At 45.6% G+C, this 256,246-nt stretch overlaps 7 protein-coding genes, 2 non-coding genes and 1 pseudogene across 30 annotated transcripts; 6 read left to right on the top strand and 4 right to left on the bottom strand.

Annotated features, from left to right (window-relative positions):
• Window positions 1–12,158: 12,158 nt before the first annotated feature.
• LOC127232013 (uncharacterized) lies at window positions 12,159–12,292 on the bottom strand (annotated as a pseudogene).
• A 15,749-nt stretch (window positions 12,293–28,041) lies between these two features.
• Window positions 28,042–112,453, top strand: Kmt2a (lysine methyltransferase 2A). 3 transcript variants are annotated; one of them, XM_051197258.1, is made up of 36 exons: window positions 28,042–28,513; window positions 60,520–60,589; window positions 63,444–66,094; window positions 66,623–66,800; window positions 68,026–68,260; window positions 71,113–71,177; window positions 71,626–72,003; window positions 72,388–72,461; window positions 73,092–73,223; window positions 73,660–73,773; window positions 77,677–77,823; window positions 78,181–78,273; window positions 78,497–78,617; window positions 80,337–80,459; window positions 81,394–81,578; window positions 82,897–83,070; window positions 83,786–83,896; window positions 84,357–84,430; window positions 85,227–85,417; window positions 85,634–85,740; window positions 87,341–87,478; window positions 89,111–89,269; window positions 90,209–90,326; window positions 90,446–90,524; window positions 91,490–91,650; window positions 91,997–92,179; window positions 92,355–96,600; window positions 97,040–97,120; window positions 98,750–98,811; window positions 100,677–100,847; window positions 102,417–102,491; window positions 104,464–104,638; window positions 104,801–104,908; window positions 105,928–106,011; window positions 106,599–106,728; window positions 107,587–112,453. In XM_051197258.1, exons 1-36 carry the CDS (start codon window positions 28,088–28,090, stop codon window positions 107,860–107,862), a joined length of 11,895 nt encoding a protein of 3,964 aa, XP_051053215.1. In that variant the 5' UTR covers window positions 28,042–28,087; the 3' UTR covers window positions 107,863–112,453. The 3 variants fall into 3 exon arrangements, with proteins under 3 accessions (XP_051053215.1, XP_051053214.1, XP_051053216.1); XM_051197257.1 differs by having other exon boundaries at window positions 78,178–78,273; XM_051197259.1 differs by having other exon boundaries at window positions 28,043–28,513; window positions 78,178–78,273; window positions 80,337–80,450.
• Window positions 112,454–112,920: 467 nt separating this feature from the next.
• Window positions 112,921–116,527, top strand: Ttc36 (tetratricopeptide repeat domain 36). The gene is made up of 3 exons (XM_051197286.1): window positions 112,921–113,101; window positions 113,880–114,068; window positions 116,196–116,527. The coding sequence occupies exons 1-3, from the start codon at window positions 112,993–112,995 to the stop codon at window positions 116,456–116,458; spliced, it is 561 nt and encodes a 186-aa protein (XP_051053243.1). The 5' UTR covers window positions 112,921–112,992; the 3' UTR covers window positions 116,459–116,527.
• A 654-nt stretch (window positions 116,528–117,181) lies between these two features.
• Tmem25 (transmembrane protein 25) lies at window positions 117,182–121,221 on the top strand. 2 transcript variants are annotated; one of them, XM_051197278.1, is made up of 8 exons: window positions 117,182–117,286; window positions 117,576–117,887; window positions 118,771–119,061; window positions 119,250–119,381; window positions 119,661–119,691; window positions 119,862–119,962; window positions 120,095–120,181; window positions 120,317–121,221. In XM_051197278.1, exons 1-8 carry the CDS (start codon window positions 117,217–117,219, stop codon window positions 120,388–120,390), a joined length of 1,098 nt encoding a protein of 365 aa, XP_051053235.1. In that variant the 5' UTR covers window positions 117,182–117,216; the 3' UTR covers window positions 120,391–121,221. The 2 variants fall into 2 exon arrangements, with proteins under 2 accessions (XP_051053235.1, XP_051053236.1); XM_051197279.1 differs by lacking the exon at window positions 119,250–119,381.
• A 689-nt stretch (window positions 121,222–121,910) lies between these two features.
• LOC127232044 (U6 spliceosomal RNA) lies at window positions 121,911–122,018 on the bottom strand. Its single transcript, XR_007835342.1, has one exon. It is a non-coding gene; the product is annotated as a U6 spliceosomal RNA (small nuclear RNA).
• Window positions 122,019–124,151: 2,133 nt separating this feature from the next.
• On the bottom strand, window positions 124,152–143,186 carry Ift46 (intraflagellar transport 46). 5 transcript variants are annotated; one of them, XM_051197282.1, is made up of 13 exons: window positions 143,066–143,186; window positions 142,839–142,970; window positions 142,139–142,235; window positions 140,213–140,292; window positions 135,853–135,986; window positions 131,736–131,810; window positions 131,485–131,578; window positions 130,947–131,075; window positions 128,952–129,073; window positions 128,502–128,568; window positions 125,618–125,678; window positions 125,288–125,373; window positions 124,152–124,581 (listed from the first exon to the last, which is right to left on the bottom strand). In XM_051197282.1, the coding sequence occupies exons 4-13, from the start codon at window positions 140,255–140,257 to the stop codon at window positions 124,486–124,488; spliced, it is 909 nt and encodes a 302-aa protein (XP_051053239.1). In that variant the 5' UTR covers window positions 140,258–140,292; window positions 142,139–142,235; window positions 142,839–142,970; window positions 143,066–143,186; the 3' UTR covers window positions 124,152–124,485. The 5 variants fall into 5 exon arrangements, with proteins under 5 accessions (XP_051053239.1, XP_051053240.1, XP_051053242.1 ...); XM_051197283.1 differs by lacking the exon at window positions 143,066–143,186 and adding an exon at window positions 141,393–141,477 and having other exon boundaries at window positions 142,839–143,059; XM_051197285.1 differs by lacking the exons at window positions 142,839–142,970; window positions 143,066–143,186 and adding exons at window positions 141,393–141,477; window positions 142,433–142,536.
• Window positions 143,187–146,905: 3,719 nt separating this feature from the next.
• Arcn1 (archain 1) lies at window positions 146,906–170,120 on the top strand. 2 transcript variants are annotated; one of them, XM_051197275.1, is made up of 10 exons: window positions 146,906–147,066; window positions 155,629–155,892; window positions 157,301–157,480; window positions 157,588–157,793; window positions 159,006–159,170; window positions 163,750–163,915; window positions 164,623–164,770; window positions 165,298–165,406; window positions 167,722–167,926; window positions 168,249–170,120. In XM_051197275.1, exons 1-10 carry the CDS (start codon window positions 147,064–147,066, stop codon window positions 168,336–168,338), a joined length of 1,536 nt encoding a protein of 511 aa, XP_051053232.1. In that variant the 5' UTR covers window positions 146,906–147,063; the 3' UTR covers window positions 168,339–170,120. The 2 variants fall into 2 exon arrangements, with proteins under 2 accessions (XP_051053232.1, XP_051053233.1); XM_051197276.1 differs by lacking the exon at window positions 146,906–147,066 and adding an exon at window positions 149,831–149,848.
• Window positions 170,121–170,869: 749 nt separating this feature from the next.
• Window positions 170,870–171,010, top strand: LOC127232059 (small nucleolar RNA SNORA8). The gene has a single exon (XR_007835351.1). It is a non-coding gene; the product is annotated as a small nucleolar RNA SNORA8 (small nucleolar RNA).
• A 6,437-nt stretch (window positions 171,011–177,447) lies between these two features.
• Phldb1 (pleckstrin homology like domain family B member 1) lies at window positions 177,448–224,320 on the top strand. Of its 14 annotated transcripts, none has more exons than XM_051197265.1 (27): window positions 177,506–177,589; window positions 183,237–183,317; window positions 184,184–184,307; window positions 185,067–185,237; window positions 193,253–193,378; window positions 194,958–195,158; window positions 195,261–196,306; window positions 199,098–199,379; window positions 199,740–199,880; window positions 199,967–200,104; window positions 202,475–202,603; window positions 202,958–203,113; window positions 206,613–206,723; window positions 206,867–206,956; window positions 207,473–207,616; window positions 209,731–209,871; window positions 211,141–211,281; window positions 211,420–211,522; window positions 211,970–212,014; window positions 212,638–212,932; window positions 213,019–213,109; window positions 214,460–214,606; window positions 217,103–217,219; window positions 217,465–217,567; window positions 221,832–221,917; window positions 222,080–222,112; window positions 222,942–224,320. In XM_051197265.1, exons 2-27 carry the CDS (start codon window positions 183,258–183,260, stop codon window positions 223,080–223,082), a joined length of 4,362 nt encoding a protein of 1,453 aa, XP_051053222.1. In that variant the 5' UTR covers window positions 177,506–177,589; window positions 183,237–183,257; the 3' UTR covers window positions 223,083–224,320. The 14 variants fall into 14 exon arrangements, with proteins under 14 accessions (XP_051053217.1, XP_051053231.1, XP_051053222.1 ...); XM_051197262.1 differs by having other exon boundaries at window positions 194,958–196,306; window positions 211,420–211,461; window positions 211,501–211,522; XM_051197260.1 differs by having other exon boundaries at window positions 177,448–177,589; window positions 194,958–196,306.
• Window positions 224,321–224,576: 256 nt separating this feature from the next.
• Treh (trehalase) lies at window positions 224,577–236,489 on the bottom strand. The gene is made up of 15 exons (XM_051197287.1): window positions 236,350–236,489; window positions 229,239–229,339; window positions 228,967–229,111; window positions 228,799–228,886; window positions 227,799–227,899; window positions 227,578–227,670; window positions 227,381–227,497; window positions 227,148–227,270; window positions 226,860–226,909; window positions 226,540–226,734; window positions 225,857–226,074; window positions 225,514–225,625; window positions 225,227–225,339; window positions 224,927–224,980; window positions 224,577–224,718 (listed from the first exon to the last, which is right to left on the bottom strand). The coding sequence occupies exons 1-15, from the start codon at window positions 236,436–236,438 to the stop codon at window positions 224,578–224,580; spliced, it is 1,740 nt and encodes a 579-aa protein (XP_051053244.1). The 5' UTR covers window positions 236,439–236,489; the 3' UTR covers window position 224,577.
• Window positions 236,490–256,246: the final 19,757 nt, after the last annotated feature.

Genomic DNA, 256,246 nt, shown 5'->3' with positions numbered 1-256,246 from the left:
AGACAGGAAAAAATGAGTGTGTGTGTGTGTGTGTGTGTAACTATGCAAGCTGTGAATCCACTACCTCATGATATCTCACTTGTTCATCTCTTACATACCTCAATCTTTCTTCCCTGTATTCCTCACTCCATACATTTTATTTCTTGGTTTTTCTTTTTTGAGACAAGGTTTCCCTGTTTAGCTTTGCAGACCAGGCTGACCTTGAACTCACAGAGAACCGCCTGCCTCTGCCTCCTGAGTGCTGGAATTAAAGGTGTGCACTACCACTGCCTGGCTGTTACTTGTTTTTTGCTGTTTTGTTACTGTTTGGATTTTTGTTTTGTTGCTGTAATTTTTGGTTTTTAGATATAGCCTCCCCCTGTAGCCCTGGGTGGCATTGAGCTCACTATGGTAGATAGGCTGATGTGGACCCACCTGCCTCTGCCTCCCAAGTGCCACCACTGACCACATAGTTGTTTATATTTTTAAAATACTTGTGCAGGCTGTCTCATTAGCCCTCCACTTTCTCTAAGACACAATACATTTAGAATTTACCCACCTAACAGATCAAAGGTCAAGCACTGAGCTGGAGGAACAATGAGGACTGGCCAGGACCTGTGAGTAGTGAGGAAACACAAACGGGGGCCATGCAACGTGCACTGTTGTAGTCTGTGTCCCAGATTTACTCATGATCCCCTTGACCTCCCAGATGTGTATTTCCATAGATTATCCTGCTATCTTACAGTCTCAACCCTGGTTTACTCTACTCTGAACTATGACGAGATTTATTGCCTCTTAGATATAGTCTTCTTAACCCTAAATAATATATAGCTTTGCGGGACGTCTATTATTTCTTCTTCTTCTTCTTCTTTTTTTTTTTTTTTTGAGACAGGTTTCTCTGTATAACAGCCTTGGCTGTCCTGGAACTCACTTTGTAGATCAGACTGGTCTTAAACTCACAAAGATCTGCCTGCCTCTGCCTCCTGAGTGCTGGAATTAAAGGTGTGTGCCGCACTGCCCAGCTTGTGGGACTACTTGTCCCTTAATTAGTTTTATTTTTATTTCTGCCAGGACATGAATTGTCCTGACGGCCCTCTTGTGATGAGCATCAATGCAATGCACCAGGGACAAGCCATAGCAGTGCACTTACCCGCACCTGCTCCCCACACTAATTAGAACACTGGCATGCGTGGTCCTTGACAATCTATCTTTGACCTTGCTTTATCCCATTTTTAGCTACCAAGTATTGTTTTAGTCATACCATTTCTAATCAGCTCTCATAAACCCAGCTTTTAAATATTAGGCCATATCATTATCTGCTACTACTGCTCCTGGTTGCCTACAGATCACCAGGTCTCTCCATTTTATCTCTTGGCTAGTTTGTCTCATTCTCACTCTATAACACAGTGGTTCTCAACCTTCCTAACACTGTAACCCTTAAATACAGTTGCTGATGTTGTGGTGATCCCCAACCATAAAATTACTTCATTGCTATTTTATAACTGTAATTTTGCTACTGTTATGAATCATAATGTAAATGTCTGATGTGTGACACACCTCCTATGAGAGGTCATGGCCCACAGGTTAAGAACCACTACTAGTGGGGCATTGGTGGCACACGCCTTTAATCCCAGCACTCTGGAGGCAGAGGCAGGCGGATCTCTCTACAGAGTGAGTTCCAGGTCAGCCAGGGTTGTTACAAAAAGAAACCCTGATCCAAAAAAAAAAAAAAACAAAAACAATAAAAGAACCACTACTATAACATTAATTTCAACATACATTTGGGTCATTGATTTCCAAAAAATTGCCTCTGGACCACAGTAGCATCATTGTTAGCAAAGATCTTTTTTTAAAAAACAAAAATTATTTTGTATGTTTGTGGGATTGTGATCAGAGGATAGCATGTGAGGGTTGATTCTCTCCTAAGATGTGTTTTCCAGGGATCAAATTCAGATCTTCAGACTTGGAGGCAAGCACCCTTACCTGCTGAGCTATCTTGCCAGCCCTCGTCAAAGATCTTAGAAATGAAAGTTCCCAGGTCCTATCCTGGAAACCCTGGAAGTAGAAACTTACAGTCCACATTTTGTTGGCTTTCCATGTAATTCTGAAGCATGCTTAACTTTGAGAAATATCCACATAAATGATCCAACAGCCTGAACTCTCAATCCATCTCCAAACTCCCAACAATTAGCCTTTCACCTTCCTTTAACACTGTTTTCCATGTCCTTACAAAACACAACATCTTTCTACCCTCCTACCAACCCATTCCCTCAAATACTCAACTACATTTATCTGAATACACTTCTTTTTCCAGAGACAGAGTGTTTCTGTGTAGCAGCTCTAGATGTCCTGGACCTTGCTCTGTAGACCAGGCTGGCCTTGAACTCTGCCTGCCAAGTGCTGGGATTAAAAGTGTATGCCACCACTGCCACCATGCTGTTTATCAGCCCAGGACCAATACACTTTAGCCAGGAGCAAGTTGATCCTCATAACCTTGACTTTTTGTTCACTTTTCAAATTTATTTATATCTGGTCTGTGGTTATCATTCTTTAGAACACTCCTTCAATTTCCTTGTCTCTCACCATGGAACTCATTTGCCAAAACCACATCCTTGGCTTAATCCAACTGCCTAACTACTCTGTGTTTCAGCTATGAAGCTAAATGAAGCTGGAGGAAACAACTGAGATGACTAGTCTCATTTCATACAATCAGAACCCCAAGACCTGCCAATCACACTGTATTTCTTTTCCTTGGGCCAAGACTATTTCCATCAACAGATGATCTTGCTTCCCACTTGACTAAGAAAATATAAGCAGCTGGAGAGCTTCCACTTCCAGACATCATCTACACACCTACCACTGTTTGCACCCATATAAATATAGATGCAGGAATGACTCAGCTGGCACCAGCTCCAGAGCAGTGTCAGCCTGCAGGCCTTCAGGAAGCGAGTCCCCCAGGCCTGCATCTCCCCCTGTGACAGACTGTCACCAAACTCTGCTGTTTATCAGTCCAGAAGCAAACACAGCAAGTAGTACACTTTGCCTGAACTAAGTGCTGCAGATTGCAAGCTCCAAGCACACAGAACTCACTCATACAAATTGTGATGGGTAGAATTAACATGTCCATTCAGGTCCACGCTTTATATATGTTTCCCCTCTGCCTCTGGTCCTGGCCCCGTCTACCTGGCACATTACAGTTTCCCCTTCTTCAGTTCATCACCTCTTTTGAGAAGTCACTTCAGATTTTTCCAACCTGCCTCCCTTGCCCTCCCATGGATGCCTTGTACAGCCCACATCGTTGTACTCTCGTGCTATATTTACCTGTATTTCCCTTGCTAAGGTGTAAGCTTCTTAAGGAAGACACAGTACCCCCAAGTCTCCTATGCCATCCTAGCCTATCACATTGTCTGATTTGTATATAGTAGGGTTTCAAATGGGAGAAAGCAGACGCCACTTGCTGTGTTCTGGACTGATAAACAGCAGGGTTTGGTGGCAGTCCGTCACAGGGAAAGATGCAGGCCCCAGGGACTCACTTCCTGAAGGCCTGCAGGCTGAGACTGCTCCAGAGCTAGTGCCAGCTGAGTCACTCCTGCATCTCAGTCTCCTGTGTTCAAACAGATTTGGATCCTGATTCACTGTGTTGCTTGCCTGGCTGTCCATGCAGGGATGCTTCTGCCTGAGGGCTAGGAAGGAAGAGCCAGAAGGTGGGCAGCTGAAGAGCTTTTATGGAGAACTTACACAATAGACTCCTGAAAATCCCTAGAATGCCTCAGAAACTTGCCATCTGAACTCTTCCCTTGCCAAGCCTGCATTTCAGGGTACATCCTCAGTGCAGTTGAAAGAACTTCATAAATAGCATGCTTTTCCTTACAGGATTTTCAACATGCAACCTATGGATGGGCATTGATGAGAGTTATACCTTGGGCTTCTTATGTGAAGCAAGAAAGGTTATCTTCAGAAACTCCAATGCCAATGTTGTCAAATCCAAAAGCAATTAAAACATTGTTGTGTGGTTTGGAATTATAGCTTACATGTTAAAATAGCTACCATTTCCCCTAAGGACAGCTGGCATTTCACCCTGATGCCATCTCACTCTGGGTCTCAAGAGGGTAGGTAACTCAATAAAGCGAGTTATTTAAGCCAAGTATGGTGGCACGCACCTATAATGCCAGCACTCTTAAAGCAGAGTCAAGAGGATTGCTCTAAATTCAATTCCAGATGGTCAACATAGTGAGTTCTAGGCTAACAGGACTGCAAAGTAAGATCTTGTCTCAAACAAAAATGAATAGATAATTGTTCTAATACACCATCAATTAGAACACCGTGGCAGAATGGCTCCCAAGTCTAATGACAGGGTCACAGAGAGAAAGCCATGTAATTGAGGACTAGTGGGGGAAATTAAAGCATCAAAATCAAGCAAACATTAGGAGTCAGGTTCACTCATCACCTTGAACCTCAGTGCAGTGTATACCTTGTATACACTGGTTTGTTATATATCCAAGTCTCTCCCACAGCCTACAATAGCAACATTTTCTTTCTTTTTATTTTTGTTTGGTTGGTTTGGTTTTGTTTGTGTCTGTTTGTTTTGGTTTTTTGTTTGTTTGTTTGTTTGAGATGGGGTCTCTCTGTGTAGCTCTGGCTGTTGTGGAATTCACTGTGTAGAGGAGCCTGGCCTCAAACTCACAGAGATTCTCCTGCCTCTGCCTTCCAAGTGCTGAATTTAAAAGGAGCGCTACCATTGCCTGGCTTAAGTTTTTACTTTGTAAAATTTTTTTGTGAGCATCTTCTTTTGCTGTAACTTTCTACATCTATTCATTTACTTACTTGTCATGTATGTGTGAATGTGTTTGAGCATGGTGTATGTGTATGTATGTGCACACATGTGTGGGTGTATGCACCTGTGGCCATCTGAAGAACTCAGAAGAGGACTAGAGGTCAGCTTTGTCACTCTTCACTTTATTCCCTCAGACAGCCCTCTCCTTGCCCCGGGAGCTAGCCTGGCAGCCAGCAATCTCCTATATCCTCTTCTCCTAGAGTTGAGGATACAGGTGTATGAGAACATGGCCATATTTTTACATGGGTTCTGGGTGTTTTAACTCAGGTCCTCTGCTTGCATAGTTACCCACCATCTCCACAGCCTTTGAATTTAGATTTACTTTCTAAAAGAAAAAAAAGTAGCCAGTTAATGGTGGTGCACAGCTTCAATCCCAGCGCTTGGGAGGCAGAGGCAGGCAAATCTCTGTGAGTTAGAGGCTAGCCTGGTCTAGAAAGCGAGTTCCAGGACAGCCAGTACTGTTACATAAAGAAACCTTGTCTTGGAAAAAAAAAAGTATTTATTTCAGTTTTTTAAGGCAAGGTTTCACTCCATTTCCTGCTGTAGCTTTCTATGTAGATCAAGATGGCTTCCAACTTACAGTGATTCTCCTGCCTCAGCTTCACACCTGCTAAGTTTGCAAGCACATTCCCCTACACACACTCAACTTTTTTTTTTTTTAAACATAATGTTTTATTGATTCTCTGGGAATTTCATATCATGCACCCCAATCCTGCTCATTTCCCAGTCCCTCCATATACATTCTCATGCCTATAAGCATCTCCCCAAAGGAAATTCTAGAAATATTATTTGAAAATGTTCATTGCAATGAGTTGTTGCTTGGTGCAAGGCCTCTGGCTTCTGACACACCATTATCACCAAACCCTCACCAAAATGCCTCCCAAATTTCCTGCTGTTATGTGAGTCTGAGTGGTAGCTGATTTTGTCAGTCTGGGACACTGGGGCCACCCCTCCTTGCCCATCCCAAGTGGGGGTCCAGCTTTTCTGCTGCAGTCACCAGTGAAGGGGAGGGCCAGCTCTCTCAGGGCCAGAGAAGGGTGGTGCCAACCCTTCCGATTTCAACACCCATAGTTCCTATGACCCCCTTGTGGTAACATGGGTTATGGAGTTCAACACAAACCCTATTGCTGCAGAACCAAGGACCCAGGAATTGCCCTTGGCAGCAGCTTGGGCCTGGATGTCACCACAGCCCCAGATGGCACCTCAAACCACTCAGATCTTCAAGGCCCCAGTGGTGGCAAGACCCTTGGACACCAACATGGACACAGATGCATCCCAGACCTCAGATAACCATGTGGCCTTTGGTGGCAACACGAGCCACAAACCCTGGCAGCAGTAGATCCACAGACCCAGATATGGTCCTTAGCAATAGCCTGAGCCTAGATGTCACCATGGCCTCAGGTGGCAGCACAGGCTACTCAGGTTATCATGGCTCCAGAGGCAGCATGGTCCTGGGACATTAACATGGCATCAGGTGTGGCCCAGGCCTCAGGCATCTACATGGCCTTTGGTAGTAACAGGAGCCACAGCCATGAACATAACCATGTCCTGGGTGGCAGCACAGCCATCAAGATCAGTATGGCCCTGGCAGCAGCATGGCCCTCAGACACCAATATGGCCTCAGGTGGCAGTCCAGACCCTGGCCATCCTTCAATAGTAACAAACCCAGGCTGCATGAAAATGAGCCATGGACTCAGACACGGCCCTCCGCTGCAGCTTGGGCATGGATGCCACCCAGAGCAGGCCATTCAGACTCATATGGCCCCTGTGAAGGCATAGCCTTTGAACACCAACATGGCCACAGGTGACAGCCCAAACCCCAGGTATCCATGTGGTCTTAGGTGGCAACATGGGCCACAATGTCAACACAGACCCTGAAAGAAGTAGGACCACACACCCAGACATGACTCTTAGCAGCCCGGGCCAGATGTCACCATGGCCCGGATGGCAAGCAGGCCATCTACATCAGCTTGTTCCTCACATGAGCCTGACCCTCACATCAGCCTTCCTGACCCTCACATCAACCTGTCCTGTCCCTCATATCAGCCTGTTCTGTCCCTCACATCAGCCTGGCCCTCACATCAGCCTGATCCTCACATCAGCCTGTCCCATCCCTCACATCAGCCTGTCCCCTCCCTCACATCAGCCTGATCCTCACATCAGCCTGTCACTCACATCAGCCAAACCAAAAAAAAAAAAAAAAAAAAAAAAAAGAAAGAAAGAAAAGTTTATTTGGCTTACACTTCCAGATCTCATTAGAGGAAGTCAGGACAGGAACTCAAGCACAGCAGGAACCTGGAGGCAAAGGTGGATGCAGAGGCAATGGAGGGTGCTGATTACTGGCTTGCTCATAACATGGCTTGCCCAGACTGTTTTCTTATAGAACCCAGAACCACCAGCCCATGGACGGCCCCACCCACAATGGGCTGAACCCTTCCTCTTCAATAAGAAAATGCCCTACAGGTGGACACTATGGTGGCATTTTTTCGACTGAGGTTTCCTCCTATGTTAAGCTGACATTAGACATACATAAGTCAGCACATCATTGTTTGGTTTGGTTTATAGAGATGCTGTCTTAATGTGTATCCCAGGCTGGCCTTACAGCAATCCTCCTGCCTCAGACTCCTCTGAGATTACAGAAGCAAGCTACCATACCTGGTTTAGGCTTATATTTTTGTGTTGTGCAAAGTCCTAGAGATAGGGAGATAACTCCATCAGTGAAGTGATGAATTCAATCCTAGCACCAGTAATCAAAAGCCAAGTATGCCAGGAGAGACAAAGGCAAGCAGATCTCTGTGAATTCCAGACCAGCCTGGTCTACATAGACTTGGTCTCAGAAAACAAACAAACAAAAAACACAACATGATGGCATGTATTTATAATCCTAACACTGGGCAGGGCTGTGGTGGTGTACACCTTTAATCCTAGCAGTCAGGAGGCAGAACCAGGCAGATCTGTGTGAGTTCAGGGCCACCCTGGTCTACAGAGCTAGTTCCAGGACAGCCAGGGCTACACAAAGAAATCTATCTTGAGAAAACAAAAATAATAACAACAACAATAATAATACCAGTACTGGGATGACAGTCAGACAGACTCCTGTGGGCCAACCTACCCTACTTGGTTAGGTCAACACCAGTGAAAAGGGGGCTAGAGAGATAGCTCAGAGGTTAAGAGAATTGGCAGTTCTTCCGGAGGTGCTGAGTTCAATTCCCAGCAACCACATGGTGGCTCACAACATTTATAATGAGAGCTGGTGCCTTCTTTCGCTCTTTCCTTTTGTGTGTGTGTGTGTGTGTGTGTGTCTGTGTCTGTCTGTGTCTGTCTGTGTGTCTGTGTGTGTCTGTGTCTGTGTTTTCAAGACAGGTTTCTCTGTATTGCTTTGGAGCCTGTCCTGGAACTAGCTCTGTAGACCAGGCCTGGCCTCAAACTCACAGAGATCTGCCTGCCTCTGCCTTCTGAGATTAAAGGCATGTGCCACCACTGCCCAGTTTGGCGCCCTCTTCTGTGTGCAGGCATACATACAGACAGAACACTATATATATAATAAATAAATGTATCTTTAAAAAAAAAAGATCAATGAGAGATTCTGTCTCAAATAAAAAGTGAACCACCCCTAAGAAAAAAAACCCCAAGGTTGACCTCTGACTTCCATATTTATCTACATATACATGTGTACACACAGAGCATGCAGTCTGTGTAATGTCAGCTATTTCTCGTGGTTTTGTTTTCTATTGTAACCTCACAAAAGGTAAGCAGTGAGTATGATTTATTTTTTCATAATTTTTTATTTGCACTGGTGTTTTACTGCTGAGCCATTTTCAAGCCCCCAGAGTATGATTTTTTTGTTTTGCTTTGTTTTGTTGTAGTTGTTTGGTTTTTCAAGACAGGGTTTCTTCTCTGTGTAGCCCTGGCTGATCTAAACCTTCATCTGTAGGCCAGGCTGGCCTCAAATTCACAGAGATTAGCCTGTCTCTGCCTCCTGAGTACTGGGATTAAAGTCATGTCATATTATGTCATACTGTAAGTATGTTTTATGCAATTATCTACTGCTGTTTTTGTAAATTATTTTGAACTGATACATAAAAACATAAAAAATTTGCCAGATGGTAATGGTGTACACCTTTAATCCCTTTGTAGCATGTGAGAATAACAGTGTTTCCCTGACATATCAAGGCCCTCAATGATAATTCTCAGCACTTTAAACAGCAAAAACATGCCAAATTATCTTTACCCAACTGGTCTTGAGAGTGATGACTTTTTGGCAAATCTTTCAGACCAGTTATGACTGCCAGAAAGAAAATAACCAAATCCTTGCTCAAACATCTTTTTAAATAACAATTTCTAGTCACTCAATACTGACACTGTCCCTTATGGAATACATCTCAGAACTCAAGAACTGGTATCTTCTAATGCCTCTAAGAATGTCCCTCAATCAACACGTTGTCCACCTAGCTAAGGGACAGCTTCCTGGAATTAAGACGGCAAAAACCTAGGTTATAATTAACTCAGACTTCCTCCTCCTCTTGTACCTTGGCCATGACCTTAATCCTCACCTAGATTTTCCATCCCATCTATGGATAAAAATTTGTTCTGAATTAGATCTACTGAACTGTGGTCCTGTTAGCTTTAGAAAGTTGGCTGGATAACTGCAGGGAATCTTAAACCATACATTTATGTAAGCATGACTTACATAAATAGACAAACCTCTAGTTTAGGGAAAATATTATCAGTTTTATCTACCCCCCTTTTTCTTTACTTGTATTAAAAACAAAGCAAACATTACTTGGTAAGGATAGATCCAGCAAACTTTTTCAAGGTAATTATGAGCAAACAGAGTGTTTCCAGTTCCTGGAACCACAGCAATGGCAATATAAAGAAAAAATGAGCAGGGATAATTAAAAATGGGAGGGGCTTTGGAAATGAGCAATGTGCAGGTATATGATTTAAAGTCAGGCTTAATGATGGTTAATGAGCCCACTCAAAACCCTATCCTATATGACCTTTATTTATTGAATTTTTTGAGACAGGGCTTCTCTGTGTAGCTCTGGCTGTCCTGGAACTCACTCTGTAAACCAGGCTGGCCTTGAACTCACTGAGTTAGTTCCACCTGCCTCTGCCTCCCTGAGTGCTGGGATTGAAGGTATGAGCCACCACTGCTTGGCCTTCAACTTTTCTTAATATTTATTTAACTGTATGTCTGTATATCTGTATGTCTGTGTGTCTGTGCGAACATGACAGTGGGTGGCCACAGAGGCCAGAAGCATGTGATCCCCCTGGAGAGAGAGGTAGTGGTGAATCAAAGGCAGTTGTGAGCTGCCCTACATGAGTGCTGCGAACTGAGAGGTCCTCTGCAAGAGCAAGATATACTCTTAACTGCAGAGTCATCTCTCCAGCCCTGGGCTTCACAGTGCAGGAGATGAAGCCATCAGATTAAAGAATGAAATAAAAATAAATAATTTTATTTAGTTACTTATTTAATTATCCTTATTTTATGCATATGGACATTTTGCCTGTGTGTTTGTGTACCACATGTGTGTCTGGAGCCTATAAAGGCCAGAAGAGGGCTTGGATTCCCTGGAACCAGTGTTATACATAGTTGTGAGCTGTCTCAACCACTGAGCCATTTCTTCAGCCCCTATTTATTTAGTTATTGAGACAGGGTTCCATTGTAGATTAACCTAGAACTTAGTTAAGGCTGGCCTCAAGCTCTCCACCCTACTCCCACCTCTAAGTGTTAGGATTACAGGCGTGCATTACCCTGCATGGCCTGAAAGAAGAAAAAGAAGTATCTCGCCTGTTGCTGGACAGAAAAACAGACATTTTTGGCACAGAGTTCCAGTTTCCTCCAGTCACCTGGAACTGATCCACTCCCATCACGCCCTCCCTTCTGCCCCTTCCATCCTTTCTTCTTCACTTAGGAAATATTTTTCAAAACTATTCTTCTACACTTCCGCCTGAGTCTTGCATTCTCTCTCTATATTCATCCACCATTTCACTGTTTACTTAGTGATCAACAGTTATTATATTCCTGTTATGTATTTATATATTAGGATAATTGCTTGAGATTCTGAAGATTGTGTGTTGTGTGTATACATGTGGCATGTGTGTGTAGTATGTACAGAGGCCAGAGGAGAACATCTGCTGTCCTGCTTTATCATGCTCCAGCTTACTCCCTTGAGGCAGGATCTCTTGTGTAATCTCTTGCTGGCAGCTGGCAGTCCTAGTGGTCCACCTGTCTCAGCCTCCTACCAGTGCTGGGTTTTTAGGTGTACATGCAGCCCCACCTGGTTTCTAATACAGATGCTAGAAATTCTAACTCAGAACCTCACACTGGCTCAGCAAGTGCTCTTATCCACTGAGCCATCTCAACAGCCCCTTCCGGAGTTTTTTCCTTTTCTTCCTTTCTTTTTTCCCTTTCTTTCTTTCTTTCTTTCTCTTATCCTTTTTAAAATTTTATTTATTGTTGTTGTGGGGAGTAGGGTGCACATATACCACAATGTAGGGTACAGCAGAGGACAGCTTTCAAAAGTTGTTTCTTCTGCTGGGCGGTGGTGGCCCATGCCTTTAATCCCAGCACTCAAAGGCAGAGGAAGGCTGAGTTAGAGACCAGCCTGGTCTACAGAATGAGCTCCAGGATAGTCAGGGCTGTTACACAGAGAAACCCTGTCTCAAAAAAAAAAAAAAAGCAAAACAAACAAAGCAAAAAAAGCAAAAAAAAAAAACCCAAAAAACTAAAAAAGTTGACTTTCTACTTCCATAGTGTGTTCTGTGGATGTGACTCTAGTTTATTTAGGGTTGCATGGCAGGTGCCTTTACCAGTGAGACACCTTACCAGCCTTTGTTTTGAAGTTTTATAAGACATATTTCCTAGCATGGCATGAGGTACATGCCTGTAATCTTAGTACTTGGGAGGCTGAGGCAGGAAGATTTCTATGAATGCAAAGTCAGTCTGAGCTACAGTGTAAATTCTTAGTCATCCAGCAAAACCTACAGTGTTAGATTCTGTGTCAAAGACTCAAGACAATTTAAAAAAAAAGCATGTTTTGGCTGGAGAGATGACTTGGTGGTTAAGAGCACTGACTGCCCTTCCAGAGGTCCTGAGTTCAATTCCCAGAAACCACATGGTGGCTCACAACCATCAATAAGTTGATTTGATCTGATGCCCTCTTCTGACCTACAGGAAGAACACTATATACATCATAAATAAACAATTCTTTTAAAAAAAAAATCAAGCATGTTTCCTGGATGGTTTTCCCTCTGCCAGGGACTGAACCTGGGACTTCATGCTTGCCTGCCAAGTGCTCTCTTACTGAGCTCCATCCCCAAGTAATAGCTGAAAGCTGTCTAAAACTACTCCATGCATCCCGGTGGGTGGAGGTACAACAATACCTTAATGGTGCATGTATTATTAAACCAAGGACCCAGGGGCTTCTTCCATCTTTATCAAAGAACTGGAACTTCTCTCCTTTCATATGACACAGCTCCATCTTTCCTGTAAATAACCACAAGCCATAAAAGTGCAAGATATGGTGAGGTCAGTAGCAGGTGTCTATACTGCATGTGAGGGACCCCAGGAGAGGCTGAGGAAGGTGGGGTGTAGAGGATGATGCTGAGCTAGAAGTCAGCCAAGGGAGGAGAAAGGGAAGAAGGACACAGTAGGCAGCAGGGACAGGGATGGGTGTCAAAGCAGGGTCAGACAGCTCTGAGCAGCTACATAGGAAGAGTTCAGCAAGGCGGGGCCGCAAGAATAGGTGTGTTGTGGAGGCAAAGGGTAAAGGAGACTTGGAGTCAATGGGGAATCTTGAAGATGCTAAGGATAGTAAAGTATCTTAAAGGAACTTCCATCTTGGGAAGTTCAGCGTCAGAGCACAATACTGAGAAATGCTGTGGAGAACAGTAGGACATAGCAGGGTGCTTAGAAGAGGAAACACAAGAGGCAAACCAGAGCAAAGAGGATCTCAGTGTGGGGTATATTAGAGAAGGTGCTCAACAATGAATTGGGTAGGTGTGTCTGAAATTCAGAATAGCGTTTAGCATGGATATGCAGTTTAGGGAGTAGGCTTTGTAGACCAGCCTGGCCTCAAACTCACAGAGATCCGCCTGCCTCTGGCTCCCAAGTGCTGCGGTTAAAGGTGTGGGCCACCACTGCTGGGTTTCTCACTCCTACATTTAATACTTGAACAAGACTTGTTTTATCTTCAAGGATCCTCTGCATCTAGGGCCGGTGAGATGGCTCAGCAGGTAAAGGTACTTGTTGCCTGCCATTCCTGATGAACTGAATTCAAACCCTGGGACCATGTGGTGGGAGGGAAGAACTGAGTCCTCAAAGTTATCCTCTGACCTCCTCATCCACATGATGGCATGAATGTACATATATAAATAAGTAAATAGGTTTAAAATAAAAAATAGGGATGGAGAGATGTTTTTGGTTTTGCTGTGTGGTTTTATGCGGTCTTTAGTATTCTTAAAGATGTTGGGAGTCAAACCTAGGGCCTGACACAAGTTAGGCAAATGCTTTACCACTGAGCTACATCCCCCACCCTCTCTTTGTTGATTCATTTTCTTCTTTTTAGATTTCATGTGTGTACATGTGTGCTTATTTGTGTGTGAATACATATATGCACGTGTCTGCACACACATGTGGAGTCCAGAGGACAATCAGGTGCCCTTTCTTAGTACCATCTATTTCTCCCACCATAGAGTTTTCACTCACCTAGAAGCTAACAATTAAGGGTAGGCAGGCGAGCGCCTGAACCCGAGGAACCTGCTTCTTTTCACTCCCTAGCACTAAGATTGCAGGCAGACAGCCTAGCATTTCCACCTGAGCTGGAGGATTCAACTCGGCTCCTTCTGCTTGTGTGACAAAAGCACTTTACCAACTACTTCCCCTGCACCCCCTTTCTCCAGTGTTTTTTTTTTTTTTTTTTTTCAGACAGGGTCTTATTACACAACCCTGGGTCACAAGGAAGTCAATATGTAGACAAGTGTTACATAACAGTTTCCTCTGGGGTTGAAACATTCCAGGGAAGTTCTTTAAACAGAAAGGTAAACAGCTCAAAATGGCTTCAGGAAGTCCCTGAAACTGACCAGATTCACTGGCCCCTTTCCTGCCAGAGTAAGCAATAAAAGCTGAGAGTCTGCCTCAGACTACAATGAAGACTGTCAGGTAAACTGAGCTGCGAAGAAGACTCAGACCAGATCAGCTGCCTGGAAGAAGCAGAGATCGGGTGAGCTACTTGGAGTAAGTTTAGACCAACTGAGGCACTTGGGAAAGCACCCTCCAACCCGTTGAGCTGCCTGCAGGCAGTGCAATGTGCTCCAGGCTCCAGGCTTTTGTGACCTGTGCTGCAGTGGGCTTTGGTGATGCAGCTGTCTCCATTTCTGCTCCTGTAAGTAACCCCTCACCCATATCCCTGGTAGTAACTCAAAAACCAAAAACCAAAAAACCATCATTGGTTCATCAGGTTGTACTCTGGTGGTATTTGTACTTGGATCTGTTGTGGGATTCCTATCTGGGGTAAGAGTAGACATGTGTGTTGGGTCTCCTCGGGAAACATTTTGTCACACAACAACCAGGCTGGCCTCTACCTTAGGGCTACCCTCATACCTCTACTTACTAAGTTCTGAGATCACAGACATGGGCCACCGTGCCCAGTTTATCTCAGTGCTTGGGATTGAGCCCAGGGTTTCAAGCATGCTAGGGAAGCACCCTGGCAACTGAGTGCTTCTTTAGCTCTTTTGTCTATTCCTGACAGCTGCCAGAATGATCCTTCAAATGCTGAGACGTCTCCTCACAACCCTCCAACAGCTTCTCACAATTTTATGCCCCTGTAAAATCTGAAACCACCCTCTTTCACCCCACCCCACTTCTTATCACTAATCCTGTCCTTCATCTTACTACATCCAGTCACAGAGTCTCTCTGTTGTCGCCCAACTACTCCACCAAACATGCTGGACCACGGGGCTTGTATGTGTGCCGGTTTGTGCTTGGAATCCTCATCTCTGAAACATCAGTCGACTTAACTACTCTCCCTTTGCCCAAAGCCTGGTCATCCTTACCAACAACTGTTGTGCCTTACTTCTCCCAGCTCTCTAGTGTCTTCCTGTCACTAACATAGCCCTCCTGGATAGCTGATCTGTCTAGTCACTTACTGTTTGGTTTTTTCCCCTCCAATAGACTGAATAGGGAAGAAGCCGACCTACCAAGAACACCTCGCCTGGGGGAGCAGAGATAAAGATAACCAAGAAGCTATTCCTGCCCTAGAGGAACCCACACTCCGGTGAGTCATGCAACCTAACAAGTAATTAGAATGGAAATGCTTAAAGCATTTAGATGCCAGAGGCTGAGGCTCCAGGGGAAGGGGCTGTTTGGGGTGGCAGTTACTGATCTCTGCAGCCTGGGTAGTAGTTAAAAGCATGAGATCACCAGAAGAGAATGTGAGAAATGATAGACACTCAGAGACATAGTGGCTAGGAGTGAAAGACAGAGAAATGGGTCTGGAAAGAACCTCCAAGAAGATGGACAAGAGCCAGCTGGGCAGGGCCACCCATAACCATGCTACTAGATTGCCTTTGGGGAATTGCTATTTTCTTTGTTTTGAGACTGGGTCTGAGAACCTACCCAGGCTGACCTAAAACTTTGTGTTTCCTTTGCTGTCCTCGAACTTTTCATCCACCTACCTCACGTCATGCTTAACTGAATAGTCTTTATAAAACCTCCCGATAGCACTAGGGGAACTCCCGATTGCCTAGTGTGCACAAGGCCCTGGCACTTCAAAACAAACCAACAAAACCCAAAACTCTACCAAAAAAAAAATATACATCAAGGAGTCCTAACATTCCCTATGACAGTTATTACTGGAAACACGTTCTATAGATCCATATATTAATTCTCATAAGAACCTAGGATTAAGCCGGGCATTGGTGGCACACGCCTTTAATCCCAGCACTCAGGAGGCAGAGGCAGGCAGATCTCTGTGAGTTCAAGGCCAGCCTGGTCTACAGAGCTAGTTCCAGGACAAGCTCCAAAACAATACAGAGAAACCCTGTCTCCAAAAAAAAAAAAAAAAAAAGAACCTAGGATTAGATACCAGGATGACCTGGTTGACCTGGTTTAGTGAAGGAGACTGATTCACCTTCCAAAGTGTACACATCTTCTAAGAAATAAAGATGTTTGAGCCAACCATGGTGGCATTTGTAATCCCAGCACTTGTAGGCTGAGGCAGAAGGATCTTAAGTTTTAAAGCAGCCTGGGAGACATGGTGGGACCCTGTCTCAAAGGGAGAAAAATAAATGCAAATAGGTTCAAAGTGAAGCAACCTGAGCCTCTACCTTTTGTCTCTTAAGATTTATTTCTTTTTTATTTTGCTTTTCAATGTGTATGTGTGCTTGTCTATGTGGGGGTATGTGCTAGTGTGTGCAGGTGCATGTGGGGGGGGTAGGGAGGTAGGGGAAGAGGGTAGGGGATGAGAGGTGTGGGCAGGGGTGAGGGGGGCAGAGGCAAGGCAGTTGAATGAGTCTCCCAAGGTGGGAGTGCTGGGAACTGAACAGTGAGTGGCTCTTCTGCAAGATGCTCTTAACCTCTGAGCCATCGCTGCAGCCCCCGCCAGCATTACTCTTAACTACGATGTTGTGATGCTATCTCTCTGTTCTTTTCCATATTTTACTAAACACCTATTCGGGGTCATATCCTGTTGCAGCATCTGGGTATAGCAACAGGAAGCAAAGACACTCCATTCACGGAACGTCTATCCTTGTGAAGGACACTGACACTAAATAAGAAAATCTTGGGGCTGGAGAGATGACTCATTGGGTTAACAGCACTGGCTGCTCTTCCAGAGGTCCTGAGTTCAATTCCCAGAACCCACATGGTGGCTGTCAACCAACTTTAACTTGGTCCCGTGAGAGCCAATGCCCTCTTCTGGTGTGAAAATATACATACAGACAAAACACCCATATACACCCATATACATAAAGTACATAAATAAATAAATAAATTATAAAAAATAAAATAAGAAAATCTAGACAGGTGAGAAGGCTCAGCAAGTAAACACACTTGTTGCCAGGCCTGATGACCCAAGTTTGATCCCTGGGACCCACATGATGGAAGAAGAAAACTGATCCCTGCAAGTTGTCCTCTGATCTCTACACAAGTATCCCCAATAGATACATACATTTTAAAATGTAATTTAAAAAGGTTTGAAGTAAGCAAGCCCAGTAAGTGCAGCAGGAGGCTCTGGGGACATAGCTATTTGTTGGTAGAGTGTTTACATAACAAGCCTGAGACCTTGAGTTAGATCCCCCAGCACTGAATAAAACCGGGGCTCATGCCACTAGCATGTAAGGGAGAGATAGATGGAAGACACGCTCAGGAGAAAGAGATATCCTAAACTTAGTGGTGGGCAGGGAGAGACCTTGAAGAGGATGAAGCAGGAGAAGGCCTGTGACAAGGGAAATGTGAATTCTGGGAGGCCTGTCGTTACTAGTGAGGGGAGTCGGGTAGAGGCAGAAGAATCAGGAAGTTCAAGGTTCTCCTCCAAAACAGTGAGTCAGAGGCTAGCCTGGACTGCATAAACCTCAGTCAGAAAGAGGAGGGTGGAATGACTGGAGAGACAGATAGCAGTTAAGAACCCTGGCTGCTTGCTCTTACAGAGGACCTGGGTTTGATTACCAGCACCTGCATGCTGGCTCACAACCACTTGTAACTCCAGCTCCAGGGGTTACATTACCCTCTTCTGGCCTCAGTGGGCACCAGGCAAACACTTGTGCATAGACATCCATGCAGGCAAAACACCTACATGCATAGGAGAGGGAGGAGGGGGCGCAGCAAGGCAAGGGATATAGTTCAAAGGTAGAGCTTGCCTAGCACAAGAGGCCGGATCAATCTCTAGCTCTGTAAAAGGGAGGGAGTGATGATGGTGCCTTCTGAGAGGGGGCAGGAGCAGAGATATGAAGGAAGTACGAGAGTCAGCCAAGAGGATGTGTGGCAGAAGGACACTCCAGGCAGAGAGGACAGCAAGTGCAAAAGCCTTAAGGTATAAGTGTGCCTGACTGTTCCAGGAACAAGAAAGTCAAAGCAGTAGCAACAGAAGATAGAGTGAGTTCAGGAGAGGGAGAAGATAAGGTCAAGGAGATAAGGGCTTCTGGAACTTGCATGAGATTAGGGACCAAATGAAGAAATGTGTGTACTATATTCACATCAGTTTGAAAGATATATATGCCCAACACTCTGGAGGCAAAGGCAGGTAGGTTTCTATGAATTAGAGGCCTGTATGAGTTGAAAGACAGTATCTCAACAACACTTCTTTAAAAAGTATATATTCAGGGGATGGAGAGATGGCTCAGAGGTTAAGAGCACTGACTGATCTTCTAGAGGACCAGGACCCACATGACTGCTAACAACTGTCTGTAACTCTAAGATCTGACATCCTCATATAGACATACACGCAGGCAAAAATAAGAATAAATAAATTAAAAAAGAAGTGTATATTCAGCCTGGTGGAGGTGGTACCAGCCTTTGATCTCAGCACTTGGGAGGCAGAGGCAGGTGGATCTCTGTGAGTTCGAGGCCAGCCTGGTCTGTAGAGTGAGTTCCAAGACAGGCTCCAAAGCTACACAGAGAAACCCTGTCTCCAAAAAAAAAAAAAAAAAAAAAACCAAAAAACAAAACAAAAGTATATATTTGGGGCTGGAGAGATGATCCAGCTGCTAAGAGCACTGGCTGTTCTTCCAGAAGACCCAGGTTCAATTCCCAGCACCCACAAGGCAGCTCACAACTGTCTGTTATGCCAGTTCTAGGGAATCTGACACCTTTACACCAATGCACACAAAGTAAATTTAAGTAAATTATACAAAGTACATATATGTATTTTGTATATGTTTACATATATACAGACACATTTGCATATTTGCATATGCAAATATAATATTAGAAGAACAGCAGGAGTATGTAGACCCTCTAATTTTATGCTCTTTAACAATGTTTAAAAATTTTACCTGGTAGCCAGGTGGTGGTGCACGCCTTTAATCCCAGCACTTGCAAGGCAGAGGCAGTCATATCTCTCAGTTTGAGGCCAGTCAGGCCTACAAAGCGATTCCAGGACAGCCAGGGCTACACAGAGAAACCATGTCTTAAAAATAAACAAACAAAAAATTTACCTTGCCTATCTCACTGTTACAGTAACCAAAAATTAGTTTAAATATAAACTCTTTTGTTGGAGAGATGGCTTAGTGGTTAAGAACACTTCTTGCAGAGGACCCAGGTTTAATTCCCAGCACCCACGTGCAGCTCACAATCATCCTTAACTCTAGTCCCTGCATATCTGAAGCCCCCTTTTGGATTTCTCAGGCGCCAGGCACTCAATGATGCATATACATATATACAGGCAAAATAGCCATACACATAAAATAAATAAATATAAAAATAAAGATTTAAATAAACTGTTGAGGGCCAGCAAAATGACTGAGCAGACACCACTTGCTAAACAAGACTGACAGCCTGAATCTGGTCCCCAGAATTCCCCATGGTGATAAGAAGCAAGAACTGATTCCCAAAAGTCATCAGCTGGCACTCACATATGTGATATGGCAGTATGTGCCTGCAATCTCTCACACACTCTATACACACACATGTAATACTAAAAAATAAAATAAGTGGTAGGTGGTAGTGGTACACACCTTTGATCCCAGCACTTGAGAGGCAGAAGCAAAAGCAGAGGCAGGCAGATCTCTGTGAGTGAACTCACAGGGCTTCACAGAGAAACCCTGTCTTGAAAAACCAAATAAATAAATAAAATGAACGATAGGGCTGGAGATGGAGCTCAGTTGGTAGGGTGCTTGCCTATCCCACAGGAGGTCCTGGGTTCTTGCTTCCAAACTGCATACACCAGGCATACACCAGTGTATGCTTATAATTGCAGCACTGGGGAGATGGATGTAGGATGATCAGGGGTTTAGTGTTCAAGGGCAGGTTGGGTTAAATGAGACCCTGTCTCAAGAAACAAAGGCAGAAACCTCTTAGCCGTGTATTAGGGGGCTCCAGCTAACCCCTCCCTTTTTTTTTCTTTTACAGGTGTGCCTCCTGAAGAAGATACCTCCCCTTGCTTCTCCTTGCCTTCCTAACCAAAAGTCTGTCTTTGGCTTTGAGGTTTTCCCTACAGCTCCTCCTGCAGACATCACCTGTGTCTGCTCCAGAAAACAGTGATTCCTTGTGAATGGTGCAATGGCTATGGGTCGGATTCCACAATGAGCCCTTGTCAGCCCCTGTGCTTCTTCATATTGTACATCAAAATATTTATCTTTAAGTGTATGAGTGTTTGTCCTGAATGTGTATATGTGTATCATGTGCATGCCTGGTGCCTGAGGGGGTCAGAAGTTATCTGCTTGATTGACAAACATTTGTGAACTACCATGTGGACTAGAAATCCTAAGGAGGGTCCTCTGCAAGAGCAACAAGGGCTCTTAACCTCTGAGCCATCTTTTTAGCCTATTGTGCATTTAAAATTATGTGTATGCACAGGTGTGGAGTTACTGGGTAATCTGGAGGAATCAGTTCTCATCTTCAATTATGAGGGCCCTGGGGATTGAACTCAGGGAATCAAGCTTGGCACCAAGCACTTTTACCTGATGAGCCATCTCACTTGTCCCACCACTACCTCCTATCTGTTACCTTCTGCCACCTTCATAGTTACTCTCAGGTCCTCCTGTGACTTTCCCTGCAGTTTCCTCTAGCTTTCTTATATACTTCATTGGGCCATTTCTTCCTCTGTCTCCTGTGACTGGATAGTTTGGGTAGCTTATGCAACAGACCTAACCTGTCCCAGTCAAAAGACATCTGGAAAGAGAGAAAGAAATTCCCAAGTGCAGAACTCCCATGGAGCTTTTATAAGCTAAAACAATCATAAGCAAATGATAGCTACTGATCACTTTTCTGTGCTTGGAATTTTAGTTTGGGCAGCAGTGGTGCAGGCCTTTAATCCCAGCACTCAAAGAGGCAGAGGCAGAGACAGAGGCAGGCCGATCTCTGAGTTTGAGGCCAGCCTGGTCTATAGATAGAGTTCCAGGACAGCCAAGGCTACACAGAGAAACCCTGTCTTGAAACACACATGCGTGTGCACGCACACACACACACACGCACACACACACACACACACACACACACACACACACACACACTTGGATATATAATTTCAAACAGGAATAGTTTTACCGATTTCAAATTAAATGTAAAATTACAACAGTAGCAACAAAAATAAAGCCAGACTGGCACATGCAATTGCTACCATCTCCTTGGGCTGACAAGATAGTTTGGTGAGGAGAGAGGCACTTGCTTCCAAGCCTGGCTACTTGAGTTTGTTCCCTAGAACCCATGCAGTGGATGGAGGAAATCACCTCTTGCAAGTTATCCTCTGACTTCCACACACATGGTATGGCATGCATTGACCCATACACATATATACATACAAATGCATATTAGTAAGTAAATAAAAATTTTAATCTAAATAAATAAACAAAATTTTAATGCCCTTTAGAGTGAGTCTCCAAATCTAGCAGTGTAGCTGGGAAGAACCACTTGTTTAAAAACATTAATTGGGTTTATATAGACTGCCTGCCTGACCCAGCAGACTGACCCATGGCTCCTGTCTTCAACTTTGCCCCCAAATTTGGTAGACCTTGACTTTGAGCAGACTTACACCAAGTCTTTGGCAGAAAGCCAGCTGCTCTCTCTGTTACATTCAGTGAAACTCTCAGTCATAGATGTAACTATGCTAAATTATTCTCAAGTTCAAAAATGAAAACTCAATGGACACAGGGACTGCAACTATGGCTTTTTTAAAAAAATGATTTATTTATTTTTATTTCATGTGCATCAGTGTTTTGCCTACATGTGTGTTTGCATGAGGGTGTCAAGAGCCCCTGAAAGTATAGTTATAGACAGTTGTGAGCTTCTGGGAATTGGACCATCGTCCTCTAAAAGAGAAGCCAATTCTCTTAACTGCTGAGTCATCTCTGCTGGCACCAATTATTACTTTTTTAAAATAATTTTTTATTTTTATTTCATTTGTATTGGTGTTTTGACTGTATGTATATCTGTGTGAGGGTGTCATATCTTGGAGTTATTATAGACAGTTGTTAGCTGCCATGTGAGTACTGGGAATTGAACTTGGGTCCTCTAAAAGAGCAGTCAGTGTCCTTAATCATTGAGCCATCTCTCCAGCACAGAGCCATTTCTCCAGCTTTCAACTATTGCTTTTTATTTTCCATTTTTTTTAAGCTTAGGAGGCTAGCCTTGAACTCAATGTGCAGACCAGACTGGTTTTGAACTCTCCATTCACTACCTCTACCTCCCTAGTGCTGGGATTACAGGTGTGCATCACATGCCCAAGTTGAATCTTTACCTCCATAAGAGTGTCTTTATTGAAGAATTATAGGTTTGGCCTTTTCTTTTCAGAAGAAAGTAATACCCAGAGATTCTGAAAAATTCCCATGTTCTGCGATGATCCTGGGGAAATTTAAATGACTCATCAGCTCCTTGTCTTAGTTCAAAGACCTTTGGGACACAGTACTAATGCACTGTGTCCATCTGGAGAAAGAAAATTGAGAAAGTTGTCTTCATCAATGGCAAAAAAAAAAAAAAAGTCTGAGTAAAGCACTTGGAAGTTTGAAGCAGAAGGATCAGGAGTTCAAGATCATGCTGAGCTAAGTAGCAAGTTTGTAGTCAGCCTGGGCTATGTGAAAACTTGTCTCAAAACAAAAAGAAAAAAAAAGAAATATGGATAGGTTCTATCCTTAGCATTAACAAACAACACCCCCCCCAAACAATTGTGTGTGTTGTTTCTATTTGAGAAGATGCTTATAATATATCATTTGATCTTAATAGTAATCTTGTGAAGTGATTATCAATACTCTTAATTTTTGCAAATGAGGAAACAGGCATATGGCTAGGTACTTGGGTTAAGGTGTATAACTTAAAGTATTGGACCTGCAAATCAACTCTAGATTTGTGACTCTGGTGGGCCCATGTTAGTCCTACCATGATACTGATTTTTTTCAGTGAGGCATCCTCAGAGTAGAGAAAAAGAGAGCCAACACACCTAAGAGTCCCTTTGAAAAATATTTAGGTTTATTCGTTTCATTTTATGTGTGAGTGTTTGCTTGCATGTATGTATGCATGCCACATGATGAATGTCTTGTGTCCATGGAGATCACAAGAGGACACTGGATCCCCTGGAACTGGGGTTTGGATGGTGGTGATCCATCATGTAGATGCTGAGAATTAGGCCCAGGTCCTCTGCAAAAGCAACAATGTGGTGATATTTTGTTTATGATCTAACAAATAAAGTTTGCCTGAAGATCAGAGTGCAGAGCTAGCCACACTAGTTAACCATAGAGGCCAGCCAGGCAGAAGTGGCACACACTTTTAATTCCAGCACTCCAGAGACAGAGGCAGATGGATCTCTGTTAGTTCAAGGCCATCCAGGTATACTTGAAATTGATCCAGTCTAAAAGAGAAACAGAACTCACACAAAGGTGATCCCAGCACTTGGAGACATGCCTTTAAATTCCAGCACTAAGGAGATGGAAACAGGAAGGAATATGGTTGGGCAGGGAAAGGAATATAAGGGAGGAGGAGCAGGAGCTCATTGCAGTCTGAGGACAGGATTGCCCCTTTGGTCTGAGGTAGAGGTAAGAACTCTAGTGGCTGGCTGCTCTGCTTCTCTGATCATTCAGCTTTCACCCCGATAGCTGACTCTGAGTTTTTATTATTAAGACCAATTAGAATTCTCACTACATAGCCGGGTGGTGATGGCATATGCCTTTAATCTCAGCACTCAGGAGGCAGAGGCAGGCAGATCTCTGTGAGTTCGAGGCCAGCCTAGTCTACAGAGCTACACAGAGAAACCCTGTCTGGAAAAGCCAAAAGGAAAAAAAAAATTACATTACACAATAAGTGCTCTTAACTGCTGAGCCAACCTCTCCAGCCTCTAGAGGTTTCTTTAAAGCCAGAGTAATTTTTTTTCCACCCAAAAGCCAGAGTAATTTATGAGTTTGAAGAAATGGGCAAAATTTGGAGTTTCCTTCCTGAAAGGTTCCTTCTCTCATTTGGAAAAAATGTAAAATATGTGTATTTTTATTAGGTTGGCAAAGATCAAGAAGGTTAAGAATAAACTTTCAGAAAGGTTATGAAGAGGCCCTCTTCATTATTGTTGATGGGAATATGAATTAGAACAGCCTTTACCGGCTGGGGACAATTTGGTAATAGCTATCAAAATCATACTTTGGGTTCGGCAACTCCACTTTAGGACTTTATACTAAATGTATATTATACAACTGCAAAGTGGTGTGTGTTGCACACTGTGTTATTGTGTGAAATGGAATAGAGTGGCTAGGCACAGTAGCATTCAACCAAGGCAAGAGAATTGCCTTAAGATTGAAGTCAGTCTGATCAGTTCCTGGAGAACCTGGGCCACACAGTGAAACATTTGTTTTTTGTTTTGTTTTGTATTTTAAATGAGATGGCTTGCTTAGTGGTTAAAAGCATTGGCTGTTCCTACAGAGGAACCGAGTTCAATTCCCAGCACCTACATGGTGGCTTGCAAACACCTGCAACTCCAGTCTAAGGGGATTCCCAGCCCCTTTTGGCCTCCACAGGTGGCATTGCATGTATGTGGTGCATAGACATACACGCAGGCTAAACACCCATACACATAAAGTAAAAAGAGAGAGAAGGAAGATGGGGAGGGGGAGGGCATTCAGTGGATTGAAAATAACTAAGTATCCACCAATAGACATCTGGTTAAATTCAACTGTGTATTTTTCAAACATCCCCAAGAGTGATAAAAACAATTCCCCAGGTTTATTAAGAGAAACCATTGAGATGCCAGGAATGGACTTGATAATCTTACACTTACAGAAAATGTTCTCTATGGATTTGCTTGTTTAGGTGTAGGTTATCTTTGCTGCCACTAATGGTAAGATAGGGCTGAGGGCAGTAATGTGGTAGCTCAGAGCAAGTGCAGTGGGCTTTTAAATTTCATTAACATTTTAACCAAATGAAGCTGGACATAGTGGTTTGTGTGTTGATTTTAGTACTCAGAGATAGAAGTAGGAGGATCTTTGTAAGGTTGTGGTTAGATTGGTTTATATAACTGGGAACTAAGCTAGTTAGACTATCTCAAAAAAATATTAAGGGGTGGGTATAAACAATAACAAACAAACTAGGTTTTCTTCTTTTTTTTTTTTTTTTTTTTTTAAGAAAATAGGGGACGGGGAGGGATGTAAATAGAGTGTCTGTTGCCTAGCATCCACAAAACCTGGATTTGATGCTGAGCACCACACTAAAACAGGTCTGGTGGTACACACCTGTATTCCAAGAACTCTGGAGGTAGAAAGCTCAGTGTCATCCTTGGCTACATAGTAAGTTCATGATCAGTCTCAAATAGATAAGGCCATATCTCAAAAATAAATATTAAAAAACATTAACCATATTAGGTATTCAAGAGAAATGAGTCAAATTTTAATACCAAAAATAAAGACACAAAGTTTCAGGTAACATGAGACAACCATAAAATAGTCTTTTTCTGTCTCTCTCTTCTGTGTGTGTACATGCTGGTGCTCAGGATCAAACCCAGGGCTTTCCAAATCCTAGGTAGGTGCTCTACCATTGAATGTCTATGGTCTGCAGTACAGTTTTTGGATATTGGTGTTAGACCCCACTGAGTTGCAGACCTATTACTGTGTATGTGGCTTAGGACATTACTAAGACTCAGTTTCCCTGCCTGTTAAATAAGGATTATTTATTCAGTAAAAACTGAATACATATAAAGCATTTGGGCTCATAGAAAGTACTCAATAAAAGCTAGTTATAATCTCTACTTCTCTAAAAACATCCAGTCATAAACCAAATTCTGACCTATCCTAGCCCTCTGCACTAGCCTGAGAGACCCACTAGATAATTTCTCAAGGAGTTCTCCCCCCACCCCACTTCTCAGGCTCCTGTCTTCACAACCTTCAAAGACATTCTCCATTCCTGTTGCTGCCACCCACCCTGTAGACCTCCCACCTGTGCTAAATGAAGTATGCTTGTAAGGAGGGGGCTACTCAGAATCCAGCGGGTTTGTTTTCTCAAAGGTGGAGGGCGGGAAGAAATTCTGTTGACACAATTATATAAAGCCTGTCACTTGGTCCCCTGCCTACTACCCCTGTAGGCCGTTATGCATATTAAAGAAGGGGGGGCGGCAAATACAAAAGAAAAATAAGCCTGAGAGTGTGAGAGAGGGAACAAATCAGGATGCTTGAGAGAATCCACGTGGTCGCCAATCTGCAACTGATCAGAGCAGCTATACAGAAGCAAAAACCCCAGAGCCTAACGCTAAATATATCGCAATAGAGAAATCATCCACAATGGGGTGTGTTATGTCCTAAGCAGAGTCTTAGGGCTGCCTCTTGGTGGTCCGTCCCATTCTCTCTGCACCTAGTAAGCCATGAGAAGCAACAACGGAATCTGGTTGTGCAGGCGTTGTGTGGATGTGCGTTTTGCAAACCATCTGGGCCCCATCCTGCGCGGTTGGAACGTTGATCGATCCCGGACGAGTTTGGGGAGTTGGGGCTTGACTATGTCCCCTCCCTTTCTCTGTTCCTTAGGCACAGACGTCTCTCCCTAGGAAGGACGTAGGTTTTTCAGCACCAGGAGGCCGTGGACCTCTGGAGGCGTGCAGTACAACCTCCAGTGGGCTAAAGCTGGTTTCTACCTGCTTTGCTACGACCCTCACTGTCCTTCCCAAATCTGCTGCCCGAGGCGGTCCTAGTCCGAGCAGCGCCGGTTACGGGTGCGGGAGACCTGGAAGGCTGTGTGACCTTCCAGCGAACTCCATCTCGGCTGCAGGGTGGGGGGAGATGGAGTGTGCTCCGGGTTTACAGGCAGTGTATCGATCCCCCAGCCTCAGCCAACGCATATTCTTCAGGCGGCAATCTCTCCTTCCCTCCCTCCTTGGCTTTTCCATCCCCGCAGGCTTTTAACGCCTTGCTAGAGGCGCCCTCTCCTATTTCCCGCAATAAAGTAAACCCCGTGGATATTCACACACACACCCCCTCCCGCCGCTGCCCAGTCCCTGTTCCCTCTCCCTCCCTCCAGGCTTGTAGCTGGAGCTCACCGGCGGCGGGCCCCTTCCACCCAGTATATCATAATGCCCAACGCCCCCCCCCACACACACATGAGAAATATGCTGGCGAGCCCCCTCCCTCCGCGTGCATACATTAGGGTCTGCTTTGCATGCAGCGGCAGGCTGGTAGCGGAGGAAGAAGGGGCGGGGCGCCTTTGCCCGCCTCTTCCCTCCAGGCCCTGTCCGTTAGCCACCCAGTTTCAGCTCCGTTGTAACGCCAGGTCTTTCGCTCAGTGCACGCCGTTGCTCCAACGCCCGGGCTGGGAAAACACACCCCAACTCGGCAGAAGGGCACGAAAGCTTCTCGCCTCCCTCCAGCGCACAGTGGGGCCAGGAGGTGGCGGAAGCCCGCCACTCGGTCGTGTGCATTTTGGAGAGAGCTCTAAGCATGAAGAAGGGAGGGGTTCCCCTTTTATTGGATTTTATTTTTTAAAGCGCGTTCACCCTACAGAGGGCCTTGCCATTTTGCATAGAATCAATTGGGCGACGCTTCAGTTTTGCATGGAGTACAATGGGGCTTTCTGGATTCTAGAAGCGTTCCATGAAGGCTAAGCCCGCTGCTCTCCAAGGCGGAGGAGACGGCTCGCTCCTCCCGGGACCCAACAGCCGCGCCGCACTGGAAGCGGCTCTCCTGGGCCGCTCGAGTCCCTGCGCGTCCCGGGAACGTGTGTAATCGGCCCCTCGGCTCTCCCGGCTACGGGCCACCCGCTCCCTCCGCCTCCATCCTCCCGCCGCCCTCGCCCCCTCCCCCTCTCCCCGGAACCCGCCTCCGCTCCGGGCTCCAGGGCTTCCTTCCCCCCCTCATCTTCCCTGGCGCTGCCGCTCCCGGAGGGCGGGGCATGCACTTATCCAGGTTGCGGGGCGGGAGGAGCCGGGCCCGGGGCTCGGCATAGAGCAGCGGCCGCTGGGCGGCGGAGGCGGGGGCCAGAGGCCCATATGCAGATTGCAGGGCAGGCGAGCGCCACCCGGCGCTCTGCAGAGGGCCGCGGGGTGCGGGCGGCCGGGCGGCGCCAGGCGGGTTAGGCAGGTTCCGGGGCCCGCCGCTCCCCCCTCCGCCTCCCCGCCCCCCTGTGTTGTCGCCTCTCCCTCTCGCTGCTTCACTTACGGGGCGAACATGGCGCACAGCTGTCGGTGGCGCTTCCCCGCCCGACCCGGGACCACCGGGGGCGGTGGCGGCGGGGGGCGCCGGGGCCTAGGGGGCGCCCCGCGGCAACGCGTCCCGGCCTTGCTGCTTCCCCCCGGGCCCCCGGCCGGCGGTGGCGGCCCCGGGGCGCCCCCCTCCCCCCCGGCGGTGGCGGCGGCGGCGGCGGGAAGCAGCGGGGCTGGGGTTCCAGGGGGAGCGGCCGCCGCCTCAGCAGCCTCTTCGTCGTCTGCCTCGTCTTCGTCTTCGTCATCGTCCTCAGCCTCCTCAGGGCCGGCCCTGCTCCGGGTGGGCCCGGGCTTCGACGCGGCGCTGCAGGTCTCGGCCGCCATCGGCACCAACCTGCGCCGGTTCCGGGCAGTGTTTGGAGAGAGCGGCGGGGGAGGCGGCAGCGGAGAGGTAAGGGGGCGAGGAACCCCCAGGTCCGGAGTCTCGACCCTCTGCGTAGCCCTTCCCCTCCCCCATCCAGGTTTGAGGAGCATCCCAATTCTGGAAACATCCTGGGGTCCCTAATCCAGGGCAAATGGCCCTCCCATCTTGGGACCCCCTCATGGGCTGCAGACCCCCAGGCACCCTTACCCGGGGGTTCAGACCCTTCAGGCTAAGGGCGTTTACCCTCCACTCCTCCTTCCCTTGGACCCTTCCCCAAATCCCTTGGCACAGACCCCCTTGCGGGGGTTTCCCATCCCGGGACTGAACCCCTCCTCCCTTTCACAGATTACCTCATCCGAGCCAGATTCCTCCCTCCCTCTGCCAGAGACCTGATCCCGCCACATCTCCGCCTCCCTTCCTGGGCAGATGTGTTACTCCTAGGGCAGTCTTCCCCTTGGACATCTCTCGGTTACTGGCTTCATCCAGGGCCACGTTCTGGCCCTTGGGAAATCCACGTCCCTTTCTGCACCTTGCTTTCGAAAAACCTAACCAACCCTCCATCTCCAGCCAGGTCTTCACCTTGCCAGCCACTCCCCCTTCTCTCACCCCTACTCCCAGCCCACTCCCACCTCTGCACACCGGGCCTCCTCGTCCCGCCCTACCCCAGGGAAACCTACCCTCTCTACCTTGCCTGTTCTCATCTCTCTTGCGAAGATAACTGCTCTCCCCTGCATTCGTCCCTTTACCCATCTTTCAGGGCTGTAGTTCCTAGGCTGCTGGTGTCAGGGATTTACCTCCAACTCCACCCCTTTCCCTCCTTTAGATGAAGGACCAGAGATGTGTTAGAGGGAAACGGCCCAGTGTCCCCCTAGGTTTGGAGCAGAGCTACTTATCAGCATTCTCCTTGAGAGGAGCAGGCTTTCCCTCCAGCTCTAGAGAAAGGGGCCCCCGGTGAGGGGTGATGTTTGTGGGGGGACTTGGGCAGCATCCTCCCAAGGGAAGCAGCTGCTCTCTTACCCCACCCACTGCGCCCGAGAGCTTGTAGCCTCTGGCCCCGGTTCCCTCCCGCCCTTCTCTCTCTCTTTTTTCCTCGTCATTTTATTATTGATCCACTTTTTCCTAGGCCAATCCTGGGGCTTGGGAGGGGTGGAGGAAAGCCGGGTTGGGGTGAGAGTAGATAAGGGACAGTTTTACGTTAGTGTGGTGGCGGTGGTGGTTGGTTTGGGTTGGGAAAAAGCGGAGGATTATGAAGCAAAGTTAGTCTTTAGGAGGAGGTAAGGTTATCTACGATTCCTATTAGGAGATTAAAGGTGGGTGAAGGGTCAGTGCTTTGCCCCTTCCCAGTTAGTAAACGGTTGAGAACCGGGATGCTTTGATATATATTATTCAGCTTTTTTCAGCAAAAAGGAAAGTTGCCCTGGGAAGGGAAGTTGAGTTCAGGTTCAGTCAGTGGTGTTGCGCATTTGTTTTCCATTGGATGCCGAGAGGGCAGTTTGAATTGCAGGGGAGGGGGGAGAATGGGATGGGGGATGCTAGGGGGAGGAAGAGCAGCTGCCAGGGGCTGAAGTGAAGGGGGGTAGTGCTGCTCTGGAGTGCTGTTGATTGAAACAGAAAGGGAAAGATAGTAACCAGCCGTTTCCTGCGTACGCTGCCGTTGGGGCACACAAAATATCCTGGGCAAACCCCTTGTGGCCCGTTATGACCTGCACCCCTTTAGATTTAGCAAAGGCCTTGGGAAGATGGGGAGGGAGGAGATCCTAGGGACCCCTGCCCCTCCTTTCATGGAGCTGCCCTCCCCCTCCCATTTTAAGTTGTTAGTCTCCCAGCCTCCTTTTAAAAATTGTTTCTAAGGCAGCCAGCTTAGGAGACTGCAACCCGCCTTCTGACAGCCAGGAGGATATGATGGGGGCGTGTTCCTTGCTGTGTAGCTAGCTAGCTGCACCGTCCTCTTTGCCTGCTCTCCTAGCGTCTCCAACTCCTTTCCCCAGCCTTCAGAACGCTGCTGCAGTGAGCAGGGTTGTTTGAGAGTGATTTATTGGTTGCTGTGGATTATTTTATTTTTTTTGAAAGGCCAATTTTGTATTTTTTAAGCTAACAACACAGATCCCATGTAGTTGGAGAACCAAAGGCCTCATACATGACAAAAAGGCCGAACCGTTCAGGTGACTTGCATGGAGTTGGTGCTTAAATGTGAGTTGATTTTGCTTTTTTAAAAGATATGGAAGAAAAAAGAAAGTCTTACATTGACATCATTTACCTCTGTGTTTTCAAAACTGAGACTTGACTGGTTATATGTAGAATTATAGTCTCGTGTATATTTGAGCAGAATAGGAAAGTCTCTAATAGGAGTTGGTGTGCTTTATGGGCATACTTGAAGCAGCAGCATTTTGTTGTTAGGCGTGCTTATGCATTTTGTACCGAAGGACCGTGTATCCAAGCTCCAAATGTTCTTATCACATATTCAAAATCGAAGTTTCATAGCAACAGCTTCCAATCATAACCTTTCAAGAGACTGGTTAGGAAGAGAGACACCTGGTTTCAGGGACCTAATGTCTGGACATCAGAATATTGTGTCTGTTGGTCTTTGACAAACTACCTGTGAAGTTTTAATCAGGTGCTGACAGTTTCTTAACTATCCGTATTATGGTTGTGAGATAGCTCTTTATTTGGCCTTAATGGGTCATTTGTCATGTAAAACTTGTCGGGGAATTTCAGTCAGTACAAATAAGATCAAGTACAATAGAGAGGAAGTTTTCTCTTTAGAACCTGTGCCTGACCGGTAATCACTCTTTTATTGTGAGAAGGGTGGTTCACTCCTTCCATTAAATTCCAGCGTTATTTTTCTCCTAAACTGGGCTTGGATGAGATGTTGGTATGCTTTCTATCTGGTTGGTAGTTTGAGGCCATGTAACACTGGCTGGTGGTATGTGCTGTTCATGGTAAACCAGAGTGACAGCCTCTTTCAGTATAGAAACCAAGTATTTGGTGACACAGTCTTGCACATCAGTAATGAGAGCCCCACAGGTCTTCCTCTGGGCTGACATACTTACATTACCCTAAAAGTTGCTTCTTAGAATTTATCCATGTTTCTTAGTAGGTCTTGTCTGAACTATTGGAATGAATAACCCCCAGAACAATTCTAACCTCTTTATGTTGTGGTTTACTTTAAGTGAACAATGACTTGAAGTTGCACATAATCAAAGCCAAGTTCTAAAGCTAGGTGACAGAACTTCCAGATCCCCTTGTAGGAGCCGTGTTACTCACAGAAGACCTGTTCTCCATTGCCATTGGTTCTTTGCTCTCCTTGGATCGAAATCTCTCTGGTAACAACTATGTGAGTTCCTTGGGATTGCATTCTATTATAATGAGGTGATTTTTCAAAATACATGGGTGGGCGTTGTGGTGAGTTAGAAAGTGGAACCCAGGCTTTACTGAACCATCTTCTGTAGGACATCACAGAGGTCCGTATCTTGTGCTGCTTTTCCATATTCTTCATAGTGTTAGCAGCTGTCTCAGGTGATACTCCAGTTGCTATGTTTGTCCTCTAAATAAGCACCTTTGCAGCATCTTCTGTTGACTGGAATTTGCAGCAATTTAACAGAAAATTTCAGAAATATTTTAGCAGCCAGCCATCTTCATTGATTTCCTATGCCTCTCCTATCACTCTCAACATGTTAAAAGTGGTTTTCTCTTGATCTCAATACTGCACATTTTAATTATGTGATATTAAAACTGAATTACAGCATCGGCACATATTTGTTTTCATCTAAAGTCTCAGTGAAGTCCCTGTAGCCTGAGGCAGGCTTTTAGGTTGAGCTTAGAAAAGGGGTACTTTTCTAGCTGGAAGGCAGCTGGAGAGTGTCTAGGACTTTGTTTTCCTTTTAATTAAAAAAAGTTTAATGTTAACCAGGTGTATGTACCCAAAGAATTGTTCTTTCATTGCCTTTGCATTCATCCAGAGCTTGGCAGAAGGTGAATGAAGCTGAGAGAACACAGTGGGGTGGACATCAGTGGGTGTGAGCTCTGTTTTATTCATCTCTCTGTCACTGTCCGTTAGGACATGCTGAGAAATTCATATTTTTTATTTGTTCTTTTTTTGAAACAGGGTTTTATTAGGTAGACCAGGCTGGCCTTAAATTCGTGGAGATCTGCCATCCTATACTTCCTGAGTGCTGGGATCAAAGGCACATGCCTCCATGCTTAACTGAGTAATTCACTTGTAACCTTAAATTTCTGATATGTTTTACTAAATAGCTCATAAACCTTTCTGTTTGATGATTCTTATTCCTTTCTTCTTTATCTACATCATTGAGACATGGTCTTTCCATGTAGCTCATCATCATCATCAACACACAGTCTTGCCGAGTAGCCCTGGTTGTCCTGGGACCCCCCCTCCCCCCCATGAAGACCAGGCTAGCCTTGGATTTGACAATCCTCCTAGCTTGCTGTCTTACAAGTGTTGGGATTTCAGGCATGCATCACCACACCTAGAATTTCTTATTCTGAGTTTGTTTTTTTTATTTTTATTTTTTTTTTTTTAGTGAGACTCTTTGGTGCCTTTTAATATCGGATTATTTGCCCATTTAACTATCATTATTATTAGGAGAAATTTCAACTTGGTGGGAAAGTGTTCATTGTATGAAAAATCAACCATAAGGATTTTGCTGAAGTCAACAAGAAAGATGGAGATACTTTTGCATTAGGATGTAGCTGTGTTACTCGTGCTCATCTTGAATTCTAGGCTCAAGCAGTTCTGCCTCAGCCTCCTAAGAGCTGGGACTACAGACACATATCACTGTACCTGACTTGAAGATCAAGTTTGAAATAAAATTCTGAGCACCTGTACGAACTTCAGCATTATTCCTTTGTTTGACTAAATTTGTTTTCATTGTTGGATGATGTATTTCTTTAGATGTATGAGTTTTTAAATGAAAAGATAAATCCAGAGCAATAAATACCTCCTTTGAGTGAAGCAGCTATTAGTAAGTTCTGTAACAAAGTGCTTAATATTAGGAATGCAGTCTTAAGGCCTTTTTCTGTTTCATGTCCCCATGTTTCCCTCTCAATTACGCATCTCAAGGCAAATGCTCCTGGAGGAAATTATTCACAAAATAGTGAGTTCCCTTCTGATTTGAAGTTAAGAGAAAATGCTCCCGTTTGGGCTTCATTTCTCATCCCTGCTCACCTTGGAGCTGTCCTTCCAGAGAACAGCTGTGCAGCCTGTGCCCGCCAGTTGCCTCCCTTACTCAGTGGCTGGAGGGGGTGGCAGCAGTACTTTTGCCTGCTCGGAGGCGTAACAGACTGCAACGCCTCTCTCTCCTTTGGACACTCACTGTGTTTTAATTGTAGGTCTCCTAATTAAGATCTCTTTGTGCCTGCCCACATTCCTCTAGTGTTGGCACAGAACTTCAGCTCCCTCCTAGTACTTAACTGAAGGCCCTCAATCGGGCCTTTTGTGAATGTCTTGTCTCCATTCTTCTGCCAAGGTGGAGAGCCTGGTGGCCTGGGTTTTGAGGGAGGGGGAGATTTGTGACTGTCACTGTACTAGTAGGAACCTTTTTGGGGATTGCTGCGATGGACCCTTTCTTTGTTGGCATATCATTTTCCTGGATTAAGAAAGGTGAAGTTACTAATGAATCTGGCATGATGCACTTACATTTCAACCAGATTCTTAACCCTCTAGGCACGAGTAGGAAACAGATGTCAGAGAGTTCACAGTTACAAACTACTTGCCCTGCGCTCATGAAGATTGGCTCATGAGATTTGAGGAATTAAGTTTTATCTTGGATTAAATCACAAGCTGTGATTTTTGTGGGCTGCTAGGTTGTGAGGATAAATTATTATGAAGTTATTGATTGACCCCAAATTGTACCAGATTTTAGGAACACAGAATAAAATAGCTTTAAGATTGGGATTGGTATTAGCTTTTTTAAAATTACATTTATTGTGCCTGCACATGTGTGAGTGTTTGTGTATGTAAGAGCCTGTATGGATCTCAGAAGACAACTTGTAGGAGTTGGTTCTCTCCTTCCACCACGTGGGATCTAGGGATCAAATTGAGGTCGGCAGGTTTGCCAGCAAAAGCCTTTACCTACTGAGACTTCCCATGGGCCCCTGAATTAACTTTTAAAATTAAAATTGCCTTGCTAATAGTAGGTGCCATTATTTCTGAGGTCAGGAACTGGCTGAACTAAGCTTCTAGAATAGTTTCAGAATAAGCTAGAATAATTTTTATAAAGAGTAGCTCAGCATTGGTTTCCACTATACTTGTGCTCAAAATATAACCTACCCTTTCATAGGTCTGCAGTGTAGCATGCTAGAGGAAATGGGGAGTCTTTATGAAGAAGGATCTTAAATCCTTCACCTGGGCCCAGATGGTTTCATTGATCACATCACTACCAGGGCAGCAGACAAAGGGCTATTTTGTTGTTGTTATTCTCATTTCTTGGTGTTGAAGGCCTGAAAGGAGGAAGTACAGGATCTTTTATGGCATGCATTAAATAAGCTGCAGGCCTGTGCTCTTATACCTGAGTGGGTGGTTTTATGGCTTAATTCTCTAATTGCTGGCATTTATGACAGTGTGGATGCTACTGGCCCTGTGGCTGAGGTAGATTATGCTGGGAATAGGGAGAGATGAGGGGCCCTTTTGTTAGCCTTTCATTTTCTCCTTCAATAAGGTCTCTGAGAAAGCCCTGAGGAAATGCTCAGACACTAGAACTGAGAGAATGGCTTCCCATAAAATGGTCCTTTATGTTTTTAAAAGGGATGGGTTGCTTTTCTTGACCTATCCAAAGAAATCCATACCACCACTGTTAAATATTTCAATGAGTTTTTACCTTGTCAGGTTACACACTTCATGTGAAGCCAACCATGAGGCTGAAGCCATCACCTAAGGTTGCTTTTAAAGGCCTGACTTGTAGTTGTAGGCTTGTAGAGAGTACAAGTTCCCTTGTAGGGTTAGTACAAAGCTTCCTGGAAGCCAGGCTTGGTTTAATTTTTTAGATTCAGAGTAGACCACCCTGATAAGTCTTAGTTTAATAAAGGTATAAATGTAAGAGTTAGTTGGCAGTTTTCTGTACAGTGCGTGAAAATTCCCCCTTCTTTGAAATGAGTAGTTGTTTTTCTATTTGACAAATAGACTGGAGGGATTTCCCCAGATGTATTACCTCTCATTCTTGCTGCAGCAAGACAGTATGAGGTACTGATGGGGTGGAGTCTGTTTCACTGGTGTTTATTTCAGCATTGGAGTTCCTGCTCTATGTTTTCCTGCATTGCTGGTTTTGTATTTTGTTGCAGTGTTTGTAGATGTGTTGATGATTGTGAGTAGCAGGAACCTTTCTGACATCTGTACTTCCTGAGCGCCCTGACCCTCATTGCCCATGCGCTGCTGAAATAGCATTGTCTCATTCTCGTTTTACTGCATCAAAGTACTTGTGGCTCTCTGTCTTGAGATAGGACAGTCTGAGTTGTGAAGAGTGGTGTTGGAGGAAATGTTTTCATTGGACTCACTTTTGAACTTGTTTCAAAAAAACTAGGGAGAAGTTGATCACACAATCATAACAAATATGTCACCTCTCAAGCAATGAATATTGATAGGTGCCTGAAATGTAGCTTTTGCCCATTCATGAAAACAGACTAATTTTTAGATCAAACAAGTACTGTCCCTAGATTATTGCCTTTAATTATAAGCAGTAGAATCTTGTGGATAACATCTCTTTAAGCTTGGTTTATGAGGAAATCCTCTTGTAATCTCTCTGACTGGGAGTTTTTAATTGTGCATATATAAATACCTTTACAAAGGGGATGGCAAATCACACAGTCTAATCTGGAATAGTGTGAGATGATATAGTACAATGATTCAGGGCGGCTAAGACTAGGCTGCCTGGGTTCAAATCTTAATTTAGCCATGTATTAGCTGAATGCTCTTGCAGAGTATAACTTTCTTCACGATTTAGTTTCTTCATTTGCAAATTGGGGGTAATCATGCTTCATGGAGTATTTTGAGGCTTAATTGAGACCATGCATGCAAAGCACTTAGTACTTTGCTTAGCACATAGGGAACCATAGTTGTTATCAGAAAGAAATTAAAAGGGCATGAGAGCTGTAACCTTTTCAACATAACTGGATTGTTTTATTATATTGAGATATGCCCACACGTGTGTGTGTGTGTGTGTGTGTGTGTGTGTGTGTGTGTGTATGTGTGTGTGTACAAACCTATTTGAGTGTGGTGGTTGACCCCAAACCCTGACACTACAAATGCTCAATGTGTCCTGACTTCAGAATGTTACTGATTTTGCTCTGGGTTTCAAGTTACCTGTAAGCTAGGTGGAACCAAACTGAAGGACAACTACCCATCTTGGTAACAGAAGGTATCATTTGGTAGCCAAGGAAAACATCATCAGAGATAAGATCCAGAGAAGGGAGAAAGCAGGGAAGGTTTTTGGCTCTTGAGTTGTGGGATGATCAGGCCCAGGCAGCTGCATACGGGTTGTTACCTTGGTTTATATGACTAAGAGTTTTAATATTTTTAATAATGGAATCACTTGGTGATCCTTTAACCAAAAACCCAGGGTTGGGTTTTGTTTTGGTTTTGATTTTTTTGCCTCCCAGGTTCAGATCCATTGCTTTGTAATTGGTTACTGTTTGATGTTCCTCAAGTTTCAATTTGGACAGAATCAATGTTGATCTATAGTAGCATTTCTCTACATGTGGGGGTTGTAGCCCCATGGGGGGTGTCAAACTACTCTTTCACAGAGTTAGCCTAAGACCACCAGAAAACAGATATTTGCATTATGATTCATTACAGTAGCAAAATTACAGTTCAGAAGTAGCAATGAGAATAATTTTGTGGTTGGGGGGGACAACATGAACTGTATTAAAGAGTCACAGCATTAGGAAGGTTGAGAACCAGTAGTCTAGAGAAAACAGTGCAGTACAGTTAACAGTTTAATTATAGATGAGATGTTGAGTTGTAAGTTGCTAGTTCTGAGGATTGGAACTTGTTATTGTTATCGAGAAATAACAACTTCAAGTAGTGAAAAAAATGAATTAAAGTTTGAGAGAGAATAGTAAGTTTAAGAAGGAAAAATAAAGGGCTGGAGATAGGATTCCATAGGTAGGAGTGCTGTGTGCTTGTATTGAAGACCTATGTTTGATTCCCAGATGGCAACACAGCCAGTTCCAGGGGACCCAGTGCCCTCTTGTGGCTTTTGTAGGCACCATGAACTGACACAGTGCACAAACATAAATGCAGGAAAAACATCCATACACATAAAAAATATGGAAAAATTTAAGTGTTTCTGACTCATTAAAAAAAGGAAGCATACAATTCTGTAGTACCTCTCTTTTTTAAAATAGTTTTATTTGGGGGTCTGGAGAGACAGACAGCTCAGCAATTACTGCTCTTGCAGAAGAATGGACTAGATGTCAAGCACCCACATGGTGCTTCACAACCATTCATAACTAATTCTAGGGAATCTGAAGCCTTCTTCTGGCTTCCTCATGCACCAGATATGCACATGATGTGTATACATACATATAAATGTTTTGCCTAAATGTATGTATGTATGTTTGTGAACTGTGCATGCAGTAGTATCTGCCATAGGAGGGTGTCAGATACCCTGGAACTGTAGTTAGAGGTGGTTGTGAGCCATCATGTGAGTGCTGGGAAGAGAACTCAAATCCTCTGCAAAGAGCAGCAAGTGCTCTTAACCACTGAAACATCTTTAATCTTTCTAGCCCTGCAGTGCCTCTCTTAAATGAGGACATATTTGGGGCTAGTAAGTTGGCTCAGTGAATAAAAGGTGCTTGACACAGAACTTGATGACCTGAGTTCGATCCCTGTATCTTCGGCAAGTTGATTCCTGACCTCCACAGGTGCACTGTGGCATACACACACTTGCACTCCTGCACACAGATCATACACACATACAAAATAAACATAGCCAAACTTTTTAGAAAAGGAAATGCTTACTAAAACACTACATGACATCTTTAGTAGGTCCGGGCAATAAATTTCCTTGAGTCATGTATCTAGGAAGCGGCAGAGCTAAGATTCAAACCCTAATGTGCATCCTCTGAGTTCACTCTTGGTCTGTGCATTGTGTTATGGTCCTTCTCTTCCCATCCCATCCACTGGTGTCTGAGTCTATCCATTATGCCATTGTAGCATCTCTTTAGTCTGGCTCTGCTGTTCAGTCTGGACGGTCTCACTTAAGTCCATTACTGAGGATCATTATGGTGGGCTCCTCCCTTTTTACTGCACACAGTATCCCCAGTGCTTTCCTTAAACAGAGAGAATTCTGTTCCTGTTTTCCTAAAGCTCTTTGACTTCTCACAAATAGATGATTTTACATTCTCAGCCCTTCATAGCTCACTTAGCCTGCATGTCTACATTTGGACGTTATCTGCTGAGTGTACTTTCTTACTTCTTTGCTACTTCTGCATCGGACAGGGGGACCATTGGTGTGTCCTCTTTGGTCCTGATGCTCTGCCTCAGTGCATCTGCAGACCTCTCTGCTTGAGCCTTCACTTCTTCACCTGCCCCTGGGTTTTTATTCAACTATGCTTAACTCAGATCTCCCTATCGTAACTCTCCCATGAAATATTCACAGATACTGCTGTGAGTTGAAATCAGTTTCTCCTTTATTAAAATTTGTACCCAATCCTCGAAGAGCTTTCTTAGTCCAGGCTTCCTTTCATTGTGGATACCTATAAATTCATCTGTATTTGCCCCAATAGTTTATGACTCCCTTTAAGACTCAATGATTTCTAAGTCGATATTTGCTTTACAGTGTAAAGTGTATTTGTTTTGTGTAAAATGGATCAGTGGCTACTGAATGTTTAGGAACACTTTGCAAGGGTTTATTATAATAAACTAGGAGAACTTGTGCACCACTAGGTAATTATTGGCTTGGTTTTTAAGAAAACAATACGTAGACTGGGGAGATGGCTCAGTTGGTAAGAGTATTTGCTGCACAGGCATGAGGACATGAATTTGGATGATTAGCATCCATGTAAGAGCCAGGCATGATGCATGTATCTGGAACTCTAGTACTAAGATAAGTGGAGACAGGTAGAGCCTTGGAGCTCATTGGTCATCCAGCTTTGTCAAAAAAAATGTTCAGCTCTGGGTACATTGAGAGAACTTCAAGGGGCTAATAAGGCAGAGAGTGGTATCGTCCCCTGGCCTGTGTACCAGCATGCATACCCCACACACATGTACATAATGCAAATATGGCAGAGGAAAGTGTAATAAAGAGTCCATCACAGGCCTTGTCATTATTAATTTTTGAGAGAAGGTCTTGCTATGTAATCCCGACTGGCCTGGGACTCCCTATGTAGACCAGGTTGCTCTCAAACTCAGGTATCCACCTGCCTCTGCCTCCCGCGTAGGACTGAGTTTAAAGGTACTCCCAGGTGTTTGGAAGTGATGTTGGGGTATTCTGATTAGATGGCATTATCTTTTATGTAGATAACATTTAGCACTGATCAGCCCCTTACTTGAATGTTGTTTTCATTTCTAGGTTCCTCAGTTTAAAAAGGATGAGGAGACCTTGGAGATGGTTGTGTGGAGACTCAAAAGATGGCAGTATGATTGGAAGTCAGGAAAGGTTGAGGGAATGGAAGGTGAAGAGATAACTACAATTTTTCAAAGGTCATGAATGGATTCACTATTAGGGATGGTAATCTTTTGTTCTCTAGCCCCACTGATACTAGAATAACAGAAAATAGGGTTAAACTGAATGGGGACAGTTGAAAAAAAGAACTTGTTGCTAGTGATGGTTGTCATAGTGATGGGAAAATGTTACCAAAATAATGCCCCGTGGAGGTAAATTTTAAAAATACAGTTCTGTCTACATATGTATAAAGTGACCTCTCTGTCTTCACTTCCTGTGAATCAATAAATACAGCTCCTTGAGGACATGGGTCGTGTTTTATATCTTTTACTATTATCCCCAAGGGATCCTAGGGCCTCACTGGGTCTTCAGGAAGTATTTGATTTGAATTGTCGATTTATAACAATAATTAATTTTTGCAGAAAGCTTCCAGAGAGATGTCATCCAGAGAAATGAAATAATGGTTTTTTGCAGTGGTTTTATAGGAAGATAAAATTTTTTTAGAGTGATGCTAAAAGACAAATCTTAGACATCAAAAGGAACTAGGAATAACAAGATGTGATCCTCATACAGGAAATAAATTGCCTAGCAATTTCATGCCCATTTCCAGTTGTGTGTTGAAGAGGAAGGCTCCAGAACACCCTTTCTCAAGGTTCCACTGCTTGGGGGGGGGGGTGGGATTGTAACAGGTGCTTGCGAGTTGCTTCCAGTCTAACATCAACTTGCTTCATGTGAACGAGTCTTAAGTAAACCTCTGACCCTTGGCTTTTGAGTCTGTGTGGAGGGTTTGCATCACTCAGAATGAAACCCTTTTAGATATGTTGGGTTGCAGAAAGCATTTCCTGTACAGTCAGACTGAGAGCTGTGAATTGGGATTATTCATCTAGATTACTAAAGCTCTGGGCTGAGTTAATATGAATACCAGCCCTCTTTCCCACCGCCAGGACCTCAGTTGGGGTTGCTGAACTGTTAGAAGTTTTGAATTTAGTACTGGAATTGTGTATGAATGCCTTCTTACAAGTGATAAAAGAATCAACTACTGAGTTTATTCTCTTAAATTTCATCAAGTCACGTCCACTTTTTAACCCATTTCTCTCCTAGAATGACTGCAGTTCATAGAAACTGGTTGGCAGCAGGAATGCTGCAAGTGTTGCCTAATTGAAGGGCTGGTTGCAGTGTTCAGAAACTGGAGCTCTAGGGAAGAGCAGACTAAGACTTGGCTTGTAGATTTTAGTTGCGAACCATACTGGTCTACATTCACTGAGGGCGAAGAGAAGCACACAATCCTCCTACGTTTTCTCTGTTCTTGTTTTTGTTTTTATTTGTTTTGAGACAGGGTCTCATTATGTAGACCAGGCTGGCCTTGAACTCACAGAGATCAGTATGCCTTTGCCTCCTGAGTGCTGGGATCAGAGGTGTGTGTTACCACACTGCTCTCTGTTTTCTTTCTTCTTGAGAGCCTCTACATCAGAGCAATTAAAAAAAAAAAATACCAGGGACTTCCAAAAAAATGTAGTTAATGCCACCTATTGTAGCCTTCTCAGAAATTGATAGCAAACTTCCAAATATGATGTAGTTGTCAGGAGAGTATGAGTTTCCTGACTTTAATATTTGAACACTAAGTTCTAAAGAACAATGAGTCTGATGGGAACCTGGTAGCTTTGTTGCTTTTCTAAGTGGGATGCTTCATGTTACTCCTTTGTAGAGAGATGGCCCTGTTTACTTTAGAGGGGAGGAAGCTGTGGCGTTCTTAGTGATACCCAAGTTGCTGTTGGTCATTCACTAGCCCATGGTTCTGAAAGGAAAGATGAAACTGGACTTTGCATTTTGATGAGGACAACAAATCAAGAAACTGAAATTGTGTAGTGAAAACATGTAGTTGAGAGCCAGGCATGGTAGCTCGTGTCTGCAGTCCCAGCACTCAGGAGAGAGAGAGTCAAGAAAATTGTTACTCAGTGAGTGATAGACCAGCCAGGACTACATCCCAACACCTTTATCTCAGAAGGAAAAGGGAATGAAAGGAGGGAGGGGAGAAAAAAAATCACTAAACTTCAATTAGGATATAGCTCAAAATGAAGTTAACTGCTTCAAGGTGATATGTAAGGGACCAAGTCCCCTTCCAATGAAAAGAACCCTCTCCTAAAATGAAGTTAGTGTCTGTTCAGCAGTCCAGCCTGTAGCACTGGTTGGTTGTGATACCTCCCTGGTAGAAAAGACTTAAGTCCCTACCGTTGTAATCCTTAACTTAATTTTCTACAATGTGCCAGTTAGCTGGGTTCATTTCTTTTTCTTTGGCAAATAGATAAGCCAGTTCAGACTTGGAAACTGGGGAGGCTAGAATTGTATTTGATTTCCCTCTTGTTTTGTTGAGATGGGATGTCATGTAGCCTTGAACTTGCTTTGTAACTGAGGGTGGCCCTGAACTCTTGACTGTCTTGCCTCTGCCTCCCAAGTGCTGAAATGATAGGCCAGTGCTACCATGCCTTGATTATTTGTTTTTAATGGTTCTGTAAAGTAATTTGGGTCATTGCCAAGAATCTGAATAGCCTACTGTCTGAACTGGTGCCTGCATTCCACTGTTTTGTTTTTAAAGACAGATGAGCTATTTTATGACTTCCTCTCTTTCTGAAGCAGGATGGGTAGAATTCACCTGGCTCATTTGCTTAGCTCTCTTGAGCGCCTTTGCTTGTTGTTACTGACATGGAGTGGGTTTGAGGGGCACAGTCTCCTCTTGTAAAGTGTATAGCATTTGTAGTTCTTAGGTGACAGTTGCTAGGTAGAAGCAACTTAAAACCTTGAAAACTGGAGTTCATTTTTGTACGTTGATTATGTGACCTCCTATTGTTACTGGAGAACAGTGTGTTACAGTCTTTGCACCCTTTAATCCTGGGTGACCTTTCCTCCTTAACACTTTTTTTTCACTAGCAGTTAGAGATCATATGTAAAAGAGCTTAAGTCTCTTCCTCCCTGTGGTGTGTGATCAGACAGATAACTGTCCTTTCCATGCACCAGCAATTGGAGAGAATTAGCCATCGTCCTCGCTGACCAGTTCACAAGACACTGGCATCAGTCCAATAACTATCCCTCCTTCCTTCTCTTCCTCCCTTTCTTCTTCCCTTCCTTTCCTTCTCTTTAAAGCCAGACTCACTATGAAGACTAGTAACTGATTTATTCCCAAAGACAATTCTGTTAACATTAGGTTTAAGAGCTTCAACCTTCAAATTATCAATTCCCAAAGTGTCTTGCAAAGTGCTATAATTATTTTAGTACTTATATTCATGTTATATTTTAAGCTGCACTTTAAAAAAAGAAATTAGATAATAAGAAGGGGGGGTGGGGATGCTTGCCAAATGCTAAAACCCAGCTCTTGGGTCACTTACTGATTTCTTAGGAATTTAGGGATCCTAAGGGTTTGTATATGTTGGGTAACACTCTACCACTGGTCCACTGGACCATTATTTTATTTTTAAGATTTTTTTTTTTTTTTTTTTAAAGACAGGGTCTCATGTAGCTCAGACTGGCTTGGGACTCTGTAGACCAGGCTGGCCTTGAAATCAGAGCTCTGCCTACCCTGCCTCCTGAGTGCTGGAATTGAAGGTGTGCACCACCACATGGGAGACTGAACTCTCCTTGGTTCTCCTGCTTCCACCTCCCAAGCACTGGTTCGCACCATGTACTCTACACTCTGCTCTGAGACAGAATCTTGATTAATTGCCCAGGCTTCCCTGTCCTCTTGCTGCCGCCTCCCAAGTTACTACAAGTACAACAATTTATGTGTTTATTTGACAGTTGGTTGTGTTACACCAGCATAAAAATTGAGAAATTTAAAAACTATTCTCAAAGTACTTGATAGTGTTTCCTTTTCAGTTTAAGGGACTTCGGTAATCAGAAAAGCGGCCCCTCCTCTGTAAGGCATCCTCTCCCCCTGAGCACTGGATTCCAGCTTTTCTCTGCTACTCATTGTTGTACCTGCCAACAACCCCCCCCCCCCTTGCATAGGCAGTTTCTCAGGCCATCACAGTGTAAAACTGTCTGTCTGGATACAATCCTCCTTCTTAAAAACCGGTGGTCCATGTCCTCCTCCAGTTACTACCTGAGTTTTACTCCCTTTTATAGTAGGAAGTCTTTATAAAGTGCTGTAATTGCTATCTCCACTTTCTCACCTCCCAGGCCCTCAGCTACTCAGTTGGGCTTTGTCTCCCAAGACTCCGCTCAGATAGCTCATATCAAGGTGTGTGTGTGTGTGTCTGTCTGTCTGTCTGTCTGTCTGTCTGTCTTAACCAGATTGAATAAATAAGTCTTAGCCCTTACCCTGTTAGACCCTTTGCAGCATTTGAACAGCTAAACACTCTTTCATTTTTCCTTGGATCTATCACTCTACTCACCGGTTATTAATTTTCAGTGTTCAGCCTGGCCTTTCTCTTCACGGGGCTTACCTGGGTGTGGAGACTGCCAGGAGTCCACCTTCTGCTACCTTCTCTCCCTAGGTGGTCTTTTTCAGGCTTCAGGCTATATGCTGAGAACCATTGCCTGAAATTTAGGCAACTGTATATTTGACATTTCTGTTTGGATAATAGTAATAATAACTTGACTAAAATTTATTGAATGTTTATTATGGGCCAGACTGTATTGTGACCCTTCACATAAATTTTCCCACCTAATCTTTATGGCCCTCTCTTTATGAGGTGCCTTGTTCCTAGCTTACAGGCAAGGAAATAGGCATTTGGAATCCAGTAATTTTTTTCTCTCCTCAAACCTTTGCCATTCCCAGTCTGTTTTGGGTTGGGTTGGGTCTACTAAGTACTCAGTTATTCAGGCTTAAAGCTCCATCTAAGAGGTGTGCTTGATTTCTCTTCATTCTTACCCCAGTTCTAAGCTGAATAAAATTCTTTATACTTCATCCAGAACATACCCCAGCTCCCAGCTTCCTCTCACCAACTCTACTCCTCATAGTCTCTTGCCTTGGCCTACTTTCTCATCTCCTCCTTGTACTCATACTCACTAGAGTTTGTTCCTCACACAGCAACTATGAAGTCCAGTATCAGATACATTATTTATTTACATTAAATCTGGCAATGTCTCCTACCACTGCTAGAACAGACTGATACTCTTCTAGACATTTACCCTTGTTGGCCCTTTATGTTTGGCTTTTCCTCTTTTAGGTCCTTTCAGCACATTTGTCTCTGCAAATGCCAGATGCTCTCTGTTGTAGTGTAGGAACTGCAGATGATGTGTCAACGGATGAGATGCTGGTACCAAAAAAGTTCATTGGTGCTTCACACCTGTAATCCCAGCACTCAGGAGGCTGAGGCAGGACGATTACCTAACTGTGAATTTGACCAGGCTAGGCTACATAGTTCCAGGTCTGTCTGGGGCTACAAAGTGAGACCTGTCTCACCAAAACAAAACAGCTAACTGAGGCAGGAGGATTGCCTGGGCTTTGAGGCCTTTACTCAAAAAACAAACAAATCTCAAAATAGTTAATATAACTTTTTTGTGTATTTGTGATGTATGTGTGTGTTCTCTTGTGTGTACATGTACACTTGCATGTACATGTGTGGAGGCCAGACATTAACTTTGGGTGTTTTCACCCTTGCTCCATGCCACACTTTTTAGGATGCTTTCACTAAACTCAGAATTCGCTTTCTCTCTAGACTGAATGGACAGCAAACTCCTGAAATCTGCCTGTCTCTGCTTCCCCTAGCATTGAGGTCACTGCCTCACCTTGCTTTTATGTGGGTGTCGGAGATATGAACTCAAGTCTTCATGTTTGTGTTTTAGACATTTTTAGCCACCAAGTCATCTCCCTAACCTCATTTTGTGCATATATTTTTCTTTTTTGAGACAAGGACTCCCTAATATAATTTTTTAAATTATTTATCTGTCATGTGCATGCACACATGTGGAAGTCAAAGGTTGGGTAACTTGGTAGGAGTTGGTTCTCTCCAGAATGTGAGTCCCAGAGAGCAAATTCAGGTGGTCATGCTTGGCAACAAGTATCCCTCTGAGGCTTTTAGGTAGCCCCTGTGAAGTTTTTATGTGTATGAAATACTCTTTTAGGCTTTCAAGCCATTTAAAAGTGGCATAAGACCAGTTGGTGGTGGTTCATGCCTTTAATCCCAGTACTGAAAGACAGAGGCAGGCAGAGCTCTGTGAGTTGGAGGACAGCCCTGTCTACAGAGTGAGTTTCAGGACAGATAAGAGCTACACAGAGAAACCCTGTCTCAAAAAGAACAGAAAAGAAAATAAAAGAAAGACAACACCTCCCCCAAAGTGGCATAAAACATTTTAAAAATTAGGTTTTATTGGTTTTATGTGTATGAGTGTTTTCTTTACATTGTGTGCCACATGCATGCCTGATGCCCTCAGAGGTCTGAAGAAGGCATTGGATCTTCTGGAACTGGAGTTGTGAATGGTGGTGAGCCACTGTGTTTGTGTTGGGAAGCAGTCCTAGTCTTCTGCAAGAGCAACAGGTGATCTTAATGGCTAAGCCATGGAACAAACAAAAGCAGGCCACATTTGCTCTGTGGCTCTTAGTTTGCCTAGCCCTTGGGGAATTGTCACCTCAGACACGCCTTTCCTGATTTCTTAGTGGTTCATCCCACAACTGGCACATTGAGTTTTCCTATCTATTTCTTGTTCAGTGTGTATTTTCCCTGTACACTAGATTGTATGCTCACAGGGGAGGGGTTTTGTTACTTCCTGTACCAGTTCTTGACACAAGCTAGATTCATCTGGAAAGAGAGAACTTGAACTAAGAAAATGCCTCCATTGGATTGGCCTGTAGGCAAGTCTGTGGGACTTTTTCTTGATTGATGATTGGTGTAGGTACCAGCCCACTGTGGGTAGTGCCATCCTTGGGCAGGTGGTCCTGGGAGGTACAAGAAAGGTAGCTGAGTATGAACCTGGAGAGCAGCCCAGTAAGTTGTTAGTTCCTCATTCTGCTCCTGCTTGAGTTCCTGCTCCAGATTCCTCATTGATGACTGTAATAGGATAATTTATGCCAAATAAACCCTTTCCTTCCCAAGTTGCTTTTGATTTAGGTGTTTGTTAACAGCAATAGGTTTTGTCAGCTTGATGCAAACTAGTCATCTGGAAAAAGGAAATTCCAGTTTAGGAAGTACCTCCTGACCTGTAGGCATGGTCTGTGGGCCATTTTCTTAATTGCTAAATGACATAAGAGGGTCTAGACCACTGTGGGCACTGCTACCCTAAGCAAGTGGGCTTGGACTATTCAAGTAGTTGAGTAAGCCAGTGAGTATCACACCTCCATAGCCTCTGCTTCAGTTCCTACCTCAGCTTCTCTTGATGGTGGCCTGTAACCTGTAAGCCAGATAAACTCTTTCTTCCCAGAGTTGTTTTGGTTAAGTGTTTTATCAGAGCAAAGAGAAAGCAAACTGGAACAGCATTTATGAATCTTCAGGGTCAAACAGTACCTGGCAGTACTCAGTAACCACTTACTAATGAATGCTGATTGTAGTTGAGTTATGGCTGCTGGCTGCTCTCCCTTTTTTCCAGTCTCTTTCCTATTATAGTTCATTATGTAGTAGTATTGCCAGACATTAGTGAGGTAATGGTAGTGCCCTGCTCTTCACTGTGTCAGATTTTTGCCTTTGTTTTTAATTTTGTCTTGTGTGTATGGGTATTTGTCTTTCATCTCTGTCCTGCTGGGGCTACTCTTGCCAGCCTAACAAGTTTCTACTAATTCTTGCATCTGGTTTTCTCTTTTCTTCCCATTATTCTGAATAAGCTGTGGTCTGTTACCATTTTCATAAGTCCTACTTTTGTTTTCTTCAGAGCTGTGTGCTCTTTTAGCCCAAGATGTTCTAGAATTTGATACATAGTCCAGGTATGTGCCATTGTGCCCTGCCAGAGCCAAGTTTAGAAACATAGTGGTTGTGAACTTCCTTGAGAATCTGAAAAAAACATGTTGTTTCTCATGGTATAGTTATTCACACACATATGATTTACCTGTGTTTCAGAGGAATTTCTAACCCTGCTCTTGCCTGTCGGTACTTGGCTATCCTTTCCCTTTCAAAGAGAATCCCCTTCATTGTGCTTGTGATCATTGCCTCCCACTGCTGTCCCATGCCACCCATCCCTTTTCCACTTAATACCTCTTTGCCTTTCAGGATTTTTAGTTTCTTCTTCCCTATTATTATGTTCCCCATTAGTAAGCAAACACAATCAACCTCAAAAATTGTGCTTCAAGATGTCCCTTCCCTGTTCCTTATCTCTCTTTCTTCACATAACTGAGCTATTCAAAAGTAATCTTCATTTCTTTTTTCCCACCATGTAGTTGTGTATGTCTGTTGCTGTGGATCAAATGTGGCCTCCAGTCCCTTTCCTACTTCCACAATATAGCTTGCCTCCTCCTGCCTAGTGGCATCAGCTCCTGTACAGGCATCAGCTTTGGTAACAGCAGAGATGACCTCCCAGTTTAACATTCCACTGTACAAGTTGGGTATTGTCTGAAGTGACCACTCCTTGATAAGTGTCTTTCCCTAAGTGTCTAATCTTGCTTTCTCTATGCAAAGCTCGGTGCACACATTCCTTGGGGCTCTGTTTACCAACTTTCCCCCTTTCTTTGTATTCTCTCTCTAGCAGGGTGATCTAACACAGTTTAAACACTTCCATATTCATCAAGCCAGATGTATTTTCTCCGAGTCATTGTTTCCAGTAGACAGCACAGAGAGACATTTCTAACTCCAGTACCTGAAGTGCTCTTCCTTCCTATTCCTGAAAGTGTGTCTTTGTTCTGTACTCCCAGTCTTGGTGAATATCCCTACAAACCAGCCAGCGTAAGCTGTGGTCCTTTCTCCTCCCTTAGCAACCTCTGTATCAAAGCCGCATATTGCTACTGCATGTCAGGGCTGTAGAGACTCAGTGATTCAGAGCACATACTCCTTAAGAGTTCTGTCCTCAGCACCCATTTGTGATGGCTCACAACCACCTGTAACTCCAGCTCCAGGGGATCTGATGCCCTCTTCTGGCCTCTGGGCATCCCTTAGACACATACATAAAAGTTTTAAAATAAAATAAAAGTAAATACTAAAATATGTTTGTAGAATCTGTCCTTTTTGATCAATGCCCTTTGCCACTGTAGTCCCTTTCTTTGTCTCAGTTAACAACCTCAGAGACCATTTATGGTTGTGTACACCCATAGCCCTAGCATTGTGGAGGTGGAAGATCCTGGGTTCCAGGCCAGCCTAGAACTCATCAGCTACATGAGATTTAAAAAAAATTAAGATTAAAAAATAGCATAAGCTAGGATGGCTAGATGAAGGGATTTTCACTTGGTCTCTGTTTAGTTGCCACTTTGTCTCTGTCTTAGTCATTGTTGCATTGCTGTGAAGAGACACCATGACCAAGGCAACCCTCAATAAAAGAAAAACATTTATGTGGGGCTCGCTTACAGTTCAGAGGGGTAGGTTTGTCCATTGTCATCATGACAGAGGGCATGGTGGGAGCATGTCAGCACTCACAGTGCAGGATCAATAGCCTGATCTGAAGGCCAAGAGAAACTGGGCCTGGCATGGCCTTTGACATACTTTCTTCAACAAGGCCACACCTCCTAATCCTTCTCAGATAGTGTCGCTTCCTGGTGACTAAACAGTCAAGCCTATGGGACTGATCTTATTCAAATTTCCACAGTCTCTAAAAGTGTCCAGAAAGGGTTTCTATGCAGCTTACGCAGTCAGAGAATGTGTGTGTTTTACATGCACGTGCAGTCCAAATGTCACTCATAGGCTTAGGCAGAACAAAGTAGTTTAAAGGGTAGAAAGAGCCCTTTTCTGTCTAGTTTGTTTAAAAACTGAAATGTTGACAAGGATTGTTGAATCTGTGTTTTAATATAAAATTGCAGACAGATACAGGAATGAAAAAACAATCTCTACTTTTCCATTCAGTCACAGTGATTGGGTTTGTTGAGACAGGGTCTCCCTTGGTAGCTCAGGCTGGCCTCAGACTTAGTTCTTGCCAAAACGTTGAGATTACAGAGTGCTGGGATTTCAGGTGTGTGCCACCCAGTTTAGAGAATCACTGACCCCATAGAACCTTTAGGATGAGGTCCATATGTGCTAGAAAATAGTTTTTAAGCACTTGAAGGCTTTTGAGACCTTCCATGATCTGCCTCCTACCTCCCCACCTTCAGTATTTTTTGCCTTGTGTCTGAATGGCTGTGTGTGCCTCTGAGCTTTTTGTATGCTATTCATTCTGCCTGCGTCCCTCTTGGTACCTTCTCAAGCTTTATCATCATTCAGAGGTGAGCTGGTTTCATCCTGTGTGGCCCTTTGTCTTGCCTGACTTTATGCAGTGTTCCCACCTTCGGTTCAGGGTTCCTTGTGTACATTCTGTTACTGTACTTAGCTGTTCTTCTCCCTCCTCCCTCTTGATACAGGGTAGCATTGCATAGCTGTAGAGGCTAACTTCAAACTAGGTATCTATTTTAGCCTCCCATCTGAGATTTGTAACCTGTACTACCGCATCATACCCTGCTTAAAAATATCTTTTATCTCTGATCATCCCTTTACTTACATACAGTTGTTTTTTTTAAGATTTATTTATTAATTATGTATACAGTGTTCTGTCTGCATGTATCCCTGTAGGCCAGAAGAGGGCACCAGATCTCATTACAGTTGGTTGTGAACCATCTTGTGGTTGCTAGAATTGAACTTAGGACCTCTGGAAGACCAGTTAGTGTTCTTAACCACTGAACCACCTCTCCAGCCTGCACCTACATATAGCTTTTAAGGATTTTTTGTGTGTGTATGTGCCTGAGTGAGTTTGTGTGTCATGTGTGTGCAGGAGCCTACAGAGGCCAGAAGAACACATCAGATCCCCTACAGCTCGAGTTATAATTAGTTGTGAATCATGTGGGGGCTGGGAATTGACCCCCAGTCCTCTGTAGGAGCCACAAGTACTCTTAAATTTCTGAGCCATTTCTTCAGCCCCCCCACTCTCCCTCCCTCCTTCCCTTTCTCCCTCTCTTCTTCCCTCCCTCCTTCCTTCCTTTATCCTTCCCTCCCTCTCTCCTTTCCTTCCTCCTTCCCTTGTTTTTTTTTTTTGTTTGTTTTTTTTTTTGTTTTTTTTTTTGTTTTGTTTTGTTTTGTTTTGTTTTGTTTTTGAGACAGGGTTTCTCTGTGTACCTTTGGAGCCTGTCCTGAACTCACTCTATAGACTAGGCTGGCCTTGAACTCAAAAAGATCCACCTGCCTCTGCCTCCTGAGTGCTGGGATTAAAGGTGTGTGCTACCACCACCAGGATCCACTCAATGTTTCTTAATGAATGAATTGGTTTTGTTTGTCTCCCAGCCTGCGTTTATTTATTTGAAGTTTGTAAGATGTAATCTCACTGTGTGGACCAGACTGGTCTTGAATTTATAGTGATTCTTTTGCCTCTGCCTTCTGAGTACTACAATCACAAACAAACTCCTTACATTATACTTTTTTGGCAGTTCTGGAAATGACCCAGGCAAGTACTCTACTCTAGGCTGCCTCGGTCCCCCAAAAGCATGTGTGTTTGTAGGCTAGTGGTCTCTCATGGCCAGCAAGCCTCGAGGATCCCTGTCTTTACTTAGCACTAGGATTACAAATGTGTTTGTGTGTAAAAGAGTTCATGGAGCTAAAGACTATATTCAACCTCCTCAACTTTTGTAGTGGCAGTGTTAAAGACTACTTGTGTTTTTAGATCAGTTTTATTTATTAATTTTTTTTTGTCTTTTTTCTGTATGGGTGTATTTTGCCTACATGTATGTATGTATGTATGTGCACCACATGTATCTGTGGAAGCCCGAACAGGGTATCAGATTCCCTGGAACTGGAGTTACAGATGGTTGTTAGCTGCCATGTGGGTGCTGAGAATTGAACTTGAATCCTCTTCAAGAGCAGCCAGTGCTCTTAACTGCTGCACCTTCTCCCCAGTCCCATTTGGCCTCCTTTTGGCAGTTTTAAATACATCATCCATTATCACCTTTCAGCACTGTAGATTACCAAGACACATTCCTCCATCAGAGCTGCAACCTTGTGTGCCTCTCAGTCAACCTGTTCCTTTGTTCCTGTGATTACTTTTCTGCTCTCCCTCTAGATGCCACATGTAAGTGAGTCTTCAGAGTACTTAAGTTTCTGTGTGGCTTACTCTGTGATGTCATTGAGAATGGCCAAATTTCCTACTTTTTAGGCAGAATAGTGTCCAATTTTACATATGCACCCCATTTTTCTTAATCATTCATTAATGTGACTAGAACTGACATGGACCTGAAAGGCACATACTTCTTCAGCGTACAAACTCAGTTCCTTTGCTACATTCTCATATCTAGGATAGTAGGATTATATGGTTAGACTTTTAGTTTTTTGAAGAACACTATACTATTTTTTTAAAAAATAGCTGTTCTAGTTTACATTCTCACTGACTGTGCACAAAGGCCACTTTTCTTTCATTCTCAGTAACACTGGCTATCATTTGTCCTCAATACTAGCTCCTCTAACAGCTGTAAACTGATGACTCAATATGGCCTAATTTAGTCCCTATGCATTTCATGTATGTATTATTTTTTTTTTTTTTTTTTTTTATTATGTTGAGGATTAAACCCAGAGCCTTGTGCATGCTAAGCTATACAGTCTTTAGCTCCTGGTCCCTAAGGATTCCTTTTTTTTAAAAAAAAAAAAAACAAAAACAAAAAAAACAAAAAAACATTTATTGTGTATATGTATATGATATGTGTGTGGGGGGATAGATAGATTGACTATCGATCAGAGGAGAGTTTTCAGGAGTTGATTCTCTCATTTCACTATGTGAGTCCTGAGGATCAAACTAAGGACACCAAGCTTGGCAGTAAACATCTTTACTTACTAAGCCATTATACCAGATTTAAAAAAAAAAAAAATCCCTCTGCTAACCAGGAATGGTAGCACATGCCTGTATTCCTAGCAAATCAGAACTTTAAGCTGAAACAGAAGGATCATGAGTTTGAGGTCAATCTGGTTTACATAGCAAAGGCCCCATTTTGGGGGGTGCCATCTAATTAGATACTAGTAATTATGGGTGTGACTCTTTAAAATACAAAATAGAAGTTTGGTATTTTAGAGCAAGTAGCAGGAGACTCAAAGGGAATTGTGCCAACAGAAGTGATCGCTAACTGGAATAAATTCCCACAGGGGAGGTGTTACTCTTTATAAAATAGCTGCCAAGATTTACGTACAGCTCGCCTCCTGGGTGTTTTAGTCTCTTAGTTCTCTTGTGGCCCCTCATTAGATTGAACCATGTATAACGATGCCAACTTAGAAGCCTGAAAAAGTATTTCACAAAAATGAGTGTATCTTTTTAAAATATTTTGTTTATTTTTTTAATTGCTGATTTTTCTTAAATTTATCTTTATTTTATGTGCATTGATGTTTTGTCATGGATGTCCAGTCCTCTGGAACTGGAGTTATAGACAGTTGTGAACTGTCATGTGGGTACTGGGAATTGAACCCAGATCACCTGGAAGAGCGATCAATACTCTTAACCACTGAGCCATCTCTCCAGTCCCTAAAAACTTTATATTTAGGATGTGGTGGGTTGTGCGTGTTTGTGCATTCTTGCATGTCCTCAGGGGGTAGAAGGGGACTTTGGGTCCCTGGAGCTAGAGTGAGTTAGTGAGTTACAGTTAGTTGTTAGCTTCCTGATATGAGTGCTAGGAACTGAACTCTGGTCCTCTGGAAAAGCAACAAGTGTTCTTAACCTCTGGTTATCTCTCCAGACCCCCAGGAGCAATTCTTATTTAAGGTTTTATTTTTTACTTATGTGTAGGTTATGTGGGACAGGGTGTGTGTGAGAGTGCAGGTGCCCACAGGCTAATGACATTGATCACCCCGAGGCTGGAGTCACAGGCATTTGCGAACTGCCTTGATGTGGGTCCTGAGAATTGAACTCAGATTCTTGGTAAGAGGTAACATGCTCTCAACCTCCAAGCCTTTTTTTCCAGCTCCAAGGAATGATTTTTGATGCCATGTTCACTGATGTTTTTCTCATTGACTCAGTGAAGTTAATTTTGTAATTGGAGGAATTTTAGAGACAGAATACTGAAACTATGGTTGCTGAAGGACATTTGTGGCTTGCATAGCACTTAGTTAAAGTGAGGTGCCCAGGGAAGAACAAGATAGACCTTGTCCATCTTAGGCCAGGGCTGATGCAACTTGTTTAATGGAGATGTGTGGTGGTGGTGGTGGTGGTTGTACCTAGGTTGATTCCATAATTTAGGTATTATATGAGTAGTGCTATAGATGTTTTGTTTGTTTGGTAGGCTCATTGATTGGTTGCTTTGAGACTAAGAGTCTTATGTAAAGTGGATGAAGATAACATAACCTTGAACTTGGACCCTCCTGCCCCACTTCCTCAGTGCTGGGACAGGATACGGTTATATGCTCACACCTGGTTTTGTGTGGTACTGGGGTCATGCTTGGTGGTTATTCTAACAGCTGAAACCCAACCTACCCCAGTAGAGGTGTTTTCAGTGCCTTTGGTGTCCATCCACCTTAGCTTGGGAGGTTAAGAATTCTAAGTAGGTGATTTCCCCCCCCCCCCCCCCTTTGAACTGTGGTTCATTGGGAAGCATTAAGAAAGACACAGCAGTTAAGAGCACTGACTGCACTTCCAGAGGACTTCGGTTCAACTCCCTGCACCCACATGGCCACTCATAACTGTCTGTAACTCCCGTTCCAAGGGACCTGACACCCGTGTAAAGTGTAAAATAAAGATAAATAAATTTTTAAAAAGGCACAGATCGTTATTTTAGTTGGCTATATGGTGGGGAAAGTATTGTGTATCAATAATGACATTTGTAAGGCTGTTCCCACACGAGGAATGGGGTGTCCTGCTTGAAGGCTGAAGAGGGTCTAGTCTCTGATCTCTAGCCCTGTCGAGGTGCCTTCTTATAATGTGTGAAGGGGTGAAAATGCTTTGGAGAATTTTGAAATCCGCTGAGTGTTTCTTACCCACCAAATACTAATATAATGGAGAGAATGAGCTAGTCCCAGATGTAAGCAAGTTTTTTATTTTGGATTCTGAGTTAAGTTATATTTTGCCCTCAGTAACATTTTAACTAAACTTTGGTTTTTGGAGGGAAAGCTAAAGTTGTGCACCTGCCTGTCTTTGCCTTAGGTACTTCTTGGAAGCAGGAATTGTGTATTTTTCAACTTATCGTCTGCAACACAGCTCAGGCTGGGACATGTGTGTGAATGGTTTAAAAGACCCAGGAAATGAAATACTGCTTTTGTTTGAAATGTATTCTTAATCTTTTCTAGAAACACAGATTTTCATGTATTTTTCTAAATTACTAATTTACATATAACATTATTATATGTAATATTATTGGGCTCAGGTTCTCTTGTGGGAAGACTACTCTTTTCCTAAGACAGGTTTTCTTCTGTGTAGCCTTGGCTGTCCTGGAACTTGCTCAGTAGCCCAGGGTGGCCTTGAACTCACAGAGATCCACCTGCTTCTGCCTCCTGAGTGCTGGGACTTAAGGTGTGTGCCACCACAGCATGGCTGGGAAGATTATTCTTATTCTTTAATTTTTTGAAATGAGGTCTCACTATGACTATGTAGGTCCTTCCTTCCTTCTTCCCCCCTCCCTTTCTCTACCCCTCCCTCTTTTTTTAAGTTGAGGCCTCACTGTGTAACCTTGGCTGGCCTGGAATTCCCTATGTAGATCAGACTGGCCTCAAACTTATCTCTCAATCTTGAGTGTTGGAATTAAAGACATTTGCCACCGTGCCCAGTAAATAAAATTTTGGAATGCTACAATATTTATAAATCAGGAAGTTTAGTAGTAAAAGTGTCTTGGAAGTTCCCAGCTATCTGCCCTAGAGTTATGGCAAGAAGCAGTAAATTCTGTGTTAATTATTTTTATAATTATGGTTCACTTAAGGGGTGATATTGGATAGCTTAATTTACCACAAATCACTGGACACTAAATATGATTTAACAGTATTTATAGAGTTCAACTTGGCTGGGGTGTTTCTCTGTCTTGGAGTTAAGAAAATGCTCAAATCTTAGCCACACAGTCTCCAAGATCATCATTGACCACAATAGCTCATGTCTATACTATGTCTAGGAAAAGTTTGTGTGTTGGGTCAGGCATGGTGCCATACACTTTTAGTCCCAGATCTTTCTGAAGCCTGGTCTATATAGTGAGACAATGTCTCAAAACAAACCAGAAAGAAAAGAAGTAGAAAAAGAAAAGTATATGTACAATGTGAACCTAGGACTCCTTGGCTATGTGTCTCCTACACACTCTTTAGCTGGGCTTACGGGGTGTGTGTGTGTGTGTGTGTGTGTCTGTGTCTGTGTGTGTGTGTGTGTGCGTGCGTGCGCGCGCAGTACCTTGATGGTCTTTCAGCAAGCCTGGGCCTATTGGAAGCTAGGGCTGTTACTTCTTTACTTTGTCCTGAGGTGGTACCTGAGTAACATGAGCAATGGAGCCCGACGAAAAGTCAATTGTGATGGCAGTGCAGTGCCTCCTTTGGAGTTTTTTTCAGGGCGGGGGGGGGGGGAGTTTTGTTTTGTTTTGTTTTTGTTTAATCTTAGTATAGAATTGTAAGTTCAGGGTTGGAAGACAGAGCTCTTTACCATGGCAATGACAGCTTTGTTTTAGCCAGGTTGTTTGGATCTTTGAAGAGTGAGCTTTTATTTTGAAGCATAGTCAAAAATTAGCCTATATTTAAAAAAAAAAAAAAAAAGTTTTTGGGAGGCTGGAGAGATGGCTCATTGGTTAAGAGCACTGGCTGCTCTTCCAGAGGTCCTGAGTACAATTCCCAGCAACCACATGGTAGCTCACAATCATCTATAATGAGATCTGGTGCCCTCTTACGGCATGCAGGCAGAACACTGGTATATATAATAAATCTTTTTTTTTTTAAACAGTTCTTGGATTGAAATATAGCCTTTAGGGGGAAGGGCCTCACTATGTAGCACTGGCTAGCCCGGAACTCAATCCAGAGGGCCTCAACCCCTGCCTGGGACTCCTAAGTGCTGGGATTAAATGGTGTACCACCATGCCTGGTAGTATAATCCTTTTTGACTACACGTTCTCTTCCTGTGCTGACATTATTCTGATACCAGAGGAGAGCAAATGTTTCCTATCATTTTAGAAAGTCCTCAGAAAATTCTAAATATTGACAGTTGAATGACTGCTTGACTGACAGCTCAGTGGCACTTGGTGTTTTACAGGACTTTACAGTTGAGGTTGTACAGTTAGGTTTTGTGAACATTTGCAATACAGATGGTGACATGAATTGCTAACCATGAATAAAATGGTATTTATCTCATTTCTTTTAAAACCTGTAAATATGTCACCTAGTACTTTACATGTAGTTGCTTGCGCTGTTTGTTCTCACTGTACTTGGAGCATAAGACTCAGTAGCGTCCTGGGGTGTATTTGATGGTATTCAGGTACTGAGAACCACATGTGTCAGCAGGTTGTTTGATGGGGGTGATGTAGAGAAGAGCAAACTGCCCAGAAGCTTGAAGAATCGCTTAGAAAATGGCCATTCTGTGCTCTAGTTGTAGACTACAAAGTTTTGTGCTGTAGATATGACTCCTTCCTTCAATTATTTTTAGGTTCATTTGTAACTGTTATAGTGTGGAAGTGACTATAGCCAGTAATAACTGAACCCACTTTAAACACATCGGTTCCCTCTTATTACGTGCTGTGTATGTGTGATCTTGGGTAGGTCATTAGGCCTCCCAGAATTTGTTACTTCAACTACAGCACTAATAAAAGTACCAGAAATGTGCATGCTGCATTTTCATATTCTAAGTGCTTTTGTGTAAGTGTTTTCCTTCCCTCCTCGCAGTGCTCCAGTAAAGAGAGAAATGGAGAAAGAACATGACTTGTCTAAGGTCACATATAAGAGTCCCAGAGCCATCCCTTCTTGTGTCCCAGTCCAAGAGATGTAGTCTGGACGCCTCTTCTAAGATTTAAGTTTTTTTTTTTTTTTTTTAGTTCTCCCTTGTTTGAAATAATTTATCACTGCCTTTCTTATTTGCTTGGTTTTGTTGTTGTTGTTGTTGTTTTTTCCTCCTAAACTACTATTTGTCTTACTTCTAAGTGGGAAATGTAGCTAAGGGATAGAGTTATTGTTTATGGCCCTGGATTCAGATCCCAACACCAAAATTTAAAACAACTAAATTTGCCCAAGGCATATATTAAAAGTGGGACAATATGGACTTCTCATTTTAAAATTTGGAGTAAGCAAGGCAGTGATGGAGTACACCATTAATTCCAGAACTTGGAAGGCAGAGGCAGGTGATTCTCTGACTTTGAGGCCAGTCTGGTCTACAGAGCTAGTTCCAGGACAGCCAAGGCTATGCAGAGAAACCCTGTCTCAACAACCAGAAAAAAGATTAAGCTGTGTTTGCTGCTACATGTTTGTAACTCGCACTGTTAGGTGAGCATGGGGAGGTGGAGGAAAAGCACCAGCGTGGGCGGTGATACTGAGACGATGATGGCCCTTCCTCCAAAGAACACATTTTGGGTTGATTGGGCCTTTGTGATTTTTGATAGCTTTTTAAATACTGAGCCATTAAGCCTGAAGATCATCACAGAAATTTATTTGGCTTTTTAAAATTTTTACTTAATTATTTTGGGTGTGGATGTGTAGCCTTCATGTATGGCTGTGGACCATATGCACGTAGTGCCCTGGAGGCCAGAAGAGAGGGCTTGGGTCCCCTGGAACTGGAGTTATGGATGGCTGTGAGTCACCATGTGGATGCTGGGAGTGGAACCAAACCCCAGTCCTCTGCAGGAGCAGCCAGTGCTCTTAACCACTGAGCCATCTTTCCGGCCCTGTTTGGTTTGTTTTATTTTAAGATAAAATCATAGATTTTTCATACAAATAACATTTACAGTAAAAGTTTATTTTAAACTAAGAGAATTTTGAAAAATTGCTTTTAACCTAGTGACAAAAGAAACATAAAAAACGGACTGTAGTATGTGTTCCTCAGACTGAATACATTGGAATTAAATACTTAAAAAAAAATTCTGAAGAGAATTTCACCTTTTTCTTAAAATACTTATTTCTTGACGTGTATGAATTTTTGCTTGCACTTACGTTTGTGTGCTATACCTGCTTGGTGCTTTCAGAGGCCAGAAGAGAGTATCAGATAGATCTCTTGGAACTAGAGTTACAGATGGCTGTGAGTCACCATGTGGGGGCTAGGAATCAAACCCAAGTCTTCTGGAAGAGCAGCCAGTGCTATTAAACAGCTGGGAGCAGTGCATAAATAAAAAATAAATAAGTGAATTCTGCCTAAAAGCCTTCAAGTTCAAGAGCTGAAGTGCTAATTTGTCTAAAAGGTATCATTTACTTGTTAATATTTTCCTGGTGTGGTAACTGGTTAAGGACCTTTTTAACACCTGGCTCTAGTGTTAAACTGAGGAAAGAGCTCTTCAGTGGGAGTGTACTGTGTCATCCATTGATGCTGTTCACAGGAGGAAAGTCTGGGGACACAGTTCAGGATTTACCAAAGTCTAGCAAGTCTACACTTTGTTCCATGATGGTGGTGTGTGGATTTTGTTTCTGGAATCAGAAATTCTACCCCCCATCTTTCTTCTCTTCCCTCCCTCCCTCCCTCCCTCCCTCCCTCCCTCCCTCCCTCCCTCCCTCCCATCATCCACCCCTCCTTCCCAGAAAGAACTTTTTCTGAATCAGTAAATTTGTACCAGTCAATATGTTTCAGCAGACTTCTTGAGAATTTGTCCAAAAGGGCAGGTTAAAGTTAGAAGGAAGGAGAGCTTTTGCTTTTTTTGTCTTTTCCAAGCGGAATTGGAAATCAGATGTGTTCGTTAGTGATGAAGGGAGGCACTGTGTGTGGTCAGTTATGATCCCTGCTGCCAGCACTGCTTCCCAGCAGTGAGTCTCTTATCACAGGGCATTTTAAGGTGATGCCGTTAAATAGCAGTTCCTGACTAAGGAACTGACAGTTGTTGTATTTACAGTCTCTATACTATTCAGTAGGCAAGAGATCATTACATGCTTTATGTTATTCCTTATATGTTTGTAGACTTAAGCACTTGTTTTATCTGTGGCTGTATATTTTTAACATTATCCTGGTTTGCTTATTTGTGTTAAAGTTATCCTTTAATGGTTTGGGGTTTTATCTGTAGTTTGAAATTTAGACAGTCCCTTATTCATTGTTCACCAAAGGTGAATTTTCAGTGCATTGTTCAGTTACTATACAGCTATTATGTTTAATGAAACTATGACTGGGCCCATGATTTGAGACTTAGTTGTTTTATAGAATCCATTTGGATAATGACGACTCATATGTAGAGGCTAATTTTCCAATGCATTTGTTTCATCTGGGCATTTCTTTGGGATTTATTCACATTTATGTTTTTGCTTCTGATTTTAAAATAATTTTCCTTTGTTGTAGGATGAGCAGTTCTTAGGTTTTGGCTCAGATGAAGAAGTCAGAGTGCGAAGCCCCACAAGGTCTCCTTCAGGTATGGCCAATGAAGCATGTGCTGTAGATCTATATTCTGTTTGCTGGGAGAGTGTGGCTTCTTCCTCCCTTTTTGCAAGTAAAGGATGGCCTGCTCTCCCAGGACTAGGGAGTGACTTAGGAACTAGACTGTATGGGATGGTTGCTGCTGGCTATGCTTGTTAATCCTTCACTATGTTTTTCTGGGTAATACTTGGGCACGGGAGGTAGGTTTCCACAGAACAATTTTGGGAAACCTGGTCAAATTTGTCATTTTCTATTCTATAGTAGTATTTACGCTTGTGTGTGTGGGGAAATTGGCCCTTATTTTTTTGTAGATGAACTTTAGTGTACTTGTCAAAGATCCAGAAACAACATGTTTGCTCTACATGACACCATTTTACCTAACCCTTAAAGGATGTACTAAAATAAAGAAGCTGAAAATTATGTGGGTGTTTCCATTTATTAGTACTCAATAATGTTCTCAACAAAATTCTAGATGGTCAGTGGACTTCACTTTTAATGGCTTGGATAGTTCTTTTGTCTGGAGGAAAGGCTGAGAGTTTTAATGGGAAATACATTCTTCATCTTGTCAATTTTGACTTCTACTATGGTTTTGACTATGTGGATAAGTAGACCAGTTAAATATTCTGTTGTTGTATATTTTTACTCTGTTTAATTTGTGATGGTTGCTGTCATTTGGGTATCACTTAAGAGTCATTGTATATTATATAGTAATCTAATTAGACACCCAAGATGACGACTTTTGTTTCCCCAAAGATGATTTTGCTATCTAGTGACTGGGACCAGTGGCTTAGGACCTGCTATGTAGACAGCAGCAGTGGTTTCTTTAAGTGGTGTTGAAATCTTGGATTTCATTAACAGTTGATAAAAATGGAGAGGGGCATGACATAAGCAATTAGATGAAGCCAGTGTGTGGCCTTGAGTGTAAGAAGTTAGCGGGTGAGTTAGGACCCTTCTCTGGTTTCTACTTGTCTATGAAATCTTCTTTTGAAAAGGGATATGGAAGAGGTTTTCAGAGCCATCAAATGGCCCACAGTGCTGGGGAGTCAAGTCTACACTCTTAGTTAATTCACAGCTCTCTCTCAGTGGTTTCCTAGGGATTTTTTTTTTCTTGGCTATCAATTTACATTGAACATTGTTTTTGCAATTTCTTTTTCAATTATTTGTTTCTATTTTATGTGCATTGGTGTTCTGCCTGTATGTATGTCTGTGTAAGAGTGTCAGATCTCGGAGTTACTCTAGAAGAGCAGTGGATGCTCTTAACCTCTGAGCCATCTCTTCAGCCCCCATTGTTGTTGTTTTAAACATCTGGATATGTGTTACTGAAATGAATTGTTATCTGTTGTCTTACAGTCCATTACTTTTGTTATAATTAGTATATATTGACAATTGATTTGTAAACTCTTAGCTGTAAAGGGAAGTCTTCTAAGTTACTTGGTGAGGAATGCATTTGTGTTTATGTTATGAAGTTCAACCATAAGACTTCATTGATTTCTGTTGTGTTGGAAGCAGCTCAATAGTACAACTTTTCATAGAGGCAATCTCTTTTGATGCTTGGTGAGGGAGGTTTTGGTCTCAGAAGAATGTTATACTATATTAGCCCTGAGAAGTTAAGAATAAGGGAAGACCATAGGCTTTTTTTGAGGCAGAGCCTTAACTTTGTAGCCTAGGTTGTTATGGAGCTCACTGTGTAGCCCCAGCTAACCTTGAAAGTGAGGAGATCTTCTTTCCTTAGCTTCCCAAGTACTGGGGTTACATATGTGAGCCATCATGCCTGGCTGTCATAGCCAATTCTTACTGTATTGACTGTCTTAATAGTAGCAAGTTGAGCATCTTTATAATTTGGGAAATTCCTGTTTGCATCAAGATAATGTGTGGTCCTGGCTGGACCCCATAGGCAGATCAGGATGACCTTGAATTTACAGGTAGTCTCCTACTTCTGCCTCTTCCTAGTGCCAGAGTTGCAGGCGTGCTCCATCATACCTACCTATTTCTTTTTTAGAATAGCAAAGATCTGTCTAAACTGTTGATTTGCCCTTGTTAACAATCAAGGTTAAATCTTTTTGTGACTTGGCAGTAACTAGTTAAAGAAGTCCTAGAAAGGAGTAGATTAACAAGCTCTTGACACCAGCCACTGATAAGTTCTCATGTTTGTCATGAATGAGCATTTCCCCCCAAGTAAAACTTCTTAGCTTACTTTGCTAGAACAGATTAAAAATGTAGGATGGAGCCTTTGCCTGTGAAAGTTGATGTCATTGTTCAAATTTATTCAAGGCCATAATTACACATTGAAAAATTAGAATGTTTGTTGTCATTGTCTTGGTTGGGTCGAGGTCTTTTTTCTTTAAAGACAAGGTCTCTTTGTGTAGTCTAAGGCTGATCTGGAACTCCTATATAGCCTAGGCTGACTGTTAGCTTCCTGAGTGCTATCACTCTTAACCTTTGAAAGAAATATGCTCTTTAATGTCACTCTTGGTGAGCTGGATAATGTAATGCAGAATCTTAAAAACTTTTTTTTTTTTTTTCAATTTTAGAAAAGGGGGGAAACCCTCTGCTCATCTGAGGAATGGGAATTTCTGTTTTCTAGGTCATTGTTCAGTTAAGAACCTTACTTTGTTTTTTGTATCAAAAAAGTAGTTAAATGCTTTTTTTCAGGTGGAATGTTACTGACTTGGTTTCTTTGAGGTAAATATTCAGTGAAAAGAAAGTAAGCACAATTAAGATGTAGTCTTGGCTCAGTAGTCCCAATGAATTCAGTACAAAATGGCCTATGCTAAATTATATTCAGCCTAGCTAAGACCTGAACCACACAGCTAAATATATGCTCTTCATTGTTTAATTTCTATACACAGTTAAAACTAGTCCTCGAAAACCTCGCGGGAGACCTAGAAGTGGCTCTGACCGAAATGCAGCTACCCTCCCAGATCCACCTGTGTTCTCCCCTCTAAGTAAATCAGAGACCAAGTCTACAGATAAAATCAAGAAGAAAGAGTCTAAAAGCATAGAAAAGAAGAGAGGAAGACCACCCACATTCCCGGGGGTAAAAATCAAAATCACACATGGAAAGGACATTTCAGAGTTAACAAAAGGAAGCAAAGAAGATAGTCTGAAAAAAATTAAACGGACCCCTTCTGCTATGTTCCAGCAAGCAACAAAGATTAAAAAATTAAGAGCAGGTAAACTCTCTCCTCTCAAGTCTAAGTTTAAGACAGGGAAGCTCCAAATAGGAAGGAAGGGGGTACAGATTGTAAGACGGCGAGGAAGGCCTCCATCCACAGAACGGATAAAGACCCCTTCAGGTCTCCTCATTAACTCTGAACTGGAAAAGCCCCAGAAGGTCCGGAAAGACAAGGAAGGAACACCCCCACTCACAAAAGAAGACAAGACAGCAGTCAGACAGAGCCCTCGAAGGATTAAACCAGTCAGGATTATTCCTTCTTCTAAAAGGACTGATGCAGCGATTGCTAAGCAGCTCCTGCAGAGGGCAAAGAAGGGGGCACAGAAGAAAATCGAGAAAGAAGCAGCGCAGCTACAAGGGAGGAAGGTGAAGACGCAGGTCAAAAATATCCGGCAGTTCATCATGCCCGTGGTCAGCGCCATCTCCTCGAGGATCATCAAAACCCCCCGACGGTTCATAGAGGATGAGGATTATGACCCTCCAATTAAAATTGCGCGACTAGAATCCACACCAAACAGTCGATTCAGCGCCACATCCTGTGGATCTTCTGAAAAGTCCAGTGCAGCTTCCCAGCACTCCTCGCAGATGTCTTCGGACTCCTCCCGATCTAGCAGTCCCAGTATCGATACCACCTCAGATTCTCAGGCCTCTGAGGAGATCCAGGCACTTCCTGAAGAGCGGAGTAACACCCCCGAAGTTCATACCCCACTGCCTATTACCCAGTCCCCAGAAAATGAGAGTAACGATAGGAGAAGCAGACGGTATTCGATGTCAGAGAGAAGCTTTGGATCGAGAACAACTAAAAAATTACCAACGCTACAAAGTGCCCCACAGCAACAGACCTCCTCTTCTCCACCTCCTCCTCTCCTCACCCCTCCCCCTCCACTGCAGCCAGCCTCCAGCGTCTCTGACCACACACCTTGGCTTATGCCTCCCACCATCCCCTTAGCATCGCCGTTTCTGCCTCCTTCTGCTACTCCCATGCAAGGGAAGCGGAAATCTATTTTACGAGAGCCAACATTTAGGTGGACGTCTTTAAAGCATTCGAGGTCAGAGCCACAGTACTTTTCCTCAGCAAAGTATGCCAAAGAAGGTCTGATTCGCAAACCAATATTTGATAATTTCCGACCCCCTCCACTAACTCCTGAGGATGTTGGCTTCGCTTCTGGCTTTTCTGCGTCTGGTACTGCTGCTTCAGCCCGGTTGTTTTCTCCACTCCATTCTGGAACAAGGTTTGATATCCACAAAAGGAGCCCCATTCTAAGAGCTCCAAGATTTACTCCAAGTGAGGCACACTCTAGAATATTCGAGTCTGTGACCTTGCCTAGTAATCGAACTTCTGCTGGAGCATCCTCTTCGGGAGTATCTAATAGAAAAAGGAAAAGGAAAGTGTTTAGTCCGATTCGGTCTGAACCAAGATCACCCTCTCACTCCATGAGGACAAGAAGTGGAAGGCTTAGTACTTCTGAGCTGCCACCTCTCACTCCCCCATCTTCTGTCTCCTCCTCATTAAGCATTCCTGTTAGTCCTCTTGCCGCTAGTGCCTTAAACCCAACTTTTACTTTTCCTTCTCATTCCCTAACTCAGTCTGGGGAATCTACAGAGAAAAGTCAGAGACCAAGGAAGCAGACCAGTGCTCCAGCAGAGCCGTTTTCGTCAGACAGTCCGACTCTCTTCCCATGGTTCACCCCAGGCTCTCAGACTGAGAAGGGGAGAAACAGAGACAAGGCCCCGGAGGAGCTGTCCAAAGACCGGGATGGTGACAAGAGTGTGGAGAAGGACAAGAGTAGAGAGCGAGACCGGGAAAGAGAGAAGGAGAATAAGCGGGAATCACGAAAAGAGAAAAGGAAAAAGGGCTCAGAAATTCAGAGTAGCTCTGCTTTGTATCCTGTGGGTCGGGTTTCCAAAGAGAAGGTTGCTGGAGAAGATGTTGGCACTTCATCTTCTGCCAAAAAAGCAGCGGGGCGGAAGAAGTCTTCATCACTTGATTCTGGGACCGATATTGCTTCTGTGACTCTTGGGGATACAACAGCTGTCAAAACCAAAATACTTATAAAGAAAGGGAGAGGAAATCTGGAAAAAAACAACTTGGACCTCGGCCCAACTGCCCCATCCCTGGAGAAGGAGAAAACCCTCTGCCTTTCCACTCCTTCATCTAGCACTGTTAAACATTCCACTTCCTCCATAGGCTCCATGTTGGCTCAGGCAGACAAGCTTCCAATGACTGACAAGAGGGTTGCCAGCCTCCTAAAAAAGGCCAAAGCCCAGCTCTGCAAGATTGAGAAGAGTAAAAGTCTCAAGCAAACTGACCAGCCCAAAGCACAGGTATTCTTTCCCACCTTGCTGTTAAAACCAAGTTTATTGAGCCCTTCTTGGGACAAGTGTTAGGCTAAATGTTTGCGCTAGGAGACATATGGTGGTATGTGCAATGGTCTTTCAAGGACCAGTAGCTTTTTTGTGAGGGAGGAGGGTTCAAGACAGGGTTTTTCTGTGGCTTTGGAAGCTGTCCTGAAACTAGCTTTTGTAGACCAGGCTGGCCTCTAACTCACGGAGATCCGCCTGCCTCTGCCTCCCTAGTGCACCACCAATGCCTGGCGACCAGAAGCATTTTTGAGAAGTAGAAAATTGCATTCTAATATAATGTGGAGGGGACAATATAGGTAGAGATTGCTGCTAATTTTAGGATGCAGAAGTAGTTGATTTCCATATGTTGGCTTACTGGCTAGGAATAGCTAGCTAGAGTTGTATGCTTTGGTGATAGAACATAATAAATTAGTCAGATATACTTGGATTCATTTACTTGCATTCACAACATGCACAGTTGTCTTTATTTGTTGCTTATCTCATATTCAGGGTCAAGAAAGTGATTCATCAGAGACCTCTGTGCGAGGACCCCGGATTAAACATGTCTGCAGAAGAGCTGCTGTTGCCCTTGGCCGAAAACGAGCTGTGTTTCCTGATGACATGCCCACCTTGAGTGCCTTACCGTGGGAAGAACGAGAAAAAATTTTGTCTTCCATGGGAAATGATGGTAAGTCAAGGAAATCGAACTTGAAACTGTGAGCAGACATATTTATTTGCTTTCATTCTACAGATGCCACTAGACTCTTCATAGTTCATTAGACTAGATTTAAAAAAACAGAAAACAGATAGTTGGAGGGGATTAACTATTTGAAGATTTTGTTAGAGGGAATGCCTCAGAAAGAAAAGATGAGGTACCCTGGGAAGACTGGTGATGCAGTTTAACTCCTGAAAGGGAAGCGGGGAGAACAGGTAGAACCTGCCTAGACTGCCATACAGTAGAAGAAAATGTTGGCAAGGCTGTCAAAGGGGTCTCCTGTCTCAAAAGCAAGGTTAGTGTCTCGGTTACACTAAGAACCTGCCTGGGCACAGCTGTGATGAATGTGACCTCTTTGAACCAGCGGTTTTCAGAACACAGCAGCTGGATCCCTTGGTCATTTATACTTTCTGGAATTAGAGGTCTGTTAGGCATTGTATTAATTAGGGTTTCAGCTGCTGTTGTGATAAAATACCAGGGTCAAAAGCAACTGGGGAGGAACGGGTTTATTTTATCTTACAACTCTCAGGTTATACTCCATGCTGAGGGAAGCCAGGGCAGGAACTCAAGGCAGGAGCTGAAGCAGAGACAGTGGGGAGCGCTGCTTACTGGCTTGTCCTCATAGCTTATTAGACTTGTTTTCTTAGGCAACTCAGGACTGTGCCCAGGGGGTGGCTTCACCCATAGTGAACAGGGCCCCCACTCATCAGCTATTTATTAAGAAAATGCTTCCATAGTCTTGTCTACAGGCAGTCTGATGGAGGCATGTTCTCAATTGGCATTCTTCTTCCCTGATAACTCTAGCTTGTGTCAAGTTGACAGGAACAGAATAACCACCAGGACAGGCAAGTTCTTATGACTGCTATACACCTCCAAAATGCTGGGTACCTGCTCTTAACAGTCATCTAGAGAGAATTCTTAGACATGTGGAGCTTATTCTTGATTTTCAGTTAGATTGTTTTACTTTCTGTATTTGGAGTTTTGCTTTCACCAAGCTAGAAGGAGTAGGCATTTAAAAAGATTTAGATAATTATTTTAAACTCCTCTGAGTTCTGCGTATGGATATATTATAAATTTTTCTATTTTGACTAGCAGTTCAAATGAGATTTAATGTATCTAAAGACACAAAGGGACTCAGAGGATCTCTCAAGAAGGAATTAGACATTCCCTTGGAACTAAAGATACATTTCTTTAACAGATAAGTCATCAATTGCTGGCTCAGAAGATGCTGAACCTCTTGCTCCACCCATCAAACCAATTAAGCCTGTCACCAGAAACAAGGCTCCTCAGGAGCCTCCAGTCAAGAAAGGACGTCGATCGAGGCGCTGTGGGCAGTGCCCCGGCTGCCAGGTACCTGAGGACTGTGGTGTTTGCACTAATTGCTTGGACAAGCCCAAGTTTGGTGGCCGCAATATAAAGAAGCAATGCTGCAAGTGAGTGAGTCTTAACTCTGAGGTGGTGACCTCATGGTCACACAGATTTCTGTTTGTCCCTGGTTTGTGACAAGGATGCTTCAGAAAACCTGGTGTGGTTGCACAAATCTGCTAGGGTTTCCAGATCAGTTTCAGAGTCGAGTTTTGTGATGTGTTGAGGTTTAAGCTCAGTAAGTATTTTGTTGTCAGTTCAGTATGGCAGTCAATAGCTACTGGGGCCATTGAGTAATTGGCATGTGTGACTGAAGAGCTACATTTGAAACACTTGTTTTTAAAAGCCAGGTGGTGGTGTCGGCAGCACACACCTTTAACCCCAGCACTCTGTGAGTTTGAGGACAGTCAGGACTGTTACACAGAGAAGCTGTGTCTAGAAAAACAAGCAAAAACAAAATTTTAATTTTAATTATTTTAACTTTAAATCTCTGCATGCTACTAGTGACTACTGTATATCAGCCAGGGTAGCTTTGGACAGTTTTTAAAACTTGACAAATCTGGGGCTGGAGAGATGGCTCAGTGGTTAAGAGCACTGGCTGCTCTTCCAGAGTACATAGGTTCACTTCCCAGCACCCACATGACAGCTTACAACCTTCTGTAACTCTAGTTCCAGGGAATCTGATGCCCTCTTTTGGTCTCTATAGCAACCAGACATATGATGGTGCACGTACATATATATTCAGGCAAAACACCAATGCACATAAAATAGTAAAATAAAATTTAAGTGTTAAACTGAGAATAAATAATATTTTAAAAACTTGACAAATTTAGACACAGGATATTTTTGTCTGACTGAAATCACTATTATTATTATCATCATCATCATTGGTGTGTATGTATGTGTGTGTGCTGTTTGTGTACATCCTCCTATGCACATACAGAGGCCAAAGAAAGGTGTGTTCTGTGTTTGGGTTCTACTCTATCACTCTTCTACCTTATTTTCTTGATCTCTTTCTGAGCCTGGAACTTAGCCTGTGGCCAGGAAGCTCCAGAATCATCTCAGACAACACTGGGTGGGACTACAAACATGTGGGGTTACATTCAGATTCTTTTTCCCCCAAGACAGGGTTTCTCTGTGTAGTCCTAACTGTCAGACCAGGATGGCCTCAAACTCATAGCAATCCTTCTGCCTCTGTCTCCCAAGTGCTGGGTGTGTACCACCACGCCCGGCTTCACATTCAAATTTTTAATATGGATGTTGAGGATTTAAGCTCAGGTCCTCATGTTTGCATAACCATCATTTTTTGTTATTTTATTTGTTTGTTTGTTTGTTTTTAACCCATGGAGACATTTCTCAGTTCTTGGGGTCACCTTTAGCTTTATAGCATTCAGGAAAGAGGAGGCATTTTTGCCTAACTCTCCATCCATAAGCCTCTAACTTGTTATTTTCCTGCCTCCACTTCCTAGTACCAGGATTCTAGGTCCATGGCACTACACTTGACTTTCTGAATCTTTCAAAATACTTTAACTTATACAGGTGTGTCATTGGGTGGGGCAGTCTGTGGTAGGGTTTTAACACTGGCCTACAGATGTGCTAGTCCTAATGCTCTACCACTGAGCTATACCCTCAGCCTAGCATATGGAGATACTTGTACAGACTTGTAAAATAGTCTATTTTCTAGTCAGTTTGTGCGCACACTTTCTGCCGTCTGGGATGATTTTTTTTAAAGTATATTAGAATTGTATAAACAGAAATTCTGGCAACTGGGACTCCTACACAGTACTTGGCACAAGAGCTATTTACCGAATAAATGACATTAAAGTGATTAATATAAAATATAGCTAAAAAAATTCTTCCTTGTTTACTCAGGCAATACAATGTCTAGAAAGTAAGAAGTAATTCTAAGCTGGGTGGAAGGGTCCTGCCTGTAATCCCAGCACTTGGGAGGTGGAGGCAGGAAGATTGCCATGACAAAATTAGTTTGAATTATACAGTGAGACTTATCTCAAAAAAAAAAAAAAAGTTCTGTTTTGGTTTCTGAAATTAAGCAAGAATCTTGTCTTTAGGTATTTTAGTGACAAGAAGTTACTTAATTTACATAGTGTAAAAAGGTTCGTGAATTCCATTTTCAAGTGATAATGGATTTGATGTGAGCAAGGCATGTAGCTCATGTGAGATCTGATATTCACTCCCCAGTTCCAAAAACAGAACCATTGTTTGGGGCCAGGAGTATATTGAGTTGTGGAAACCTAAGGATGGATTCAGTGCAGTTAGAGTCTTAAAATTAGGGTTAAGTTTCATTAGATTTAAAGGAAAAGGTAGACTACATCAAATCCATGGGGTGCAGCTATCATTTTATAGGAGCTTAGGACTGGGTGATTTTTTTAGGTGCTGCTTGTGAACATGCATAATAAATCCCATGAGAGAGCAGTATCTATTTGACTGTAAGAACTACTGATCATCTTGTTGGTGTACACTCTGATGCCAGCACTTGAGAGGCAGAAGCAAAGAGGATCAAGACTTCAGGGTCGTCCTCTGCTACATAGTGTACCCTGGGCTATGTAGGATCCTGTCTCAGAACAAAACAGAAAGGACAGGAGGCAGGCAAGAGAGGAAGGAGGGAGGGAGTCAGTGATAACCTGTGTAGGGCACAAGTCAATATTGAATTACAAGAAATGTGAATCCTATTTCAAAGATAAAATGACATTTGCTCCTTTTAGATCCTAAAGGTAGGTAAAATTGCTGACCCAAGGATTTTAAAGGTTCAGATTAACCTGATGAATAAAAAAAAAAAATCCCTATTTTGGCAAGCGACTCTGAATGGCACATCACTGTTTTTCGCGGACAAGTGAGCATTTATTTTATTTCTTCTCTTGTAAATGTGATGTATTTTATGCTTTATCCTTTGTTATCTTAGGATGAGAAAATGTCAGAACCTACAGTGGATGCCTTCCAAAGCCTACCTACAGAAGCAAGCTAAAGGTAGTGGTGTGAAAGGGGCTCCCACAATGTCCTTGCTTTAATGTCATATAGCTGTGCACATTCAGTGTAAAGAGAATACTAGGTTTTTGTTTTTGTTTTTGTTTTTCTTTTAAAGTACTGCTCTCTCCCGGGGAGTTGGTGGTTGTTGAAGCTGGATGATAGGTACATGGGGGTTCATTTGACTCTTCCTTTTTATTTGGGGGTTCATTTGAAATTTTACATAATTAAAAAACTTGTTTAAAATTCATGTAAAAAATAAAGCTCTGCTCATTTTCTAGAGCATTAAAATCTCTCTACATCACCTGATCAACATGGCCTCAACTTTGTGGAAACTGAGTGCCAGTTCTGGCACAAGAGGCTGAGAACCAGACTGTGTTATAGATCTCTCTGTGTTTCTTCTTTTCATTGGAACTTTTCATGGAGAGATGATCTTGTTTTGTTCTTCTAGCTGTGAAAAAGAAAGAGAAGAAGTCTAAGCCCACTGAAAAGAAAGAAAACAAAGAAAGCACTGTTGTGAAGAGCTCGGTGGACTCTGGTCAGAAGGCTACACCACCAGCACGGGAAGAGCCTGCCCCAAAGAAGACCAGCAGTGAGCCCCCACCCCGTAAGCCTGTGGAAGAAAAGGAGGAAGGGAATGCCCCTGTGCCTGCACCTGAACCCAAACAGGTCACCACTCCAGCTTCCCGGAAGTCCAGCAAGCAGGTCTCCCAGCCAGCACCAGTCATCCCTCCTCAACCTCCTACTACAGCAGCACCGCAGAGAAAAGACGTTCCCAAGACTACTCCAAGTGAGCCCAAGAAGAAGCAGCCTCCACCGCCAGAACCAGGTGAGTGCTGAAGGCAGGAAGATGCTGGAGTAGCCAGAGCCAGCCAAGAAGCCTGGTATTTCACATTGGCTTTTAGGAGCCTAAATGCTTGCATGCATCTTTCTTGTCATTTTTTTCTCTTTTTCTCTCTCTCTCTCTTTTTTTTTTTTTTTTTTTTTTTTTTTATACATCTTTTGGTTAAAGAAAGTGGTATTATTGCAGTAATACCAGATGAAAACCAGAAAGTTAGATTAGCTATGTTGTCATGTTTATTTTTTGTTTTTATGTTGCCATATTTTCTCTTTGAAGTCTAGAGATTGTTTGCATGCCCCTCTCTCCACAGGCCATTTGGTCTGAAAGCAGTCATTGCTGGCATCTGACCAGCGTCTCTCTTGAATCCTTTAGGTCCAGAGCAAAGCAAGCAGAAAAAAGTGGCCCCCCGCCCAAGTATCCCTGTAAAACAAAAACCAAAAGACAAGGTAAGAGGAAAGCTGACTCTTGGGGATGTATTTGTTCTATTCTGTAGGAGAAGCCTTGACCTTGACATTTTCTGGGCTAAGCAAAACAGTCTTCCTGCTTCTGTATAGATGGCACTGATCTCCCATAGAATTAAGATATAGGCTTTAGCTCTTTTTGTTTGGTTTCTCTGGACTCTTTCTGTAGCCTTTCTCTTCTTCGTGGCCTTGCATGCTGTAGTATGGGCATCAGCTATTTTCTGATATCCATTTGTCATGTTTTTTGCCTTCTGTATACATTAAGGATATTTGTCTATAAAAGCAACCCCCTACCTGTGCCCACTGTTTCTATTATTATGGATGGAGACATTGAATTTCAGAATTTTTGGAAGATTACTCTTCCCCTCTTTTGAGACAGAGGCTCACTCTGTAACTCAAGCTGGCCTTGAACTCCAAGCAATCCTCCTGCTTCAACATCCAAAGTGAGCCACCACACTTAGCTCCCTTTATTCTTATATAAGGTGCTTATTTGAGACATGTCTTCCATATCTAAGAATTGGCATTTGTATTCTCAGCTGTTGTAAATGTGAGGGCAAGTGATTTTTTTTTTTTTTTTTTTTTTTTTTTTTTTTCTACATCTATGTTATGTCTCAGGAGAAGCCACCTCCAGTAAATAAGCAAGAAAATGCAGGCACTTTGAACATCCTCAACCCTCTTTCGAATGGCATAAGTTCTAAGCAGAAAATCCCAGCAGATGGAGTCCACAGGATCAGAGTGGACTTTAAGGTAAAAGTGTTTAGTGATCATGCCTTTACTGAGCAGTATGACCTTTAAAGAAAAGTGTATGTTGAAAGAGAAACAGCACCCACTAGAGGGGCGTGTAAGAACTACAGTTAACAGATGGATTCAGGTTTGAGAGCCTAGTTGGTTTTCCCAGAAAGGGTTTCACTGTTTAGCCCTGACTGTCCTGGAACTCCCTCTGTAGACCAAGCTGGCATCAAACTCACAAAGATCCACCTGCCTCTGCCTCCTGATTGCTGAGATTAAAGATGTGCACCACCACTGCCTGGCCAAGTTTATAACTTTTTAAAGCAATAGTTACTTTTGGACTAGCAGAAGTGCCATTTTCTTGGCATTCTGGTGTCACTCTGTTTTTATGCTTTTTGTCCGTTTTGCTATTGTAAAGCTTTCATAAGTGATCTTTCTGTCTCTTTCTCCACAGGAAGATTGTGAAGCAGAAAATGTCTGGGAGATGGGAGGCTTAGGAATTTTGACTTCTGTCCCCATAACACCAAGAGTAGTTTGCTTTCTCTGTGCCAGTAGTGGGCACGTAGAGGTAAGGCATCCTGCTTTTTTGTCTCCTATATAATGGTGGGCCACTGTGCTATGTGAAGAGGAAATAACTGTATTCATTTTGTTAGTTGTTAGCATGTACTGTCTCCTTGCTTAAACTAGCTCATGAATCTTTTTAATTTTTAGAAATTTTAAGAAAGAATTTAGTAGTAAATACTCTCATCTCTTTAGTCTTTATTAGAGTTCTTACTTTTCTCTTAGAATAAAAAGGTTATTAGTTTTTATATTGAATATTGAATACCTTTGAGTATAAAAAGCTCTTAGCAGTTATTATGTATGGAAAAAAACACTGCAGAAAATGGGGAAAAGATAAAAATGACAGATTGTATATGTGCTGGGGCGGTCATTTACCGCTCCAGTGACCAAGAGCTGAAAACTAAAGAATTCTGCAGGGCCAAGTGTGATGGTACACACCTTTAGTCCCAGCACTCAGATATAGAGGGAGGCAAATCTTTTTGAATTCATAGTCAGCCTATGAGTTCTAGGATAGCTAGAGCTGCACAGAGAGACTGTCTCAGTAAACAAAAATGGAAAAAAAAAAATCACATAGAAAAGAAGTAGTTGGTAGTCTTTTCTTTTAGGAGAACTGTTTGGAAATGGTGTTTATTTTTAGAATGATACATTTTCTCTTAGCCAGCAACTGCATGCTAGGTATTTATTGTAAAAGTAATTAGATAAATTGCCAGATATGTATAATATAATAAAATTGGAATATTATTTTTGTGTGCATGGGTATTTTGCTTGCCTGTACGTCTCAGCATCATATGTGAATGCCTGGTGCCTGCAGGGGCCAGAATTTCTTGGGACTAGATTTATAGACAGTTGGAGTCTACATTTGGGAGCTGGGAATCAAACCATTGAGCCATTGCTCCAGCCCCATAGTAAAAGTATTTAAAACTCAAGAGTCTAGCCAGGTGGTGGTGGCACATGCCTTTAATCCCAGCACTTGGGAGGCAGGGGCAGATCTCCGTGAGTTCTAGACCAGCCTGGTCTACAGAATGTATTCTAGGACAGACTCAAATACACAGACAAACTATTTTCAAAAACAAAACACAACAAAACAAAACTGAAGTCTATTAGTTAAAGTTCTAGGACATGCATATAATGCAAATATAATGGTGTAGTTTGATGTTAACAGATATCCATAACATCACTCATTAGAAATATCAGATTGCAAAAACCCATAAAGCATGATCTCATTTGATTGGACAAGTGTTTTTAAAGTATGTAGGCTGGGTATAGTGGCTTATGTCCTCAGGAGCCTGAGGCAGGAGTTGTGATTTGAGGCCAGCTTGGACTACACACTGAATTCAAGCCTAGCTTTAAGATACATAGTGAGAGTCTGCATAGCTCAGTGGTAAAGCATTTGCCTCGCATGCAATGTCTTGGCTTCATTCTCTAGCACAGACAAATAATGTACTAACAAATGTATGAGTTACTTCCTGTATACCTCTTTAGTAAGATAGTTTCTTAGAGGCTGTATGGACAGTGTTGTCTTAAGTGCTACAGTTGCTTCAGACATTACAAAGGTGGAGACTGTTCAGCCTGCAGATAAATGCCAGTGGCTACCCCACACCTCCTCCTTCATAGTCAAGTGCTTTGCATCCAAACAGCTCACCCACAGGAAAAGCTGCCTTCTGTACCATCAATCAGTATCCAATTTATGGGATTAAGCAGATTTTCTTTTTTATGGGCATAATTATTTGATTTAAATTATGCTTAGCTGTGCATAATAGTCTTAGAATTTCCATGTTTTAATAAGAACTGGGTGCCCTGTGATGGCTCGCCTTTAACCTCAATGCTTGGGAGGCAGAGGTAGGTGGATCTCTTGAGTTTGAAGCCACCCTACAAAGCCACTCTACAAAGCAACTTCCAGAACATCCAAGGCTATTACACATAGAAACACTGTCTTGAAAGACAAAAAAAAAAAAAAGATAAAATGAAATAAAGATGAGTTAAGGAGCCAGCATGTAGCATATACTCTCTTTATCTCCACATTTAGGAGGTAGAGGGGCAGATGGATCCCTGTGAATTTCAGTCTAGCCAGAGTCTTGGAGTAAAACCCTGACCAACAAAAAACAAAAACAAAGAATTAGGGGTTGAAAAGGTGGCTCAGTGATTGAGAGACCTGCTGCTCTTCAGAGGACACAGGTTCAGTTCCAACCCCCCACATCAGGTGGCTCATTGCAACTCCAGCTTCAGGGGATCCATTGTCTAATTCTGGCCTCTGCTGACACCATACAAACATAGGTGGCATCCATTCATATTCACACAATACGCAAAAATAAAAGTAGAAGTAAGTCTTTTTTAAAAATTAGAGTGACCACACAATCTGCACTATATTGCAAATTATGACCATTGCTTAAGGAATTTTCCATTTAAAATTTTCATGGTAACAGATTTCAGGTCAGGCTTATGGGAAAACTGCTGAAGTGGGCGGGGCCTAGAGTCCCCAAATGTGACTAGAGTTCTGTTTTCTGTTTCTGCTTATGTGTATATATTGTTCCAAAATACAAAATGATTCTCAGTCTTCCAAGCTCAGGTCAAGTGTAAAATAAGAAATGAACTGTATAAACATATTACATGCATTCTGTTTTCTAAAACCTGAGAGCAAGTTGCAAAAAAAAGCCTCTTATGATTGTATTTCCAAAAGTCAAGGACTCTTGTGTAATCACTGTAATTATCAAGATTAGGAAATTAATACTGGTGCATCACTGGCACCTAATTTAGGGCTTCTTTAGGCTTGACCACATGTCCCTGTAATAAACCTTTTTTGTCAGAAGAAAATTTGGGTTGTTCTATGTTTTTAAGATTGCTTTCATTATTTTTAATTATGTGTATGTGTGTCTGTGTGGGGGTATGTACACTTGTGTTCAGTGCTTTAGGAGACCAGAGGCCCCAGGAAATGGAGTTACAGGCAATTGTGAACTGGGGGTGCTAGGAATTGAATTCAGGTTCTCAGGAAGGTACTCTTAACTGCTGAGCCATCTCTCCAGCTCTGGTTGTTACAGTTATTTAAATCTTCTGCCAGTGTGAAACTTCTTTTCAAATTACAGGTGGAAAGTGTAAATAGTTTAGTATATTTGTAGAATTAAAACTTTAAAGCCATCCTGTCTTTTCCCACCCAACCCTTCTCTTTGCAGTTTTATTTAGACCTCTCTGGGGGTTCTCTCTCACTGCACTTAGTCTATTAAATCTGAGACAGTGTCTTGCTGTATAGCCCAGGCTAGTCCGAAACTCTCCATCCTCATTCCTAGCCTCCCAAGTGTTGGAATTAGAGGTGTGTGCACCCAGTCCTGTTAAATATCTTAGATTCTTTTTATGATTTTGCTATTGCTACTTTGGTTGCCTGAATCTCTTGTGCTGCTCCATGACTGCTTAATTCCATATGTTGAGTTAAATGTGTTGGATCAATGTCTCTTGTGAATACTTGAGACCAGAATTGGGGGGGGGTGTTTTCTTTCAAGTTTTAGAGTGTTTGCATATACCTATACCTAATGAGATTTGGGGGGGGTGGGACCCAAGCATAAAAAGTGAGATTTATTTTTATTTCACATATAATTTTTGATATAGGGTCTCACTGTGTAACCCTGACTGTCCTGGAACTCACTTTGTAGACTAGGATAGCCTCAAACTCCAGTGATGGTATTAAAGGCAAGTGCCACCACACCCAGGTTATACTTATTTATATAACTGTGAGACAAAATTTGTAGACATTAAACAAGGGAGGTTGTGTGTACAATTTTCTTCAGGTACTCCCTGTAAGACTCGCGTTTTGGTGCATTGGAACATGGGATTATCACCTTTGGATGTCTAGGACCCATGATACATGGTTATTTCTTTCTGCTCCCTGGTTACACACTTCGTTCTCATCTTCTTGCTGCAGTTTGTATATTGCCAAGTGTGTTGTGAACCCTTCCACAAGTTTTGCTTGGAGGAAAATGAGCGCCCTCTGGAGGACCAGCTGGAAAATTGGTGTTGTCGCCTTTGCAAATTCTGCCATGTTTGTGGAAGGCAGCATCAGGCTACAAAGGTAGAAGGATCTAGCAATGGCAGTTTCCATCCCTGCCTTCTGCACTGGGATTTTGTGTCGATATTACTGTCTCCACTGACAGTTTCTGTGTGTTTGAAGATAATTTCTTGACTTTTCTTTTAATTTGGGGAAGATAGCAGAAAATCACTTTAGGAAATAAATTCCAATAATAAGTAAAATCTGTCTGATAAATTTGTTTATTACTGAGTGACTCTGAGAGGATAAACACCTGTGTTTTCAGGGAAGTAAGCAATGCATGACAAAATCTACAGTGTCTTAATTGGTGGCTGAGAACAGGGCCTTCTAATGAAGGTAGTGTGATTTGTATTCTCTTACTGTTGTCTTTCCCTGCAGCAGCTACTGGAGTGTAACAAGTGCCGAAACAGCTATCACCCTGAGTGCCTGGGACCAAACTACCCCACCAAACCCACGAAGAAAAAGAAAGTGTGGGTGAGTACAATAAACTGTGCTAACTCTACAAGTGTTGTGGTGGCTGGGTGAGGCTGGTGGCTTGTAACAGGGTACCCCTGCCTTAGTGTGCACCAAGGTAATGATTGTTTAGCAGTAATCTAAGCAAAGAAGTCTAATCTAGAAATAATTGCATGAGTCATTTTAGCAACAGATGATGCTAGCTCAAAAAAGTCCTGCTGAATGAACACCTCTTCCTTTCCAGATCTGCACCAAGTGTGTTCGCTGCAAGAGCTGTGGATCCACAACTCCAGGCAAAGGGTGGGATGCACAGTGGTCTCATGATTTTTCACTGTGCCATGATTGTGCCAAACTCTTTGCTAAAGGTACCTAGTGATGAGTAATTGGTCTAATTTGATGCTTGTGGAGGACTAAAGTGGAAGGAGTGGGAAGCCCTGCTCACTGTGTCACGGATGTGATGTAGACACATGTCTGCTCTTGCTCTTTATATTTCTAGTTTGTTTTGTTGGACACAGGGTCTCTATGTAACTTTGGCATCCTGGAATTCATTGTGTAGACCAGAGTGACCTTTAACCTGCCTCAGCCCCCCAAGTGCTGGATTAAGGGTGTGCACCACCATCCCTTCTTCTTACTTCTTTATTTACATAGACAGCTATCTTGGAACATCTTTGTAACTTGTATAGGAAGAATTATGGGGAAAGTTTGTTATTGCTAGTTAGAAACAACTGCTCAAACAGTACAGACAAATTGTGGTAAATTTCACAAAGGAGTTCAGGTGATATATGAACATTTCATTTCACTAATTACACGAGAAGTCAGACCTGATAACACAGGCCCATAATCCCAGTACTCAGAATGCAGAGGCAAGAGTTCAAGGCCAGCCCTGGGAACTCTGTGAGAACCTGTCTCAAAATAAAAAGTGCAGGGGGAAAAAAGAGCTGGGGATGTCTCTCAGAGTTCTTGCCTGGAGTACAATCCGTAGCACAGCAGCACGTGACTGCTAAGACCCCAGCTAACACACCCAACCCACAGTCCTGATTACCTGCAGCAAAGGTGCTGAGAAGTGACTGTCACTTCTCTCCCCTTCCTCCCGCCTTTCTGTGCTTATCTTGAGTTACCGTCTGGCTGTCCCCTCCGCAGTTCTAGGGTTTGAAGTGGAGCCTCTGCCCAGCACAGGACACTTTAGATAAAATAAGCAAATAGACTTAAAGGATGTTTATTAAATAGTAAAGGATATAGGGATCCATGGGTCAGTCAAGAGTTATAAAGGTTTTACTTAGAAGGGAATCTTAGAAAGTGCTGGTCTGAACTCTAAATATAAAAGCTCTAAGAATAAGGAGTCACTGAAAAATGAAGACATGACCACTCCAAGGTATGGCTGAGGAGGATTTTATTGTAGATATAAGGGAGAGTCCAGGTGAACTGAGCCATGGGTTGGGAGGTCAGCAAGGGAGGAAAGAAAAAGAGGGCAAAGAGGCCAAGAGCACACATGGCTGAAATGGCAGGGTTATATAGGCATAAGAAGCCGGGGAAGAGAAGCAAAACCCAGCCAGCCCCTCTGCTGGAGGGTTAAGGTACAGGGCAGGGTGAAAAGTGCTGAGAGGAGCCACAGTACTGAGTGAGCCTTGTACCGGCTACTTTGGGACCTGAGAAGGAAAAGATTTAAATTAACCGTTTCTTACTTCTGTATTACTGCCTCGTTAAAAAATCCAAAGATCGTGTTTATAAGACACGTTGTCTTTTCTGATGCCCCACCCACTCTAGTGAAAAGGCTGTCCTTAAACTCTTAATCCTCCTGCCCCTGCCTCTCAAGATCTGACACCAAGCCTCTGTCTTTTCTGTTATAGTATCATCAAAATCTATCCCATGGCCCTTACAGATGTGTGTTTAAAGCTTCCCTGTGAGAGCTCTAGGAGCTCAGACTGTCTTGATAGTGCATGTCTGACCACCCCAGTGTAGCACTCTGCTGGTGTTCATTAGTGATTCCAGAAGACATTGGGTTTTAGATTAGGGTGACACGTGTAAGCCAGAGGCTTTGAGAGCATTGGTGTGGGTCAGAGCATTGCTGTAACCTTGGCTTTTAGGAAACTTCTGCCCTCTCTGTGACAAGTGCTACGATGACGACGACTATGAAAGCAAGATGATGCAGTGTGGGAAGTGCGATCGATGGGTCCACTCCAAGTGTGAAAACCTCTCAGGTACAGAAGGTTGGAGTCTTTTGTTGTTTTTAGTTTCTTCCTAGTACTTTGGACTAAGACTATGGGAGTGTCACTTGGGTTCTTTGTAGTTTAGTTTTGATCTCCAGAATAAGCAGCTCTCCTGGCTTCTCTTCTTATTGCGGTGATTGGTTACTGGGAGGCAGGCTTTATTTTGGCTCACAGTTGAGAGGTCCACAGTCCATCATGGTGGGAAGGCACTGTGCCTTGGCCTGTAGTGCCAACCAGGAAGCAGAGGAAGGGCAACACCAGCGCGCAACTGCCTTTCTCCTTTTCCTTTTTTATTCAGTTCAGGACCCTAGCCCACAGGACTACCTGCCACATTGAGGGTCTCCCTCCTCAGTTAAACTTCTCTAGAAACCCTCTCACAGACACACCTTGGTGTATCTAGGGGCCCAAACCCCACCAGGTTGATAATGAAGATGAACTGTCACAGCAACATTGTTCTATTTGTGGTTACCTCTCTTAAGCACATCAATTTCTGGGCACCAAGTGCTATTGGGTCTTCAAACCTATTGTTACTACCTAGTCATGGGTACCTGTTAATTAATAAACGTCTCTTTTGGGGTCAGAGTGTGGGTAGCCTATAAGACAGTGCTTTTCAACCCCTTTGGGGTTGGCAAATGACCCTTTCACAGGGGTTGCCTGAGACCATCAGAAAGCACAGATATTTATATTATGATTCATAACAGTAGCTAAAGCCCAGTTTTGAAGCAGCGACAAAATAACTTTATGTTTGAGGGAAACCACACCATGAGAACTGTATCGAAGGGTCACAGCACTAGGAAGCTTGAGAACTACTGCTGTAAGATTAACAGCTTAGCTCGGATCCTAAGGTGCAGCTCTGTGGGTCTGCAGGAGAGTTAGCTCTTCTCCCTCTCCCACCCTTCAAAGGCCTTCATTGTTCTGGGTTTTGTTTTCCTAGATGAGATGTATGAAATTCTGTCCAATCTGCCGGAGAGTGTGGCCTACACGTGTGTGAACTGCACGGAGCGGCACCCTGCTGAGTGGCGACTGGCCCTGGAGAAGGAGCTGCAGGCGTCCCTGAAGCAGGTGCTCACCGCCTTGTTGAATTCTCGGACTACTAGTCACTTGCTTCGCTACCGCCAGGTGGGCCAGAGGTTCTTTCTGTTTTGAGAATTTGCTCTTGGATGGTTTAACTAGTAATGAAGGAAGGCTGTTTCTGTTACTTGCTTAGTTTTGCTTCATTTTTTGTTTACTTTTTATAGCGTTTCTTCTCTTGGTCGTAACATTAGGGAATTTTTAGAGCTATGACTAGAACCTTGGTTGTAGGGATGGCTCAGCAGTTAAGAACAGTCTGTTCCCAGCACCCACATTGTGGCTCACAACCGTTCCAGGGACTTCTGGGCACACACATACTGCAGATAATACATGTAGGCAAAACACTCATAAAATAAAAATGAGTAAAACTAAAAAACAAATAAAAAACAGAGTTGGGCATTCAGTAGAGAGGAAATAGGAAGTGGCTGTGTCTTCAAAGGTCTCACCTACAAGCCATTTGGTCCAGTGTGGTGGTTATGCCTCTAACTCTAGCATTTGGAGTCAGAGGCAGGACTATGGCTGTGAGTTTGAGGTTTATACAGCAATTCCCCATCTTGAAAGACAAAAACAAAGGAAATTTGGGTTTCTTCTGCCATCTTTGATGGGAATTCAGTGAAGGACTTGAAGAGAGCGACCTGATGAGAGCTGCTGCTCTTCTGACTGAAGAGTAAGGGCTATGGAATTTCTCTTTACAAAGTGTTCATTGACAGTCCTGGTATGGGAAATCAAGCGCACCACCTAAGCTCAGAGTTAGGTGCTGCTTCATCCTTCAGTGTAAAGCTCTGGCTTTTAAACATTTCTATCAGGTTTTTGTGTGTGTGTGTGTGTGTGTGTGTGTGTGTGCGCGTGCATGAATATGCTGTGGTGTGGGAGATCCACTTCTCTCTTTCCACTTTGTGGATCTTGGAGATTAAACTCATGTTGTCAGCCTGATAGCACACCATTACTCACTAAACCATCTCTCTAACTCCTAAAGTCCTGTTTTTGAAGTAGGAAAATTAATGGCTGTTTGTTATACACAGTTTTGGCTTTTTAATTCTACCTTTACAGATTATCAAGCACAATGCTTAATGTTTTCCTAGAAAGTCATTAGAAAATAGGTAGCAGGTGGATCTCTGTGAGTTCAAGGCCAGCCTAGTCTACAGAGTGAGTTCCAGGATGGGCTCCAAAGCTACACAGAGAAACCCTGTCTTGAAAAACAAAACAAAAAAAGAAAATAGGTCCATTTTAAATTTTTCTAGTTAAGAAATCACTGGTTATTTTCATGTTCTGTGTTGTTTCTAATGCCATCTTACTAATTTTGATAGAAAGTGCATAGATGCCTCATTCTTGATGTTTGATAACAGAAACCTCTTTACTGCCACAGGCTGCCAAGCCTCCAGACTTAAACCCTGAGACAGAGGAGAGCATACCCTCCCGAAGCTCCCCAGAGGGACCGGATCCTCCCGTTCTCACTGAGGTCAGCAAGCAGGACGAACAGCAACCTCTAGACCTGGAGGGAGTCAAGAAGAAAATGGACCAGGGCAGCTACGTGTCTGTGGTATGTCTTGAGCACATAACCAAGTTTCAAGTGTTTATTTCAGCCTTCTGGACTCTTTTGGAGTATGACTGGGAATAAGTAAATTTCAGAATAATTTGTATTGTATTTAAAGGTGTCTGTAGCTTCAGGTTGCCTGAATATGAGTTATTTCATCTGTGTATTTTAGAAGGGTGAGGATGTGGTGGTACCTAATTATTTTAGTTGGCTTTCTTCTCAGTTATTTAAATTATTTTTATGTTTCAAGAAAGCACCAAACTACTTAAGGAAAATGCTAATGTGAAGTTAGTATGTCTCCCCTTTTAAGCTTAGATCTGAATGTTGTGCCTTCCCATTACTCGTTTGTACATAAATACCATAAGCTTAATGATTTTAAGAATTTGTAGGGAAAACTCATTCACTATGTCATCCTTATTTTCTATTGAGTTGCTTATTCATTTGAGTGCAGATATTAAAAAAACCGTGAGCCCGCTTTGGTCACTTAACATGACAGAGTCTGTTTGTTTGCATTCTTGTCTTACTAGCCTGGCATCTCTTGGTTACCTTGTTAATTGTGAACAGAAACCTAAAGGCCTCAGAGAGTAATTACACTGTAGTTAAATATGTTGTGGGTTTTCTGTTGGGTTCCTGTGCTGGGTGATGATAGAGGGAGGAGGAAGTGGTTTTTGAGAGCATAGTACTGTTTTATGAATAATTGATGTTTTATTTTTGTATACAGTTGGAGTTCAGTGATGACATTGTGAAAATCATTCAAGCAGCCATTAATTCAGATGGAGGGCAGCCAGAAATTAAAAAAGCCAACAGCATGGTCAAGTCTTTCTTTATTCGGGTGAATGAGATTAATAGTTCATGGGGTTGTTTGTTTGTTTGTTTGTTTGTTTGTTTGTTTGAGACAGGGTTTCTCTGTGTAGCCTTGTCTGTCCTGCAACTCACTATGTAGACCAGGGTGGCCTCAAACTCAGAGATCTGTCTGCCTCTGGCTTCTGATTACTGGAATTAAAGGCATTCGCCACCACTGCCTGACCAGTAGTTCATGTTTTAATGCTCACTATTTATAATGGCCCTTCTTTTCTGTTACTTGCTTTATAATTTGCAGAAAAGCTTCTTTGGTTTAATATTTCCCCTAATTCTTTGGGAGGAGGTTGGGAAGCTGATAAGGTTACCTATATGGATGGATCTTTGCCTTGGTCTGAAATCATCCATATATAGACTGAGATACTGGTCTGGGATTGATTTGATTTGGTTTCTACCTGGATCTTCTCATTTGAATTCTGTTTGTTTTCTTTTAGCAAATGGAGCGGGTTTTTCCATGGTTCAGTGTCAAAAAGTCCAGATTTTGGGAACCAAATAAAGTATCAAACAAGTGAGTAAAAGTAGCTGATGAAAAGTCAGACATCTCATGTTTGTTGATTGAGGGTTTCTGGGACATTTTAATATTGAAAATCAGCCACCTAAAATGTCTTCTGTTCTGGTTTGGAAATGACAAGTAACATTTGTGTTGGTTGTGAGCTGGTGCTTTTTCCCCTCCACATCTATATTTATTATCTTGTAAAAACAGTTTGACATATGGACAATATATGCTAGACCTTAGTGACCATGTCATTGACCTTAATGTAATCAGGCTCTGTGTTACTTAGTTCAAACTGTGCCTTTCCTTGCTCTTGATTTGTAATATGTAACCTTTAACTTTTATTTATTTAGTTTTGGGGGAAGAGTTTCATTGTTTCTGAATATTTTACCAAAAGTTACATGTGTGGTCTTCCCGCTACTGCAGTACTGTGGAACAAACCCAGGACCTTGTGTATACTAGTCAACTATTCTACCACTGAGATCCTGAGATCCATCCCCAGCCATTTGAGTCACATGTTAAGATGCAGGTGTGGTCATAGTCACCTGTAACCCCTGCAGTTGGAAGATTAAAGCAGGAGGGTCAGGAATTCGGGGCCAGCCTGTCGTGAGGCCCTGTCCAAAACAAAATTCAAAGTTTTTAAAATGTTGAGTGTAGTCAGGCAGTTTTCAGATTCTGTGATTTGTTCTTCAATTCTGTGACTGGTTTGTACATGGGTCCCAGCCCTGCTGATACTGAGAGCTGATTGTTTTGTGTGGTGCTGAGTGTACTGTAGGCACTCAGTAAATGCTTGTCAATCGATTGTCTCCAGCAGTGGGATGTTGCCCAACGCAGTGCTTCCGCCTTCACTTGACCATAACTATGCTCAGTGGCAGGAGCGAGAGGACAGCCACACTGAGCAGCCTCCTCTAATGAAGAAAATCATTCCAGCCCCCAAGCCCAAAGGCCCTGGAGAGCCAGACTCACCCACGCCTCTGCACCCTCCTACACCACCAATCTTGAGTAAGTCGTCAGAATGAATAATCATTACCTACTTCATTCTACATGCAAATGATTGGCTTAGTGGATCTAAATTTAATGCACTTAAGATATCAGAAAGGAATTTCCGATAACATAACTAAAAACCTTTTAAAAATGTTTATAGACTACTTAAGCTGAATTCTCCCCTAGAAAAACATAGTATTACCAATTTTAACTGAGTATCTTTGGGGTCCTAAGGTACTGATAGGAGTCGAGAAGACAGTCCAGAGCTGAATCCACCCCCGGGCATAGATGACAACAGGCAGTGTGCACTGTGTCTGATGTATGGTGATGACAGTGCTAATGTAAGTACTTTGGATGTGGGATCCTGGTAAATAAAAACCTCATATGAACAGTCTGTCCAAGTAAGTGTGTGTGTGTGTGTGTGTGTGTGTGTGTGTGTGTGTGTGTGTGTAAGGGTAAGAGAGAGACAGAGACAAAGTTTCTCTGTGTAGCTGTCCTGGCATTCACTTTGTAGACAAGGCTGACCTCAAATCCACAGATTCACCTGCCTCTGCCTCCCAAGTTCTGGGATTATTAAAGGTATGCACCATCACCACCTGGCCAAACCGTTTGTCCTTTGTGTCAGTATTTGATGACTTAAGGAGTATTTACTTGTGAGTTTGTGGCAACTAAAGTTGTTTCTGTTTTCATTTTGGCTCAGGGTCTTACATTGTTGTTTAGGCCTGCCAAGAACTCATGATCCTCTTGCCTCAGTCTCCTTAGTAGCTGGGATTATAGACAAGTGCTACTGTGCTTAGGTTTAGAGAGTCTTTTTCTTTAAATTTTAGATAGTGTATATGAATGTGTTACCTACATGTGTGTATGCCTGTCACATGTGAAGTGTAGAAGAGAGTGTGGGATCCTTTGGGACTAGAATTAATGGATGTTTGTGAATCATTGTGTGGGTGCTGGGAACTGAACCCAGCTTCTTTGCATGGCAAAAAGTGTTCTTAACTACTCAGCCAACTCCAGTCCTGGCCTTAGACAGTTTTAAATAACTGAATTTCTTAAAAAACTAATTTACCCTGAATAAACCTACTGATAACTAATCCTCAAAAATATTTAGTGAAGTCTTAATCAAACACGTGGTTGGTATATCATATAGCCTGTGTTTAGTGTAAAGTAGCTGAATGGTTAAGGGCCCCAGTTCTGACAGACTGACTGGATTCATTCTGTGCCCTCCTGACTGATAACTGGCAAGAGCTTCAAACCCCCATGACCCTCAGTTACATCCTTAAAATGAAGACAATACCTTTTTTTTTTTTTTTTTGTAATGTGTGTGGGCATATATGTATGCCTTTACTTCATGTATGTTTGTGCCTCAAGTGCATGCAGTGCTTGAAAGAGGGCATCAGATCCTCTGGAGCTGGAGTCACAGATGTTTGTGAGCTGCTGTGTGCGTGCTAGGATCAAAACTGGATCCTCTGGAAGAGTAAAAAAAGCCCTTAACTACTGGGCCATCTCTCCCACCCCACAAGGAAACAATTCTTAAGCTAGAATTAAATGAAATAATATGTATAAAGTCTTTATTTAATGGCTTTACATTGAGAATTTAAAATGCAATATTTGTGGGAATGTGGGTCAGACTTAGAGTGTCTGCATCCGTGAAGCCCCACTTCAGTCCACAAGCACTTAAGGGTAAAGTTATTATGTAGTCTGAGAGAACTGAATTTAAACTACAGTTTTAAAGTAGTTTGCACAATTATGTAAACCTTCCATATATTGATCTTTTGTTTTCAATAGAATTATAAAAGATTTCCATTTTATGTAAAAAATATTAGAATTAGAAGAAACATTGAAAACTGGATTATGATTTAATCTCTAAGGAATTAGAGTTTCTTTCTTGTGGTATCTTGTCTGAGGTAAAGCTAATGTGAATTCCTTTGGTATTGTGTCCTTCAGGATGCTGGCCGCTTGCTGTACATTGGCCAAAATGAGTGGACACATGTGAATTGTGCTTTGTGGTCAGCAGAAGTGTTTGAAGATGATGATGGATCACTAAAGAATGTGCATATGGCTGTGATCAGGGGCAAGCAGCTGGTAAGAACTTAATATGTCCACTTAGGAAGTGGTTTTAGTCTTTGTTCTGGGCGTGACTATAGCCTCCCTCATTCTTGACAGTATTTTCAGTAGCTTGCCAGTAAGTACTGGTGTATGTTGTAGGTCTGACCCTTTGAAAAAGGAAACAAAAGAAATAGAAAAAAAAGGGCCCTGGAAAGCTGACTCAGCAGTCAAAAGCACTGACTGCTCTTCCAGGGGATCTGGGTTGAATTCCCAGCCACTATGTGGCAGCTCACAACTGCCTGTGACTTCAGTTCCTGGGAAATCTGACAATCACACAGATATACATGCAGGTAAAATACCAATGCACATAAAACAAAAATAAATAAACCATCAAAACCAAAAAACTTTTAAAAAGAAATAGAAAAGCAAAGCATCCTCTAACTTGAGCATCATTCAAATATCTGAAGAGCATCAATTTAATATGTAAACAGCTCAGAGGCCAAGTAAATCGACATTCTGAACTTCCAGAAAATAAACCCATGTATGTGCAGCATGACGAAGGAAGAGGGACAATCAGCTGCTTGATTGTCAAAGCAGCTGAAAGCAGTCACAGTGTTACTGAGGAGTAAACGTATAGAAGCTAGAGTTTGAGCATGAAAGGTTTCAGAAGGAATGCAGCCAATAGACAAAACACATGAAAGAAGAATGGGTGAGTTGTGGGAAGCACAGACAAGAGCACACAGACTGTCTAATAGAGTAAGAATGACCCAGGGCCTCAGAGTGGAATCTTCAAATCACATTAGCCGTGAAGTCTAATACTATAAAACTAGTGTGCTGGCTAGCTTTATGTCAGCTTGACACAGTTAGAATTATCTAAAAGGAGAGAATCTATTAAGAAAAATGCCTCCATAAGATCAGCTATAAGTCATTTTCTTAATTAGTGGTTGATGAGGAGGTTCCAGCCCATGGTGGGTAGGTAGGTGGTCCAACTCTGGGCTGGTGGTCCTGGGTTCTATAAGAAAAAAGGCTGACTGGGCGGTGGTGGCTCACACACCTTTGATACTTGGGAGGTAGAGGCAGATAGATATCTTGAGTTCCAGGCCAGCCTGGTTTACAGAGCAATTCAAGGACAGCAAGGGCTATAACAGAGAAACCCTGTCTCAACCAAAAAAAAGAAAAGAATGAATGAGCAAGCCAGCAAGCAGTACCTCTCCATTGCCTTGGTATCTTTTCCTGGCCTCTGTGAGTTCCTGCCCTCGCTGCTTTTGATGATAAACCGTTACATGGAACTGTGAGTGAAATAAAACCATTGCTCTCCAAGTTGTTTTTGGCCAGGGTGTTTTATCACAGCAATAGTAACCCTAAGACAACTAGTTTCTTACTAGTAAAATTTTGCTATCACTGAGTTGCTTTGAGATGTAGTAAGTTTCTTACAAGTACATTGATCTTCATAGTTTCAAGTCTAATAAATCCATCATGCATTCTAGGAAAAACTTCAGTTCAAAGTGTAGATCCAATTTAGTGTTTAAATTTTCTAGTTACCGCATTGTAGTTCATATCATTTCCCTATTGCTCAAGGATGTTCAGAAGTGACAAATCCTAGAAGAGGTGACAAATTTCTTAAAATGCCTGCCTGTCTAAATAGGGCTGTTCTTTCTGGACTTGTAGAGATGTGAATTCTGCCAAAAGCCAGGAGCCACCGTGGGTTGCTGTCTCACATCCTGCACCAGCAACTACCATTTCATGTGTTCCAGAGCCAAGAACTGTGTCTTTCTGGATGATAAAAAAGTGTATTGTCAGCGTCATCGGGATTTGATCAAAGGCGAGGTGAGAAGCTCAACTGTTTGGTTGCTTCTGTTATAGCTGTTAACAAGGCATTATTATCTCAGGGTAGACTTAACATTCACAGTAAAATTAGCCAAGGGTAGAGATTTCTGGCCCTACTTACATAGCCTCTCCCAGGAGAGTGATGTATTTGTTACAGTAGATGGATCTACATCAATGCACATTTCACACAGTTATCTTTTACACTTAAAAAAAAAAGATCATTAATTTATTTTGTATACAGTGTTCTGCCTGTGTGTTTCCCTACAGGCTATGTTTCCCTACAGGCCAGAAGAGGGCACCAGATCTCATTACAGATGGTTGTGAGCCACCATATGGTTGCTGGGAATTGAACTCAGGACCTCTAGAAGAGTATTCAATGCTTTCAGTGCTCTCAACCTCTAAGCCATCTCTTCACCCCCGCAGTTACCCTTAACATTACAGTTCATTCTTGATGCTGTACATCATGTGGGTTTGGACAAAAGTCTAATAATGTACATTCATCATTTTAGTTTCTATAAATATTTTCAACGTCCTAAGAACCCTGTGTTCTGCCTGTTATTCTGTTATTCTTTCCCCCTAAAACCACTGATTTCTTTTTTGCTAACATCTACAAGTAGTTTTAACTTAACATCCACAGCACTTCTAGAGTTTCTTATGTTTGGGACCTTGCAGTTCATAGCCTTTGTGCTCTGACTTTTGCTTAGCAATAAGCATTGAAGATTCTTCCTCATCTTTTAAATTCCCTATGAATTTAAGAGGGAAGTACTGAAAAAGAGTGAGGTGGTAAACTCAGTTTTGCCTTTCTCCAATGTCCCAGAGAGATCATCTCCTCTCCTCTTATAAGAAATAAAGAGGGTGGTAGTAAACGGAAGGGTGATTTTGAGATAGGGTCTCTGCTCTGCCTCAGTCCTTTAACAGCAACCTTGGGTTTCATTTAAGGTGGTTCCTGAGAATGGATTTGAAGTTTTTAGAAGAGTGTTTGTGGACTTTGAAGGAATCAGCTTGCGAAGGAAGTTCCTCAATGGCTTGGAACCAGAAAACATCCACATGATGATTGGTATGACCCAGGCCTTCGTTAGTGGGAGACTGTTATATCATTTGTGTGTTTTCTGGTCCTCGCTTACAAAATGATTCTCCTTGTGGTTTCTTCTAATCTGCTCTTCTTTCCTTGGTTAGGCTCAATGACAATCGACTGTTTGGGGATTCTGAATGACCTCTCTGACTGTGAAGATAAGCTCTTTCCTATAGGATACCAGTAAGTCCAGCGAAGACGGCACAGCAGCCCACAGCGTGGCTTCCCGAAAATGCGGGGTCATTAAATGTGGAAATGTACTTGGTAGCTGCCTTTCGCTATTCTAAACCCACCACCCACCAGTTCTCGTAGGCCCAGGCTGTCCTAAAACTCCGGATCCTTCTGCCTTAGCCTCATGCATTACAGTGCCCAGCTAAAAGATTATAAATTTAGCCTGGGCTACATAGTGACACCCTGTCTCAAAGCAAACAATTTATAATCTTTTGTGTTGATTAAATTATTTGACAAGCACTGACAATGAATGCTCAAAATGCCCCTCCTAGGGCCACTTGTGTATACACGGGTACTTGGAAGACAAGCCGAGGCAGTGGATCTCAGTGAGTTCCAGGTCAGCGAGGGCCATGGGGCGACCCTGTCTCAAAGAATAGAAAGTCTCTATCTCCCTCTTCAGAACCTCATTGGGCAGCACATTTTCTAATTCTACTTTCCAGCTCTCTTAACACAGCCTATACTTGTGTTTGTCTGGTAGATCTTTGTACAAACAAGACTCCTAGCAGTCACCAGATTCAAAGCAGTTGTATTTCTCTTGTTTTGTAGAATCTTACTGACAAAGGTTTGAGGGTTTTTTAAGGTCTTGAGTTATGTGCAGGGTAAAGTACTCATCCCTCATGGAAGGCAATGGCATTATATAGTTACTGTTTTTCTTTTTCAGTGGTTTAGAATATTTAACTATTTCTGTTACTTTTTTTGTTTTAAAGGCCATACAACTTTTTGAGAGCCTGAGAAACATTAAGAACTTCACAAAGATTAAAACCACCATACTAGAATAATCTCTATTAAGGGCCTAAGAAATAAAGCTATATTTTCTGTGTTGAGACCAGAGAACTCATGATGGGGAGAAATTTGAGGAATGATAGTTTGTGCATCTGTCCTCCATTTGTGTTTTTTTACCCCCTTGTGTTTGCCAGGTGTTCCCGGGTGTACTGGAGCACCACAGATGCTCGAAAGCGCTGTGTGTACACATGCAAGATCATGGAATGCCGTCCACCTGTTGTAGAGCCGGATATCAATAGCACGGTTGAGCATGATGACAATAGGACCATTGCCCATAGCCCATCCTCATTCATAGGTTAGTTTAAATCCACGTGGGGCTTGAATTCAAGTCTTTTGACTATGTACTGGGATTTAATTTGGGCCACCCCCTTTTTTTCTAGTTTGGCGTTTATCTAATAGCACTCTGTGTGTACAAGTCTACATGTGCATGTCTGTGCATGTGATGCGCCATGGGATGTTCAAGAAGGCAAAAAATCACTTGTGGAGTTGGTTCTCTTCTTCCATTGTGGGTTCCAGGGACTGAACTCAGATCGAGCTTGAGCACTTACCCATTGCTGCTTACCAGCCCCAATAGCTAGCTGGCTTGATACTGGCTCATCTGTTAGATATTTTAACTGCCCTCTTCTTATTTTGTATCACAGAAACTTCATGTAAAGACAGTCAAAGTACAGCTGCGATTCTAAGTCCTCCGTCACCAGACAGATCCCATTCACAGACCTCAAGCTCCTGCTATTATCATGTCATCTCTAAGGTCCCTAGGATTCGAACACCCAGCTACTCCCCTACACAGAGGTCCCCTGGCTGCCGGCCATTGCCTTCTGCAGGTAAAAGATGTCCCCAACCCACTTGACCATTCTGTTAAGTAACCTTTACTTTGTGACTTTTACTAACAAAAAGGTGGCCTATAAACAGGTTTATCCAAATGGTTGAAACTAGTGACTTGACACATTTATTCTGTCCTTGATTGACTTTCTTACTTTTTTTTTCTCCCTTGTTCAGGAAGTCCTACCCCAACCACTCATGAAATCGTTACAGTAGGCGATCCTTTGCTCTCCTCTGGTCTTCGGAGCATTGGCTCCAGGCGGCATAGTACTTCTTCCCTACCACCCCTGCGCTCCAAGCTCCGGATAATGTCTCCAATGAGAACTGGGAGTGTATACTCCAGGAATAGTGTTTCCTCAGTCTCTACCCTTGGGACGGCTACAGATTCCGAGTCAAGTGCCAAAGCAACCGATCGTGTCATAGGGCCGTTGAATTCAAGTGCTAATCTAGCGCACAGCACTCCCGCCTCTTCAGGTTCACAAAGGACAGTGGTCACTGGAGGCTCCAAAGCCAGTCATTTGGATGGAGCCTCATCCTCAGAAATAAAGCGTTCTAGTGCTTCAGACTTGGCACCCAAGGGTTCCTCCTTAAAGGGAGAGAAGAGCAGAGCTCTGAGTTCCAAGAGCTCAGATGGATCTGCACATACCCCAGCTTACTCTGGAGTTCCTAAACTGGTACCACAGGTTCATAACACCACTTCTGGAGAATTCAACATTAGTAAAATCGGCACTTTTGCTCAGCCCTCTCCAGTGCCGTTTTCTCCTAAAGAGACTCTGTCCTACCCACAACTCCACTTGAGGGGGCAAAGGAATGATCGAGACCAGCACACAGATTCCACCCAGTCAGCAAAGCCCCTTCCAAACGATGAAGTTGAAATCAAAACCTTGAAGTTTCCTGGTGTGGGCCACAGGCCATCCATTCTTCATGAACATGTAAGGTCTAGTTCCAGAGAGAGGAGACAGAAAGGGAAAAAGTCTTTGAAAGAGACTTGCAAAGAGAAGCATCCCAGTAAATCCTCTTTGGAACCTGGCCAAGTGACGATGAGTGAGGAAGGAAACCTAAAGCCAGGGTTTGTTGATGAGGTTTTGACTCCTGGGTTTCTGGGGCAACGACCATGTAATAATGTTTCATCTGATAAGACTGGGGATAAAGTCCTTCCTATTTCAGTTCCTAAAGGTCAATCCCCACAAGCAGAAGGATCTTCCAAGGAGTTACAGGCACCCCGGAAGTGCTCAGTCAAAGTGACACCTCTGAAAATGGAAAGTGAGAATCAATCCAAAAATGCCCCAAAAGAAAGTAGCCCTGGCTCCCCTGTACAACTAGAGCCAGCGTGTCCAGCAGAGCCTGTTTCAGCTTCCAGAAGTCCAGGAGCTAGCCCAGGGGTTCAGCCAAGCCCAAATAATACCTCATCCCAAGACCCTCAAAGTAACAACTATCAGAACCTTCCAGAACAGGACAGAAACTTGATGATTCCAGACGGCCCCAAACCTCAGGAGGATGGCTCTTTTAAGAGGAGATATCCCCGGCGCAGTGCCCGTGCACGGTCTAACATGTTCTTTGGGCTCACCCCACTCTATGGAGTCAGGTCTTACGGTGAAGAAGACATCCCATTCTACAGCAGTTCCACTGGGAAAAAGCGAGGAAAGAGATCTGCAGAAGGGCAGGTGGATGGGGCCGATGACTTGAGCACATCAGATGAAGAAGACATATACTATTACAACTTTACTAGAACTGTAATTTCTTCAGGTGGAGAGGAGCGGCTGGCATCCCGTAACTTATTTCGGGAGGAGGAACAGTGTGATCTTCCAAAAATCTCACAATTAGATGGTGTTGATGATGGGACAGAGAGTGATACTAGTGTCACTGCCACAACCAGGAAAAGCAGCCAGATTCCAAAAAGAAATGGTAAAGAAAATGGAACAGAAAACTTAAAGATTGATCGACCCGAAGATGCTAGTGAAAAAGAGCATGTCATTAAGAGTGCTGTTGGCCATAAAAACGAGCCAAAGGTGGATAACTGCCACTCTGTAAGCAGAGTGAAAGCCCAGGGCCAGGACTCCTTGGAAGCTCAGCTCAGCTCCTTGGAATCAAGCCGCAGAGTTCACACAAGTACCCCTTCAGACAAAAACTTACTGGACACCTACAACACCGAGCTTCTGAAATCTGACTCTGACAATAACAACAGCGATGACTGTGGGAACATCCTGCCTTCAGACATCATGGACTTTGTACTAAAGAACACTCCATCCATGCAGGCTCTGGGTGAGAGCCCGGAGTCCTCGTCTTCTGAGCTCCTGACTCTTGGTGAAGGGCTGGGTCTTGACAGTAATCGGGAAAAGGATATGGGTCTCTTTGAAGTGTTTTCTCAGCAGCTGCCTGCAACAGAGCCTGTGGACAGTAGTGTCTCTTCTTCCATCTCAGCCGAGGAGCAGTTCGAGCTGCCTCTTGAACTGCCATCTGACCTCTCTGTGCTGACCACCCGCAGTCCCACCGTCCCCAGCCAGAATCCCAGTAGACTGGCCGTAATCTCAGATTCAGGGGAGAAGCGAGTGACCATGACAGAGAAGTCTGTAGCCTCTTCCGAGGGTGACCCAGCACTGCTGAGTCCAGGAGTAGACCCTGCTCCTGAAGGCCACATGACTCCTGATCATTTCATCCAAGGACACATGGATGCAGATCATATCTCCAGCCCTCCCTGTGGTTCAGTGGAACAAGGTCATGGCAACAATCAAGATTTAACTAGAAACAGTAGCACCCCTGGCCTTCAGGTACCTGTTTCCCCTACTGTTCCCATCCAGAATCAGAAGTATGTGCCCAATTCTACTGATAGCCCTGGCCCATCTCAGATCTCTAATGCAGCTGTCCAGACCACTCCACCCCACCTGAAACCAGCCACTGAGAAACTCATTGTTGTTAACCAGAACATGCAACCACTTTATGTTCTCCAAACTCTTCCAAATGGAGTGACCCAAAAAATCCAGTTGACCTCTCCTGTTAGTTCTACACCCAATGTGATGGAGACAAATACTTCGGTATTGGGGCCCATGGGAAGTGGGCTCACCCTAACTGCAGGACTAAATCCAAGCTTGCCACCTTCTCAGTCTCTGTTCCCTCCTGCTAGCAAAGGATTGCTCTCCATGCCTCATCACCAGCACTTACATTCCTTCCCTGCAGCTGCTCAAAGTAGTTTCCCACCCAACATCAGCAGTCCTCCTTCAGGCCTACTTATTGGGGTTCAGCCTCCTCCAGATCCCCAACTTTTGGGTTCAGAAGCCAACCAGAGGACAGACCTCACTACCACAGTAGCCACTCCATCCTCTGGACTCAAGAAAAGACCCATATCTCGTCTGCACACTCGAAAGAATAAAAAACTTGCTCCCTCTAGTACCCCTTCAAACATTGCCCCTTCTGATGTGGTTTCTAACATGACACTGATTAACTTCACACCCTCCCAGCTTTCAAACCATCCCAATCTGTTAGATTTGGGGTCACTTAACACTTCATCTCACCGAACTGTCCCCAACATCATAAAAAGATCTAAATCTGGCATCATGTATTTTGAACAGGCTCCCCTGTTACCACCACAGAGTGTGGGCGGAACCACTGCCACGGTGGCGGGCACATCAACGATAAGCCAGGATACTAGCCACCTCACATCTGGGCCTGTGTCTGCCTTGGCATCTGCTTCCTCCGTCTTGAATGTGGTATCCATGCAAGCTACAACAACCCCTACAAGTAGTGCATCCGTTCCAGGACATGTCACTTTAACCAACCAGAGGTTGCTTGGGACCCCAGACATTGGCTCAATAAGCAATCTTCTAATCAAAGCCAGCCAGCAGAGCCTGGGCATTCAGGACCAGCCTCTGGCTTTACCACCAAGTTCAGGAATGTTCCCACAACTGGGGACATCACAGACTCCTTCCGCTGCTGCCATGACAGCAGCATCTAGCGTCTGTGTACTTTCCTCGCCACAGACTACAGGCATGACAGCTGTGTCCCCTTCTGGGGAGGCTGAAGAACACTATAAGCTGCAGCAAGTGAACCAGCTCCTAGCTGGCAAAACCAGCATCCTCTCTTCACAGCGGGAGCGGGATTCCGACACTGCTTCAGGGACCCAGCCATCCAACTTCACCCGGACAGCAGATGCTCCTAATGGTGTGAGGCTAGACCAGAACAAGTCTTTACCCTCAGTTAAGCAAGCCAGCTCCACCTCTCCAGGGAGCTCTCCATCCTCTGGTCAGCAGTCAGCAGGTTCCTCAGTGCCAGGTCCCACTAAACCAAAACCCAAAGTCAAAAGAATTCAGCTGCCCCTAGACAAAGGGAATGGCAAGAAGCACAAAGTTTCCCATTTGCGGTCCAGTTCTTCTGAAGCACACATTCCAGACCAAGGAGCCAACCCAGCACCCCAAACCTCAGCCACACGGTAAGTGACAGGCAAGTTAATTCTGTGGCACCTCTGGGTATGGCTCTGGTCACTTTGATCATTTGGGCTTTTGGTAGTGATAAGTGGAGCAGAAAACCTAGCTCATCAATAGACCGAGAACTACGGTTTTGATTGTCCTTTGCTTTTTTACCTTGGACAGTGCTGATACCTGTTTCTGTTTTGCTGAGGTTTGCAGATGTGAGAGAATAATAGTCCTGTCTGATGGCCAGGGGTTCCTGCTATGGAGTTTCATGAAGCCCTTTTTCTTAAAACCTCATTGGAAGTATACCATATAAAGTATAGATGAGACTTCCCTTCCCCTAAACAGTTCCTGTGTCCTCTTACTAGCTTTTGTGAACTGTTCAAGCTTGTGAACTTTATCTGTCCAGTGCATACTTGCTGATGGTTGCTTGAAAAGATGCACCCGATTCTGTTACAGGACTCCTAGAGCCGACAGAGAGCAGCAGGGTGCAGCTGGCATGGAGCAGCCTTCACAAAAGGAGTGTGGGCAGCCTGTGGGGTGAGCTGTAGATGTGGTCTCGGGCCCATCACATGTGAAACAGGCTTCCTCCTGATTTGCATTGAGTTTTGCTTTGTTGGCAGAAGTGTTCTTGACAGGCATCATATGATATGGATGCCTTTGATGTCAGCACTGGTGAGGCTGAGGCAGGCAGAGCTCTTATGAATTTGAGGCTAGTCAAGGCCACATAGTAAGACCTTGCCTCCTTCCTTTCCACACCCCTCCCCCAAGGTCCTATTTTGTTTTAATGAAACTAAATACAGGCTTGTAAAACAAAAATTGAAGTAGATTTTCTTAAATCTTTTAAAATATGTAGTTATTGTCTGTATGTGTACATGCACTTTTGTAGCACTTGTGTAGAGGTCAGAGGACAACTTGTGCCATCATTTCGCTCCTCCTGCCTTTACATAGGTGCCAACGACCACATTCAGTAGTCTGACTTGCACCCCAAGTCGTTTTATTCTCTGAACCATCTTGTTGGCCCACTTACCCCACACTCACTTTTTTCCCTTTTTCAAAGCTAGAATTATTTAAATGGTTCCCTGTATCCTGCTTACCCCTTCTCAGTCTGTTCCCTAGAAGTTCTTTTGATAATGGTTTGGTGTTTGGGGTGTTTTTTATTTTTTTTTTTTTATACTTTCTGTTTTATGTACATTGGTGCTTTGCCTGCATGTGTGTTTGTATGATGGTGTCAGACCCCCTGGAACAGGAGTTACAGATAGTTGTGAGCTGCCATGTGGGTGCTGGGAATTAAACCTGGGTCCACTGGAAGAGCAGCCAGTGCTTTTAACCATTGAGCCATTTCTCTAACCCCATGGTTTGGTTTTATTCTGCAGATATGTCTATGTGTGTGTAAATATGTGTACATACTTTTATATTAAATGGGTGCTGCTGTACTTACTGTTCTTGTTTTTTTCCCTTAGTTGTTTTTCTATCCCTCTTCCTGGAATGACATGTGTCCATGCTGCTTCCAGTGCTGTTGGATGCTCTAATTTACTTAGCTAGTTAACATCATGCATATTAGCACACACTTAGGCAAATTTGAAAAACTGAAAGTAGATGGCTTACTAGCTCATGAAGCTTACCCATGTTTTTAGTTAAGCCAGCCGACTTTATTAAATTATACAGCACAGTCCTAACAATTGTCTTTGCATTTCTCCTGCTACAAAATTGTGAGACAGTTTCAGAGATATAATCCACTATCTCAAAATCAGATGCCTACTGGCAACATTCGGGGAAGAAATTAAGTGTGATTTTAGGGCTAGAAAGATGGCGAAACAGTTAAGAGTGCTTCCTGTTGTAACAGCATCCTTGTTTGGGTCCACTGCCTCTCCAGCTTCTGTGGGCTCCCATGCAGTCAAGGCACATACACCATACACAAATAAAAATTGTACAAGCTTGATGACCTAAGTTCAATCCCTGGATCCCACTCAGTGGAAGGAGCTTTCAACACCCAGGCTTACATGCTCTCCCACATCCACACACTAATAAATAAACATTTTAAAGTACTTGGTTTTCTTAGTGGTGGTTTTAAATAACTGTCAGAATAGGTGGCAGGTTGTGAACATTTGTTTTGTCTGTGAAAACAAGTTGGCCTTGCCTCTCATGTCTGGTTTTATTTTCATTCAGACCAGCGGCTGCTCTTCCAGAGATTCAGGCAACAAATCCATCAAGTGAGCAAGAAAATGCAGGTATGTGGTTGGTTAATAGGTTATAATAGAGAAGTCTAAAGCTAGAAGCTAGAAGTCTGTTTAAAAATCATGTATGTTAGCTGTGCATGGTGGCACATGCTTGTAATCCCGGCTCTTGGAAAGCTGAGACAGAATTTTGTGTTCGAGGCCAGGCTGAGCTGCATAGTAGGCTTGAGGGCAGCCTGTGCTACATCACAAGTCCCATCCTTAAAGACAAAAGAATCACCTCCATTTTCTCCTGATATTCTAGATGGGGGAGAAACCAACTGAAGTCCCAAGTAATTAAGTGATGATGTAAAGTCCTAGAGAATAACTCAGTCCTTTCTCCCAGCTTTCTTCAGTCATGGTCTGTTATCGCTTTGCTAAACTGGTTTTAAGGACAGTGACATTCTTGGTAGCCAGTGATAACCTATAGTTGTCTCTTGAATTGTTTCTTACATCTGGATGGCAACTTAGGGTAAATTCCCTTCCAGAAACTGGAGCCATCTCTCTTAGGTAGTCAGGATTTGATTCTGAGACTACGTGTGTCTCCCAGCACTTTTTACCTGGCCTTGTGCAGTTGGTCACTGTACAGTTAGCGTAGTACACACATGGGACCTGCACTTGGCGCTAGACAACCTGGGCTGCATGCCTCTTGTCTTAGAAAAACAGATTAAGTAAATAAATGATAATAAAAAGTGACTTCCCAAAAGAGAAAGGCTTAGGCTTGATTTGAGCTGTTACCATGTCCTGATGATTGGCCAGTTCTTCAAGCCTGAGTCTTGATGATAGGCAGGCATGGTGACTGAGTTCAGTCTCCTGAACCAGGCAAGTTCAAACTCCATGTTTACTTTAGCTGTATGAACTTGGCTTTTATGTGGCCTGACTCAGTTTCCTTATGTTTATTCATGTATTCTTTCGTTCATTGCATTGAATGAAGTCTCATTGTGTTGTCCTGACTGGTGTAGAACTTTCTAGGTAGCTCAGGCTAGTATTGATCATCCTTTCTCATCCTTACAAAGTAGGGTCACAGGCATGTACCACCACATCCAACTCAGTTTTTTCACCTTTAAAAAGGAGTCAAGCTGGGCTTGGTATAACACTCCTCTAATTGTAGCTCTTGAGAAGCAAAGGCAAGCTGATCTCTCTGAGTTAGAGGCCATCATGGTCTCCATAGCAAGTTCCAGGCCAGGCAGAGTTACATAGTAAAACCTTATGGGGGTGGGGGTGTCAATAATAACACCTATCAGAGGTTGTTGTGTGGATCAAATGAGGTAATCTAAGTGAAATTACTAGAAGAGTATCTGAGACATAACCAGTAAGTGATTCATGTTCAGTAAAGGGAATTTTGGTTTGACTTAGTCAGAGCAGTTGTGTATAAAAAGGAAAATGATCACATTGTCATACTAGCTCTGCTACAAAAAACACCTACTAAATACACATGTACACACATACACTCACCCCCCCCCCCATTTTAGTACTTGGTAGCTGTGTCCCAGGGCGAGTTCCTTGAGCCTCGGTGCTCTTACTAGTGAGTAGGGATAGCACAAGGTATAGCATGTCCTCAGAAATGGAGGTGATTCCTGTAGAGCAGTGATTCTCAGCCTTCCTTATGCTGAGACTCTTTAATACAGTTCCTCATGTTGTGGTGACTCCCAACCATAAAATTATTTTCATTGCTACTTCGTAACTGTAATTTTGTTGCTGTTATGAGTCATAATGTAAATATCTGTGTTTTCTGATGGTCTTAGGAGTGGGTTGTTTAATGACCCCTAAAGGGGCCATGGCCCACAGATTGAGAACCACCAGTATAGCTCATTCTACACACAGCAGTCAGTGTCCATTGGCTTAAGCAAATACTTTGGCCCTTGTTGTCCCTTCCTTAGAACCCAAAGCAGTGGAAGAAGAAGAAAGCAGCTTCAGCTCTCCCCTGATGCTTTGGCTCCAGCAGGAACAAAAGAGGAAGGAAAGCATTACTGAGAAAAAGCCCAAGAAAGGCCTTGTTTTTGAAATTTCAAGCGATGATGGCTTTCAGATCTGTGCGGAAAGTATTGAAGGTGAGTGGCTTCAGTTAAGTCCTCCTTCCGTCAGGGCTGCTGTTGTAGTTGCTTCTCTGTGCAAGAGACACTTACCTTGTTGAAGAAGTAGGTATCATCCTTGAGAAGCATTAAGTGCTGCAGGTTAGGTGTCATGCACACACCCAGCAGAGCCGCTGTCTCCAGCTTACCCCTGGGTGCCCTCCTCCCCCTGGTGTGCTCCCACACCTGTTCCCACATGTTCCTGCTCTCTCCCCTGGTTACTGCCAGCTCTGCTTTTTCTGCGTGGGTCCAGTCTCACTCATTCAGCTGTGAGCTCTTCAGTAAAGGCTGGAGTTTTACTTTCTTGTTCATTCTTAGCTTGTTAGAACTAGTGATAGCCCATTAGGCTGTAAGTACTCTAAGTGTGTTGAAGGGAGTGAAAGATCCCTGGGGTGAGTTAGGGCTACCTAAAACCCAGGAGAATGATTAGAGCAACAGATCTCTGAAGAGGAATGCCGGGAGCTTTCCACAAAGAGAATGTAACCAAGTTAGAAAAAAACTTTGGTTTTGAGAAGTTTTAGATGAGAAAATGACTTTGAACAGTGGAAGGAGAATTGGAAGGTGAATTGGGCAGAGGCTTGAGAGAGCCCATAGTGAAGAACCATGAGATTTGAAATTTTCAAGTGGAATAAAAGCAGAAATTCAAGAAGCTCAGTGTAGCAGCTCGTTACACGACAGGCTGAAACCTGGTCTGGTGCAACTTAGCGGGGCATTTTTCAAAATAAAATAAATAAGAAATGGCTGGGGTAAAGATCAGTGTATTAAATGTTTATCTAGCATGTGCAGAGCCTTAGGTTTGATCCCTAACATGTGGGAGGGGGCATTGAGTTAGAAACACTGGGAAGCACAGGTTTTTGTTTTGTTTTGTTTTGTTTTTGAGACAGGGTTTCTCTCTGTAGCTTTGGAGCCTGTCCTGGAACTCGCTATGTAGACCAGGCTGGCCTCAAACTCAAAGAGATCCTCCTGCCTCTGCCTCTCCAGTGTTGGGATTAAAGGTGTGAGCCAGCCCGGTGAGGCACAAATTATTAATAAGCATATTGCCCGCACTCTGGAAGCAGAACCAAGAAGATTACTAGACTTCAAGGCTAGTGTGGGTGACCCGGTGAATTCCAGACTAGCCTACAGTATGAAACTGTCTCTTACAAAGAAAAGAAAATGGGATCATAATAAATCCGTTCTAATATATGTTAACTTTTGTTGTTGAGACAGTGGCTTGGATCTCACTTTGTAGACTAGACTGACCTCAGACTCCTAGAGATCCACCTACTCAAGAAAGGTCAAGTTAAAGGCACCACCACACCCAGATGTCACCACAGACAGCCCTGTTTACTTTTTTTAAATTAATTTTAAGGTCAGGTATAGTGATGCATCAGTGATGTGGGTACTCTGGGAATTTAGAAGGTTTGAGTATCCTCTGGCTTGCGATAAAGGGAAGAAACAATGTAAGCAGTGTGATTCTCCACACCATTGGCCAAACACACTGTTTGGCAGTAAGACATGTCGCTACAAATTATTTCCTGCCTATAGTTTTCTTATATTTCCTTTCAGATGCCTGGAAGTCACTGACAGATAAAGTCCAGGAAGCTCGATCAAATGCTCGTCTGAAGCAGCTCTCATTTGCAGGTAAGAACTGTTATTTTTCTACAGACTCCAAATATTCTGTCAACTAATTAGTGTAAGCCACAGAGTTGAATCTAAAATTATTTTTAAATTTTAAGTGAAAAAATCCCCAGTCCTAAGCCTGGCACCTAGGGATTTGCTTTCTTTCTGTGGGTTTTGCATACTGGATATTTTATAGAAGTGAAATCCTAATCTATTACTGTCTTTCTCTGAGTGCATTTCAAGGTTGCTTTCTGCACTGGGGTATGTTGCTCAGTGACTACACCCAGCTCCCATGAGGCTTCAGTTCTGCCCCTAGCAGGGTTTCATTACTCAGTGCTCCACAAAAACTAACTTTGTGTTTGTTGGAATTGCATATGATCTAGTACAAGCACACTACTGTAATGGGGCTCTTACTCACAATTAACACGTGTATTCTATGTCTAATAATAATACCAGAGTTTGTTATAGTACTGGGAATTGAACCTAGAACATCATACATTCCAGGCAAGTACTCTACACAGCCATATTCCCAGACCCTAAAAAGTAATATTTTAGTTGAAATATCACATAATAAAAATGTGTAGAACATAAGCTGTTTGCTACTGCCAGAAAGAAACATGACATTGATTACAGTAACTTGTTTATTTTCTTTAAAAATACTTAGCCAAGTGGTGATGGCACATGCCCTTAATCCCAGCACTTGCAAGGCAGAGGCAGGAAAATATCTATGAGTTCAAGGACAGCCAGAGCTGTTACACAAAGAAACCCTGTCTTCAAAACAAAACAAAAAATATTTTCAGCCATCCATGCCAGCAGATTTATAGAAATGTTTTCATAAAATAAAGAGAAAATTTGAAAACTTCTACCATCATTAGACTGAGGAAAACCAAACAGCTATGAAGAGTATATCTCTCACATTCACTGTAGGGGGAGTGGGGGAGCTTGCTATGTGTCTAAAATATTAACATTCCTTTTGAATTTGGTGCATGTGAGCTCACAGAAACCAAAAACAAATAGGAGATGGGATTTGGAGTTACAGGGTACAAAGCTCAAATCCCAGCACACCAACTATGTGGCCTGGGGACTGTTAAATTCTCTGACACTAAGTTAGTTTGCTCTCTTTAAAATAAAGCTTTTAATGGACTGGGGTGTCACTCAGTGGCATGAGTACTCACCTAGTATTTACAAACCTCTTGTTCAAACTTACTGACGAGACTCTAGCTGGCCCAAGCATGGCAAACATGGCTCTGGGAGGCTTTGCCCTGCTCCCCCATTCCCTCTGCCTTACTAAAAACCATTAAATTATCTCCTAAAGCTAGCTCCAAAGTCTAGTCCCTTATTTGGCCACTTCCTCCTCCTAAGGCCAGCCTCCAAGGTCCAGCTATCACAGTATTGAAGTTCAGCAATCAAAAGCCCCATTTTTGGGCTTTTGAATGCCCAATTAAAATTAAACACCTCATCCTAACACAGGTTTCCCCTTTTACGCGTACAAACTGCCATTTGCCTGAGGGCCATACCTGTCTCTGCAGATGCAATCCATTGTTGCTTGCCACCACCACCCCCCCCAACATATACCCTGTCCCTTGTTCCTTTACTCCTTCTACCTCATCCTCTGTCTCTTGTCTTATTCTCTGCCCTTTGTCCCTCTGCGGCAATAAATCTTTGTGCTGAGAACTTGGTCTTGGGGGGTCTTAAGCAGATACTGGTCCCTTCATTTACCCCAAAAAAAAAAAAAAAATGCTGGTGATTCCTACATTGGGTGGTCATTATGAGCATGAAGTGAACTGGCATATGGCACATAGAAAAGCAATCTGTGGTAAACATTCTAGATTTATCAGGTATTATTTCAGTAACGTTCTAATGCTAATTTCTAAGTAATCATTAATATCACCTGTCCTTGGGTAGCCTCTGGCTATTATGCAACCATTTGTTAATATTATGCAGCTTTCTGTTGGCTACACCACTCACCACCCAGGTGCCTTTCATTCTATAGGTGTAAACGGTTTGAGGATGCTCGGGATTCTCCATGATGCAGTTGTGTTCCTGATTGAGCAGCTGTCTGGTGCCAAGCACTGTCGGAATTACAAATTCCGTTTCCACAAACCAGAAGAGGCCAATGAACCCCCCTTGAACCCTCACGGTTCAGCCAGGGCTGAGGTCCACCTGAGGCAAGTGCCATTTTGTTTTATGAGCATTTGAAGTCTTGGCTTTGCTATCTAATGACAGTTCTTGTCCTGCTCACCTTTTAAGATCTTCAGTACTAGTGGCACCATTTTTACTCCTTTGTTAGAACTTTTCTCTAAAAGCAAACCAAAATCTTTTGGCTCCAGGAAGTCGGCATTTGACATGTTTAACTTCCTGGCTTCTAAACATCGACAACCTCCTGAATACAACCCTAACGACGAGGAAGAGGAAGAGGTACAGCTGAAGTCTGCTCGGTAAGGCATGTGGCCAGTTACCTGACACCTAGACTCCTGCAGCTCTTGGTTGAACAGGATTTTAACGTAATATACATTAGACTACTGCTTCTTCTTGTGGTCTGTAGAGTGAAACAGTTGTTAATATTTAGAAATCTGTTAACAATCATTAGAACTCTTCGTCAGCCGGGCATGGTGCTGCACATCTGTAATACCACCACTCAGGGTTTAGAAGCAAAAGCATTTCATGTTTAAGATCATCCCCCGCTATATTTTGAGCTTAAGTTGAAAGCCAGCTGAGCTACATAAGACCCTACCTATCTCAAAAAACAAAACAAATACAAAATATAAAAGAAAAAAATTTTTGTATTCACCCCAGTGCTCAGGGCACTGTCTGATAGGATGGTAGTTTCATGTGTGGCATGTGGAAGACTGAGACAGTTTACACTGAATTAGCCTTACCTGGCTGGTAACAAAAAGAATATGAAGGGCCTGGAGAGATGGCTCAGTGTTTGGGAGGACTGGTTGCTATTGCAGAGGACCCAGGTTCAATTCCCAGTACCCACATGGCAACTCACAACTGTCTGTAATTCAAGTTCCAGTAGTTCTGACTTCCTCACACAGACACACAGGCCAAACACCAATGCCAATGCATATAAAATTTTAAAAAAGAACAATATGAATATTAGATTTGAGTAATTGTAGGATGCATACTTTTTAACAATAATAATCCCAATAACTATTCATGTGATACTAGTCACTATTATGGCAAAGAGCTGTGTATATTAAAATGAAGCCAGTAACCATGGGCACATGCCTGTGGTTCCAGCACTCAGGAGGCTAAAGCAGGAGCGTTGCCTCAAGTTTGAGGTTAGCCCCAAAGGCCTTGTCTCAGGAAAACCTGAAATTACCTCATATGTGGTGGCTTTGGGGAGGCAGAGACAAAGAGCCTGAAGCACTGTTAGCTGATGCCAAGCAAGTGAGTTCACTCTGTAGGAGCCTCAGAATACTGAATTCCTAACAGCATTCTTGTCTCTTAGGAGGGCCACAAGCATGGATCTTCCAATGCCTATGCGTTTCCGGCACTTAAAAAAGACTTCTAAGGAGGCGGTTGGTGTCTACAGGTAGGGCTGTGATTTTAGAATTTCAGAAAACTAATAGTTTGCCAAATACCAGCTCCTCTCCCCCAGCCATTGAGTTTTTTAATAGATTTATTGAATGTGACATGTCATGGCACTGCAGCTCTTGATGTTGAACAGGAACTTAACTTTAGACTTCTGCTTCTTCTAGTGGACTATATCATGGAGAAATCATCAATGTTTGATAAGCACAAATGAGGTGGAACCAGACCTCCCTACCCAGGTGTCTGTCTTTACTGGGAAATAGCAGACTTTTTTCACCTTTTCACACAATTAATTAATTTGAAAATTTGCATCTTGGTGTCTGGAGAGATGGCTCAGCTATTAAGAGCAGTAGCTACTTTTGTAGAGGACCTAGGTTTGGTTCCCAGCACCCACACAGTGGTTCACAATCATCGGTAACTATAGTTACAGGAAATCTATTGTTTTCTATTGACCTCCACAGGCAGCCGGCATGTATGTGATACACGTACATATACATGTAATCAAAATATCCATACACATAAAATAAATAAATTAAAATTTTTGAAAGAGGAAATTTGTGTCTGGCCTTTTCTGTGTCCATGACCTAGGTCTCCCATCCACGGCCGGGGTCTTTTCTGTAAGAGAAACATCGATGCAGGTGAGATGGTGATTGAGTATGCCGGCAATGTCATCCGCTCCATCCAAACTGACAAGCGTGAGAAATACTACGACAGCAAGGTTAGTACCCAACTCACTCCCTAGGTTCTCTGTTGCTGTAGAAAGAGGCCACCCACTCTTAGCATGATCCATGGATCCCAAAAGAAATAATAACATGATTTCACTTTAGAGGCAGGTTGTTGATTTGGTTATTGTTTTGGGGGGAGGGGTGTTGAGTCCACAAAATCTTTAAAAAATATTAAACTCTCCATACCTAGTGATGAACCCCATATGTGTTCTGACTCCCCTAAGGGTTAGTAAATAAAGGTGGTCTTTGGTGATTGGTCTGCGGATCCCAGGATTTAAAGCACATGGCTGCAGAGTTTTAGGTTTTTACCATGACATGAACAGTCTTTTCCTGATCTAGTGCCTATAACCTAGAAATTCCTCTTCAAAGCATGTTTTAAAAAAAGGAACTAGAGGAGAAATGTGGAAATTTTAGCAGAAACTGTCTCCTCTGGTGACATGAGGGGCAGCATAGGAAGTGTTCTTAAACCTGAGTGGTAACAGGTTCAGCCAGGATGATGATGCCATCCCTGCACTTGAGCTAGAGGGGCTAGAGTGGGAATCCTCAGGCCTTGGGTTCAAGGCCAGCCTACCTACACAGAGAAGAGAAATCCTATCTCAAAATCAAGATGGCTCAGGCTTGATGCCCTGAATTCTATTCTCAGAACCCATGTGGTAGAGGGGGAGACCTGACTCCTGAAAGTTGTCCTCTGACCTCCACCCACGCCCCATAGCACTTGAAAGAAAGAGTAAGTTCAGGGCTGGGAATGTGGCTTAGTAGTAGTGTGCTTTCCTACTTAGCATGTGTAAGACTTCGGGTTTGATTCAATAAATCAGTAAGTAAATAAATGGTCCATTTTCCTACATGTGTAGGGCATCGGTTGCTACATGTTCCGAATTGATGACTCGGAGGTAGTGGATGCCACCATGCATGGAAATGCTGCACGATTCATCAATCACTCGTGTGAGCCTAACTGCTACTCCCGGGTCATCAATATTGATGGGCAGAAGCACATTGTCATCTTCGCCATGCGGAAGATCTACCGAGGGGAGGAGCTCACCTATGACTATAAGTTCCCCATTGAGGATGCCAGCAACAAGCTACCTTGCAACTGTGGCGCCAAGAAATGCCGGAAGTTCCTGAACTAAGGCTGCTCATCTTCCTGTGATGGAGGACTGGGACCCAGGGTTACCCAAAGCCATGCTGAAGGGTTTCCCAGCAGCCAGGAGCTCCAGGATTGAGTGGGCAGTTGAGGGTCCTCTGGCTGAGTACCCTAGTGTCCCACATCCATATCATGGGATCATAGTCTTGGAGAAAAGGGTCTCAGAAAAAAAACACAGTTGGCTTTCTCCTGGGGCCTCTTTGATTGTTGTAAAATGTGGGAAACGGGCTCCTGGGAGATTTACCTGGAAGGAGCATGTAGAGGATTACTTGCAGAGGGAGATGGGATCTGAGCATATCCTCATCTCAGCCCTCTCCCAAGCCCTATAAGCAATGGGTCAGACAAGACCCCAGATTCAGGGCTGGCAGGATATCTGTGGTTGCCAGTCAGGCCTGGCCTGTGACCATCTGTTCAACAACAGAAGGTCTGGTGGTTTTCCCTACTTAAGAGTTCACTTTGGTTGGGAGACAGGTTTCCTAGCACCTCTAGTGTCAAAAGGCTGTCTTGGGGTTGTGCCAATTAATTACCAAACATTGAGCCTGTGGCTGTGAGTGGGAGTGTTACCCTGTGAGCCTTACCGCAGCCAGTGACCTTTCTTGACGATAGGAGCGGCTCCCTCTCCATCCCTCTCTCTGTTCCCTTTCCCCCTCCTCTATTCTTCATCTGCTGCTTTCCCATTCTTCTTTCTGGGTGGCAGGGCTAGTCTCCCTGCTCAGGAACACTCCCTATTGGGTATAGGAAGTGCCTACAGAAAGCCTCCTGAGCCTGAAAGCACTCCAGGTAGGGAAGTGGACAGGAGCCACTGGCCAAAACCAGACAGAATTCAGAGAGCTCATAAAGTTCCACTGGGAGTTTTAAAGAGATCAATGTAGCAAGATTTTTTTTTTTTTAAACAAGCTAAAGATTATTTCAGTAGTATGTGAGTCATACAACAGCCAGAGTACTATAACCAGGATAAGCTGCAGCCCCTTCCTGGGATATGCTTACTTTCTTTTCCCTTTCTTAAAAGACATAGGAAGATGAATTCTAAAATGGTCAGTGTCCAGCTGAAAGAACACTAATCAGATTTCAAGGCCCCAGACTTAGGGACTAGACCACATGAGCTGAGGGACCTCTTGCCAGCTGTGTGTAGTCTGTGGCTGAGCAGATATAATGACACTACTGCCCTGGTTACTTCGTAGGATGTGGACAAACAGCAGCAAATGTTTCTTTCTACCCCCCAACATGATGTCTTGAACCTGTTAAATTAAGTCATTGGATTTTACTCTGTTCTGTTTACAGTTTACTATTTAAGGTTTTATAAATGTAAATATATTTTGTATATTTTTCTACGCGAAGCACTTCATAGGGAGAAGCACTTATGACAAGGCTATTTTTTAAACCGTGGTATTATCCTAATTTAAAAGAAGATCAGTTTTTAATGATTTTTTATTTTCATAGGATGAAGTTAGAGAAACTATTCAGCTGTCCACACAAAGTCTGGTTTTTTCCTGCCCAACTTCCCCTTGGAAGGTGTACCTTTTGTTGTTCCGTGTTTAGCTCATTCATGCCCGTTGACATAAATGTTCTCTGGGCCTGCTCTTTGCGGTAATGGAGAAGGAAGGTCACCCGCTCTATTAGGCACTGCCCTCCATTGCCAAGGAAGCTCCTAGAGGCTACAGTACCTTGGCACACCAGTCTCCTGCACTGTCCCCTCTCCCTCTGGATGGAGCAGCGCACTCCATTTCCCTCGCCTTTTCTCTTTCAGAGTTAGCAGCCATCAAGTTGGCAACCTGACAATTGCCCTCACTGTCTGCCTCATAAATCATCTCCTTTCCTTCCTCTCTGCCCACCAAGTCCTTGTTCCTCCTACAAAGAACCCACTGACCACCTCGTGCCCTCTTTGGGGGCAGCCTGTTGAAACTGAAGCACAGTCTGACCACTCGCGATCAAGCAGATCTCTGCACCTGCCACAAGGTTTCAGGGTAGTGTAGTCCAAGTAGAGGGTGGGGCATCCTTTTCTCCTATGGAAGTCAGCAAAGCAATATGATGCAGCCCAGCACTCTCTGCCCAGGACTCATGGCTCTGCTGTGCCTTCCATCCTGGGCTCCCTTTTCTTCCATGATCTTAAGAACTTTGTCTGGTGGCTTTGCTGGAACATTGTCACTGTTTCCACTGTCATGTGGGAAGCCCAGCACTGTGGCCAGGATGGCAGAGACTTCCTTGTCATCATGGAGAAGTGCCAGCAGGGGCCTGGGGAAAGCAGTCTACCCAGACCTCACCTCCCACCCTCCTTTTGCTCATGAACAAGATGCAGTGGCCCGAGGGGTTCCACTAGTGTCTGGGTTCCTTTCTTATTGCACTGTGTGAGGTTTTTTTGTAAATCCTTGTATTCCTATTTTTTTTAATGAGAAAAATTGAAGCTGCATTTGTTACTGAAACGATTAATGCACTGACGGGTCATGCATTCACCTTAAGAGAGACCCAAAGGCCAGTCAGAGGGTGGGGGAAACTCAGCTGACAGACCTAGTTACTGCCCTGCTAGGCCATGCTGTACTGTGAGCCCCCTCCTCATCCTCTCTACAACCCCAACCCCTGAGGTCAGGGGAGGAACCCACCTTTCCTCCTCCTGCCAGCTGCAGATGGTTTACCTTGCTTCCCACCCACAGTCAACCACAGAAGCAAGCAATCCCTCTTTCAGCTCAGCCTTGAGTCCATTGCCAAAATTCAGCATACCTGCCAGCAACTTGGGGGATAAGCCAGAGTCTCCCCACAAGAGGGATAGAGGACAACAAAGCAAAAGGCACAGCTGTCTCCAAAACATGTCTGACTTCATTTTGAAAGTGACCAAGAGAACCTCCGCACACAAGTGCAGGTTGAGGACTTGCATGGTGGGTCATTCCCGAGAGTCCCTCAAGGGGCAATCCACATCCCCAGGAGTGGCAGCTGCAAACCTCATAGGTTCTCAGAGCCAGCTCACTTACGGCTTTGCTGCTAGAACCTGTTGTGGCTGCATTTCCTGGTGGCCAGTGACAACTGTGTAACCAGAATAGCTGCATGGCGCTGACCCTTTGGCCGGAACTTGGTCCCTGGGCTCCTTCATTGTTATCCATGTCCAACACAACCCCTTTCCCGTTTTTAGACCAATCACAATTAAGGGGGAAGCCCTGGTACCTCTTAGGTTTTCAACCCAAACTCCTTTGCCAGGACCCGGCTCACCTCTATCAAGTCTCGGCCAATCCAATGAGCACCATGCAGCAACCTTGATTTAAAAAAAAAAAAAAAAAAAAAGGTTAAAAAAAATGTAAAAACTTAAAAAAATACAACACACATATAAAAAACAAAAAAAATATTTTAATGAATGTATCTTTCTAAAGGACTGATGCTCAATCAAATACCTGAAAATACTAAAGGTCAGAGCCTCATCAAATGTTAACTTTTTTTGGATTTGGGATTCTTTTTCATAGAAACCAAGTTGGATTTTTTTGTTTGTTTCGTTTTGTTTTGTTTTCAAGGAAAAGCGGGTCATTGCAAAGGGCTGGGTGTAATTTTACGTTTTCTTTCCTTCATTTTAAAGCAATACAAAGTTATTGAGCAGATAGTTTTGTGCCGAATCATGAAAAATCATGAATACCAGTCAAGTCTCACACTCTGAAAACTTGCAACCTTTTTGTTTGTTTGTTTGTTTTGGTTTTTGAATAAATATAAATAAATATATATATATATATATAGGAACTAATATAGGAATGCACCATTGTAACAAAGCCTAGTTCAGTCCATGGCTTTTACTCCTCTTTAACACTATAGATAAGGATTGTGTTGCAGTTACTAGTTGAGGCAGGAAAATGTCAGGCTCCTGGGGCCTCTGGTTCCTACTCAGGAACCCCAACCACAAAAGGATGACAGACGCCCGTCCCCAAGATCAGAGTGCAATGCAGAGATGGTGTCACCTGGGCTCTTCCTGCCTGTGAATGTTGCCAGTTGGTACCTGTACTCCTCATTTCTCTACTTTTGGTTACGAATGTTGGGATTACCACCTGCATTTAGGGGAAAATTGTGTTCTGTGCTTTCTGGTATCTTGTTCTGAGGTACACTAGTTCTGTCTTTCAACCAAGAAAATAGATTTGTGGTGTTTCTTTTCTTGAACTTTACCAGTCTCCTTAGCAAATACAGGTAGTTGAATAATTGTTTCAAGAGCTGAACAATGACAAGCTTCATTTCTAGATAAGACATTTCCCAGCAACTGTATCATGTACAATGGATCTTTTGGGGATTGTTTTGCTTTGTTTTGTTTTGTTTTGTTTTTTTTTTTTTTTTTTCTCCCTTGTGTTCTTCCAAGCTTCTGGTTAGAGAAAAAGCGGGGGTGGGGGAGGAAAATGTGTCTAAAGTCCATCAGTGTTAACTCCCTGAGACAGGGACGAAGGAAAGTACTTTAATAGTTCAAAAATAATAATGCTGAAAGCTCTACGAAAGACTGAATGTAAAAGTAAAAAGTGTACATAGTTGTAAAAACAAAAAAGGAGTTTTTAAACATGTTTATTTTCTATGCACTTTTTTTTATTTAAGTGATAGTTTAATTAATAAACATGTCAAGTTTATTGCTGCACTCTGCTTAGCTTCCTTTGGCCTTGGTGGGGAAGGGAGGGAGGGAAGGAGGGGCTTGTGAAAGAGTTACTGAGTCCCTTCCAACTTCCCTTCTTTAAGATAGTTCCTTTGCCCAGAGTGCCCTCCCCTGAGCAGTGATGTGTATCCAGGACCTTAGAGGTTCTGGATGGAGGGACTTCGTTTCTATCTACCAACCTCTGATAGGAAGTTAGTGGTTTCTAAACCAACTATAATAAAATGAAAGCATTTGGTACCTTTGGTGCACCACTCCACCTTAAGGCTGAAACAGGGTTTGTTTATTCTGTTAGAGGTATGGGTTCAGTTGGGAAATGCTGTAAAACCACCAGGCCAGGTCACTAACCCTGGCCTTAGAGGCTGAGCCAAGGACTGGAAGACACCCTTTCTGACTTGGGGGCGGTCCCCAAACAGAATCACCTCCATTCACAACAAGAGCCAGCTAAAAAGCCCCACCCCATTCCCTACCATCTTCCCTTGTTACCCGAGTTACCTTGGGACTTTGGAGCTGGGCACCATGGGGACTCCAAATGATCAGGCAGTGCTGCAGGCCATCTTCAACCCCGATACCCCATTTGGAGATGTCATTGGCTTGGACCTGGAAGAAACAAAGAAGGAAGATGAAGGTAAGTCTTTGGCTTTAGTGTCTACCTCTCCATAGGCTGTCTGGTAGGCCCTTGAGCTCCTACAGGATGTTGTGACACGGGACCCTTCCTTCCACCCTTGCTGATGATGTCAGATTAGAACCAGAGAAGTCCTCTGAAGTTCAGTGTCTAAGGTTGCCAAGAGAAGGCCAGAGTTTGCCTCTCATTCAGTCTACCACTAAAGTTTTCCTGTGTTCCAAACCTAACTGCTGGCTGAAGTCAAACTCTCAAAGCTTTGACTATGCCTCAGTTAACACACCCTGACATAACATCAGAGCTTCATTTGTTAAGCACTATTACAAGCCAGGCACTGAGCTAGCTAGCTCTTCCCCGGAGGGAGCAGCATGGTCCATTGCCTGATGATGTTTGGGGCTTTGCTTTTGCAGGAGTGGAGCTTGGGCTTTACTGAAAATCTGACAGATTTCAAAACCTGGGGCTGTTATGGTTACCTTTGTGTCAGGCAGTGTGTAAAGCAAAATGAGGGTAAGCCAAAGAAAAGCGTTCAAATCTAAGCTCCACAACTTGAGACTGTGGTCTAGAACAAGTCACCAGTGCACAAGTCCTCATACCCTATCCCTTTCTCAGGTCTCTTAGCTATTGCTAGTCCCCTGTCTTAGTGACCTCATCTACTCCTCTCCTTAACTCAGCAAGTTGCTTCTGTTGTGATATCTGGTTCAGGTGTCATAATGCCTAAGCCCAAGGTGGCTTCTCATTTTTCGCCTACTGTACACATCCCCACTTTGTTTCCTCCCTGGTACAGATGGAGTTTTCCCCAAAGCACAATTGGAACAGTCCAAGGCCCTGGAATTGCAGGGAGTGAGGGCAGCAGAAGCTGGGGACCTCCACACAGCCCTGGAGAAGTTTGGTCAAGCCATCTGCCTGCTACCAGAAAGAGCCTCTGCCTACAACAACAGGGCTCAAGCCCGGAGGCTCCAGGGGGATGTAGCAGGTGAGGAGAAGACACCAGAGATCCTCTACAGAAAGAATCCCTTCCAGGAAGGGCAGAGATGAGTTGCTGTGGGGAAAGAACATAGGAACAGATGCTAAATGCCCTGACACCCATGTTCTTACTTAGAAAATCCAAGACAGTATAGATTCTGCTAGCTTCGTGAGATTATTATAAAAATCAAGAGGCTGCCTACAGTCATGGATTTAAGGAACATTTAATAAGAGCCTTCGAGGCAGCAGTAGACTAGAAGAAGAGGGCATGCAGATAGAACATTTATGTAGCAGTTCCTGTGGACCAGGCACTATGCACTCAACCAGGCTGTACTAACAATCCTCATGACCACCCTAACAGGTATGTGTTGTCATTTCATTGTAAAGGTGAAGAAAAGCATACAGATGTTAAATAGCTTCCCCACACTCCTCCAGATAAGGAGTGGCTGAGCCCAGATATGAACGAGGTGGTGAGGCTCTAAATCCCATGATACTGCTCCCCAAGGAGCTCATAATAACTAGGTTAACAGCAGACAAACTAGAGAGAAAGCAGTATGGGGCCTCTTCCTGAAGGGCAAATTCTGAAGGATTAGTTGATAAAGTCTCTAGGAGCCTAGAAAGCATTCCTAGGTCCTAGGTTCTCCAGGGAGGCTGAATCAGGCCCCGTAATATGGAAAGCTGAGCCTTGCAGAGGTATACAGAGACCCAAGGGTGACAAACTTTTAAGTGTCAGACTAAGAAGGTGGTTGTCACTGATGGATTTAGCTTGGGCAGGGAAGACAACTGGATCAAACCTGATGTATTCAGGTCACTGTGACTAGGCTGGGATCTTGCAACAAAGAGGAAGGACTGGAGGCCAGGTGGGTGTGAAAGTGTAAGCTAGAGACCTAGTAGAGAACCAGGCCATAGGTAAGACTAGTTGGTGAAGGTGTGCCTAGAATCTAAGCTAGAAAATCCGGATTCCATCCTAATGACAGTAGAAGATACTCAAAGAGCTCCTTTTGCAGGCGTGTCTGCCATAGGCTGTTGATGACAGCCTGCAGAGGGAAAGCAGGGAGGTTCAGAGCTGACCCTACCTGTAGAGACTTGGATTCTAGCACACTAGCTGTGAAGAGGGAAACTGAGCAATGCTGGGTCCCAGAGCCGCTCAGTCTGCAGTCTAGCTCCATTGTGTTTCCTGAACGGGATCCACTGACCATGGAAGCTCAGCCTTTCTCCAGGGTGGTGCTGGCAGCCACTTTAGGAGACTAGAGAACAGGGAGGGATTGAAGCAGGGTTCAAAGAAAGCAGCTGGTGGACTTCATGAAAACCCCAAGCTGGCTGGCTGGCTGGCTGACTGCCTGAGGCTCTGAGTTCCGAGATTCAAGCTAAGTACATTCCTCTGAGAATCACAAAAATAAAACAGTGCAGCCAGCCAGCTCTGGCTTCACAACCTTCTTCCAATGAAATTAGATACAGGGTAATGAAGACCATGGAGATAATGAGGAGGAACTGAGAAGAGTGCCACTTTCATAGCCTGCATCGGAAAAGGGGGAAAGGCACAAAGAGGAGATGGAGTTTATAGCAGGAAACAGTTGTGTAGCTGATATGTTTTTAAACTTTATTTTATGTGCATTAGTGTGAGGCTGTCAGATCCCCTGGAACTGGAGTGACAGACAGTTGGGAGCTATCATGTGGATGCCGGGTCCTTTGGAAGAGCAGTCAGTGCTCTTAACCACTGAACCACCTCTTTAACCCCTAATGATGTTTTTTGAACTCTAGGATTCAGAGTGGGTCACTAAGCACTCAATAGATGCTTGGCTACTTACTGGCGGTGTGAGCTACAGCTATTTGGCAGTTAGCAGATTCCCTAATACAACGACCAAATCCTCTCAGCAACATTCACGTTTGGGTTCATCACTTGGCAATACGGCCAGGGCACGCCTTGGACTTTAATCTCAGCATTGCCCTTGGGTGGCCCCCAAGCCAATTTTACCAACCTTTCATGCCTTTGTTAGGAATAACAATCCCTCTTGGCTCAAAAATTTACTACACGAATGTGGGTTGTGAATTCCGGGAATGGGTTGCTTGGAGGGTGGGCTGGGGCTCGGATGCCCACACTCCGCGCTGACCTGCGCCATCTCCCGTCGGCCCGCAGGAGCCCTGGAGGACTTGGAGCGCGCAGTGACGCTGAGCAGCGGCCGGGGTCGCGCCGCCCGCCAGAGCTTCGTGCAGCGTGGTCTGCTGGCGCGATTGCAAGGCCGAGACGACGACGCCCGCAGAGACTTCGAGCAGGCGGCGCGACTGGGCAGCCCGTTCGCGCGGCGCCAGCTGGTGCTGCTCAACCCGTATGCCGCGCTGTGCAACCGCATGCTGGCCGACATGATGGGGCAGCTGCGCGCGCCCAGCAATGGGCACTGAGCATGGCCGCTGGATAAAGGAGAGGGGACCCATGATCCAACCAGTACCCAATAAAACTTCTGGGACTGCCGACTGCGTCTGTTTTGCGTCTGCTGGTTTACCAACAGCCTCAGGGTGGGAGCCGCGGCGCGGGCGGGACAGGACGGGGCTGGAGCGGCCACCTGCGCGAGCTCGGGCAACGATTGGTCTTGCCTGGCATGGGCCCCGCCCTTGCAGAGGACTGCGACGCTCCCCAGACTTAACGCGATTGCAGGGGCAATGCTCTGGGAGGGAGCCAGGTGAGCCCGGATGCTCTGAAGCTAGGGATGCTCCAGCGACCGCCACCAGTTAGCTCACCGCCCCCACCTCGGCTCCGAGATGCTCTCGTCCCAAGTTCATCCTGAGGAGCCGAGATTGGGAAAGGGGTGCATGGCGACAGATGGGAAGGAAAGCCAGTCCAGGAGGGGACCCGGTCAGGAGAAGGACAATCACTTGGGGGGAAGGGCACGTGTGGACTGAACGTGTGTGTGTGTGTGTGTGTGTGTGTGTGTGTGTGTGTGTGTGTGTCTGTCTGTCTGTCTGTCTGTCTGTGGTCACCTACTGTCAGTGCTGGCTTCTGTGCCCACAGTGTCTTTTCCTTTAGGTCTTATTGATTGTGCCTGTTTGTATCAGTCTACACCAGTACATGGTATATTCTTGGGGAATTGCTAGGCCTACCTAGCTGGTACCAAGGCTATATACCCTTTTCTCAGCAGCCTAGAGGCGGATCCCTGACCACCATGGAATTGCCTCTGAGCCAAGCAACCCTCCGGCACACGCTGCTGCTCCTGCCAGCCCTCTTAAGTTCAGGTATACCCCTGTTCATACTTTGGCCAAACATTTAAGGGCCAGAGCCCCCTCTGCCCTGCTTGCTTGCATCTCAAAATATCCACTCCAGCCTCCTGAGCTGGGTTCCCCTGGGATCCCCACTTCCCTATCCTAAGTCCAGCCAGGTCCTGATGAGAGAAACCAGCTTGCCTGTCTCTTGGCCTGCTGTAACGGGACCTCTGTAACGGGGACCTCTGTAACGGGGCCTCTGTAATGGGACCTCACCATGGCCTGTCTAAGCCCTTTCCAGAGGCTGCCTGCTGTGTTCCAGGTCAAGGGGAGCTGGCACCACAAATTGATGGTCAGACCTGGGCTGAGAGAGCACTTCGGGAGAATGAGCGCCATGCCTTCACCTGTCGGGTGGCAGGGGGATCTGCCACTCCCCGATTGGCCTGGTACCTGGATGGGCAGCTACAGGAGGCCACCACCTCAAGACTCCTGAGTGTGGGCGGGGAGGCCTTCTCTGGAGGCACGAGCACTTTCACTGTCACTGCCCAGCGTGCCCAGCATGAGCTCAATTGCTCCCTGCAGGACCCAGGGAGTGGCCGGCCAGCCAATGCCTCTGTCATTCTCAATGTGCAATGTAAGTATTCCTGAGGCAGGCAGGGAAAGACATTCCTGGACCCCCAGTAGAACAGTTTTGAGTAGCATACCAGTAATCTCAGCACTAGGGAGAAATTTTCAGGTATGCATGACACATTCAGCTTTAACAGGGCATTCATAAACAAACACTTTGCAAATGTAGCTTGCTTTATCCTCATTAATCTTATAAGGGAATTTCTTTCTTTGTCCCTATTTTGCAAATGAGAAATTGAGGTACAAATATGTTAAACAGTCTGCCCAAGGTCATACAGATGTTAAGAAGCAGGGCAAGGATGCAAATCTAGATCCTTTGCCTGACCTTTCTGTTTTTTAATTTTATACTTTGAGACTTTCTTCAAACCTACTATGTAGCCACGGATGACTCTGAACTTCTGATCTTCTTCTACCTCCCTAGTGCTGAGACCCTAGGCAGGTGCCATCATACCTGGTATGAGGGCTGGACTCGGGACTGTGCATGGTAGGCAAACACTCCACCAACAAAGCCCAGGCTTTTTAAATTTTGAAAGAGTCTTGCTAAGTATCTAAAAGTAGCCTCAAAGTGGAAATCTACCACCCCACCCCTAGTCTCAGCTTCCATAATGCTGAGATTACAGGCATGACCATCACACCTGGTTTTATGCTTTGCTAGGTATCAAACTCAGGGCTTTCTGCATGGCAGGCAGAAACACTCTACTGACTAAGCCACATCCCCAGTCCCTGACTTTCCATCTTAATCACAGTGAACTAATGCTGTGCCAGCAGGCCCAGCTACCTATTCCTTAATGATCTGAGATTCCTAGGCCCTTGCTCCCCTCCACATTTGGGAAGAAAGGGCCAGAGTGGGGGGCTGTAATGAGAGTGTATTGTTCTCTGTTCTGCTCTAGTTAAGCCAGAGATTGCCCAGGTTGGGGCCAAGTATCAGGAAGCTCAGGGCCCAGGCCTTCTGGTTGTCCTGTTTGCTCTGGTGCGGGCCAACCCACCTGCCAATGTCACCTGGGTTGACCAGGATGGGCCAGTGACTGTCAATGCCTCTGACTTCCTGGTGCTGGATGCTCAGAACTATCCCTGGCTCACGAACCACACAGTACAGCTGCAGCTCCACAGCCTGGCACACAACCTCTCAGTGGTGGCCACCAATGATGTGGGTGTCACCAGTGCCTCACTTCCAGCTCCAGGTAAGCAACTGGCTTGGCAAACCCTAAGGTGGGTACAGGGGTCCCAGAATGGAAAGCGGGGACTCGTTGCCCTGTGGTTGGTCTTATAGATGAGTTGTCCCCAGCCACCTTGGGCAGGGACAGAGTAGATGGAGCTACAGCATGTCAGGTTAGGGGTACTTGCAAACTAACCAGTGGACAATCCACAGGGCTCCTGGCCACCCGAGTAGAAGTGCCATTGCTGGGCATCGTCGTGGCTGGAGGGCTTGCCTTGGGCACTCTAGTGGGGTTCAGTACCTTGGTGGCCTGTCTGGTCTGCAGGAAAGAGAAGAAAACTAAAGGTAGGGAGGGCCAGAGGCAGTGGAGGCCAAGGGTGGTGAAGTTGGGGTGAGCAGTAGCAAGGGAGGTGGGCAGACTGGGGCAGAGCCAGCCTTCTCTGACATGTGGCGGAGTACTTGAGGGCAGGGGTGAATGGCATGCACTGTAGGCAGCAGGGATAAGTACTGGAGCTGTCTCTGGTCCCAGGGCCAGGCCTGGGCATTCCGGAGACTCTTGGGCAGGGGGCAGAGCTCAGCATGAGAGGGCACACTGACTCTGTGGCATGCTTTCTTTGTCCTCAGGCCCCTCCCGGCGCCCGTCTCTGATATCTAGGTAATGTTTCCTGGGGCTGGGCAGATGGGCTAAACTAAAATGCAAGGCACTACATTTTAAACTAAGGGACAGGTGGTAACCTGAGGCTTCTGGGAGGTCTGGATTGAGCCTCAAAGCTGATGCATACCTGCTGGTACCAGGATCTGTCTTAGCCTTTGTCTGTCCTGTAGTGATTCCAATAACCTGAAACTGAATAATGTACGCCTGCCACGGGAGAACATGTCCCTCCCATCCAACCTTCAGCTCAATGACCTCACCCCGGATCTCAGAGGTATGTCTGGAACCAGTTCTTTCCGTGCTTAATCTTTACAGCTTCTAAGAGAGAGACCCTGGTTCTTAGACAGAGACATGTCCCCTTAGGCAAAGCCCTGTCTCCGGCCCCACCTCATTTGTCACCCAACAGGGAAAGCAACAGATCGGCCAGTGGCTCAACATAGCAGCCATCCAGAGCTTCTAGAAGCAGAGCCTGGTGGCCTCCTCACCAGCCGAGGTACTGAGCCCTGCTGTCCTCCCTACCTCCTCTTCACACCCCTGTGCTTATACCCAGTGCCCCTTGGTGCTGGGAGCAGAAAGGGCTTCCCCAAGTTCCAGAGAACCAGAGTCACCAAGCATCTCTGACCCACAGGCTTCATCCGTCTCCCAATGTTGGGCTACATCTACCGAGTGTCCAGTGTCAGCAGTGACGAGATCTGGCTCTGAGGGTGAGGGCGAGGCATGAGGCCCAGGTGGCTTGTGGACTCCCAGGGCATCCCACTCCAGTGTTTCCTTCAAGCCTTCCTCTGCCTGGCCATGTTGTGATCATGAAGAAGCCATGCCACTGCCACATGGCCCTCTTGGTAGGGGTATCCTGTGGGTCATGCATGATGTATTTCATTGCACTCTAACCTTTAAGGCATGGTCTAGCCTTGGCAAGACCATTGATCAGAACTAGACCCCTTGTACTCAACTAAGTTGGTCCCAGGTAGATGGAACTCTGGCCTGTGTGTCCATGTGTCACCCACATGGAAGAGATGGGCCTACCATATGCTCCACAGTAGTATCCCCTGCACCTCATACAGTAGGCAGAGGGGTGTGTATGTGGGGAATAGGAGGGTCCTTGCACAGCTCAAATGTCCTTCCTATGCTATGCAGCTTTGTCCCCTCAGGGAAAACAGCCCCCTGCTAGCTGTTTAGAACCAAACTGCCCTTTGCTCAGGAACCAGCCCCTTGCCCAGGGTCATGGTCAAGCACAAATTAGTCCCTATTGCTGCGTATCTCTCTGCCCTTTTGTCCCCACCTCCTCTTGGGCATCAAAAGTCACACACTAGACATGACCTCCATTGGCTGGAGCCCCCAGGTGCTAGCCTCTGGTGTTAGCACAAGATGAGCATGAAGAGGTGATTCTGGCCCCCGCGGTGGCATGTAGCTATGTACTGTTTTGTACAAGTGTTCCTACTTTAAGCACATTCCCCAGGGAAAGGAGGGCCAGGGCCGCCTTAGGTTCCCCTTGTTTGGCCTTCAGCAACTCACTGAGTGTTCTGAGCACTCATGATTGATAGGTTCCCTCTCTGCATATCTCTACCCCACCCAGCAACATCCAGTCCCTAGCTGCCCTATCCTATTTAGGGGATAGTCACAATGGGCATGTAAGTCAACAGTGCCAGATTTAGGGGGACACAGAGAAAGCGGGAACGCACATAACCCCAAAGAACTAAGAGTGCTTTTAAAAAGCAACATGTGACTGGAGAGTACAGAGTATATTTTCCCTTCTTGGTATCTTGTTTTGTAATTTTTCTCCTGTTACTGGTTAGTGCTGCACACACAGTAAACTACCTTGACTGAATAAGGATGTCTTTGTTCATTTCTTCAGCAATTTTTAAAATCTGTGTTTGTTTTTGAGATAGGGACTCAGGTAGTCTAGGCTAGCCTTGAATTCACTAGTGGACAGTGGAGGATAACATTGAACATCTGATCTGCCTGCCTCCTCCTCTCAAGGGCTGGGATTACAGCCATGTACCACCATCCTGGTTTTCCAAGTATGTTTTAGAACGAGCCCTACCACCTTTCTTTTTGCTGTGCTGGTGACGGAACCTGGGGCTTCGTGCTTGTCACATAGGTGCTCAATTACTAATCTACACTGCCAGTGCATAGACAGCCCTCTCCCTCTCTTAACATCTCCAACAGTTTTATAACATAACACAGAGGATAATGCCCTGTTCAAAATACAGATTCAAACAGAAAAAAATATGGAGCACTTCATGAATTTCTGTGTCCCCCTTGTGCAGGGGCCATGCCATTCTTCCCTGTATTAAATGAGTTTTCAACCACACGGCAAGTACCTTAACCTTGAGTAATAGTGGCAATCAAGGTAGTTCTGTTCCCCGAAAACCTGAAGGAGGAGCTGAGCTCCAATCACAGCACAGCCCCTTCCTGGTGATGGGAAGAGACCAGAGTGCCTGGCTTAGCTGGTTTGAGTTTGTAGAAACATGAACTGTCTGTGTTTGTTGGTCTGTCAGACTGACAGTGGAACCTTCCCTTCGTGGTCCTACTTTCTTCCTGTCAGTACTTGGCTCCATTACCCATCCAGTTGCCAATGTCCAAGCTGCCTTTCTCTTCATCCCCATGTCTAGTCTATCACCAGGCATTGCTGGTTCTACCTCTATTGGCATGTCTCTCCAGAGAAAGGAAGACTGAAGGAGCAAACAGAGGGGCCTTGCTAGGTTTCCCTCCCTAGCATCTTAGCAATAGATCACACTCTTTGGGGCTAATCTTATTTCCACATGTTTGTCCTGGAGTCAGTCAAGCCTGTGCAATAATGAGGTCCCCATAAAAACTCCAAAAGACAGGGCTCAGAGCTTCCAAACGAACAAAGGATAATTCCTCATTCTTATGGTGCTGGATCCGGATTCCTGGAGTGCATTGGTGTCTGTCATGGGAGGAAAGGAGGTGGGAGAGGAAGCAACAGCTTTATTCAAAGTCCCTAAAGAGGTGGATGGGGCTCTGCGATCTTCCTTAGCCCTTTAGCATCTAGCCATAGCCAACTCCTGTCTTAGATAGCAATCTTTAACTTCTATATACTTCTTTCCATCTCCATTCTCCCTTCTGTTTTACTGGTTTCCCACACCAAACTTCTGAAAAAATTACGTGTATGTGTGTGTGTGTGTGTGTGTGTGTGTTATGTGTGCATTCATGCATTTATACATGTAGCTGCCATAAGTTTTGGTAGTTCTCTCCTGCCATGTGCATTCCAAGGACTGAACTCTGGTTGTCAGGCTATGTAGCAAACACCTTTACCTGCTGTGCCATCTTGCCAGCTTCTTCCCCATAATTTTGTAACCAATTTGTTGTGTTAAATATCCTTTGTTAAAAAACAGCTATAGTGGTTTCAGGTTCCCAAATGGACAGTAGCCAATACCACCCCAAAATAGTTCCTGAATCTATCCTCTACTTCTCCCTACTCAAGCAGCTTGTCTTCTAACCTGCCACAGCTAGGCTCCCGAAAGCCACATTCTCTGCCTGTGCTTCTCAACAACCAGTAGTAAGTTAGGCATCCCCACATCCTGCTCCTCAGCTTTCAATAGCTTGCAGAACTCAGAGAAATACCTTTCCCAGTTTCTCAAAAAAGATGTTAAAAGGATACAGGATAAAAGATGAACATCGGGCATGGTGGTTCAGGCCTGTAAACTTGGACCCAGGAGGCAAAGGGAAGAGGATAGAGTTCATGCTAGCCTGAGCTACATAGTGAACTATAGATCTCTCTGGGCTGTACAGAGACCCTGTCTAAAATAAATTAGTAAGATTATTTTAAAATTAAAAAAGAAATGTAAGATGTGTACCACTTTCTCAGAACCTCCCTGTTATGAAGGTCTCCACACCCTGACCTTTGAAGTTTCCATGGAGACAAAGGCATGGCTGAAACATGAACCACTATGCTGACATGTGTTTGGACAAAAATGGTCTGATCTAATGCTGTGGGTGGGAGTACGGGGGGAGTAGGGTCTAGAAATTCCTCAGTATTGCTTCCTTGCTAAGAAGGGGCAAGACCCCATCTAAATGAGGGTCTTGATCTATTAGCATCAGCCAAGCAGGCCAAAGGATTTGAGAATAAGCTGGGCTTGGTTGACTATGTCTGTAAGCCTCCCCTTTGGAAGGTAGAAGGGGAGGCAGGAAGATCAGGTCTTCACGACCAGCCTGCAGAGCCAGACCAAAGCCAAACTGGGCTACATGAGACCTTGTCTCATGCCCCCAACAAAAGAAACATGGAAGGATGTAAGACTGTAAGAGCAAATGTCCATGGCGTGCCTTGAGGAAGAAATTCAGTTTGAGGCCGGCTTGGAGAGAAAAGAGCAGGTGAAAGGGAAGCCGAGGTCAGAGATAGAAAGAACATGAGTCTAAAAGGCAGAGGCAAGCCTGACTTGAGGCCCCCAGCCCTATCCCAGTCACTCTGGAAATCACAACAGGGAGTAATGAGCCAGGAGCCATGGGTGGAAACCAAATATAAATTCTGTCATACCTGATGGAACATTTTGAGTGTAAAATCACTCCAGTTAACTAAAGAGTGTTTTGGAAGCTCCAACCCCAACCTGTGTCTGTGGCTCTCTGAAATCCATTCTTCCAACTCAAATGCCCACAGCAGTGGGGACACGTCCTTCCTTGGGAAAGGCAATGCACGGCAGGTGGAAGGAACCCAGTGGCAAATGTGTGTCCTGCTCTTGCAGACAGGCAGCAGCACCCGGCTGTGGAGCAGTCTGATGTTAAGCTGCCAACAAAGACCATGTCTTTATCTGACGTTGAAGCATACCCCTAGGAGGTGGCTCAGATGAAGGTCAGTGTCTCTGCATCCCCAGCCTGGGAGGCAGAGTTGGACGGAGGAGTGAATGCTTTCTTGCCTTCAGCGAGAGCTTTAAAATGCTGCCAGAAAGAGAAGACACAGTTTGGAATATACTAGTTGCTACATTCTAACAAGGATGACCACTTTAAATAATTATTTATTATATATAGTGTTCTGCGTGCATGTATGCTTGTATGTCAGAAGAGGGCACCAAATCTCATTATAGATGGTTGTGAGCCAATGTGGTTGCTAGGAATTGAACACAGGACCTCTGGAAGAACAGCCAGTGTCCTTAACCTCTGAGCCATCATCTCTCCAACCCGGATGACCACTTTAAAATCCCTTTATGCTAGACTGAGAAAAATGGTCCAGGCTTGTAATCCCAGCAGTTGGGAGGCTGAGGCAGGAGGATCAATGTGAGTTCAAAGCTAGCCTGGGCTATTATCATGATTTCGAGATCAGCGTTGGCCATAGTGAGACATATCCCCAAACATGTCCTAAGTCTACTTCCAAGCTAACACACTGGTTTCATCTTTGAAAGAGAGAGTAACGTACCCATCTTCAAAACAATCCCTTCTTCTATTTCCTTCCTGCCCACATTCATGGGCCCTGTGCTTCTGTGTGTAGCTCCTCACTAAGCTCCATCTAAAGCCCATCCTCTCTTACTTCTCCCATCTAGTCTCCTCTGCTGCTCACTTAATCATGGGAAGGGCACCGCGACCCCAAATGAGAACACAGTCACAGAAGGGCCCCAGACAGTGTTAGTAATCCTGCTGCTTGTCTCACCTGGGAGTTCTTGAATTCTGAGTAGAGGGAAAAGAGCAAGTGGAGGGACTGAATGCGGCTCTTGTAGAAAGGAATGTCCAGAATAGCTGTAAAAGAGAAGAGCTCACAGGGACAGAAGCAAACATGCTCTGGAACTGGGGGCACTTCTGTTTAGGATACGCTCCCCTCCCAAGTGGGACATGTTACTTTGGGGTTCAGTATTCAGCCCAAAAACCACCATAGAGAGCTGCCAACAGTCAAGACACTACTGTGCAGAGATCAGCAAGCCCTGCCAATGGCCTAGAACACAGCTACTAGAGACAGAGTTAGGAAGGATGAGGAAGAGCTTACCACAGATCATGTCAATGTAGTCAGCCAGGCTGCAATCGATTTCAACCGTGGGCAGACTCACCTGGAAGCAACATATGACAGGCCACAGTTAAAAGGCTCAAAAGGGCCTTGAAGCACAACACTCGAGAGACAGAACTCATGGGCAGATCACTATGACCAGGACAGCCTGGTCTAGATAGTAAGTTTCAGACCATCTGTGGCTACACTGTGAGAATGTCAAAAGCAAACAAACAAACAAAAGGGACAAGAAGCTGGACATTAGTGTGTAGGCCTTTAATCCCAGCACTTGGGAGGCAAAGGCAAGAGGATCCAGGACAGCCAAGGCTACACAATGGACTGTCTCAAAATAAACAAACAAACAAACAAATACTAAAAAAAAGGAGGACTAGGAAGAGGCTCAGCCATTAAGAACACACACTGCTCTTGCAGAGGATCCAACCAGTGGATAAAACATTTGCCTTGCAAACCTCATGGCTTGAGTTCAATCCCCAGAGGTGGAAGGAGAGACCAACTCCATGAAGTAGACTTTAACCTACATATATGTAGATTATGGCATATTTACATTCCCCCTACAATTATAATTAATATTGTGAAAATGGCTACACTAGTGGACATATTCTACAGATTCAATGCAATCCCCATCAAAATTCTGGTAACGTCCTTCACAGAATCAGAGAAGATATTTCTACCCTTCATATGGAAACAAAGACCATGGACCAAAGTAGTCCTAAACAAAAGAACACGGCTAGAGGTCTCACATTACCTTACCTCAAACTATACTAGAGAGCCACAGTAAGAAAACAGCACTGTAGTGCCACAAGACAAGACAATGGGACATAAGAGGACCTACAAAACTCATAGCCATGCCCCCCTAATTTCTGACAAAGCTGTAAGAGTGCACACTGGAAAAGAACCCTATGCGGTAACTAGTGCTAGCAGAACCAGATACCCACTTGTAAAATAGTGACATTAGATCCTTATTTCTTACCCCATACAAAAATGAACCTAAACTCATTTCCTTGAAAGTAAAATTACTTAGATTCTATCACACACCAGTCAGTGGCTATCATCAAGAAAACAAAAACAAACCCTGGCAATGATGTGGGAATAATGACCCTTACTCACTGCTGACGAGAATGGAAACTGGCGTAGCCACTTTAGCTATCAGTATGAGGGTTTCTCAAAAAACTAAAAATAGAGCCAGGTGGTGGTGGCACACACCCAGCACTCAGAAGGCAGACTCAAACGGATCTGAATTTGAGTCCACCCTGATCTACAGAGTGAGTTCCGGGATAGCCAGGGCTATACAGAGAAACCCTGTCTCAACACTAAAAAGAGAATGTCCATATATATGGTTCATCTCTCGCACTCCTGGGCCAAGGATGCCTACTACAGAGACACTCATCCATGATTATTGCTGCTTTATTATTCACAATAGCAAAGAGATGGATTCAGTGTAGCTGTCCATCAACACGTGGGTGGAAAATGAAAATGTTGTACCTATACACAATAGAATTTCATTTAGCCATAAAGAAATAAGAAATTAAATTTACAGGAAAATGGAAAGACAAATAACTTATGATCTCTCATATTCAGCCTCTCACTTTTAATTTTTGTATATATGTATTTATGTGAGAGTAAGTGTTAGAAGAGGCTAGGAAAAAAGAAAGAGGCCCTTGAAAAGGGAAAAATAAGAGTTTAAGGGAAAGTGGGAAGGGCCACAGAATACACATGACATGAAAGTGGAAGGGAGTTCACTGGAAGGACAGAATGACAAGAGAGAGGACTTGGGGAAAGGCTCAACTACAGGTAATTATGTATGAACAAGCCATAATGAAAGCTGATAGTTTGTATGCTAGTGAAAAAATTAAAACTCAAGTTGGTTTTGCTTGGGTGTGGTAGTTTATTCCTGTAATTCCAGCACTCAGGAGGCTGAAGTAAGAGGAGCACTATGGGTTAGAGGCCAAGTATACACAGTAAGAGCCTCTGAAACAAACAGCAGCAACAACAACAACAACAAACAGTTTCCTAGTTTTTTTTCTCTTGCTACAAAAATTAGAGTGCAGGGCAAAGAATGTAGCTTACTTGGTAAAGTACTTAGTTCAATCCCCAGGAAATAAGATAACTGTTAGACAGACAGTCAAGCAGACAGAAAATAGATGGAAGGATGAATAGATGAATGGATGGATTCATATGATTTAAACATCTTAGCAATTATGAATGAAACATCAGCTTCTTAGAGTAACAAAAATATCACCTCTAGAGAAAAGTGGCACCTAAAGTAATAATGTAGGTAGGGGATATTTATCAGAGGTGCCTGACTGATAGATAGAGTGTCCCAACAGCATTACTGCAATACATGGGAACTGGAAACTATCCAAATGCCATCACCATCAATTAAAGAACAGTATACAATTCATTTATGAAAATGGATAAACAAGGCATACAATTAACATGGATGAATCTCCCATCATGTAGAGAAGCAGAGGGTATGAAAGTATGTTTAGAGCGCTGATAATATGACTAGCTCAGTGGTAAAAGCACTTGCCTACCATGCATGAGGTCCTAAGTTAAATCTCCAGTGCAGAGGTGGAAAGGGAGAAGAATTGAGATTTGAAGGAAATACAAAAACAGGACAGTGGTCCCTTTGGAAAGGAAGAGCAAAGCAGAACCAGTTTTTGGAAGGCTAGCAGTATACCATTTACTAATCTAATGTGTTGGTTACATAAGTGTGTTCAGCTGGCAAAATGATCAAGCTTTAGAGTATGTATATATTTCTATCATGGGTTCCAGTTCCATTTAGAAGCCAGAGTGATAACACAGAAAAGAGAAAACACTGGGCCCTGGAAGGATACCACACTTACTCCTACTCCTTCCCACTCACCTTTCCCAGGAGCTCTTCAAACTCTGGGGACCACTCCTGCATCAGTGTGTCAATGTCAGGCATGGGCCTAAAAGTACAGAAGTCAATATAAAGAGGAAGCATTGACCAATGACATCAGCTATCTCTAAACCAGGTCCACAACTGGGCACAACAGGGTGTCAGGAGAACCAAATTTACCAGGGTGCAGGTTTGGAGTAACCAGCTAATTAGCGATGCAGAGAACTCTCATCTTTGCATCCGCAGTCTGTGCCAGCATCTGCCAACTTCCCTATTTCCAGATCAAATGAAGCACAGTGTAACTGTACATTTTCTAAGAACCTCAGGTTGATCCAATTTACCCTCTGGTTTTAGCCTTTCCTCAGGAGCAAAGGGTCACTATAAATTAGTGGTGAAGTCATATCTCTGCCATGTACGGTCATGCAGGAAGAGTACCTAGCAACTTCTCATTACCTGGTGTAGTGCACAGTAGCAGGGGGCTTAGAGCGGTGTAATTCAGAGATGCTCTCGATCCAGGTGTCAATGGCTTTGGGATTCTTTTCTGCATCTTCCAGGCTCTTTACTTTCATATGTTGCTAGAAAAATAAGGAGAATAATGATATAGATACATTGTGATGAAACCCATTATTTTATATAATAACTGTGTTGGTCATTTGGGGTTTGTGTGTATGTAGTGGTGTTTTATGTCATCATGACACAAGCTGAAGTCATCTGAGAAGAGGGAGCTGCAGGTGAGGAATTGCCTCCATTAATCTGGCCTGTGGGAAAGTTTGTGGGGCATTGATGATTTGATGTGGGAGATGTGCCCCTAAGCAAGTGATCTTGGGTGTATAAGAAAGAAGGCTGGGCTAGAGAGATGGCTCAGTGGTTAAGAACACCAGCTGATCTTCCAGAGATCCTGAGTTCAATTCCCAGCAACCACATGATGGCTCACAACCATTTGTATTAAGATCTGCTGCCCTCTTCTGTCTTGCAGGGATACATGCAGATAGACATCTGTATGTGATGTGTAACAAATCTTAAAAAAAGAAAGGAAGGAAGGAAGGAAGGAAGAAAGGAAGGAAGGAAGGAAGAAAGGAAAAAATGAAGAAAGGAAGAAAGGAAGGCTGAACAGGACAGGAAGAACAAGCCAGCAAGCAGCACTCTTCCATGGTTCTCTTCACTTCCTGCCTTAAGGTTCCTGCCTTTACTCCTCTCAGTGAATGGACTGTGACATGGGGTGGGTGAGCCAGATTAACCCTTTCCTTTCCAAGTTGTTTTTGGTCATAATGTTTATCACACCAATAGAAAGCATATTAGGACAGTAATTTAAAAATTAATTAGAAAAGAGCTATTTTCTGGGCCTAATGGCACATACATCTAATCCCAGCACTTGGGAGGTAGAGGTAGGTGGATTTTCGATGAATTCGAGGCCATCCTGCAGCCAGAGCTACATAGACAGATCCTATCTCAAAAAGCCAAAGAGAAGAAATAGTGCTGTTAGCTGAGCATAGCGATGTACACCTGTCAACTACAACCCCAGCACTTGGGAAGTAGAGGCAGAAGATCAGAAGTTTGAGGTTAGCCTGGGCTACCTGAGATTTTTGTCTCAAAAAGAAAACAAACAAACAAACAACAACAAAAACAACAACTGGTGGAGCCAAGGGGAGGATGCACAGTAAAAGGGAGGGTTGACCACAGCTACATCTGCTCAGATGGCTGGAAGTACAAGGGCCATCACAAGTGTAAGTTAGGATTTGGAGACACTTCAATTCTCATTCGTTGCTGGTAGGACTGCTACTAGTTCAGAAAACATTTTGGCATTTCTTCAAAATGGCAATGCAATCCTCCTCCTCCACATATATCCAAGAGAAATTATACATATGCCACACAAAGACTTGAATATTCTAGCTGCATAATTAACAAAAGTGGGAACAAATGATGGGCCTAATGAATTGTGGCTTATACATAAGAAGAATATTACTCAATCATAAAGAGGAATGAAGTGGTCACTAGAGTTTACAAAGAGAATGGTTGAAGGGCTTCTTTCTGATGAAACTCTGTAAGTTTAGCAATGACAAGCATATGACTCCAGGAATGTACTGAAAGTCAGTGAATTGTCTAATTTAGAATGGTGACCCCTGAGGCTGAGCTTCAGAGGCTCAAAGCACTGGCTGCTTTTATAGAGGACCCGGGTTCAATTCCCAGCACCCACATGGCAGCTCCAAGTATCTGAGGCACTGCATCCATGCAATGCACAGACATGCATGCAAGCAAAAGCCATACTCATAATCTTCAAATAAAAAGTGTGTGTGTGACTTTTATGGTATATAAACTATCTCAATTAAGCCATTACTAAAAACCTAGGCTGGCCTGAAGCCACACCCCCTTTTAGTATTAATGGACTATGCAGCCTCTGGCCTAATCCTGTGCTTCCCAGCTGAGCCCTGCTCTACACCAGCAGCTTACCGTGATGTTGTGCTGCTTGGAATTCTCTGTTAACCATAGTGACAGCACAGTAGGGTCCGACTGCTTTGTAGATGGTTCATCTAACACCAAGAGGCCAAGGTGGTCAGGCTTTCCATCCGGACGCGGCACCTGGTTCAGAGAAAGGTAAGCAGCACTGAGAGAAAATAGGGATTCACAGCAGAGCTATGGCTTCTGTTTCCCATAAACTGCTGGAAATTATTATTTATGGGAGTGAATTTCCAGTGGTTTGTGAACAGTAAAGAGCATACCCTTCTATTATACCAGACTATCTAGAATGAACCCACATGTATGGAGCATAAATATGGGGCTAAATTCATGGTTAATTAGGAGACAAACACACAATACTGTATCACATAACCCAGTGAATAGAATCTGAGGAGAGCACAAGATTAAGAAATCCAATGCAATGAAGACTATTAAGGCAGCCAATTCTCATCAGAGAGATTAGAAGAACTACTGGAATAAAGGAGTTGGAGCAAACCCCAGGAGAATCATTTTTAGGATGCACCATCTGTACCTTTAAAAATGCATCAATATCCCCAACAGCTGGGATAAAATCAGGAATGAAAGGTTTCAGTTTGTGGTCCAGATCGATCAGCTGAGGTGTGTACCTACAAGACACAGTTGAGGGAAAGTGGAAGCAGTCAGAAAATGTCTTTTGACTGGGCTAAAAAATATTGAAGGAGCTTAGTGTTGCTTTGAACTAGAGAGTGCAATGGCTTGGGCAAGGCAGGCATGGTAGAGTACAACAGATGCTTGCATACTTACCGGCTGATATACTCAAAGAGCTCCTTGATCTCAGCTGAGACTGGCAGATGCTCATAGTCTGCAGGATCATAGGCCCTGGGGAAGGAGACACAGGCAGGTCAAAGTGGCCCTCAAGGAGCACAGTGGCAGCCCATATGATATGCACCATAGAGATGTGACCTTGAACCCACCTTCTGCCTCTGCCTACTTCCCTTGTGGGCTTACAAAGAAACTTTGACATTGATTATAATTACCTCTCAATTACCTCTAACTAAAGGAAAAAGCTTCAGAAAACACACGTGACTTTTCTTTTTTATTTCATTATTAATTTTATTTATTTATTTGTTTGTTTGTTTGTTTATAGGTATGAGTTCTCTGTCTGCACACCAGAAAAGGGCATCAGATCCCATTATAAATGGTTGTGAGCCACCATGTGGTTGCTGGAGATTGAACTCAGGTCCTCTGGAAGAGCAGCCAGTGCTCTTAACTGCTGAGTCATCTCTCCAGCCCCACAATGTGCCTTTTAAAAATCTTTGAGTATGTGTGTGTGTGTGCGCACATGTGTGGTGAATGAATGTGATGATGCACATGTGTGTGCAGGTGCACAAGCTAGTGAATGCACACGGAGGTGAAAACTGGATATGATGTGCGAGTAAATAATGTGTATACAAAGGTCAAAGACAACTGGAAGGAGTTGTTCCTCTCCTTTCACCATATGGGTCCCAAGGAATGAACTCAAGTCTTTAGACTTTGTGCAGGTTAACTTTACCCTCTGAGTTATCTGACCCAACCCTTGGGCTTTTGAGATAGGGCCTTGTTGTATATTTAGCTCATGCTGGTCACAGGACTGTAATACTCTGGTTTCAGCCCCCTGAGTCTATACATTAAAAAATAAATAAATACACACACACACACTTAGTGCATGTTCACACACATGCATGCACACTGCAAAGGCCAGGAGAGGGCACTAGAGCCCCCGGAAATGGAGTTAACAGGTGGTTTTGAGCCAGCTGGCACAGGTGCTGGGAACTAAACTCAGGTCTTCTGGAAGAAAAGGAAGCATTCTTAACCACTTTTTTGTATAGTTTATTTTGTCTCAGAGGGTAAAAACTGTGACCAAGCCTGAAGATCTAAATTCAATCCCTGAAATCCATATGGTAGAAGGGGAGCCAACTCCCTTAAACTGTCCTCCAGATTCCATATACACACCCTCTCTCTCTCCCTCTCTCTCTCTCACACACACACACATACACATACACTCTCACACAACAACAACAATAATAATAATGGTAATAAAAATAAAACACTCAAGGGCCAGAAATGTAAATAATAAAAAAACTTTAACAAATGATGGTTCTTCCCTTTAATCCCAGCATTCAAGAGACTCAGGTATGAGGACTATACATTCTAGGCCAGCCTGAGCCACATAATGAAGTAACTTAAAATGCATATAGTAAGTTGTTTCTCTTGTGGCTTTCCACAGTTCTCCATGTCTTTCTGGTCTCTGGCGCAGCCTCCTTCCAGAGACAGTGTTTCCCACATACACAGAACAACACAGCATGAATACACTTTAAAACTCAACACCTTACTTAAAGCTGCTTAAGGACCATTTTATTAGGATTTGAGAGAAAAACAACAGGGCATTAGCTATGAATACTGGTAGCTGCCAGGAGGGAATGAAGAGGGAAAGAAAAGGTGATGTCATGAGTTAGGGCCCCCAAAAGCAGACATATTCAAAATGGAAGTCAGAAAGAGGTTGCATTGCGTGTGTGAGGGGGGATGGGGTAGGGGGGTGTCTTTAGACAACAAGTGAGAAAGCCCAGTACCTAGAAAGCAAGCCAGTACACCAGAGACACAGAAAGGAGGAAAAGGAAAAGCTATGCTTTCTCAGGTAAAGCTCAGAAAACTGGCAGGCTTAATGCTACACAGCAGAAGCTCTGCAAATGATAGGGTCTCACTATGTAGACCAGGCTGACCTCAAACTTGCATCAATCCTCCTGCCTGTCTTACAGGTCTGAGCCACTCTGCCTTTACTAGCATAGATAGTCATTGCATACTTCAAAATCTTTTTTTCGGTGTATGAGTGCTTATTCATTATGTATGGGCATCAGAGGAGGGCACTGGATCACCTGGAACTGGAGACACAGGTGCTGTGAGCCACCATGTGGGTGCTGAGATCTGAACCTGGGTCCTCTGCAAGAGTAACAAGTGCTCTTGACTTCTGAGCCATCTGTCTGTCCCCCCACAATACACTTTCTCCTTTGTTTATTTGTTTTTTGAGACAGGGTCTCTGTACATATCCCTGGCTCTCCTGGAATTCACTATGTAGACCACACCAGCCTTGAACTCAGAGATTCATCTGCCTCTGCCTCCTGAGTGCTAGGATAAAGGTGTGTGCCGCCACACTTGGCTGCAACAAACACTTTCAACAAGTAGACAAAATTTTGATTGGTTATTTCATCATTTAGTTCACTGGTAGTTTTATATAATTAACTATGTAATTAATTTTTGTTATACTTAATAGGTTTAAGATGAAGCCTTGCTGTTTCCAGGTTGGCTTTAAACTCCTGGATTCAAGAGATCCTCTTGGCTCAGTCTTCTAAGTAGCTGAGACTTTGGGTATGTGCCATTACACTTGGCTAGTAACTGTATTTTATATGTTTGCTTTGCAGTTCTGGGGATTGAACCTAGGGCCTCATGACCATTGAGCTATATCCCCAGTATAAATGGATGGTATTCAGAATACATGTTGATTATAACTTATAGGAGTGAATCATGACAGTGACAATGGGGCTGCAACAGAGTAATGTAGTGAGGTAGTCCTTCTGTAGCACTGACCACGCCCATTGCACTTTCCCGAAAATATGTTGGACACTGTTGTTGCTCCTGCTGGAGTTCAATCTCGCCTCAGATAATGGCCTGTTGGGCATAGAATTGCCCCCACCTTGACCACTGATTTGGACATGCAGTCCTATGTGCTTGCAGGAGACAAATATAGAAGACTGCTTGACCTTGCCAAGTCAGGGTAAGACAGCCATTCTATTTCCCTGCTGTTGTTGTGGTCTGTCAAGTTCTCTTGGCCTTAGCCAAATCTGGGTGTACCAACGTCGCTGTGAGACCTAGGGTGACTGTTCAGGTGGCTTGCTGTTTCTGTCCTTGCTGCACCGTTTGGAAGTTGTCCATCCGCATTTCCTGTCTACTCTAGTATTGTTATTTTCCTTCTCAGGTCTTGATGAGGTTGAAGATTAAACTATCACAACTATTATTCTCTCTTCCTAGTTAGATATATTAGGTACTAGACTTACATTTTCCAGCTTAGGACAACTCTATTGTAAACTCCATTATGCCCTCACCCTAGGACTAGATATGTAGGTCATTTTGTTCTCGATTTTCCTTTTCTTAGAGCACACTTGTTATTCACTGTTTTGTATATAGTTTTGTATTAAGCCTAAATCTTTTCTTTAGACTAAAAGGGGAATTGTAGTGAGGTAGTCCTTCTGTAGCACTGACCACGCCCATTGGGGGGTGGAGCGATGGGCGGAGGTGACCGAAGGAAGGAGGTCGGAGGGGGCCAGGAAGGCGCTCTCTTGCTGGCATGACTCGGACAGGAGAGGATCGGGTTGAATTTCCTGGTGTTCATCTGTCTAGGTTGTAAGTTATTTCTCCCTGAATAAACATCTATTCGGCCTATTTGTTTATCCTGATCCTTATTTACCGCAATAGAGTAAAATGGTTTTTGTTGTTTACTTAGCATCACCCAAGAACCCTGCTTCAATGTAAGGCCCCTGAAGCTCTTCTCTCCAGTCCAGGAAGGATCTCAGCCTAATGGAAGTGCTTATGTGCATGTAGTTTGCCCCACTAGACAGAAATGCTTTGGCTTTGTACTTCTTTCCCAAACTGGGAGCTCCTGGAAGGCAGAGGCCATGCTTTAGGTTAACCCAGTGATATTTGCTGAGCCCACAAATATTACCAATAGTTTAAGTGACATCACAGGCACAGATGAGGCAGTGGAGCCAGGAAGAAAACTCACAATGCTGGGCTCCTGAGATTTGAAAAAGTATAGGTTATCAAAAGATGCTGCAATCTATTCCCAAATAAGTCCTACTAACTGCCATCCTTGGCACAGGGTCCTTCCTACCCTTCCAGAGGCGCTCCATGCTCTTCATCATCATCATCGTCATCAGAATCAGTCTCAGATGAGTCATCATCATCATCATCATCATTTTCACTGAAGCCCCGCTGAGGTGTCAACTGTGAGGGCTTCTTCTTCTCCTGGGCAGGGCAGGCAAGGGAGAAACATTTATATAAAGAGAAATTTAATAATTTAATTCCTATGCCTGGCTCTGCACTGTTCTCATAATGCCCAGACCTCTGCCACCTAGTCACTACAAAGGTGGCATCATCCCTAGGGGCCTGAGAACCTTTCCCTGCTAAGCAGACTCACACTTTCTTCAACCATAGTTCTCTACTATAAACAGAGCACAATTCTACTCAGCTTATAGTTAGGAACCTATTACTTGCTCTCAGAAGTTTTGCATAAACTTTACCCAGAAGCTGCACTCCTTAAATTTAGGAAAAGGTGGTGGGGCTGGAGAGATGGCTCAGCAGTGAAAGAGTATCCAAATTCCATTCCCAGAAGCCATGTCAGGTGGTTCACAACTGCCTGGATTCCAAATTCCGGGGATCCTTCTGGATGTTGAGGGCACCTGCACTCATATTCACATACCCACACTCCCCTCCCCCACATGCCGGACCCACACACATTTATGCATAATTAAGGATAAAATAAATCATAGACAGTGGAAGAGAAAGCTCAGTGGCTAAGCGCATACACCACACTTGCAGAGGACCAGAATTTAGTTCCCAACACTTACAAAAGGCAGCTCACAACCTCCCTCCTATAATGCCAGTTCAAGGGGATATGATCTCTTCTGGCCTCCATGGGCACCTGTACTCACATATGCAGATACACAAACATAACTAAAAAAAGAATATACACTGGAAAGGGTAACAACTTGAGATTATTTGGGGAGTAGGAAAAGATGAAGCAGGGAAGACAAACTTTACAGGTTCATGGTACTCACAGAGAAACCCAGCATTTAATTTGTAAGAATGCTCACAGTAAGGGCTGGAAGCTATCACAAGAATAAAATAGATACTCAACCCTGAGCCTGGGTTCATACGTGCAGCTCTGGAGAGCAGTGATACCTCCTTTACAGAGTGTCTGGTTTGTCTGCAGTACCCCTCCCCTGTGACTTAAGTGCACTAACTATACACATTTCAGTTCAGGATGAGGGGCTCCTGTGGTCTTGGCATTATACCCTAAGTTTTTTGTTTTGTTTTGTTTTTTGTCCTTGTTGCTAGGGTTTTTTGTCTTGTTTTTTCAACACAGGGTTTCATACTGTAGTCCTGGCTGGCTGTCCTGGAACTCACTCTGTAGATCAGGCTGGCCTTGAACTCACAGAGATCCACCTGCCTCTGCCTCCTGTGCACTGGGATCAAAGGCGTGCACTACCACTGTCTGGCAACAGCCTACATTTTCAATTTCTGGCTCCATCCTACTCTCTTAAGTCCACAAGATAGGGTCTGGTGGTGTCTGCACTTGCAGAGAGAGTTGGGACAGGCTCCTTATCTTTGTCTCTGTGGCCTGTAGCCTGTAACGTGCCTTCCCGGACAGGTGGTCAATTGGCCTCCTTTAAAAGTAGTTTTTGGGGTCTGGAGAGTATTGTTAAAGACATGGCTTCAATTCCCAGCACCCACATGGCAGCTCACAATCATCTATACCAGTTTCAGGGGATGCAATGCCCTGGTCTAGCCTCCATGGGCACAAGGTACACACATGGTACACAGAAATATATGCAGGCTGGTGGGCATTTAATTTAATTTAATCCAGCACTTGGGAGGCAGAGAAGATCTCTGTGAGTTCATGGCCCTAATCTATAGAGCTAGCTCCAGGACAGCCAAGGCTACACAATGAAACCCTGCCTCAAAAAAAAAAAAAAAAAAAAAAAAAAAATACATGCAGGTAAAACACCTATATGGATAAAATAAAAATGAATAAACAAATAGTAAAAGTAGTTTTAAAATTATAGATGAGACTCAATTGGTAGAGTGTCTGTTAGCATGTAGGAAGCTCTTGGTTCAATCCCCTATACCACATAAACTAGACAGGTCTATACACCCAGCACTTGGGAAGGGAACAAAAAGATCAGACGTTCAAAGTCATCCTTGACTATATAACCAGTTTAGGGCCAGCCTGAGTTACATAAAATGTTTTCTCAAAATATAAAATGTACATGAAAGAGCTGTTCCTGAGGGCTAGCATGTATGAAGCCCTCTGTTCAATTCCCATTGCCACATAAATTGGAGTTAGAGATAGAAGAAGGAAGATTATGCATTCAAAGACAGCCTTAATGACAAGAGACCTTTGTCTCAAAATGCCACCCCCTCAGGAGGCAGAGGCAGAGGCAGGTGGATCTCTTTGAGCCTGGTCTATATAGAGTTAGTTCCAGGATAATCAGGGAAACACAAAGAAACCCTGTGTCAAAAAACCAAACAATAAATAAATAAAATAAATTATATATATATATATATATATATATATACACACATATATATATAAAAAGAGAGAGACTTATACTTTTATATCTATAATATTTCTAATAAATAAAACAATTTAGGATGTACTCAGTATACTTTATCAATATATTGGCATAATTGCTAAGAACTTATCCTTACATTTTATTTATTTATGGGAGGGTGTGCACATGTCACTGTGTATGTATAGAAGTCAGAGAACAACCTGCTGCAACTCTTCTTCTACCATGTGGGTTCAGAAGATCAAACTCAGGTCATCAGTACCTAGTGAATGGTACTGTCAGCTCAGAAGGCAGTTTTGGCAAAAGGCAACTTTTAAGAATATTGACTATCAGACTGGCATGGAGGTGCAAGCCTTTAATCCTAGCACTCAGGAGGCAAGGGAAGATGGAATGGACCTCTCTAAGTTCCAGGCCTGCCTGGTCCACATATCGAGTTCCAGGACAGTCAGGATTTTATAAAGACCTGTCTCAAGTGGTAGCACACACCTTTAGTTCCAGCACTTGGGAGGCAGAGGCAAGCAGATCTCTCTGAGTTCGAGGCCAGCCTGATTTACAAGGTGTGTTCCAGGACAGCAAGGGCTACACAGAGAAACTCTGAACAATGACAACAAAAAACAAAAAATTGACTGTCATTTTAGAAATTGTTCAAAAATAGATGGCTTCGTCTAATTACAGATGGATACTAATTGGAAAGATAAACCAGCCTTGACTACCATCCACTGCACGAAGCCTAAAAGAATATAGTGTGGCTCCACCAACTGTAGAGAACAACCTAGGAAAAGGGTTCACTTTTCTGGTTACTTCTTCAGAATCATGTTTTGAGAACTTCCTGACACAATGTCAGATGGCTCTCTAGACCACAAACACCTGGGAGACTCTTGTGTATAAGATGATAAAACAATGTACTAGCCATAGAGTGGGACCTTAAAAACCCACTCCCTAATGTTTTAACGTAGTCGGTCTGTATCACTTCAGGTTCTTGCATTACATAAATATTCCCAAAGTTTTTTTTTTTTTTCCTTTTTAATTCTATTTTATGTGTATAGGTATTTTGCTTACATGTATGTTTGTGTACAACATGAGAGTTTGGTGCCCATGGAGGCCAGAAGAGGTTGTTGCATTCTCCTGGAAATGGAATTACAGACAGCTGTGAGCAGCCATGCAGACGCTGTGTCCTCTGGAAAAGCGACATTGCTCTTAACTACTGAGCCATCTCTCCAGCCCATTTGTTTGTTTTATGGTGCAGGGGATTAAAGCCAGGGCTTTAGATCTGCTAGGCAAGTGCCAATCTCCAGTCACCAATGCCCCTGTTTAAAGGACAATAAAAATGTGGAGTTTGTTGTTTGAGACAAGGTTTCTCTGAGTAGCCTGGGTATCCTAGAACACTCTGTAGACCAGGCTGGTCTCAAACTCACAGAGATCTGCCTGCCTCAGCCTCCCAGTGCAGGGATTAAAGGTGTGTACCACTACCACCTGGCTGGAATCTGTATTTTTAAAAGCAAATATCCTAGTTGAATTTTATAATCTATATAGACTGAAATACTGTCCCATTTTAGATGAAACTCCTCACTAAAAGCCAGCTGTAGGGACTGGAAAGATGGCTCAGGTGTTAAGAGCACTGACTGCTCTTCCAGAGGATCTGGGTTCAATTCCCAGCACCCACATGGTGGTTCACACTTGTCTGTTACCCCAGTTCTAGTGTTTCTGACACCATCACACAGACATACACGAAGGCAAAACATCAATGAACAGGTCTTTTTAAAAAGGCAGCTGTAATGATAGTCTATGTGGGGATGGGCTCAAAAGTAAATGTGAAGCCACTAGAGGAGAATGCTCAGGAAATGTTACACCAACCACCCAGAGCCCAAATCCCTACAGAAGCCGTGGGCCATACCGCACCTTGTTGTTTTCCTCTTCGTACTCATCGCTGCTGTTATCCGCCATGGTCTTGTTAGGAAGACTGGCAGAAAGAGGAAGGCCTTACAAGAAAAGAATTTCATTAATTAATGTTTATGTGATTGCAAAACAAAAAACAAAATTAAGTTTACAATTTTTAAAAAATTTTCATTTTATTTATTCACTTTTCTTTTTCTCTATTCCTTTTTTTTTTTTTTTTTTTTAAGACAGGGTTTCTCTGTGTAGTTCTTTTTCTGGAACTCACTTTGTAGACCAGGCTGTCCTTAAACTCAGAGACCCACCCACCTCTGCATCCCAAGTATTACGATAAAAGACATGAGCCACCAGCCAGGTTTTGCTGGTACATGCCTTTGATCCCAGGACATGGGAAGCAGGGCAGGTGGATCTCTGTGAGTTCAAGACCAGCCTGGTCTACAAGAACTAGTTCCAAGACAGGCTCCAAAGCCACAGAGAAACCCTGTCTGGAAAAACAAAAAACAAACAAACAAAAAAAGACATGGGCCACCATGCAGACTAAATTTATAATATTTTATATACAAAGTTTATAGAAACATGAAGGGAGCCAATTAGATAACTCAGGTGGGGGGGAAAATCCCATTGTCCTTTAACCTTAAGACCTGAGTCCCATTCCCAAAAATCAGTGAAAAGAAAAAAAAAAAAAAAAACAAAATGACTTTTGAAAGTTGTCCTCTAGCCTACACATGTGAGCGCACATGATGTGTCTATGTGCACACACTCACAAATAAAAAACAAGCTGGGTATGATGGCATGTTTTAGCCCTAGGACCAGTGAGAGAGTGACAGGTGGATCTGTAAGCCCAAGGCCTGCCTGATCTACATAGTGAGTTCCAGGCCAGCCAGGGCTAGCTACATGGTGAGATCCTGTCTCAAAAATAAAATTCTAGTCATATCATAGTTCTGTCAACTCAAGACACTGTTATAAATATCCCTTTGCTTATGTATTTAGTTAGATGCTATATTAACTTATTACCTGAAATTATGACTAGAAACTGAACTGTCCAAGGGGTAAAGTGAGGTATGTGATGAGTAATGCATAAGAGTTCTGGGCTAACAGAAGGATCATTTGCATGAAGTGACTTACCCTCTCTGAGTATCAGTATTCTCTAAATAGGATCAGTTTCAGGATCAAGTGAAAAGCCTACCTGGAAAAGAGTGACCTAGAGCCTGGCAAATAGCAGCTAGTTGTAAATCTGAATTTGAATCAGGGCATAAGGGCAGTAAGAGAATCTGTAAAAATAATAGCATATCCCAAGATCAAAAATATAATTAGATGTAAGACTAACCAACATGAAAACATGTTAGATGAATTCTAAGTCAAATACATGCAAATGAACATTTTTTTGACTTATTAAATTACCTAGATGAAAATAAGTTCACAGTTGGCAAGAGCATAAATTTGTTCAAGTCACTGGGCATGGCAGCTTATAGTACTTGGGAGACTAAAGCAAGAAGGGTACCTCAAATTCAGGGCCAAACTGAGCTACATAGTGAACTCCAGGTTTGCCTAGGCTCCACTGACTAAAACCCTATTTTGAAATAAACATAAAAACAAAAAAACAGAAACAAACAAACGAACAAAAAACAAAAAACCTACTCATACACACAAAATTTTTTTAAAAAATAATTAAAACACAGCGAATCTGTGGCAGAATCTATACAGAGCAGTAACATGAAGCAAACAATGATAGGGGATGAGCTTGCACTCAAAGATTCTGTAATCTGATGCACTGATTTCTCCCTCAACGAGTGAGAAAACAAAGTCAAGTGCTTGACTCACATTGCTAACTCTTGCTGATACAACCTAAGAGCCTACTGTATACAAACATGAACCCAATCCGGGCTAGTGTTTTGAAAACCACCTCCCTTCTTATCTCTTTTCTTCTCTTACCTTGATGTCCTGGGGTTGGAGTGCTAATACTGGCAACCTCTTCTGAGTCGTTAATCTCTAGACGCTCATCATAAGTCTGGTTCTCAACAATTTTTGTCTAAACAAAAGGAGATAGGTTACTCCTACCATGGGCTATATACATTCAGGACTCCGCGTAGCGATGCATTCACCCCCAGCCCAATTTTCTCCAAAGGAAAGTTTCCTGACCCCAGAGCAAGCAGATAACTAGATTCAACCCTTATTTAGATAGCACTGGCTGAGCCGAGAGAACTGCAGAGGAAAACAACATCCAACCTGTTCCAGCAGCAAACCAAAAGCTACACGTAAAGATGCACTCAAGGGGAGTAGACTGCGATTGTCTCAGAGTTTGTCAGTTTCCGCACAGCTGTTGAGGCTTCTGGCGGGGTGAGGAGGGTTACAGGGACCGGACGGGACAGGACTATAAAGGTTCTAGAGTCTAGACTGAGTTCATTTAGCCTGTGAGTGACCTCTGGGCAGAGAAAGGAAAGATGTTCCTGAGGGAAGGCCGACTCCAGTCTCGGCCCCAAAGCATCATATCTACTACTTGCACACGTTTTGAAGACAGGATCCCATTGGTTTCTTGGAGAGCTAAGGATACAGGGTAGTTGGTTGGGCGCGGAGAGTGAAGAACGGCGATGGGGAGGGGAGAGGTCTCCTGGTGTGAGCACCAATTAATTACCTGTAGCCCCTCTGGATCCGTTTCCTCTATTTGGAAATAACCCCAGCCTAGGACTGGGGTCTCACGCTCAGGCCCGGCCACTTCAGGGATCCCTAAGTGTAGCAAACCTGTTGCCTAGCCGGTTGTCAGTCGCTAGGCAAAAAGATAAATAAAATAGAGCGAGAGCAAGGAGTAATAATCGCGAGACCTATTGCGCCACCCACTCAACCCCCGCCCCAACCCCTCACCGGTGATGGCGGAAGCAGGAACGCTGCGCTGGGATAGAGCGGCCCGGCATTCTAGGCGACCAATCAGCCGGCTTGTCTATGATTTCCCCAACTGAGTCAGTTGTGACATCTAGTGGCCAAATGTGGTAGGGCAATGTAGTGGATTTTCCTCCAATTGGAAACTGTCATCTCAAAGGCAAGGCTCATTTGGCATGCAGTTTCTCCCAGATAAGCCTAATTAGAATTTGGATACTCTTCAGGGAAAAGTCCAAGCATGTTTAAAAGTTCTTTTATAGCATCTCTATGATACGATAGCCTTTTCCCTCGCGGTGTTCTATGTCACATGAGCGTACTTTATTCTTCCTTTAGGGAGATTAGGATTTAACTCTTTCCTGTGTTTTTACTTGCTAAAGAAAACTATGAGCTGGGTAAAGTGGTGCACTTGAGATGTGGAGCCAGGAGGATTAGAAGAAGTTCCAGATCCGCTTTAAACTTGGTGAGCGGTCAGCCTGCAGTACTGAGGTCCTGTCTCAAAACAACAAAATACTGTGATTAAAAAAATAATAAAAATAAAAACACTTTATCTTGCTGAGCATTGGTAGAGTCCCAGCACTGGGGATGCAGAGGCAGGCCAATCTCTAAATAGATCCAGCCAGATCTTAAAAAAAAAAAAAAAAAAATGAGTTCCAGGACTACACACAGAAAGCCAGCCTTGAAATTCTCAACAAAAAAAAAAAAAGGGGGGGAGGGTCAGGAAGAGTAAGCAAGAAAACAATGTTCAGACTCCACATACCTGCAATTCCAACACAGGAGAGAGACTGAGACAGAAGGACCTCCAGGTTACGGTTAGCCTGGACCACACAGGGAAATCTTGTCTAAATAAATAAAAAGGAAATTTGGGGGAGGGGAGAGTGAGAAAAGAAGAAAGAAGACACACTTCTTTAAAAGAAAAAAAAAGATTGATACCTAAAAATTGCACAGATTTATGGGACAGTATTTCCATACATTGTACATTGCAGAATATCCAAATCATATCATTTCTAGATCCTTAACCATTTTCTTTTTCTTATTTGAGACAAGGACTCATGGTGCAACTCTGTCTGGCCTAGACTCACAACTCTACAGATGAGGCTGTCCTCAAACACATAGTGGTCCTATCTTTGCTTCTCCAGTGTCGCTGCTATGTATGTGTATCACCAACAGTTCTCATTTATTTTCTTTTTGTTTGTTTTTTTTATATAATTCATTTATTTTTATTTGTGCACTGGTTCTATGCCTGCATTTATGTTTGTGTGAGCATGACAGACAGGTCCCCTGGAACTGGAGGTGAAGCCAGTTGCCAGCTGCTATGGGGGTGTCCAGGATTGAACCAGGATCCTCTGGAAGAGCAGGAGGTGCTCTTAATTGCTCAGCCAACTTTCCAGCCCATTTGCTGGTTTTCAGGTTTTGTTTTTGTTTGTTTGTTTTGAGGCAAAGTTTCTCCTTGCAGCCCTGCTGTCCTGAAACTCACTCTGTAGACCAGGCTGGCCTGGAACTCAGACATCTGCCTGAATGCCTCCCAGTGCACCACCCCAAGTCAGTTCTCATTTCTTTGTGATTAAGAAAAAAATCAGGATCCTTCTAGCTTTTTCATAAAGATATACTAAATTATGTTGTGTTTTTTATAGTCAACTTTCCTGTGCAACAGAACAACAAATCATATTTTCTTCTTCTTCTTCTTCTTCTTCTTCTTCTTCTTCTTCTTCTTCTTCTTCTTCTTCTTCTTCTTCTTAAAAAAAGAAGTATTTCATTTGGGAGGCAGAGGTGAATCTCTGTGAGTTCGAGACCAGCCTGGTTTACAAGAGCTAGTTCCAAGACAGCCTGCAAAGCCTCCAAAGCCACAGAGAAACAATTGTCTCGAACCCCCTCCCCAAAAAAACCAAGTATTTGTTTTTTGTTTTTACTTTTACTTTCTATTTATGAGTGTTTTTCTAATTAAAAAAATTTACTTTTTAAAAATGTGCCACTTTCGTGTATGTATACATGGATGTTTATGTGCCACCTGCATGCCTGGTACCCTCAGAGTCAAGAAAAGGACATCAGATCTCTTGGAACTGGAAAGATTGTGAACTGCCATATGGTGCTGAGAATTGAATACCAGTCCTCTAGAAGAACAGCAAGTCTTCTTAAACTGCTGAGCCATCTCTCCAGCTTAGACTTTAAACTCTTTGATTCTCCTGCCTCCACCTTCCAAGTGCTGAGATCACAAGTGTGTGTCACCATGCCTGGCTTTATGTTAGACTAGGAGTGGCAGTCATGCTTTCAATCCCAGCACTCAGGAGGCAGAAGAAGGTAGGTGTCTGAGTTCAAGGCCAACTTGATTTAGAGTGAGTTCCAGGATAGCCAGGGCTACACAGAGAAAGCCTGTCCCAAAAAACATTTTTCCCCACAGAATGTTCCCCTGTATGTGTTATATTTTACTTTATCCATTCATTCAGTTAATGGACACACTTTGGGTCTAGCACACACTTCCTTGGCTGCTTCAGGTTAAAAATGAGATTGCCTGTAATCTTAACACTGAGAATGTGAAGGCAGGCAGATAGATTTCTGTGAGTTTGAGCCAGCCTCATCTACATAGTGAATTTTAGGTCACCAGGGTATACAAAGTAAGACTGTCTTTTAAAACAAACAAACAAACAAAAAAGCAAAATCAAAAACTGGGTTTAGTGAAATTGCAAATTTTTAATTTTTGTGACACATTATTGTCCATACTAATAAGTACATATTGTTGAGAAATTACTATGGCAGAAGGCTTAGTCTAATTTAAAGGCATGTGAGTCTAATTTATTTTATATTGTGTAATTTAACACATTCATGAAATAAGTGTTACCACTAGTTTATAATAACTGATACTTAGAGAGTAGTAACTTAACTAATCACTCAGTAAGTAATGAAAAGGGGTCAAACACAGGTCAGTCTGAGAGCTGTTCTGCTTTAACTCATTATGTTATAGGGTGGTTGGTGGAGCAAAATTGGTCTTCTACAAGAGCAATACAGGATCTTAACTGCCAAGCCATCTCTCAGAACCCTAACACAGAACAAAAAGCTCACTCTTTTGAAGTATGCAGTTCAGTACTGAAGAGATGGCTCTGAGTGAGAGTTCAACCCGGTCTACAAAGTGAGTTCCAGGACAGCCAGGGACGCACAGAGAAACCCTGTCTCAAAACAAAAACAACTTTACTATTATTGTTATATGTGTGTGCATGCTGTGTGTGTGAGAGAGGATGGAAGTGCAGGCACACTACCGCACATCTGTGGAGACCAGAGGACAACTTTCCAGAGTGAATTCTCATCCCACCACGCACATGGGTTACAGAGATGGCCCTTATATTGTTAGGCTTAACAATTGAGCCATCTTGCTGTCCCTAGATGCTATGCTATTATTGTTGTTGTTGTTATTATTATTATTTTGGTGGCGGTTGCCTCCCAATGTATAACAGATTGAGCTTTCACTCGATGCTGGCATTTAGGCTGTACTCCAACTTTTGATCTTCTTCCTCAGACTCCTGATTGCTAGAATCACAGTTATGGGGCCCATGCTGGCTTTATTATAGAGTTCTAAACATTCTTTTTGTATTCTGGATACTAGTTCCTCATGCACACGGATTACTTTATATATTCCATTAAATGGTTTTATGAACTGTAAGAAGAGACGTCGAGTAAACGCAGGTGAACACAAAGAAAGGACAAAAGGATGATGCTCCACAACTCAAGCCAAACTTCCTTCTAGTCCTGGGATAACGGAGTAAAATTCAAGACTGGTACCCAGGATTTGCCTGCCGGTCCCGCCCCCCCGCCCTTTGACCCGCGCCGTTTCCGGTTGGAGACGTGGCTTGGGTCCGCCATCTTGGCAAGAGGCGAAGCGGCGGAGGCTCCTGTCAGGGGCAGCAGGACCGGAGCGGCCGGTGCTCCGCTTCCTTGGGCCACAGCCCGAGCCCCAGCGGAGCCAGAGCGTGGTGCGCCCCACCTGCGGCCTCACCATGGTAAGCGCCGAGCCGGTTCCGCTCGCCCTGTGCTCGCCGGCCGGGCTCGGCCCGCAGGAGCCGCGCCCGGAGCCCCGCTGGCGGCCCGGGCTTGGCGCGGCCTCCGGGGGAACTCGAGCGAGCTGCCGCGCCCACCAGGCCTCCGCCGGCAGCACCGCCGCGTCCGCCCGACACTCCGACCCACCCGGCTGGGCTGGTGGTTGTCGCGTGGGCCTTCCGCCCTCACGTCCTGCCTGCCGGTTCCCCGGGAGCTCCGGGTCCGCAAGGCTGGGCCTGGCGGCAGCTTCTCGTCCTCTCACCACCTCGTCTCTTTCAGCTTTTTCTTTTTTTAAATCGGAAGGGGGAAGTGGAGGCACCACGAGAAGGAGTAACTTGGGACGCTCGTTTGTAGGACCCAGGTGTCCCCCGAAGCGTCTGTGCTGGGGTAGCGCGTACGTGTGTCTTTGGCAGCGAGGCTGAGTGGACAGTGTGTATAGAACATTGAGAAACTGAGTGACAGACACAGGTTTCTGTCTCCAAGGAACCTACTACTGTTCAGGTGGAGTGACATGCGTGTGACATATTGTAAAATAGGAGTTCTTGGGTGGAGTAGGAGGGGTGGGCTGTACTTGGGGACCTGTCAGGTGCCTTCGAAGGCGTTATCTTTCTGGACTCATCTGTTACCGAGATAGGAGAAATTAATGTGGGTGAGAATGGGAGAAAGCAGAATTGACTCCACCAGATCCTGCTTTATCAACTGAAATCTGGATATTCGTGAACTAGAAGAGATACTACGGTTTCCAAGGAACTAGCAATTTATCTTTGGAAGATTTTTTTAAGTACTTTGAAAGCATACCCAAGGCCTAATAAACTATTTTGGTACTTGTCATACTAAGTTCTAGTGACAACTCTTTCAGTAAGAACTTGGTCAGAGGAGAGATTCGTGTTGGATTTCTTTTCCAGCCTTAGGTGTACGAATTACATCAAGTATGCTTGCCTCCCCAATTTTGGTGTTAGACATATAATTTCCAAACCTCATATACCCACCCCAAGTCTCAATTCCACGAGGTTGTTTTTGTTGTTGTTTTTGTGGTTTTTCTTTCTTTCTTTTTTTAAGATAATGTTTTTAAAATAAAAACATTTTATGTGTATGAAGTGTTTTGCTCACAGATATGTCTGTGCACCACCTGCAGAGGGTATTGGATCCCCTGGAATTGGAGTTATGGACACTTGCCAGCCTTCCTGTGGGTGCAGGGAATCTAACCCAAATCCTCTGCAAGAACAAGTGCTCTTAACTGCTGAGCCATCTCTCCAGCCCCCATATTTTAGTGTTTAGACAGAGGGTTTCTCACTATGTTCAGCTGGCTGTTCTGAAACTCACTATGTTGACCAAGCTGACCTCTGCCTTCCCAGCACTGGAATTAAGTCGTTCACTACCTCTACTCGATGAGATAGTGATTTTTTTTTTCCATTTGGGGGAGTATTCATAGTGTATTGTTTTAATATTAAAATTAGAGCCCTATAAAACTAAATACAGATAATCTTTACCAAATCTTGTTTATTAAAATGTTCTTGGAACATTAATATTTTAATTCATTGATAATTGAGAAACAGGCCAGGTGGTGGTGGCTCACATCTTTGATCCCAGCACTCAGGAACAGAGGCAGGTGGGTCTCTGAGTTTGAAGCCAGCCTGGTCTACAGAGCGAGTTCCAAGACAGCCAATTGAGACCCTGTCTTGAAAAACAACCAAAAAAAAAAAAAAAAAGATAGTTGAGGAACATTAGAGCTGTATGTGTTAAGTGATAGGTGTGTATTTGTATGTGTATATATGTATATTTTTTGATTGTCCTTTTGATGTATATACATATTCATATAGCTGTGTTCTGTCTTTCTGAATTAGACCTAACATGGTCCAGGTATCTATAGACTTGTGTGTTGTGGAGAGCAGTTTGCCTCAGTACAATTTGCTCTGTCAAGTCAAACACTTGGTATTACTTTTATATAATTTCTCTAGGCCCTACCTACTTAATTTTAAAAAGGTCCTTGTGTCATAGAATTGCCCAAGTGGGGTGAAATTTTGATCTCAAAGTTGCATCAAAGTTTCTAGAAGTAGTTTTTCCTCAACATTTTATTATGAGCCTTTCTAACCTAGAAATTTTCAAGGAACCTTACAAGGACCAGTCATGTAACTACCAACTAGTTTCTCTTAACATTACACTATAATTATTTTATCACATACCTAATCATCATTAAAACTTCAGAGTAAGTTAGCAGGTTTCATAAACACTGTTTTTGAAAAATATATTTTCTTTGACTTTAGTTGCTGAGTATCCATGAAAAATGTCCTAGACTGCAGTTGCTATAGATGTATAAATGAGCTGTATAAAAGTGCAAAAGTGGCTTATAACATTAAGTACACAAGGAAATACTGTTTTTTTGTTTTTGTTTTTTCCCCCTTTAAGCAGATGTAGTTCAGGCTAGCCTGAAATTCACCATCTTCTTTTCTCAGTTTCCTGGAAGACTTGGCCACATTAGCTGAAATGCATCTTCTGACCCTTAATTTTCTTAATATTTGCCAAATACCAGTATGGTGTTTTGTTTTTTTTTTTTAAACCTTACATTTGAATAAACTTGGTAGTAAGGCCTGTGATATCTCCCATTTGTAAAATATGTTTATAGACCATTGTTCTTAATTATTAAGAAGATGGTGGGTTGTTTTGTTTGTTTTTGGTTTGGTTTGGTTTGGTTTGGTTTTTTGAGACAGGGTTTCTCTGAGGCTTTGGAGGCTGACCTGGAACTAGGTAAAAGACATATTACGATGGAAAGTACCTTTACCTACTGAGCCCTGCTGTGAAGTTTTCAAGACCTTATTAAATTCAAAGAGTCTATAGACTTACAGGACACTTAGTTAAACTTAGAGACTGTGTGTATTTGTGAGATGCAGGATATTGAGCATCCTCTGTGGCTCTCTGCCTGTCTCTGACCTGCAGTGCTGGGGTTACAGGCACTTGCATCCACTGCTGACTTTTTATGTAGTGATGGAATTCAAATTCAGGGCCTCATGCTGACAAAGCTTTGAAGTGCTATTCTCTACTGAGCCATCTTCCCAGCCTGCCTCTACCCTGTGGGTTTTTTTGTTTTTTGTGTTTGTTTGTTTGTTTGTTTGAGACAGGGTTTCTCTGTATTGCTTTGGAGCTGGAGCCTGTCCTGGAACTAGCTCTATATTCCAGGCTGGCCTCAAACTCAGAGATCCACCTACCTCTGTCTCCTGAGTGCTGGGACTAAAGTCATGAGCCACAAATGTCCCGCTTTTTTTGTCATGTTTTTATTCTTATCTTTTACATTTGTTTGTTTAGTAGAGCAAGGCAAGTTCTTTACTATTTCCCCACTCCCCTGCCTTTTTGTTTGTTTAATAAAGATTTATTTTTTGTGTATGAGTGTTTTGCATGCATGTGTGTATACACATACACACACATATATATACACATACATACACACACACACACACATATATATATATATGTACCACATGTGTGCCTGGTGCTTGCAGAAGCCAGAAGAGAGTATTGGATCTTTTGAACTGTAGTGACAAATACTTGTGAGCTACCGTGTGTGCTAGGATACGAACCCCTGTCCTGGGCAAGAGCTATAGCTCTCAATTGCTGAGTCATCTCTCCAGCCCCCTAAGGTTTTTGTTTTTTGTTTTTTTTTTTTGTTTTTTGTTTTTTGTTTCACCACCAAGACCTGCATGGTAGAATAAAAGAATTCAGGAAAGTTGTCTGCTGACATCTACATAACTCAGATATACATTCACACAATAAAAAAATAAATAAAACAGGTAAGGATGGGAGTAGTAGCTCAATACTAGGTAGAATGAATGTTTAGATAGAATGTATGAGTGTGAGAGGTATGATTCAATTCTCAGTACCAAAAAACAAAACCAAGTTAAACACAAATATGCACTGATATTTTGATTTTATATAAGTTAACTTAATACTTTAGGGTTATTTCAGTAAGCAATCAAGCGACTTATATTGGATCACACAATTAGTGGCAGGCAGAACAGAAGCCTAACTGCAAATTTCCTAATTCAAGGTATTTCTGACCCATATACATAAATATATACATATATTTAAAATGTGTGATGTGTATAACGTGTTCAAAGTGCCATCTGCAGAGGCCAGATGAGGACATTGGATTCCCTGGAACTGAAGTTAAAGTGGTTGTGAACTTCCTAATGCAAGTTTGGGAAACCAAACTCAGGTCCTCTGGAAGAGCAGTTAGCACTTTTAATCATTGAGCTGTCTCTCCAGCCCCCTGATCCATATATTAAACCTGTATAAATGGTATAATGAAACCATGTAAACATCTAAGTTGTTTGAGCTATGTGTGGTGATGTACACCTTTACTTCTAACTTTAAAGAGGCAGACCTAAATGGTGAGTTCCAGGACAGCCAGGACTTAACAGTGAGACCCTGTCTTAAACGGTTTGGTCTGCCAAACAATTATTTTCTCTTTGGGATGCAAGTGTAAATGTTGAGGCCAGAAGATCTTGGCTTTCTTGTAATAAAGACAGGTTCTCATGTATGTCAGACTAGCCTCAAACTCCTAAAGTAAATAAGGCTGGTCTTGAACCCTTGTTTTTGTTTTTTGGGACAGGGTTTCTTTCTCTTTCCTTTCTCCTCCTCCCCTTCTTCCTCCCTCTCTCTCTTCCTTCCATTGGTTTGTTTTTAGACAGGGTTTCTCTGAAGCTTTTAAGGCTGTCTTGGAACTTGCTCAGTAAACCAGGCTGACTTCAAACTCACAGAGATCCTGCCTCTGCTTCCTGAGTGCTGGGATTAAAGAGTGGGCCACCACTGCCTGGCTAAAAAAACCTTTTGAAAACCATAGTTATTAATTCTTTTTTAACTTAAAAATAGTATGTGTATGAATGTTTTGCCTCACATGCATGTGAGGGCAGAAAATGATATCTGGTCACCTGAAACTGGAATTACAGATGGTTGTGCATTGCTGCATGAATGTTAGGAATAGAAGAACCCAGGTTCTCTGCCAGAGCAGTAAATGCTCTTACCTGCTGAACTATTGCTAGGCATGGTAGCTTGCCTTTACTTCCAGCTCCAGCAGACAGATCTCTATGACTTCTCTGATCTACATAGTGAGTTTCAGGCCAGGCATAGTGAAACCCAAATGAAAATCATGGTAGGAAAATTCACCTTTTAATATTATACACTCTATTTCAGTATTGCTAAACTAAAGTAAAAGTGTGAAGAGAAGCATTACTGTGTTGAGGCATTTGAGAAGACATGTTAATCTTTTAGAGGGTAAATTTATCTTGTAGAGATGACCTTTCTAGCTGTATTAGTGATTAGAGACCATGTCACCTGCATGGACTCTGTGACTTCTGTCCTAGATGTTTGAGGTTTATCTACATTTAGTATAGGGAACTTTGATTCCTTCTTTGGTAGTCTTACTTGCTTATATCTATTTAATGAAATGACTCAAATAGAGTCTCAGAGTCTATTTGCTTGAGATATTATTTTACCCTACTGATTTTTTGTTTGTTTTTGAGACAGGGTTCCTATAGACCAGGCTGACCTCATACTCAAAGAGATCGCCTGCCTCTCCCTCCCTACTGATTTTTTTGTTGTTTGTTTTAGGACAGGGATTCTCTCTTTTTCTAAGTTATTTTATGGGTATGGATGTTTTGATTGCCTGTATGTCTGCACCATGGACGTGGCTGGTCCCTTTGAAGGCCAGAAGAGAGTTATTAGATTAGATACCTTAGAAGTAGAGTTACAGACAGCTAAGAACTGACTGCTATGTGTGTCCTGGGAATTGAACATGGGTTCTTTGGAAGAGTGGCTAGTGCTCTTAACCACTGAGATATCTAGTGTGATAATAGGTATTCAATAAGTCAAGTAGCTCTGACATTGTGGCATGTACAGATTATTTTAGCATTCAGGAAGCAGAGGCAAGAGGATGGAAAGTTACAGGCCAGTCTCAAGGAGACATTTTCTCAAACAAAGCAAAACAGAACAACAAAACAGGCTGGAGATTAGTGGTAAAACACTTACTTAGCATGTACATGGCCCTAGATACCAAGCTGAGATAAGGTAAATTCAGTATAGAGCTGATAGAATCAGAGATGCAGGAGAATTAATGTTCTAAATCTAGCTTTTTCTAAACTTTGGTCCTTATTTGGGAAGTAAATCAGTAAAAATACAGATCTGTTTGGTGGATGGATCTTACTTGTGCTGGATACAGATGAAATACTTTGCAGTAAGAATTGTTGATATATGTGTCTAATTATTCTTTATCAATAAAAAATTTGGAGTCAGATACTAGAGCAAGAACCAGTGGAGAATCCACTAGTGTGACCTATCTCTTTCATTCCTCTGTTACTACTTCCTATCTCCTATCTGTCCTCAGTCCTCCAAAACCTCTATGGTTAATTTTGGTCAGCTAGTGCTTAGCTCCACCCCATGACTCAAAGCAAACATTATTGTCAGAGTATGATCAAAATATCACAACAAATTGTCTATTTGGGATTTGGAGGGGGTTATTTTGTTTGAAACAGAATCTCTATGTAACCCCAGATGTCCTGCAACCTGATATATAGACCAGATTAGTCTGATTGCAGAGAGATCTATTCTACCTGCCTCTGCTCCTAAGTGCTGGAACTATAAGTGTGTGCCACCACACCTGGCTCAATATAAATTGTTTTATTCTGCTGCTTAAAAACAAGTATGGTGGTAATTCTCTTCCAGATACCTTAACTAGCTGACCACCACCCCTGTAACTCTCTGTGTCTCTGTCTGTCTCTCTCATAGCCTACATTGCCTTTGAACTCAGTATGTAGACCAGGATGACCTTGAGCTTCTGATTCTCCTGCCTCTACCTCCCAGGTGCTGGGGTCATGTATTCTCTCTGGATACTGTGGCCTTTACATATTGATTACAAAACTGTTATTAATACATTGAAGCTGAATGGTTGCACATTTGTGATCCCAGCTGCTTTGGAGTTTGAGGCAGAGAGAGTGTTAAGTTTGAAGGCAGCGAGGAAAAAGAGGTAAAATGTTAGGGATATATAACATGCTTGCCTGTTATGCTAGATAGAGGGAAGCCACTATGAAGATTATTTAAATTAACTGATACTTGTTTTTCAAATTGCTCATTTGTAAGGGACAGGTTTCTGTAAAGTTGAAAAGTTTAACCAGGATTTGTTGTTTAAAAAATTATATCCTTGCCTGGTGTTAGTGGCACACGCCTTTTACTCCCAGCACTCAGGAGACAAAGGCAGAGGCAGGCAGATCTCTAAGTTCGAGACCAGCCTGGTCTGTCTACAAGAGCTAGTTCCAGGACTGTAAGGAGTATGTTTTTTCGCCAGCCTGAACTCACTACGGCAGCCTCCAAAGCCACAGAGAAACCTTGTCTCCAAAGAGAGACAGAGAGAGAGAGATTCCATCCTAACAGTGAGTCTTCCCAGACTAACAGTGTGTCAGTCATTTGTTGTTTGTGTGTGTGTGTGTGTGTGTGTGTTGGATCCCTATATTAAAGAGGCCATTAGAACACAGTTTAGCTTTCTTACTCTTCCTCTTACATTTGTTTTGTTAAATGGACAATATCAGAAGGTTGTTGGGTCTTAATCATTGCTCAGTGTAAAATTTATGTGAAATACTCGATTATGTAGGTTTTCTCTTTACAGCTTGTTTGCATGAATGAGATGGGAAAGCTAATCAAAGGACAGATCATCTGAGACTTAATAAAATAAATTGGTTTCATAGTCCAACTAAAAATGAAAAGGAAGTTCAGGGGCTTCTTATGCACCTCTTTGTTTCCTTTTGTGGAGACAGGTAGATATCGGGAGCTGAGTACTCTGAGTGGGAGAATTAGGCATGTGTTACCATACTCAGATAGTGCTCTTATGAACTGATCTGCCTCATTAGACTTCTGCTTTGATGTGAAAAATCTCTATACTTTTTAAAGAAAATTTTGATCTGTTGTGTATAGTTGTGCCAAAGCAGAGTGCAACCCAGCTCTGAGTCATAATTGACTCAATAATTTGAGTATAAAGTGCTGAGGATGACTCAGCCAGTGAAGATACTTGCTACCATGCCTCACAAGCTAAATTTGATCCCTGGAACCCTTAATAGAGGGAGAGAACTGACTCCCTCAAGGAATCCTCTGGCCTTCACATAGGTGGGCATCACATGTGCATACCCAACATACACATGATCAATCAGTATAAATAATAATTTAAGTGTAGACTTTGGAGAAAAATTGCTCCATGTATGTTTGTGTAGTACTGACGATTTAACCTGGCTTTTTGCACATTCTAGGCAAAAGTTTTTTAACTAAAAAAATTTTTTTCAATTTTAGGTATATTATAGAATAATTGCTTCATTTTCTTAACTTTGTCTTATAAATCTCACACTGTAATTAAAGAAACAAGTATAGTTTGAAAACATTCTAATGGAGTCATGTCACTGAATATGCTGTAGTATGGAAGCTCTCCTGAGGTGCTAAGAAAAGAAATGTAAAAATAAGTAACGAGTACTTACTTATATGTATGTTCTTGGCAGGTGCTGTTGGCAGCAGCAGTCTGCACGAAAGCAGGAAAGGCTATTGTTTCTCGACAGTTTGTGGAGATGACCCGCACTCGGATTGAGGGTTTACTAGCAGCTTTTCCAAAACTCATGAACACTGGAAAACAACATACTTTTGTTGAAACAGAGAGTGTAAGATATGTCTACCAACCTATGGAGAAACTGTACATGGTATTGATCACTACCAAAAACAGCAATATTTTAGAAGATTTGGAGACTTTAAGGCTCTTCTCAAGAGTGGTAAGAGACCTGTACTACTAGAGTACACTTTGTGGTGTTTTATGTTTTTTTGTTGAAAGTAGTTTTGACTATAAAAGTTGATGCTAACATCAGCTCTTGTCAATGAGCTATACCCCATCCCATACAGCTCTTTATTCATTCATCAGCTACTCTTTGGGTACTTTCTTAGGCTTATACGTATTCCAAAAGAGAATGCAGAATTGTTCTTCATATCCCAGTTTTTTGGGGGTTTTTGTTTTGTGTTGTTTATGTGCATTGGCATGAGAGTGTCAGATCCCCTGGAACTGGAGTTACAGATGGTTGTGAGCTGCTATGTGGGTACGGGGAATTGAACACTTGTCCTCTGGAAGAGCAGCCAATTCTCTTTAACTTCTGGGCCATCTCTCTAGCCCTTTATATCCCAGTTCTTAACTAATTTAATATGTCCACGTTTCTGAAACTTGCTTGGACTCCCATCCTTGTGTGTGTGTATGTGTATCTGTCTGTCTGTAGGTGTATAGGGTCTCAACTGTGTAGCTCTGGTTGGTCTGGACTTTTCTGGGGTAGATCAGGTTAGAGCTCATAGAGAACTGCCTGGCTCCTGTGTGCCAGGATTAAAGGCATGTGCTACCATGTTCAGATTTGGAAATGTGTTTAGATTAAGACTACTGATATAAACAAACACCCTAAAACTTTATGCCAAAGTCTAGTTTGTTTGTTTGTTTATTTATTTACTTATTTATTTTTATGTGTGTGGTGTTTTGCTTGTGTGTATATATATGTATTGTATGTGTGCCCAGGAAGGTTGGAAGAAGGCATCAGGTCCCCGGGAACTAGAGTAGGAGATCTGCCACATGGATACTGGGAATCAAACCTAGGTCTTTGCAAGAGCAGCCAGTACCTTAATCATTGAACCATCTCTGTAGACCCACAAAGTCCTAATTTAAAAGGAAAGGCTGAAGCTAAGAGAGGATTCAAGTTTCTGTTTGTTTTGTTTTTTAAATGATTTATTTTATTTTGTATGCTTTGGTGTTTTGCCTCCATGTGTGTCTGTGTGAGAGTGTTAGATCCCCTGGAACTGGAGTTACAAGCAGATGTGAGTCACCATGTAGGGGCTGGGAATTGAACACAAGTCCTCTGGAAGAGCAGCCAGTGCTCTTAACTGCCGAGCCATCTCTCCAATCCCATTTTTTTGTTTTGTTTTGTTGGATTTTTTTGTTTGTTTGTTTGGTTTTGAGACAGATTGCATGTAGTCTAAACTGGCCTTAACTTGCTATGTCGTGGAAGATCACCTTGAACTTCTGATCCTCCTTTCTCCACCTCTCAAGTGCTAAGATTGTTTTTGAAATTTATGTTTAAAAGATAAGACTTAGAAACATAGCTGCTTTGAAATTCTTATTCTTTGTTTTTTGTTACTGTCCATGATTAGATTCCTGAATATTGCCGTGCTTTAGAAGAAAATGAAATATCTGAGCACTGTTTTGATTTGATTTTTGCTTTTGATGAAATTGTTGCCCTGGGATACCGGGAGAATGTTAACTTGGCACAGATCAGAACCTTCACAGAAATGGATTCTCATGAGGAGAAAGTGTTCAGAGCAGTCAGAGAGGTAAGTGAAACCTTCTGAGACTGCCAGTTTGAGTGTCTTCTTAGCCTTCATTAATCCAGTCTTCCTGGTTTTACTTGCCACACATACAAGTATGTTTCTTTCCATAGACTCAAGAACGTGAAGCTAAAGCTGAGATGCGGCGTAAAGCAAAGGAATTACAACAGGCCCGAAGAGATGCAGAGAGACAGGGCAAAAAAGCACCAGGATTTGGGGGATTTGGTAGTTCTGCAGTATCTGGAGGCAGCACAGCAGCCATGATCACAGAGACTATCATTGAAACTGATAAACCAAAAGTGGCACCTGCACCAGCCAGGTATCATCTAGTGTATTTCCAGCAACCCTTGGATGCAGAGGAAAGCTCTGTGTGTGTTTCGTGGGAGTGATACTTGGTTTCTAAGTTGACTCGAAATAATGAGAGACTTACTGAAGTAATCTGATACCAAATTTGGATACATAGAAGACAGTCATAAAGGAGACATCTGTGTTATTTTTCCTTTTTAAAAGAAAGGTCTATAAATTATGCCATGAATTTTTTCACTTCTTATGACAGTTGTCTTGTGTGGATAAAGAGGGGGTATTTAATAATTTGTAGAATATGGATTTTTCTTTTGGTTTTCCAAGACATAGAGTTTCTCTGTGTAACAGTCCTGGCTGTCCTGGAGCTCATTTTGTAGACTAGACTGGCCTCAAACTTACAAAGATCTTCCCGCCTCTCTCTCCTGATTGCTGGGATTCAAGGCATGCGCCATCACCACCCAGCCTGGATTTTCCTTTTTAAAGACGATTTTATTTGTATGACTTCTTTACCTGCGTGTATATTCATCATATTCTTGCCTGATATCTGAGAGTCCAAAAGAGGGTGACAGATCACCTTGAACTGAAGTTATAGATAGGTGTGAGAAGCCTTATGGGTGCTGGGAACAGACCTCAAGTCCTCTGCAAGAACAGCAGGTGCTCTTGGAATTAGAGTTTAAAAAAAATTATATGTACATATATGCACCATATGGCTGTCTGGTGCCCACACAGGTCAGGAGAGTACATCAGAACCACAGTTAGAGATGATTGTGAACTACCATGTGTATTCTGGGAACCAAATCTGGGACCTCTCTAATAATAATAAGTGCTCTTAACTTCTGAGTCATCTCTCTAGCACCGGAATATGGTTTTCAGTCTTAATGTTTAAGAAGAATCTCTGGGCTGCCTGATATACATGTAAAATTTTTTGTGCATAGTAACAATTAATCTGATTAGAAGATGTTAAGTTTTCATCATATCATTCATGACTATAAAATAATACCTTTGGTATTTGGGTACTTGATGCTTACATATTAGTAACGTCTGTCCATTTGTGCATGTTCATATTATACCATCGGTGTTCTAGTTGTCCACCAACACTAGGAAACAGTCTTTCCTCTTATGGTCTTCATATTCCTTCAGAGAGGAATCTTTGATGGTAGATTAACTGATGTTTGGGGATTTTTGCATTTTTATCATATATTTACTTGTTTTCTATTCTTCCTCTTAGACCTTCAGGCCCCAGCAAGGCTTTGAAACTTGGAGCCAAAGGAAAGGAAGTAGATAACTTTGTGGACAAATTGAAATCTGAAGGTGAAACTATTATGTCTTCTAATATAGGGAAACGTACCTCGGAAGCAACCAAAGTGCATGCTCCGCCCATTAATATGGAAAGGTAATGATGACTTCTTCGAAAACAAGCAATGTAATTTTTAAAAATTGTCTTTTTAGCTAGGTGGTGGTGGCGCATAACTTTAATCCCAGCACTTGGGAGGCAGAGGCAGGTGGATCTCTGGAGTTCCAGAATAGCCAGAGCTGTAACACAGAGGAATCATGTCTCAAGGGGGAAACAATTGTCCTTTTAAATTTTTACTATTGTTTCTTGTTGGGTTTCACTCTGTAGCCCTAGCTGGCCTGGAACTCAGCTGTATAGACCAGACTGGCCTCAAATTCACAACAGATCCTCCTGCTTCCACCTCCCAAGTGCTGGAATTAAAGGTACTCTGTTACTGTGCTTCGCTATTTTTATTGTTTTTAGTTATGATTGTGTCTGTGTGTGGGTTTGTACAGTACAGGTGCCTGAAGAGGCTACAAGTGTTAGATCTCTCTGAAGCTGGAGTTACAGGTGGTTGTGAGCTAACTTGATGTGGGTGCTAGGAATCTCCTCTAGAAGAGCAGTATGAGCTCTTTAAAATTCTACCAATTCTTCTTGCTTGCTTATTTGCGTATTTATTTATTTTGTGCTAGGGATCAAACCCAGAACCTTACATATACTGAGTACACTGTTTGCCACTGGGCTGCATTTAGGCTAGTTGAATATTATTGATTTAAAATTTTTGTTTAGAACATATTCTAGATGTTAACTTAAGGTATTTTTTTTTTCCCCACTTTAAACATGAAAACTCTCAGTCACTTATTTCCTATAAAGTTTAGAACTTGTATTGGCTAATTTAGGAAAGGAAACTTTATGCCTACTGTGTAGCTTGTCTCTTAAAAGCATGGCATGGTGATACATGCCTGTACTCCCAGCATTTGGGATGTGGAGGTTGGAAGATCTGGAGGTCAAGACCAGCCTTAGCTATATGAAAATCTAGCTCAAAAAGAAAAGGAACTTGAATTACAGGGCTAGAACTATATTTAAATTTTATTTATATATTTAGTTAGGTTAGTTAGTTCTTTTGAGACAGGGTTTCTCTATGTAGCTTTGTAGACCAGACTGGCCTCAAACTCACAGAGATCCGCCTGCCTCTGCCTCCCTAGTGCTGGGATTAAAAGCATGTGCCACCACATCCTGGCTTAACCCTATATTTTATGCTATCTTTTTTCTATTTAAAATTATAAAGGAAAGTCAGTCTTTAATATGAAGTTTGTAAAAGTCTTTAAAGTAAATTAACATGTTATCTTATAAGTATTTGAATCCTTATTTGATTTGTCTCTTATCTCAGGCCTGAAACAATAGTTGGTGATGTTTTCTTTTTAAGTGATAGGTTATTCAAGTTCAGATAACCAAGACGCAAATGTCTTGTCCTTAATCCCAGACCTACTGTTACTGATAGTTTTGAGGTCATCTGAAAGATGAGTTTATCAGGTGTTTGTAAAAGGGGACTGTTTACTCTTTTGTGTTCTAGTCTGTTAGAAGTGAACAGTTACCTCTAGACAAATCTCTGAAAGATGAGTTTATCAGGTGTTTGTAAAAGGGGACTGTTTACTCTTTTGTGTTCTGTTCTGTTAGAAGTGAACAGTTACCTCTAGACAAATCTCTTCACCCATTGATGTACTTGTCCTATTTTGGCAGGGACAAGCAAATCTCTGTGAGCTTGAGGCTAGCCTGGTCTACAGAGCAAGTTCTGGGATACCCAGAGCTACACAGAGAGACCCTGTCTGGAACTCCCCCACCCCCAAAAAAAGAATGATCAAGGCAACATTTAAAATAAAGCGTTTAATTAGGAACTTGCTACAGTTTTGGAAGGTTAGTTCATGATCATCATGAAGCTGGGAGCATCATGGCAGGCAGGCAGACATGGTTTTGGAGTGGTTAACTGAGAGCTTATCTCCTGGTCCTCAGACAGCAGGCAGAGAGGAAGAGACTAGGCCTGCTGTGCTTCTGAAACCTCAAAGCCAACCCCAGTGGTGCACCTCCTCCAACAAGGCCTTATCTCCTCCAATTGTTCCTAAACCAATGATTTTCAACCTTTCTAATGCTACAAATTAAATATTTTTGGAGATAGAGATTTGCCAAAAGGGTTGCAACCCACAGGTTAACTACTATGACCTAAAAACTGGGAACCAAACATTCAAATATATACATGTACTGGAGGCCATTCTCAGTCAAGTCACCACAACTAGATATATTTTCCAGTTGCATTTTCCCCTCTAAATTATAAATAATGAGTAACTTACGTATTTGAGGGCTAGGGAAGCTGTTCAGTAGTTCTTGCCTAACACTTGCAAGGCCCTGGCTTCAATTCCTAGACGTATAAAAGAAGAAAACACAAGAATTTACTTACATGAAACTATGTCTAAGTGATATCTAAATGCAGTGCTTTACCCTGGTTAGGATCTTGTACTGTAGCTTGTGATAACAAGATAGTTGACATACTGTTGGTAGGTTGAATGGAAGTATTAATTCAGTATAAATTTATGGAGCTAATGATGGCATTAATACAGTTATATAAGGAACTATCCTTATGCATGCTAGGCAAGCATTTTGATACCAAACTATACCCAGTATAAGAATGTCCTTGTTCTTATAAAGTAAGAATAAAGTGTTTAAAGGTATGGGTTATGGTGTTTGTCTTAGTTAGGATTTCTATTGCTATGAAGAGATACCATGACCACACCAATTCTTATAAAGTAAAACATTGAATTGGGGTAGCTCACAGTTTCAGAGAGTCTTCATTATCAGCATGTCAGGGAATATGATGGCATTTAAGCAGACATGTGCCGTTATAATAGCCGAGAGTCCAACATCTTGAAGGCAACAGTAAATCAAGAGGCACTGGGTTGTATCCTGAGCATAGGAAAACTCAAAGCTCACCTCAACAGTGACACAATTCTTCCAACAAAGCCATATTTTCTAATAGTGTCGCTCCCTATGAAGTTATTGGAGACATCAGTGGTAGGTAGGTGTGTGTGTGTGTGTGTGTGTGTGTGTGTGTGTGTGTGATTTAAAGAGTGAGTATGAAAGTAGAGACAATGAACCAAATGGGATATGATATTAATTAACAATAAGCAAACCTTGGTAAAGCATATATTTTTTTTTAAATTTTATTGTTTTAGAATATCTCATATGTATTTTTTTTGACAATTTAATACATGTATACACAGTATCTTGATCATACCCACCCCAAGGTTCTCCCTCTCACTTCCTAGATGTCCTCCTTTCACATTCATGACCTCTATTTATTTTTCCCCTTTTGTAAGTCATTGAATCCAATTACTGATGCTTGCTAAAATGTTTACTAATCTTGTTGGCTTGATCTTGACCACATAATCATAACTGCAGTGAGTTCATGAGTTCAATAACCATATCATGTCCAGAAGACGGCGTTCTTGAAACTCTTCCCCATTTTATGGCTCTTAACATTGTTGTACTCCTCCTTCTGTGATGTTCCCTGAGCCATGGGGAGGAAGGTATTAATAAAGATGCCCCATTTTATGGCTGAGCCCCATTATTTTCAGCACTTTGAAGAGTTAGGAGTCTCTGCATTGTTGCCAACTGAAGAAAGAGGCTTCTCTGACCAAGATTAGGAGCAACACCTATCTGCGTATAAACATCAATAGTTAGGAAGTAGTATGATAATATGTCCATTTAGCAAAACAACAGTAGTAGATTTTCCACTAGGGTCTATGACCTACCAAACCTTGGACTTTGACCATGTATATAGTATCAGGCATGAATTCCTTCTTGTGAAGTATAAGCCTCATATTAAACCAGAAAGCAGTTGGTTACCCCCATAACCTACATGCCATTGTTGTACCATTGGGCATAACTTGCCTGGCAGATCAGTATTATAATGTTTTTAAGTTTGCTTACCAAGTAATGGATCACTATAACTTTTATTTATTTATTTATTTGAGACAAGGTTTTTCTCCGTGTAACAGTCCTGAACAATGTTTAGAAGTTAACTCTCTCTTCCCACTATAGGTTCCAAAAATTGAACTCAGGTCACTAAGCTCTATGCTTTAATCCACTGAGCCATCTTGTTGGCTCCAAAAGCTTTAATTTGAGGCAAATCACTATTAAAGTCCAGAGTAACATTGAGTTCTGGTTTCTTTTTAAATTTTATTTTTAATCTTTTAAAATCATGTATAAATTTGTATTTGGGGAGGGTGGTAACGTGCACATGAGTGCAGGTACATAAGGATTCCAGAAGAGAGCATTGGATCTCCTGGAGCTAGAGTTACAGGTGATTGTAAGCTGCATTGTTTGGGGTACTAGGAACCAAACTTTGGGTCTTCTGTATGAGTACTGTGTTCTTAAGAGCTGAGCCATCTCAACAACCCCTTCTCTTTCTTTATAAGACCCCATCTTGTAGTTCAGATTAACCTTGAACTCATTATGAGCCAAGGGTGGCCTGAACCATTCTCCTCCCAGTCATACCTCTCCAGTGCACCAAAGTAGTACCACCACAGCTGGTTTCATATGGAGCTGGGGATCAAGCCCAGTGCTCTTGGCATGCTAGACAACCACTACCAACTTAATTACATCTCCAGCCTGTTTCTACTTTCCTGACAAAACCTTTGTTTTATAGTGTGCATATGAAGATTGAAGAAAAGATCACATTAACCTGTGGGAGAGATGGAGGATTACAGAATATGGAGTTGCATGGCATGATCATGCTTAGAATCTCAGATGACAAATTTGGCCGGATTCGTCTTCATGTAGAAAATGAAGATAAGAAAGGGGTGCAGCTACAGGTATGTAGAGGCTTTTTATATTGAGTACTTAGACACTGTCTACCTAGCATATTCTTTTTTCTGGGTTTATTTGTTTGTTTTTGCAGTACTTGTAAATGGAACGTAGATTCTTACTCAAGCAGCTTTATACTCAACTATATAGCCTTGACTTTCACTTTTGCTTTTGTTTGTTTGAGATGGCATATTATTGTGTAGCTCTGGTCTAAAATCTTAAGTCTTTATAGAATGTACATCTTTCCACAAAACTAAAAAGAATTTATTAGGAATCCTATTTGTGGGCTATATAAGCCCAGACAGGTCTATGTAACAGTATGACCTTGAATTTCTAATCTTCTGATCCTCCTACCTCCGACTTCAGAGTGCTAGGATTACAGGCAATTACTTTGTTAGGCATGTTAGGCAAGTACTTTGCTAACTGGACTACATCGTCAATCTCCTATTTCTTTTTTCAATTTTATTTTTAGCCCATTTATTTATTTACTCTGTGTGTGTCTGTGTGTGTGCACACTTGTGTATATGTCTGTGAGGGCATGCATGTGTCTTGTTAAGTGTGTAGAGGTCAGAGGATAACTTTCAAGAGTGTTGGTTTTCTCCTCCTGTGGGACTGAACTCAGGTCATTGGGCTTAGCAGCAAGTACCTGCTCAGTCATTTTGCTGGCCTGGTTCACTTGTCATTCTGAATTTCAGATTTCCTTCTCTTATTCCAGACCCATCCAAATGTGGATAAGAAGCTTTTCACTGCAGAGTCTCTCATTGGCTTGAAAAACCCAGAGAAGTCATTTCCAGTCAACAGTGATGTAGGGGTACTAAAGTGGAGACTACAGACAACAGAAGAATCTTTTATTCCCTTGACAAGTAGGTGCTTCTGATGGGTATGCTCGTATTTTTATTGCCATAACAATGTGACTGTCTTCGAAATGGAATTGCTGCTGTATTTGGAATAGTTTAATTAATCATGTTTTTCATTGTTTTTGTTTTGGTTTTTTTTGTTTTGGTTTTTCGATACAGGGTTTCTCTGTGCCTTTGGAGGCTGTCCTGGAAATAGCTCTTGTAGACTAGGCTGGTCTCAAACTCAGAGATCCACCTGCCTCTGCCTCCCAAGTGCTGGGAGTAAAGGCATGCGCCACACACTTCCCAACTAATCATGTTAATTTTTTAAAGGTTTATGTCTATGTGTGTCTGTGTGAATGTATGCACCTATGAATAAGTGCCTGTGAAGGCCAGAAGAGGTCATCAGATCACCTGGAACTGGAATTACAGCCGGTTTTATGCCATCGTTGTATATTTTACATTAATATGCTATAGGCCTACATTTGCCAGTCAGCTTGCATTTGCCATCTTAATATTTTTACACTCTTCTATACTCTTGTTTTTCTTCTCAGTTAATTGCTGGCCTTCTGAAAGTGGAAATGGTTGTGATGTCAACATAGAATATGAACTACAGGAAGACAATTTAGAGCTCAATGATGTGGTCATCACCATCCCACTCCCGTAAGTGAAATTCTAATAATCCTCTTTCCTTCATGGGTTTATAGAACTACTTCCTGGGATCTGGGGAAATGTTTATTTTTTTTTTCCTGCTGTGGTAATTCCAATTAAACCTAGAGGCTTAAACACAGCAAGAGCTCTACCACCGAGGTACATTGCTAGTCCTTTTTTACTTTTTTTTTTTTTTTTTTTTTTTTTAGTTTGAAAAATAAAACCTTTTTTACTTTTTGAGATAGGATTTCACTTAATTGCCCAGACTGGCCTTGAACTTGTATTCTCCTGTCTTAGTCTCATGAGTAGCTGGGATTATAGGCCTGAGATACTAGACATGGCTGATACTTGCTTCTTTAGAAAAACAGTTGTGCTGGACATGGTGGCACACGCCTTTAACCCCAGCATTTGGGAGGCAGGGGCAGGCAGATCTCTGAGTTCAAGGCTATCCTGGTCTACAGATCAAGTGCCAGGACAGGTTCAAAGCTATACAGAGAAACCCTGTCTCAAAAATAAATAAATAGCTGTATTACCAGTGTTCCTATTACTAGGATTAACCAACACACCTGTAGTTTCAGTCCTTGAGAGGCAGAGACAGGAGAGTTATGATTTCAAGGATAGCCTAGGCTCTACAAAAAGCCCCTGTTTTGAAAAAAGTTAAATAGGCTGACCAACTTCACAAGTCGATTGTTCCTCCAGAACAATAAATAGCTACCTTGGAGAGTGGTAGGACCTGGGGCACTGTTGATAGGTGAACTCTGTTGAGATTTATTTTACTAAACTATTTTAGGATGCCACACTTTTTAGGCCTCTCTGCCTGCTCTATAATTGTGGCTTTGGTGGTTTCCTGTGTCTTTGTTCAGTTTTTCGGTGGCCTGGAGAAGAGATCTTTGGAGAATGTTTTACCCCAGTATCTAGAGCTGATCAGATTAGAAGTCACAATTGGAATTGGAGAAGAGAAGGAACGAGCACTGTACAATTGATGGGAAAGAGTTAAAATATTTTGCAACCCTTAAAGTAATCTTTGTTTTCCTTACTTGCCCTGCCCCTAATATAAGTACCAAGTGTCACTGGTGAATTAAAAGAGGGTAAATTTAGAATGTGTAGGAGTAGGTGACACTGCCTGTCAGCCATTTGTGGGAGTACAAAGTACATCCTCACTAGCCCTGATTCTTCTGTGACCAAAAACAACTGTGTGTCTCTCTTTCCAGGCTATTTCTATTTTGGCCAGACTTTGTTGTTATGCTTTCACTTCTCATTTACCAACTGAATTCACTAGATTATAAATCAGATAAATTTACTAGCATTGACTTCAGTAAAGTTTGAAACATTCTGAATTCTTTTGAAAACAAATCTTCTCAAAGATCCATTTTCACCTCTGTTAGTGGTATGTAAAGTCTCCCCCTACTGTCAACCTGCTTTACTTTTCATTTTGTACATTATTTAAAAAGTCCTTAACAGGCTGGGCAGTGGTGGTGCATGCCTTTAGTCCTAGCACTTGGGAGGCAGAGGCAAGCAGTCTCTGTGAGTTCAAGGCCAGCCTTGTCTACAGAGTGAGTTCCAAGACAGGCTCCAAAGCTACACAGAGAAACCCGATCTTAAAAAACAAAACAACAACAACAAAAGAAAAAAACATCCTTAACAGGCTAGCAAACCATAAAGGGATTTTTTTTTTTTTTAAAGATTTATTTATTTATTATGTATGCAGCATTCTGCATGCCTGCAGGCCAGGAGAGGGCACCAAATCTCATTATGTATGATTGTGAGCCACCATGTGGTTGCCAGGAATTGAACTCAGGTCCTCTAGAAGAGTGGCCAGTGCTCTTAACTGCTGAGCCATCTCTCCAGATCCCATAAAGTAATTTTTACATTAAAACATTTTTAGATATTTGCAGTCTCAGTTACCTGCTAGCTCCCAGGCCTAGTTAGTCCTCAGAACTGTGTCCTAAATACCCATTGTTCTACAAAGGAAGTTAAGTGATCTCCTTAGCCAAGGTATTAGGGCTTTGATCATTAAAGTTACTAGCAGCATAATTTTTAGAAAAATTGAGGCAAATTTTAAGATATGTAATCTTCGGGGTGTTTGCTTGTTTGTTTGTCTAAGACAGGTTTTCTTTGTCTGGCCTTGGCTATTCTTAGAACTAACTGTGTCTATAGACCAAGCTGGCCTTGAATTCAAATCCGCCTGCCTTTGCCTTCCAGTGCTGGGATTAAAGGGGTGCTCCACCACTGCCCAGCTGTGAACAAATTTGGGGTTCTATTTCCTTTCCTTGTTGGAATTCTCTGAGCTCTACATAACTACAATGACCAGATGTTTCTCCTGACAGATCGGGTGTTGGTGCACCAGTGATTGGTGAGATTGATGGGGAATATCGACACGACAGTCGGCGAAATACCTTGGAGTGGTGCCTGCCAGTGATCGATGCCAAAAATAAGAGTGGCAGCCTGGAATTTAGCATTCCTGGGCAGCCCAATGACTTCTTCCCTGTTCAAGTTTCCTTCATCTCCAAAAAGAATTACTGCAACATACAGGTACTCTGTTCCAACAGAAGACAGATGTGGGGAAAGAGGGGCAAGTGTAATAGGTAGCATACTTTCACATCAAGGCAAACATCAAAGGGGCTGGAGAGATGGCTCAGCAGTAAAAAACACTGAATGCTCTTCCAGAGGACCAGGTTAGATAATGCCACAGCTGTGAGTGTGAGTGGGTGGGTTTTTTTTTTGTTGTTGTTGTTGTTGTTTGTTTGTTTGTTTGTTTGTATTTCTAAGTTACTTTAGCTGCTTTTAGAGAATTGGATGTAATCTTGTAGGCTCACCGTCCTTTTTCCTTACCACACTCCTTTTGTTTTCCTAGGTTACCAAAGTGACCCAAGTAGATGGAAACAGCCCCGTCAGGTTTTCCACAGAGACCACTTTCTTAGTGGACAAATATGAAATCCTGTAATACCAAGAAGGGAGGAAAGCAGAAAAAGAAGGATTTCAGATTAATAAAGAAGAAGCCAAAAGTGGCTGAAGAGTTTTTTCAAATTTACAAGCCATTGGAGACCCCTTTTTCCTGATACAGTGTACATCCTCTGCGCGCAAGGACCCTCAACTCATCCCCAGCATTCTGGTGTCACAAAGACATTCTTTGACAAAGAAATGACACTAACATAAAGGGAAAGGCTGCTGATTTCTTTGGCAGATTTTACTGGCCAGCAGGAAAGCATGCTCTCCAGGGAATGTCCCTAAACACCTCTTCTGCCTTCATATAAGTTTCCTCTTTATTTTAATCCCTAAATATAGTTATATTTCATACTTCGTTTTAAAACATTTTCTCTATAGATTTGAATCTTTCATACCTCTCAATATTTTTTTCAGTATACTCAGTCATGCACTGGGATCATCTCTTTGTAGATATTGTGTTTGCCACTCCTAGAACAAGGTTATCTAACCCATTCTTGACTTTAGACAGTACCAGTGAACTGCTTAAGGGATGTAGAGTCTAGAAGTTTGAAATACAATGTTGTCTTATTTTCTCTCCTGTGTCCATCCATTGTTCCATTTCTTTGCCAAGTGGTCCCCTTATAAGACCTGCCTTTCCAGTTGCAAGCAGTACTGTGAATCCCACTCGTGTCAATTATTAAAGGTAGCTGAAAAGCAGCTCTCCGATGAACATACCTTTTCAAGATGCCTAATAAGATGGCTACATTCATTTCCACATGGAATCATGTCTGCTGCTAGTACTACACAACTTCCATTCACCACGTGGGGCAGCACTGTATTACTGCATAGTCATTCATAGTGTCATAGTCCACTTAGATTCCTCATGTTCATCTACCCCCTTCTTCCAGATGTTCTTCCCTTTGTCAGTCTTCTTTCCAGCAGAAGTGAGTGAGGCTACTAAGTCTGTGCCATTTCCCATTAGCCCTGAACCATCGAGGAGACCCCATCTTCACCATTAGAGTGGTAGCATTTTGAGAGGCAAGTGATTATATTGATATGTAGAGAGGGGTTACTCAGATATAACCCATTTCCTTTCATCTAATCAGACATTTTTTGACCTACCTATCTGTCCCTATTTCTGAAATCCTTTTTTCCTCCTCTCAGCCTTTTTTGTGTCATCATGTAGTAATTGTTTTTCAGCTGCATTTGCTCTATTGCCTTTTTAATGGAGGCTGAATCACCCAGTCCCACTAAGCATTGCACTGGGTGGGTGGATGATGATTGCTGTAAGGCTATGGGAAGCAGAAAATGACAGTAGATGACCTCCACACTCTCAGGTGGCTGGAGAGCAGGGCTCTCATTCTGAACAGCTGGCCCTCCATGGCAAGAGTATGCTATCCATGAAGTAGAGTAGTCACACAAAAAGTGGCTGTGGCTAGATGGCTTGCCAAAGAAAGTTCTGGCCTTTCCCTTTCCCCTAAACTGCATCAGGGAAGAATCCTTATCTCCAGCTTGGTTTTTATGTGAGGTTTTCTGAGAAAGGGGACTGGGATAAGAAGTCTGTCATGTAGTTAAGTAGACAAGAAATCTTATTAATCCAGTTGTATTTCAGAGTTGTTTGTCCCTATGATTTTTAAAGTCAAGTTTAATTTCACAAAGACTTTTTTCTGAAATTACTTTTGGGGTAATATTTAAAATGAGAGACATTTTGTAACCCTGTAAAATACATAGGGAATATAACATTCCAATGTACACAACGAAGGCAAATTCTTTAATCAAATAAAAGAGTATTATAAAAGGAGACGCTTACTGGACTCTTTGATGTCTGCTTGTTGATTCATGATACTGTAATAGGATCTAAGATTAAAGATTAATGATATGTTTTTTTTAAAAGAAAATAACCTATCCAAGTGTATTCGTTTCCTTGTCTCTTTTTCCAGGTAGATATTGTGCCTCTCTAATGTTATGTGTATTTAAGCACACACACTCTCACTCTTGACAGCATGATTTCTGAGTAGGATTAAATAAAGCTTCTTAGAGCTTTCACCAGCTCCAGAGCCGTCACTTTGTCAGGAGCAGTTTAGAGTCAGACAAATTACACAATCTCTCACTCTGTCCCTCCTCCCAACTCTCCTGGTTTTCCTATACAGGGTTTCTTTGTGTTAGCTTTTGAACTGTTCAGAACCAGCTCTGTAGACCAGGCTGACTTTAAACTCACAGATACCACTTGCCTCTGCTTTCTGAGTGCTGGGACTAAAGGCATGCATCACTACTGCCCAGATTTGTTCATTAGTTTTTCACCACAGGATCTCTGTATAGTCCTGGCTCTCCTGGAACTCCCTCTGTAGACCAGGCTGGCCTCAAAGCTCAGAGATCTGTCTGCCTCTGCCTCCCAAGTGCTGAGATTGAAAGTGTGGGCCATGAGACCCAGCTAATTGAAGAGTTTTTTTAAACATTCTGCAGTACACTGGAGCCTGCCCCTTGCCAAACAGTGGTGAGCAGATAAACCAGGAAGATATGGGGGTGTTTTAGAAACTGGTTATTCCCTCTGGGACTGCATGGTATCTGCACTTAGCAGTTCTTTCCTGTTGGTGTGTTCAAAAGACAGTGCAATAGAAGGAATTCACTATCTTGCATCATTGGTTTCTTTGCTTTGTACATGTTAAGCCTGGTAATTTTTTAAATTTTATTTATTACTTAATGCGCCTTGGAATTTTGCCTGCTCATATGTGTAAAGGTATTGGATCCCCTGGAACTGGAATTTACAGACAGTTGTGAGCTGCCATGTGGGTGCTGGGAATTGAACCTGTGTTCTCTGGAAGAGCAGCTAGTGCTCTTAGCCACTGAGCCATCTCTCCAGTCCCAAGCCTGTTATTTTTAATAATAGTTATTTTAATTTTTTGAGTAGAAATTGATTATTTCCTCAAAAGGCTTTCTTAGTAAACATGGTGATGCATACCTTTAATCTTAGCACTTGGGAGGCAGAAGCAGGAGGAACTCTATGCCGTTGAGGTCAGCCTGCTCTACATGAGTTTCAGGCTGGCCAAGACAACATAGTGAGACCTTTCCTCAAATAAATAACTTTTTTATTTGGAAAAATCCATTGAATGTGAACAAATCATTTGGGAGACAGATTCTTTTCCCTTATAAATAGTTAAGTGTCAGGAATGACAAAATTTTTGTGATGAAGGCTTAAGATTTTTTTCCTTTGATTTTACTTAGGTGGGGATAGGGCACATTTGTGCCACAGTACGTGTGTGGAGACCAGAAGACAACTTTAAAATCAGTTCCAAGCATTAAACTCATGTCCCCAAACTTAGTAACAGACACCTTTATCCACTGAGCTGTCACCAGATCTCAATTTGTATTTGCTTTTTTTGAGACAGTGTCTCACACTGTAGCCCAAGCTAACCTGGAACTCCTGTTCTTTCTGCCTCTATTTCCTATCGCATCAACTTACCCAGACCTAAATAGCTTTTTTATTTGGGGGTGGGGGTGTCAAGACAGAGTTTCTCTGTGTAACAGAACCCTGGCACTTGCTATGTAGACCAGGCTGGCCTAGAACTCACAAAAATCTGCCTGCCTCTGCCTTCCAAGTACTGGAATTAAAGATATGCATCACTAAGCCCAGCGAAATAGCTTTTTATTAAATTTTAAGTCTAGGGGCTGGAATGATGACTCAGTGGTTAAGAGCATTTAGTGCTCTTGTAGAGGATCTAGGTTTAGCGCCCAGAACTCATATTGTGGCTCATTGTACCAGGCTTTTTCTTTTGGGCCACCAACCAGCTTCCAAATTATGACAGAAGCTTATTAGTTTTGAATGCCAGACCTAGTTTAGACACATTTCTAGCTAGCTCTTTTAAGTTAACCTATTTCTCTTTACCTTTTGCCTCGGGGCTTTTTATGGTGTTTTTTGTTTTGTTTGTTTGTTTGTTTTTTTGTTTTTTTTTTTTTTGTTTTGTTTTCCTGTGTACCTTACATTCACTGCTTCTTGTGTCTGGCTAGCATGCTCGAGCTATCCCAGTCAGCTTTTTATTAGACCAATCAGGTGCCTTAGGCAGGCAAGGTGAAACAAATACAACACATCTTTACATAATTAAACAAATGCAGTATAAATAAATGTAACATGCCTTACACAGTTAAAGTAATACTCTGCAGCAAAAGCAAATGTAACACATCTTTGCCCAGTTAAAATAATATTCCACAACAGCTCACAACCACAATTCTAGTTCCAGGGAATCTAGTGCCTTCTTCTGCCCCCCCCCCTCCCGTGGGACCAGTGCATACCTTTAATCCCAGTACTTGGTACTTGGGAGGCGGAGGTAGGTAGATGTCTGTGAGTTCCAGGCCAGCCAAGATTACATAGTGGGACTATCTTTTAAGAGAGAGGGGGGCTGGAGAGATGGCCCAGTGGTTAAGAGTACTGGCTACACTTCAAGAGGTCCTGAATTCAACTCCCAGCAACCATATGGTGGCTCATGACCATCTGCAATGAGATCTGGTGCCATCTTCTGGCCTGCAGGCAGACATGGAGGCAGAACACTATACACATAATAAGTAAATAAATAAACAATAAGTAATGCAAGCAAACAAAGCCTGGCAGTGGTGGCACATACATTTAATCCTAGCATTTGGAAGGCAGAGGCAGGTGGATCTCTGTGAGTTCCAGGCCAGCCTGGTCTACAGCCAGGATTTACACAGAGAAACCCTGTCCCCCCACCCACCCCCCAAAAAAAAAAAAAAAAAAAAAAAAACAAAAAAACAAGAGAACCTTGAGGTAATGGTAATATTTTAGAACCAAATAAACCATTTAATGAGAGAGAGAGAGAGAGAGAGGAAAGACTAATGTAGGTTTTCTTTCATTGTAAGCTCAGAAACAAAGCCTCAGCAGTGACTCCCTCACTGTACACGTTTCCTCACAACCATGCCCCTCCATTCCTGTCTTTGCACCCTTTTGTAAACATACTTGCATTTCTAGAGCTTCTTCAACATAATAGGAAGACAATCCACAAATCATTGGTGGCTGTGAAGGCTGTTATCCAAGGATAGGTAGAATCCCTAATGTATGTCTCATTTTGTACCCGGGAATTTGTGATGCACACAAAGTAAACCTGTACAAAAGCCAGACACCTTACCCAGCTAAACTTTTCCTGCTCACAAACAGAAGTCAAGCTACTTCGAAGTTTTAGAAGCATCCTGCCCCCTGCTAAAAAGGGAAAGTCTATTACCTTGCTACCCACTGGGCAGGGACTAAGTGATTATATGATTGAGAAAGCTATGTGACCCAACAAAACCATAAACTTACTAGAAATATGAATGTTTTGGCGTTTTGTTGGGCTTTGAAAGTTTATTTTAATAGTTTCAATAATGTGTATGTGTTTATATGCCTGTGTGTGGGTAGGTGCACATGAATAAAAGTGCTAGCAGAAGACAGAGGCATCAGACTTCCTTGGCATTAGGGTTACAGGGGGGTTGTAAGTCACTTGATTTGGGTGCTGGGAACTGAGTTCAGATCCCACAGAGCAGTTACTTAATGGAGCCATCTTTCCAGTTCCATCTTTGTTTTTTAAATGATTTTTATTGTCTTATACTGCTTTAATTTTTAAAAAATATTTCTGGAGAGAGAGAGCTCAGAGGTTAAGAGCACTGGCTGCTCTTCCAGAGGTCCTGAGTTCAATGAAATCTGATGCCCTCTTCTGGTGTACAGGCAAATATGCACATAGAACACTGTATACATAATAAATAAATACTAAATCATTATTTTATGTGTATGAGGGTTTAACCTAAATGTATGGTACCATGTTCATGCCTGTTAACAACGAACCAGAAGACGGCATTGTATTCTCAGATACTAGAGTTACAGACAGTTGTGAACCACCACGTAGGTGCTGGGATTCAAACCCAGGTCCTTTAGAAGAACAGCCAGCGGTCTTAACAACTGAGCCATCTCTCCAATGTCCCCACATATACCCTTCAACTCAATTACATGGATCTTGAGTGTGAGCTTTACAGATGACAAGTTGTATTATAATGTCAAATAGCTGGAAACACCTCATAGTCCCTAAATGTCCTAATCCAATTCTGGGAAGCACCTGGATGTCCTCCATTTGATCAGGTTGATTAACAGACCAAAACAGGAACTGTTTGAAAGAGTGGTCCTGCAAATTCAAGGCAATGAGAGAAATAGAACTGATTTTACTTCCCAAATAAGTGTGCATTTGGTACTGGGGACGGAACGCAAGACTCACATACCAAACAACATGCACTCTGTACCGGGGCTGCACACTCCAGTGCTGAGTGTGTGTACTCTTGTGTTCATAGGCAGAGCCGGAGCCCCACAGGTGGACAAGACCAGTTTTCAGTCCTGGCCAAATTTACCACACAGTTTGATTGCATACAAGGGTGGGTTGTGCAAATTCTCTAAGATCAGCTGATAAAAAAAGAGCTGCTTTGCTATGGTTAAGGTAAAGTTTGGGCAAGTTTTCCACCAAGTTGGATGCAGTGAAGAGGTATTTGGCATCATCACTGCTGCCACACTTCATCAATGATGTGCAGGACCCAAAAAGGTCACTGAGGTGTGTTTGACAAAACTTTTCCTGGGAAGACACAACATACATGTCTACTCACCCCAGAAAGGGAACTCATGACAGACCAAAGTATAGATACCACCAAAGTTCAACTTGGTGAACTAATGAGTTTGATTGGGGCTACTTATAGGAGCAAAAGTGACTCAAAGACAGCTACATCACAAGACAACCCCAGCACACAGACAGCTTACAAGAGCTGGGAACCTGGCACACAAACATTGCACAGCCTGCAGGCTACTCAACAGTTTGGAGAATGTCCTTTCCAAGTGATTCAGTTGACCTAAACCTTTTCCATGCAGCCAGTCTGGTCTCCAGAGTCTTCTCTGCAGTTCAGCTTGTCCAAGGACTCTCCGCCTTCATTGCCTACGGAGGCCTACAGAATCTTGTCAGTTTCAGGGACTTCCTGAAGCTGTTTTGAGTTGTTTACCTTTCTGCTTAAAGAACTTCCCAGCTGGAAAGAAAGTTTCAGTCTTGAGGAAACTGTTAACAGGGATAGCTTCCTGGGAGAGGGAGTTGACAGCAGAGGCTGCTGGCCAAATGAGTGACATCCACCCTCTTCTGGAGCCCAGAGGGAGCACAATTTGAGAAGAGGAACAAAATGGGACATGTGCCAGGATAAAGACAGGAGGGGTGTGGAAATCCACTCCTGACAGTCACAGGCAAGTGCAGAAGGCTTTGAAGAATTCACCCCCTTCCGTCCACGCCCAGCCTTTGCCCTCTCCCCCTGCTTCCATTTCGGAAAGTCTGAAGCATGCTTGGAAAGCTGTTTGCTACTTTCTTCTCTTCCTCCCCCTTTTCCGAGCTCCCAGCTGCTCGACCTCTTGCATAACTGTGAGAGGGAGCACTGAGCTTTTTGATGGGCTCCAGATGTGCAGTGGGATGAGCATGGAGGGGTGGGGGCGGGAGGTCTTTAGTCCCCTGAGTGCTGTTACTGTGGGAACATAGAGGCTGGACACAGCAGGAGATAGTACAAATTTCACAGCCTTGACCATAGGGTCAGCTGGTCCCTGCACTGCCAGGACACTGCGAAAAGTTAGGTGTTTTTTAAACCCCCTGCCTCAGCATTATCTGCCTTCGGCAGGTTTAATTATTGCTTGACAGTCCTCCTGCAATGTCAGTAAACAGTGACCAGAGGTTAGGAAAAAGAATGAAGAGTCCGATACACCCCAGGATGAGCCCCCTCTCCAAATGCTAGGTCTTCTCATATGGAATAAGATAATTTTGTTTTGTTTTCTTTTTGCTCAAAAACACTGCAACAGCCTGGAAGTTACTGTGGTGATGTGCCTCAAGAAGGTTAGCTGGAGTCGACATTGTTCCACGAGTCTCTAATATGAAGAGAGAAAGAATCTTGGGGCTTCTTGGTGCCCACAGTCTATGTCTCACCTCTGTTAGCTGGAGTAGTGGCAGGTGGGATTCTCTCCTCCTCCCTCTTGTCCATTGCTTGGCTGTCTCTCTTTCAGTTGCCCACTGTGCCTCCCCCCTCTCCCGCCAGCCATGCTCGTCCTGTCAATGAATGACCAGATTCCTGCAGTTCAGCCTCCTGCCATTCCTGGGTAAGGGAGAGAGAGCACAATGCAAAGCCACTGGATCAGAACAGGGCTTGTCTATTCCAAACAGAACTTTTAAAATGTTTCTCCAACCCATCCCATCTGGAATCTAGGCCAGACTTGGGGGCTTCCTGCCCCTTCCTTCACTGAGGAAGAGTGTCTGCCAGTCCTTTAGTGCAGGTTAAAAAGGCCCAGTCTAGTTGAGTTCAGCTCCCACAGGGCCGGCCTCCCAGCGGTCTCCTGGGAGGAGAGCAGGCTTTGCAAGGTAAGGCTCCAGTGTCAGCTTGGATTTCGTGGTGGGGGTTGAATTGGCCAATGACTTCAGCGGTTTGTAGACCGCTGCTCCCCTCGTTTCTTTCTCAATGGTCCCCACTCCTCAGCCAACTTGGTCTGGTGTCTTTCTACCCTGCCTCCAGCAGTCTATAACCCAGGCGGTCTGTGATGGAGGGGAATCTATGGGGGCAAGAGGACCACTCCATTCAGCTTTCTGAGGCCCTGTAGTTTGTGCCACATTTTAACATGCCTTTCTGATAATTTCTGAAGCCTGGTGTGAAATTATTAATTCTACTTACAAGTCTCTATGATGGGGCTCGGAATAGGAAGGGGAGGGTCTGACAGGGGAAAGACCTGGGTGCCCTAAATAGAAGTTCTGAGAGAAACGTCGAGATTCTGTGGTAGGACTATCTACGGTAGGGCTCATTGGAAGTCAGTGGAAGATTCAAGCATCTTGGGTAGGAGTGGATAATAAAGAGCCTCGAGGCCCAGAGTGGAGGGTGGTCTAGGAGGGTCGGAAGGGGAAGGCAGGGGAAGAGGGTGTGTACGGTGGTGGCTGCGGTGGTGGAGGAAAACCCAGCTGTACAGATGAACAAAGCGGGCGCTGTGCAGGCGGGGGAGGTGCTGCTGTGGGAAAGGCTGGGTGGGGGCCTTGGGCTCCAGCCCCACAAGGGCGTCTTCTCTAGCTGGCCAGGCGGACAGGACGGGATGGGGGCGGGGACTCAAGGGAGGGGGGCGGGACAGGCTCCCTCTCCTCCTACTCAGCTGGCTCCTGTGGAAAAGCAACAGTGTCCTCGTCAGCCGGAGGCCGCTGCGGCCCAGCCGGGAAAAGGCACCGGTGTCCCCCCGAGGCTCCCCACAAGGTAAGCGCGCCCCTCCCAATACGCCTGGGGGTTCCATTCGCCGTATATAGCTGGCTCTGCATAAGGGTAAGTCCCGGGACCAGACGAGATCAGTTCTGGCCCAGAGAGCTGGGTAGGAAGGTTAAAGAGGGGCCAAGCCAGGTGAGTGCGTCGGCGGAAGGGGCTTTGTGGGCCGCTCTCCGAGAACGACTTGCTTTTGCCCTCCAGAGTCGTTGCCAGCGCCACCGCCAGAGGGGGCCCTGGTACCCTGCGGAGGGACCCCCGAGCCTTTCGGGATCTCGAGTCTCCTGGGGGCACCCCGACGACTAGCGTCCTACACTCGCAGTCTCGGGTGGGGTACGCGCGAGTGTACTTGCCTACAGCATCCCACATGGCCTTTCTCCACAACCGAAGGACCGTAGGAAGGGGCATCCCCTGGGCGTTTCTACTCTTGTCCTGTCCCAGGGCCAGCTTCCTGGATGGACTCAAAGACGTGGAGTCCCCCTCTGCGGCGTGGGAGTCAGGGAGGGACCCTGGGGTTTCCACAACTAGGGTCTCCTGGGCACGCCTCCAGGACCCCCTTGTCTTTGAGGGTCCCGGGAGGCTCCAAGGGCGACCCGGGATGACTGAGCCACAGGCTCTCGCTCCGCCTCCGCGATCTGGATCCAAGTGCGGCGTGGAGTTCCCCCACAGAGGCCGAGCCCCGTCATCCGGCTCCCCCGGGACGGGGAAGCGCGGGCAGGCGGCTGGGTGGGGCCTCCGGGCGCGGGGTTGCCCAGGCGCCGCGGACGCTTCCGCCCAGGCCAGCTCAGCGGGGACTTGGCTGAAGACCGCGCGGTGCGGCGGGGGACCCAGGGAACCCAGGGTGGGGCAGCATTCTGGGCCCGTTAGCTCAGCGGTCCCGGAGGCTCAGGGGGGACTGACTCATCGCGCTTCGGGCTCACCCCACAGCGATCACACAAACAAGACTGGCCACCAACTCGAGCATCTTCACAGCTCCCACGCACAGCATCCCATGTCTCACCTCCGTGCACCCGCAGCCCAGTGTCACACCAACCACCAGTGCTCATGTGAATCCCTCACATGAACCTCGACTTCACCACACCCTCGCTCGCTCGGTACACTTTACACCACGCACTCCACGCGCGGGAAAGCTTTGCCTGGGCAGGCGGCTCCACTCACACGCAGCCTCCCTGCACATACCAGCCCGCTTCGTGCAGCTGCGAGGCCGCCCCCTTTCCCTGCCGTGCAAACAAGCGACTTCTTCTCCCCTGCCCTGCTGAAGAAAGGCGGCTTGTCCCAGGACCGGGAGGGCGGGCCAGCTGCAGCAGGCGGCCCAACACTGCAGCCTTGTCCCACTCGGTGGCCCGGGGGGGGGGGGGGGGGGGAGCAAGCCTCTAGTGTGCGGAGATCCACGAAGCCTGCGGAGAAGTGCACCTTCTCAGCATCTCTCCCCAGTACCCCCAACCCCAACTACTCTTTCTTCCTAGCTGTCTTCTCTGCCCCCCCCCCCCCCCCGGTTGTCCAGGTCTCTTCTCTCCTGCCTTTGGCCTTTGGGGCCCCTCCGCCCCACTATTTCCCCCTCCAAGATGCTCTGAAGCGCCTAGTTCTTCCTCTGGCACCTTTTCTACATGTGGACTATAACCTTAGTCATGCACGCATGTGCGTGATTCTCTGGGGGGGGGGTGTCTGGGCCTCCCCTACAGTCTCCTCTGAGCTCACTGTCTTGTCCCCAGCTTTGCTGTTATTATTTTTATTTTATTTTATTTTATTTTTGAGACAAGGTCTCATGAAGCCCAGGCCTAGGCTGGTCTTGAATGTCTGATATTCCTGTTGCCACATCCGGAGTAGTGAGAACTGGGTTTACAGGCATGCACCACCACACCCGGTCCTCCCAGCCAGCTTTTGGGTTTTCCTCCCCTCTTGATTTCACACACCAAAACGCCTCTTTGCTTCCAGAGATCCCCTTTTCTCTCTATTTTTCGTATCTCTAATTTCTTCTCTACATGCCTAGTCAGTGAACACTCGCCCCGCTCTCCTGGGCAACCTGCCCGCCCAGCCTCAGTTTCCTTCCTGCCCGGACTCCTTCCTCTGCCTGTGGCTCTTCCTCGAGGGCGGATGTGAGCAAGGAAGACGAAAGTCACCATGACCCGAAAGGCCTTGGCGTGCAGCTGTGCATTGCCCATTGCGATCCACAGGCTGGCCCTGTGGGACCCTGATGAGAGCGGGGGGGGGGGGGGAGCGGGGGCTCCAAGGCTGGCTTTGGACTTTTCCTTTGGGGCCTTGGAAGCCCAGGACCTCCTGTCACTGTCTGCTGGTGCCGGAGCTGGTTGACTCTCCTGGGAGCCAGACCTATGAACAGGTGTCAGTGTTGTTGGCTGTAGGCACTTTGGGGATGGGGCTGGAGTTACCTGTGGGAGTCCCCAGCTGATACTCCAGGGCCTCATTCCTTAAGTTCATAATATTCACACAGCCAGGCCCCTGCCACCTTATTGGCTAGGGGGCTCCTGGATGTCTACATCTGGGTGCGGGAAGGTTTGCAGAGAGCCATGCCCGCTTTTCAGCAGTGGAAGCCACACCACAAAGGCCTTTTTGTTTGTTTGTTTGTTTGCACCTGGGCACAGATGGTTTCCAGAGAAGTGCCCTACAGAGTGGGTAATTACAGCCCCAAATAATAGCCTCCTGGTGGGGACCATAGCTGAGCCAGCCAGTGGAGGGTATCAGGGGACAGTACTGCTTCTCCAAGGGACAAGGGATTAGGGTCAGAGAAGAGAGCACCTGGGCCACTGTGAGATCCCCATATCAAGGCACCTTCTGAACCGGGGTCAGGTTGGTCTGCTGTGGGTTAGGTTTCTGAGTTGAGGCTGTAGCCTCACACCTTCCAATTGCTATGTGGTTTCTTATCTTCTCTACACCTCTCCTTATCTCTCTTCTCATTTCACCTTCTTATTCCCTCACTAACCTAGTTCCTTTACAATCTTTATCTCCACTTGAATTTATTCAGTGTAAATAAGTAAGTGCTTCACAGGGTGATAATGACAAGTATTCCAGCGTGACAGAAAAGGAAACTGAGGCCCAGACCTAAGTGCCTTGCATAGCTAATCATAGCTGCTATTTTTAGATTGCTTTGTAGTTCATAGAGTGTGATTTAGGATACTGCCTGGATCCTCAGATAATCTTTATTTTTTAAAACAATTTAAATTTTTATTTTATGTGTACCGTGTTTTGTTTGCATGTATGTCTGTGCTCCAAGTATGTGTCTGGAGCTCACAGAAGCCAGAAGAGGGTGTAGGACCACTGGAACTAGAGTTACCAACACTCAGGAGCCACAATGTGGATGCTAGGAATAGAACTCCAGTTTTTTGGGAAAGCAACAAGTGCTCTTAACCAAAGAGCTATTTCTCTAGCTTCCAATCGCCTTACAGCTTTCTTGAGGAATAATCTTTATAGTATAAAATCAACCCGGCTTAAATGTGCAGTTATTTTTAGTGCATTTACAGAGCTATGCCGCCATCCTTGAATCTTCATTTTAGAACATTCCTGTTGCAGGCTGGGAATGGGGCTTGCGTAGCCAGTAAAAAGAGTTGCTGCTCGAACGTGAAGACCTGAATTCAAATCCCCTGCATGAATGTCTCTAACTCCAGAGCTGAGGGTGGGGAGGAGTCAGGAAGATTGCTGGGGTTTGATAACTGCCAACCTAGTTCAGATTCACTGGGATATCCTGACTCAAGGGAATAATTCAGAGAGAGACACAGCAGAGACCCAGCATCTTCCTCTGGCCTCTGCATGTGTGTTCCTAGACACATGCACACGCATCACACCCTCACACACACAAAAAGAACATTTCTGTTGCACTCGGTGCCTCAAAAGTCTTGGGCCTGTTCAGTCTATCTCTGTTCTACTCCTAGCCCCAGGCAAGCGCTGTTCTAGACAAGCCCTGTTCTGACTAATTTTCTTTTAATTATTATTATTCTGGTTTTATAGAAGATTGGCTTGACAATGAGGGAAGTTTAATGACTTTCTAAATCCAGGCCTGGTGGCTTACCCAACTGGTCTGTAGACACAGCAATTGGAAGGGGGAAAACAGGGTTCTAGACCAGTCTGGCTACATAGTAAATTCTAGGTCAACTATGGATTGAGACCCTGTCTAAACAAACAACAGAAAACCAACCCAGGATCCTGGGGACATAGCTCATTTGGTAGAATGTTTGCCAAGCATACAAAAAGCCCTGGAGATGTCCGGTGGTGACACATGCTTCTACTCTTAAAAGAAAGAGGAAAGACAGAGAGGCAGGCAGGCAGGCAGGCAGACCTATAGCACTCTGTCTTTAGAAACTTCCCTGTAGTCAGTGCTTCTGGAAAGGGGCTAGACTAGTGGGGGGCTTTGTGTGTGTTGGTGACATGTCTTCCCTCTTCACAGGCAGGCCTGGGGTGGGTCCCAGGCACTGTTCCTGCCTCTTTTCTGCCAACTTGGGTGGAAATGGTGACAGAGATGATGAAGGCCAAGCCAGGAAGGGTGGAAGTTGGGAGGGTAAATTTAGTAACTCTGTGGCTGAGGGCCTGAGAGACCCACTGACAGGATCCACCACTCCTTGGAATGTCGGCTCCTGCCTCTACTTCCTTTGCAAGTCACCTGTCCCATAGCTGGAAGAGAAAGCGGAAGGGAATGCTGATGAGTTGGCAACATGTTCATACAGAGAGGTCAGATACTAAGAACATAAGCCTGGGAACCAGGAGTGGGTAGTGGTCATGGTCAATGCCCTAGACTTCAGGGTTACACAGTTCATAATAGATGTCATCTCCAGAGTGCTTTGCACCTCACAGGGTGCAGTCTAGTCTACTACTTGGTCTTCAAACACTATAAAAATGTAAGGAGCAGGTCTATTGAGGTATAATAGAGGCAGGGGATTCAAGCTTTTCAAGCTTGGGCCTCAGGAATCTGCTTCTGGTTCCTCAAACATCAAGTGAAGAGCCCTATCGTCTTCCACTTCTGGTAATGAGCTTTTATAGCTGATTACATTAGGAGAGGTAGTTTCCTATGAAAGAAAAAGTACAGACATGAGACACACAGACATGACAGCAATGGCTGGGTTTCCTCTCTCTGTCCCCTTTAAGAAAACGTTCTATTGAGACCCTTGGGGAAAGGGACAATGGGAGAAGAGGAAAAAGAAAGGTTGGGGGAGGGGTTGCACTCAGATCAGCCCGGAACCCAACTGGCTGGTCTCTGGCTATCATTGTCCTTGGAGGGGCTTCCTTGGACTTTGGTAGACCCTGCCTGCTCTGTTTAAGGCTCCAGATGGCTAGGGGTGGGGTGGGAGTGCCCGTGTCCTCTGCTGCTAAGTCCTAGGATCTGGGGAGAGTAGATGGAACAAGAAAACACAGAAACATGGATTAGCTCTATACGGCTGTTTGAGCTTGGGGTGGCAAGGATCAAGACTGCCATGATGTAATGACCATGCCGTAGCTGGGAACCACATAGAGACAGAGGGCATGTCCCTCTGTTCCCCCCTCCCCCAAACTCCTTAGCTTTTCTCCACCTCTTCTATGTGTGTACTGGGGATAACAGCGGCTGGTGCTGGCTTTGCCCTGAGAACCCTACTACAGAACCCATTTCTCTCCTCCTTCATCCCTAGCCTTTCCACTTACCTGTGTTTTACTGTGTTCCCAGGAGCTCTGAAACCCCAGGACCATGGATACTCTTAATAGGAACCAGATAGGCCCTGCATGTAAGACTCAGGCTGTGGTACAGGTAAGTGAGGCTGGGACCCTAGGGTAAGAGGGCTCCTGATGAGGGTGGGTTCCGATCTTTTCTTTTTTAAGTTTTATTTTTATTTTAAATTATGTTTATGTGTGTGGGAACGTGTGTGTGTGAAGCACAAGTGCCCAAGGAGGTCAGGGGACTCAGATACCCCTAGTGCTGGAATTATAGGGAATTGTGAACCTTCTAATGTGCTGGGAATTGAACTTGGATCCCCTGCAAGAGGATATCACATTCTTCAACCACTGAATCATTTCTCCAGCCTTGGGTTCACCTCTTTTACCTGTCAGTTGTCCATGGGTGTAAGTAGCAGTATTTTGCCTGTTTCCTGCTGCTAGTTGCAAGCCTAGTAGCAGCTCAGTGTTGATCTGAGTTGGGTTAATTGGTTCAGCCTGAAATGCCTCTGGGAAAGTCTGAAATCGGTGTACAGAGTCCCACTGGCGGGATCACTCTCCTGGTTCCACCCTCCCTTGTAGTTCAACTTATCAGGGACAAGGCACAGCCATGTGGTAGCTGTGACAAGCTTGCCAGGAGCTAGACTGGCCCTCCTCTACCACGTCTCTTCCTACTAAGTACAGTGCCCCCTCCTTGTTTCAGTTTTAGTAACAAAAGGCCCAGTTGAGCCTAGGCTTGAGATTAAACCCAGCAGGACAATCTAGCAGCCCAGATTCAGATGTAATTAGAATTTGGTGCAATAATGCTGGGCATAAGATTTTTGGGCTTAGACTTTCAGCCACCTTGGAGCCTTTCAGAGAGGGCCAAGGTCTGGAGGGCCTGTTGGTGTGACTGGGAGTAGGGTGCTCAGGTCTTGGCTTGGAGTCTTTTTCAGTCTCACCTTCCACCCACTTTACCTGCAGAAAGGTCCATTGGATCTGATTGAGACAGGTAAAGGACTGAAAGTGCAGACGGACAAGCCTCATCTGGTTAGCCTGGGCAGCGGGAGACTCAGCACAGCTATCACCCTCTTGCCACTGGAGGAAGGTAAGCTAAGCGCTAGCAGGGCATGGCACCTGCCCTCGCCATCACCAAATGCGTTCCTGCCCTGGAGGCTGTACATGTGGGGGCCCTTCTTCCTTGTGCAAGCCATGCTTGCCTTGCCTCTGCCTCCATGTCTGTCTGCCTTCTTTGGCACTGAAGATCAGCTTAGAATTGAGGATGAGTAATGGAGGGGGTCAAGAAGTGAGCTGCCACCCTGACCTCCCTCCAGGGTGATGCCTGGCAGGGGAGACGACTATGTGGAACACGAATAGATGGGAACCGAGGGCATATGTCCTAAGAGGAAGCCCTGGCATGGCTTTTGCCGGCCCTCCTCCTTTCCTGGCTGCACCTGTTGCCTGGGTGATACTGCATTCCCCACATTCTCCAAATGCCAGTCTCAGGGGCTCTACCAGGGAGGAATGGAGAGGAAAGGATAGGAGGGAGGGGGAGGCTGCTGGTGACAGAAGGACCAGAGAGAGGAGGGGCATTTCTAAGAAGATAGGGGAGTAGGCAGGAGGAGAAAAAAGAGAAAGCACAGGGAGGCCATTAGGGGAGCAGGGGAGATTCGCCTTCTCTGCTGCTGGATGTCTGAATTCTGTGACCTCTGTCTGGATCATCCCACCCAGACAGAGAGTTTTCTGCTTGGGAGGAGCTCCTACCACTTACTGAGGTAGAAATAGACTTCCACAGCGGTCCCCTTGCCCTCTCCTTGACTTCTTAGCCCAGATGACCATTCTGACTCAGTTTACCTCCTGTCTGCAGGGAGGACAGTGATTGGTTCCGCGGCCAGGGATATCTCACTCCAGGGTCCAGGCCTGGCTCCAGAACACTGCTACATTGAGAATCTGAGGGGTACTCTCACCCTGTACCCTTGTGGCAACACCTGCTCTATTGATGGGCTCCCTGTTCGGCAGCCGACCCGGCTCACTCAGGGTAAGGTTTGAAATCTCCACACCAACAAGCGGCGGGGGGTGGGGGTGGGGGGGTGAGGGGTGTCTCTGTTTCATAGCTTGTGCGTGTTAGGTAAGGGGGAAGCCTGCCGCAGTGGCTCCCACGTTAGCCAGATGACTGTCTGTACTCAGGTTCGGTGCAGTGTCAGAACATCTTGAAACTCGCCCCACTGCCACCCCACAGCAGCATCCAGACTTTCCTAAACATTTTTCTTCTTTCCTTTCCTTTTTTTTTTTTTTTTAAACTCAGTCTTCATTCACCACATGGAAAAAAAGAGGTTTTAATCCCTGCTGTCTGTGGGCCTGGGTATGGTGTGGCTTTTGGCGGGGAGAGCAAGTGGCTCAGCTGTGAGAAAGGGTCAGAGATGCTCTCTGATGTCAAGAGGGAGCTGCTTTGAGATGCGTTGGAGGACAAAATCTCCTGAGTGGATGGGGCAAGGGCAGAATCTGATGGAAAAATCTGAGGATGTGCCTGTTCCTGCTGCACAGTAGCTTGGGGTCATGGATGTGGATACCCTTTTGCTTCCTAAGGCACCACACCTCAGAGAGGCCCTGGTGTGTAAAGTTCCCTAATTACCATGGTTACTAGGCAGGTAAGGGATGGCTACATGGTACTTTGAATAGGCCAGACATTGTCACTGTGGAAATAGGCTGTAAGCATCATTAGTTCATTTGTGAGTCTTTTGTTTTGTTTTTTCAAGACAGGGTTTCCCTATGTATCCCTGGATGTCCTGGAATTAACTTTGTAGACCAAGCTGGCCTCGAACTCAGAGTCCCTCCTGAGTGTTGGGATTACCTGGCCATTTGTGAACCTTTCTATTAAGGAATTGAGAAAAGGTGATGCATACTTTTAATCCCAACACTCTGGAGGCAGAGGCAGGCCACTCATTCCACTGTCTCCCATGATCTATGGGGGCCTTAAGTGCCACTTTCTTCACCTCTCCCATAGGAATTAACCAGGCCCCACTCATCCCTTCTGCTCCTGAGGTGTGACAGAGCATGCATAACATGTTTCAGGGAAGAGGTCCTACAGAGGCTGAGGGCATACCTGTCTTCCCTTGAGGTTCAGGGTCTCTCACTGGGAATGAGAGGGGTCCTCCCAAGCTAGGGCTTTGGCTGTGATGCTGTCTGGTCCTAGCAGTCTTGTTCAGGGTCAGGGAGAGCATCTGTTCCAGGATTCAAGGATGTGTAAGTGGGACACAGAGCAGCAAAGGAAGAGATGGGGCAAATTCTAAGGCCTCCCAGCCCCTATCTTGTATCCCCCAATGCCATCATTTCCCTAGAGTAAAAGCCTTCTTGCCCTGTGGATAGTGAGTGGGCTGGAGGTATCAAGGCTGTGTTCATCTTCCTAGAGCATCATTTAACTCTTGAGAAGCCAGAGGGTCTGAGGCCACGATGGCATTCTTAAACATTTCCTGTGGCCCTAGTGACCCCACCTTCCTGAGCCAGAAGCCCATCGAGTATGTACCCTCCTACTTAACTCTTCTGACCCTAAACTCTCTTTGCCACCCCCAACCAAGCCTTCTTGTCTGGGCTCGCCAGTTCCTGAAGCTCAGCAGGGTAGGCGGAGGCACAAAGGAATGGGTGTTCTTCCTAGCCCCCCACCAGCCCCCCCTGGCTTCCAGGAGCTGAGGGTTTCCTTGTCTCATCTCTGGAGCAAGGCACCAAGCCCAGCCCCGCCTGGCCCCGGTCCGGACATTCTTGGGAGTGCGTTTCCTTGGATACTGGGTGGTGCGGGGGTGCATGTGCTATCTCTGTGTGTCTGTGTAACTGGACTGTGTTTATGTATCTACGGATATGTTTGTGTCCCTGGGCCTTGTGTATTTTGGTGTTTATTTGTGGCTTTCCTTGTGTTTACAGACCAGTGTGTTCAAATGGGTGGTAGGTGAACTCAGAACTGATGGCACCAAAATGTCTATGTGTGTATTTCTGTGTTGTATATAAGAACTCTGTGGCATGTCATGTGTACAAGAGGATCGCATAGTAGCTCAGCAGTACAGTGCCTAGCAGCACAAGGGCCTAGGTTCAGCATGTGCATGTATTCCCACCCACAGGCGCGCGCGCACGCACGCGCACACACACACACACACACACACACACACACACACACAAACACACACACTTTTTCCTGGCATATTGTCTACTCTGGCCCTGTGCAGGGGATCCTCTTTGACAGGTAAAAGGATATCTTGGGAATAGCAAGAAGCCTTCTTGGGTTGAGCCAGGCCTTAGAAGACGCATCTTTCTGGGCACTATGCCCAGCCATAGGCAACTTGGAATGACTCACTTCATGGCAAGCAGAGATGGCAGTGACAGGCTCTTCTAGTCAGGAGTGTGCTTGGGCCAGGGGAGGGGGAGGAGACCAGAAAACAGATGCCAACCTTTAGCCTAGAGAAGTGAACATGAGAGGGAGCCACCCCTGTACCCAGGCATCTTGGCACACTGCATGCTGCCCTCTTCTCTACAGAGCAAGGGGTGGAGCTGGGGGAGGGACCAAGGAAATGAGGTTGTGGCATCTCAGTCTGGGGTCTAGGCTGCTCCACCCTGGGACCACAGCACCAAACCACATAAAAGATTTGGGAGGGGACTAAGGAAGAGAGATTCCAGAGAGCCATACAGCTCAGCGCCTGGGCTGTCTAGACAGTCGGTCCCCCATCAACTGCTACCACTAGCTGCCACTGTCTTAAGCGTCCTTCCCTTCTGAAGCCTCCCACTGGTGGGAAAGAGTTCCAGGATAGCCAGGATTCCTGGGGTGCCAGCCGCCGCCCAGTGATCCAGGGCATCTGAGTCTCCTTTACCCTCTGGTTATATTACTCCTTCTGTGAACTGTGCAGGGAGCCTCCGAGCTTTTTGTTAAGACTGATAATGATCTTTACTAGTAAAACTCAAGGGAAGGAGGGCAGGAGTGAAGGCTGGGAGCTTCCAGCTTCCTTGTGTCTGCCTCTTGCAGTGCTTCCCACTGGCAGCATCCCCCTGTCTGTCTATGTCTGTCCAACTGGCCAGCACAGTTTCCAGACCTGTGACTCACTCTTCCTGGGGAGTCTTTGTTTTTCAATGCCTACCTTCATTTTACATTTGACCCTATATGGTTCTTCCTTTTTTTTTTTTTTTTTCTTTCTTTCTTCAGAAGGGAAATACGTTTCCTGTGTACATGTGAGTGTGTTTGTGTGTGTTTGCATGTGGGCATGTATAGTATGTCAGTCAGTCAGTGGGTGAGGCAGTGACCTATTCCACAAGAATGGAAAATTTCCTCATTATTTCTGTAAGGAAGTTGGCTTTTTATTTCAGAGTCCCCCCAGGGGCTGATTTGAAAGGCTAGCTCTGCTCAAATAAGTATATAACTAAGAGGGGGCTGGGGGCTGGAGAAGCGAAAATGTGACGATAACTGTGTGTGATAGAGCGTGTATAACGTGGATGTTTGTTTGGCTCAGTGTGTGCCTAGCTGAGGGGATGTCAGTGTGTCTGGGCAGGGTTAGTGTGTATTGGAGGTGGCACTTGGAGTTTCCTGGGCTGCTAAGCACACAGTGTGTCTGAGAGTGTGTGGGGGTTGTCTTGTGAGGGTCTGGTTTCCCCGGTCAGGTCCCTAGGTTAAAAGCAACTCCCTGGGACCCCTGCTAGGTGGTATGTTCCAGTCTGGTTCATAATGTTTGTTTCCTTGACCTCTGGGGCTCCAGACAGCAAGGGTCTTAAATTAAACAATATATTATTTCATTTTATGTGTCTGGGTGTTTTGCCTACGTGTGTGTCTATATACCACATGTGTCATAGTGCCCACAGAATGCCCGGAAGAGGGAATGGATCCCTTGGAATTAGAGTTACAGACAGGTATAAAGTGTCATGTGGGTGCTGGGAATTGAACCCAGATCCTCTGTGAGAACAGCCAGTGATCCTAAACTCTGAGCCATCTCTCCAGTCCTAGAGAAAGGGTCTTTTTTTTTTTTTTTGTTTTGTTTTGTTTTGTTTTTGTTTTCCTGTTTTTTCGAAACAGGGTTTCTCTGTGTGGTCCTGGCTGTCTTGGAACTAACTCTATAGACCAGGCTGGCCTCTCAGATCCCCAGAGATCCTCCTGCCTCTGCCTCCTGAGCGCTGGGATTAAAGGCGTGCTCCACCCCCTCCCAGACAGAAAGGGTCTTAGTAGGGGTACAGCTCTTTGCTGCAGCTACCACAACTGCAGATTGTGGCTAAGAGAAAGGAGTTTGGCCTGTGGGCTGGCTCTGGAGGAGAAGTGTATTGATGCAGCCTGGGTCAATGGGGGTGAGCCCTGGTGGGTGAGGGCCAGAAGAAAAAGCAGCTAGGGTGCTGACAGGAGCCACAGAGATCAGTGTTGCTTGCATTGCACAGAACACTGCCTTGGCCTGAGCATTCAATCCAGGGTGACCTTGTCCAAGTGTTGGACTGAGAGTCATAGCTGAACCTAGTGATCCTAGCTGGATCCTCATGGATGGAGTCACAGAATGTTCTCTGATGTGACTGTGGCCATCCTCCTCATTCAGTGGATGTGAGGAATCCAAGGCCACCAGGTCAGAAGTTGTGAGTGCCCCAAGGTGACACTGGCCCCCAGGCTTCAGTCATAGGTTTCCTACATTAGAGAGCCCTAGGTGAGACAGCGCCTAGTATCACGTCGACCTCTGACTCTCCATCTTCTGGCCTCTGTTTACCTCTCACCTTAACTTACAGCGTCATCTTCTTGGGAATCTCTCCCGCCTGTCCCACTATCCCTCCAGCCCCAAGCGCGGATTCTCCAGCCCGCCGCCTGGTGGCATTCTCCCTTCCACCCCGCCCTCTCCATCCAGCTCCACACTCTTCTCCATCACTTCCTCTTCCCCTCCTCCTCGCCTTTGTCCCTCCCTCTCTGGCTCCCTTCCCCCGCCACTGGTGGCCGGCCCGCCCCTCCCAGGGCATTGGCGGCTGCTGGCTGCCTGGCTGCTTGCACCGCGCCTGGAGCCGGCGGCGCGGGAGGTCGGCCCGCCCCCTCAAAGGCCCAGGGTAGGCAGGCGGGCGACCTGCTGGGTCCCGGCTAGTGAGAGCGAACGGTCTGGAGGTCCGGGTTCAGTGGTGAGTCCTCAGCCGGGTCAGCCACTGCCCCAGGCAACCGGGCGTAGACGCTCCGGTTGGGAGGGGCGTCCTGGGAAGGGTGGGCAAAATGAGGGAATTGGGGTCCTCGCCCTTCTTTGGGAGCTTGAGGCTGTGAATCTGATGGTGTTTCTGCCCAGAATGTCTTTGAGTGGGGGTCCGAGTTATTGAGTGGCTTGCAGACCCCATCTTCCCCACCACTGGGCAGTCTGCTCCTTGGGACCCGCCTCCGGAGCCTGTTGAGGGGTCCTGTTTAGGCTGAGGGAGCCTGTGCTATGACTAAAAGGAGTCTCCGATAGGGAGAGCCACGGTCTTTCTCCCATCACCCAGTTTTCTTTCCTTTGGCCAGTCCATTCTATTTGTGTGGCCAGCCGGGCAGTGACTGTGGCTCGGAGTGTGCAGCATGTCTGCCCATATGGCCGTGAGCCTGTATGGTTTCTGAGTGTCTGTGTTTGAGCCTGCGTGGGGTGTTTCCCTTCTGTCTCTCACAAACAGGATCCACCCTCTCCTTTGCCCAGTGTTTTCCCTCCAGATGTGCAGCTCCTCCACCCACCTGTACACAGCTGGACCCTGAGTCCTTCTAGGCAGGGACTTTGACTCTAGCTGGATGGCCAGGGTTTCCTGGGATTCTGGAGAGAGCTAGTCCTGGAGATGTGGGGTCTGAGTGAGCAGAGAGGGGGCTTCCTAACATAGGCAGGTTGGCCAGGTCTCTGGGGGCAGTAGGTGCCAGAGCTGGAGCAATGCCTGGGGCCCCTGAGTACAAATAGTAAGTTAATTTGGGCCGGAGCTGCTCTGCTCTCTGTTCTGCTGCCCTCCTGCCCACTCTATTAATACAGCACCAGTGCCTGGCACCACTATTTATAGCCCAGAGCAACATGGCCACACCCCCTGTGGGGGGAAGGGCAGGACAGTGACTCCAGGCTGTAGGTGCCAAGATAGAGGGTCCCTAGACACTCAAAGCCAACTTGGGTGGTTCAGGCATTACCTGGATGGACTCCACCTCGCCTCCTCCCCACCTGCTGCCCAGTTTAGACTGTGTGGTCACCCACAATCCCCTCTCCCCCATCACCGTAGAGTTGAGTGAATCTGTCTAGACCCTTAAAATTCATCATTAATTAGACTGTTAAATATTGGACTGAAAAGGGAGGGGGCGATGGCTCTTTCTGAAACAGCTGTAGTTGTAATTAGGTGGATGGCTTGGGTGACTGTTATTTATCCCAGTTATGATTACTATGGGATTAGCTCCTCTGATTGGTGGCTTGGCAGTGAAGGCTTTCCCTATTCTCCCAACCACCCATCAGCCTTTAGAACTGTTGGTGCCGTCTGCCTGGGAGGGCTTGTGGGTGTGCCAGAGCAGTGGGTGGCTTTGTCCACTATAGTTTTCTGCTATGGATGGGCTTAGACTATTAGCCCCTCAATGTTCAGGGCCTGGGGATCAGTCATCTGAGCTCAGTAGGGGGTCCTGTCAAAGTACCCAATTGGCTTGGGATGTCCCTTGCCCTTGCAGCCTCCCCTGAACTAAACTGCCTCAACGTCCTGGAATGTCGACTTCCCTGCCAGTCTTAGCCCAGACTGGCATGAAGCATGGGGCACTGAGTAGCACCAGATTGGGTAGCCAGGAGGTTGGGGCTGGGAGTGTGGACAAATTGGAAGGCTAAGTAGTAGAGAGCCCTGGGGTTCTGGCTTTTCTTCCAGTACAGCATCTTCTACAAGAGCCTGGAAACACCTGGCATGGCCAGGAGGAGGAGTTCTGCCAGCCAGGCTTAGGCGCCTGTGGGCACACCTGCTGCTGTGCACACTCCTGAGCCCCTGGCTACATTTTCTGGCTCCCACATACCCACCTCCTTCTATGCACTACTTCCTGGGCAGGACTGGGCTTGTGTCTCTTGCCTGGGAATGTGCTTGGCTCAAGCTGAGCTCAGTGGCATAGAACTGGCTAGATTCTATGGGAGACCAAGAAACAGCCAGGGGATGCTTTGTCCAAGAAAGAGAAGAGAGCAGCGCTTTCTCTCTCTCTCTCTCTCTCTCTCTCTCTCTCTCTCTCTCTCTCTCTCTGTCTGTCTGTCTCTCTCTCTCTAGGTGCTCAGAGAGGGTGGTAGTCCTCCTGAAGTCGTATCATAGGAAGGAATTGGAGTGAATTCTGAGCCCCATTAGGGCATCTGACCTGTGGTATTTCATCTGTCACCATATCTTTGTGTGTGTGTGTGTGTGTGTGTGTGTGTGTGTGTGTGTGTGTATGTGTGTGTGACAACTCTGGGAGATGCTGCCTCTCAAACCCTTTTGTCTAAGAAGTAATTTGATGGATCACAGATACACATTGGTGTTGGTTCATTTTTTTTCTTTTTTTAGATTTATTTATGTGTAGTGTTTTGTTTACTTATATGTAAGGTTACCACATATATGCCTGGTGCCTTCAGACATCAGAAGAAGGCATCACAGCTCTTGAAACTGGAGTAAGAGATGGTTTTGAGCTACCATGTAGGTGCTGGGAACCAAACTCTAGTCTTCTGCAAGAAGGGCAAGTGCTCTTATCCCCCACCCCCATGTTCATTTTTTTCTGCAGAATTTTTTCTACTTCTGGAGATTTTCACATATACAGTCCTGTTAACCCTGGGAGATCTGGTGGTATCAAGTGTCCCATTTTTATAAGAGAACTAGCTTGAATGTAGAGTGTCATCACCTGAAGATTTTGTAGCTAGTGAAGAGCTAGCAGGAGGACTCTGATTTGGGGAAATTATCTGCCAGTAATCCTTCCTGCCCTGACTTTTGATGTGGGGCTCATCGCTGGGCTCCATTGCAGGGAGAGGCAGGTCAGATATGCACTGTATGGAAACTGAGTACAAGTGGGGTTGGCTCTTGGAAGCTGAGGGTAAGTGTGATAGTGTTGTGACTGGGATGGCTTCTAAGTGATTGCTTTCTCTGCAGGCTGCATGTTGTGTCTGGGTCAGTCCACCTTCCTGCGCTTTAACCACCCAGCTGAAGCCAAGTGGATGAAGAGTATGATTCCAGCAGGGGGCCGGACACCAGGGCCCTCCTACAACCCTGGCTCAGGTAAGTAGCCAGCTGGGACATGGGGCTGGATAAGTGGCACTGCTTGGACATGTTAGCCTTGCCCATTCCAACCACTCTTGGAGTATTAGGGCAGGACAATACCAATGATCTGGGCTTGCTGCCACTGCCATGGACTGGTGGAGAATGCTAGGCCATAGGGTCACTGGAAAAGATCCAAGGCAAGTGCTGCTTGGATCAAACTGGGAAGTTATGTTTCTTGAGGGAATATACAAGGTTTTGTTAGCCTGGCACTCCACTGCCTTGGAAGATGCCAGTTAGTGTCTGGGACCCTTGCCCTCTTGTGTTATCACCAGAGTGAGTGCGTCACTCAAGGGGACCTGAATATTATGATGAACCCTTAGTGGCTTCTGGGTTCCACTTGCTGGTGATCATGTCCTGAGGCACTATTCAACCCTCAGGCCATGCCATGCTGACCGATGACTCAGAAAGCAGCTGCAGCTTGTGTGTGAATTATTGATCCCCAGAGGAGAATTGGTGATTGTTCTGGGAGTCAACACAGGCCCCTCAGCCAGCTGCCTGGGGGGGGGGGTGCAGATGGGGACACTAGCAGTGTGTGTGCCACCCTAACCTCTGCAATGGCATTCAGATGGCTGTGGGCCTGGAAGCAGCAATGCTGGGGCTGTGGCAGGTGAGCATGTCTGTCAGGTTTAGTTGATGGAATGATTATTACTGACCTACATAGTCTGGTGGCTTCAGGAAAGACCAGTGGTCACTGGAAACACATGTGGACCCCGCTGACTAATTTAGGACCCAAGGTCAGTTTTGCAAACCCATTCTTTCCTTTACCTCTTACTTGAGTACTATGTCTTTCAGTCCCCTGGGGACTCACTTTACCCCCACCCGAGCCTGGCCATGTCACACTCCTTTAGCTGTTTTGGGTGTTGATTCTGAGGATTACTAAGTTCCTGGTTGGTTGACAAGGGCTAGGGCCAGGCAAAAGCCAGCTCTTGCTGGTGTAGTTTAATGAAATAATTGGAGACACTACGCTGGGCCTCGAGGCTCCTCAGCCAAGCTTCCAGGAACAAACCATTAGCAATCCCTCTGTGTTGGATTGGCATGGCTTTCACTGACATCTACCCAGCCTTTGACTGCCGTATTGAGAGGCTCTAGTGTCACCTTAGACTAAGAAGCCCTGCAAGTTCTAGCCAGCTCCACAGTAGGTCCACACCTCTTGCAGTATGCCCACTTGCTCTTCTAAAAGAGAGGCACAGAAAGGTGGGAAAACTGGGGCAAGGGAACCGTACTGGTGGGGTGAGTTGGAAACAACTAGACTTAGAACTAAGTACCTGTTATTGTTGCTGACTCTGTCCTGAGTCATTCAGGGTTAGAGCCAGGAAGGTCCTGCCTATCATCTTCCTTTATAGGAGGGGAACTCAGGGCATAGAGTTTGGTTAAGGTTGCAGAACAGGTCAGTGACAGAGTGGGCTGCTACCAGAACTCAGCTCTTTGGCTCCACTGCCCCACAATGAGATTGGGTGGTACTTTCTTGCTTGTACACGTGTGTAGCTCCCTAAAGCCAAAAAGCCAGAGCTTGAGGCCTCTTTGCATTTCCCCTCAGCTGAATCAGAGAGTCTGGTGAATGGGAACCACACAGCACAGCCTGCAACCCGGGGACCTTCAGCCTGTGCCAGCCACAGTTCCCTGGTGAGCTCCATTGAGAAGGACCTGCAGGAAATCATGGACTCATTGGTGCTAGAGGAGCCTGGAGCTGCTGGCAAGAAGCCTGCAGCCACATCCCCACTGTCACCAATGGCTAACGGTGGGCGTTACCTGTTGTCCCCTCCAACCAGCCCCGGTGCCATGTCTGTGGGCTCTAGCTATGAGAACACCTCTCCAGCCTTCTCTCCACTTTCCTCACCAGCCAGCAGTGGAAGCTGTGCCAGTCACTCACCCAGCGGGCAGGAGCCAGGACCTTCTGTTCCCCCACTGGTGCCTGCCCGTTCCTCCAGCTACCATTTGGCTCTGCAACCCCCACAGTCTCGTCCAGGTGTATCCCGTTCCTCTGAAAGTCCCCGGCTGGGCAGAAAAGCGAGTCATGAGAGACCTCCCAGCCCTGGTCTCCGGGGTCTTCTGACTGACAGTCCTGCAGCCACAGTCTTGGCAGAGGCCCGCAGGACCACTGAGAGCCCCCGCCTGGGTGGGCAGTTGCCTGTGGTGGCTATCAGCCTAAGTGAATATCCACCTTCTGGTGCCCGCAGTCAGCCCACCAGTATCCCTGGCAGCCCCAAGTTTCAGTCTCCAGTCCCTGCTCCCCGCAACAAGATTGGCACACTCCAGGACCGCCCTCCCAGTCCTTTCCGTGAGCCTCCAGGCACAGAACGGGTGTTAACGACCAGCCCCTCTCGACAACTGGTGGGCCGAACATTTTCAGATGGGTCAGCAACTCGTACCCTCCAGCCTCCTGAGAGTCCTCGCTTGGGCAGACGAGGTCTGGACAGTATGCGAGAATTGCCCCCCTTGAGTCCATCTCTATCTCGAAGGGCTCTGTCCCCGCTGCCAGCCCGGACTATCCCAGATACCAAGCTGAGCAGGGAAGTGGCTGAGAGTCCCCGGCCCCGGCGCTGGGCAGCCCATGGGACTTCACCAGAGGACTTCTCCCTGACTCTGGGAGCTCGCGGCCGCAGGACTCGGAGTCCCTCACCTACACTCGGGGAGTCTCTGGCACCTCGCAAAGGCAGCTTCAGTGGCAGGCTGAGCCCAGCGTATAGTCTGGGCTCTCTTACTGGGCCTTCACCTCGTCAGAGCCCTCATGCTCAAAGGAAGCTTTCTAGTGGGGATTTGCGTGTGCCCATCCCAAGGGAGAGGAAAAATAGCATCACTGAGATCAGTGACAATGAGGACGATCTCCTGGAGTACCACCGACGACAGCGCCAAGAGCGGCTGCGGGAACAGGAGATGGAAAGGCTGGTGAGCGGATGCCAGGGAGGCTGCCGTTGTCCAAGGCGGTGCATCTGCCAGGGTGTGGGCAGGCCAGCTGGCAGAGTAGTAGAGGCCATGTACAGGGTCTGGGCTTCTTCAGGATGAACATCGTGATAACTGACCAGTATCTTGTGATCCTGGAAATCTCAAAGGCTTTTCAATTTTTTTTTTTTTTTTAGCGTGCGTGCGTGTGTGCGTGTGCGTGCGTGCGTGCGTGCGTGCGTGTGTGTGTGTGTGTGTGTGTGTAAAAGCCAGAAGTTAGTGGATAGTGTTTCTTCCTCATTTCCTCTTCAGGCAGATCTCTGTGAGTTCAAGGCCAGCCTGGTTTACATAGTGAGTTCCAGGACAGCCAGGGCTATACTAAGAAACCCTGTCTCGAAAAAAGAAAAGTTTCAAGGCTGAGGCCCAGAGAGGAACATTGATTTGGCTTTCTCTGTTTATAGTGTTAGGCATTGAACCTAGAACCTTGTCATGTCAGGGCAGCACTCTATCACAGAGCTATGTCCCCAGAATTTTCTTTCCTACTCCTCCTCTTTTATTTTATTTTGGTTTTATGAGGAGGGTCTCTCTGTTTAACCCAGTGTGGCTACAAGCTTCCCATGTAGTCCAGGTTGGGCTCCAATTCATGATCTCTCTACTGCCTTTTGAGTACTGAGGTTACGCATGTGCCTGACTATGCACCACCACTACTGGCTATGTGTATCTCCAGATCCTCTTGCCTCTGCCCCCTTTAGCAAATCCTACCAGCCTATGCCACAAGAGCTGGTGGCTTCCTATTTTAAAGCATGTATTTATTGCCAGTATGTGTGCATGTGTGTGCTGATGGAGGGTGGAGGCCAGAGATACTTTCTGTGGAGACACTTTCCTTTCACCTTTACATGGGTTCCCAGAATCCAACTCCCGGCATCAGGTTTGCCCAGTAAAGCACCTTTACCTGGGGCTTGTTCTTTAGAAAAGCTCTCATCCCCTGTTCTTGCTTCTCTTTGGCCTCTGTGAGTGGCCCTGAACCACTGACTGTGACCCAGTGACTATGATACTAACGAAGAGGGGAAACAGGGTGGGCAGCCCCTGGCCTGCCTCTGTGGTTGTGTGATTGTATGTGTCTGTGTGTATAAGTGTGGTGCTGCTGTGTCTGGGTGTGGTTCTGGGCAGCTGTCCTAGAGATGGCATCTGAGCTGGGAGGGGGCTGGGATTCCCCCAAATAGCATAGGGAGCTCCAGGGGCATTGGCTGCTGTGTACATGCACAGACAACCACATGGATTCTCCCTTCCTTCCCAGGGCTTGGGGAGACGTTTGTCTGAGGAATCTGGGAAGAGGCTGGCCCTTTTGGGGTGAGGGTGTGGGGCAGTGTACTTGTGGGCGGCAGGATCCTCAGTCTTTGTTACATCTTATTACTGTTGTACTGTGGCTACCCTGGATCTTCATCCTGAGAGGGAGGATGAGTCTGGCACATCAGTGCTGGGCCCAACCTCCCCACCCCCAACCCCACACACAGGTATACACCTCAGCACCAGCCCCAACCTGCCCCACCTGCCACTTTAAGTCAGAGGCTGTGCCTGCCCGCCCGCACCCTGCCCCTCCTACCTTAGCCAGGTTGCTTATCTGGGTCCTAGGGCGGGGGTGAGGCTTCGGCCCAACCTCCTGGGTGCTGAGGCTTGGTTCCTGGTTTTTTTGCCACAGAACTGGGCAAACAGCAGGAAGGAAGCTGGGTAAGTGTTGTGGGATGGGAAGCTGATGCCAAAATGTAGGTGGTGAGAGATTTGGTGTCACAGACCCCAGAAACCCTGTCAAGATCTGGGCTTGAAGGTCAGGGCTGCCGTGTTAACTCTAAGTCGGACAGAGACCAGGAACATGCCTACCCTTGTTCCCTCGCTCCCTGGCACCTGAGAGGTGACCATTTCTGTGTCAGGGTTTAGCGTGAGAGAGCAGGTTGACAGGCCACAGAGTACTTGCGCACACCTGGCTAGCTTATGTTGCTGATACAGAGCAAAGGGTCCTCTGCCTGAGTGACTTAGAGCTGAGGCAGTGTCCGATTTGCTTTCCTCTCTGTGCCTGGACTGTGGGGTCCTGTTCCTGTGGTCTGCTTTCTGGCCTTATCAGTGTGCAGATGCCCACCCAGCTGTATGTAGACTATATTTATGTGTGTGCGTGCATGTCAGGGCTGGTGTTAATGCTGATGTACCTCCCAGGGCACATGGGGTGTCTGTGTATGTCTGTGTGGCAGGATCTGTGCGCAGTGAGCTCTTGTCTTTTGTATGTTCCTTTGTATGGCTGTGTCTCAGTATGGTCTTTAGGCTGCTTACCCCTGGTTCTCCTGAGTATTTGGATGTGTCCTTGTGTGACTATGAAGAAGCCTCATCCTAGGGTAGAATGAAAAGGGAAAGTAAACAGGATGAAAGGAGGGGCCAGCCACATGGACAGGTGGCACACTGCCTTATTCTCTTACCCACTTTTGAGGGACTCTCTTTCCCTATGCCTCCCACAGATTGTTTATAATTTAATTTATTTATTATTATTATTTTGGGGAGAGGGGTTTTCTGAGATAATGGTCTTTCTGTATAGCCCTGGCTGTCCTCGAACTCACAGAGATCTGCCTGTTTCTGCCTCCAGAGTGCTGGGACTAAAGATGTGCACCACTGCACTTGTCCTTACAATGAATCTTAAGGTTGGGACTGTCCTCATGATGCTGGGCCCAGAATCCCTAGTGTTCAGCACACCCTGGCTGGGGCCACACTAGGTCTTCTGCTTCTCACGCTCTGCCCTCTCCATTGTCCCTAGGAACGCCAACGCCTGGAGACCATCCTGAACCTGTGTGCTGAGTACAGCCGAGCTGACGGGGCACCTGAGGCTGGGGAGCTGCCCAGTATTGGAGAGGCCACTGCAGCACTGGCGTTGGCCGGCAGGAGACCCTCAAGAGCCTTGACAGGAGCCCCAGTGGTCTCTGGAAGGTGCAGTGAGGAGCCTGGAGGTGTCTCTCAGCGCCTGTGGGAGAGCATGGAACGCTCAGATGAAGAAAATCTCAAAGAAGAGTGCAGCAGCACGGAGAGCACCCAGCAGGAGGTAGGGGCCCGGGGGCGGGGCCGGGCCGGTGTGGCGGATGCTCGGGCCCTGTGAGGAGGGGTAGTGAAAAAGGATCAAGGTTTGGATGAGACTAGAGGTGAAGTACTGTGGAAGCAAGGAGGAAAAGGGAGGTGACCATGACTTTCCCATGCTATAAATGTGCTTTATGACCTGTTTTCCTTTGGGGCCCCACCCAGCTCTGGCACTCTGGCAAATCCTTTCCCTATAGCTGAGCTCTCTGAGTCTCCTGTTTTAGTCTAGTTACCCTTTTAAGCAGTTTGAGGAATGTGTGATCCACCCTTTTAGTCTGATCCTGGAAGGTTCTAGACTTCCTCCATGGGTGGCTCTCCTTCCCTCCAGCATGAAGATGCTCCTAGCGCGAAGCTTCAGGGAGAGGTGCTGGCTGTGGAAGAGGAGCGGGCTCAGGTGCTGGGCCGTGTGGAGCAGCTGAAGGTCCGAGTGAAGGAGCTGGAGCAGCAGCTGCAGGAGGCAGCCCGAGAGGTGAGCTGGCTAGGAGGCGTGCTTCCTGGAATTGGGCCCCGCCCTGAGTCCCCTGCCTCGACTAGGACCCTGGTATGTCTGTCTAGGCTGAAATGGAGAGAGCATTGCTGCAGGGGGAGAGGGAGGCAGAGCGAGCATCACTGCAGAAAGAACAAAGAGCGATGGACCAGCTGCAGGAGAAGTTGTTGGCCTTGGAGACAGGCATCCAGAAGGAGAGGGACAAGGTAACCCATACTTGACTACCAGTGGCCCAGAAGAGAAGGAGAGATGCCTTCCCTAGGGCGGTATCCCTCGACATCCATCCTGCATACCACATGGTCTCTATAACCCTCCAGGGATGGGGGGGCCTTATTCTCTATGGAAGATACAAGCTTGGATGGTACTGCCAGGGGCTGGGCTGGTGTTTGGGGTCTTACTTATCTGGATCTCTGTGCTACATCTGGTTGCCTGGGTGCCTGCCATTCTGGAGCCTGCGTGGTTCTTCTAGGAAGTGCCAAAGCCCTTTCTTGGGCAGTGTGCACAGCCTGAAGGACCGATGCTTCGGGGGTGGGGGGCATGATGGGACCCACCATGAGGAAAAGCCCTCCCTCAAGCATGCCTCAGGTACTTAGGATGTGGTCTTTGGGAGATGGCCCACAGGCCTGTTTCCAGTCATCAGGACCTGCAGTCTCCCATCCCAGATGGTCCCAGCTCCTACCCCTGCCCCTTTCAGATTTCCTGCCAGTCTTCAGGGCCTTCTCCGGCCCACAGGGATTGTGCCAGCCATGTCTAAGACACCCAACAGCGTGCCAAAAGCTCTGAAGTGGAGAGGGTTCATCTCTTTCTGGATTTGACAGTGTTTTTATAAGAAGTTTTAATTTTCCTTCTGGATTATTTTTTGAGAGTTGTCTTCGTCTTTTTTTCCTCAATTTCAAGAATCTTAAAAATTCATTGCCCCCCTCCTTTTTTATGGAGCATTGGCTCTGGCCCCCAAAACCACACTCCCAGATTCTGTGCCAAATTAACCCTATGCTTGCCAAGCAGGCCTGCACTAACGCCCTCTCTAATCACTGTCCTGGGCTCTCCGCATGCCCCTAACTGCCAGGCCACCCAGGCAGGGCTGAGTCATGCCAGCTTTACTAACTCCATGGGTGCCTTTGTGCCCCTGACCTCTCCCTCTAATGTTGCATCCTTCTTTTCTTGGTGTGGGACCCCATGATCAGAAAGGAACTGGCAGGAAGGCGCAGCTAACTTTTGCTCAGTGGATCACTGGCAAGAGGAGTACAAGGATGTGTGTGTTGGGGGAAGGTGTGCGTGGCCAAAGAGGGGCTCTGCCCATACAGCGCCTCCTACTGGAAAGGCCTGGGCTGCTGCCTCCAGAATGCTGAAGGGCAGGGGTTGGAGGAGGGGTGAGCTATTTGTCCCTCCTGCCTAGCTCTCTGGAGCTGAGTGATTAGGGGCCCCAGGTGTGGGCACACCTTGGAAGGCTTGGACAGGGCCTTTCTACCCACTGAGTGGCTACCCATTCTTGCTGAATTCAGATGGTCCCTTCCCTCCCTTTATTCCCGGAGGCCACCTAGAACACAGGCAGTAGAGTCTGGACTTCAGGACCTGGCTTGATCAAGGCCTTCCCTCTGTGTAGGTGGGTAGGTGAGCTGGGCAGGTGCAGCATGGGAGTATATTCTTTTAGGGGTAAGGCATTCCACAAGCAACCTGGCTAGCGTTACTTAACTGAGATTGCTCAGAGTCCTGGACTTAGCCTTCCCTCTGGTCCAGGTGTTTGAGGTGGTGATGGTGATGGTGAGCAGGTTCTCTTGACTTTCTCTCCCAGCTTCCAGCCCATGGCCCCACTCTGGCTTTGGAATCAGTAATCACAGTTTCTCCTCTGCCTGTCCTTCGGAGGGGTGACTCACCAACTCCTCCCCTAGTCCCCCTTTCCGCCCTCAGAGGTGTCATCTCGCCCCAGACAGAACCATCCACCTCCTCCCTGTATCCACTCCTGGGGCTCCTATTACCATGGCAACGGGCCGAACTAATTGCAACCCTCATCCCTACTGAAGTTCAGCCTGCTTTGCTGACACCCCACCCCCACTCTGGGCTGGAGGGGAGGGAGGCCGTGGGGGGTTGGGCAGGGGTCCCCTTGCTGCACCGCTGTAGCTCTAATATCTTCAGCTCCTCGTTTACTCTCAACTCCTGAACTTAACCCTTCCCACCACTCACATTTTCCCAGGGTTAAATTTTGGTCTCAGGACAGTGGGAGAGCTCGAGGCTCAAATCTTGCCATGATGCATGAGCTTTGACTTTGGTTTGGAGAAGAAACGGAAGGTCCTGTCTTTGGACCTATCTAAACATTTCTAAAGGGACCAACATTTCCACCCTGCCCCCACACCTCTGCCTTTGTTGCACCGCCCCGTCTGAGTCCCATCTTACTCTGCTCCTTGCCTCTCTCCTCTCCCACATGCCCTCCTTCCTCTCCTGCTCTCTTCTGTCTCGGTGCTTGCCCCCCACGCCCGGTGTCCCCCTGCGCCCGCCCCTGCCCCCCGCGCCGGGCCGGAGTTGAGGAGTGTGTGTTCTCTCTCCCCTGTGCCCCGCCTCCCTCCCCTCCCGCCGACCAGGAGAGGGCGGAGCTGGCCGCGGGACGGAGGCACCTGGAGGCCCGCCAGGCGCTCTACGCCGAGCTCCAGACGCAGCTCGATAACTGCCCCGAGTCAGTGCGGGAACAGTTACAGGAACAGCTGAGAAGGGTCAGTTCCACCAGCCCCCTCCCCCCGGCCCCCGTGGGCCACCACCCAGACTGAAGACAGGAGAGCGGTGGGACGGGACCACCTGGCCCCTGCAGTACCTGCCAGACACCAGGGTCGGTGCAGTGGCTTGGAAGGGGATCGGCAAGGTTGGGTGGGAATCAGCGCTACAGACCGCGATGTCCACGAAAAGGGCTCAGCCAACCGAGCAGAGGGAGTTGGGCGGTGGGGCCGGTTCCTTCCCTAGTTTCCCTGGGTCCAGCCCCCGTAACTCATGGCTCTGTGGCCTGGCCTTCCTGGCCCAGAGTGGTTTTGAGAGCACCACTCACCCAACCCCGAATGTCACTGTCGTTGAAGGAAGCAGACGCTCTGGAGACTGAGACAAAGCTCTTTGAGGACCTGGAGTTCCAGCAGCTGGAGCGGGAGAGTCGCGTGGAGGAGGAGCGGGAGCTGGCCGGCCAGGGGCTGCTACGAAGCAAGGCTGAGTTGCTGCGCAGTGTGACCAAAAGGAAGGTGTGCGCTGTTCACTCCCGCACAGCCCTAGTGACCAGGGGTTAGGGTTAGCCTGTAACTTTTTGTGTCCCCATTTCTTCGTGATTATCAGTAAAAATAAGTACTGCAGGGCTGGTGTGAAATTAATATGTAAAGGCAGAATAGAGTATAATGGTGAACAGGACTCAGTAAGAATAGTTAGTGGTTCTCAAGGGAAAGTAGAATTGGTTCACATGGGGTGCTGGCAATGGCTTGGCCAGGGAAAGAGAGATGGAAATGGAGGAGACTGCAAGGTGCCTGTCTACTACTCTTGAATGTCATCTTACAGTGTTTCCGACTGAGCCCAGGGCCTTCTGTATGCAAAGCACATATTCTGCCATTCAGCTATACCTCCATCCCTGTCTGTGCCCTTCTAGAGCTGTTGTAAGTGCTGGGATGCACACAGAGACCTAAGAGCGGGATGCTAGCCAATCTGCTTGACAATAAGAATATCCATCTGGGTTCCTGCTTTGGTCCAGTTCAGGCATGACTATATGCAAAGTGAGAAGATGGACCATTGTCTCTGGTCAACTCTGATTTGCTAAAGCTGTGGTCCTGTACTGGTCTCAGCCACACCAATCATAGACAGTGACAGGATAGGACAGGTGTTCAGAAGAATCAGAAAAGGTCATGGAGGATGACCTGGGTGATGTCCAAGTCTATGATGCCCATGCCAAAGACCTACAGTGATCATGTGCAGTTTCCTGGCTAGGCTGAGTATGGACGGTGAGGATAGTGTAGTCTAGGGAGTAGGGTTCAGATGCAGTAAGATGGGGGCTTGCCAGCAGGTAAGAGGGAAACCACTGGATATTGTAGGCCCAGATCCCTTGGTCCTCTCCCCAAGCTGTCCTGCCTTTAAAATGCACCTGTCAAGGGGACTGGAGAGATTGCTCAGTATTTGAGAGCACTGACTGCTTTTTCTTCCGGTCACCTCTAACTCCAGTTCCAGGGAATATAACACTTTCTCTGATATTTCCCAGCTCCCGTACATATATGGAACACAGCCATATACTCAGGCACATGCACACATAAAATAAATATATTTTTAAATGTACCTGTTGTTCTGATACAGGAAAAGAAGAAAATTAGTGTTTCCCAAGCTCATGTGGCAAATACCCTGCTAGGACCTTCCCTTGGGTTTTCTCCTGCTGTTCTTAGGGTGTCTAATAGATGGGCCCTTCCACTGTATAAGCTTCAGAGTCAAGAGTGGAAACCCAAGCCTGCTAGGCTTCAAGGCCCAAGGCATCTGTGCTATGCTACATATGGTCTGGGTTTGTGCCTATTCACTGTTCCCCCTCTTCACCTGGAGAGAATGCAGCCAGGAGACTTATAGATCAGTTAGCTGGTTCCATTCTTTGGAGATCTGAAGGTAATCAGCTCCAGGGACTGTGTCTCTCCTCTTTGTGGCCAGCCTAGGGCCTGGGAAGCCAGCTCAGCCCTTAACCCCAGGTGTGTGTGTGGGGGGGGTCCATGTGCGTACCTGTGTTATGCATTCTTTCCTGTATGCCCTGTGAGTTTTGCCTTTGTATCTGCAGAGTCCCCTCAGGCTCTGTCTTCCCTGGAGGACTATGTATCAGTCTACTATGGTTCAGAGTGGTTGAGAAAGCTGGCTTTGGAATCCTACAGGTCTGGTTCTAGTCCTAAGACTGCCACTAACTGCCCAAGAGATTCTAACTCCTAAACATATCCATGTTCTCAACTCTAAAATGGGCATAAAGGTACCTGCTTCATAAGGTTAGATGAAGGGACATATAAAAAACATCCAGCAGCAACCTTAGGCCTCCTCTGTTCTGGGTAAGTGGCAGCTGTGGCTGTGAGAGTTCCTGTCTGTTATTTCTGGTTTTTTGTGTGGGCTGACTCCAAGTTTAGGATAACTCCCTTCTTGGTACCGCCTCCTCCCATGTGCTACTCAGGAGAGTGGTGGTTTGAGACCGCCCAAGATTAATCCAACGTATTTTGCCTAGCTCTCCTCTTTTCCTCTCAAAATATTTTCATTTTCTTTTAGCACATGATGGCTGAGCCAGGTACTGTGCTAAGCCCTGTTGGGGTGGTAGCAAGACTGTTCTGCTCCTGATCTTACAGACAGGGTGAAGGTGGTGGAGCCAGTCACAGATCACAGTAGACTAATGTGAATGCATAGGCAGGAGTAAGGACTTGGAGTGGCAATCAAGGAAAGCTTTGGAGAGGACACCGGCTTTAGCCTGGCCCTAGAGGGGAAAGACTGAGATGGCCCTCCTGAGCCCAGAGGTGACAGATGAAGACTAAGAGTCTACAGTGGCTTAGTGTACAACATGGTGGAGCCATGGTGCGTGGAGGGATGAGCAGGAAGGGATGAGTTCCGTGAGCCCTTAATTGCTAGGTGAGGAGTCTGTGTTCTGTGCTGTGGGTAAAGAAACCCTGAAAGATTTGAGAAGACAGGTGATCTGGCCTTGCTATTGTCTTGTTTTGTTTTATTTTTTACGTTTATTTTATCTGAATGTTCTGCCTTCATGTGTGTCTGTATACCATGTGTGTTGGCTCTGCTAGGACTACAGTTACAGGAAGTTGTGATCTGCCATGTGGATTCTAGGAACTTACCCCAGGTCATCTGGAAGAGCAGCTAATGCTGTCTCTGGAGCCATCTCTCCAGCCCCACCCCCATCCTGGCCTGTTGAGTTTTTTAAAAAGTAACCGAAGAGCCAGTATTGTTGTTCACACTTGAGTCCTAAGGATATGTCCCAGTTTATCTGGTGACTGAGACATGAAGATTGCTTGAGCCCAGGAGTTCAAGCCCAGTCTAAGGAGGAGGAGACTTCATCTCAAAACCAAAGGAAAAGGTGGGATATGATGGTTCAGTAAGAGGATTGCCATGAGTTCAAGATTTACCTAGACTCCAAAGTCAATTTAAGGTCAGTCTGGACTTACAGAGTGGGTTAAAGCCACCCTGAACCATCTTGGATTATATAGCAAGACCGAAAACCAAAATCAAGCAAACAAAATTACTCAAGTAATATGGTATTCCTTTTAGGATGATGAAGAAATTCAGATAAGCAAACAAGGTTCCAAGGCTATTTTAGAAACCTGTTGTACCGAAATGTAGGGTAGACCTAGACTGTGAGAGAGATAGCAAAGGGCAGCAGGAAGTGGAGAACCTGCATTCCAGTGATGACTTGGGGGTGTGGTGGCAGTGCCACCAGGCTTTGGGAGCCATTGGCTACCCGGTGAGGGAATAGAAACTAGAGGATTGATTTCTGGCTAGCATGCCTGATGACACAATTGTCACTTGTGGGCGTGGCAGGGGGTGGGGGTAGACAGACAGACGGATGGACGGACAAGAGAAGGAGTTGACCTCTTTAGCCAGAATTCTTGGTTGAGTTGAGGCTAAGCAGGAGAGTGTGATGGTTGCCTTCGCAGAGCCCTGGGTCTTTGGACCTGAGAATCAGACAGGTTTTGGGCTGAGTTGTGTCCCTCCAGGGCTGATAGCATCCTCTGGTTTCCTCAGGAGCGCCTGGCTGTACTGGACAGTCAGGCTGGGCAGATCCGAGCCCAAGCAGTACAGGAGTCAGAGCGTCTGGCCCGGGACAAGAATGCCGCCCTGCAGCTACTGCAAAAGGTAACTGGCCTTAGGTTGGGAAAGAGAGATGGTGGGTGAGGGGAGATGAATACAGAGAGTTGGGATGGGATTGCCAGCACAGGAGCGGGTGTGGGTCCTCTCTCTTGCTCCCATGACTCTGACCCTGCTGTTCTGGCCTGCAGGAGAAGGAGAAACTGACAATTCTGGAAAGGAGATATCATTCACTTACAGGCGGCAGGCCTTTTCCGAAGACCACCTCTACCCTCAAAGAGGTAATGTGGCTAGGTTAGCCCCCTGCATTAGGCTTGGGGGATCTGAGAGACTCTGGAGCAAGGTATATCATCTTCATCCTGGGTGAATGAGTGCGGGGCACTTCCTGGAGAGATTTGAAGAAGATGGTCCTAGGGATTGATTGACCTTTTGGGTGGCTGGATATATGTGAGAGGCTCAAGTGCCCTAGGAAGTGTGGTGAAGAGCTCAGAATTTGGAAAGGTCCAGGACGTGTAGCCCACCCTTGAAGAGGAATATAAGGATCTAGGAGTCCTTACCCTGGGCGTCCTGGGCTTCTGTCTGAACCTAGGCTTTCACCTTGGAAGTGGGCCTTGAGTTGAATGGTTCTTTCACAAATCTTCACATCTGGGGTGGGAAATCCAATCAGGACATGACTGGTTTCCTGACATTTCTTTCCACTTCTTCTCTCATTGCCCAAATAACTTAGGTCCAGGGCAGGGAGGTGGGTTGAGCTGAGCATTAGGGTGAGGCTCCTCTCACCATGTGTCCTCTTGTAGGCTCAGCTACTCATCTCCGAGTCCTCAGAGATGGGGCTGGAGACCAAGCCTCTGGGCCCATCCCCAAGGTCTTCTCAGGCTGGTGCCTCCCCTGTTCCTTTAACCCCTCCTGCTTCCACTCAGCTCTGTCCCAAAGCACAAGAGGTAACCGCAGCTGACTGCCTGCTCCGCCCTCTGCCTGTCTGCTTGCTCACCAAATGCCTGCCTCCAGCTCCTCCCGGGGAGGGCGGAAGGGCATGTGGCATATCCTTTGGCTGGCAGTTTGAGAGTTTGTGTGAGTGTGCCATCATGTCATTTGTGGAGTGCCTGCCTAGGCAGCCCGTACAAAATGATAGCATTTGTTTGCATTTTAATTTGCTTGCAGTCTGCATGCCATTCTCTGTTGTTCACAACACACTGAACTCTCTGACTCATCTTCCTTTTCTTTGACTCCAGAAGATAGTCTGGCTCTGGGGCTAGATGGGGCACTCTTGGATAGACAGCCTGAGAATCCTGTGCTTTGGTGAAGCTCACTGTGGGTGATCAGCACCCACTTAATCTCAGGGCTTAAGGACAGGTGATGGAGTAGCATAGGCCCTGTCCTCCAACCCCAGTGAAGTGGGCTGACATCTCCCAAGTACTTACCCAGCCCATTTTCCTGCTGGAACAGAAGTTGCTCTCTGCTAATGCCAGGTCTGATTCTCAGAGCTTGTCTTGCTTAGGCCCTAGTGGTATCTCCAGTCCCCTGTTCTTATGAGTGGTCCTTGGGGACCTGTTCCCTTTCTGGGCAGTGCCATGACAAGTACTTAGTGCTGCATGTGTGTGCCCATCTGGGGATTCCCAGTGTGATAGAGGCCGATGGGGCTCTAGAAGCTGGGTCGTGCTTTTTACCAGGCTTTTAGAAGGCCTTCTCTGGGTGTCCTCACTTGTTCCCAGCCCACAGCCAATCCACAGATGGTTATGTTGGTTTTGCATGGGGCAGTGACTGAATGCTATGCTTGTTTCCAAGGTAGAGGTGGAGTAGAGCCTTTCACAGTCAGTTCTGCCTGCCCCTTTCAAGCCCACTTTCCCCAGTGGTTATGGCCATAGTTGGCTACTGAGTGCTCCATTCCACTATGATTCTGCATCGATGTGAAGTGATGAGTCTAGCCTGGCATGGAGTGTGGGGTGTTGAGTACTCAATTGAACCTGCTAACTTCTTCTCTGTCCCCCACCCGGGCACCCTAGGAGTATGTGAGCCTGGCTGAGGTTCTCCAGCTGCGCTTTCGCGTGGACCCCTATGCTTCTGCTACCTGCCCCAGCAGGCTCCCCCAGTCCCTGCCTGGCAATGAGGTATTAGCCACAGGGTGTGCCCATGTGTGCCCAAGGGCCTACATTGCCTCTCAGCCTGGGTGGGGGCCAGGGGAAAACAGGGTCTTCAGCGTGGCATTGAGGGTTGAACATGGTTCACTTTCTTCCATGGGAACTTGGGCGCTTCCCTCAGCACTTAATGGCCTAGGAGGGACAAACCCTGTCTCCTGATCTCCAAGGAGAGACTTTGCCAAGACGATGCGAGCACTCTCCCTGGGTTGGTCTTCCTCTGTGCTTCTGCGTCTTCCCTCCCCAGTGGTCAGGGCCGTGTCTTGGGTTCTACTCCCATTAACCTATTGTGTTCCCTCCTGTGGCTGGCCACCTCTCAAGTACGTGACGCTTGAGCAGCTTAAAGTGATGTGGGGCACCTCACCCACGCCCCCAACCCCTTCGCCAGGCCTGCTTTCCTGGGCTTCTGCCTCCCAGGACCTGGTTCCCATCACCTGTCTTCCTCCCATGCTGCCCTCTTCTTCCTTCGCTTCCATCAGGCCTTCATCTAAGGTTGGTGGTCTGTGTGTCCTTGCCACCCCCATTCCACGACTGGTGTGGACTGTGTGTGCGTTGCCCCTGTTCACTGGCCTCTGTGTTTTAAGCCAGCTGAGGGCCTAGGGCTATGCCTGATGCCTGCAGGTGCTGGCTGTTCAGCTGCTGACATAGCACAAGTCCATGCTCTGGCACTTGTGTGCCCTGACTGTTTCTCTTTGCTCTTAGCACAATCAGCGCCACTGTATCTCACTGTTTTTCTCTTCCTTCTCCTATGCTCTCTCTCCTCCCTCCCTCCCTCCCTCCCTCCCTCCCTCACACCTTCCTTCCCATTTCCCTGACATGGCTTCCCTTTACCTTCCCTCCTTCTTTTTCTTCTTCCTCTTCCCATCTCTCCCCTCCTGTCTTGGCCCTTTCCATCCTTGCCTTCCCCCCTGCCCCTCCAGATGGAGAAGCTGCTGCTCCCTGCTGTAGACTTAGAGCAGTGGTACCAGGAGCTGATGGCCGGGCTGGGGACTGGCCTCGCTGCAGCCTCCCCTCGCTCCTCTCCCCCGCCTCTGCCTGCCAAAGCCTCCCGGCAGCTGCAGGTAACCTTCACTGCCTGACTTCCCCAGGTCCTGTTCCTGTCTGGTCTGAGCACCTGCTGCCAACCCTTCAGGCACAATATATACCTTGGGTCAAGGGGTTACCTACCAGGGCAAGGAGGGGCCTGGAAGCCCGCAGAGGGCAAAGAGTCTTTTCCTGGGCAGCCATCTTGCCATCCTGGCACTTTGGGAAGCTGGGGATTCCGGCACCCTAGTCCGAGGGGATAGGGATTGCCTGACCATTGGAAGGGAGTTTTCTCCAGAGCTTCTCACTCAGACTGAGGCCTTGACATGCCCTTGGGCCTGCTACAGGCAAGACTGGTGTGACCTAGGGAAGCTGCCTGCATTTTGTTCTCCTGGTTCCCTCAGGGAGGTCCTACACTGGGAGGCAGGTTCTCTGAAGTGACAGCTGGAGGAAGTTAGGTGTGTGACCACCTTCCCGTCTGCATCTCCAGCAGCATGCTGGCGGTGGGAGGCGTAGATGCTTGTCTGTCTGCCAGCAGAGTTTGCTCCACTGCTAAGCCATGGTGCCTGTAATTCCCAACTCATTGTTCAGTGAAGGAGCTGTACCTCTGAGGCTGTGACCTCAAGCTAACATCCTGCTGTCCCTTCTGGAGGGTTTAATTCATGTAGCACATGGGGTACCTTTTGTTGGATACCCAGCTGGCTGGAGACTTTGACAACTTTTGATACATTGAATCCTTACCATAGGCCTTTGAGGTTAGATGGGGTTAGTGCTTGTTGTGTAGATCAAAGGTTGAAGCTTGGGGGAAAATAAAGTGATCTCACCATGGAGACCTGTCACTCCTGACTCCAAAGACCAGATTTGCTGCATGCATGTCAGCACTGCACTTCAAGGGAGTTAAGCCGTTACTTAGCCCAGCTCTGCTCTTTCCTTTACAGACAGAGAGTCCAGATGCAGGGCAGAGAGGTGTGTGGCTCAAGGCCACACAACCCGTTAATGGGCTCCACTCAGTCTCCTCCACAGCTGTCCAGCTGACACTAACCTCTTGCATGGGTCAGTTTATAGGTCCTTCATCAGATCCAGGGAGATTGGCTCAGGGAGGAAGGGCCTGGAAAGGAGACTGGGCAGTTGCCAGTAGCGTCTGCCCACTGTGCTGGCCCAGGAGTCTCAACCTTGTCTGATGGAGCCAGAAGGTCTCAGAGGTGCTGTGCCGGGGTAGTGCCTTGGATCACAGCTGATCTAGGTGCCATGATGTGGCAGCCAGTGGGGAAGCTGGGTGTTCACTGGGCAGTATCTTTCCCTTCCAGGTTTACCGCTCCAAGATGGATGGTGAGGCCACCAGCCCTCTGCCCCGGACCCGTAGTGGCCCTCTCCCCTCCTCCTCAGGCTCTTCATCATCCTCTTCACAGCTCAGCGTGGCAACCCTGGGTCGTAGTCCATCACCAAAGGTCTGAGGACATGTGTGGTGTTAGGGATGGAGACAGCCATGTTGGGCAGAGGCTTAGGCTGTCCATGAAGATGTTAGGGTGGGGTCTGCTGAGCCCCAGTCCTAGCAATCCTACATTCCCACCCCCCACCCCCCGCAGAGTGCCCTGCTTGCCCAGAATGGCACCAGCAGCCTTCCTCGCAACCTGGCAGCCACGCTGCAGGACATCGAGACCAAGCGCCAGCTGGCCCTACAGCAGAAGGGTAAGTAGCTGTAATGCCAACCTGCCCTTGCCTCCATTGCCTGGGCAGATCCTCTGTCACCTCGAGCATGCTCAGCCCACTCACAGATGTTTCCTGTCACTGGGATCTGGGCAAGAGCAGAAAAGAATCACATCTCATAAAGAAGGTCTTCCTGGGAGTTCTCAGAAGACCCCAGGACAGGGTCTGAGGGCTTGTGACATCTTAGAGGGCCCAGCCAATAAAGGGAAGTTTTTGTTGACCAAGTAGGGCAGACATTAGAAGCAGTGGGGTGGGTGTGATGATGACTTCCAGAAATGGTTCCCGGAGACACTGGCCCTTCAGACAGAAGTCCTGTAGCTGTGTGTCTCTCAGTTGTTTTGAAAGCCCATGCCTGTGCATCTCTCTCCTTTTATTCCCCTCTGTGTCTCTCTCCTGCACCCTCTGCCCTGGGCGCCCCCCCCACACCAGTCGAGTTACTTCCTGCCGAGCCCCTCCCACCCGACGAGCCAGCAGGTAGAGCATCCGTTACTGAGGACATTGCTTTGGCCAGGCAGCCCCTGTCCTGATGTTAGCATGATGTGGCCCGCCCAGGCTCTACGCCCCCCTGCACTACCTCTCCCCCAGGGCCTCACTGGGCTAGGGTGCCTGGCTGGCTTCCCTCCCTCCTTACCTCCCTATTGCCTTCAGCTGTGCTCTCCAGTCCCCTTGCCTTCCCCCTGCTCTGTGCTCTGGCTGCACTGTCCTCTGCATTGCTAGTGGCCCCCACTGTCTGTGGGGGGGTTCCCACCAGCTTCCCTCCTCCCTCCCCAGCAGACACGGTATGCATGTGCCCTGCTCCTCTATACAGGTCTCAGCTGAGAACTGGAACAGCTGTCTGGTGTGCTGCCTGGGCACCACCGGGCAGTTGTGGTGCCCTGTATGTGCTCAGGATGCAGCAAGAGGCCTAAAGTCAGACTGTAGATACTGGCCTATACAGCTACAGGGGCCACTGGCCTGGAGATGTGGGGGCTGTGGGGCAGGTGCTGCTCTGGGTTAGCCTCTTCCTGCTTGCCTGCTCTCTGCCTGTGATGTTCCAGTGTTCCCTCTCATGGTGAATGAGGAGCCCACTCTGAATCCCACTGTCCCCCCCCATGCAGGGCACCAGGTGATTGAGGAGCAGCGGCGGCGACTGGCTGAATTGAAGCAAAAAGCAGCAGCGGAGGCCCAGTGCCAGTGGGATGCCTTGCATGGTGCAACACCCTTTGCAGCAGGCTCCTCTGGCTTCCCTGCACTCATGCACCATTCCATCCTGCACCACCTGCCGGCTGGCAGGGAGCGTGGCGAGGAGGGAGAGCATGCTTATGACACCCTGAGCCTGGAGAGCTCAGACAGCATGGAGACCAGCATCTCTACAGGGGGCAACTCAGCGTGTTCCCCCGACAACATGTCCAGGTGCCTCCTACCTCCAGCGCTCGCTTGTGCCACATGCCCTTGGGCTCACTTGACAAGCCCTCTTGTCCCCTTCCCTCCCCCATTAGTGCCAGTGGTCTGGACATGGGCAAGATTGAGGAGATGGAGAAGATGCTAAAGGAAGCTCATGCAGAGAAGAGCCGGCTCATGGAGTCCAGGGTGAGGCTGAGTGGAGCCAGGAGGCAGCAGGTGGTGAGCACGGAGCTGCCTTCCGCCTGCTGGTACCTGCACTGTGCCCCGAGCCCTTCCACCACATTCACTAGACAGTGACAGTCTGCATTTCTCAGGTGTGGCATGGGAGGCTTGGGCAGGCTGCAGTGTCCCAACCCCGTGGAACACAAGGCGTTGTCACTGTGTCACCATGAGATCCCTAAAGGGGAACTTCATTCTCTCCCCCCCACCCTGTGGCCCTTGTGGGAACCTAAGAGGGGAACACTCTCCTTGGGGATGGGTAGGGAAAGAAAAGGAAAGTGAGCTACCTAAGTCAGGGCAGAGGTGTTGGCTGGGGAATCAGTCTCAAAAGAACCAAAAACAAAAGCTCTGTCAGTCTCTTAATTGAGATCCAGTAAATGGAACCAAGAAATCACAGGGGCTTTAAAAAAAAGGAGGAGGAACTTATTCTCTGAATGGGGGACCACTTAGAAAGGATGTCTCAGTGTTATTTACATCGAATTAAGGCACGTATAAAGCTCTCTTGGAGGGAAAGTTGGAGATTGTGCTAAGTCTTGAACTGTAACAACAACTAATACAAGGTTGTCTCTACTGATTAAGACATACAAAATTCAATTGTGACCTTAATCTCTACAGCCTTTTGCCCATGGAGTTTGAAATTCAACAATGAGTATTACATGTTGAATTGTTTTTATAATTTTTATTTATTTTTATTTTATGTGTTTCGCCTGCATTTATGTCTGTGTGAGGGTGTCTGGACTCCTGAAGTTACAGACAATTGTGAGCTGCCATGTGGGTGCTTGGAATTGAACCCAGGTCCTCTGGAAGAGCAGCCAGTGCTCTTAACCGCTGAGCCATCTCTCCAGTCCATACATGTAGAATTTTAAAGAACCTTATTAAGTTAGTGATTAGGAATGGACCGTATGTTCCAGCTGTCAGAAATGGTGGTTAACTAACACATGTTCTAGGAATTCAGATGAAACTGTAAGAGCCTGGGGCTGGAGAGATGGCTCAGCAGTTAAGATGACTTGTGGCTCTTGCAGAGGACCACAGTTGGCTCCCTAAAATTCACATCACACTTGCCTATGATGCAGATCCTAGGAATCTGACACCCTGTTGAAGCCCGTTTTTCTAATGAGATAGCTGAGGCTTAGAGAGTTTAAGGGATTTTGTAGAGTTGTGGGGTAGTGTGGTGACAGAAACAGTGATTGAAGTGTTTATCCTTAGCCAGGAGAGGGTGGCCTTTGAGAACATGCTTGCTCAGCCAGCAAGGTCCAGGGTTGGTGCCTCTGTAGCTCTGTCCAGGCTTGAGGGACTGACCCCTGGCTCTTTGGGCAGGAACGGGAAATGGAACTACGGAGGCAGGCCCTGGAGGAGGAGCGGAGGAGGCGGGAGCAGGTGGAAAGGAGGCTGCAGAGTGAGAGCGCCCGTAGGCAGCAGCTGGTGGAGAAGGAAGTCAAGCTCCGGGAGAAACAGTTTTCCCAGGTGAGTGGTTGGCTTGATGATGGCATGTGAAGCCGGACCCTCTGCTGGGCTGTGGAGTCTGTTCTCCAGAAAAGACAGCTGTGGGCTTAGAGCAGACAGCATTCTACCTGGGACTCAGTAGCCTTGAAAAGCAGACCTGCTAGGGTATGTTGAGGTATGTAGGCGTGTGCATGCGTGCGTTCGTGTGTGTATGTGTGTGTGTGTATGCGTGTGTGTGTGTGTATGTGTGTGTGTGTGCGCACGCACACGCACATGCATGCGTGTTGGAGTAGAGTGTGAAGCTGTCCCAGGCCTCCTGTGTATCTCTGGAATCAGATAGGATCTAAAGAAGAGCTCCTTTAGCAACTACTACAAAATCAATCAGAGAGACATCAAGCGGATTGCTAAGAACCAGGATGACTGCCTTGGCCTCTCCAGCCTTGCTGCACCTCCTACTACTGCCCATCTTAATGTGACACTCCTCTGTGTCTCAACCCTCTTCACCTCACAGGGCTTCACGGTCCATCGCCTGAGGACAGCCTTTTTCTAATGTTTAGTTTATGTCTCTGAGAGACACTGGCATCTCCTCAGGCAGCTCAAAACCAGACCTTACCTGGGAGATCTGAATAGGGGGAAGGAGAAAACATCTCCCAGTGTGCCTGCCTGGTCCCTGACCCTGTGAGAACTGTAAAACTCAGCCAGGCTTCTCCTTCTGACCAAGTCTCTATAGTCCTTCCTGTGCTGGGATCTCCTGGGACCAGCCTGCAGAGGTGACCAACAACCGTAGCGCCTGCCCTCATTTTTTGAGATGTGGCAACATGAAACTTTAGGGGCAGGACCCCAGACTGGGCTTTGACAGTTAAGAAACCTCCAGAAGCTAGGCATGGATGATGATGGTGTGTGCCTTTATAATCCCAGCACTCTGGAGACAGAGGCAGGTGGATCTCTGTGAGTTCTAGGACAGCCAGGGCTACAACTCATACCCTGTCTCGAAAAACCAACAAAATAAACCTCAAGAACGATAAAATCCTCTGTACAGTGATAAAGAAAGGAAGGAAGGAAGGAGGAAGAGAGGGAGGGAGGGAGGGAAGAAAGAAAGGAAGGAAGGAAGAAAGAAAAAAAGAAAGACCGCCTGCGGTGCTGGAGAAAGCTCAGTTGTTAAGAGCATTTGCTGCTATTGCAGAGCAAACAGGTTTTGGTTCCCAGCAACCACACAGCAGCTCACAAATAGCTGTAATTTTAGTTCTAGGGGAGCCTGGTGGCCCTCCTGGCCTCAAGGGGCAGGCACCTGTGTGGTACCCATGCATACAGTAGGTACAGACTGATACACATAAATAATAAGGAAGGAAGGAAGTATCAGGGACGCTGGAGTTTTTCCTCTGTTGTCTGATATTTGTCAGAGGACTCATCCCCCTTTCTGGTCCTGCCCCTACACCTCTCAGACCCCCTCCTCCAGCCTACATCTCTGAGGCCAGGGCCTGGTAGGAAAGGGAACCATCTTTGCATCTCTTGCAAGTTGTACATTTTGTGTTTTAAGTAATTTGTGACATTTCTCTGACTTGATTTTATTAGTTTAGTTTTTTGAGACACGGTTTCTCCGTGTAGCCCAAGCTGTCCTGGAACTCACTCTGTAGATCAGGCTGGTCTTGAACTCACAAGAGATCAGCCTGCCTCTGCTTCACTGCCCAGCAACATTTTAAGTTTTTTCTGGAAAAGCAAGAGTAGAAAAATATTCAGTTGGTGGAGAATTCTCATTAGTAAACAGATGAAGTAGACCTTAGTGATTGCCTAGTTTAAAGTCTTAATATTAAATATATGGAAACTAGAAGACTATAACACAAACAGATCACTGAGCAGATCTCTATTTTATTCATTTCTTTCTTTCCTTTTTTTTTTTTTAAAGTAGGTTCCCCTGCCTCTCTTTTAGTTCTATTATCTATTTAGTATATATATGGGGGGGTGTATACAAAGGTCAAAGGGTAACTTGAGAGTTTCTCTCCTACTGTGAGGGTCCCAGGAATTGAACTCAGGTCATCAATCTTGGCAGCAGGCTCCTTTACCCACCGAACTATCTTGTGGGCTCTGTTTATTTGTCTTTTGATGCTGGAGATTGAACCCTGGGCCTGAAAGTTCTAGGGTGGTGCTCCTCCACTAAACTCCATCCCACTCCTAGAGCACAGGTCCCCACAGGACTTGTCCCCAGAGTATGTTCACATGTGGCCCCTTGTTCACTCTGTCGGGAGGGAGAGGAGGGGCAAGAAGAAGACACAATGGCTGTGTCATTGTCATAGGTGGGAGAACTAAGGCAAGGAGCTGGTCAGCGTTTTGCTTGGACCTAGGTAGAGTCAGCACAGGCACGCCAGGTCTCCACGCTGGTCGCAAGCCCTGTGAAACCAGTGACAACCACAGGAGTCAAGGCGGGGCGATGTAAAGTTGTGGGAAGTTCAGGACTAAAGTAGAGGAACAAGAATGAAGGAACAATGAGAAATAACTGCCATCCCTGCCCTTTGTCTCCAGGCACGACCTCTTACACGCTATCTGCCCAACCGGAAGGAGGACTTTGACTTGAAGACCCACATAGAGTCCTCAGGCCATGGGGTAGACACCTGCCTACATGTGGTGCTTAGCAGCAAGGTACCAGCCCTTCTTGGCTCAGGCTGCGGGAGGAGGGGGGACGGCTGGGGAGGGGGACTTGGAATTGTGATCTCAGGCTGTTCCAGGATAGTTAGGACTGTCCCAGCACCTGGAGTGCCAGCCTGAGATGTTAGGATGGCCTCTGCCAGTGCACACAGAGGCAGTGGCCTGTACTAAAGGAACTGCTTGGGGAGAAAGGCTCGGGCTCCATATTTGTATAGTTCTTCAGTATTGCTTCTCCCCAGGTCTGCCGAGGCTACTTGATCAAGATGGGTGGCAAGATTAAATCATGGAAGAAGCGCTGGTTTGTCTTTGATCGGCTCAAGCGCACCCTTTCCTATTATGTGGGTGAGTTCCCACAGGCTGCCCTTGGGGCAGTCATGGCTGGGACCCCTGGGGTCCAACAGCTGGGTTGGCTGGTCTGTTAGAAGGAGGCCAAGCTTCCAAGTAGAGGCCCAGAGGCTCTGATGGGCTTTGAGTTCCCTCCCTTGAAAATGTACAGACTGTACCTGGTTCCCATCGATCCATCGATCCATCCATCCATCCATCCATCCATCCATCCATCCATCCATCCATCCAATCATGTATCATGAAGTTAGGCTCTGGTGACAAGATGCCCATGCTTTCTCCCTGGGTGCATACTGTCAGGAAGGCAGATGCCAAGCAGAGAGTTAAAGTAAATATAGGGAGTGGGTGTGCTGACAGGGAAACACCCAGACACTGGGTGTAACATTTGGACTGGGAACCGCCCCTTGGTCTCCCTTAGAAACTCCAGGATAATCAAGTAAGCAGTATCCAGGATTCTTGGGACCACCCAGGAACCAGGGACCTCTCTCTGCTCCTCCCTCCCTCACTGAGTCTCTGGCATAGACTCCTCCTATACTGGAATACTTGGTGCTATGTGGTCCTCTAGTGAGCAAAGGCTATATATACTGTGTGGTTATCATATGAGTCCCTTCCTGTGTACAACATTAGTTTGCTAGGCATTGTGAGCTGGTTGTCTCCGCTTCACAGTGAACCTTTCCAGAACATTGCTGGTCATATTAGCAGAGAGACAAGGGGTTTTACATTGACATAAGTGCCTCAGCTGGAAAGTAATATGCACCACATCTGCTTACCAGTCACTCAGCCCTACCACCTACAAAGCTGGAAGGGAAGGAGGGCTGCAGGATCAAGAATGCCCAGGCCCAGAGCCTTGCTTGCCCCCTCTCACCTTTTACCCACTTGGGGAGCAGTCCCTGATCACTCTGAGTCCTGGGTGTGGAGAGACAGGAGCCTAGGTGTAGCTAGGCTAGGACAGTAGAAGGACCTTGTCAGCCTGGGAAGCAGAGCTCCACTTCAGACATGATGAGGCTGAGGTGAATCCCGCTAGGTCCAGGGAAAGGCTAGGCTGTGAGGGAGACCCTAGTTGAATGTCTTGGAGGAATAGTTACAGCAGACGCAGTCCTGTTCATCAAACACTTGTATGATCAGTGCTCTGTATGCGTCCGCTCACCTTATTTTGCCAGAAGCACTACATTTACACCTACTTTATGTGTAAGGAAAATGGGGCTCAGAGAGCCTGATTGTCCAAGGTCTCACAGCAACCACGAGGCAGAGCAGAGGGAAGAGACAGCCACTTGTGGGGAAGAGGCAGGAAGACACAGACAGAGCAGAAGCAGAAGAGCAGGAAGCAGGGAGCTGGCTCTGACTTCGTGCCAGGTGCTAGGCTGGCACTTAGCAAATGTGATCTCGCTTCATGTCTATGAAACAAAAGGAGACCATGTTTAGGCGGGCAGAGGAAACAGAAGGAAGCTGGCCAAGGGAACAGACATTTGTAAACCCAAGGTGTTGCCAGCAATGATAGATATTGCCAAAAGGTCAAGAATGATGTGGCCCAAAGCCATTTGACTCCGACACTGAGATTTGTGGAAAGAAGACTTTCCACCACACAAGGAGGCAGAAGCCAAATTGCGCAAGACCAAGGATAGGTGGGTGGGACAGAAGTGTGGGCAGGAGCCTGTGACTATTTCCAGCAAAAGAAGGAGGGGGCGGCTGGAAGCTGGCCAGGTTTCTTATGTCGGAGGAGGAAATGTTAGACGGGCTTGCCTGTTGGGCCTGCACCCTCCTCCTTCCTATAGGAAATCACAACAGACTAACCTGGGTAAACCCCTGGATGCCCCACCTTATCTGGAGCGGTTCCCACCCTCTCCAACACTCCAGCAGCCATCCTTGTCTGCTGTGTGACATCAGCCCCGAGTGTAATGCTGTAGTGACAGATGTCGTGCTCTGTGCCAGACTCAGCTGGATGCTCTGTGCTCTCGCCGTTCACACGCTAACACCCTGAGATCTGGCCAGGCTCCCAGTCACATGGCAAGTGACTAGGTTGTGTGCCTGTACCTTCTCTCCGGGTTGTAGCTTCCTAGCAGAAGCGTTTGTGATTTCTTTCTAGATGCCAGTACCCAAGACTCAGTCATTCTTCAATGACTGAGCACGTGTTGTGTGCCTGGCTTCAGCACTCACTGATGGAGGACACAGGTGTAGAAAGCAGAGGTTCAGGTTCAGTGTGTCGTGCGTGCTGAGGATTCAGGTCTGCGTGTTCAAATGGTCTGCAGTGGCTCTTGAAGGTTGGTTAGGAGTTGGCCAAGGACTGGAGTGTGAAGAGGGGACAGCGAGCAGCACAACTGACTCCACAGAACTTAATGTGGCGGAGGCTGTGAGCCGAGCTGGAGGGATGCTTTGTCACCAGTCTGGGCCAAGACACACAAAAGAACTGTCAGAGAAGGCAGTGCCCTGAAACAGCAGGCTTGCTTCCAAAGCTCATCCTCAACATGGGGCAGAGGAGTGGCAGGGGCTGGAGGCTGCGACAGGACCTGAAATAATCTGGACTGTAGGAAGGGACCCATGGGAGGAGCTTTCCAATAGTCATCCTTCTGAGCTCAGTGATTAGCATTTTCATCTCCTACAGGACTGGTGCTGGTGGCTGAAGGTGTTGGATTGCCATCTGATCGGTGTTTTGTTGTTGTTGTTGTGTTTCGGTTTTTTTGTTTTGTTTGTGTCATGTAGCCCAGGTTGGCCTCAAGCTCACCGTGTGGTCAGAACTGGTCTTGAACTCTTCTTGCCTTGGTTTCTCAAATGCTGGGATTTTTAGCTGTGCACACATTCCAATGGGCATTCTTAGCCCCTTTTCATATACAAACAGTAGCAGCTAATACATTGTCCTGTTTGCCTTAAGGGATCTTAGCAGGCTTTCTGTTTCAAATGCATCTGCAACTGTATACTTAACACTATTTTGGATTTATTTATTTATAACACATTTTATGGATTTATTTTCGCACCTATACCTATATGGAATGTTTCTTGGGGCTGGAGAGATGGCCTAGTGGGTGGAGCGCTTATCACCCCAGCACAAGGACCTCAGGGCAAACTCTGTCTATGCCACGCACACCTGTTTCCCCAGACTGCAACAGTTAGAGACAGGAGGACTGGTAGGCTTTGCGGCTACCAACCCAACTCCAGGTTCAATGAGAGGCCATGTCTCAAGGGAATATGGTAGAGAGTGGCATCCTTCTCCGGCCTCTGGAGTATACACGGGCACACACATCGTCACACATGTTGCTATGCAACACACACAAATTCTGTATCCTATATAAGAGCGGGGATGTAATATTCCACCATGTAATACACTCTGATTTGTTAACCCATCTCCACTTGAGGGGTAGTTAGTGTGTTTGTAAAAAGCTGCCAGGCAGTGGTGGTGCACACCTCTGATCTCAGCATTCAGGCAGAGAGAGGCAGGTAGATCTCTGTGAGTTAGAGCCAACCTGATCTACAAAGTAAGTTCCAGGACAGCCAGGACTACATAGAGAAACTCTTGTCTTGAAAAACAAAACAAAAGGCCTTGATGACTATTATAAAATCTGTTATTTTATGTAAGTTATTTTTTGCTGTTACTTGTTTATTGAAGGGTCTCACTATATAGCTCTGTCTGTCCTGGAACTTATTGGGTAGATCAGGCTGGCCTCAAACTCAAAGAGTTCATTTGCCTCTGCCTCCTGGGTGCTGAGATCAAGGTCTTTCTAGTTTATTATTTGTATTTATTTTAAAATGTAATTATTACTTTAAAGGATTTTTTTTGGCGGGGGGTTGGTTTTTCAAGACAGGGTTTCTCTGCATAGTCCTGGCTGTCCTTGAACTTGCTCTGGAGACCAGAGGCCTCACAGAGATCCACCTGCCTCTGCCTCTCAAGTGCTGAGATTAAAGTCCTGTGCCACCACCGAGCAGCATTTTAGAGATTATTATTTTATGCTGACCTGGAACTCAGTCATTCGGCCTTGGCCTAGCAAATTGCTAGGATTCCAAGTGCCCTGCTTTGGAGTGATGTGGTCAGATTAGCCATGTTTGCTCTCAACCTGTCAATTGCCCTGACACTTCTTGTCAGAGGTGTGATTTTTGTCTTCTGGTCAATCACACCTCAGCAGAGTTCTGGTTTACATTACCCATGTCTTAAGGTTCCGTATTTTGGACTCGGTTTGGAGTTGTAGAAGCCAAGACTGAATGCCATTCCCCAGCTGAGGAAGTGAGCCCAGACTCCACACTCTGTCCACTCAATCCAGCCCTCATTCCTTTGCAGACAAACATGAAACAAAGCTGAAGGGGGTCATCTACTTCCAGGCCATCGAGGAAGTGTACTATGACCATCTGCGCAGCGCAGCCAAGGTGAGACAGCGAGGACCAGAGCCAGACTGCAGGGATGGCCACCAGGAAGGGTGTTGCAGTGGTGTTCTGGGCACAAGGCCTTGCCTGTCCTCTGCCCAGGCTCCGCTTCACCCTCACTCTCTTTACCAGTCTTCTCTTCCTTTCTTCCTCTCCTCCTCCCAGAAAAGGTTTTTCCACTTCACTATGGTGACTGAGGTACCCTGCCAATGCCTGTGACTAGAACTGCTCATATTAACAGCTCCTGTGTCCAGGGCCCCTGACCCCTGACTTCCTTTTCCATTCCTCTAACTTGCTCCAGGCCAGAGAGAGGAGGAAGCAAGGAGCTCCTGTGCCTTGAAGCCCGCTTGTTGCCTTCCTCTCTGGCCTTAGTGTAGCCCTGAGGGCGTGGGCGTGCAGCCAGGAGGGATGGAGGGGTAGGTGGGAGGCGTGCAGCACTAGATTGGAGATGAAGGATTGTTAAAGGGATTGTCACAGGCTGAGCTAGTTAGCCGCATGCAAGTTGCTCTGTCTCTTGCCAGCCCTCAGACCCCACCTAACCTTTACCTCTGCTCACCTGGGATCTGGATCAGCCTCCTACTTACAACCTTTTCCTGCCGATTTTTGGCTTAGAAAAGAATCGGGTTCTCACAGATTCTCTTGTAATAATTTTGGAACTGAGGTATGCACCCCTGTTGGGGTTGTAAGAGTTTAGTGAGCCTAATACTGCCATGTGTTAGGACAAAAAAACCTGTGGACCCCTGGGGACTAGGCTTTGGCCTTAGGCCAGATGGTGATGCACACCTTTAATCCCAGCACTTGGGAGGCAGGGACAGGTAGGTTTCTCTGAGTCTAAGGCCAGACTGGTCTCCAGAATGAGTTCCAGGACAGCCAGGGCTACACACAAACCCTGTCTTGAAACCTTTCCCAAGATGAAATCTTAAATCTGGGGCTTCCTGGGACTTTGAGGAGAAAGGCAGACAAGAGGCAGGTGAACAAGCTCAGGACATGGAGCTCCACCTTAGCACTTCCTGTCTTGCCTTGGCAGAGTCCGAATCCAGCCCTCACCTTCTGCGTGAAGACCCATGACCGGCTATACTACATGGTGGCCCCATCTGCAGAGGCCATGCGCATCTGGATGGATGTCATTGTCACAGGAGCTGAGGGCTACACTCAGTTCATGAACTAACTACTACGCACCTCCTGGGTCCCCAGGTCAGCCCCAGGATCTATGCCCTGCCACTTGCTGCTTAGCTTGTCCCTGGAGACAGCAGCACACTGGGCACTGGGCCACAAAGGATGCGGATGTAGTCGAGTACCCCCAGGGCTTTTGTGCAAGAAGGCAAATTGTTTTATGAAGAGTTAGGTGCTTGAGGGTTGGGCTTGGGTCCCTAAGGGGCGAGCAGAGAGGAAAGGGAGAGGCTTTGTTGCCTCTTGGGAGCCCAGAAGCTCAGGGTTCCCTACTGGGTCTGGCAGGCCTGAAGAGGTGCCCCAGAGCTGGGCTCTCAACTCTGTCCTGGCACCTGCTCACCCCAGCTTGTTTTCTCTTTGTAAAGGACAAATTATGGTACCAGAATCTGCCAAAGATCCCCTTTTCATCTTACCCCCTGTGCAGGGGCCTGGGGGCTACTGAGCAGAGCCATGTATAGAGTTGGGGAACAGCTCAGGTCTGTACTTGCCAAGCCCGCTCTGCCTCCTCATTCTCCCATATCCTTACTCTTCACTACTTTACCCAAGGACCAGAGACCTCAAGTGTCATCCTTGAGGTCCAGCCCCATCTTCCTGTTGCAAACCCATCACCATGGTCTCCATGGTGACTGCTTCATCACCATGGTTACACACTAATTGCCATGGCCACTCTGTGGCTCAGCCCACTGCTTCAGCTATGGGCCAAGTGAAGGTACGTGCCATCGTCTCTCCAACCCAGGCCTGGGGGCATGTCACCTGGCAGGAGGAAGTACCACCTTCCCGGCCGGGGAAGTGTCTCCAGCCCCCAGTCCAGCCCTCTCCCTTCCACTGTGCCTTGCTTAGAGCCAGAAGGGACGGTGTTTGGGGGTCCAAGTCCGCAGGAGCCGCAGCAGCATTGAAGGGAGAGGAAGCTAAGAGTCTGTCCTCCCTTTCTGACAGGACAGGTTCCCAGTAAGGAAGGCGGGTAGCTCAGGGCACCCAGAAGGACGCCTGAGCTGTGGGTGAGGAGGGTGGACACAGAGGCCCTGAGCTGCGGTGCTCTGCCTTCGGTTTCCCAAGGGTGACAGAGAGTGGAGGGTCAAGTCTCCAGCTGGCTGGCTTCAGCCTTTGCGCCTTAACACTAAGCCACCTTCCCTGTCTTCCCCAGCACTGGACCCTGGGTTGCTGGGCCTGGCTGGGTGTTTTGCAGTATTTGTAAACACTTCAGCAGAACAATAATAAAAGCATTTTGACTATGTACATGTGGTGGAAATCCAGGTTGTATGTGGCACCAGTTAGGGTACTTCAGCCATTTGGATCCCGTTTTCCCAAGAGTAGGGCTTTCCACCCTAGTGAAGGTTACAGGAGGAAATCCAGTTCCCAGTCTTGACCTCCTGGTCCCTTCCTGCCCCAGGGCACCATGAACAGGACAGCTGGGAGGTGGGAGCTTGAGGCAGGAGGAGGAAGGGGTGGAGCCAGAGGAGGAAGCGCACGTGAGGCCTTTTCTATCCTTGCAGTCACTGTAGCAGAAGGCTGATAAGAAGCACAGCCACTAGGCAGTGGAGTCCTGGGGAAGCTAACTGGGACCCTGAAGTCAGCTGGTCACCATAGCGATCCAGAAGCATCAGGGCCAGTCCGTTGGTCCAACCAAATCCTTCCTGGAGAGAGGCCAGATCCCTGAGGACCCCAAGCCCTGTTTGGGGATCCCCTGGCCCCAGGAGCACCAGTGATTACCACTCAGCATCTTCCCTTTTAGGCCCACTTACTGGGCATCTCAGACCTAAGTGGGGCATATTGTTCTGGGGACGGCTGATCCCAGGAGTTGCCTATTACAGTGTGTTGGCCAGCTCACCCTAGCTTGCTCACCTGAACTTCATACTCCCCTCCTCCACCTGGATGTCCACCGTTGCTGATGTCATACTAGGAACAAAAGCATGAGTTGTGGTGGGTACTGCCAGTAAGCCAACCACCCTAGCTATAGGGGCCACAGCCACTGAAGGAACAGATAGATGTACCAGGCTGCTGCTCAGGCTCCTGCAGTATCCAAGAATGGCCACTAGAGGCTGCACTGTACTGGCTGTGCTGTCTCAGGCCTGGCAACGCCTGCCACATGCCCCACTTCAACCATGGAAGATCCCGGATGAAACAGCCCAGCCAGCTGCTCACCTTCTCAAACATTGCTGACGTTTGGGAGTAGACTTTGAAGTTGGTTCTGATCCAATTCTGGGCCAGCTGGAAAGCCACCTCCTGAGTCCGAGGGGAAGCTGACTTGGCCAAACCTAAGACCCCACCCCAGATAAGGTCTGAATATTCAGAGACCCCATCCTGGATAGAACAGAAGCCTGGGCCCTTCCCCAAGGCAGGAAGGGGGTCAGGTCTTCAGATCTCGTTTCTGGACCTGGACTGGAGGGAAGGAGAGGCGGGCTGGGTCTATCAGCCGCCTGCTTTCCTACCTCTGATGACCAGGTCCTGCAGGGGGGCCCAGGCATTGGGCAAGTCCCATTGCTGGCCTGTGTTTCGAAGAGAGGTTGGGATCCCATACTGGTAGGTCAAGATGTGGTTGTCCTAGAAGGTTCCGGACATTGGTGTGACTGTGGGTGGCGGCTGAAGCCAGAGCCAAGGACACTGGGCCCTCAGGGAAGGCAGATCTGCCCCTCCTGACCCTTCACTTCCTGCCCAGGGCCGCTCCTCTGCTCCCAGGGACCTCAGCAAGACTTGCAGGCTAAGACAAGCTCTGCCAGCAGGGAAGGGAGGGCCCTGCCTCCTGGACGCCAGCCCCACCCACTGTCCTCTCACCTCCAAGTATTTCAGAGCCTTGTCAATGATGCTGGGGTCTGAGAAGCAGCCAGCCCAGAGCGGGGCGAGGTTGGAGGGATAAAACTCCAGGTTCTTCCTCCCTTTTTCCAAGTCATAGTCGAACCAGGCTCCCTTCTGCTCGTCCCACAGGACGGCCTCCATGGCAGCCAAGCGCTGGGACCTCAAGTTTCTGTACTTTGTGGCTTCGGTGTCATTCCCTGTGTGGCATTGCCTTTAGTTTTTACCAGGAAGGACACTGGGCACTGCCCTTGCGTCCCTGGCTTTAGAGATCTTTGATTTTCCCTTTCCATGTGTGCTGCCCACACAGGCTAAGAATCCTAAGGACAAGGACCATGATTCCCCAGGGCCCTCTAGAATCCATGGCTCCTTGAACTAATGACTCTACCCAGCTCACAGGGACTTGCGGGCCTGTCTCCTGAGTTCATCTTTCTGACCCTTGCTCAGAGGGAGCTAAGGAAAGCTTTGGGGGATGGACAGAGAGCTGATAGATGCTCCAGAGTGTCCCCTCACAGGCCCTAGAGTCCTCATGGAACACAAGGGGCAGTGGTATGAAGATAAGGGTGGACTCATTTTCTTTGTTAGAGTCAATGCCTCTAACAAAGTGAAGACTTGAGCTAGCTGGGGAGCCCGCCCTGGACGGTCTTCTCTCACGGGGCACTCACCTAATCTAGAGTAGAAGTTACTCATCAACCCTTCTGCTTGGCACAGGAAAGCGTTCAGGTCAACAGGCACCATTTTGCTGGTTCGGATGCTGCTAAGCAAATCAGGCTTTGGGCCTCCGACAAGCCAGCGTGACGAGAAGTCCCAACCAGACTCAGCCCCAGCCTTGAGCTCAGTCCACAGAGCCTCTCGGTCCCCTGTATGGACAGAACAGCAGCCACGGACCAGAACTGACTAGAGGGGCAAGCCGCCACAGATCAAACCCAGAAATGCACAGAGGCTCAGGACCGTCCCATCGGTCCTTCCCCCAGATCCTGCTTACCTTCTGGCACAGTGTTTGCCAAGTCTGCATCCTTGCTGTAGGACTCTGGCCTAGCAAAGGGAAGGACACCAGTGTGACATCAGTAGACACTAAGCCACTCTGCTCAACTGGAAGGCTCAGTCATCTTGCCCCAGCCCCCCATCCTGTCCCTCCATCCCCGACACACACAGCATAAGGGGCCTGAGGCTCTCAGGGTCACACTGATATGTTGTCACCCCCACTCTAGGTCATAGAGACGCTCACATCAGAGTGAGCAGACAAGGGACTAATGGCAGGCCAGTTTCTCACCTGGGTCCCCCATAAGGGACATAGTAACGGTTCAAGTTATAGCTTCGTCCTCCTGAGTTCACAGTGATAGTTCTGTTCACAGTCCAGAAGTCCAATTCGGAGGCTAGAGTTTCAATGTTCTGCCTGGGGTGAGACAAGCAACACCTCAGACCACGTACATAGCCACTGCCCTTGGCCCTGGGGAGTCTCCATCATAGGATGTGCCTGAAGGCCAGCATGGGCAGGGTACCCACTGTAGGAAGCTGACATCCTTGGTGTGAGTTACATATAAATCCATCATGAGAGTCAGGAGTGGGGGTTGGCTCCGTTGCAGGTAATACACGCGTCCACCATTAGGGATGTGACCATAGCTGCCAAGAGGGGCTCTGCTTAGATACTCCCTGGCCCACCACCAAGGCAAGCCCAGCTCCCTGCCTCTGATCTTTCTTACGTCTCCACCAGATCCAGAAAGTTCTGTAGCATGCCCTTCACTGTTGAGACCATCTCAGAGAGAAGCAAACCTTCCATCACCCAGTAGGAGTCCCTGGCAGAAGGAATAGGCACATGTCATCTTTTGCCCTGCACCCCCATGTTACAGGGTGCTGGCCCTGGGTTCCCCATCACAACTGCTGGCCTCTGTGAGCCCCTAGCCTCCCAGACGTGGACACTCACCAGTAGTAGAACTCGACAAAACGCCCTCCGGGCACGATGAAAGGGTGTTTTGAGTAGATCAGGGAGAACCTCTCAGGGTGGCTGAGAACCTCCAGTTTCATCTGGAGTCAAGAAAGAGGGCACAGGGGAGCCTAGCATCAGCCGAGGGTGGGGGCAGGGGGGCTGGTTCCATTGCTCCTTCTGTTTTGCTGTCTTGTCCAGCTTCTAAGAGTCTTAGTGTCCTGCCAGCCTCAGGGGTCCTGGCTCAACTTGGTGGTATGCTGAAGCATGGACCACTCAGCATGGAATCAGATAGGCAGCCACTGGCAGTATCCAGTGTTGTGACCCAGATGAGGCTGAGTGGATGAGGCAAGGCTATAGAAGCCAAAGAAGTGAAGCACTCTTCCAGTCCCCCTTCCAGAATGATGAAACCCATGCTCTTTCCCAGGGGCAGTTGAGGAGATCGGGAGGCAGTGAGGACTGGCATGAGGCCCCTTGGGTCCTTCTTCGACCCGTTCCTGCCAAGTGTAAGTGTGTTAGCAGGGAGCTCAACCAGTCTCAATCATGTCAGCAAACAGCAGAATGGGGAACAGGTGTGGATCTACTGGACTGGCTGGTCCTGGCCAACCTTAGGGCAGACCACCAGGCAGGCAAGAGAAGTCCCTCAGCTGAACGCACACTGGCCACATGCAACCAACATGATTGAGGCTGCTCCTAAACTCAGGAAGGGAGAGAGGCAGAGGACAAGACCCTTTGCCATGCTCCTCCAGGCTACAGAGGGCAGCATTGGGTAGCCTGCAGGTCTCAGGGCTCGTTTGCATGGGTGGCTCCCTGGAAGATGTAAGGGGTTAGGTGCAGATGTCCCCTTTGTGTTTTCTAGGTTTCTATTTAGGGATGAGGGGTGTGGGCTGTGTTCTTAGGAAATATCTGTGCTGTCAGGCACTGTGGGTCAACAGGTGCAGCTCTGTCCCATGCCTGGAGCACTCAGCCAGGCCATGAAGCAGGCCCAGGCCACTGCTACCTTCTTCCCCAGCTTTTTCCAGATCTGGTGCAGTTGCTCCGCCCAGGCACGCAGCTTGGCATCTGAGATCTTCTGCAGGAACTGAGGGCTAGAAGAGATGACCCCACAAGGTTCGTGGAGGCAGCCCCAAGAAAGGGACCCTGCCCTTTCTTCTATCCAAAGTGTCACCTGTCTTTCCAGTCCTCGGGGACCCAGGGCTCCAGCTCCTGCCCCACAGGCTGGAAGTGCCTCTGAACAAACTCCTGAAGCTGTCCCCTGGGGATGCTGCTATTGTGTGTCAGGGCCAGCTTGCTGAAACTCTGCAGGACTTCATCTGATGAACAGGTGACATCAAGGGATCAGCGCGGTACCCTGAGACATACCTTGACCAGGGAAGCCCATGCTGCTCACACATCTGCCTACTTTGGGAAGAAGGTCAGCAGAAGGCAAGATAATTTTACCTGGAGATGTGGCCAGTGACATATCCACAAACTGCTTGTCGTCTTGGTAGAGCTTAGCCATCTGAATTTGGTGCAAGAGCTCCCCATGGCAGTAAATCTGGCTGCAGACAGTAGGGTAGCAGAGATCAGTAGATGGGGCTGGAGTATGGGACAGACAACAACTTCTTCATGCGGCTCTGGATGTCTTGGAGTTAGATATGTAGACCAGGCTGGCCTCGAACTCAGAGATCTGCCTGCCTCTGCCCCCGAGTGCCAGGATTAAAGCCATGGGTCCCTAAGCCTGACTGTGGAAACACCTTAATAAATCTTTCCCAAGATGCATGTGGTGACACATGTCTTAAATCCCAGAACTCGGGAGGCAGAAGCAGGCAGATCTCTGAGTTCCAGGCCAGCCTGGTCTACAGAGAGTTCCAGAACAGCCAAGCTCCCGAGAGAAACCCTGTGAGAAAGGAGGAGGCACTACCCCTCAAAACTTTCTATGATACAATCATTTGTTCCAGGATACACAGCTTGGAATTTCAGGAGGTGCCTATTTCATCTATGGGCAAGGAACTTCCTTTCCCCAGGGTCATCTCTAGACATCCCTGGAGAAGTTTAGTCCTATGAACAATTTCTATGACCCACAAAAGTTTACTGGGCTTAGAGGTGTTCACAGGGTTCCTCTGGAAGGCCATATCCTATGCTGATAAGTAAGTGGTTTGGGAGAAGGTAAGAACAGTTACTGGTATGGTCTGTGCTGTTGGCCTCATGATAATAGCAAAATCAAATGATAAAAGTCCATATAGCTGGGCAGTGGTGGTACACACCTTTGATCCCAGCACACAGGAGGCAGAGGCAGGCAGATCTCTGTGAGTTCGAGGCCAGCCTGGTCTATAAAAGCTAGTTCCAGGACAGCCTCCAAAGCCTCTTTAAAAAAAAAAAAAAAAAAAAAAAAAGGCCCTATAGCTAAAAGGAAGACACTAGCCATCAGTCTCTGGTCTCACACACATCTACATGCAGAGAGGTATGTAAACACACACACACACACAATTTTTTCTTCCTTTCTTTCTTTCTTCCTTTTAAATCTTTTCTTTTTTGCTTTTTCCAGACAGGGTTTCTCTGTGTAACAAACCTGGCTGTCCTGAAACTCACTTTGTAAGACCAGGCTGGCCTCAAACTCACAGAGATCCACCACCAGCCTTTGCCTCCCTAGTGCTGGGACTAAAGCTATGTACCACCACTGCCCAGCTATAATTTTTCTTTTAAAAAGTCTTTACAGGTAGTTTTTAATGATTCGTGGCTGGCAGATGGGCAGTGACAAACTGAACTATTTTTTTTTTTAATATGGAAAACATTTAATTCAAACTGAACTATTAAATCCCTTTCCAGTAATCACTGTAGATATTAAAGGGGGTCATGAAAGCAGCTGTTCAGACTTGTATGCAAATGAAAATGCTCAAAACTACAAAGGGCTGCTTTGGGGCAGAAAGTAAGTGCTGTGCCAGCACAGAACGCTAGGGTATGTTTCTTGTCACTATTTGTGGTGGCTTACACCTGCAAAGCCAGCACTGAGGCAGGAGGACAGATGAAAGTCTGAGGTCCCCCCCCCCAGGTTACAGAGTGACACTGGAAAGGAAGGGAAGGAGGGAGGGAGAGGGGCGGAGGGGCTGGAGAGATGGATCAGCAGTTACAAGCACGTTCTGGTGATGCTGAGGTCTTGAATTCACTTCCCAGTGTCCTTTGCAGGCAGCTCACAGCCTCTGGTAACCCAGGGGATCTGATGGCCTCTTCTGACTTCTAAGGGCACTGCACTCACATTCACATATACATAGAATTCTTCAGTTAAAAAAAGAGAAGAAGAAAGGGAGAGGTGTGGGGAAGGATACAAACCCCAGAGGCCACCAGCGGGACAAGTGATAGCACATCAAATGGACATCCTGGGAATTGCACCCGAGTTCTCTGGCTTAACTAAAGAGCCTCCTCTCTAGTTTCTTGTTATTGTCTGTGCTTAGTTTTGAAACAGGTCTCACTATGCAAACTAGGCTGGCCTTGAACTCACAAAGACCCACCTGCCTCTGCCTTTTTGTTTTTTATGAGATGGGTTGTTACAGTGCAGCTCAGGCTGGCCTCAAATTCTAGATCCTCTTGCCTGAGCCTCCTGGGTGCGGAGATTTACAAATGTGTGCCACCAAGCTCGCTCAGCCTGGACTTAATGAGAAGTATCAATTAGTATTAATTAGAGCAAGCAGATCTCTCCCAGGAGGGGGCAGAGGTTGAAAAAGTAAAGAGGAGGATAAGGTCAAGTCCATGAATAATGCTAGATAATGCCAGGGTCCAACCCTGGGGATGGGCAGTAGTGCACTGCCCCAACAGGACCTCGTGCTTATTTAATGAATATTGATGACGGAGACTTACTCCCAGAGCAGAAGACACACCCGTTGGGACACTAGGAAGGGATAGAAGGGATAGCTACTCTTTTTTGTTGTTGCTGCTGTTTTTGGCTTTTTGTTTTTTGAGATAGGGTTTCTCTGTGGCTTTGGAAGCTGTCCCCACTGTTTAGGGCGAAGTCTAATAATAAGACTACCCTGGTTTCAGATGCTGGTTATAAATTTGAGGGCCCTCAGGCTGCTGATAGTTTGAAGCAACTAGTTACAAACTGCTGTCCCGTGGGGATTTTACATGAAGGCTGATGGTCACAGCTTCATTTCCTGCTTGGGGACAACCGCACTGGCCCCTGGCACTCGTAGCCCAGTCCTGCTGCTGGGACCATGGCATCAGGTAAGAGTGAGCAAGCTCAGGTGACAAGAAGACAACAGCTGTACTGTTCCCTTCCCCCACAAGAAGGACTGGCTCGTCAGGATGCTGAGTCCTCAGTTCCTATACTCCAAGTCACCCAGAAAAGCTAACAGACCGTCCCTCAGAGCTCCTGGAACCTGAGTGTGAGCACACGCGTGTGAAGGTGTGCCTGTTCTAATTCCTTCTTCATTCCGGGTCTTATGCATCCTGGAGTGGCCGTAGGGTAGATATGGAATCAAGGGTGACCTTGATCTTCTGATCCTCCTGCCTCCACTTCCGGAGTTATGGGATTATAGGAATGGACCAGCCTGCCCCGTTTGTTCAGTGCTAGAGATTAACTTCCTGCATGATAGACAGGCGTTCTACCAACTGTGCTGTGCCCTCAAACCTTGAAGGGGAATATAATTATCTTTCCATTATCTTTCTGCCTGACCACTAAGAACCAAGCCATTAGCCCCTGCTGAAGAGTTTGTGAAAACCAAACTCAACGGCAAAGAGTCTTCAATTCAGCCCATGGAGTTGATTTTTTATTTCCTTGAATCAAAACAGCATGTTCCATGTTCACCTTGGAATAGACTTTCATAAAACAGTGGGTCCATTGAGGGAGTCCAGAGGGCACAGACCTGCCTCTGATAGCATCATTCTAACATTTCCCAGGATGCCATAGTCTTTCAGGTGTTCGCAATATCTCATTCCCTTTAGTTTTAGGGGAAATATCAACTAATATCTGATAGTAAGCTCCTAATTACCTCACCAGCTAGAAATTCTCCAGTCCAAAGTATCAGCAATTGTGCTGGGAAGGTGTCAAAGGCCGCCATGCCAAGATCCGATCTTTGCCCCACAGGAGGTGAACAATCCCTTTGGAAGTGGTGGTGCAAGCCTATAATCCCATTCTCAACTGGGTGAGGCAGGAGGATTGAGAGTAGGAAATCAGTCTGGGCAACACAGTGAGAGTCAATGAGCCATCTCACCAGCCCTAGTTTAGTTTTTGAGACAGAGTCTCATGTAGCCTAAGGTGGCCTCCCACTTGAGATATTGCTAAGGATGATGTTCAGGCTGATTTTGGATTTGTAATTCTCCTGCCTCCACCTCTAGAGTACTGGGATTAGAGGTAGGTGTCACCCTGCTTTGCTTGAACAGTGTTGGGATCAAACCAGAACTTCACTCATGCTAGGGCAGGCTCTTCACCAGCTAAGCTACATCCCATGTCCTGCTTATGTATTTATAGTCTTATTTTTTAAAGATTTTTTTAAAGCCAGGCAGTGGTGGCACACACTTTTAATCGCAGAACAAGAGAGGCAGAGACAGGCGAATCTCTGTGAGTTCCAGGTCAATGTGATCTACAGAACAAGTTCCAGGACAGCCAGCGCTACACAGAGAAACCTGTCTCAAAAAATTAAAAAAAAAAATATGCACATACACATGGCAGTGGGTACCCAAGGCATCAGAGAGGGCATTGGATCACGTGGAGATGGAGTTACAGGCAGGTGTGAGCTGCCAGGTGTGGGTGCTGGGAACTGGACTCCAACCCTCTGGATTGGTGTTAAACGCTAAGCTATCTCTCTAGACCCTGCTTTTTCTTATCGGTGTCCTTTGCCTCATGTACCAGAGAGTCAGTTCCCTGGGAATTGATTCCATCATCTCAAAATTCTACCACTAACTTACCATAACACAACTATTCTGTTCGCTTGTTTTCTGGTTTGTTTGCTTGTGAGACAGTTCTCTCTTTGTAACTTTGGCTATTCTGGAACACACTATGTAGACCAGGCTGACCTGGAACTCACAGAGACCCACCTGCCTGTCCCTCTTGAGTAGTGGAATTAAAGGTGTGCACCATAATTGGCACAATTATTCTTCAGTTCCAAAGGGAGCCTGTGGTCACCCAAGAATGAAAACTTCCTCATCTCTGACTCATATTTTACGTATGAGTACTCTTCATGTACTATTATAGATGGTTGTGAGCCACCATGTGGTTGCTGGGAATTGAACTCAGGACCTCTGGAAGGGCAGTCAGTGCTCTTAATGGCTGAGCCATCTCTCCAGACCATCACCTGACCATTTGCCCTTCCTTTTTCCAAACAGTCCCCTAAGGAGTTGGTGCCATTCTCCTAAACCATACACCAACACCAACTGAAATCTGTTCTGGGGTGGGCCATCTAGAGATCAGATTCCACACACTTTAAGGGGACGGCCCTTCTTTTATGAAGGGGGTAGCCATAGGCTTAGGGGTCCTCATGCCACCTGCACTTCTGGCCAACTGTGCATAAATGTGGAGCTTCCATGGCCCCCTCAGATTCCATTACTTATAATCCAGGAAAGTGCTATGTCTGTGATCATAGTTTGCTTTTGTTTTAGTTTTTTGTGACAGGGTTTCTCTGTGTAGTCCTGGATGTCCTGGAACTCACTATGTAGACCAGGCTGGCCTCAAACTCAGATTCCTGAGTGCTGGGGTTAAAGGTGTGCACCACCATCACCCACCTGATTATTCCTGAAAATCAGGATGAGCCAAACAAAGACACACAGGAAAGTTCGGGGAGATGCCTGACTCCTGTGACGTTCATGATGCTTCCTCTGCTCTCCCAACTCACTGGTGTGTCTCCAACCAGTCTCACCAGAGTCTGGGATTCAGAGTCTGGGTCAGTGTCTCATTACAAAGAGCACAAGTAACTGAATCACTGGTCATGTGATTGAATGCTATCAGGAACCTTCCTCTTCCTAAAACTCAAACGATATCCTGTGACCCAAAGGTCCAAGTCTCTAAACATATTCTTGTGTTTCTGGAGTGGCTGTCCCCATCCAGAGTCATCCTAGAAGCATGAACTGCCTGGGCACATGCCACAAGTCACCTTATTTTCATAAGTCGTGAAGGCCAACGATAAGCAACAAAGACAGTCTTATCATGTGAGAAATTGCAAGAGCTTAGAGATAGCCTGCCAGGAAGCCAAGAGGAAGACCCTTCAGACCGTTCATCACACAGCAGAAAAGCTCTGACTGCGCAAGAGGCTGAGTCCCCACCTGCGCATCACCAAGTCCCCAAGCCACCGGAGAGAACAGGGCTAAGACACCAGAATGTGCTGCAGGGTGAGTGTTTACCTGGGACTTGGAGCACACTGGCTGTCTTAGACTAATGCTGTGATTTATGGTGGGGGCAACAGGCAACACAATACCAGTCTAACCTTTGAAGACCTGGAGAGGTCACTGTGAGAGACCCCAAAAGACACTCAACAGGGAGTCAGGGAGCCTCCTGGTTGGCAGCCCTTCCTGTGCACGTGCCCTGGGAGACGACAGTTGCAAGGTTGAGTTCCTCCTCTCCTGGACTCTGCCCTATCCTTCAATGGCTCCCATCCACAAGCACACAAGACTGTCCCAGCAGAGCACTGACATGCCAGGGACAGGCAGCAGGCACTCATGCTACACATTCTGCAAACAGCCTGACTTCCTTCCCTTCTGTACTCCATAACTGGTCATCAACAAGTCTCAACTCGTCTTTAAAACGCATCCCTTATAGACTCTGCCGCACCCAGTCCTGCCACCAGAACATGAACACTGGTCTCCTTTGCCCTAGAGCCATCTCCACCTCATGGCCTAATCGTACTTCTGTCCTGGCCACCCGAGACTGTGTGACCATTGAAAGACACCTAGGAGCCTTTGACTGCAGACTCTTTGCCTTCTGCTCATGGCTCCTCCCACAGTTCTGTTTGTTCTTTGCCTCCTCTGAGCCCCGCTCCTTGTAACACCCTCTCTTTATTCCTTGCTTAGCTCCCTGCTTCTCTTGGATTTTCTCCCTCCCTAGGCTCCGTTTTTACCCTTCTTGCAAGAGCTGGTGATGTGGGAGTGGCGTGAGAGTTTCTCCAGTCCGTGTGGAAGAGGGAATGGCAGCTCCATGTCCAGGAGGCAGGATGCCACCTCATCTTTGTATTTGCTGGGAGATGCTTGGGGCCAGGAGAAAGGTTTGACTTGCCCTGGAGCACAGAGAGCAGCAAGCAGGGTAGGCTGAACCTCACAGGTTCTGAACAGGCCCCTCACACCAGGCTAGGAAAGTTTGCTCGAACCATGGAAGGAATAGCCCTGCTCAGTCTAAGGAGTAAGCTTGGATGGTGAGCTCTGGCCAGTAGCAAAGGCAGGCAGGCTGTGGTCACTGCTCTGGGGTCACATACAGACAGGCTGCTTCAAAGTCTCAGCTTGTCCCAACGCAATTGGTTTGGTGTCTGGCACAGGACCTATCCCACAAACCCAGCTTCCTTTCCCTCTGAGAGGCTGGTCCTCAGAGGGTGAGCTCACACCCCAGCCTTCCACCCCTGCCTTCCTTCCTACACTCAGCTTCCCCAACTCCTACCTCTCACAGGGGGGTGGTAGGGCTTCCTGGGACCCCAGTCCCAGCCCCAACAGAAGCAGCACGTGCAGCTCCCAGGTCATCCTGGGCATGGTGGCTGTGGCTGGAACCGAATGAGCAGGCCCTGGCACCTCTGGCTTGCTGATCACAGCCTGCTTCACCTGCCTACCCAGGTAGGCAAAGTCCAGGCCCTGAGGTGTGGCCATGGAGGTGGGATATGTGCTTCACTGTTGCGTGGGTTATCACTTCTGCTCTTCAGTCACAGTGGCCACTACCCCAGCAGCCACCAAATGTTTGTTTCTTCCGTTTCTCAATCCCAGCTGACGACGTCACAAGTGCAGGGACTTTCATCAGAGTCATATGGGTGGGCGCCCAGAAGCCAGGGCCACAGCTGAGGACACCCATGTATGAGTTAGACACCAAGTCTGCGTGTGGCTCCCAAGTCGCTAACATCAGAAGGGACCACTTATTTTAACATTTTAAATAGAATGGCTCTAGTCTTCTCCAATGTGATGTCCAATCCAGACCCTCACTGTTATCAACAGGGTTTACTGTGGGGACGCAGAACAGCCTTTTGGAAGATGGGTCAGGAAGGCCCACCACAGGATGATATCTGCAGTGAGTTTTGAGGAATCCAGTCAGGATGCTCTTCCTCCATATGGGGCATCCAGAGACTTGGCATCAGTGCAGGGGAGGTGGTGTGACAGGCTGAAGGGACATGTTGGCACCAGTGAGTGAAAAGGTTTTGCCAAGACACAGAGGCCTTCCATTCTCCAAAGAGAACCAATGGTAGCTATGGGCTGAAGCAGCAGGGTTAGGCTTTTAGAAGCTCATGCCTCCCCACGGTGGCAAATGGGGGGTGAGGAGGGGAGAGGTGTGTTGGGCAGCAACACAGAGCCCTTGGAAGGCTGCTCTAAGGATACAACAACATAAGCCATCCAGACCTTAAGTGGGGGTGGGGAGAGGCGCAGGGAGGAGGGAGGGGGTTACAGGAGGAGTTTATTGGCTGTCACTTCTGAGCTCTGTGGCTGGCATGTCCTTTCCTGCAGGGCTGAGGCTGGCAGCCATCTGAGTAGTGTTTGTCACTGCTAAAAGAAAACCCAGACAAATTACATTGAGTAGTGTTTACTTGAGCAAAGGAGGGATTCAGGAACCAGGTGGCACCTTGAGGCCGTGAAGGGTTAGAGAGCTTTAGTACTATACCTGCAAGTAAAAGGAAGTGACGTCAGAGACAGCCCTTACCACTGGACTTTTGCCTTCTGTGGACTGGGAGCACTTCTCAGCCTGTGATTGGTTGACAGCTCGGCAGCTGTGTTTGGCTACCTGTAAGGCAGTCCCCCCCCCCCCCCCCAGTTAGACTCCACTGATTGCTCACTAAGTTTGCTTATAGTTTACAGGGGTGCAAAGTAGCTTTAGGCCAAACGTAATTATTCAGCCTCTCAACTTTAAGAGAGTGACTAACTCCTTGGACCCCGATATCACATTTTGTCACCACCCTAAGGGACTTCTTTGGCTTTAGTATGGAATTCACAATTCACAATGGCAAGTTAACTGGTTCATAATTCTTCCTTGGGATTTTGCTCTTCTCTTTAGATAGGATAAAGCTGGAATGGAAAAGATGGCTGCCAAGGAGCTCTTAGCACTCTGGAGGAGAATGGGACACCAGAGAAATTAATATGGTGGACGTCGGGAAGGTAAGGCCAAGAAGCTGAAGGGCAGTCATCAACGGGACCTATCTCATCAGAACCAAGCAATTCAAAAGTGCAGACACTGAGGACAGCTGACCTGTATCCTACTAGAGCAAGTCACAGTCTTTGTCCAGGGCCTGCTTGTGATTAAGGGCCCATGGTTTGCTGTAAAGTGGTCTGAGATGATGAGCCATCTTGTGCTTGGTCTGATGACACATCACAGAGACCCTGTGTCCCATCTTTCTGCTTTGGATCTGAAATGGTCCCCAAGCTCCTGTACTGAAGCCTTGGTCCCCAAATACAACTGTGTTCAAAGGTGCAGCTACTCTTGGGAGATGGTTGGATCAGTGTTGTCATGGTTAGAAGAGCTTAACATTTGGAGGGGATGGAGCCTGTAAGGTGGGACCCAGATGAGGAAGCAGGGCACAGGGAGTGCATCCATACGTGCATTTATTTCCCCTTCCAGCTCATCCAAAACAACCTGGCCTAAAGCATTTGAACACATGTGCCAAAAAGAAACCTTCCCTCCATTTTTTTTTTTTTTTTTTTTTTTTTTTTTGGTCTCACTATGTAGCCTTGGCTAGTGTGGAACTCACTATGTGGACCAGGCTGGCCTAGAACTCATATAGATCCATCTTCCTCTTCCTCCCAAGAAGGAATTAAAGGAGTGCACCACATCTCCCCAAAACATCCTCCTTTGCCAGGCAGTGATGGCACAGACCTTTAATCCCAGAACTCAGGAGACAGGTGGATCTCTGAAAGTTTGAGGTCAGCCTGGTCTGCAAAGTGAGTTCCAGGTCAGGCTCCAAAGCTACACAGAGAAACCCTGTCTTGATAAACAAAACAAACAAATGAAAAAGTCCTCCTTTAAATTGAGTGGTTCCTGGGGCTGGAAAGATGGCTCAGTGGTTAAGAGCATTGATTGCTCTTCAGGAGGACCAGGGTTTAATTACCAGCACCCACATGGCAGCATACAACTGTTTAACTCCAGTTCCAGGGGATCCAATACCTGTGGCAAAACAACAGTGCACATAAAATTTTAAAAATTAATTAATTAATTTAAAAAATTGAGTGGTTCCAGGGATTTTGTTACAGCAACAGGAATCCCACTGCCACTAAAAGATGCAGAAAACTTCAGAAGGGAAGCCAGACCTGGCATCCAGTCTCAGCTATGTACAAAGTCTGAGGCTAGCCTAAGCTACATTAGACCGTGTCTCCAAAGGAAAGAGAAAGAAGACTACATGGAAGAGCCAACAAAATTCAAGTGGAAGAGTCAGGCAGGGTGCCTGCCAACCAGCTCTTAGCTGCTCTCAGAAACACTTCATGTAGCCAGCCAGAGGTGGCGCAAGCCTTTAATCTCAGCACTCAGGAGGCAGAGGCAGGTGGATGGCTGTGAGTTCGAGTCCAGCCTGGTCTACAGAACTAGTTCCAGGACAGGCTCCAAAGCAATACAGAGAAACTCTGTCTTGGAAAACAAAAAAGAAATACTTCATGTAGAGGCTAGAGAGATAGTTCAGTGGTTAAGAGTACTGACTACTCTTTTGGAGGACCTGGGTTCAATTCCCAGCACCCACATGGCAGCTCACAACTGTCTGTAACTCCAGTTCCAAGGGGACTCAACATCCTCACACAGACACACATGCAGTCAAAGCACCAATGTACATGATAAAGAAAAGAAACACTTCATGCATCCAGGTCAGAATCTCTGTGAGTTTGGGTCAGCCTGCTCTACATAGTGAGTTCCAGGACAGCCAGGGCTAAACAACGAGACCCTGTCTCACAAAACAAGCAACTTCTCATGTTTCCTTTCTTCTTGAGAAATTTCCTTAAGAGATGTAACTACTTTTTTTTTTTAAGGCAGTGGGTCAAAGCTGACAAGCCACATGACCTGAGTTCAATCCCCAGAACCCACTTGGTAGGAGCCAACTGACCTCTCCACACATGCGCACAAACTGAGAGCACTTAAGCACACACATGCATACATACATAGACATTAAATAATTAAGAAGTTGAAATTTAGCTTTTTATAGTAATAAAACAAGGGTCAAGGTAAGTCTGACATCAGTCTTGTTCTGACTACCACATGCAAACCCCTACCATGGGCAAAGGGGAGTTCCACTGCTAAACACTGCTCCGTTCCAGGTGTTACCAAGCACAGATGTTCGCATCTGCCTTGTGGAGACCGATTTCTAAGTAAGCTTCTGAGGGAAGGGGGCAGTGTCTGATTGGTTACCAAATCCAGAATTTCCCTAATTTACAGATTCAATCCTGTTTTACTAGGCAACCCGGATTGGCCTTGAACTCAAAATTCTCCTGCCTCAGTCTTCCAGCTGCTGAGACTATAGATGTCACCATGCTGGGCACTTGACTGATGTGAGTTCCACACCTAGCCAGCACCCCACTAGCAGAGATTGCTACTGACTTTGGTTGTTGACTGAGCATCAGCAAGGGCTGAAGCCAGGAGAAGGCAGAAGAGAGTGACAAATTCCTCCATAGCCTCAGGCGGGCCTCAGAGACGGAAATCAGAGCCACCTAGTGGCTTCTGAGCAGAGCTCGGTTTTGTTTGTTTTGGATCTGTGTAGCCCTGAGCAAAGTCTAGTGGGAAACTCGACTTTTCTGTCTTCCTTTCTCTGTGACTTTGGAGCCTGTCCTGGAACTTGCTCTGTAGACCAGGCTGGCCTCGAACTCACAGCCATCCACCTGCCTCTGCCTCTGAGGGCTGGGATCAAAGGCATATGCCACCAACGCCTGGCTCTTTCTGTCTTCCTCTCTTACTCGCTCTGTAGAGCGGGCTGGCTTCAACCTCAGAGAGAAGTACCTGCCTTTGCCTACTGAGTGCCTAGATGAAAGGTCTGCAGAGTTCCATCACCTACCAGCAATTGTGATTTCTTAGTTGCATGCTATAAGGGGCATTAGGTCTATGAGTTGAAAGAGGCTTTGTTGGACACAATACGATGACATCATATAAGTAATTACCCATACCTATATAAGTAGTCCCCAGGTCATGAGTATTTGATGCCTGGAAGAACAAAATACCTTTTGCAAGCATCACTAGGACAGGGTTTGTATATTTGATAACAACTAGATTAATAGTAGAAAATACCAGAGTATTGTATTCATCTATTTTGAGTTACTCTAGTGAAATACTTAAGGCAATTAACTTGTAAAGAGAAAAGTTTTCTTTTAAGTTTTATTTATTATGTATACAGTGTTCTGGCATGTACATGGTTGTGAGCTGCCATGTTGGCACTGGGGAATTGAACTCAGGACCTCTGGAATAGCAGCCAGTGCTCTTAACCCCTGAGCCGTTTCTCCAGCCCCTAAGAGAAAAGGCTCTGTCTTATGGTTCTGGAGTGACCCAATCTTTGGGGCCATTGTGAAAGTCCAAAATTAAGTGGCAGGACCATGTGTGGAACACAGTACATACACCATAGGCCAGGCAACAGCAACACTGAGAAACTGGTATCCCATAGTCTCCTGCAAGAGCTTGCCTTCGGTGTCCTGAGGACATCGCCCACGTCTCACCTCTTAAAGTATCTCCCTCTTAGATTTGGTAGTGGCGTCTTTTGTTTTTTGGTTTTTTGTTTCGTTTTGTTTTTAACATTTTATTTATTTATTATGTGTACAGTTATCTGCATTCAGGCTTGCACACCAGAAGAGGGCACCAGATCTCATTATAGATGGTTGTGAGCCACCATATGGTTGCTGGGAATGGAACTCAGGTCCTCTGGAAGAGCAGCCAGTGCTCTTCACCTTTGGGCCATCTCTCCAGCCCCAGTGTTTTGTTTTTTGAGACTGGGTCTCATGTGGTTTAGGCTGGCCTTACAGTCATTATGTAGCAGAAGCTTGCTGGCCAGCTCCGAGGCTCATTCTTAGCTTTCTTTCTTTCTTTTTCCTTTTTTTTTTTTTTAATTTTTATTAACTTATTTTTTACATTCCAATCCCAGTTCCCCCTCCCTCCTCTCCTCCCACTACCCCCCACTCCCACCTCCCCCTCCCGTCAGCTCCTTGGAGAGGGTAAGGCCTCCCCTAGGAAGTCTACTAAGTCTGTCCCATCATCTCACTGAGGCAGGACCAAGGCACCTCTCCACCCCCACACCCCTGTGTCTAGGCTAAACAAGGTATCTCTCCATATAGAATGGGCTCCACTAAGTCATTAGTGGATTAGTGTTAGATCTTGGATCCACTACCAGTGGCCTCATGTATTGTCCTGCCCTGTGAGTTTCTGTCCAGCTTCCTTCGGTGATGAACAGCAATGTAAAAGTGTAAGCCAAATAAACCTTTACCTCCCCAACTTGCTTTTTTGGGTCAGGGTATTTTGTCACAACATTAGAAACTCTAAGACACAAACTGAGGACAACTGGTTGTACAAGAGTGGCTTCCCCCTTCTGCCAATGAGTTGTTGGCCAGGGAGCTTCCTCCTTGTGGCTAGACTTCATAGCTTGGGAAGGTACCATGCAGATTGCTGGGGGGAGGTTTTTCTGTGGATCCGGGTGCTGCACTAGTCATCAGCCAGGCAAGGTGTGCCTACCGTGAAATAGTGGCAGGTGCCATGGGGTAACCAACAGTTTTCTGGTTAGATTTGAGGCCTATGACCCACGAAGGAATTCATGTCTGATACTGTAAACCTGATCCAAATCCCTGGGCTAGGGAAGTGACAGGACCCTGTGTTGAAGCTACAGTTGTTTTGGCTAAATGGACATGGTATGCCCAAGAAATTGCCTTTGAAATAATTTTATGTATTCCTCCTTCTGTCAGAGAAGCTGTATTGTGTTTGATTGCTTGTTTTGGAGACAGGGTCTCTCCACATAGCCTTGCCTGGCCTGGAACTTATGTATACCAGGCTGGCCTTAAACTCAAGAGATCTACCTGCCTCTGCCTCCTAAGTAATGGGATTAAAGGCATGTGCACCACCCCATGGTCTAGAGAAACTTCCTTATGCCATGGGCAGCAGCAATTACAGACTCAGAACAGGTCAAAGAGGAAGGTTAAGTGACTGTTGAGCACTCAGCCATAGATGGGACATCTGTGTTGCCGATGCTAAGGCTTGAGAAACACCAGGGAAGGGAGGGTAGAATGTAAGAGCTGGAGGGTGGGTGGACTGTTGTCAAAAGTTATCTTTCAGCCATGACGTGGCTGCTGCTCTCTTGAACTCACAGCACAAAACCGGGAGGAGACTGGGCTGTCAACATCGTGACCTGGAGGAGGAGGGACACACGAGGCTCCAGATTTCCCTGGGGGATTATAGCAGGTAATGTTTACAGCAGGAACAAGATATGCTTCCTTTAGTGTGTAGCCCTGGTGAGGGGCCCATGAGCCTGTTAATGATCTCTCATCCATGCTCTGGTAAGAAACTCATTGAGTCATCCAAAAGGGAGGCACGAAAGTAAAAGAAAGACAAGTTTGGAAGAGGAATGGGGTCAGAGGGATATGGAAGGGACAGGGTAAGGTAATGGAAATGGATATGATCAAAATATAGACATCTTTGAAAATGTCATAGTGAAATCATCATTGTGTATAATCAATAATATATATACATATATATGCACACATATACACATATATATTATTGTTGTAGGTGGGGAACTGCCTGTAGGCCCCCCACCCCAGGCACAGCTGTACTGGCTGGCAACTCTGGCCTCTGCAGTGACCAAAAGTGGCCACTGGGAGCCGCCACAGCCCTGAATGTGCTGCTGTCTGGATATTGGCACTGCCTCATCTGGGGAAGGCTCTGGAGACAGAAGAATGCCCATGCCAATTCACCTCACACACTGCTGACTGAATAAATGACAAACTTGGTTTTGATTCAATTCTAGGCCAGAAGAAAGCCACCTCCCATGTCTGAGGAAACTGGTTTAGCTAAACCTAGACTCTCACCCCCACCAGCCAGGATATGAAAATCCAAAGTCCCCACCCTGAGCAGAGAAGGAGGGCCCTTGAACCTCTTATCTGGACCCCTAGGCCCTTAATCCAGGGCATCAGTTTGCAGGAAGACAGAAGAATGCTGGACAGGTGGAGGGAGATGTGTCAGCTGAAGGCTTACATGGAGAGCAGGAGGCGGTGAGGGGCCTGTGTTCTTGTTCATGCCTCCCAGTGCAAGCCTGACTGCCCTATACCCTTGGTCAGGCCTTGGTGGATGCCCTCTGCCTGCCTCCATACATTTGGGAAATCCCACAGCTAGAGAGAAGCCATACTGGTAGGTCAAGATGTGGCTGTCCTAGAAGGTTCCGGACATTGGTGTGACTGTGGGTGGCGGCTGAAGCCAGAGCCAAGGACACTGGGCCCTCAGGGAAGGCAGATCTGCCCCTCCTGACCCTTCACTTCCTGCCCCAGGGCCGCTCCTCTGCTCCCAGGGACCTCAGCAAGACTTGCAGGCTAAGACAAGCTCTGCCAGCAGGGAAGGGAGGGCCCTGCCTCCTGGACGCCAGCCCCGCCCACTGTCCTCTCACCTCCAAGTATTTCAGAGCCTTGTCAATGATGCTGGGGTCTGAGAAGCAGCCAGCCCAGAGCGGGGCGAGGTTGGAGGGATAAAACTCCAGGTTCTTCCTCCCTTTTTCCAAGTCATAGTCGAACCAGGCTCCCTTCTGCTCGTCCCACAGGACGGCCTCCATGGCAGCCAAGCGCTGGGACCTCAAGTTTCTGTACTTTGTGGCTTCGGTGTCATTCCCTGTGTGGCACTGCCTTTAGTATCATGAGCTATTGGGTGTATAGGGCCCCCCCCACCCCACTCCAAGGAATTTCTAGGTCAGAAGGGATCATCTCTGAGCTCCACTTCCTGCAGACAGATCTAGCCAGCCCGGGCATCACTGGGCTATCTGCTGCATCCTGTGGCTGTAGCAGAGGCTCACTTCAGGCCATGTGCTATGTTATCTCCTATCTACTGACAGTAACTGTTGCACAAGAGGTGATCCTGTGCTCAGCACAGTTCTTAGCACTTTTTTTTCTCTGAAGTCCTTGTTATGTAGCTTAGGACAAAGTCTAATTGTTTCTGATTGCCTCCTTTATTTTTTATTATTTTGTGTACTTGTATGAGGTGAATGTGCACATATTGGGGTGAATGAATATGAACACATGGAGGCCAGAGAAGGAGGGTACCATTTTATTCTCTAGATAGAGTTTCTCATTGACCTGTGCTTGGACTGGCAGGCAATGAGCTCCAGAGACCCTTGTCTTTGTCCTCCACATACTCTGGCTATAGGCCCTGGTGACAGTGCCTGACTTTTCCCATGGGTTCTGGGAATTTGAACCCAGGTCCTCAAGCTTGCATACTTACCCTCTGAACCATCTTCCTAGACTCTACAAGTGCTTTTTGTTTGTTTGTTTGTTTTGAGACAGGGTTTCTCTGTGTAGCTTTGGAGCCTGTCCTGGAACTCACTTTATAGACCAGGCTGACCTCAGACTCACAGAGATCTGCCTGTCTCTTCCTCGAGTGATGGGATTAAAGGTATGTGCCATTACCACCCCGTAGATCCTTCCTTTCCCACCATGCCCTGCAACTAGTCACTCACTGGTCTTCAAAATGCATCCCTTTTAGACCTGCTTGGTGCCATCCCCAGCCCTACCACCGCAGCCCTGATCCCCTCTTCCCTCCAGCCATCTCCATCAGTTGCCTGTTCCTACTTCAGTCCCAGACACCTGGGACTTTGTGACTCTTTGTAACTCAGGGCCCTGCATTCCAGACTCCATGCCTGGTGGTCCCGTCTCTAACTGCTCGGGGGATTTCTGCCCACCTCCTCTGAGGTGTGTCCCATCCCTCTGCTCACCTTTCACAGGTCCCCCGGTCCCTCCCTCTGACTGTCTTTACCGTTGGTGCGAGGACTGGGGATGGGATGAGAGTGCTGAAAGTCCACATGGAGTGAGGCACGGCCATGTCCTCACCCAGCTTCTGCTGCGGAAGCTGAGGCTCAGAGGAAGGTTTGACTTGCCCTGGGTCACAGGCAGCAGCAGGGGAGGCTCCCCTCACACCCAGGCTAGGACATGTTTGCTTGAACACTAGAGAGAAGAGCCATGGAAGGTCCAAATAGCAGCCCAGACAGAAGGCTCTGGCCATTAGCACAGCGGGTGAGCTCTAGCCAGCAGCTTTAGGACCTCGTGCGGCTATAGGTTGCCCCAAGGTTTAAGGTTTGGTGTTGAGGGAGCCATCGGTGCAAGGAAACAGGCTGACACTTCCCCTTCCAGAGAACTGTCCAAGGTCTGTGATGCAGACTTGTTTCAGTGGGCAACATGGTGGCAGAAGTGGGCGCTTGGCAGTGGGACCTCTTAGAGTTTGGGTCCTGCTCTGGACTGTCCCTTGGACAGGAGAGACCCTAGTAAGGAAAGGGCAAGGCTTACAGGACAGGGGTGCAGGAGGGCTATACTTGAAACCTAGAAAAGCAGGGGTGGAGGGTGTGTGTGTGTGTGTGTGTGTGTGTGTGTCTGTGGGGCCAGGCACATGGGACTTGCTTCTCTGCAGTCTAGCTGGCAGCTAGATCCATGCAGTGCCACCCTCACCCCCAGGGCAGAGCCTCCCATCTCAAACCACAGCCCTTGCACACACAAGCAGGTGTCTCAGCATCCTTCTTCCTTTCTGCACAGGGCAGCAATTTTGCAGAAAGGGAGTGCAGGCTCAATCTGGCCCCATGCCAGCCAGCTGCAGCTTTCTGCATGACTTCTGCCTACTCTACCTGCACAAACTCTTATTAGCACCCCAACCACTGTGGCTTCCTGTCTCCCCGTGGGAACATGGCACGGGGTTAGGGGACCCACCATGCCCAAGCGACTGAGTAGCCAGCTCCCTGCTAGACCAGGTGCTTCTGCCACAGTTCATGTCAGCAAAGTGCCACCTGGTGATCTAACTCAAGCCATGCTGCCCCCATGGTTGAGCAACCCCTGAGATTTACAGTCTTCATAAATCTCTTTGAAAGATCAGAACTAAATCCTAGCAAACACAATGAGAGCTTGCCCATACAGTAATAGACTGGTAGCCCCTGGATGGGTATGTCCCTGCCTTTGTAGATCTTTTCATTGTTATTTGTTTTAGGGTACTTTTTTCTAAGAGTTATTTATTATGTATACAGTGTTCTACCTGCATGTAATCCTGCAGGCCAGAAGAGGGCATCAGATCTCATTACAGATGGTTGTGAGCCACCATGTGTTTGCCGGGGACTGAACTCAGGACCTCTAAAAGAGCAGCTTGTGCTCTTAACCTCTGAGCCATCTCTCCAGGCCTGTTCTAGGGCATCTTACTACTATATAGACAAAGCCGGCTTCGAATTCACAGAGATCTGCCTGCTTCTGTCTTTGGAGGGCTGGGATTAAAGACATATGCCCTCATGCCCTGCTACGTTTTTATTTTTATTAGGCTTATTTTTGCTGGGTTATGCTTTTAATCCTAGCACTCTGTAGGCAGAGGAGGGTGGATCTCTGTGAGTTCAAGGCCAGCCTGGTCTACAGAGTGAGTTCCAGAACAGCCAGGGGTACATAGAGAAGACTTGTCTTGAAAAAAAAATGATTTGTGTGTGTGTGTCTGTGTGTGTTCTCCTCGTGTGTTCATGTTTGCACATGCAACTATGGAGGCTGTGAACTGACTGACATGGGTGCTGGCAAACTCAAGTCCTCTGCATATACTTTTAACCACTGAGCCATCTCTCTAGCTCCATGGTTTTGGTTTTTTCTGGGACAAGTTCTCATAGCCCAAGCTTGCCAAGAACTAACTATCCCAGACTGGCTCAAACTCACAGCAAACCTCCTGCTTCAGCCTCTTTGTACTGGACAGCCTCTTTTACTCACAATAGTCCTAGATTCCAGTTAGATGAGACAAAGCCCTTTCTGTTTAAGCCGGTGTGTTTTAGATTTCTGTACTGGCTGCTGCTGAATGGCAATTCTAATGATGGCTTCTTCAGAGTGGCTCTTGTTCTTTGCTCTTTTTTTTTTTTTTGGTTTTCGAGACAGGATTTCTCTGTGGCTTTGGAGGCTATCCTAGAACTGGTTGTTGTAGTCCAGGCTGGTCTCAAACTCACAGAGACCCGCCTGTCTCTGCCTCCTGAGTGCTGGAATTAAAGGTGTGCACCACCAACGCCCGACTTGTTCTTTTTTTCTTAAAACTTCCTTTTAGGAAGCCAGAGATGGTGGTTGCAGTGGCATGCACCTTTAATCCTAGCACTCAGGAGACAGGTAAACAGATCTCTGAATTGGAGGTCAGCCTGGTCTAAAGAGCAAGTTCCAGGACAGCCAGGGCTACATGGAGAAACCCTGTCTCAAAAAACAAACAAACAAACAAAAAACCCAAAAAACAAAGAAAAAAGAACTACCCATCCTTCATGTCCATCTCTCCCTGACATTTCCAGTCAGGTGCCAATGGAGCATCAAGTGCCTTCCTCAAAATTGCTCTCTAATTTCCTACAAACCCGAAGATCACAGTTTGACTAGACTCCCCAGGGACACTCCTGCTTCTGCCTCTCCAGTACTGAGACTACAGGCAAGTGCTGGAAATCCAGCCCTAGGCCCTCGCGTCTGTGAGGCAAGCCAGAGCCATCACTCTAGCCCCTGCATTGGAGCTCTTCAGTCTTCCTGCCTGCCTGCCTTAACCGTGGCCAGTTGAGGGTACAGGAAAAATTCAAAATGGCCAGCCAGCTCCGAGAAGATACATACAAATAGCATTATACAAACTGAGCAGGCTGTATTTGTGTATTTAGGAGCACACACACATGCATACACACATACACACACACACACACAGGTCATATACATATAAGTATGTAACAACAATTAATGAAAAAAAAAAAAGAGGGGTATATGAGAAGGTTTGGAGGGAGGAATGGAAAAGGATACATGAAGCAGTGATATTATAATATCAAAAGATAAAATAAATAATTTTTTAAAGGCCATGATGTCTTCATAGGAATGTGTCAGCCACCGCTCCGGTGGCAGGTGGCACAGAGCATGGCTGCTCGCCTTCCACACACTTGCAGCTATCTGTACTTGATGGTATTCTCAGGCAAAGAGCTCCTAGCTTTCTGAAGGCTCAGAGATGCCAGAATGGCATGACATCATCGTCCCAACCTTGGAATGCTGACACAGTCAATGCCATGACCAGTGACAACGTGTCTGCATACAAGAATCTGTTAAGCAGTCACATATGTCACACACTGCCCTGTGTCCTGCTGTATGTAGCCAATTGGAGAGTCATTTGAAAACTAAAAAGCCCAGCAGGCTCATTTGACAGGAGAGGAAAGGGCATATGTAGCCACAGGGTTGCCTTGGACAGCAGCTTCCAGTCTGAAGAGCTACAGGCATCCCGTGATGGGAGGCGACAGAGATGTGGGGTGGTGGGCAGGGCAGGTGGGTGACTGATCCTCTGAGCACTAATAGGAAGCCACATACCCTTCATTCTCCTAGAATAGCTGTGCACCTGCAGATAAGCAGTTTCTGTTGTGGTGAGAAACAGTGGAAGATGAATTACAAAGGCAGGCCAGCACCATGCTGGTCCTGATGGTGACAATTCTTTTTTGTGGTGAGGTTGCTACGGCCTCACACCTCCCACTCATGTCAATCAATGCCACCTGCAGCCATAGCCCCTCAAGCCAGAGACACCTGTATGGAGGGGCAGCCAAGCCCTTTCCCAGGTCACCTGCCTGGGACTGCTGAGGTTGAGGCTACCCTAGTGAAAGCCTCAGAGACACCGGCCTGGGTTTCACTACATGTGGTCTCCACAAGAACAGATGAGTCAGATACACTGTGTTGGAGCCTCAGTTTCCTCTTTTTTGCAAAGCGAGAATAACTATAGCTCTCATCAAAGGCTGTTGTGACACAGTCCACATGTGGCCAGCTGAGGACAGTGCCTGCTGTTTGTGGGTGGCTATACTCCGGTGCAGACCTGTCCACTGGCTTAAGAGAAGGCATATTTAAGGCATGATCAGGGTGCTGGCTAGTTTTATGTAAATTGGACACAAGGTAGGATCATCTGAGAGGAGGGTGCTTGGGGGAGGATCCTGTCTGCATAGCAGAGGTCAGATGAGTAAGTAGCAGGTTCAAAGCATTGGTACAGGACAATGTACCACAGGACATTGCCCTGGTCTTCAAGTCCCACAATGTCCTCTTAGCTTAGTTACTCACACAAGAACAAAACAGCATGAAGGTCAGCGCAGGGATGCCTAGGGCCACAGGTGCCACAGCTCAGCAAGGGAAATAGAAACCCAGAAAAGAGGAGAGAGAGGAGAGGAAGGGGGAGGGACAAGGGGGGAGGAGAGAGTAGGAGGGGGATGGAGAGGAGAGAGACAGAATGAACAGAAAAACAGCAGAATCAGAATAGGTCAGATGTGGTGGTGCACACCTTTAATCCCAGCACTTGGGAGGCAGAGGCAGGTGAAACTCTTGTGAGTTTGATGCTAGCCTGGTCTGCATTGTGATTTCCAGGACAGCCATGGCTACACAGAGAAACCCTGCCTCAAACAACACCAATAACCCTCCCCCCCCCAAAAAAAAAAGGCAGAAAAGAAAAATGTGGAGGTGGGGCTAGGCAAATGTGTCCTGTATTCTAATGGGAAGGGGACTCTCTAAATACCACCCCCCAGCAAGACAGGGTTTCTCTGTAACAGCTCTGGCTATCCTGGAACTTGCTTTGTATACCAGGTTGGCCTTGAACTCAGAGATCTGCCTGCCTCTTACTTCTGAGTGCTGGTATTAAAGGCCTGCACCACCATGCCCAGCCAATTTGTTGCTCCCCACCCCTGCAAAAATATTTTAAGACTGCTTGGGAAGACATAAAACACACAGCAGCATAATTTAGAAGTAAGCATTAGCCAGGCATGGGGGTGTGTACCTGTGGTCCCAGCTACTGGAGAGGCTGTAGTGAGGAGGACCCCTGAGCACAGTGATCAACATAGCATGGCCTTGTAACAAGAGAGGGGCAGGGGGGAAAGGTGAGAAGACAGCATTGCAATGATTATTGGACCAACCAGGGGCCTTGTATTTCATGAGTTCTGAGAACTTTTCGCCTATGCCTGTCCTGACTTTCTGGATAAGGATGCCCTGGGCAGGCTGTTTTATGCAACCGCTGGTTCCTATGTATTTCCCTCTAGTTCAAAGTAATCTTCACATGATGTCCTTCATCACACATTTTCATCTCCCACAAGTTCTATTTTCTAAATCTTGTACAATTTACTTCTGGCTGATTGTGATCCAGAAGCAGACAGGGGAAGAGATTTAGGGGAGACACCACTGGCTCAGTTGGCATGCTACAAAGCACTAAAGAACTACCAAGACAGGAGCATCCGTGACATGTAGCTAGAGTCAAACCGTCAGATGACAGAATCACCATATTCTATACCTGCTTACCTGGCATTTAATCACATCTCTTCTGAAACAGTATTTGCATGTATGTTTGTGTGCATGCGTGTGCACATGTGTGGGTGGAGACCAGAGGTTGATGTAGGTCTTTTTCTGAATTACTCTCCACATTTTCGTTTTGACCTGGGCTCTCCCTGAACATGGAGTTCACAGATTTAGTGAGGGTGGCTGGCCAGCAAACCGAAGGATTCTCCAGCCTCCACCCCCTTGAGACTGGAATCCCAGGCATGAGCCACTACACCCGACTTCCTCACAAGAGTGCTGGAAGGTAACACCAGATACTCATGCTTGCATGGTAAACACTATACCAATCCAATGAAGCCGTCACCCCAGCACCCCCAAAACTGTATTTTAGCTTCCAAATAAATAGAATAGAAACACTTCTGATCAACATAGTCATCAAAAGATGAAGATGTGTAGCTGTGATAGTACTTGGGAGGCTGAGGCAGGAGGACTGCATCAAGTTTAAAGTTACATAGTGGGTTCCAGGTCTGCCAAGGCTACTTACAGAGACTGGACCTAAAATATAAACAAATAAATAAACGAAGTTTCATGAACTGGGAATATATATAGCTCAGCTTGTAATGTGAAAGGCCTGGGTAGGTTTCATCCTCAGAGCCATAGAAATGAGGTATGATGGCATATGCCTATAATCTTAGCATTTGGAAGATAGAGAGGTTGTTATAGAGTATTATTTTAACTGAGCAAAGATGTGTTACCTTTGTTTATGCTGCAGAATACTACTTTAACTGTGTAACAGTGTGTTCCTTCTGTTATGCAGAATACTACTTTAACTGTGTAACAGTTTGTTACTTCTGTTTATGCCATATTTGTTTAATTATAAAGAAGATGTGTTACATTTGTTTCCCCTTGCCTGCCTAAGGCACCTGATTGGTCTAATAAAAAACTGAACAGCCAATAGCTAGGCAGGAGAGGGATAGATGGGGCTGCCAGGCAGAGAGAATAAAGGAAAAATCCAGGCTCCAGAGGAGGAAGAGATGAGGGGAAAGTCTGGGACTAGAAACAAATCAGCTGTCAGCCAGCTAGACATAGAGATGGCAAGAAAGTAGGAAAATGTAAAAAGCCCTGAGGCAAAAGATAAAGGGAAACAGGTAAATTTAAGTTAAAAGAGCTAGCCAGAAACATGCCTAAGCTAGGCCAAGCATTCAAAACTAGTAAGTTTGTGTCATGATTTGGGAACTGGTTGGTGGTCTAAAAGAAAAAGCCTGGTACAAGAGGCATTAGGATTTGAAGTTTGAGAGCATCCTTAGCTACATATTCAGCTGGAGGCTAGCCTAGGGATATGAGACCTTTCTCACAATACAAAATATCAAAACCATGCTAAGCCTCACTGTGCCAATTCCTTCATGCCAGTTCCTCCTCAGGCCATGCCTAAGCCTCTTGGCTGAGGTAGAAACCTTTGAATAAGACACAACAGACAGGGCGATCTTTATTATTATAGCTGACATGGTAGGAGAATGGAAGAGAAGAAAGAGAATTAGATAATAAATAAAGCAATGGAATACTCTGGACTGTGTAATGGTTCTCATCTCTACATCTGGCAAGGGTGGTCATAAATGCTCACTGTAATTTGCTTCCTTCCTGTGCTTGTCTTATCCCAAATCTTAAAAACACACAATCTTAAAAAAAAAATAGCAGGGTGGTAGTTGCACATGCTTTTAATCCCAGCATTTGGGAGGCAGAGGCAGGTGAATCTGTGAGTTCAAGGCCAGCCTGGTTTATGGAGTGTTCCAGGACACCAAGAAACCCTGTCTCAAAAAACCAAAAAGCACACCAGGCATTGGTGGCACACACCTTTAGTCTCAACATTTGGGAGGCAGAGGCAGATGGATCTCTGTGAGCTTGAGTCCAGCCTGGTCCTTCCAGGACATGCTCCAAAGCTAACAACCCAAAAAGCAACAAAAAACAAAACTATTTTTCAGACCTGGCGATCAAACCCAGGGACTTGCATTCGATAGGCAAGCACTCTACCATTAATATACATCTCAGCTGAAACCTTCATCTTTGAGGAGTCTGGGCTGTTAGCTGTCTAGCCTAACCTAAGACACTGTCACTTTTATCATCATATTGGATGGGAACCCTGGGGACCTACATTGTTACAGACATATTCTTCCTTATCATCTGAGTGTAGTTACAACCCAGTTTCACCTTTTCCGATCAAGATCAGCCACTGAATATAGTATTTTGCTTGTTGGTTCCTTAGTCCCAAGTGGGCAGGGGACAGTCTGTAATTTAATGGAGCCACTATTGAATCCCTTAGTGGAGTTATTCCTCCAATGAGAACCAAAACTTCTGGACCAACAAAGCTCAAAGCTGCCTTATAATTTAAGGAATTAGGTGATATGCAGTTTGTGGTAGGTAGCTCAAAGCATGCTGACTTAGTAACGCATACTTAATATAGCACCCAAGGGTTCAAGTTCTGCTGATAGCAAATTAGGAGCTGTGTTGTGTCTCAAGAGCAGAATAGTAGGTGGTGGTGGTTCATACCTTTGATCCTAGTACTTGGGAGGCACAGACAGGCAGGACTCTGAGTTTTTGAAGCCAGCATGGTCTACAGAGGGAGGTCTATAGAGGGAGGTCTAGGACTACAACAGTAAAACACTGTCTCAGAAGAGAGAGAGAGAGAGAGAGAGAGGGAGGGAGGGAGGATAGTACCTCAGGGTCTGTGCTGTGGCTCCCCTAAGTGACTCTGGCAAAGGCTCCACAGAGCATCTCTCCCTGTGGCAAACACTGGACGGATCCTAAGGATCCTTGTTGCAGAGTCTCCTCTAATCCTCTACTACTCTCAAATAGCAACAACTCTGACTTTCCAGCAAATGCTTAGAAGAGGTCAAACAAGTTCAGTAGACATGGCGTTTCTCAGTAGTGGTTGGTCAGCATTGGTAGCAATGTGTCTTTATCTTCAGAGGGGATATTGCAACATGTGGGGTCCACCAGGTCTCTACAAATGTCACTGAAGAAGCAAGCCCATGATTTTTTGTGGAGGATTTATTTTCTGTTCTCTGACATAGTAGATCAGTGTGGTGTCCTGTCCCATAGACTCAGAGGTGAGAAAGGCCTTTGCACATGAGGGGGTCCATCTTCTGAAATCAAACTGCTCTGGCAAGTTATCAGTCTGGAGCAAAAAGCTTTCACTAAATCAGGTGGTGGAGGGTATAGCTTTGGTCCAGCCAAAACCCAGAATAGCACATCTGGAACAGGAGCTGGAGTGACTTTCTGATTAGGTTTAAAACAGTCCACAGTCACTCTCCTGAATTTCCTTCTGCACAGACCAAGTACACCCATGGGATGGAGGTGTGGTAGGAGTCTTCATCTCAGTCTTGTTTAGGAATCTGCTGTTTTTGGTTTACTGTTTGACAGTTCTGGTGGCCTCCATGTGGATCTCTACTCTCTGTCCATCTTCCCTCCCAGCAGCTCTTTCTTTCAAGTTAGTCTCACTGTGTAGCCCTGATTGGTCTGGAACTTGCTACATACATCAGGCTGACATCAAAGTCAGAGATGAACCTGTCTCTACCTCTGGAATGCTGGAATCAAAGATATATGTCCCACCCAGCTTCTGTTTGGATTTTGCTGTTAGGATGTTCCTTATTTCGTGGGGCAATGAACTCATCTGTAGACACAGCTCAGGCTGTCAGTTCCCACTACACTGCCTGGACTTCTGTAGATTGCCATCATTTCAGCCCTAAGAGCAAGGTAATCAATCAGCTCCTTATCTACAGATGAAGAGGATCCTTCTTCAAAATTCCCTGTAGATGGAATTTCTGTCCATCCTAGTCCTTCAGCCCCAAATAAACACACTGATGCTTATATTAATTATAAACTGTTTGACCAATGGCTTAGGCTTCTTACTGGCTAGCTCTCTCTTAATTACTAACCCATTTCTATTAAACTCTGTATTGTATGAGGCTGTGGCTTACCTCTAATCCAGCATGTTATTCCTTCGGGAGCTACATGGCTTCTCCCTGGCAGCTTCTCCCTGCCTCTTCTCCCCAGAATTCTTATCTGGTAGCCCTGCCTATACTTTCTGCCTGGCAACTGGCCAATCAGTGCTTTATTCATCAACTAGTAACAGAAGGACATCCCCCATGGCCTCCTCTTTTCTGTCTAAATAAAAAGGAAAGTTTAAACTTTAACAGTAAAATTATATATAACGAAACAGTTATCAAGCAAGAACTAAATATTTAGTACACTAACATTTGGCAAATTTTAAAGAAAATATATCATCTATCATATTTTTGTGAGTCTAAAGTTTTATATGTAATTTATCTTTTATCATAACTAAGGAAAACCATAACCATAACTATCTGTCTTCAACTCCATCAAAGACCTCAGAAGGATAATATATAAACTCTAGAATTGAAGGAGACATCTTATTGCCTGGACAGTCACCCAGAGTTCTTTTGCAATGTTGGGGCATGCATCTTCAGCCTATAGGTCTAGAGTGTCTGGCAGACTTCTCAGCAAAGCAAGAAATTTGAAACTGTCCCACCTGTATTGGCAGTTTGTCAGTCACTTTTCTCTATGTCCTGCAGAATGTCTGGAAGGCTCTTCCATGGAGCAGGAACCCTGAAGGACTTTCCCATCTTGTTTTGGCAAGTCCAGCAGTCACTTTCCTGTGGGTCCTGCATGTCCAGTTTGTACAGCACACAGTCAAACAATCCAGGCAAGAGCAATATCTTGCCCAAATGGCTAGTCTTGTCATATTAAAAGCAAACTCCATAACGAGTGTCTTTAATGTCCATCTTCTTCTCTGCCAGGAGCAGTTGTGTCTTACTGTCATGAAAAAACCCTAATAAACAATTTTAAATGCCATATATTGTGGGTCTTTGAAAGGTTTGAAGAATATCTATCCATCTCAAACATCT

The sequence above is a fragment of the Phodopus roborovskii genome, unplaced genomic scaffold (assembly GCF_943737965.1).
Source record: "Phodopus roborovskii unplaced genomic scaffold, PHOROB, whole genome shotgun sequence".
NCBI classification, from domain to species: Eukaryota; Metazoa; Chordata; class Mammalia; order Rodentia; family Cricetidae; genus Phodopus; species Phodopus roborovskii.
This window is presented reverse-complemented; position numbering and strand designations above follow the sequence as displayed.

What these genes read in the sequence shown, in the direction of transcription:
- Ttc36 (XM_051197286.1), top strand. Translation starts at nt 112,993, where the DNA reads ATGGGGACTCCAAATGATCAGGCAGTGCTGCAGGCCATCTTCAACCCC. An exon ending in AACAAAGAAGGAAGATGAAG is followed by an intron (nt 113,102 to 113,879) that starts GTAAGTCTTTGG and finishes TCCCTGGTACAG; the next exon opens with ATGGAGTTTTCCCCAAAGCA. An exon ending in GCTCCAGGGGGATGTAGCAG is followed by an intron (nt 114,069 to 116,195) that starts GTGAGGAGAAGA and finishes GTCGGCCCGCAG; the next exon opens with GAGCCCTGGAGGACTTGGAG.
- Treh (XM_051197287.1), bottom strand. Translation starts at nt 236,438, where the DNA reads ATGCCCAGGATGACCTGGGAGCTGCACGTGCTGCTTCTGTTGGGGCTG. An exon ending in TTTGTCGAGTTCTACTACTG is followed by an intron (nt 227,671 to 227,798) that starts GTGAGTGTCCAC and finishes TCCTTCTGCCAG; the next exon opens with GGACTCCTACTGGGTGATGG. An exon ending in AGGCTCTGAAATACTTGGAG is followed by an intron (nt 225,626 to 225,856) that starts GTGAGAGGACAG and finishes GGAACCTTCTAG; the next exon opens with GACAACCACATCTTGACCTA.
- Ift46 (XM_051197282.1), bottom strand. Translation starts at nt 140,257, where the DNA reads ATGGCGGATAACAGCAGCGATGAGTACGAAGAGGAAAACAACAAG. An exon ending in ACGAAGAGGAAAACAACAAG is followed by an intron (nt 135,987 to 140,212) that starts GTGCGGTATGGC and finishes TGCCCTGCCCAG; the next exon opens with GAGAAGAAGAAGCCCTCACA. An exon ending in CTCTTTGAGTATATCAGCCG is followed by an intron (nt 131,579 to 131,735) that starts GTAAGTATGCAA and finishes TGTGTCTTGTAG; the next exon opens with GTACACACCTCAGCTGATCG.
- Arcn1 (XM_051197275.1), top strand. An exon ending in GTGGCACCTGCACCAGCCAG is followed by an intron (nt 157,794 to 159,005) that starts GTATCATCTAGT and finishes TCTTCCTCTTAG; the next exon opens with ACCTTCAGGCCCCAGCAAGG. An exon ending in GTCATCACCATCCCACTCCC is followed by an intron (nt 165,407 to 167,721) that starts GTAAGTGAAATT and finishes TTCTCCTGACAG; the next exon opens with ATCGGGTGTTGGTGCACCAG.
- Tmem25 (XM_051197278.1), top strand. Translation starts at nt 117,217, where the DNA reads ATGGAATTGCCTCTGAGCCAAGCAACCCTCCGGCACACGCTGCTGCTC. An exon ending in TGTCATTCTCAATGTGCAAT is followed by an intron (nt 117,888 to 118,770) that starts GTAAGTATTCCT and finishes GTTCTGCTCTAG; the next exon opens with TTAAGCCAGAGATTGCCCAG. An exon ending in TGCCTCACTTCCAGCTCCAG is followed by an intron (nt 119,062 to 119,249) that starts GTAAGCAACTGG and finishes GACAATCCACAG; the next exon opens with GGCTCCTGGCCACCCGAGTA.
- Kmt2a (XM_051197257.1), top strand. Translation starts at nt 28,088, where the DNA reads ATGGCGCACAGCTGTCGGTGGCGCTTCCCCGCCCGACCCGGGACCACC. An exon ending in CCGGCCATTGCCTTCTGCAG is followed by an intron (nt 92,180 to 92,354) that starts GTAAAAGATGTC and finishes TCCCTTGTTCAG; the next exon opens with GAAGTCCTACCCCAACCACT. An exon ending in GAGTGTGGGCAGCCTGTGGG is followed by an intron (nt 97,121 to 98,749) that starts GTGAGCTGTAGA and finishes ATTTTCATTCAG; the next exon opens with ACCAGCGGCTGCTCTTCCAG.
- Phldb1 (XM_051197260.1), top strand. Translation starts at nt 183,258, where the DNA reads ATGGATACTCTTAATAGGAACCAGATAGGCCCTGCATGTAAGACTCAG. An exon ending in GCTGGCCCTACAGCAGAAGG is followed by an intron (nt 211,523 to 211,969) that starts GTAAGTAGCTGT and finishes CCCCCACACCAG; the next exon opens with TCGAGTTACTTCCTGCCGAG. An exon ending in GCCGGCTCATGGAGTCCAGG is followed by an intron (nt 213,110 to 214,459) that starts GTGAGGCTGAGT and finishes CTCTTTGGGCAG; the next exon opens with GAACGGGAAATGGAACTACG.